Source organism: Lingula anatina, unplaced genomic scaffold (genome assembly GCF_051362555.1).
Source record: "Lingula anatina isolate TDL-2025a unplaced genomic scaffold, LinAna3.0 unanchor82, whole genome shotgun sequence".
NCBI classification, from domain to species: Eukaryota; Metazoa; Brachiopoda; class Lingulata; order Lingulida; family Lingulidae; genus Lingula; species Lingula anatina.
In genome coordinates this window covers 6026833-6315190 of record NW_028257603.1, presented here as the reverse complement: position 1 = coordinate 6315190, position 288358 = coordinate 6026833, and the positions used below count along the sequence as shown (strand labels likewise).

The 288358-nt window shown below is 36.5% G+C and overlaps 5 protein-coding genes and 8 long non-coding RNA genes across 36 annotated transcripts; 3 read left to right on the top strand and 10 right to left on the bottom strand.

Annotated features, from left to right (window-relative positions):
* Positions 1-15269: 15269 nt before the first annotated feature.
* Positions 15270-26252, bottom strand: LOC147759303 (uncharacterized). 4 transcript variants are annotated; one of them, XR_015331637.1, is made up of 5 exons: positions 26101-26252; positions 17931-18084; positions 17597-17696; positions 16320-16432; positions 15270-16021 (listed from the first exon to the last, which is right to left on the bottom strand). It is a non-coding gene; the product is annotated as an uncharacterized LOC147759303 (long non-coding RNA). The 4 variants fall into 4 exon arrangements; XR_015331635.1 differs by lacking the exon at positions 26101-26252 and adding an exon at positions 21161-21320; XR_015331636.1 differs by lacking the exon at positions 26101-26252 and adding an exon at positions 21161-21320 and having other exon boundaries at positions 17987-18084.
* Positions 26253-35390: 9138 nt separating this feature from the next.
* LOC147759302 (uncharacterized) lies at positions 35391-36670 on the bottom strand. Its single transcript, XR_015331656.1, has 3 exons — positions 36462-36670; positions 36222-36355; positions 35391-35917 (listed from the first exon to the last, which is right to left on the bottom strand). It is a non-coding gene; the product is annotated as an uncharacterized LOC147759302 (long non-coding RNA).
* Positions 36671-44894: 8224 nt separating this feature from the next.
* On the bottom strand, positions 44895-49163 carry LOC147759301 (uncharacterized). Its single transcript, XR_015331661.1, has 3 exons — positions 48708-49163; positions 48430-48529; positions 44895-47376 (listed from the first exon to the last, which is right to left on the bottom strand). It is a non-coding gene; the product is annotated as an uncharacterized LOC147759301 (long non-coding RNA).
* A 1963-nt stretch (positions 49164-51126) lies between these two features.
* LOC106181178 (uncharacterized) lies at positions 51127-54345 on the bottom strand. Its single transcript, XR_015331601.1, has 3 exons — positions 54004-54345; positions 53407-53587; positions 51127-52872 (listed from the first exon to the last, which is right to left on the bottom strand). It is a non-coding gene; the product is annotated as an uncharacterized LOC106181178 (long non-coding RNA).
* A 453-nt stretch (positions 54346-54798) lies between these two features.
* Positions 54799-69106, bottom strand: LOC147759300 (uncharacterized). The gene is made up of 6 exons (XR_015331602.1): positions 68548-69106; positions 67588-67767; positions 58823-59002; positions 57672-57847; positions 56522-56703; positions 54799-55625 (listed from the first exon to the last, which is right to left on the bottom strand). It is a non-coding gene; the product is annotated as an uncharacterized LOC147759300 (long non-coding RNA).
* LOC106179805 (uncharacterized) lies at positions 59909-67119 on the bottom strand. 2 transcript variants are annotated; one of them, XR_015331625.1, is made up of 2 exons: positions 60314-67119; positions 59909-60030 (listed from the first exon to the last, which is right to left on the bottom strand). XR_015331625.1 is itself a non-coding variant. In XM_086998528.1 (2 exons), exon 2 carries the CDS (start codon positions 66430-66432, stop codon positions 60931-60933), a length of 5502 nt encoding a protein of 1833 aa, XP_086854654.1. In that variant the 5' UTR covers positions 66433-66646; positions 66930-67119; the 3' UTR covers positions 59915-60930. The 2 variants fall into 2 exon arrangements, 1 of the variants encoding a protein (XP_086854654.1); XM_086998528.1 differs by having other exon boundaries at positions 59915-66646; positions 66930-67119.
* A 3918-nt stretch (positions 69107-73024) lies between the features above and the next one.
* On the top strand, positions 73025-78754 carry LOC106165904 (uncharacterized). 2 transcript variants are annotated; one of them, XM_086998489.1, is made up of 11 exons: positions 73025-73163; positions 73385-73433; positions 75813-76015; positions 76286-76412; positions 76596-76649; positions 77031-77081; positions 77256-77318; positions 77567-77620; positions 77826-77873; positions 78181-78266; positions 78595-78754. In XM_086998489.1, the coding sequence occupies exons 2-10, from the start codon at positions 73385-73387 to the stop codon at positions 78261-78263; spliced, it is 732 nt and encodes a 243-aa protein (XP_086854615.1). In that variant the 5' UTR covers positions 73025-73163; the 3' UTR covers positions 78264-78266; positions 78595-78754. The 2 variants fall into 2 exon arrangements, with proteins under 2 accessions (XP_086854615.1, XP_086854614.1); XM_086998488.1 differs by lacking the exon at positions 73025-73163 and having other exon boundaries at positions 73210-73433.
* Positions 78755-80591: 1837 nt separating this feature from the next.
* LOC147759299 (uncharacterized) lies at positions 80592-84654 on the bottom strand. Its single transcript, XR_015331600.1, has 2 exons — positions 83791-84654; positions 80592-81392 (listed from the first exon to the last, which is right to left on the bottom strand). It is a non-coding gene; the product is annotated as an uncharacterized LOC147759299 (long non-coding RNA).
* A 7348-nt stretch (positions 84655-92002) lies between these two features.
* On the bottom strand, positions 92003-97190 carry LOC147759298 (uncharacterized). The gene is made up of 3 exons (XR_015331582.1): positions 96669-97190; positions 96394-96490; positions 92003-92869 (listed from the first exon to the last, which is right to left on the bottom strand). It is a non-coding gene; the product is annotated as an uncharacterized LOC147759298 (long non-coding RNA).
* Positions 97191-111927: 14737 nt separating this feature from the next.
* Positions 111928-115648, top strand: LOC147759297 (uncharacterized). The gene is made up of 9 exons (XM_086998592.1): positions 111928-111963; positions 112497-112545; positions 113105-113307; positions 113669-113717; positions 114102-114152; positions 114324-114386; positions 114637-114690; positions 114902-114949; positions 115241-115648. Exons 1-9 carry the CDS (start codon positions 111928-111930, stop codon positions 115321-115323), a joined length of 636 nt encoding a protein of 211 aa, XP_086854718.1. The 3' UTR covers positions 115324-115648.
* A 15645-nt stretch (positions 115649-131293) lies between these two features.
* On the bottom strand, positions 131294-133338 carry LOC147759296 (uncharacterized). Its single transcript, XR_015331609.1, has 2 exons — positions 133146-133338; positions 131294-132947 (listed from the first exon to the last, which is right to left on the bottom strand). It is a non-coding gene; the product is annotated as an uncharacterized LOC147759296 (long non-coding RNA).
* A 23496-nt stretch (positions 133339-156834) lies between these two features.
* On the bottom strand, positions 156835-286885 carry LOC147759294 (fasciclin-2-like). Of its 18 annotated transcripts, none has more exons than XR_015331606.1 (16): positions 286681-286880; positions 285543-285814; positions 273742-273876; positions 271095-271232; positions 244903-245010; positions 244638-244684; positions 229225-229373; positions 216760-216946; positions 211361-211503; positions 199338-199490; positions 190966-191103; positions 170104-170204; positions 169261-169468; positions 159656-159735; positions 158536-158585; positions 156835-157862 (listed from the first exon to the last, which is right to left on the bottom strand). XR_015331606.1 is itself a non-coding variant. In XM_086998500.1 (15 exons), the coding sequence occupies exons 2-15, from the start codon at positions 285759-285761 to the stop codon at positions 157860-157862; spliced, it is 1779 nt and encodes a 592-aa protein (XP_086854626.1). In that variant the 5' UTR covers positions 285762-285814; positions 286681-286879; the 3' UTR covers positions 156835-157859. The 18 variants fall into 18 exon arrangements, 12 of the variants coding, with proteins under 12 accessions (XP_086854626.1, XP_086854622.1, XP_086854620.1 ...); XR_015331603.1 differs by lacking the exon at positions 159656-159735 and adding an exon at positions 158885-159416; XR_015331605.1 differs by lacking the exon at positions 156835-157862 and adding an exon at positions 158885-159007 and having other exon boundaries at positions 158444-158585.
* LOC147759295 (uncharacterized) lies at positions 180485-188408 on the top strand. 2 transcript variants are annotated; one of them, XM_086998506.1, is made up of 3 exons: positions 180485-185540; positions 186960-187052; positions 187460-188408. In XM_086998506.1, exon 1 carries the CDS (start codon positions 184191-184193, stop codon positions 185340-185342), a length of 1152 nt encoding a protein of 383 aa, XP_086854632.1. In that variant the 5' UTR covers positions 180485-184190; the 3' UTR covers positions 185343-185540; positions 186960-187052; positions 187460-188408. The 2 variants fall into 2 exon arrangements, with proteins under 2 accessions (XP_086854632.1, XP_086854633.1); XM_086998507.1 differs by lacking the exon at positions 186960-187052 and having other exon boundaries at positions 185295-185540; positions 187460-188206.
* Positions 286886-288358: the final 1473 nt, after the last annotated feature.

Sequence of the window (288358 nt, the reverse complement as noted above, 5' to 3'; positions counted from 1 at the left end):
ACCATTTGACTGTGCCCTGTCAACATATCGTCTAGCTAATCATGAGGGCTCGCTGGGAAGGGGGGGTACATGTACAGTCTAGTGATCACAGTTCACGGCCGCGGAAAATAAAAATCATCAAATCACAAATTACATAAATTAAATTAAAACTTTGTCTATATCTCATTAAAAATGCGAGTCCAGCAAGCTGAAATATCTATCACCGAGTATAATGACTTCGTTTCACTCAGGACGAAGGATAAAAACGCGCAATTCTCGATTCAAGGGAATGGGGCGCTTCACGGATGACTCTTATTAATAACATAGAAAGTTGCGAGCATCTTGGGAAATGATAAGTGGCTTTCACGGGAAAGGAAAATACCCAATGGGGCCTTCAGTCATTGTCTTAACTAAAATGAAGTTTTTATTAATGACTTAAATATTTCAAAAGCATCAAACAAGTAAAATTTTAATTGAAATAATCTGCAGCAAAATACGCCATGTAGGATTTCTCAGCTTTTAAAAGCCGGGCGACACCGCGAAAATAGCTGCAAGTTATTAATTGCGTTATTTAAACATTAAAACATTCTAAACATTTTCTGAGATGTTAGACATTATACTTGCTTTCTAACAAGTTCTTAATTTTTTACTTTATTGAAAATAATCTTATGGGCGAATGTGAGATGGTGTTGCGAGCGACAGTAACGAAGGTTTAAAATTGAGTCCGTATTTCGTGTTTTACATATGATTATCACAGGTGCTGAGCTAACTTATGCAACAATTTCCGTGTGCATCGAAAGACTCACTAAGAAAGAGGGAGAGAGACAAAATGATATATTATCACTAATCTACACAAAGTATACCTCCGTGTTGGGAGTTCGAGTCTTCGACTCCCTTGAGGACTCAGATGATAGCTGTCGCCAATATTGCTTTTACATAACGTAACAAATGCGATCGTCCTTTGCGTTCAAACCATAAACAGGAGTCTTTCTTTTAAAAATTATTAAAAACATCCTTACATTTTAGACATATCTGTAAATATATAGTGAAAACTCCATCTGTGACTGTGTTAGAGTGTACTATCTCTCTCTCTCTCTCTCCGGTTGTCACTGGCCGAATTCAACCTGTTGATCCTTGGACCAGAATCAGATAACAGACCCCTTTTATGACAATTAACTGTCATGACTGATAAATAAAACTACAATTTTTTCATTCGACTGCATCTTCCGTATCTTTACGAAAAAAATATATATTGAAAACGCTTATCTGTAAAGATCAACTCCTAAAGATAAAAAAAAGACCGAGCCTTTGGCTCGTGAACCTTCTTCAGGTACCAAAACAAGAATAAACAAGCAAACTACTGGTATAAGTGACGTATGATGCATGGAAAAGGGACGAAGTTGGAAGTGAGTGATAAACGTTGACGTCTTGAAGATTGCGTAACAATAAAACAAGAATAATATTCGTTGAGATATTCATTAATCTGTCTCTATTAAGTCCTTTTTTAAACTGTCTAATATTTTTATGAGCTTCTTTTCGACAATCCTTCTTTGACTTGTGTCGCGTGTGTCCCTTTTAAAATGGTGACTTGTTTGTCTGTGCTGGTTCTTGATGCGAGCTTTAAGGGCGCAAGACAGCTTTTTTCTATCGTTTTCATTTTTAACTACTATTACTGTACATAGCTATCAATTATCTGCGCTTTAAGCTTGTACAGTAATTTTGATTACAGATACAAGCAAGCCAAGCAGGAAGTCTCTGGCAGTGAATAGTGAGCTGCTGCTGTTGCCACTCCGACATAAAGTAGACATTGCAAACATATATCGCCACATGAATCAAGAAGACATCAAACAACTTTCATGGAAAATAAACTGAAAGTAAAGCTGGAGATTCTTTTATCTAATATCATTTCGAATGTACATGTACGTTAAATCTCGGCACGTACGTCTTCATCACCATCATACTTCAAGTCGCAGTCGGAAGCGCCAAGTTCATACAGTGCATATCAAAACCGTAAATAGGAGTCCTTAGGCAACATCGCACTAGAGAACGGGTTCTTGTTGGCAGTATTGTCACTAATTTAGAGAGTCATAAACAAATCTGGATGAGGCTATCTATAACAAAGCAATTGTTACCTAAAAATTTAAAAAAATACTTTTTTAAAATTAATACAACAAAAATTAAAGAAAAGAATAAAGGCAGAATAATTTGAAATTAAAAATGGAATCTGAAAGACAAATAAAGATTTAAGCATTTGAAATTGAATATAGAATATACACATCCACGACTTACGCGTTAAGTTACAATCAATTTTTAAAATAATGTCGGTACCTTGTCAGTGTATGACAGGACTACGTGAAAACGACATACACCCTCCCCTACACATACACTAAACACACACACACACACACACACACACACACAGGCGCGAAGGGGGGGGGGGGGGAGAGCCAAATCCAATGATTGAAGTTGTACATCAGTTCACTGTTTGTCCTAGCTAAATCATCATAAAAGAAACGAATCAGATCAAAATTATAGTAAAGTGCGGGATGTGCAGACCAGCAAAACTGCTCTTCGCCGTTGCCAACGCTCTCAATTCAGGTCTATTTTTATGTACAGAAACAGATGTGTCTGTACATATTGCCATCACCTGCGTCTGTCGTCGCCGTCGCCGTGCACTTTCAGCGTTAACATGATAAGTGCAAGACAGTTTTACTTTTTAGTTTTATATTTACAGAGCTGATGAATATTCAAGTTCGAAAATCAGCACGATCGGGCCATTATTGTTGAAGTTATGCTGTTTTTTCACTTTTCTAAATATTTACAACGCTGTAAACACATTTGAAGGAAAACCGATAGGCCTGTTGTCATGAAACTCACAGGAGTAATCAATCTTACTAAAACGCAGGTCAAGTTCGAAAATCGGCATGATCGGGCCACTATTTTAGTAGTTATGCTGTTTTTTCACATTTCTTCAGATTCAATTCTTAGGCATGTTAACAGTCTCATCATTTAACTAATAAGTTACGTAAAAGTGTTTGTTTGATATTTCCTGCATCTTTACAACATTTTTAGTTGATTATGTAAAAATGATGGTGAGCTTGTTATCGTGTATTGTGTAATTAAGTTTCAAAAATGGAAATAAACTCATATCATTGCAGTTTGTCAGATTCAATCATTCACTATGTTCAGAATCTCAGAATGGAGGAAATTGGACATTTAACACTGTTGTATTAATATTTTTCCAATCTCATCAATTTTCTTAGTTGATCATATAAAAATGGCAGTAAACTGTTAATTTTGTTTAATGTTAAAAAATTTAAAAATGGAAAAAAAACATTTCAGAACAGTGCTGTTTTGCTTACATTTTGGCATTTTCAAGGTGTGACTTTGAAGTTCCATGGGCCTGAAGACCTTTGCTAGTCACATTTTTGTATATCCATGATACTAACATTTTATTATTAAAAATTGATGGTCATTATGCTGTTAAACACTATGTAACATTGCATCAAAATTTGAAGAAACCCCTATTTTGGGCACTGCTCCCATGATGACCATTTAAGGAAAACCAATGTGTCACTTACTTTTCTCAAACTTACAGGAAAGAAACATGGGACTAAAATACAGCTTCAGTAGGCAATGCGGTCTGTTTGGTAAATTTTTCTGGCAGTTAAACAGTTCTTTGTGAATTTTTAATTTTTCACATATTGGCATTTTCAAGGTGTGACTTAAAACCTCCACAGGCCATAAGACCCATGTTAGTCACATTTTCTGAAAATCCATGATATGTATATTTTATTATTAAAAATTGATGGTCATTATGCTGTTAAGCATTACGTAATATTGCATCAGAATAGAAGAAAACAATTTTGGGTGATGCTGCCATGATGACCATTATGGGAAAACCATGTTACGTATGATTGTCAAACTTTCAAAAAGGAAACACAGGACTAAAATGCAGCCTGGATAGGAAAAGCAGTCTAATTGGCTTCTTTTTCTGGAAGTTATACATTTTAGTGAAATGTTCATTTTTATCGTGTTGGCATATTCATTGTGAAAATAATGAAAAAATTGGAGAAAAGCCAAAATCAGAAAAAAATTATTTTTTTTCTTATATGCAAATTAAGTCCCCTGAAGTAATATATGACTGGCCGGAAGTGATGTTCAAATCAAAGATTTGTAATGATGATGATTTTGATGGCCTTGATGATTTTCATGGTGATTAAAAAATCTTTTCAAAGTTTTCCGTTGTCATCTGGTGTGAAAGAAAGTTTCTGCTCTAACACAATCATTCCACGAGTGAAGAATACATAGTAAACGCGTTTCAGAGTTGTGCTGCAGCTGACACGATTTTTGGGTGAAAATCGCACGCCTAAGATATTAGGTTATAATTATGATATGTAGGATAAAAATGCGTGTCTAAGGTTTCCATAAAAATTTTGCCTGCATTTCTATTTATATGTGTTCGACAAGGGTGAATTTTATTGGGATATTTTCTCTCTTTCTCTCTCTCTCACTTTTTAGCGAAAATTAGGCATAACAGTCAAAATATTCAGAAGTAAAAAGATTTCAAAGTTTACAATCTTCTTGGTCACTACAATTCTTCGTCATGGTGGTTCACGGGAAAATTTTTAAGACAACTTGTAATTGTATAAATTGATAATCATCCGATTACGCGCTTCTTAATAATGTTCGTGATACACAAGTAAAACATAACCTCCTTGGCAGAGGTAATTACGCTCAAACTTAAAACCGCCTTGACTTGTGTCAAAATTACATTTGTCATTAGACAATTAAATGTTTGGATTTTGTCAAAATGTGTTTTTTAGTCTTCCCTTACTGTTTAAGTGCGGAAAATAGGCCTGTTTGTTGTAAATAAACTCAAGTTTGATAAAGCAACAAGTAAAGTTGGAAGCATTTGTTTATTCTGCTTAGGCCACACTTTTTTTTATTTTTATGGATGACATCCTGCGCGCGCACCGATTTTCGTCCATTCTCTGAAAAAAAAATCACCACCAACGAAGTCAGTCGTCGCAATCGTCATTATTGAATTTGCCGGAAAATTAGCTTTTTGTGCATGCATATTATCGCCACGTGTAAATATGTGCTTTGCCGTCAAATTCATCTCTCGGAATACTTTCAAATTACACGACAATTGAAGTCAAAAAGAGAACGGGGGACGTCGTTTTGGATTGGTATGCCATTGATATTGGGCATGGAGATATCACCATATCACAATTATACAAAAGGCTGGCGGCGGCCAGCGATTATCACCCGGAACATTTCAGTGACATTCTGTCCAAAGCAGCACATACCAGGTTTTTTTGTAGCGAAAAAGGAGCCGACAAGGGCGTCGAGGTATTTGGTGGGCTTAAGGTCGGGCAGGCCACCCGACAGTTTGGCTTCTCCATGTGAGTCGAAGTAGACAAAATGGCATCAACCGAAATGACCTTTAATAGATTTGGTAGTATTAAGCGTAACTTTGCATCATTTTTTAAACATTTCTGTGAAGTGTCCTTAATGCTTTAATATTCTGAGAGTACAAATAAAGACACACTGTTTGATATTTGTTTTATTGATTGCTATACCAACAAAATTCATGAAATAACCTTAAATAGATTTGGTAATATGCAGCATATCTATTCATGACTTTTTCTACCTTTCTACGAAGTATTCACAATGTTTTCATATTTTGAGAGCATGGATAAAGACATATTGTTAGTTTGATACGTGTTTCTGTGGTAAATTTGTGTACTGACAGCATTCCTTTACTTTACTTAAGCAGTATATATATATATATATATATATATATATATATATATATATATATTGACTGTCTTTTTTTCGCCCTCTCGCACCGATTTCGGGGTTCCCAGAGGATGTCATCCATAAAAAAGTGTGACCTTATTTTGGGAAGGGAAAATCAATATCTTTCATCGCATTTACTGAATATAAAACTCGAAGATATCTATTCCCTTCCCTACACCACATTTAACATGTAAGTAAATGCACATTTCCTTAGACAGACTTTAACTCCGTTCTGTGAATGTAATATGCCGATTCCCTAAATCCCCCTTTACACTGGACGGCGTCCTTTCTGCGTCCCGCAGTTTAAGTTGAGTCTAAGAGATTTCTGGAAACTCGCCTCAGCATAGGGGAGACTGGGGCTAGTTGGACCCAGGGGTAAGTTGCCTCCCCCATCAATTTATGGAAAAGTAACTACGGGGTGAAAAAATTGATAACATCATTTAGTAAAGTGACCGTAGCCTACAATGCTAAGAAAGTGTCGGACGTTAAAAAGTTTTACTTAGGCGGTGAGGCCAAATAAACGATTTTTGCACCTAAAAGTAATTTTGTTTCAGAGATTTAAAAATCTATTTTCATAGGCTTATGAACGAATAAAGTATACGTATAGGACATCAGACTAAAGCTAACTGTTTCAAAATTTACTCAGATGTATTAATGTAGTCCATTCTTGCACCACAAACGACTGCAATTCTCAAATCTAAAAATTGTGCACCTGGGGCTAGTTGGCCCCCTTGGCTCGGGGCAAGTTGGACCCCATATTACCCACAATCCTTTGCACGCAACAGAGCTACAGACCATTGTTGAAACAAATAATTGCCAGTTTAAAACTGAATTTGTTAATTTCTTTTAAAACGAACATTTATTATTCGTTTTCATTCAAAAACCTGCTTTATACCATTATTTATTTATTCTCAATTGAAACAAAACAAATTTTATTGATAGATATTTTGGTTCTTGCAACACATACAAAGTGACAATAAATCTGCCTCATTTGAACTATTTGTTTATCAAAGACTCAAAAATCAATTTAATAACTTAAAGATGTGTAAAAATGTATTTCAAGGCGTTTACATGGGATACTTCATTTTCATACTTCATTTTCGTATAATGGGCCAACTTGCCCCGTGGCGGGGCAAGTTGGCCCCCCTGACGTCAGTTGCTTTTTTTTTGTCAAATTGTGAGCCATCTGGTATTACATCTGAAAAATAATGACGTTGCATACATAGCTAATTTCATGGGGCTTACTTTGAAACCGGACTTGTTACTCTAACTCTACAAGGCCATAAGTGTCTAACTGGGCCAACTAGACCCGCTCTCCACTACCTGTGGAGCAGTGTAAGTTGTAGAACCAGTACATGTAGTAGTTGTAGTACAGTGTAGTAGGACTATATAATGTAGTAGTAGTAGTAGTAGTAGTAAGAGTAGTCGTAGTGTACATGTAGAGGGCAATAATAATAATTACTGGCAAAGACTGTATATCAGTAATACTCACATACACGTGGCTGTGAATACAATACAGTTAAATCTCGAATATTTAATGGCTATATGATACAGCAACAAGGAGACAAATTACTTCTAAATCAGAAAGCTCCAAGTACTAGTAGCGCGGCGTGCATCGATTTTCGGACTTTGTTTTGGCACGTATTAGTAAACACAGAGTATACTTATCCCTGGAATTTAACTTGTAATGTGTAAAGGACCGATATCACACACACACATACTTAAACATAAAAATAAATAAATAAATAACATAAGACCAAAATTTCTCTTAGTTGCCACGCAAACATTTAGAAATTGCACGCATAATTCCCGGACAAATACAGTTAAATTTCTTTCAAATATCCAATCTTGGGTTATATTTGTCGTGCATACGATGTTCGTATGGTGTCCATGTATTGCTCATATGCCCCTACTCGTGGGGCGTCCGTTACTTAACCTCAAAGTCATGTGGGAGAAAAGAAATGGTACGGCGCCCGTACCGAACGTAAGCATGCTAGTCCATAGACACTTACGGTACAAAAATACGGAAAATTAATTTCTATTTCATCGTACGGCGTCTGTGAAAAATGTAACTTAGGTTTTAGTAGTGCGTAAACCTTTACACCTAATCTTTTTTAATATGGTAGGTGTGATTTTTTGCATCTTTGCCCAGAAATAGACTAGTTTCTGACAATAATGATGATAACCCCCGCTCCCCCCCCGCCCCCCCACACACACACATTAAGCCTGGGTCCCAACTCCACGCACAATTTGCAGAACCTACGTATTTTTAGGTTCTTCTCGTCTGGCTGGGTCGTAGCTAGATCGCAGGGCAGGAATCAAGTAATTGGCGATTGCAAGGAGTGCGCAAGAAGAAAGAGCGTGGAAAGTACGTGAGAAGCACAGCCTCCGCACGTCATAAGTACCTGCTGCGCCTGGCGGGCTTTCGCACGTGTCCAGCGCGCCCCGTACATGCAAAGTACAAGCATCGTGTACTACCTACGTTATCCGTACTAGGAGTACGGGCAACACAAGTACAACGCCCTTGTGGACGTAGGGCAGTCTTGCTGACTTATTACGGTTGTTGTTCGTCCTTTGCACGCGAGTCTCGCGTGTTGAGAAGTTTTTGGGAGGGTATAAAACAATGCATGTTTGAGGAGATCATTATATCCGCAGCAGTGTTCAAAGATGGTGAACCCAATCATACCTGTCCCCGATCCAACTCTCCCCCTCTTGCTCTTTGTTGTCATTTTAGGCATTTTTAAAACTTGACGTCAAAGGCAGAAATAATGCTTTTTCGTTCATGCACCTCCTCACGGTCCGTGCGCATGAAATGATCACTACGCACTCAACTTGCACAAAGCCCGTTAGGTCCACACGGTGGGCGCGTGGAAGTGAGGAGTGAGCACGGAGTAAGCAAGAAATAAGTACAGTTGCGGATTGAGGTCGTCTTCGGGGTCTTCCGGAAGACGGTCTGATTTTTAAGTTTAATTTTAAGTTTTGACGGATATCTAATTTTTTTCTGTCGGAAGACGAGATCAACAAAGATAATTTGGAAGACTGTCGGAAAATATTTCTGGATCCGACCCTGAAGTACGTGCAACGGGCGCCTTAACCACGTGCATCACACGCACCGTAGCCACCCAACGCAGTGGAAAAAATAATTTCCTCAGGTGTCCCGTACGACAGGCGCATGACAGGCGAACGCTACACGTTCGCATGTCGTACATTTTCCATTTTTTGAGAATTCGTGGACCGCACGCAGCGGCTGTTCATCATGTCGAAAGGTTTCTACGTGCTGCCTGCGACCTCCAAAAGTTGCACTATGGACGTGCTCCTCACGCACGAAATCTCACGTTTCCCCCAATTTTTTGGACGTAGACCTCACTTAGCAGCCGCACGTTGGGTTAGGACCCAGCCTTTAACAACTCCGACATACGTTCTAAGATAAGTGTGCAATTTAATCATTCGTAAAGATGTTCCTGCTTATAACTGAATTAATTTGTTTTTCGATTTTATTAATGTCTCGGATAAACCTGTTTTAAACATTTTTCTCTACCCCTCCTTCTCTCGCTCGTTTTTAACCTCTGAATCTTTCTTGATAACATAAAATATGCTCTCTGTCACCGTGAAGACATTTCAAATGAACAATCTCAGTTAATACGGGAACTGAGTCATGGGCATCCCTCTACCAAGGCCGCAGTTATTGTGCTGTGGACATTGAAAAATACAGTACAGAGATTAGCCATCTATTTAACCAGACACACATCTTTGATTATCTAGAGAAAAATCAATCTATGGCCCTGGTAGAGGGTAGCCACAGGCTGCGGTGTGTTGATTTTGATGCTGTCTCAACCATGATTGTGACGGACTCCACAAATATCAGCCAATTGTGTTAGTGAAGACATAACGGGGAGGGGGATGAAATGTTTATAAAGAAATGGACTTATAAGTCATTGGAAATGGCAATATGCTATTTTAGTTTAAATTATATATGGAGAAACCATTCAGTAGAGAAAGTTAGATTAAAAGGATTGAAAGTTGAAATGAAACGGCACAAAAATGATGGGGGGAGGGGAGGGTATGATGATGGTATAAAAGGTTTTGGAGAGTTGAGGAAATTGAGTATTAAGTGCGCTCGGGTGTTTACCGGTGTCCTTTAACTTTAACAAACCAGGTTATACAAACTTTTACAACTTTTGTCTAAAAAAACTGAACAGTTTCATCTTTTTTTACTTATATAACTACCGTATGTTTCAACTGTAGTAATTCACAAAGATGAACTTTAAAGATGACGTCTATTGAGAAAGAGTCACAAAAACGCAGCACCGTAAAATTAATTGGCAAAGCGTCAACGCTACGCAAGAAGCTAAAATTAAAATAAGTTACAAATAGGACATAAAGTACCGACAGAATTTACGTGGAGTCAAAGTTTGCTATTTTTGAACTACACAAGCTATCAGCGATTAACTTTCACAGCAAGTATGTTTGCCGACTTGCTCGAAAGATTGCACATTTTCAGTTATGTATTAGGGCCTATTTGTGCGGTTATCTAGAATATACATCAGAAAAAAAAAAAAAAAAAACAGAAGTGATAATGAATGAGATTTCGTGCTTTTGCAGAACTGCCCCTATAGAAAATGGGCTAAGAAAAGAGTTGTACAGATTGCGGTCTGAAAGACAGAATGATAATTTGTTTTTTAAATTTAAAAAATGACTTTTTTCGAAGTGAGATATTTGGGACTTCATAACGAAATCTCAACAATATTTCAAAAATGTTCCAGTAACAGAAAGTTGGGCTAACGACGTGAGTGTCACCTCTACCTGAGGTGTGCAAAAAGCTGAATCCCCGCTGAAAGCCACACAACGGAGACTGAAATATCGGAGCGCAAAAATGGACTTGTTTTAATTATTGATTTAAAAAAGCCGCTAGTATGACCGAGTTGTAAAACAGCCGATGAAATTCTTGAAACATTGAAAGACTTGAATTGGAAAATATTTTAATATTTTATAGTTTTATATTTTAAATAAATTTCTTAATTGCCGGTTTGATTTTTCTATATTATTTTGTATAGTAAACGTATTTTATTATAGCAAACTACTTACAACACATTTCTAACCGAGGCGTTAGTGTGTGTGTGTGTGTGTGTGTGTGTGTCGATCGGGGTGGGGACGTAGTTAGGTCGTGTGAATGTTGACAGATATGTGATGGTCCGAAGAAGTTGAGTTACAACAGTTTTAACGTTACAGTATTTGACCTCAGAGTCTTTCTCAACATGATTGTGACGGTGTCCATGAATTCCATCATATTGTGCTAGTGAAGACAGCAATAAATCACAGAGGGACGCTTTATATTAATGATCATGGGCCTATTTGCTCAATACTTTTATCAAGCTTATTAGGCCTATTTCTCTCGTGGCGACTCAAATCATATCTAGACTCTTTAACGCCAGAAAATGCATGTATATCAGATTACAAATTATTTTTTGCAAGAAAGTGTTAAGACGGTCCAAGCAAGCTATAGCTATAACAACAACGTAAAGCAGAGCGTCAGGAAAGACGACACATTCCAAGGAAAGGGGGGCATGGGATAACCTTTGCCAAATATGGTCCGATAAAGCTGACATTTGTCCTTGGGTTGTATTCTAATACTCATGCTAAAAGTGATTCTGTAAATTTCAGTATGATAAGACACGGGGTTTTCCATTTATTGCGTTAACAAATCTTATATTATAATGTATAACAGAAAAGTGAAAAAACGGGGGTTTAAGGAAAAAGACCTAATATATCTGCAATTCGAACATGGACTGTATTTTTCATAATATGAATTACCCCAGTAAATTTGAGAATAACAAAAGCCTCACGGTTATTATTTTTAATTTTTTCTTCATGCATTTTTGATGTGTAAATAATTCTTTCGATATATTTCCTTGTTCCTTTATTCATTTATTTGGTTGGCTATTATGGTTGTGACTGTTTTCATTCTTTTCTATTTTTTTTTTTTATTTTTATTTTTTTATTTTTTTTTTGTATATATTGGCTTATGTATAAACTACATATATATTTCTTTTGTTCCCTCAAGGAGAGCACGTAATACTATATGACATTTGCCTCCTTTTCTTTCCTTTGTATAAGCCTTCCTTTAAAAATTTCAGTTCCGGGGGAATCTGTCCAGTGCGAACGGCTCCAACGTTTTCTATGTAGAATAAAATAACTCTAACATCTCGTGATTGATAGATATCAATCAAAGCTGTCAAATTTGACAGTTTGATTGACGGATAGTTAAACAAACGTCAATCACAATCATCATGCAAAGGAGCTTTTACTTCCTGTGATTGAGAGGTGCCAATCAAAGCTATTAAAAGTGGATGGCTTGATTGGCAGCTATGTAAACAAACGTCAATCATCATACCGGTGATCAAGTATAGCTGTCGAACATTGAATACGCCGTAGAGAGCGGACTGTCCCCGGGATTATTTAAATAAGTAAAATATAGGCGAGAGGAGGTGAAAGAACTATTCCGGCATCAGCTAGTTGAGTGATCAAAGGTATACAATATATGAGAAACTAAAGACTTAATGTGATCATCATATTTTAGTCACATTCTGTTTATAATAATTGACTTTTGTGAAATTGCAGGTAGGAACTAATTTTCAGCCCGTTTGCAGTATTTTACTTTTCATTTTTTATTTTCTTATCTTTCTTTCATTCTTTCTATTTGTATATTTACATGTATTATTTTTATATTTATTCATATTTTTGTTTATTAATTTTTGTTTATTTGTTTGCTTGTTTCCAAAAAATATGTTTTATATAATTTAGTTCTACCAGATTTTAAATTACATCGATTCCCTTCGTTAGTGTGCCATGAGTTCCGCACACTGCTGTGGTGAGGCTGTGTGGAGTTGGTTGAGTTAGTGGCGTACACGATCGCAAAGAATCTCACCCCTGAAATTCTCGTGGAATTCGACATGCCACGATGGGTCTCTCCACTTGGAGAATTCGATTTTGGCTATAAAGGGAAATAAGCGTCACACCCACTTTCCACATGAGAGGGATATTTACGAATTGGATATGATTACAGCGGTGACTTAGACTTTTACATCAATTAAGACAGTTTGAAGACTTTTCCTTCCTTTCTTCCAAAATAGAGCTTTACACGAAAATAATTAAAGCTTATTTATATTCAAATGTAAACAGGAAATTAAAAAGTAAAGCCTTATACAATTTTGACATTTGCTGGACATTGGGTACATTTTGCGATGTTTATAGAAAAACTCAAATGTTTACTCCATTTTTTGACTGTTCTTGTTTTACTTTAAATTCAGAAATATAGTCATTGGCGTTATTTATAAATGAAGCAGTGTACATATATGTTTACCTCCGGACGTCAGCAATGAGTAAATACAGTGTATAGACGTGCAATAAACAGATATTTTTTTACAGTTTTGGGTGCTCCGTGTTTAAGTTTAAAAGTCTTGGTCTTACATTTCTATACCAGCAGGCAGATTTTTTTATTATTAGAATAAATCCAAGCTACACTCGTGCTTGGAGACTGTCCATTTTAGATGTTTAGAAGATTGAGAGCAAAGGAAAGAGTTTGAAATCCCCAAAAATTGCAAGTCTGTTCTGCACCGGTATAGCTCTGTAGTCCCACCTTGCTGAGGAACACGTTTTACTTTGTATTGGAGACTCCAGGCACAGAAGTTAGAAACCTGGGTGTAATTTTTTCAACAACAAATGTGACATGATATCACACATTAACAAAGTGTGTAAATCATCATATTTTAGTCTGCAACGAATTTCTATGATTCTTCACCTTATTGACAGCAAGCAAACAGATCTACTCATCCATGCATTTGTGACCTCTAGACTCGATTACTGCAACAGCCTCTTGTTCGTATTACCTAACTGTCAAATTGAAAAAAAACTTCAGTCTATTCATAATTCAGCAGCTCATCTCCTTCGTAAAACCCAGAAATCCGACCACATCACACCAGTTCTCTGCGACTGTCCATTTTATATGAACAATATAATAGAACTTTTAACTTCTCTTAGAACTCTTCGTTCCAGTGGTCCTGGGAATTCACATGAAGAGTAAATTTACTTTTGACAAAGACGGCGCTTTTTTTGGTCACTTGCAACTTTTAAAGACAATGATCCGGTTTTAATGAACTTTTGCACATGCATTATTGAAAGTATTTGAGCACCTGGTGTTTCAGGCCTACAGTGGAGGAACGGCAAAAAAAAAAAAAAAACTCAATGTTATTAACACCGACAGAAAAAAAAAATTGGGAGAGATCTCCGCCAACTGGATGGTATCATGAAAGACAGAATGAAGAAAACAACAAAACGAATTATGGGGATCCAACCCATTCAGCAAATTCTCTTTTTCATTTCTCAATATTAGAATGCTGATTTCAAGGGCAGTAAACGTTTTAAAGTAGTTTTTGCCTCTCTAAGTATGTAATATTAATTCCACTTTTAAGCCTAGCTTATAAATATTATAATATTTAGTTTTATGTCTCAATATTTTTATTGGCTGAATTAATTTTTATTTCATTTCACTAGTTAGAAAAAAAAAACAAGATAAACATAAAACGCCCCAAGCTGGACTTTTAGGAGATGACCAAACAAAATCAATTGAACGGCCCTACTGTTAGAGATCTCAGTAATTTTATGGTAGACATATTGTCTACAGCTGCCGTAAGCTTAAAATGTCTTCCCTTTGAAAGTACATGATGTAAAGAATAATACATTTCTCAAGACAGAACTCATCTCATGTTTTCTAAATGTGTCAGGAATCTAATCCGTGAAGCAGGCGACCACTGTACCCCTTAACCACAGAGGGGTGCACTTAAAGAGATAACTTTTCGTTTTGGCCAAATAATGGATTTACCTGGAGTAAACAACAATTTTCCCATACTTACCAATGGTTAATGAATACATTTCTACATTCAAAGTTGGTCTCTGTTTTTTTTTGGGTTTTTTTTTTTTTTTTTTTTTGTAAAAAGTTTGTTTTTTTTTTGCAACAATCTCCTAAGAGATTTTTACAGAGTATAGCAATAGACTAGTATAGTATAGACTGTCACGTGGTCCAATGACAAGCTCATATATCAGAATAATTGTTATAACTGCCGTTTTTGTGGTAAAACAGAATATATTATGCTTCTACGAGTTGTTTACAATGTTTTTATTGTGAAATATAGATCTCATACAAAGAGTTATTATCCATTTAAGCTATAGGCATGCCAAGATAGGCCTCGAACTCTATACCCCCCTCAATCCACCAACCAATAATACCACCCTGGTAGCCGTATACTTCTCTATAAGTGTGTGCAAACATTTCGAATAAATTGCAAATAAAAATTTCATGAAAAGTAACAATCTGCAGATTTGTTTAAATTACACATCTCGTTCCCGTAGGCCTGCTTCTTACAGATGCCTATGATGAGTTTAATTACTGACTTAGAGACAGTAGTTATTTCAGTAACATATGATCAATGTATTCTATGTACGGTTTATTAAAGATGTATATTTCAAAATAGAATCAGATGCGTACATTCTCTAAGAATTGTATGTATATTTTCTCTAATTAGACTGAAGAAATAAACATTACAATGTACAATACAATACAAATCACTTCTCACATACACATTTCTCAAAAACATACGCATACATACATATCCGTATATTTGTTCTACCATGTCACTTTATTGCGTGCTACATGTTAAACTACTGTGTAAAAGAAATACAAAGACAAGCAAAGCATTATTTTTTAGTTCAGAAAAAAATCGATGTCCCTGGATTACGGATGCCCTCCATTTTTTTATTTTCTGTAAATGTATTATTTTACCTCAGAAATTAGATTTACTTTCCAAGAATAACATCTGATGTGTAAATCTGAACATTGGCTTCCCTTTCTTCCCTAATCCAGTTTTTGAGTTGTTTCCAGTTTTTGAGTTTTTCACAACAACGTTTACAATATGTATATTATCTTTTATTTTTCAGAATTAAACGCATTGAACTTCACTTGATTTCGATTGACGTAAAGTTCAGTAGGTGTGCCAGAAATCTAAGCATCTTGATCTGAACTCAAATTTAGTGAGAATTCCCTCGGAGATAGGTCGCTCCTCCTAGATCATGCCTAGATACTAGTCAATACTTGTACACGGTATTTGATGAACTGAACCAGATTTGTCCTTGCTGTCATGATGATAGAAAGGTGGGCTCCCAGGCTGCTTTTCTGTTGATGAATCTGGAAAAATTTCACAATATTCTTTCAGAAGATACCCATTGCTTTAATTGATCAATATGTCTTGAAATAAAGATATTATTACACTGTAAAAGAATATATTAAATACCCAACTGCAGGAATCATTTTAGTAAGCAAAACGTGATGCTTTTTTATATTGTTCACTACGCAACTACTGCTGATATAGGTCTTTAGTTGTTTTGATAAAAATAAATAAATAAATAAATAAATAAAACCACAGGGAGCAGTTTTTTCTCAGCTGTCAGCTGTGGTACCATATGGTCTGGAGTATGTCTGTTACCCTGATATCCATGACCACAGGTACAGATGATCAACAATGGTGTCCAGAGTCTCAGTAACCACCCACAAGTTCTGGTCCTTGCTAACTTCTTCCAGAAGAATTGTGCAAAAATTCTGAAGTGAAAAAACAACTAAACAACAAATCTGCCTCGATCGTAGATTTGCAGGGACTTTCTGAGTGCAAACAGCATAAGTGAATGACATGCCTCCTCTTGTTTCCAACATAATACTTGCATAATCAGCAGCTATTTTGTATTCTATTCAATGAGGCGTGTCATTCAATTAAGCTGATTGCACTTGGCGAGAGTCCAAGCACAGAGTTGGATCACTCTAAGTTGACCTATGGTGTCTGTGAGAATGAGCCCATAGAGATCAGAATATATATAGACACAAAGACAGTGCCTGTCTAACAAATATCTTCTACACTGTATGAAGCAGATTCAATGGCATCTATAGACAAGAGAGGTGACACATGAGTTGTAAAATTCTTTTAAAAAATCAGATATTTTCACCTCAACAGGTATGGTCTGTCCAAATAGTTTATATAATATTGATTCACATAATATTAATTCACGTTATAGTAGAAAATGTTATCTATTAGTACATCAACCTTTAGCCATAGCAAATATTAAGACTGGGTTCCCATACCTAGACTGATCTAACATGATCTCCAATGGGTTTCTCGCTCAATTGCTTTCAGCTTAAGCGGCTTAGATGTCTGGGATGCCTACTGAAGCTGTTAAATGATAATTACCCCCTAACATGTCCAGTAGGCATGACAGACATCTAAGCTGCTGAAGTTGATTGCAATTTAGTGAGAATCCCCTTGGAGATCCACAGTTAGAATGATAGGGTCTGGGAATGTTCCCTAGGACATGACATGCCTGTACCAGTACATGTACCTATCTGGGGTACCTTGACAATATGGCCATGACAATAAAAATGTTTGAGTGCTCTATGGAGAGAGGTTTAAGTGAATAAATATTAAAAATGAAGTTATTAGACTAAGCGCTAGTTTTATCTGAGAGTGTATATTTACAATAAAAAAAGGCATAGATGTGTTATGAACTAAAAATAATTGTATATCATTTAGAAATAATGGAATCAATTATGGTAATAACTCAGAAGTTAAGCTGTTCTTTGGATCTTTTCTATAAATATAAAACAATTTAAGATGTGCAATGGAGTTGCCATTTTAAAGCAGGAATTCATCTAAACTAATTTCAAAGTGATAAAAAAGAGGGCAATGCTTACTGTTTTTGCAAACTCTTGACTCACCTGCATAAACACCTATCCAGTGTTGACATCATCTAGGTCTTTAAACTCTGTATTAAAGAGGATCACCACACAACCCTTCTTTATATCCACATAATGATACCTACAGATTTTATACCAATTTTTGAAATTAATAATTGTTTTCATTTAAATAAGTCATGAATTTGGGAAAATTATCCAACAATTTATTTAATATACATTTTTACAAAATAAATCATTATCAACTGGCTCAGTCAATAAATGGAATAACTATTTCACAATTTTTCTGAAAGAATAGATTTCATTTCTATATACTAATATTTAAAAATGTTTAGCTGACAGTGAGGAGTTGTCTTACAGTAACATTATGCAATTATGTATATGCCACTAGCTTCCATTTTTTCTGTTAATCACATGGTTTCCTTATCTTTGCTATTAAGAAGCCTTCATGGCTACCACTGGCCAATCAGAGGGAATGTCTTCTTAATTATGGACTTATGAAACATTGCAGCCTGAAAATATATAAATGACTACATTAAAATCATACATTTAGCCAATTTTCATAAAAATTAAAAGAAAGGGAACTTATATATCATAAGAATTTACAAAGCTAAGGTATCTGTTAGAATGTAGCAATGGTGTACGTAAGTGTGTGTACATGTGTGTGTGTACAGTATGTGTGTGTGTGTGTGTGTGTGTACATGTGTATGTGTACGTGTGTATACATGTGTGTGTATGTATGTGTATACATGTGTGTTTGTACGTGTGTGTGTGTAATAATAATGTACATGTGTATGTGTGTAACAAGTGTTTGTGCATGTGGGTATATATGTGTGTACGTGTGTACATGTGTGTGTGTGTGTGTATGTGTGTGTGTGTGTGTGTGTGTGTGTGTAATAACTGAGTGTGTGTGTTTGTGTGCGACTGTTTTATTTCTGAAATCTTATGAGTAAATTAATAATGAAAATGTTTTTGCTGTCCATCTTCCAATAATCACTCATTTTAAACTTTAAGCCATCAGACCCCAGGACCTGTGGGATATTGTGTTCCCTTTACCCCACCAGACTTAACCCGTGAATTAACATGTTTTACTTGATCAGAATATATCAATGAGCTTTCATTTTTCTCTAACATATATTCTCATAAGTCAACTTCAGAGGCCATGCTAGTAAATTTCCCAGCCTTGCAAAATAACTTATTTCCACCAAATACAGTACATACAAAAGGGCAAAGCATTTTAAGCAAAAGTCAAGTACCCTACTAGAGGATCAGAGAGATGATACTGACTACGGATATTGTACCACCAGCTGGAGTAAGTGCATTCGTATGGAAAGCAAGACAAAAACAAGGCAACAAAGCTGTCAAATGTACAGGCAAAAAGCAGAAAATAGGTCATTTTGTCAATTTTAATGCAAAAATAAATAATTTTGAAATAACAGCACAGCCAATAAACACTGAATTTTAATCATGCACTAAAGGTAATATGGTCAATAAAATTAGAGTTTAAAGAACATGAGAGTTCAAATTCACATAATGAAAATCCAAATATGTGAAAAATGATGACAGTGCATAAAATAATATTACATAATGTTTAAAGACATAAACACCAATACAATTTCCTGTGTGGAAATACAGAAAATGTACATAGCTTCAGGTGGATGGGAGTAAGAAGTCACACCTTGACATGCCAGCGTTTGAAAAAAATAAAAATAGAAAACATAAAAAATATTCCAATAAGGCTGCTATTCAAACTTTTAATCTAGCTGTATTAACATGATATAAATAACCCCAATGAGTTTGAGGATAATCAGGCACTGTTATTTATCTATAGCACTTATGCAATATTAAACAACATTTACCTGCATATAATTATCACTGATTCCTAATTATGTGACACTGTTAATTTAGGCTTTTACAAACTGTATCTGGCAGAGAGCTAAACCTATGGAAATCTCAACAAGTGTGTTTTATGTTATCTCATTTCATGGCATCTTGAAACTTAATTAGGCAAGTGACCTAATCTTTCTGAATGCTAGTGATTACACAAGGGACAATTACAGACTGACCATCCATTGTATCCATATAACACCAAGGACTGTGTAAGAAATAAAAAATTCATAAAGAACTACATTGCTTCCGAAACAGAAAACAATCAAACTGATTTTCCAACACAAGCTGCGCTTCAGTCCAATGAATCTTTTCAGACAGTTTGAGAATCATAAGTATCTATCCTCTACCAGGGCCGCAGTTATTATTTTGTGGACATTTTTGCTGAGGTGACCCTTTAACGTTTGGCCAGATGGGAGCAATTAAATATGCACGCACGCAGATAGCATTGTACCTGCTCTGCAGGAGCTCAGTGAGAGCTGGGCTTCACATCAATGTGATTACCACTTGTTATGCAACCTGCCTTGTGTTGTCTGTCTGCTAAGGGGCTGTTTTTATTGTCACAGATGAGCAGTTAACTGTCTTGATTACTGTCAAGGGGACTTGGCAGGGACTTGAGTTTGGTAAAGTCTTGAAAATGTTGTCGTTCTTGAAAATTTCGTCGGACTACGATTTTCCGCTGACGTAATTTTTTTGCCTTTAAAAATTTCGTCGTATGTGAAAATGGCCCCTCACGTTAATTTTGAAAAGTTCGTCACCCAACATGGCCGTGTTGTCCATGAAGGTAATACGCATGTGTCAGTTCATTCAAGACGCTCAGGATAACATTGACGATAACACTTTCAGTAAGAGATAAGAACAATATATTTGTCTTTTGTGGCATTAGGCCTATTATTACCTAGCACATACACAGGGTTACACCAGGTGCGTCTTGAAAATGGTAAATAGAAGTCATGTACCATGACTCTTTGTCAGTAGTGACACTTTCAATGTTATCAATGGTTGTGCTAAATGAGGAAGATACAATGAAAAGTCAACTTCTAATTATCTAGAAGGGAAATGCATCCGTAGCATCTATTCATGTCCATTAAGCTGTTACGATTACCTAGCTCATTTGCGGTAACTTACCTGTGATGCTATCAACACCAGGCCCGTAGCCAGCAATTTCAAAAGGGGAGTTTTTTTTCTGAAAAAGTGGAACTTTTCCCATAAAAACTTCATGTACCAAGATCAAATTTTACCCAGAGTGGACCTTTTCCCAGCCAAAGGGGCGGTTCTTTCGAACCCCCCGAACCCCCCCCCCCCGGCTATGGGCCTGAACACTAACAGCTGACATGGCAAAGCACATTTGCTTGATGAGCATCATGATTAAAATGTTCGATAAAAATCTTCAATGCGGCTTGTTTATTACACAGCAGATTAAGCTGGTCGTGGCATGTCTTACCTGTAATGTTATCCATGTTACAGAGTAATCACTGACGCGGCTCATAACAGTGCTTAATTGATCAGTGTTGCGATTAAAACTTTTGATGAAAACATCAATACGGTTTGTTTCTTACACCTCAGATTAAGCTGGCTGCCACGTGTCATTTGCATGTGGGTATATAAGAAGGTGGTAAAATTTGGAGATGCATAAGACACTGTCACTGTGCAGCACAACATTAAAGATTTTTTCTCTAAGACTACCGTCATCAAACACACCGTGCTGCGGTGTTGGCTGGAGGAGCCGCTTCCAAGAGCACCTGCCAAACGTCTCGTTGGTAGGCCGAAGAAGACTGCTACAAAACAGATGGCTCACTCTTGCTCTCTGGGGAGCGTATCGTTCTTAAGCGGAGACGAGATGATCTTGAACTTGACACCAACACCATACCTGCTAAACGGGGGAAATATAAATCATATTCCTTGGCAGAGAAAAAAGAAGTGGTAGACCTAGCATCCTTACATGGAATAACATCCATAGCAAAATCCCTAAGCATCCCACGCACAACTGTCAGCAAGTGGAAGAAAGAACTAGCCCTTGAGGTCCCGAGAAATGATGCAGGCAGGAAGGAAGGCAGCAGGAGAGCATGTCGACCTTCTTGGAAATAGCACCGAGGAGGACATTTTAAGTTGGGTCTTGGAGCAGAGAGACCTCCAATTGCCAGTGACAGTAGAGCATGTGCTCATGCTTTCTCATTGGCAGAAACATTAGAAGTTGACTTCAATGCTTCCAAGGGGTGGGCTACAAACTTCTTAAAAAGACAACGTTTAATCTCCAGGACCACCGAGAGCCAGTGTTTACCCAGCGACCTTGAGGACAGACTGGAGGTGTTCTACTCTCATCTTGGGGAGATGAACGAAGAAGAATGAATTTGACACCCAATTTATTATCAACATGGATGAGGTTCCTATGACTTTTGATCTGGTGCCCGAGAGGACCATACACAAAAAAGGAATGAAAGATGTCCGCATCTTAACCACTGGAGCCGAGAAGAGGCACTTCACTGTAGTGCAGGCAGTAGCTGCTGACGGCGCTAAATTACCATCAATGGTAATTTTCAACGGTATCAAATGTATTGTATTTAAGAGTTTTTTTAAATTTATGAATAAATAGCGTTTCTGTAAAATGTACCACCTAATCAAGTTAGTACAAAAGTAAACTGTACACCACTGTTAAAGTAATTATTAACAATATATTTCTAAGCAAAGCAATATCCACCATATTTTACCAGTTATTAAATTTAATGTTATCTATTTTTCAGGATCACATCAGCTATCCCTGGAGTGTCCTCCAGGGTGGATGGTTGAAGTAAATCCCAAGGGGTTGGATGACCGAGGACCTCATGATCAAGTGGCTCAAACACATCCTGCGGCCCTACATGGACGACCAACCCTATTAATCCTTGATGCATTTTCTGCACACACAACAGAGAGGAAGGTGGCACACAAAGCCAATGCAACCATGGCTGTCATCCCTGGGGTGTGTACATCCAAGGCCCAGCCCCTAGATGTGTCCTTGAATAGCTATTCAAGGTACACCTGAGAAAAGTGTGGACGGAGCATATGCGACGGGCAGCCATGGAAGCAAAGGGGAAGTTTGATAAATTGCCAACGGCCAGTAAAGAGGACGTTGTTGTGTGGGTGGTGTCAACATGAAGCAAAGTTAGCCGTGAAATGGTCGTCAAGTCATTTCAAACCACTGGGATCACGAGCGCGCTAAAGGGGGAGAGATCTTCTCCAACCAATGATGTCCCAGATGATTTGTTTACCAGTGATGAGGAGGGTGACTTTTTGGGATTCTCTGACACGAGAGCTGATACTGAGGATCCTTTCAGAGATCTGTGACTGAAGCACCAATTTCATAATGCCCCTATTTCACACAGACCACGAATCCCACAAATCGCCAGGAATTGACAAATTTCAGGATTTGTGAGGATTCGTGAGTTTTTGCCAATTTTTTGGTCTAATTCGACACGCTCTACGATTCAGTTATGATACAGGTACGATAGTGTTACGAATATTCATGGGATTTGGCTGGAATCGTGAGATTTTGTAAATTTTCTGGTCTAATTTGACACGCTCTACGATTCAGTTATGATACAGGTTCGATAGTGTTACAAATATTCGTGGGATTTGGCTGGAATTGCACGAATATTGTCCAGAAATTCACTACGTTATTTTGGAATCGGGAGTTCGTGGCCTCAATTTTGAACAGCTCAAAAATTTTGCCACAAATTCCCGATTGATCAAGAATTGCAAGAACTGACTACGATTATATAAGAATCAGTTAAGGACTTCATGAACTGATTACGATTCAACCACGAATCCTGAAATTTGTCAATCCTGGCAATTCGTGGGATTCGTGGTCTGTGTGAAATAGGGGCATCAAAGTTTTTGCCATGTTTTCCTGTTGGTCAAGAATTGCAAGAACTGACTACAAATATATACGAATCTGTTAAGAACTTCACGAACTGATTACAATTCAACCACGAATCCTGAAATTTGTCAATTCATGGCGATTCGTGGGATTCCTGGTCTGTGTGAAATAGAGGCATAAGGAAAATAAAAGTTACTGAGAGACAGATACTTGACATCTCATAATGAAAGTAAACTTTTGATGAATCGTTTTAAGGCCAATGTAATATTTTGAGCAAAATTTTATTAAATAGTGTATTAATCTCTATGAGAGTAGGAATTCGTCCAGTCTCCTCTCTTAATGCACTGTTTGAATTAATGTAAAATCAACGAAAGCCTTGACCCAACGTAGGAACATATCAGCGTTAGTAAGTTATGTGCTTAATAAAACTTATGTATTGAATTTATTACGTTGTTTGTTTTCATTTACCATGACTTCTGCTTAATTAGCATGCATTATACGTTACTATTTAAATGTATAATGTTTGATATATGCTGCATCCAGGCAATGTAAGATTGCAATTAGGCTTATCTTGATCCCTCTCCTCTATCTGGAGAGTAAAGACAATTCTCAACCTTCTTTCTGGGTAAGTCAACATAACAAAATCAAGATGCACTAAAAAAACAATTATTTACAACCAGATATTGTCCTTGGAAGAGGCAAATATCCCACAATATCAGAGGAACAAGGATAAATGCCGATAAGAATAAAAGCTAGAAAGTCGGGGTTTTGAAAATTTCATCACACCCAGAAGTTGGGGATGCGTAATTTTGAAAACAATCATCGGATTAATGCAATTTAAAAAAATAATTAATTATTAAGCGATGAAATTTTCAAGACTTTACCGTTGTTATGCAAACAATTACCCGCCATGTAATCATCCTCAAGAGATTTCAGCACAGGATGACAGTACAGAGATTAGCCATCTATTTAACTAGAGACTCTCTTAATATCTAGTGGAAAATCAATCTGTGGCCCTGGTAGAGGGTAATAAGTAATATTTCTATTTCTCTTAAAGGTCATCCAGGCAGCAGTGTCCAAAATAGTTTTATTTTTCAACTTTTATGCAATATTACATAAAGCTTAACAGCATAATGACCAGCAATTTTAATGATAAAATAAAAGAATCATGGATATTCAGAAAATGTTACTAGCAAAGGTCTTCAAGCCCATGGAGGTTCAAAGTCACACCTTGAAAATATCAATATGTGAAAACAAAAACCTGTATTACTTCCAGAAAAATCAACCAATCAGACTTGTTTTCCAAAGCTGTATTTAAGACCCCATTCCCAGAGATTAGATTGATCCAAACTAGATCGACCTAACTCCCTGGGGGTTCACGCTAAATAGCTGTCAGGCAAGCAGGCACAAAAATTAATTACCCCTTACAGCTTGTAGTAGGCGGGACGGACATTCAAGCCGGATTATCTGACAGTAATCTAGTGGGACTCCCCATGGGGATAGATCGATCTAAAATCTATGGGAATATGCCCTAAGCCTTGTGTTTTTAATCCTGTAAGATTGAGAAGGGTTAGTGACATGGTTTTCCTTAAATGGTCACTATTGAAGCAGTGCCTAAAATAGAGATTTCTTCAATTTTGATGCAATATTACATAAAGCTTAATTAACAGCATAATGACCATAGTAACTATGGGCCTATCTCTGGCAGTTTTGGAGATACAAAGGTGTAAAATGGTGTATCTTTGTTAATTTTGGAGTTACAGTAATGTGCCATGAATTTTGTAAAGAAGATATTAATTAAAATAACAAAAGATCTTTTTGGTCATAATTCATCAAATGGGAGGTGCTCAGAAATTCCAGACATTCGAATTTCATGAAATTCTGTCATTTTTGACTGAAAGTTGTCTGTCCTTTACTAAGCCTTATGTTATCTTTTCCCGACATTCAAAATTTGTGGCATATTGCCGTATTTCACGTTTTATTTTCACCACCACATTGTACTTTTTGATACAGCACAACTCGTATATCATATAGAAAATTAAAAAAAAAAAAAAAGCAAGCTCTATAAAATGCAAAAAACAAGAGGTCTCTAACATTTACGGTTCCAGAATTAGAGTATATGCTGAGAAATAAAACAAAAAACACATAAATTTGGGAAAAATGGTCCCATCAAGCTGATTTTTAGACTTGGACTGTATATTAATACTATTAATCAGTCCTGTAAGTTTGAAATGTGTTATCTGTACAGCCTAATTATAATACATGCAAAAAAAGCATAAAAATAATATTGATCACTCCTGAAGACAATATTATTGGTTTTCCTTGAAATGTGCTGTCAGTGTTGCATACAGCATAAAAAATACTGAAAGAAATATGTCAGCATAACTTCCAGAAGAATAGTTTGAATAACTGGATTTTCAGATTCAACCTGTAATCTGGTAACATTGGTCACTCCTGTAAGTTTGAAAACAAAAGGCCTATCAGTTTTCCTTGCCTGTATTGCATAAATGCTGAAAAAAAGTGGGGGGAAAAATTGGTGGGATTATGCAGGTTTTCGAATTCTGCCTGAATATCACGAATGTTGACACTGAAAGTGCACAGGGACAACAAAAATGTTGGGGACAACAACAACAGATGCAGGTAATGGCTACATAAAACAGAGAAAATAATAAATTCAAAGAAATCATCTGATTGAATAATATAATGAGCAAGTGAAAAAAGCAATGTATTCCCAATAATATCATTATAACACCACTTGCTGATGTCACAATGTTCAATCTCTTACCAAAAATCAGCAGCGGTTGTTGATGTTAAAATGCTTCATGTATTCCCATAATGCAACTGCAATTATTGCTATTGTTGATGTCATAATGCTCAATGTATTCCCATAATGCAACTGCAATTGTTGATGTCACAATGCTCAATGTATTCCCATAATGCAACTGTAGTTATTGTTATTGTTGATGTCACAATGCTCAGCGTATTCCCATAATGCAATTACAATTACTGCTATTGTGTACAAATGTACAAATGTCTATTGCAAACTTCCAAAACAAAAAAAGACTCGGAGGTTGAACCGTATGAACGAGTATACTGGGATAATAAGAAAACAGATGATTTTGTCGATAAGTTTGATGGTGAATTTGCTCAAAATTGGTCGGACATAGAGAACGATTTACAGAACAATAATGTTACTGCAGTTATAGAAACCATTACAGGTATGTACATCAAGTCAGCTAGTTCTATGATAAAGTTGCCTGGCATCAAGGTGGAGTTATGACAACAGCCGCCATGGTGGTCAAAGGACTTGGAGGTATTAAACAAGGCAGCAAAGCTGTCAAATGTACAGACAAAAAGCAGGAAATAACTATGCACAAAATAGGCTACTGTCAATTCTGATGCAAAAGTACATATGTTAAACTGCAAATTCAACATCAAATTTTAATTATGCTCAACAGGTAATACCAATGTAAGTAAAATGTGTAACAAGCATAAGGCTTCAGGCCCATGGCAGTTCAAGTTCACACTTTGAAAATGTATAACTTCCAGAAAAAGAAGCCAATTAGACTGCTTTTCCAACTCAGGCTGCATTTTAGTCCTGTATTTCTTTTCTGAACGTTTGGCAATCATCAGTAACATGGTTTTCCCATAATGGTCATCATGGCAGCAGCACCCAAAATTGTGTTTTCTTCTATTCTGATGCAATATTACATAGTGGTTAACAGCATAATGACCGTCAGTTTTTAATAATAAAATATACGTATCATGGATTTTCAGAAAATGTGACTAGCATGGGTCTTCAAGCCCATGGAACTTCAAAGTCACACCTTGAAAATGCCAATATGTGAAAAATTAAATTTTCACAAAAAAAAACTGTTTAACTAGCAGAAAGAATTACCAAACAGACTGCATTGCCTACCGAAGCTGTATCTTAGTCCCATGTTTCTTTCCTGTAAGTTTGAGAACAGTAAGTGACATGATTTTTCTTAAATGGTCATCATGGGAGCAGTGCCCAAAATATTTTTTTCCAAATTTTGATGCAATATTACATAACGTTTAACAGCATAATGACCATCAATTTTTAATAATAAAATATTAGTATTATGGATATTCAGAAAATGTGACTAGCAAAGTTCTTCAGGCCCATGGAACTGTAAAGTCACAACTTGAAAATGCCAAAATGTAAACAAGACAGCACTGTTCTGAAATGGTTTTTTTTTCCATTTTTAACACTTTTTTAACATAAAACAAAATTAACAGTTTACTGCCATTTTTATATGATCAACTAAGAAAATTGATGAGATGTGAAAAATATCAATAAAACGGTGTCAAATGTCCAATTTCCTCCATTCTGAGTTTCTGAACATAGTGAATGATTGAATCTTACAAACTGCAATGATATGAGTTCATTTCCATTTTTGAAACTTCATTACACAATACACGATAACAAGTTTACCATCATTTTTACGTAATCAACTAACAATGTTGTAAAGATGCAGGAAATGTCAAACAAACACTTTTACGTATCTTATTAATTAAATAATGAAACTGTTAACATGCCTAAAAATTGAATCTGAGGAAATGTGAAACAAGACAGCACTATTCTGAAATGGGTTTATTTCCATTTTTAACACTTTTTTAACATAAAACAAAATTAACAGTTTACTGCCATTTTTATATGATCAACTAAGAAAATTGATGAGATGTGAAAAATATCAATAGAACAGTGTCAAATGTCCAATTTCCTCCATTCTGAGTTTCTGAACATAGTGAATGATTGAATCTTACAAACTGCAATGATATGAGTTTATTTCCATTTTTGACACCTTATTACACAATACACGATTACAAGTTTACCATCATTTTTACGTTATCAACTAACAATGTTGTAAAGATACAGGAAATGTCAAACAAACACTTTTACGTATCTTATTAATTAAATAATGAGACTGTTAACATGCCTAAGAATTGAATCTGAGGAAATGTGAAAAAACAGCATAACTTATAAAATAATGGTCCGATTATGCTGATTTTCGAACTTGACCTGCATTTTAGTAAGATTGATTACTCCTGTGAGTTTCATGACAACAGGCCTATGGGTTTTCCTTGAAATGTGTTAACAGTGTTGCATATATGCTGAAAAGTGAAAAAACAGCATAACTACTAAAATAGTGGCCCGATCATGCCGATTTTCGAACTTGATCTGCGTTTTAGTAAGATTGATTACTCCTGTGAGTTTTATGACAACAGGCCTATCAGTTTTCCTTGAAATGTGTTAACAGTGTTGTATATATGCTGAAAAGTGAAAAAACAGCATAAATTCTACAATAATGGCCCGATCATGCTGATTTTCGAACTTGACCTGTGTTTTATGAATATTCATCAGCTCTGTAAATATAAAGCCAAAAAGTAAAACTGTCTTCCACTTATGGTGTTAACGCTGAAAGTGCACGGCGACGGCGACATGATCGGCGACGGCGACGGCGACGACAGACGCAGGTGATGGCAATATGTACAGACACATCTGTGTCTGTACATAAAAAGTTAAAATATAAAGCGTTGAATAATTTTAGGTTTTATAACTCAGAGCAACATTTGCAAAACTATAAGCAGGCAAAATCGAACTTTCGGAAAGAATGCAAATTAAGTAAGGAAAGGCACAGAGAATGTCAACATACCAAACTGCTAAGTTTTAGAAATAACCCGCAAGCATTTTGGAAATATTGGAGGGTAAATGTTAATGCAAATTTTAGAAATAAGAGTAACATTGATTCTGATTCATGGGTTAAGCATTTTAGAGAGTTACTAAATCAGGATATTACGATCAATGAAGGATTTAGAAGAGAGGTAGACTCTCAACTAAAAAGTCATGAACAAAATTGTAATCTATGCAATGATGATAATCCGGCTGTTTTGAATGCTCTATTTTCATGTGATGAGGTGCTCTCTGCCCTGAATAGCATGGCGAATGGAAAAGCACCAGGGGAAGATGGGATAGTCTCTGAGATGCTTAAGGTCACCCAAGGTAAAATTGCCCCAGTGTTAACACAACTCTTTAACAGCATACTTGAAAGTGGTGATTATCCCCAAGCATGGTGCAATGCCATTCTCTGTGCTCTCCACAAACAGGGATCGGTAAATGATGTAAATAACTACAGAGGGATCTCTTTATTGAATGTGATTGGAAAACTATTTACCAAGGTTTTGAATAATAGATTCATGAAATGGACAGCAGAAAATGGAAAACTCTGCGAAGAACAGGCAGGTTACAGATCAGGTTACTCAACTGTTGATCATATTTATACATTAAATGCCTTGGGTCAGAAATATTTAAGCAAGGGCAGGGGGCGGTTTTACTCCATATTTGTAGACTTTTCCAAAGCTTTCGACAGTGTGGACCACAGACTGCTATGGTTTAGACTACAAAAAATTGGTATTCATGGGAGAGTTTTACGGGTTTTAAAATCAATGTATTCAAAATTGAGGTCGTGTGTTTTAATCTCCCCGGGACTTACAGAATATTTTGAATGTACTGTTGGAACCAGGCAGGGCTGTATGATAAGTCCATTTTTATTTAATATGTTTCTAAATGAGTTTGTAGAGAGGGTAAATGAGAGTGATGTACAATCTATTTTTATTGATGAAATTGTCAGCATTTCGCTTTTATTGTATGCTGATGACATGGTTATTTGTGATGACACTGCATTTGGCTTACAAAAGAAGATAAATATTTTACAGAATTTCTGTGAAAATTTCAGACTGAATATAAATTTGAAAAAAACAAAAATCATGGTCTTTAGACACTCTGGACCATTACAAAAATATGAAAAATGGTACTTTGGTGGACAACCGCTTGAAGTTGTAACCCACTACAAATATCTGGGTCTAACTATAACACCAAGGCTCGTTTGGACAAAAGCCACCACTAGTTTAAGTCTGAAAGCAAGAAAGGCAATGATTATGATTGATAAACTTGAATATAACACTGGGAGGGTTAGGTCTGATATTGCATTTATGATATTTGATAAAATGATTGCGCCAATTTTATTTTACGGTGCAGAAGTTTGGGGATACCAAGTGTATGACAATATAGAAAAGGTACAACTTGCTTTCTGTAAAAGGATTCTTGGCATGGGATCAACAACTTCAACAATAGCGGTCTTGGGAGACTGTGGTAGGTTCCCATTGTTTATAACTTACTTCAGTCGGTGTGTCAAATTCTGGCTTAAATTACTGAGAATGGAAGAAGGCAGATATCCAAGAGCGTGCTACAAGATTATGTTGGTATTAGATCAGGCTGGTCGCATTACATGGGCGACAAAAATTAAAGAAATACTTTTTAGATATGGTTTTGGGTTTGTATGGTACAATCAGGGTGTTGAGAATGAGATATATTTTTTAGAAATTTTTAAGACAAGAATGAAAGATTGCTACATTCAGGAATGGAACGACCAGTTACAGAACTCGTCTAAATTAAATTTGTATTGTACATTTAAATCTGTATTTCAAAAAGAAAATTATTTATTGTTGAATCTCCCGAAAGCGCACTTAGCTGCTTTCGCCAGGCTCAGGTGTGGAAACCATAATCTTATGATTGAAAAAGGTAGACATGACAACATACCCTCGAACGAGAGGGTATGCACACTATGTAAGGATGAAATAGAAAACGAATATCACTTTCTGTTAACATGTGAGATGTACAGGGACTTAAGAACAAAATATATACCAAACAGGTACACCTGTCAACCAAATATCCAAAGGTTTAGACAGCTTATGTCTTCCAATGACAGAGATTTGATGATTAACCTGATTAATTATGTTTATTGTGTCTTTAGAAAAAGAGAATCTTTTTTTGCAACGGATAGCACACGTACATGATCTCTCCGCATGCGCAATAGTTACGTTATATGAACCATTTACATTTGTAATCTGGGCAAATGCCTTTAATACGGAAATAAATTAATATATTGTTGATGTCACAATGCTCAATGTATTCCCATAATGCAACTGCAATTGTCGATGTCACAATGCTCAATGTATTCCCATAATGCAACTGCAATTATTGCTATTGTTGATGTCACAATAATCAATGTATTCCCATAATGCAACTGCAATTATTGCTATTGTTGATGTCACAATACTCAATGTATTCCCATAATGCAACTGCAATTGTTGATGTCACAATGCTCAATGTATTCCCATAATGCAACCGCAATTGTTTACGTCACAGTGGTACACTCGGAACTACTCGGATGTCTCCGCACTCGACAATAACCTCGGACGTGATACGAAGGCATCCATATTGACTGTTGGGAAGGAACTACTTTCAACCTTTTACCATAGCCCGTTGGTAAAACAGCTAAAGTATCATGTACATAGTACAAATATTTCAATGTCTGTATCTGTTTATCCTTTCAATCAAAGTCAATCCTAGTGCATTGTTTGGCAAACCGAAAAGCATCATAAAAATCAGGGGTATTGACAGCCATCTTTATGAGCGGAATAAACGATTGAGTGAGAAGGCATTTCTGGCAAACAAAATGCTTGGATTTGGTGCATATTTCTCCGCCTATCACATCCGAGGTTAGTATGGAGCTTGCGGAATGAGCCGAGGATTGCCGATTGACAGAGCTAAATGTATTCTCATAATGCAACCACAACTGTTGATGTTACAATGCTCAATGTATTCCCATAATGCAACTGTAATTATTGATGTTACTATGCTCAGTGTCCCTCGGCTGGTTGAATTGAACCGAGATTTAATTTCTGTGCCCCTGCAGGGTTGACGCGTATGAGAGTTGGAGAGACCATTACAGGATTAAGCGGTCTTCCTTTCATGTAGGTCCAACATATTTAGGTCGGGGCCTAGCTAGCACTCGGTTCTTCTCATTCTGAATGGTCCCTATGTATAATACAACAGCAACAGTTGAAATCACAATTTCCTATGTCTTCCCATTATAAAACAGCAATTATTGTTATTTAAATGCTCATTCCTTTAACACAACAAGAGAAAAACCAATGTGTAGCAAAGTTCTATCTCGTGTTATATGGTGGTAAAGAGACCAAAATGATTTTCTTCCCTTATAACTTTGACCCATTGTATAGGTTGTATAGAAGTTTTCTGCAGAGAGATGGATTGTGCAGCCAGACTTTAAAAAACACATCTGATATAAGAGTACAGCAGTCCATAAAATACCAGCAAGCAAGGGCAAGATTAAGACCATTTTTTTGGAGGTATAAAAAAATTAATAAAACAATTAGGTGAAGGTTCATATTGTGTAAAACTGCTCTGTAGTTAAAAACTCTAGAAAAAGGCTACAAAACGCAGCTGATGTCACAAAGAGGGCATTTCCAGATATTTAGATCGATCTTACTAGATCGACCTAACTCCCTGGGGGTTCACGCTAAACTGCAGTCAGCCGACCGCGCACGGAAGTTAATTGCCCTCTTACAGCTTGTAGTAGACGGGAAGGACATTTAAGCTGGATTATCTGACAGTAATCTAGTGAGACTCCCAAGTGTATACATCGACAGGGATAGATCGATCTAAAATCTACGGGAATGCGCCCCAAGCTAGACATTGAACTGACACTCAGTCTAAAGAAATACCAATCAATTAAACAAGCATGGTTCTTTAATGGCATTATAATTGCCAAAACAGTGATACCAGTGAATATCAGTACATGTATTTATGAAGAATAATTGAAAAAAAAACACACACACACACACACACATTCTCTCCCATTCTGTCTGTCTCTTTCTTTCTCTTTTGCCCTTTTACTCTCTCTCTCTCTCTCTCTCTCTCACACACACAGACACACACATACACACTCCCTAAAAATCCTTGTACATTTTTGTATGAGCTGACAAACAGATTTATTTTATTTATTAACTAATGATTATGAAATGGATCACAACCAAAATCCAGTTTTTTGTTTCTTGGCCTCTTCAGTTTCTACAAATGATATCAAACTCTATTTATATGTTTTTGCATTATGTTTCTAGGATTCTAGGACAACTTCCCCCAGGACAATTCTCCGCCATACGATTCCCCCCAAGGAATATATATTTATATACAAATATAAAGTAAAAAGTTTAACAAGGCAGCAAAGCTGTCAAATGTACAGACAAAGAACAGAAAATAAAGATGCAAATAAGTGAAAAATTAAATTTTCACAAAAAACTGTTAAATTGCCAGAAAAATTTACCAAACAGACTGCGTTGCCTATTGAAGCTGTATGTTAGACCCATGTTTCTTTCCTGTAAGTTTGAGAACAGTAAGTGACATGATTTCCCTTAAATGGTCATCATAGGAGCAGTGCCCAAAATAGGGGTTTCTTCAAATTTTGATGCAACATTACATAATATTTAACAGCATAATGACAATCAAATGTTATTAATAAAATATTAGTAACATGGACATTCAGAAAATGTGACAAGCAAAAGTCTTCAAGATCATGGAACTTTAAAGTCACACCTTGAAAATGCCAATATGTGAAAAATTAAATTTTCACAAAAAACTGTTTAACTGCAAAAAAAAAAAAAAAAAAAAAAAAAAAAAAAAAAAAAAAAAAAACAGACTGCATTGCCTACTGAAGCTGTATTTTAGTCCCATGTTTCTATCCTGTAAGTTTGAAAACAGTAAGTGGCATGATTTTCCTTAAATGGTCATCATGGAAGCAGTGCCCAAAATGGGGGTTTCTTCAAATTTTGATGCAATATTACATAAGGTTTAACAGCATAATGACCATCAATTTTTAATTATAAAATATTTGTATCACAGATATTCAGAAAATGTGACTAGCAAAGGTCTTCAGGCCCATGGAACTTCAAAGTCACGCCTTGATAATGCCAAAATGTAAACAAGACAGCACTGTTCTGAAATGGGTTTATTTCCATTTTTTAACACTTTTTTAACATAAAACAAAATAAACATTTTACTGCCATTTTTATATGTCCAACTAAGAAAATTGATGAGATGGGAAAAGTATCAATAGAACAGTGTTAAATGTCCAATTTCCTCCATTCTGAACATAGTGGATGATTGAATCTGACAAACTGCAATGATATGAGTTTATTTCCATTTTTGACACTTTATTACACAATACATGATAACAAGTTTACCATGTTTTTTACATAATCAACTAACAATGTTGTAAAGATGCAGGAAATATCAAACAAACACTTTTAGGCATCTTATTAGTTAAATAATGAGACTGTTAACATGCCTAATAATTGAATCTGAGGAAATGTGAAAAAACAGTATAACTTCTTAAGTAATGGCCCGATTATGCTTATTTTCGAACTCAACCTGCGTTTTAGTAAGATTGACCACTCCTGTGAGTATAATTACAATTGGCCAATCCGTTTTTCTTATATTGTGTTATCAGTGTTGCATTTATATTGAAAATAGTGAAAAAACGGCATAAATTACCTAAAAGTGACCCAATCATGCTGATTTTCGAACTTGACCTGCGTATTATGAATATTCATCAGTTCTGTAAGTTTCAAGTCAAAAGGTAAAATGGTTTTCCACTTATCGTGTTATCGGTGCTGCATATATGCTGAAAAAAGTGAAAAAACAGCATAAATTCCCTAAAAGTGACCCGATCATGCTGATTTTCGAACTTGACCTGCGTATTATGAATATTCATCAGTTCTGTAAGTTTCAAGTCAAAAGGTAAAATGGTTTTCCACGTATCGTGTTATCGGTGCTGCATATATCCTGAAAAAAGTGAAAAAACAGCATAAATTCCCTAAAAGTGACCCGATCATGCTGATTTTCGAACTTGACCTGCGTATTATGAATATTCATCAGTTCTGCAAGTTTCAAGTCAAAAGGTAAAATGGTTTTCCACTTATCGTGTTATCGGTAAAAGTGCACGGCGACGGCGACGACGGCGACGACAGCGACGACGGCCATGACAGACGCAGATGATGGCTATATGTACAGACACATCTGTGTCTGTACATAAAAAGTAAAGTTTAAAACATTTTATCCATTTTAGTGTGATAATACAACTTGATCATAAAACAAATTATTTTATAACAAATTCCTTTTGCATTGAATACAACTTCAAGTACAGAAAGTTTTATTAAATATCTAATCAAAGTGTAACCACCTATCCTCCAGGTAAAGGTGGGGTACACAGAGGAACAGGTAAACAGATGCTTTATGAATATTTGTAGTGTTTGGGGTAGTGGGTAGGTGGGTAGCTGTCAAGTAATTAAAAGTGATAATGATAAGAACAGACAAACTCAGTAAAAAAACACAGCCTGATTCGTGGAGGTAATAAATTATGATTTAAAATCTGTCACTGGGCAAAAATTAGTTCTTAATCTTAATCACTAAATATGTCCATTGCATGTCAAGTAATAAACTTGCAGATAATCATTATTCATTGCTCCATTTGTCTGTCCTCCACTATAGATTGTAAAATGTTACGAATCGTTGCAATTCACACATGGTGCATTTCTACAATCCCTCTTCTCTCCCAGTTCAAAGAGTGTCTTTTTAATATTTCAAGTTGTTATCAAGTGAATACAACAGTCCACCTAACACTGGCAACATTCTGTATCAGTTAACCATAAGGAATGCTGAGCTGTAGTCAACAAATGAAATTCTATCATCATCATTATCATCATCATCATAATGATAATTATAATAATTATAATAATAAATGAATATATACTTGAACGAATCAAATGTCAAAACGTGGGAAATTTAGTGGTTAAAAAAAGGTTACAACCCATCCCTATGCTCTCACTGGTTTTTATATGCAGAATTAATTACTGATTAAGATATCATATACAAACTTAGCACTGCTACAAAAATCTATGAAAATGTAAATATGACACTGACAGTGATCTCTGTATGATGACCCCCATCACTAATGGTCAGTTTACCTGAGTGTCCCTAATACTGTCGTCCTGACTTGTTGACCACTGTCCACTACAAGTGACCCACTCATAGTTCTCAAGAACTGGTTGCCGGGTAGAAATAGTGTGGAAGCACATAGCTTTTCTTCTTCATTTACGCCCTGTAGCACAGACAGTACATATCAGAATCGTCAATAGGAGTGCTAACGCATGAATTTTCGTGCTATTACGCCCTGGAGCTGAGGAATTAACCCTCTCTTAACTCACCACAGCTCCTATATGTACGTAGTGGTTCTCATGCTGCCACAACGTGCTGGATTCTCTGCATTTCCCGGGAGTTGAAGAGTTAACGAGGTCAGCGCCATTTTAGGGAGAGGCAGATGCAATAGAAATGTCTCACGATATCTGCAAAATATGTGCACTGTGAAATTAAAGAATTGGGATCCGTTTTTTAACTTTCTAAAATATTGTAATGTACTTTGCTTTCAGTAACTTAATTTATGTCAAATATTTTTTGGTAACTTGATAACGTTCTCTCACCGTCTTCCCCCTAAAATGTTCCACACTAGAAAAAATCGATAATCGTATGGCAGTATTATACAGGCAATTGACCTACTTCACCAGCTGGGCATTGCTATTTTACCACTTTTATGACCTGGGAGAGATTACGTCATGTACACTTGGGATATGATGGTTATTTGTGATTGTTTAACTAATAAATTGCTCGTACTGATAGAATATTCATAAGTGTATCAGTGAAAAAGGAACATTTATATTTGAAAATTATGAAAAAAATTGTAATGGACCCAAAACAAACAAAAAAACTGCATTTTTCTCTTATATGCAAATTAGATTGTCTTTAGTAATAAAGCTGACAGGAAGTGATGCTCAAACCAGAGATTCCAAAGGTGGCGATATTTTTTAATCTTTATTTTGATATTAGATCATTCGATAATATTTTTATCAGTAAAAATTTAATTGAAGCTACCAAATGGAATTTTTTTCTTGTTACGAACCAAAGCTCGACTCGTTCCTGGGATGAATTTAAGGATTCATGTTGATTCATTGTATGGAGCTTGACAAAAATAGAAATATTTTTAATCCCCGAAGAAGGCCCAGGGGCCGAAAGCTCTGATTGTATTTAACAACTATAATGTAGATCCTTCAAGGTGCATTGATATATATACTTCTATTGGGATGAATTTAGTAACAGCCAGAAGGGCCTGAGAGTACTCCCCCCTCTCTCTACTCTAATGTGTTCTACATGTATGTCCTATCCAGTGGGCAGACAACGTGTACCCTCTACACACTGTTAGATTATTTATATATGTATTCAGTATCCATTTACCTTTTTATGAATTAACGATTCCTAATATCGAGGTGCTTATAAAAAGCAATTGCTATATATCGGGGGGAGAGGGGGGAGGGGGGGCGGAATCAGTAGGGGTGGGTTACATTCTTTTTGTCTACTAAAAGGCTAGGGGTGGGCCCCAAAAATTGAGCCATGCATTTAGGATGGGCCACATGCTAACTAGGATTTATTTTGGCACCAACTATGTGCAATTTTTGAGAACAACTATACTACACTTGGTCGAAGTAAAACAACCTGAAAGAGGTCTGTTTCTGGTTCTTTTTTTTTTTACAAGCAGTTTTTAGAACAAATAACAAAAGGTTCTTGTAGTTATCAGAGAACAGTTACAAAAGCGCATCACTGACAATGCCTGCCACCCAGGAATTCATTTAGAAACATATCCATAGCTGCCGTACCATAAAGTATTCTACCCAGGAAACTCCCTTGTGCAAAGAATACGTTTCTTAAGACAGGATTAATACACATCATTTTTTCCAAATAGTTGTCGGTTTAACAGATTTTGCATCTGTTGGGAATCAAACACGGACTGCCTGCGTTGCAGGCGAGCATTATTCCACTGAAGCTCGAGTGCTTCTAAGACGTAAATGTGCCCGGATGGCCCTGCCCCCCCCCCTCCCCAATAATCCTTCCGTGATGCTTTCAAACTTCTGTGCAAGTTTTGTGATACTCGTATTAGTCTATATGTTCTGTATTTTGAATGAGTTACCGACACCAATTTAATTTCATTTAAAGTGGCAATCTACACCTCCAAAATCTCGTAAGGTATTGTTATTGACATAATTAGATATACCTGTATCTTCTGCAACTCATAGATTTGTGTGATGAGTTTAATAACTGACACAGAGATAGTAGTAAATATATATGTATTCTACATAATGTACATACATGTATAAAATGAGTGTTAATTAAAACAAAATTAAATTCCTTCAAAATTAAATTTTGTTTAAGATTTCTTATTTCATCATGATCTATTTTAATTTAAAAATTAAACGCACGGAACTTTCTCAGGACTGCCCTCTTTGGCCCAACTAATGTGTACATATATGTATTAAGACGAGGAAGGGTGTTTCTGTTACTGGACTTCTGTCATTAGATCTCCTTTTGTGTAAGCTTTACCTTACGTGTATTTCAAGTACTGATGCAAATTAAATGACCATAATTAAAAACGTTTAAACTATTTACATCCATTTTGATTCAAAGACTGACGTAGCAGGTACGAATGTTAACTTGATTGCCAGAAATAGTTTCACTCAGTACTTTTTATTACTATTCATTCAAACCAATGGTAATAATCTGGTTTTCTGCATGAAAGGAGTTAAATTCAAATACCAGATTTTGACCTCTAGTTCTGAACTATCGAAATGAGGTATAGTCTGTTTATGATTCTGAAAACACGGTATTATGGAGTGGGTGGGGGTATGTCTTGGAGACGGCTTTCTCTCTGTGCTCCAGATCTCGCTTTCTTAAATCGAATAATTCGTGATTTTTATGTATATTATTGAGTCATTGAACATTCATCTTCATCTTTGTTATCTTGTTATAACCAGTAGAAAAATTACGATATGAAAGGCAAATAGAGCCTTAAACAATATATCGTCGACACAGATTACATAAAATTACATTTTTCACAGGAAAAATTTAAGCTTTATGCTCACTTACAGTTCAAGTTCAATGTAGAAATAGCGTCTCTCTCTCTCTCTCTCTCTCTCTGTAATAGATACAAAGTTGTATTTTGACATTAGAGGAAACAAAGGAAAATGACATAGTTACTGTAGGTGCACAGGGAATAGGTGTAGTCTGTCTGTGACCTTATTACTTTTGCGTGCGCACGCTCGAGAGAGGTTTTATTTAACGTTAGATTGTGGTATTAAGCTACAACGTAATTTCTTTGACTTTCATTTGAAAAAAAAAAGATGTCCTTTTCGAATGCGGTAGGCAACATGTTTGTAGAATGTGACGTCACTTAAAATTACCAGTTCGAAAATGAGTTAGAAATAACAAGGTTTTGCAAATTATACCCTGTTGACTTTGAGTTGAAACAGGAAGGGTGGCGCAGGATAAAATGTGTCTCGCTTTGCTCGGCAAATGTAAAACACAAATTCTCTATTGTTAGCAAATGCACCAATCGAATGGCGATTTGGTACCATACAATTTATGATTTATTATACATAAAGTGATAGACAAATATGAGGAGAACAGTAAAGCTATAGGCTATCTTCAAACTATAAGAGCTGTTCACGTGTGACACAAATGAAAAACACATTGTGGTATTATACATTGCAAATAATACTTCTTATTACAGATACATGAACAACTTCATTCTACATTTGTACAGAAAGATCTGGATGAGGAACTAACCTGCCAAGAGACGTTAATTAAAACCTTTTAACGATATTCTTTAGTGAGATAAAAGGTGATTTTATGGCCTCCTGTATGTACATATTTACAGTGGTCAACGGCTTATCACATCTAGCACATTTCCATTAATTTTGTGGTTGTCGTCACAACCATGTTGAGACAGGACAGATGTTAGTATATACCGCGTATATGAAAAGTTGTTTTTACGTTTGGACCCATGCTAAAATATCATTTCCCGGGGAAATAAAATACAAGCGCTTTAAATTTCATTTCTTTTATAAGATAAAACATAATGTCATTTGAGTGTTGTATGTCGAATAATCATGTGATATATGATATGTGTTGGAGATGTGTGTATGGAATAGTACTGGCCGGTTGAAATAACTGAAGGATATTGGCGAGGTATAATAAATTGTTACTATTCGTGCATAATAACTGTTTATTAACTGGTACATGGAAGTATTGGCAATTGCAGTTGCAGTCGAGTTAAAACTCGCGGCAAATGAACTTGTGTAAATATAAAAAAGAAAAAATTATTTTCCATTCATCAATACCTCTGGAGATATCCCGTTGTCTTTTGGCGTAGTCACTATATTACACCTATATTAACTTATCAGTGTAATGATTGACGTGTGTTTATATAACTGTCAATTTCAGGTGTAGATAAGGTGAGCTGAAAACTTGGTTTTAATCTCTTTTTTAAACAGCTCTCAGAAGTTCATCATTTTTCTTCAATGAACAAAGCTTAAGCTAAGCTATTTTCACCTCACCTGTGATAAAATAGACCGCAATACATGTAGTGTGTTTCACCAGCTAGTGATAACATGCATATTTTAAACTACGCAAATAAAGAGTTCCTTTGTATTCTCCCGCTCCAATTTATACATCTGAGGACCGTGGCTCTCTTCGACAGCTTTTAGGTATCATCTGAGTGTTAATTTAAAAAAAACTGCATGCTCAAAAGTTAAAATTTTGAATAAAATACGTGCTCTATCAGGGAGCCAGTGCAACTGTTTTAAAATAAGTGTGATATGAGTCTCCCTGGGTTAAAAGTAAAAGCGAGATGATTTTTTTTTTTTTTGATTCGCTGCAGTTTTTCATTCTTTCTTATGTACAGCCATAGGGTGCAGATATGCAGTAGTCTAATGATTTTATTATTTTTTATTGCGTTAATATCAAGATGCGTATTTCATATTAGAGATATTGAAAAATGTTGTTTTGTCAAACGCTGACCTTACTAACGTATCGAACTCCTCACGCTTGATGTGGTTTTGACCTTCAGCAAGGCGGCAACGGTACGTGAACAGCTCTTATAGTTTGTAGATAACCTATAACTTTACTGTTTTCCTCATATTTGTCTATCACTTTATTTACAATAAATCATTAGTTGTATGGTACCATATCGCCATTCGATTGGTGCATTTGCTAACAATAGAGAATGCGCGCGCGCACACACACACTCACACATGCATTCATGAAAGAATATGAACAAAGATGAGAGAATTATATGCATAAAATATCTTTTATTGTACAGATAAAAATATCAAAGCATAATTCGCCGGTTATTTTATGTCTATAACTTTGCTCGAGATTTATAAATTTATAATAAATTTATAAATCTCGAGCAAAGTACCGAGTTTCCGATTGCAGCATTTCTGTTTACCTCCAAATGGCTCAATCTCATGGTCTGTTGGTCAAACAACAAAAACTGCTCAGATATTTAAATCATTGTACCATATTGCGTCACATCAAGATAGCCAGTGACCTACATAATGTCGTTTCAATTTGGGGTTGATAAGGATCTGAGGTTAATTTTCGTCTGGCATTTTTTGAAATATGCTAAACACAAATTCGTCCAATGTATTTTTAATGTTGTAAAGTACAAATGAAGTTTCATCCGTAAAATATTGGTGAGAGTTGAAAAGGAAAGGCGGCCACTTTAGCCTGCCACCTCCCCCTACCATGAATGTAATGGGATGGACAGCCTGGAAGGAGACGTCACTGCCTCAGTGCTCAATGATCAGGAAGTGGATCGAAGGCGGCTTAGATATTAAGTATAAGAATGTCGTAATTTCAGCCATATCAATATAACGTTTTAAGAAATCAATGTCAGGTATTTGGTGATAAGTTAATTGTGATTTATTTTTGAAAAGTATTTTGACGCCCGTTTGCTTAAAAGTGGTTTTGGTCATTTCCCAACATTTTCCCCACGCACTATTTATTTCCTCCACCACTTCATCTCATTGCATCTCATAAATCAAAGGAAGATGCAGTTGCACTTCATTTTCAGTATTTTGAACTTCGTCGGTAGAAATAGTATTGGCAGTGGAAGTTTACCGTGAGAAATGGCCAAGGAGGGGAAAATGCTGTGAAATGACTTGTGAGGGTCTGGCCATTGACATGTTGATATTTAGTGAGCAGTTGGTAGTGGAATTATAGAATATGATACAGCCTTTTAGGTATATATATATATGATAACGTCCATTTCTGGAGTAAAGAACATAATTCAAGTAATATACTTCCATTTCGAATATTGACAAGATTTCATAAATTAAAATTTGATATTTCATTTCATGTGTGAGCTAAATTGAAGTCCTTGAGATTTCTGCGTGACAGATTATAAGATGAACCCTTCAAGAAATAAGGGCGAGTTGATGGCCCGCAATGTTGTTTGGGACGGATTTGAAAAGGCTCTGTCTAAAGGCGATTTTTTTTTCACGTGTTTTATTTATCAATATAACATCACGAATTTGAGTTCTTATAGGAATTAAATGTGATATATTTAAAACGTGATCATATATCAGAATGCATGGTCATCCGTTAGAAAGCTTATTTTATTGAATTGAAATATGTTCTATACTATCGTAGTTTCAAGTTGGTCACACGTGACATGTAAAATGATACTATTTGTGGTATTCTTCAGCAAGACAGCAATGGGTGACTTTCTAGTTTAGATCGAATGCGAATTAAGGAAGCAAAAATATTCCAAATTTTATGTCGGTTTAAAGCCCAATTTTTTTTCTGTAACATTCAGCAATTTCAAATAAATCGCCAAGGAACACTATCGAAACCGCTGATAAATTCTACAATCCCGGTGTCGAATTCTTAATTTCTGTTTTTACCGGCTTCAATCTCATTCTCCAAATGGACTGAAATCTAGAATGTAACAACAAACGAACATTGTGTGTCTTTCTTTTAATGTTCAGATGAGAAAAAAGGCACATCGTCCCTTGAAATTTGAACATTTGTTGACTTGTTGAAAAAGAAATGTAATTTTACGAACCAAGATTGATTTTTTTTTTTTTTACTAGTGAAGTATGTAGAATTTACAAAATTCAATTTTCATTTGCGAAAATTCCCTTCTTGAAAAGCTGATATTGTACATGTAAATGCCATTCATAGGATGGAAAAGCAACTTATTTTGTTTTTTAGTATTTATCTCTGAATGTAGTTCTTACAATGTAAAATATGGCACTTTTTATCATGAAAATGACTTATATTTTTGCCATTCATCTGTTGAACAAATACAGGTTCTGGGTAAAGATGATAGGACCATTTATGTGATTGAAAATAATTTTATTTTTCCAAATTTAACTGATTTCGGCAATTCTCTCTAACCAGCGTTTTTTCTTCTATTGACCAGATGATGCAGAAATATCGTGATATTTTCTCGTATTTAGAACAATTTATGTTCAGAAGGTTGCAAATTATTTGTTACAAGATTTTTGAAATTGAAAATGGATGTAGGAAATATGAGAAATACCGTGATATGTACCTTGGATTTTAATCCAGATTTCATAAGTGAACATGTAGTTTGTTTTCTAAATAGATTTTTTTTGTTTGTTTTTGTAACGATTTTTTTAAATTTTCATTTTCATTTTATTATCTAATGTTCATTAGTCTTTACATTTTGTCAATAGCTGTATAAACGTTGTATTAACTTTTGGGTACTTTTGACACTTTTTTGCCAAATATAACGAAAGTGCGTGTCCGTTTTTTTCGTTCCCAACGATAAGTGTCGGACTTCAAAAAAGCGTGCAATTTTAAACAGAGCATTTAACAAATGTCTCATAGTTTTCATTGTTATATAAAGATGAAACAATGGCGGAACCAGGACATTTTAAAGGGGACAAGTGTTGACATTTGGGGCGTGATGAATTCTTTCGAGGACTTGATCATGTGAGTCCAGAATGAGTCTCTCTCCTCGGGGAGGGCGGAGACTAGATCCACCATTGTTTTTTTAAAGAAGAAGTTGAAAGATTTTGTTCGTTTCATTAAGATCAAACATAAGAGCATTAATGTGGTAGACAGTTTATTTGTCAAGTCGAATAGATAAGAATGTTATATTTTTACACTTTTAAGTGAATTTAAATGCAGACATCAATCATATTCTCACAGATATTTGCAGTAATAAAAAGACTTACGACAATGATGTTTTATAGATACATGTTTTATTAATAACTGAATACAGTAAAATAAATTTGAATTGTTCTTAATAAAAAACTTACTGAATATACAAAATGTCTTAGTGTTTTCCTGATGGCTACACGGCTCAGTGGTAGCCTGGGGTTGGGGTCCGATTTCTAGCTTGGGCACTTTGGAATTACAAAGGGGTGCTATCAAAATTTTTCTTCGGTTACTATAAGAAGAAAGTCTGCCCGGGGAGGGTGGGTGGGAACACTTAGAGAAGTAGGTAACGCGCTTGCCTCTGAGACAGAAGGTCCCCAGTTCGATTCCTGGCGCTTCTAGGTCTTAGCAAATTACCTTTTACAAAAATAAACCCAAATAAACAATTTAGACTACTACAAGAGGATCATACGAATGAGGAAAAAGTAAGTTGGGGCAGTGGCTTAGTGGGTAAGGCGACAGGCCAAGAAGAAGACTCAGTTAGTAAACAAAGGTTCGCGTCGAGCTGAAGAAAAGAAAGTCAGGAATGACATTTTGCACATTTTTTAAAATACATATCTTGCAACTTTTATGTACGTTTATTATAACAAATACAAGTAATTCCACTATACAGATGTATGCAAAACCCATACATTACGTTTTGGCTCTACATAAAAAATAATTTTTATAACGACTTCGCATTTCGAGATGTAAATCAAGCTTAAATACAAATATCTATAACTAAATGTGTCGGAGGTTCTATGCATTTTGAAAATTGTCGCTCAAGATCGTTTTGGTTTTGAAAAAGTGTTCAAGAACACTACATACGAGACGACATAATACTGACCAGAACAAGAAATTCTCAGGTTTTTGCTGCGACGAGAAAGTTGAAGATTTGACGTGAAGTATTTTACAGCCATTGTTCAAAGTTGACATTGGTGTATTAGTCTTGTGACTGATACAAAATTTCACCGAGGGGCATTTTTATCCAAAGGCAAAGGTGGTATCAAATTGAAAATTTAAAATGCATATGATCTCATGTAAACGTTCCTCCCCGCAAGCGGGTACACACTCATGACACCACAACTACTTCTATGTCGCCATGCTGATGATCACACACAACACCAAACAGCAGTCAAACATTATTCAATTATGCAAATTTGATGAGTGCTTTTCTCATAGATAAATAAATGTGTACCTCATATTTTGCGTCATCTTTTCTTTTCTTTAAATCTTAAAATAGGATTTTGATGGCACAATTTTGAGTGAACAATTAAATGTATGCGTCGTGCGAATCAAGAACAGCATGAAGACATGGTCAGTTTACAACCTTATCCTACTCATAGTCATTTTTAAGAACAATGTGTAAACAAAATTGAAAAGGTATGCGAAAACCGGTTAAATTAAATCAACTAATCACATTTACTCAGAAAATGCTAATAGACTCAAAGATCTCTGGTGCTCAGTGATCAAGAAACATTCAGTAAAAATAACCCAACAGCACTGCAGGACTGGCACCTAATCGGGCCTTTTGTTTTCAATCACCCCTTGATCCCGACCGCAAAACAGAATTAAGAAAGTACCAAGTGCAAGATCAACATTAAATAAAACACTGAACTTCTAAGTTTGTGTAAAACTTACTCGAACCAATCAAAGTGTCATTTTTCTGATAATATTTTGACTTTTCATATTTGATTAGACAAAAAAAAAAAAAAATTACAAAAGAAAAAGGATTTTTAGACGATAAGTCAGTAAATTGGCGATTAACGGACCAATTTCGTGTTTTTTAGTGGATTGACAAAAGTTGACAGTCTACAAAAGTTCATTTAATTACTAGGAAATATCCATTACCCCAAAACAGATCTTTTCGACAACTGTAATTTTTTGATACGAATTTGATAAGGATTTTTTAACATGTCAAGTTGTAAAAGATGCGATAAAAGCCAGTCCTACATATACATTTTATTTGAAGCAAAAGGAAACAATTTCTACTATTCACTGTTTCTCTTTGTGAGGATATCCGCCTTGTAATGAAGGTAAAAAGTTAATTTTCCTTCTTCAATAACAAAAGCTTATTAATTTCAAAAAAAAAACTAACCCAACCCCTGGTTTGATTTTCTGAAAATACAAAAAATTCCCCCCTCCCAGTAATAAAACTATAGGTCTATCACTGATCAGACACACTACTAGTACATCAAAACACCCGGAACCAAAGGAAGTTTATTCTTACCATGCGTCATAACCGCATATTCACAATTTCAAAAAGACCCGTTTCAATACGTGTGGGCAATTCTGCAATAACTTGAGCACATTTTACAATTTCATAAGTGTTATATTTGGCGTTTACAGTTTATTGTAGATTTACATCTCGTTCATTTTTTCCAAAGAACCCAAAATAAAACTCTTGTAGGCATTTTACGTAATGGAGCCGCGACTAATTTTTTTCTTAAGTTAGCTTCATTAAAATCTATATTTGTATCCAATTTAATATGAATAAACATGCATTTTCGATTGCATAACAAAGCGTCTTATTACACATTTGCCCACACATATAATTTTACAGTAAAACATTAAATCGGTCGTACTAGCACAGTGCTCTACCTGTACATCACTTAATGATAAATTTGCAATTAATTTTATTTTCATAGATCACTTAAGCAAGGGATTTTTTTGTTTTGTTTTAGGATAACTTCAAAAGTGTCGTTTCAGATTCGAAAACTAATGGGTATGTGTGCGGATAGAGTGCTGTATTACAGCTTATTTAGATATGTATAATAATATACCAGCGACGTGCAGGGTTGACGCTTGGATTTAGTCCATTTTATTAGAAGTTTCATGAATAAACCACTCGTTACACGCTGCACTTCATTTGATACACGGTTGATGCAGAATATTACAACCCAAACCAAACATTACATTTCAAACCAAATCAAATGTCAACCCTGCAAGTTGACTATACAACAAACGCAAGACAACGTTGACATGGGTGCGGGCGCTGGCGAACACGAATCTGATGTCTTTGCCGGGAGTGCGTTCAATTTCATCTAAGACGGTTGTTAAGAGACACTGAAAGTAAATGAAAAATGAAATAAATTATACGAAATCCACATGCAAGAAACTATAGCTAATAATTTTTAAAGTGAAATATAATCTTTACACCGATCCATTTCAGTATGCATTAAGAGACACAGAAATCATATCATAAGAATAGCTATGTACTAGGTAAATTGAACCTACACGTTCTATACAATAATAAACGACATTATTACTATTGCATGCCCTGTACATGTACACAATGTTACACGCCAGCATACTAATCTTTAATTTTTTCTATCTTTGCTAAGCCATATCCCTCCACGAGGAGTATTTTGATGGAGACTGCATATTTGCCCACATAGATAATTTTACCATAAAAACAGAAAACCGGCCGTAAAACTTTATATATTTGCGGAATTAAAAGTAGATAAATATAAACATTTGACAGAAAGCCTAGTTTTGATAATGATAATTCAGGATTTTGTAAATGCGGGAACCGGAGTTACAATGTAGTAATATGAAATTGTTTCGGTTCTGTAGGATAACATAAAACACAATGACAATTAGCATGTGGTTTACAGAGCACAGGGATGCAGAAAGTGTTTGGTCTTTCTCTTGCTTTATTTATACATTATATTGCTTATTTTGTGAGTAGTCTGACATAAATTCAGCATTTTATTGCTACATGTGATTATTAAAACCACTTCACTTTTATAGACAGAAAAATAATGATTTTACCAGTTACTTTATTCCGATTAACCCACTTAAATAATTTCGTAATCCAAACGCTAGTATTTTAGCTCAATTTCTTTTAAAACCAGATATTTTGTTCGAGCATTTTATTCCAGATTCTAATATAAAGGATGGTATGAAATTGAAATCATGAAAATTGAAGTCAACGGAGGTTGACAGTGCTCAGCAAATAAATATACCTGTACGTTCGCTTTCCTGGTCGCGGCTAGTTCTGTAGAAAACCACCGGTTTATTGTCAGTTAACTTTAATAAACAGTATATATTTGCACAAGCCGCTGTTGTAAGATGAAAAAGGCACCCATTGGGAGCTGAGAATGTACCGGTAGTTACCTGCTTTGTCGTCTTGCTTTGTTTAAGACGGAATAACGAGTTCAGACCTTTGGACGGCTGGAATAATCTTCTCACTTCTCTATGAACAAATGCTTTCCTTCTGGAAAAAGCAATATAAGAAGTTATTTAACTTTTCAAGCTCATTTTGGCGTTTATGTCAATCAAATATATCCAAGAGCCATTACTCCTGAACTGAAGAGGAATATGCATTCTTTCTGATAAAATATCGTCAACATAAACCGATCAGTGTTGTCTTATATCATGTATACAGTACTTACAACAAACTACATCAGTTCTTAGTGCCAAAATTTCAGTCTACGTGTGGTAATCGTGGCAATGTGGCACATGAAGCTTCTTCCTCTTCCTACTGACCTTGGTCCTATCTGAATACCTCTCACCAAAATGCTCACCTGGTTACATAATAGTATCACTGTCGTGGGATTGTGTTAGAGAAGACACTTAACGCAATCTTTCAGGTTATTGCACAAACAAACCATCTTGTTTTGTCCAAAGACTTTCACCCCAAATGAATGAGGTTATTATTATTATTAACGCATCCCAATTAAAACATGCTGTCGCCTATTGCTATAGCACTGTAAATATTTAACACTAGAGTTGTGGCGACTAAGGTTTGTACAGGTATTTCTAACATTTTTATTTTTTAAAAAAGTGCTTTGTTTTTCTTTTAAAGACGCATAACAAAGAAGAAAGCCGCTCAGTACATTCTCTGTACATTCTCTGTAACACAGAGAATGTACAAGGCAGCAATTTTTTTATTATTATTATTGATTATTGATTGATTATTGGTCCGGATCACCACCAAAACTAATCACTTCTAAGTTAACCCATTTCCCACCTACCCTGAAAATTTCATCAAAATCAGTCCTTAACTTTTTGAGTTATGTTGATGACAAACAAAAAAACAAACAAACAAACAGACAGACAGGGGTGAAAACATAACCTCCTTGGCGGATGTACAATGTAATTAATCTGTCAATCAGCCGAACAAAAGCTTTAAAATTGCACATTTATTATATTTCTGGGCGCAAACTTGATACTCTTATCCGTTCCTCTAGTTCTGAAACCCGAGTTGTTTCTTGAATTTATACTATATGAAACTATACATGGTGGCATTTGGTCGAATTTATTGGCAATAATTTGACAAGTTTTTAAAAAATCTGACTAGATAAAGTTGACCTTTCAATATATTAGTAGAAATATGTAGTGAATATCATCATAAAAATAGTAAAAATACATTATATACTGTGTTTTTATCTTTTGGTGATAATTAAATAGCAAAGTCAAGATTATGCTAGTAGGAGTCATGTTTAATTACCTCCGCCAAGGAGGTTATGTTTTCACCCCTGTTTGTTTGTTTGTCTGTCTGCCTGTCTGTCATCAACATAACTCAAAAAGTTATGGACTGATTTTGATGAAATTTTCAGGAACTGTCAGAAGTGGGCCAAGGAACAGATGATTAGTTTTTGGTGGTGATCCGGATCAATAATCAATCAATAATCAAAAAACTAAATCATTATAGAATGAAAATTTAGGGGTGAAACGGCATTGGGTGGAGACTTTGCTGCCTTGGCGGAGGTCTGCGCTCTCGGAGTGCTTTTCTAGTTTACCATAATCCTAGATTTCATGACTGTTTTTGATACATCCTGAAAATAATCTTAAATTTTAGTGGTGGGTATGGCTTTGCATAAGTGATTTAGTGAATGAATTTAAAGGGTTCATTAGTAATTTTTTCCTTTACAGGTTGTTAAACTTATATTGCTCTTGACTTTTTCTCATACTTTTAGTGAGGTAAACACCATTGTTTGTTAGAAAAATATACTTTATAACTAGCTTTTTGTAACATAATTGATTTGTTTGTTGGACTAATTTGGCAGTTTGTTTTCAAAGCAAAAGCTAAAACCGCATATGCCCAAATCTGAATAGATTTTAATTTGGCCTAGGGTGATTTAAAATCTGGATGGATTTCTATCTGGCCTGCGACATAAATATAGCTCATATGACAATAAAATTCTATTAAAACATAGATTCTTTCTTATTGATGGTTATAAAAGTAAAATGTGTATTAAAGTATTTTGTTTGTATAATTGTCAGTACATGTATCTTGTATCGGTACATTAAACACTTTTTAAATGATGAGTTTTTTACACACTAAAATAGCATAATCCCGAAGAAATTTAGTTTGCTGTGCACTCAACACACACAACTTATATTAAAATTTTAAAGTTTCCTGTACATTTGTGGCAAACTCCTGATCAAATTTTAAGTTTACTGCACACTGTCCTCATGCTTCTATTGAAATACCAAGTCTCTTGCACACTTTCTGCACACCGTTTGTACTCATGGAAGTGAGCAGTAGGTGTGCAGCAAGATTTTTACTGCACACTTCTGCACGCTCCCCACAGCTGTCTACTGCACACTCTAGAGTGTGCTGTACATGTGCAGTAAATTTGCAGCACATGTGCTGCACACTTTTTAAATTTTGCTAAGGGTTACTAATCTATGTATTTCTGTCATGGTAGATCTTAGTTATTTGATTTATATGTAAAATATGCTTATAATTTATTGTCCCGTCCCTATTAATGCTATGTTTATCAAGCAACAGGTACTCTACATGCATTCTCACTACAATGTTAAACAAATTTTTAAAATAATAATAATTCCAAGATTGAAGAAATGGTTGATTTACAAAGATTTATTGTGAAACAAATTTTCCTTTGCTCAGTACAAATACAAACAATGTCTACGTCTATGTATACATTAGAATTGGTTGTTCAAGAATGAACTATATACAATATACAGGTAAATCTAAGGGCAATCTAAGGGCACAAACAGACATCCAATTAATATCAAACATTTGAAAACATATTGCCTTTCCCACCTGATAGTGTAAAGCAAGATCAAGGCAAATGTTTATTAAGTCCTTTGGTTTGTTCTAGTGGTTTGTTGTATTCAGTCTCTGTTTATGCTGTCCTTGGTACAGAGTGATCAGTCTTAAAAGATTTCCAAACAGCAGTGGTTACTGTATATAGTTTGTATCCAACACCTCACACATAATGTCCGTAATATCCTTTGCACTGGTAAGATTAATAAAGAGAGTATTCAAATCCATTCCATAAATACATTCCTTTTGACATTTACACTTCCATCAAGGTCATAAATATACAGATTGGCCTGTGCTGAATTGCATATATTTGCAGCAATTGTACCAACTGAAGTATATGATAGACCTCTTGTTGAGCAGGTATTTTAACTTTAAAGTAGATACTGGAACCACACTGCGAATGGTTGAACACACTTTTTTACTATTCAGATTACATGTTACAAAGAGAATCTATGCATGTCAAATCCCAGATAGTTTGGCTTTAAAACACCCCAATGAACTTATTTTCCAAGTGAAAATTAATTACTGTGGTTACTAGTTCTAAGTAAAATAGTGTACGCTAAATTAAAAATATTTTTCACACTAGACCTACAATTATTATTATTATCCACATATCAATACATCTACATGATTCCTGTAATAATAAGAGTTGGAGCCAACTGTGTTGGACCTATAACACAGTTTTAACATTGCTTACAAGGCAAAAGTAATATCTGAATTTTCTGATATAAATTTAAAGCTACAGGCGGACAAAAATAAAATCTCTAAATCACATAAGAGAGTGGTCATGACCATTTAAAACCTAAAAATCTTAACAAAAAAAAAAAAAAAAACTAAAAAAAAAAAAAAAAAACACTTTGGCTTGGTCATGGTGTTTTCCAAACCTCTGAAAAGGACAAAACAATTGGTTATGTTGGTACACTACAAAAATTATGTCAGGGGACAGGGTGTGAATTCTTTAACTACACATTTGTTGTATTACCACTACCAAGCAACGTTCAGTAAAACCTACATGCAATATCCTAACTTGAAACTGTTCAGCTAATATTTTCAGTATATCAAGAAGCAATTAACAATAAGTTACCATACGATTTAGTGAAAAGTTTTCTATTCATAAATTCTATTGTTACAGTATGCAATTATGCAAGCAGGAATGTAGCCTTACCATTCCCACAGATATTTGGATTGATCTATCTCCCTGGGGAGTCTCACTAAATTGCTATCAAACTAACCAGCTTAAACGTCTGTCATGCCTAGTAAAACTGTTAAGGGGTAATTACCTTTACCGCTAGCTGATTCGGTAAGTGTGACAGACATTTAAGCCTCTTGAGCGGACTGCAATTTAGCGTGAATCCCCAGGAAGTTAGGTCGATCCAGATAGATCGATCTAAGTATGGGAACCCAGTCTTAGCCTAGATGGAGTCATGCATAGATGGAATAAGTAACTAACCTTCTGTGTATGGTTTCAAGTGAATATAACTAAGGCACCTTGGTTTTTAGCTCTTTCCCTTCCATTCTGCTTCTGGTCCATTTTTTTTACCCTAGAAGTATTACATGTATTATGAGAATTGTATGCAAGCAAGCCACAGTGGTACTAGAGAGCTTTGATAATGTATATTTTGACATGCTGAATTGCTAGCTACATTTTATTTTGCACCCACCCCCAATATACTACTAATATCTGTATCTTTAAGTCAAAATTAAGAAATAACAACTGTTCGTATGCAATTAATATTTCACAATAAAAACATTGTAAATATTTCCTAGAATTATAATGAATAACACTTTACCACCAAAACAGTGATTATTACTATTATTCTTGAATCTGTGCTTGCCATCTGACGAGATGGACCTTCATGATATGATTCTTACAAAAAACATGGACTATACTAACTTTGAATGTCAGAATGGAGTCATTAACAGTATAGAAAATTGTTTACCCTAGGAAAATCTGGTTTTTGGACAAAATGAACAGTTGTTCTTCCTTTGAATTTAATTTTAATCAAAATTGTATGAAATATGACAAAAATATATGCATTGAATAAGTGAACAAGTGGATGATGATTATGATTTACCTGTATGGTCCAATCCAATCTGTCTCTAGCTTGCCACTTTTCCACCCAACCTTATGAAAGTTTTTCTGCAGAACTTTCATTCCCCATTCTAATTGAAATACTACCACATTCTTTCCTTCCTTTGCCTCATACTATCTCTTGTTCTTTGGACGATAATTTTGACAAATCTTGTCAAATATTTCTGAAATTTTTACATATGATACTTAACAACAATAAAAATATGTGATAAGCTGATCAGTTGAACGTGTCTGATGAAAAGTATTTTCTTTGGACGAAATATTTGAGAAAACTGAAAATTACAATGAAAACACTGGCAAATTAAATGATTTAAAATAGTTAAACGTTAATAATTTTGACAAATCTTGTCCAATGTTTCTGAAATCTGTACAAATGATGCTTAACAATAATAAAAGTCTGTGATAAGCTGATCAGTTGTCTGTGTCTTTTTTTTAAGTGTCAAGTTTATTGGAAATTGATAATCAGAAGCGTGACAATTAAACAAAACAAATATTTCAATATTGCAATGTATTATTTACTATCGAAGGAAATGGCATATGTGATGATTTGAGTTTGTTTGTGTAGGAGGTTGCAAATTACCTGTAACTGTCATCTGGAAATCAATATATACCCATACAAGACTTCTCCTTACTTTCAATGCCAGATGCAGATTACTCCTTACAATGGGTTTCTGGAATGGGTTGCTGTTAGCACAATATTTGACAATGCCCTAAATCTTGCCACATATCATGTATTGTACACATGGATAATAATATAATAATAATAATATATTTATTTAAAGTCTAAAATCCATAAAATATGTTCTGTAGACTTTACAAACTAAAAACTTAAAACACAGTAAGATGAATTGAATTAATAAAATTATGACTTAATAGTCTGAGTTAAGATAATGATGTCCAGTTAATATTTCCGAGTTATAAAATGTTCTTTAATAAAATTTGTGAAAAAGGTATGTTTTTAAAGCTTTTTTAAAATCCTTCACTGAGCTAATGCTTCTCAAGTCTAGAGGTAATTTATTCCACTCATGTGGTGCTGCGTACTGGAATGATTTTTCGCCAAAAGATTTTAGTCTTGCGTTCTGTGGTTTTAGTAATAATTGATCCTTAGATCTTAAGGTACGGTTTGGTGTGTAATGAGATACAAGATCACAAATAAAATCTGGTGCAAGTCCGTAAAAAGCCGCATGAGCATGAGTTAAAAGTTTGAATAAGATCCGGGCGTTTACAGGTAGCCAGTGAAGTTGTTTTAATATCGGTGTCATGTGATTCTCCATTGAAGTTCGGGTAAGAAGACGTGCTGATATATTTTGAATGCGTTGGACTTTCTTTGTTCTTTCTATGCTGCATCCATAAAGCAAGGAGTTACAGTAATCAAGCCTTGATGTTACTAGGGCATGAATGACCGTGGCAGTGGCAGAATCTGTTAAATTATTTCGTAGGGAACTGATGTTTCTTATGTGATACAAACAAGATTTTTTCACGTTGGCTATCTGCTTGTCCATGTTTAAAGTAGTATCAAAATACACCCCCAGATGTTTTGCATGAGGAGAAACCCCAACTATTGCAGATCCAATTTGTAGAGATAGTCCTTCAGCTAAGTGTTTTGAGTGTGGTTGAGTGATGACCATGAATTCGGTTTTTTCATCATTTAATTTTAGTTTACTTTTGATCATCCATTCTCGCAAATCTGAAATGGCATAGGTCATTCTAGTTATTGCATCTCCAGGCTTAAGAATATCACAGTTAAGGTACAACTGGGTGTCGTCTGCATATATGTGATAGCCAACTTGATGATGTCGTAGTATAGTACCCAAGGGTAGTGTGTACATGCAAAATTTAATCGGTCCAAGAACACTGCCCTGTGGAACACCAAAAATCATCTGCTCAAGATCTGAAAGTACACCGTTGATGGATATCTGCTGTGTTCTACCAGTAAGATAAGACCGTAGGAGAGACAACGCCTTGTCCTTAATTCCAGCTGATTTCTCGAAGAATGATAGAAGAGTGTCATGGTCAACTGTATCAAATGCTGCAGAAAGATCTAATAGCACCAGTAAGACTGCAGAATGATTGTCAACACCAGTCAGAAGGTCATTTTTTATTCTCAGAAGAGCAAGCTCAGTGTTTTGTTTTGATAAGACAGAGTGCTGCTCTTGATGCTGTCTTAAACTTCACTGCCTGCTTTTTCATGGTTAAGGTACTCTGGAAAAAGAACAATATAACTGAAAAAAACTGAAATACATCTAAAATTTTTACAAATGATACTAAACAACAATAAAAATCTATGATAAGCTGATCAGTTGACTGTGTCTAATGAAAAGTATTTTCTTTGGACGTTATATTTGAGAAAACTGAAAAATTACACTGAAAACACTGGTAAATTCCATGATTTAAAATTGTTAAACGTTAATAATTTTGTCAAATCTTGTCAAATATATCTGAAATTTTTACAAATGATACTTAACAACAATAAAAATCTGTCATAAGCCAATCAGTTGACTTTGTCTAATGAAAAGTATTTTCTTTGGACTATATATTTGAGAAAACTGAAAATTACACTGAAAACACTGGCAAATTCCATGATTTAAAATAGTTAAACGTTAATAATTTTGACAAATCTTGTCCAATGTTTCTGAAATCTGTACAAATGATGCTTAACAACAATAAAAGTCTGTGATAAGCTGATCAGTTGTCTGTGTCTTTTTTTTAAGTGTCAAGTTTATTGGAAATTGATAATCAGAAGTGTGAGAATTAACCAAAACAAATATGTCAATATTGCAATGTATTAATTACTATCGAAGGAAATGGCATATGTGATGATTTGAGTTTGTCTGTGTAGGAGGTTGCAAATTACCTGTAACTGTCATCTGGAAATCAATATATACCCATACAAGACTTCTCCTTACTTTCAATGCCAGATGCAAACTACTCCTTACGTTAATAACCAAAACAAATATTTCAATATTGCAATGTATTATTTACTATCGAAGCTAGAAATGGCATATGTGATGACTTGAGTTTGTTTGTGTAGAAGGTTGCAATTTACCTATAGCTGTCATCTGGAAAGCAATATATACCCATACAAGACCTTTCCTTACTATCAATGTCAGATGCAGATTACTCCTCACAATGGGTTTCTGGAATGGATTGTTGTTAGCACAATATTTGACAATGTCCTAAATCTTGCCACATATCATGTATTGTACACATGAATAAGACAGAGTGCTGCTCTTGATGCTGTCTTAAACTTCACTGCCTGCTTTTTCATGGTAAAGGTACTCTGGAAAAAGAACAATATAACTGAAAAAACTGTAAATTACATTGAAAACACTGGCAAATTCCATGACTTAAAATAGTTAAACGTTAATAATTTTGTCAAATCTTGTCAAATATTTCTGAAATTTTTACAAATGATACTTAACAACAATAAAAATCTGTGATAATCTGATCAGTTGACTGTGTGACTAATGAAAAGTATTTTCTTTGGACAATATATTTGAGAAACCTCAATTGCACTGAAAACACTGGCAAATTCCATGATTTAAAATAGTTAAACGTTAATAATTTTGTCAAGTCTTGTCCAATATTTCTGATATTTTAACAAATGATGCTTGACATCAATGAAAATCTGTGATAAGCTGATCAGTTGACTGTGTCTAACGTAAAGTATTTTCTTTGTACAATATAAAAGAGAAAACTCAAAATTACACTGAAAGAAGTTGGCAAATTTCATGACTTAAAATAGTTAAATGTTAATAATTTTGTCAAATCTCATCCAATGTTTATAAAATCTGTACAAATGATGCTTGACAACAATAAAAGTCTGTGGAAAGCTGATCAGTTGTCAGTGTCAAATGAAAAGTATTCTTTGGGGCAATATATTTTGGAAAACAGAAAACTACCACAAAAACACTGGCAAATTCCATGGCTCAAAATAGTTAAATGTTAATAATTTTGTCAAATCTTGTCCTATACTTCTGAAATTTCCACAAATGATGCTAAACAGCAATAAAAATCTGTGATAAGCTAATCAGTTGACTGTGTTTTTTTAAGTGCCCAGTTTATTGGAAATTGATAATCAGAAGTGTGAGAATTGACCAAAAGAAATATTTCAATATTGCAATGTATTATTCGCTATCAAAGAAAACAGCAAATGTGATGATTTGAATTTGTTTGTGTAGGAGGTTGCAAGTTACCTATAACTGTCATCTGGAAAACAATATACACCCATACAAGACTTCTCCTTACTATCAATGTCAGATGCAGATTACTCCTCACAATGGGTTTCTGGAATGGATTGTTGTTAGCACAATATTTGACAATATCCTAAATCTTGCACATGTCATGTATTGTACACATGAATAAGACCTAGTTCTGCTCTTGCTGCTGTCTTTCACTGCCTGCTTTTTCATGGTAAGGGTACTCTGGAAAGAAAGAACAATAAACTTCAGAAAACTGAAAATTACACTGAAAAAACTGGCAAAACCCATGACTTAAAATAGTTAAACATTAATAGTTTTGTCAAATCTTGTCCAATATTTCTGATATTTTAACAAATGATGCTTGACATCAATAAAAATCTGTGATAATCTGATCAGTTGGCTGTGTGTCTAATGAAAAGTATTTTCTATGGACGATATATTTGAGAAAAATTAAAATTAAACTGAAAACACTGGCAAATTCCATGACTTAAAATAGTTAAATGTTAATAATTTTGACAAATCTTGTCCAATAGTTCTGAAATTTGCACAAATAATGCTTAACAACAATAAAAGTCTGTGAAAAGCTGATCAGTTGTCAGTATCCAATGACAAGTATTCTTTGGGGCAATATATTTCGGAAAACAGAAAACTACCACAAAAACACTGGCAAATTCCATGGCTCAAAATAGTTAAATGTTAATAATTTTGACAAATCTTGACCAATATTTCTGAAATTTGAACAAATGATGCTTAACAACAATAAAAATCGGTGATAAGCTGATCAGTTGATTGTGTCCAATGAAAAATATTTTCTTCGGACGATATATTAGAGAAAACTCAAAATTACACTGAAAATAAGTTGGCAAATTTCATGACTTAAAATAGTTAAATGTTAATAATTTTGTCAAATCTCATCCAATGTTTATAAAATCTGTACAAATGATGCTTAACAACAATAAAAGTCTGTGGAAAGCTGATCAGTTGACTGTGTTTTTTTTTAAGTGCCAAGTTTATTGGAAATTGATAATCAGAAGTGTGAGAATTGACCAAAACAAATATTTCAATATTGCAATGTATTATTTGCTATCAAAGAAAACAGCAAATGTGATGATTTGAGTTTGTTTGTGTAGGAGGTTGCAAGTTACCTATAGCTGTCATCTGGAAAACAATATATATCCATACAAGACTCCTCCTTACTATTAATGTCAGATGCAGATTACTCCTCACAATGAGTTTCTGGAATGGATTGTTGTTAGCACAATATTTGACATATTTATCCTAAATCTTGCCACATGTCATGTATTGCACACATGAATAAGACCTAGTTCTGCTCTTGCTGCTGTCTTTCACTGCCTGCTTTTTCATGGTAAGGGTACTCTGGAAAGAAAGAACAATAAACTTCAGAAAACTGAAAATTACACTGAAAAAACTGGCAAACCTCATGACTTAAAATAGTTAAACGTTAATAATTTTGCCAAATCTTGTCCAATATTTCTGATATTTTAACAAATGATGCTTAAGATCAATAAAAATCTGTGATAATCTGATCAGTTGACTGTGTGTCTAATAAAAAGTATTTTCTATGGACGATATATTTGAGAAAAATTAAAATTAAACTGAAAACACTGGCAAATTCCATGACTTAAAATAGTTAAATGTTAATAATTTTGACAAATCTTGTCCAATAGTTCTGAAATTTGCACAAATAATGCTTAACAACAATAAAAGTCTGTAAAAAGCTGATCAGTTGTCAGTATCCAATGAAAAGTATTCTTTGGGGCAATATATTTCGGAAAACAGAAAACTACCACAAAAACACTGGCAAATTCCATGGCTCAAAATAGTTAAATGTTAATAATTTTGTCAAATCTTGTCCAATACTTCTGAAATTTGCACAAAAGATGCTAAACAACAATAAAAATCTATGATAAGCTAATCAGTTGACTGTGTTTTTTTTTTAAGAGCCAAGTTTATTGGAAATTGATAATCAGAAATGTGAGAATTGACCAAAACAAATATTTCAATATTGCAATGTATTATTTGCTATCAAAGAAAACAGCAAATGTGATGATTTGAATCTTGACCAATATTTCTGAAATTTGCACAAATGATGCTTAACAACAATAAAAATCGGTGATAAGCTGATCAGTTGACTGTGTCCAATGAAAAATATTTTCTTCGGACGATATATTAGAGAAAACTCAAAATTACACTGAAAATAAGTTGGCAAATTTCATGACTTAAAACAGTTAAATGTTAATAGTTTTGTCAAATCTCATCCAATGTTTATTGTGACGGGTGACACTTCAATACAAAAGAGAAGACTGTATTTGTACTCATACGGTTAGTTTATTGTCTCTTTACACAAACTTGTGTGACGATACTCATGTGTGTATGGTTCAAATCTGTAAATAAAATAAAAGAAAAAATGCTTAAATAACTGACAAAAAACCTAGAGCACATTATATATAGAAATAAAGAAACAAACAGATAAATAAATATTAATAAAGTGAATACATTAAATAATAAAGAAAAATGACATTTCTTTTGAATTATCCACGAGTCCACACCCAAATTTTACTGAGACTTTTAAATACCACAATATATTTCCCTAAAACTAAATTTTCACTCATAATGAATTTGATAGTAACAATGACAGTTGTTAAAAGCAAAGTACATGAAACTTACAATTTTTTTGTCCTCTTTTTGTATGACAAATTTCTATCTTCTTGGATGTCTGCATAAACTCAACTGCTTGCACCTAAGCTGTCTGTCTAATCAACTACTCATGCTAAGTGGTAAGTGGCAGTGCCTATTATTAATAGGGTGTGTGTGGACTATACTATATGGTAGGGGTGACAGGTTATGTCCTTTACACCGGCCCCTTAAATGTGAGATTATAAATTGAACATTTACCTAATATACTTCTAAAGGACAGAACTTAATTCTATGTATGAAGTACACTTTATAATATAAACATATCAGTTATATGGTACATCTAAAGTTAACCATACTCCTTAAATGTCAATCTTAAACACAATGTCCACTGTTTAATTATTGTCACTTAATCAAATGTCCTTCATGGTAACCTCCATGAATTATTGTCCTCATTGATCACTTTCCATTTCTTAAATGTCCTCCATGAATATCCTTTTCCATGAATGAAATCCATTGTTATAACAGTCTCTGACTTTAACATAAAATGAATAATAACTGAAATTCAATTAACATACTGTATGTTATCATAGTCTCTGAACAGTCCATAATAAAACAAAAATAATGAAACAGTCTCTAAAGTCTATAAATCACACAGTTCTGCATTCTGTGACCTCTTCCAATATACACAACTTGGTTATGGGCCTAATCAAAGTTGTGTTGACAGTTTGTACTTCTGCAGATCTTACATGTCCATCTCTCCCTGGAAAAGTTTTAATGACTGTTGCAATTTGCCACATGTTTCTTGGAGTGTTGTTGTCTGCAATTAAAACAACATCACCAATCTGTATATCACGTCTTACAGTCATCCACTTTTGTCTGCTTTGTAATAATGGCAAATGTTCTCTCACCCAACGTTTCCAAAACAAATCAGCAAGGTACTGTATGTGACGCCATCTTTTACGACTGTACATATCTTCCTTCTGAAATCTACCAGGTGGAAGTGTTGGTCCTGAACGTAAAAGGAGCAAATGATTGGGTGATAGCGGTTCTGGATCTCTGGGATCATCTGAGACATATGTTAGTGGTCGACTGTTCACTATGCTTTCCACTGTGCACATAAGTGTAGATAGTCCATCGTCATCTAAGGTCTGCTCTCTCATGACTCCACTTAATACCTTACGAATTGTCCTGATCTGTCTTTCCCATGATCCACCCATGTGTGAGGCTGCTGGTGGGTTAAAGTTCCACTTAATCTCTCTCTGTCTGAAAAATTCACCTAGTTTTGTTTGGTTCCATCCCTGTACTGCTTCTTTCAGCTCCCTATCTGCACCTGTGAAGTTTGTGCCATTGTCTGAACTGATCTCCTTGGGCATGCCCCGTCGACTGATGAACCTCTGTAATGCATTAATGAATGAACTGGTATCCAGTGAATGTGCTATCTCAATGTGAATAGCCCTGATGGTTAAACAAGTGAAAATGCACCCATATCGCTTCACAAGTTTTCTGCCTTGTTTAACGTGGAATGGTCCAAAGTAGTCGACTCCTGTGTATGTGAATGGCGGGTTTCCAGGTGTGACTCTGCTGGCAGGCAAATCAGCCATCTTCTGTGTGCTACAGGGAGATTGTCTTTTTCTACATGTGAAGCAATCATTAATTACTCTGCGAATAGCTGTTCTTGCTCCTAATATCCAAAATTGTTCCCTTGTCATTGATAAAACATATTCTCTACCTGAGTGACCTGAATCAATGTGGAACTGTCGGATCAGCAAATCAGCTATGTGATGTCTTGGTAATATCATTTGATGTCTGGCGTCATGTGGTATTGGAGCTTGAGTCAATCTTCCTCCTACTACAAGTACACCGTCTTCTGACAGCTGAGGGTCGAGACGATGCAGATTTTTATGTCTCAATTTGGCATTGGTAGGGTCTGATTTCTTGAGTGCTGCTATTTCTTCGCTGAATGCTTGTCTCTGTACATATTTGATGATTTCAATACTGGCTCTTTGTAACTCATCAACAGTAAGTGATCCACTGTCACAACTTGCATTGACCTGTACTTTAGCTTTTAGCCAGTTTTTGAAACGTAACCACCAAGCTACATCTCTTTTTAGTCTATACCACGAAGACTGCCTATGAAATATCTTGTCAACAGCCGTGTCTTCTGATCTCTGAGCCTGAGTCACATGTGAGGTGACTTTCACTTCCAGAGCCATGTCGTTGTCTGCATGTAATGTGTCACCTGGTAAACTTGGCCACTGCTCTTCATTTTTCCGTAGGAAACTTGGTCCTTCTTTCCATCTCTTGTTATGGAGAAGTTGGTCTGCTGTTTGTCCCCTTGAAATGTCATCCGCTGGGTTGCTTTTGGAATCCACATAGTGCCACTGGTTCGGCTGTGAGCCTTCTCTGATTACTGCCACTCGATTGGCCACGAAGGTCTTGTACCGATTGTCTTCATTGGTTATGTATCTCAGTACTGTTGCACTATCTGTCCAAAAAACAGACTCTGAAACTCTGAAGTCAATGTGCTTGAGTATCACGTGGTTTAATTTCACTGATAATGTCGCTGCCATTAACTCTAGTCTTGGTATTGTCACTTTCTTGATTGGTGCTAGTCTTGATTTGGCCATCAATAAACAACAATGTACTCTATCTTTGCAGACGGTGCGAAGATATGCTACTGTTCCATATGCTGTTTCTGATGCATCAGAAAAGAAATGTAAAGAATGATCAACTATGTCTGTGTCAACTGAGAATTTAACACATCTATTGATCTTCATTTCTTCGAGCTTTTTTAGGTTACTGTGCCATTCCAACCACTTCTCTCTCTCCTGGTCTGGTATTGATTCATCCCACTGTAATTTCTGTCTGGTTAACTCTTGTAGGATCTTCTTTGCCTGCAAGATACATGGACTGGCAAAACCTAAGGGATCAAATATGCTGCTGACCATACTCAAAATACCTCTTCTCGTCAAAGGTTTCTCTTTAAGAGCAATTTTGTAACAAAAAACATCCTCTTCAACATTCCAATAAACACCTAGAGCTCTCTCTGTAGGTAACGCTTGTTGACTGAGGTTGACTTCAACACCTTTGGCTCTCTCTTGGACTGGGATAGATTCCAAGACTTCATGTTTGTTGCTCATCCACTTAGTTAGTTTAAACCCTCCAGATTCTAGCAACTCGCATAACTGGGGAATAAACTTCACTGCAGTTTCCACGTCTGGTAGTGTTTTTAGGCAATCGTCTACGTAGAAATTTTTCTTGACTGTTTCCACAACTGATTCATCACAACCAGTCTGGTTCACTTCAGCTGTATGTCTGAGGACGAAACTACAAATGCTCGGACACCATGTACCACCAAATAAATGTACTGTCACTCTGTGGTCTACAGCTGGTTGAGACAAGTCTCCATTTGGCCACCATAAAAAACTCAACACACTTCTCTCACTGGGGGGAACTTTTACTTGATGGAACATGGACTGTATGTCTGCCATTATTGCCACTGGCTCTTCTCTGAATCTAAGTAGGACTCCTAGTAGACTGTTAGTTAGATCCGGCCCCTGGTATGCTTGTTCATTCAAGGAAGTCCCTTTGTATTTTGCTGAGCAGTCAAATACAACTCTTGTTTTCTCTGGTTTTCTGGGATTTATCACTGAATGGTGAGGTAAATACCAAGTAGGCATGTCATTTTGTTCAGCTGAGAAAGGTGTTTTCTCTGCATATCCACATTCTAACAAATCTTTCATGTAGCAACAATAGTTTTGTTTCAAAACTGGGTCTTTTGTCAACTTTTTCTGCAGATTTCCTAGTCGCTGCTGGGCTATCTGAAGATTATTGGACAATGTTGGTGGTCTTTTTCTGAATGGAATAGAAACTTCATAATGACGATCTTCATTCTGCTGCAAGGTTTCTTCCCACATACTTAGTGTCTTCTTATCATTGTATGACATGGCCTTCTCATCAGTAAGATCATCTATGTCTTCAATTTTCCAAAATTTTGTGACCTGATCTTCTAATGTTAGAAAGTTTGATGTCACTTTAGGCTCCTTTGTTCTTGCTTGACAGTTGTCCATTGGCATTGGTCCACTTATCGCCCATCCCAGTATAGTTTTTACTGCATACGGCTCATTCAAACAACCATGTCGTACTTCATGTGGCAATAGAACTGTAGGATTGTCTTGACCAATTAGCATAGTAACATCCTTAACATCTACAGGCGGTATTTGCAGATCCTTGAGGTGTGACCACTGCCTTATGTCTGTGGGTGTTGCCATGTGTTCTATGTTGATTGGCAGCTGTGTTCTGGTGAATACATGTGGTAGTAACACTTTATCACTTCCTCCAACTTGTTTGACTTCCAAGCTCACCACTGAAGTCTCCGCTTTACTGTTGGCCCTTTCAAGTGTGGTTAATGACATAGTGGTGCTGGTGGTGCTTCTAATCTGTAGCCTTCTACATAGTTCGACGGAGCAAAATGAATGAGTAGATCCACTATCAAGAAGAGCATATGTTGTTACCTCAATTGGCGAGTCGACTCCTCTGACTGTCACAGGAACTATGGGTAAAACAACTCTGCTATGGCTCATCATGTTGCTTGGATGGGATTCTTGACCTATGTAACCACTGCTACCTTGGGTTGTGTTAGAGGTGCTCTGTGGTGTGTTAGTTGCGACTCCTCTTTGGAAACCTGGCACTGGCATGTGGAGAAACTTTGTGTGTCTTTTTCCGCAGTTTGGAACTGAACAGACTCTTTTTAAACCACATTTCTGTGCAACATGACCAGGGTTAAGACAATTGTAACACAGTCTGTTTGAATGTACGAATTTGAAGCGATCCTCAACTTTCATGCCTTTAAATATATCACAACCAAAGAGAGAATGACGGCCACTGCACTGGGGACAAATCTTATCAGCCTCTGGCCTAGATGTGGTCTGCTGCGGCTGGAAACTGGATGTTGTAGCACTGTAACTGGAGCTCCTGTCTTGACCTCTGTTTGGCCTGCTTTTCTGAACTGTTTTCTGTTGATCAAAGGGGTTACCATAAACTGGGTCATTTGCTTCATCAGCTGCATCCTGGACAAACTGTGAGAGGTCCTCTATAGTGGGTTGTCTGTCCTGTCTGCGTATCCCTAAGACCTGCTTCCTCCATCTGGACTGAAGATAAGCTGGTAACTTTGCTACTATTCTAACAAGTGCTGACTGGGTGTTGATTTCTTGGAGATGATCACTTGCCTTCAAAGTTTCTAGACATACTTGTAAATCATCAGAAAAGTCTCTTAATGCCATCTTATCATTGGGTTTTATGTACGGCCCTTCGGATACTTTCTTTATCCAAGCTTCAGATATAATAAAAGAGTTTCCAAACCTCTGCTTCAGCAAGTCTCTTGCTCTCTTATACCCCTGGGCTGGCTCCATAGCTAAGCAACATTCAATAGCTTTCTTTGCTTTTCCAGAACAATACTGAACTAACCTCAAAAGTTTTGAAGCACAGTCAATAGTTTCTTTTTCTACCACATTATCAAATGTACGTATGAAAGACCAATATTTCAGTGGGTTGCCATCAAAACTGCTCATCTCTGTTTTAGGTAAGAGTGCAATGTCCATTAATCTCTGCTGTATCTGAATGGCACTAGGTACACACTCCTCTGGCTTAACACTTTCAACCCATGCACTTACTTCTTTCTGGGAACTTCGTTGAACTGCATCATGTTCAGCAAGGTTTTCACTGGTGAGGTCATCACTAATACTCTGGTTACTGTGGCGTGCAGAGAGTAAACTGTCTGGTGCCTTTTGCTCTAATGCTTCCTCTTCTGCTGCTGTGATAGAAATGTCTGCCTCTAAACGTAAACTTGCCTTCCTCTGTCTCATCTGCAAATCTTCCAATTCCCGCTTTAACTTGATTTCCATCTCCTCCTTTTCTAGCTGCTGCTGTGCCTTCAATGCTGCTGCCTCTACTTCTAATAGTTTTCTTCTTGCTGCTAACCTGGCCTTCTCACTGCTGACTGATACTTTGGTTTTTCTGCTACTAACATGACTACAGGCTATGGCTTTCTCCAGTTCATTTATTTGCTCTGCAGCACTGCTGTCTCTCACAGGGTGTTTGGACTCACTTTCAGGTTTTGGGGTTGACTCCTTTGTCTTCTTTGTCGACATACTGGTGTGACGTAAAGGTGTGACGTAGACTGACTTCTTTGCTGGTTTGACTTGAATACACAGTCAGGTGACGCAGTAAAAAATTATTTGAACTTGAAATGTGACGGGTGACACTTCAATACAAAAGAGAAGACTGTATTTGTACTCATACGGTTAGTTTATTGTCTCTTTACACAAACTTGTGTGACGATACTCATGTGTGTATGGTTCAAATCTGTAAATAAAATAAAAGAAAAAATGCTTAAATAACTGACAAAAAACCTAGAGCACATTATATATAGAAATAAAGAAACAAACAGATAAATAAATATTAATAAAGTGAATACATTAAATAATAAAGAAAAATGACATTTCTTTTGAATTATCCACGAGTCCACACCCAAATTTTACTGAGACTTTTAAATACCACAATATATTTCCCTAAAACTAAATTTTCACTCATAATGAATTTGATAGTAACAATGACAGTTGTTAAAAGCAAAGTACATGAAACTTACAATTTTTTTGTCCTCTTTTTGTATGACAAATTTCTATCTTCTTGGATGTCTGCATAAACTCAACTGCTTGCACCTAAGCTGTCTGTCTAATCAACTACTCATGCTAAGTGGTAAGTGGCAGTGCCTATTATTAATAGGGTGTGTGTGGACTATACTATATGGTAGGGGTGACAGGTTATGTCCTTTACATTTATAAAATCTGTACAAATGATGCTTAACAACAATAAAAGTCTGTGGAAAGCTGATCAGTTGTCAGTGTCAAATGAAAAGTATTCTTTGGGGCAATATATTTTGGAAAACAGAAAACTACCACAAAAACACTGGCAAATTCCATGGCTCAAAATAGTTAAATGTTAATAATTTTGTCAAATCTTGCCCAATACTTCTGAAATTTGCACAAAAGATGCTAAACAACAATAAAAATCTATGATAAGCTAATCAGTTGACTGTGTTTTTTTTTAAGTGCCAAGTTTATTGGAAATTGATAATCAGAAGTGTGAGAATTGACCAAAACAAATATTTCAATATTGCAATGTATTATTTGCTATCAAAGAAAACAGCAAATGTGATGATTTGAGTTTGTTTGTGTAGGAGGTTGCAAGTTACCTATAGCTGTCATCTGGAAAACAATATATATCCATACAAGACTCCTCCTTACTATTAATGTCAGATGCAGATTACTCCTCACAATGAGTTTCTGGAATGGATTGTTGTTAGCACAATATTTGACATATTTATCCTAAATCTTGCCACATGTCATGTATTGCACACATGAATAAGACCTAGTTCTGCTCTTGCTGCTGTCTTTCACTGCCTGCTTTTTCATGGTAAGGGTACTCTGGAAAGAAAGAACAATAAACTTCAGAAAACTGAAAATTACACTGAAAAAACTGGCAAACCTCATGACTAAAAATAGTTAAACGTTAATAATTTTGCCAAATCTTGTCCAATATTTCTGATATTTTAACAAATGATGCTTAAGATCAATAAAAATCTGTGATAATCTGATCAGTTGACTGTGTGTCTAATAAAAAGTATTTTCTATGGACGATATATTTGAGAAAAATTAAAATTAAACTGAAAACACTGGCAAATTCCATGACTTAAAATAGTTAAATGTTAATAATTTTGACAAATCTTGTCCAATAGTTCTGAAATTTGCACAAATAATGCTTAACAACAATAAAAGTCTGTGAAAAGCTGATCAGTTGTCAGTATCCAATGAAAAGTATTCTTTGGGGCAATATATTTCGGAAAACAGAAAACTACCACAAAAACACTGGCAAATTCCATGGCTCAAAATAGTTAAATGTTAATAATTTTGTCAAATCTTGTCCAATGCTTCTGAAATTTGCACAAAAGATGCTAAACAACAATAAAAATCTATGATAAGCTAATCAGTTGACTGTGTTTTTTTTTTAAGAGCCAAGTTTATTGGAAATTGATAATCAGAAATGTGAGAATTGACCAAAACAAATATTTCAATATTGCAATGTATTATTTGCTATCAAAGAAAACAGCAAATGTGATGATTTGAGTTTGTTTGTGTAGGAGGTTGCAAGTTACCTATAGCTGTCATCTGGAAAACAATATATATCCATACAAGACTCCTCCTTACTATTAATGTCAGATGCAGATTACTCCTGACAATGAGTTTCTGGAATGGATTGTTGTTAGCACAATATTTGACAATATCCTAAATCTTGCCACATGTCATGTATTGCACACATGAATAAGACCTAGTTCTGCTCTTGCTGCTGTCTTTCACTGCCTGCTTTTTCATGGTAAGGGTACTCTGGAAAGAAAGAACAATAAACTTCAGAAAACTGAAAATTACACTGAAAAAACTGGCAAACCTCATGACTTAAAATAGTTAAACGTTAATAATTTTGCCAAATCTTGTCCAATATTTCTGATATTTTAACAAATGATGCTTAAGATCAATAAAAATCTGTGATAATCTGATCAGTTGACTGTGTGTCTAATGAAAAGTATTTTCTATGGACGATATATTTGAGAAAAATGAAAATTAAACTGAAAACACTGGCAAATTCCATGACTTAAAATAGTTAAATGTTAATAATTTTGACAAATCTTGTCCTATGTTTCTGAAATTTGCACAAATGATGCTTAACAACAATAAAAATCGGTGATAAGCTGATCAGTTGACTGTGTGTCTAATGAAAAGTATTTTCTATGGACAATATATTTGAGAAAAATGAAAATTAAATTGAAAACACTGGCAAATTCCATGACTTAAAATAGTTAAATGTTAATAATTTTGACAGATCTTGTCCAATTTTTCTGAAATTTGCACAAATGATGCTTAACAACAATAAAAATCGGTGATAATCTGATCAGTTGACTGTGTGTCTAATGAAAAGTATTTTCTATGGACAATATATTTGAGAAAAATGAAAATTAAATTGAAAACACTGGCAAATTTCATGACTTAAAATAGTTAAACGTTAATAATTTTGTCAAATCTCATACAATGTTTCTAAAATCTGTACAAATGATGCTTAACAACAATAAAAGTCTGTGATAAGCTAATCAGTTGACTGTGATTTTTTAAGTGCCAAGTATATTGGAAATTGATAATCAGAAGTGTGAGAATTGACAAATATTTCAATATTGCAATGTATTATTTACTCAAAAAAAAAAAAAAAAAAAAAAAAAAACACTAAATGTGATTATTTGACTTTGTTTGTGTAGGAGGTTGCAAGTTACCTATAGCTGTCATCTGGAAAACAATAAACAATATATACCCACACAAGACTCCTCCTTACTATCAATGTCAGATGAAGATTACTCCCCACAATGGGTTTCTGGTATAGGCTGTTGTTAGCACAACATTTGACAATGTGTATTGTACACATGGATAAGACAGTGCTGCTCTTGGTGCTGTCTTTCACTGCCTGCTTTTTCATGGTAAGGCTACTCTGAAAAAGAACAATATAACTGAGAAAATTGAAAATTACATTGAAAAGACTGGCAAATTGCATGACTTAAAATAGTTATACATTAATAATTTTGTCAAATCTGGTCTAATGCTTCAGAAATTTGTACAAATTAAGCTTTATACTACAGCACTACTGATTAAAAAAATCACTGAAATATTAAAAGATCCACAATACAATATGATCTACGGAAGAGCATTTAATAAATGAATATTATGTTGTTACTTGACCATTTTGAAAATTAATCTGGAGTCAATGTGTTCCATTGTATCAGTATAGTTCTGTGCCTCCTAGTACAGTGTAGTATTCATGAGTCATTGTGTTCCATTGTGGCAGTATACGTAGTCCTGTGCCTCCTAGTACAGTGAAGTAGTCATGACTCATTGTGCTCCATTGTGGCAATTTAGTCCTGTGCCTCCTAGTACAGTGAAGTAGTCTGGAGTCATTGTATTCCATTGTGTCAGTATAGTCCTGTGCCTCCTAGTACAGTGTAGTAGTCTGGAGTCATTGTATTCCATTGTGGCAGTATAGTTCTGTGTCTCCTAGTACAGTGTAGTAGTCTGGAGTCATTGTGTTCCATTGTGGCAGTATAGTTCTGTGTCTCCTAGTACAGTGTAGTAGTCTGGAGTCATTGTATTCCATTGTGTCAGTATAGTCCTGTGTCTCCTAGTATAGTGTAGTAGTCTGGAGTCATTGTGTTCCATTGTGTCAGTATAGTCCTGTCTCCTAGTACAGTGTAGTCTGGAGTCATTGTATTCCATTGTGTCAGTATAGTCCTGTGTCTCCTAGTATAGTGTAGTAGTCTGGAGTCATTGTATTACATTGTGGCAGTACAGTCTTATGTCTCTTAGTACAGTGTAGTAGACTTAAGTCAGATGATGGACTGGAAGAGATAACAAACTCAGTGGTCAGGAATTTTCCACAAAAAGTTCAAGAGTCTGAGAGTATTGACAATTTATTACTTTCGTTCAACAAAAAAAAAACGTGAATGAATGTGTAAAAAAAATTATCTTACAAAATAAAGTGTTGTTGTTGGTTACAGCCAAGGCATACACTACTATACTAGTGCTGGTAATACAGAAGACAGGTGGATTTCCTGTCGTCACTGAAACTCGGGATGTGCTAATACATGTTAGTGATGGCAGAAACTAAAAGACAGAAAACCAGAACAACAGAACAGCAGAACAGACTAAAATGCGGAATACAGTAAAAAGTGGAACGTGTATCAAATACATTGTGGAACAAGGGAATATTATTTATGTGATGCTAAAAGAAAAACAAGACAAATATAAATATATTGAGTTATTACTATTATTATTGTTGTCTGCTTTTTGTGCACTTTGTATAATACATGTCATCTTGTTTTCAGGCAGTGTCTGTTGCGCCTTTACATAGAGGATGGTATTCTTTATTGCAACCGTCATAAATGACATACAGGGTGTGTGTATCTGGCAGCTGGCATTCACAGTAGAAATTGACCGCGACTGAGTTTTTTTCACACGATTTTTAATTTTACGCCTGTTTGTAATAGGAAAAAGCAATAGATGACGTCTTTTTTAACAAAAAAATAAATATGAACTAAGTTTTTTGTGGTCATACTTCATGGTTGTTGGATCTTTGCCGTTCGCCAATGTAACCATATTCGCTATGACGTACAAACCACAATTGTAGTTTACTAGTTGTTATTTTGTTGGGTTACCGCAAAACGTTAATTTGTAGAGTTCTTGACGATGCCATGGTGCTATCATTGTCGCAATGCACATTTGTTCCATGGTTGGAATGTCACTGAAAGAAGAATCGTATATATTCAGCGTATATGGGACACACCCCTATGTTTGAAACTGTGAGCCAATGTGTTCCGTGGTCTGGTGTTCGGTTTATTATTTGGATAAATCTATTTTTGTAACGCTTGAAATCTAACTGTATACATTCTGCCAGTGAACATGACTAGAGTCCTTCTGGAAGCGGGAATTGGTGTTTAATGTTATATCATAACAAGCGTTGATTATCGTTCCATTCAGCCAGCCACGAGGGTCAGTGATTATATCGCGGTCTCTGATGTTCAAATTTTCATTAATTATATTCCTATCAGCCGGGATTGACACTTCTCCGCTGTAGCTGATGTCCCTGATGTCCCATCCATTAAAGTGAGTAAAGTGTTCCATTCCGTGGCCATTGTCTGTATGTTCCGTTCCGTAGCTGCTGTCAGAGTATTCGGTGTCCCGAGTAGAGTGTTCTGTTCTGCACAATCGGTGGGGGCTTCTTTCCACCCTTGTATGTCACGAAGCAGCCACTTAAACTCTTCTTACTGATTGGTTCTTATTCTGATATCATCGACAAAATATTTCATAATACTTGGGGCCATTTTTGTTCGCAACATTGTAGTATGATAGAATAGTTGTCTTCAGTCTGGGAGCGCAAAAGAGCATATAGGTCGTTGATGATTATGTTCCGGGTATTTACAGGAACCCCGTCGGCGATCATTTTGCGTTGGAACTCTTCAGATGACTCAAGAAGAACAATAGGAAATTGTATTTATAAAAGAAGACACAACGTCAGTTGTGCTCTGATTTATAATCATCTCACCTGCCATCGCAAAATGTTGCATCATTACAGATGAAAAAGTTAAAGTGGATGACGGCATTCAATCTCGTCTGTTTTCCAAAAGCACTTATTATCTGCAGCCAAGTCTATATATCATGCTATCGTCACATTGTGACAAGCACATTGCATCGTGATGTGAACAGTGAACAACTGACACAGTCGATATCACATACGTATCCTTCATTTCAAATGTTTTATCCTGATGACGTTTTGCAATCATGGCAGAATTACCATTTAAGAATGCCCTGACTGAAGATGACACCCAGTGTACAGAAGTTGGATGAAATTTTCGGTTTTTCATCATCACCATTCGCTGACGCCATGTTAACATTGAGTATAGATGGCGCTGTGCAAGAGGTGAGACTTGTGGTTTGCACCATAGACCCCAACCGATATCAGTCAGAGGTTAATCGCCTGCTTCCTAAAAAAACCGTGCAAGGATGGGGGCATAAGCATCTTACACAGGATAACCAGGCTCTAGTTGTGTGTGATATATTGTAATTTGTAAAGCAGAGAGAGTCACGTCGAGACCGTCAAAATAGCGCCATTCCTATTGGTTTAAAGTTAAGGGACAATACAGGAGCTGTCCAATCAAATTTCTTTATACAGTAATTATTCCTGTTTATTGTTTTAGTAAACAAAGCAAAGATATAATTTTGCACAGTAGCTGGTAAGTTAAATTTTTGTTCAAAATTGACCATGAAAGTTTGTATCCAAGTTTTTTTATATGATAAATTTATTCTAAATGAAATTTTGGAGAATTTCCTGTTACACAACATCAATTTTTTGCTGATAATCCCAATATAATGGAGTGTATCACTACAAAAGAAAGATGCAACTGAAATCTGTTATTGGAACATGTTAAAGTATGATTTGATTTATTTATTGCAGATGTCAGTTAATATGGAAATTAAAAATAACAAAGAAGAGCAGCGTGCTCGTAAGTTGTGTGTTTGTGTGTGTGTGTGTGTGCGTGCATGCACGAGAAGTTATTCATATATATATTATCAGGCTGTACACTGTATGAGTCATAGACTGAGTTCCCATACCTAGATCGATCTGACAGGGCCGATCCATCTCCAAGGGGTTTCTCCCAAAACTGCTTTCATCTTAAGCGTCTTAGATGTCTGCCACTCTTACTGAAGGTGCTAAATGATCATTAATAACCCCCTAGCAGCTTCTGACACACATCTAAGCTGCTTAAGTTGATTGCAATTTAGGGAGAAACCTCTTGGAGATGGATTGATCCTATATAAGATAGATCTAGGTATGGGGACCAAGTCTAATACATGTTCTACCAAATCAATACATTGTCCTAAACTGCTTTTGCGTACTTTTCAATGTTCTTATATAAATGAAAAAGAAATTGACTTACTTATTCATATTAAGAATGCAATATATCCCTTTTTATGTACAGACACAGATGTGTCTGTACATATTGCCATCACATGCGTCTGTCGTCGCCGTCGTCCCTGTCGTCGCCGGCGCCGTGCACTTTCCTTGTAAACACGATAAGTGGAAGGCAGTTTTACTTTTTGGCTTTATATTTACAGAGCTGATGAATATTCAAAAAACGCAGGTCAAGTTCGAAAATCAGCATGATCGGGCCATTTTTGTAGAAGTTATGCTGTTTTTTCACTTTTCAGCATATATGCAACACTGTAAACACATTTCAAGGAAAACCGATAGGCCTGTTGTCATGAAACTCACAGGAGTAATCGATCTTACTAAAACGCAGGTCAAGTTCGAAAATCGGCATGATCGGGCCACTATTTTAGTAGTTATGCTTTTCTTTTCACTTTTCAGCATATATGCAACACTGTAAACACAATATAAGAAAAACAGATGGGCCAATTGTCATTAAACTCACAGGAGTGGTCAATCCTGCTGAAACGCAAGTTGAGTTCAAAAATTAGCATAATCGGGCCATTATTTTAGAAGTTATGCTGTTTTTTCACATTTCCTCAGATTCAATTCTTAGGCATGTTAACAGTTTCATTATTTAATTAATAAGATACGTAAAAGTGTTTGTTTGACATTTCCTGCATCTTTACAAAATTGTTAGTTGATTTTGTAAAAATGATGGTAAACTTGTTATCGTGTATTGTATAATAAAGTTTCAAAAATGGAAATAAACTCATATCATTGCAGTTTGTCAGATTCAATCATTCACTATGTTCAGAATCTCAGAATGGAAGAAATTGGACATTTAACACTGCTCTATTGATATTTTTCCCATCTCATCAATTTTCTTAGTTGATCACATAAAAATGGCAGTAAACTGTTAATTTTGTTTTATGTTAAAAATTGTTAAAAATGAAAAAAAAAAAAAAAAACATTTCAGAACAGTGCTGTTTTGTTTACATTTTGGCATTTTCAAGTTGTGACTTTGAAGTTCCATGGGCCTGAAGACCTTTGCTAGTCACATTTTCTGAATATCCATGATACTAATATTTTATTTTTAAAAATTGATGGTCATTATGCTGTTAAACATTATGTAATATTGCATCAAAATTTGAAAAAAAACTATTTTGGGCACTGCTCCCATGATGACCATTTAAGAAAAACCATGTCATTTACTGTTCTCAAACTTACAGGAAAGAAACTTGGGACTAAAATACAGCTTCAGTAGGCAATGCAGTCTGTTTGGTAATTTTTACTGCCAGTTAAACAGTTTTTTTGTGAAACTAATTTTTCACATATTGGCATTTTCAAGGTGTGACTTTTAAGTTCCACGGGCTTCAAGACCCATGCTAGTCACATTTTCTGAAAATCCATGATACGTATATTTTATCATTAAAAATTGACAGTCATTATGCTGTTAACCATTATGTAATATTGCATCAGAATAGAAGAAAACACAATTTTGGGTGCTGCTGCCATGATGACCATTATGGGAAAACCATGTTACTTATGATTGCCAAACTTTCAAAAAAGAAATACAGGACTAAAATGCAGCCTGAGTTGGAAAAACAGTCTAATTGGCTTCTTTTTCTTGAAGTTATACATTTTCAAAGTGTGAACTTGAACTCCCATGGGCCTGAAGCCTTATGCTTGTTACACAAATTACTTACATTGGTATTACCTGTTGAGCATAATTAAAATTTGATGTTGAATTTGCAGTTTAACATAATGTACTTTTGCATCAGAATTTACAGTAGCCTATTTTGTGCATAGTTATTTCCTGCTTTTTGTCTGTACATTTGACAGCTTTGCTGCCTTGTTTATATTTAGTGAGTGATTTGAATGTCTGCAATTACAACATCAAAAAAGATATATTGACAAGATTTCTTTCTATTTTCTGTTTCATTTTGAACAGCCATGGCCACTGTTCGAATAGTCCTAAAGGACAATATCTTAAAAGCCAAAGCAGTGGGCAGAGGAACTGCCCTTGGAACATGGGACACCCAACGTGGTGTAAACCTTGCTAGGTGCACCGAGTTGGGTGTCCCTGTTCTTAGGGCGGAAGTTCTTCTGCCCAAGGCTGCAAATATAGAGTGGAAGTTTGTTAGACCGCAAAACGTAAGTATAATATATATTAATTTATTTGTAATGACAAATGAACTGAGATGAAAATAATTTTCCTTTTTATTGAAAAATAAAATCTAAGTTCAACAAATTTAAGTGTTTTTTTTTTTTTTTTTTTTTTTTTAGCTTCATTCATTTCTTGTAGATTACAATGTATTTGATCAGTCAAATTTTAAATATATGTATCTTTTCATTTGAATTTTCTTTTTCATTTCAGACATCAACTTATCTTCAATTTATTTATTTATTTATTTATTTATTTAGCCTTACCACCCTGGGTCTGGCTGGATATGGGAGCCTGAACCCTTTAGGAACAGGTGCCTCCAGGTGACCACCAAGGACAGCATGGAAGTGACCTGTACATGGGGAGAACTGGACATGGAAATAAAAGGTCTTGTAATTCTGTTAAATCTAACTAATGGAAAGAAAGGTGAATTAACATAATTATTCTATAAAATGTAAGATATGGAAAGAAATGGCCCTTTAATTCTATCAAATGAAATTTAGACTATTTCATTCTCAATGTCTATATCATAATTTGTGAATAACAAAAAATGTATGCATCTTATTCCAGAGTCTAACTACACATATGAACCTGAAGTCCACACCAGTGATAAGCAAATTGCAGGTAATAATTCAGTTGATTTTAGCAATTTACTTGGTGTGTTTGTTCATTCTCACTATTTGCAAGGAATCTTGAAGTAAAAGTATCATTGTTTTTTTACTACAAACACCTTAACTCTCAGGGTGCAAGTCTTGACCCTTGAAGCTGTTGATTACCAGGGACCATTCACAATGAATTTGGTCAATTTTGTCTACCTAGCTAATGTGCACAAACTCCATGGAAACTTCAGAATGCAATCAGATTAATAAAAAAATATAACTGACTAACACATCCCCTCTTGTTTCTTACTTACCTGTAATTACATTACTACTGCCGTAACGTAACGTGTTAAACTTAGATTCAATATAAATTGTATTCCTTTTTATTTTAATTATTCTGTTTCAGTTGATACCAAGGATGATAACAGAGTAAAGGCTCCTAACACTGAAGAGACTGGTAAGACAGGAATCTCAGTAAAATATTTATTATTTAAATACACATATGAAATCTACAAATGTGCACACTTGCACACACACACACTCTTTATATATTTTCAGAAAAATCCATGCTTTTACTGTGTAAAGATTGAACATGATTTGCACTCCTTTAAATTTGCTTCTGTTCTTTCAGTTGATACCAAAGACAAGAAATATGCAACAGTTTTAACAGTTGTTAAAAGTATTGAGGAGATAGGTGAGACCAGAAACTCAGTAATGCACATGCGTCCACACGCACTAACATGCACTCTCACACAGTACACACACACTCCACGTTGCTTATCCAAAGTCTTGTCTTTAGCATACTTAAGAAGATCCAAATTTATTTTAAGTGAATTGTATTTGAATGTGTTTTCACCAATGTAATTCCGTATTTGTGCCCGAATTCCGTTTGAACATGGATTTTGTTTCATTTGGTTTCCATTCCATATTTTTTTGCTTCAGCCAACATTAAAGACACAAACAGTGTGTCACTTGCTGAGGAAATCAAGAAAAGAGGTAAGAAAGTTAGGTCCATTTAAACACACCCAAAAAGTTTACACACACACACACACACACACACACACAGAAGCAGGCTCTCATACACAATCATTGTGTTAATTCACTGTTAGGTGATCTTATTCATTATTGTATCTTTGTCTGTGTATGATATCCTTGTTATGCTCATGGACAGAATTATTTTGTATTCCATTTTTTTCTTCAGTTAATGTCAAAAACACAAAATTTGTGATAGAGGACGTGAAGGAGAGAGGTAAGACGGCAGGGTCTATATAATAGGTATCTACTTATTACAGTGTTAAAATGTGACTGTGCATGCACTTGCATGCACACACACACACACACACACACACATACATACACTCCTTATGTTGTGCAAACAGTAAGTATTTGTTCTCTTGGCAAGTATTAATTGAAATTCAAAATTTGATTATTCTTAACAGTGGTAAATGTGTTTCAATGTTCATTTATTTATGAAATAAGATGGTGCACAGACTGTATATTGAAGGTTATAATATATTATAGCATTTTACGGAGTAATGTTTTGTCATATATTTCAGCACCCAAGGATCGCCGTCCTTCACGGTGGCGGAGATTATTTAATCTTTTTACGTCCTGCTTTAGGCGCAGGTCAAGGACATAAATGGTTATTATTATTATTCATTATTATTATTAAATAAAAATTATCACTTCAAACATTCAGAAATTAGGAAAATTTGACATCATTTTCAAAAGAACAGATTTATTTTACTGTCATATGAAAGTTTTGTTTGCTTCCTTCTTTGGATGGCATCATAGCTAAGTTGAAGTTTTTAAGAGGCAAACTATGTCAAACAACTGGTAAAAATTGTATTTTAATGGCAGTTATTATATGATAGCAGCCAAGAGCTGGTAGTTGTTGGATTGCTGCCTTTTAATAACTAAGACGTTTTAAGTGAATTATATTTTAATGTTTTTATCTTCTTATTTTTCAGGGAGGACAGTGCAGAACTACTAGAGTATTTTTACCTCTGTGGCAGTCAATTTAAAAACTTCAGTATATCATTCTCTTAGTTTTACAATAAAAATGCAATTTTCTGTAATCAAATGAGTTTTGTTTTTCCTTCTTTTCTAAATTAAAAAGTTTAAGTTAGCATTATAATAGCCATTCTTATTTTAAGGCATTTGAAACAACAGGCAAGCAGTTCCAAAGGGTTTATTTTTTTACTGAAAAGTTGCCTTTTTTTACGGGCCATTCCATGGTATTTTTTTGCTGTTACAGAAGGACATTTGACACTTCAAATGAAAATATTTTCAAAAGTAAAAAAGTTACAAGGTCCATTTTTTGTATGTTTATTCTTCTATATGTAAGTTATAATTAAGCAAAAAATTAGGTTTAAAAAAATTATAGTTACGAAAACATTATAATGGATAGTTAGCGTCTCGGAAGGACGTGAAATGGACATGGAATTTTAACTTTCAACTTCAACACTAAAATTCTGCTCTGTCTGTGTAGATATTTTTAAAGTCAAATCAAAATATGAATATTTGATTATTTCACTTTCTCAATGTATAAAAATTTTTTGGGAAAAAAAATAATAAATTTGAAAATTTTGCATATAAAAACATCAAGTAGGCGTCATGGAAGGACGCGTCTTGGGAGGACATTTTGTCCATTGCTAAATAAAATGTAAAATAAGGCTAATAATAATATTTTATGAATACATACCAGCATAAGTTTGATGAATAATATCAAAGGTAAACATGTCCTTCCATGGTAATATATTTCATCTTCAAACATGTTACTATTTTTGACTATAATATAAGTTCTCATCTGCTCTGATCATCTTTAAATAATATTAGGACATTTTTGAAGAAAATCTTACCAAATCTATTAATTATAAATATAATCAATTGTCTAAATTATAATAACTTCAAAATTATTCATTCAAATGAAATGTTTCTCAGTTTAAAAATGCTTCTATATATAATAATTGTGAATTTTAAGTATAAGATTATCTTGAAAGACATAAGGGTTTAGGGCTCATTGGTCACATGACCTGTTATTGTCCAATCAAAATGCCCCATACGTGCTTCCACTGCGCTAGGTGTCATGTTTAATGCTCATATATTTGGATTAAATTTCTTATTGAAGTGGTTCTAAGCAAAAATGTTTTTGTATTTTGTTGGCCCCTATCATGGTTGAGGAGAATATGAAGTTATAAGTTTTTAGCTTTTGTAGTTACTGAGAAAACTTAAAAAATAGGTACCAAAATCGTCACGGAACGACAAGTTGATATTAATTAATCCATTATTTTATAATCAAATATTTTTTAATCTAATACACTTGACTAAATGTAAGAAATAAGTTATATTTAATGTATTTAGCCTTTATTGTTTAAAATGATCTCTATTATGAAAAATATATCAAAAATAAAAATGTCCTTCTGTGACACTATTTTATAAGTTTTCCAGATAAAAATGTCAATAAAATCATTATTAATCATCAAAACCTAAAATTTCTTTTGGATTCTGGTGTTTTATGGTGTCTGGTTTCAGAAATTATAAGTTTTATAAGTAGGATTCCTTTTTCAAATTTTGAGGTCTGCGGACCAAATACCACGGAATGGCCCTTACCCCAATAGTTGTCCAAACTTGAGAAAGAGCCTAGATTAAATTCTGATTAAGAGTGGACTTTTCCAGCAAAAAGGCAGTGCTTTGAACCCAGGAACCTCTCAACCACAATGTTAAAAACTTTATTAACAAACATTTCACATCCATTTCATGTCCCTAACATTATAATCTGCTGATCTTCCAATTACAACAGACGGGATTATTATTTTATTTAATTTTTATTTATGTTTTTTTTTTTCGCCTGATTATGCTCAAGATAGCTACATTGATCATTACTTATGAATGTAGTGTGTGTGAGATATAACAATAATTATAACAATAAGACATATCAATAATGAAAAAGTCATCACCTCATTGCTTAAGTACTTATTACTACTGACCTTTATTTACAATAAATGAAGTACTACATCAATTACTTTATTCCAATGCACAATAAATAAAATACTACATCAATTACTTTATTCCAATGCACAATAAATGAAGTACTACATCAATTACTTTATTCCAATGCACAATAAATAAAATACTACATCAATTACTTTATTCCAATGCACAATAAACGAAGTACTACATCAATTACTTTATTCCAATGCACAATAAATGAAGTACTACATCAATTACTTTATTTAAAAAAATTCTGACTCAATGATCCCAGTGCTAGCTAATTTATCCCAAAATGTTTAATCACATTTCTTTTTTTATTTCTTTTACATAGAAAAAACATTTAACTATAGATACATACACGAACAGTGGTATGCACTTACCCAAAAACAGCTCAATTACTGAGTATTATATTTTTGCTTCTACATTTCAGCATTTTCACATTTAAATAAAATAGATATGACAATTCTTTAATTATGCAAGTTTCTTAATCCAAATTGTAATATCAAGGAATGGAAAGTCACAGAAGGTGCGCAGTACCAAGCAAATGTCTGGATATGGCTAGTTTTCCTGAGAAACAATTGTCAGTTTATATGTGATACTTAAAAATACAAAAAGAAATCACTGTCTTCAGTAATTATGGTGGTATTCATAAGAAGCTGCAAGCATGGCCTGTAGTTGTCTTGCTTTATTTAAAACAGGTTATAATGCGTTCAGACATTTGGGCAGCTTGAAATATTCCAATTACTTCGGATCCTTAGAGGTAAATGAGTTCTAACTGAAAAGTATAAAACAAATTAATAAAAACAATTTTAAAATCCCAGCTGATTTTGGTCTTATTAAAAAAAGGGAAATGTTCACATCAGTAATATTTCCTAGGTTTCATGTCACTTTGTTATAGACAAAATTCACAAACCTTTTCACTTTCTAAAACAATTATTCCAAGAGTACCAGCAGTCTTTTCCATACAAATGAGTGGGTAAAATGAAATCATTTCATTTCACACACACACACACACACACACACACACACTCTCTCTCTCTCTCTCTTCTTTCTCTTTTGCTCTTTCACTCTGAGTCTCTCTCTCTCTCTCTCTGGCTGTTTTTCTCTTTTTCTCTCTCTCCCTGGCTCTGTTTTTCTCTCTCTGTTTTTCACACACAAAATCCCTAACACCTGTTTTGCTAAATGAGCTGATAAACAGATGAATTTTATTAATTAGCTACTTATTAAGAAATGAATCACAACCAAAATCCTTTTTTGTTTGTTTGTTTGTTTGTTTGTTTTTTGGTCCCCTCAGTTTCTACACATGTCATCAAACTCTATTAATAACTTTTTTCATAATGTTTCTAGGACAGACAACACAGAAAAAAAACATGGTAATAATGTACATTTTAAACTCTGTCACTGGACAAAAATTGGTTCTTAAACTTAATTACTAAATATTTCAATTGCATGTCATAAGTAATAAATGCAAACAACCATTATTTATATTTTGTTCCATTTGTTTGCTTTCTACTACAGATTGAAAAATGTTAGAAATTGTTGTTAATCACACCTGGTGAATTTTTACAATCCCTCTTCTCTCCCAGTTCAAAGAGTGTCATTTCAATATTTTAAGAAGTTATCAATCAACACAACACAACAGTCCACCTAACTCTGTCAACATTCTGTATCAGTTACTCATTAGGAATGCTGAGCTGTAGTCAACAAATTAAAGCCTAGCATAACAATACTAACAATAATAATAATAAATAAATGTATACGTGAACAAATCAAAATGACAAAACATGGGAAGTTTAGTGGTTAAAAAAAGGCTAACCCAGTGGTAGATTTAGGGTGCATTCCCAGAGATTTAGATCGATCCAGAGATTTAGATTTAGATCAACCTAACTCCCTGGGGGTTCACGCTAAATTGCAGTCAGCCGAGCACGCACCATAGTTAATTACCCCCTTACAGCTTTTAGTAGGCGGGACAGACGCTTAAGCCGTCTAAGCTGTCAGTAATCTAGTGAGACTCCCCACAGGGATAGATCGATCTAAAATCTATGGGAATGGGGTCTTAGAGGGGGATTGGGGGGTCCTTCGGTTTCTACAAAAAAAAAAAAAAAAAAAAAAAAAAGAAAAAAAACAACACTAATTTCCCCCCTCTCAAAATCGGAATTCAAACTAGCTGATTTATAGTTCTTAAGCATTCTAAATGGCCCGATTTTGCCCTCCAAAACACCAAAATATTTTTGGGCCCTTCAGCAGGTCCTGAACCCTACCGCAAGGGGGCCAAGGGTCAGTTTCGAATCCAAGGCCTGTAATTCGTAAAAAAAAAACTGCCCCCCCCCCCTCTTCAAATCCTGGAACTGCCCCTGTCATACCACCTGCAAACTGCGTTCAGCAAAGTGGTATCTTCTTTGCAGAATTATTTGCCAAATACTGTATTTTTTCTAAAAATTTACATCGTCGCAATTGCTTTTACACATTTGATCATTTTTAATGATTCCCTCTTCTTAGGGGCTTGCTTAAACCAAAATCAGTGGCGGATATAGGGGGGTGACAGTGGGGTCCTGACCCCCTTTGATTTCTGGAAAAAATCACACCAATGGTCCCTTTCTGAAATTAAAATTTTGACTTGCTGAATCATATATCCAAACAATACTAAATGGCACCGTTGGCCCTCTAAAATACAAAAAAATTTTAGGACCATTCAGTGGGGTCCCAACCCCACGCCAATGAGGGTGGAGGAGGGGGGTCGAGGGTCGGCTTTGCATCCGCTGCCTGTCATTCCTAAAAAGACGGACCCTACCCCTTTAAATAATCCTGGATCCGCCCCTGTATCTCTTCCCTCTGTTCTCACTGGGCTTTATATACACGGGTATAAATTACTGATTATGATACCATATACAAACTATTGATACAAAGGGGCCGTAGCGATAGTCCGAAGGTCCAATAGTCCGAAGGTTCATTGGTCCGAATGTTCACTATAGAACCTTCGGACCAATGAACCCTTGATTAAAAAATCGATAAAAATGTTACCACTTTTCGGACCAATGAACCTTCGGACCAATGAACCTTCGGACTATCGAGACGCCCCCGATACAAAATCTATGAAAATGCAAATACAACCCACTAACAGTGACCTCTGTATTGTGGTCAACTGATGACCCCATCACCAATAGTCAGTTTACCTAAGTGTCCCTAGTGCTATCTTCCTGACTTGTTGACCACTGTCCACTACGAGTGACCCACTTACTGTTCTCAAGAAGTGCCCGCGGTTGCCGGGTAGAAATAGTGTTGCAAGCACATAGCTTTTCATCTTTATATATGCCCTGGAGCTGAGGGAAAGTTTACAATGTTAGTCCACCACATACTCTCCCTGCTGATTGGAAAATGGGTGTGTGTGAGAGGGGGGGGGGGGGGGGGGTTAACTCTCTCTTAATCCACCCCAGCTCCTATGTCTACATATCGGTTCTCATGCTGTCACAACGCGCTGGATTCTCTGCGTTTCCCGGGAGTTGAAGAGTTAACGCGGTCAGCGCCATTTTAGGGAGAGACAGATAAAATACAAATGTCTCACGATATCTGCAAACTTATACACTGTGAAATTAAATAATTGGGACTCTTTTTTAACTTTGTAAAATATTACAATATACTAAATTTGCTTTCGGTAACTTTATTTATGTCAAATATTTTTTGGTAACTTGATAACGTTCTCTCACCGTCTTCCCCCTAAAATGTTCCACACTAGAAAAAATCGATAATCGTATGGCAGTATTATACAGGCAATTGACCTACTTCACCAGCTGGGCGGCAATCGTCGCTATTTTACCACTTTTATGACCTGGGAGAGATTACGTCATATACACTTGGGATATGATGGTTATTTATGATTGTTTAACTAATAAATTGCGCGTACTGATAAAATATTCATAAGTGTATCAGTGAAAAAGGAACATTTATATTTGAAAATTATGAAAAAAATGTGTAATGAACCCAAAACAAACAAAAAAATGCATTTTTCTCTTATATGCAAATTAGATTGTCTTTAGTAATAAAGCTGACAGGAAGTGATGCTCAAACCAGAGATTCCAAAGGTGGCGATTTTTATTAATCTTTATTTTGATATTAAATCATTCGATAATATTTTTATCAGTAAAAATTTAATTGAAGCTACCAAACGGAATTTTTTCTTGTTACGAACCAAAGCTCGACTCGTTCCTGGAATGAATTTAAGGATTCATGTTGATTCACCGTATAGATCTTGATAAAAATAGAAGTATTTTTAATCCCCGAAGAAGGTCCAGGGGCCGAAAGCTCGGATTGAATTTAACAACTATAATGTAGATTTTTCAAGGTGCATTGATATATATATATACTTCTATTGGGATGAATTTAGTAACAGCCAGAAGGTCCTGAGAGTACTCCCCCCTCTCTCTACTCCAATGTGTTCTACATGTATGTCCTATCCAGTGAGCAGACAACGTGTACCCTCTACACACTGTTAGATTATTTATATATGTATTCAGTATCCATTTACCTTTTTATGAATTAACGATTCCTAATATCGAGGTGCTTATAAAAAGCAATTGCTATATATCGGGGGGAGAGGGGGGAGGGGGGGCGGAATCAGTAGGGGTGGGTTACATTCTTTTTGTCTACTAAAAGGCTAGGGGTGGGCCCCAAAAATTGAGCCATGCATTTAGGATGGGCCACATGCTAACTAGGATTTATTTTGGCACCAACTATGTGCAATTTTTGAGAACAACTATACTACACTTGGTCGAAGTAAAACAACCTGAAAGAGGTCTGTTTCTGGTTCTTTTTTCTTTTACAAGCAGTTTTTAGAACAAATAACAAAAGTTTCTTGTAGTTATCAGAGAACAGTTATAAAAGCGCATCACTGACAAAGCCTGCCACCCAGGAATTCATTTAGAAACATATCCATAGCTGCCGTACCATAAAGTATTCTACCCAGGAAACTCCCTTGTGCAAAGAATACGTTTCTAAAGACAGGATTAATACACATCATTTTTTCCAAATAGTTGTCGGTTTAACAGATTTTGCATCTGTTGGGAATCAAACACGGACTGCCCGCGTTGCAGGCGAGCATTATTCCATTGAAGCTCGAGTGCTTCTAAGACGTAAATGTGCCCGGATGGCCCTGCCCCCCTCCCCCCTCCCCCCAATCCCCAATAATCCTTCCGTGATGCTTTCATACTTTTGTGCAAGTTTAAATGATACTCGTATTAGTCTATATGTTCTGTATTTTGAATGAGTTACAGACACCAATTTCATTTAAAGTGTCAATCTACACCTCCAAAATGTCGTAAGGTATTGTTATTGACATAATTAGATATACCTGTATCTTCTGCAACTCATAGATTTGTGTGATGAGTTTAATAACTGACACAGAGATAGTAGTAAATATATATGTATTCTACATAATGTACATACATGTATAAAATGTGTGTTAATTAAAACAAAATTAAATTCCTTCAAAATTAATTTTTGTTTAAGATTACTTATTTCATCATGATCTATTTTAATTTTAAAAATTAAACGCACGAAACTTTCTCAGGACTGCCCTCTTTGGCCCAACTAATGTGTACATATATGTATTAAGACGAGGAAGGGTGTTTCTGTTACTGGACTTCTGTCATTAGATCTCCTTTTGTGTAAGCTTTACCTTACGTGTATTTCAAGTACTGATGCAAATTAAATGACCATAATTAAAAACGTATAAACTATTTACATCCATTTTGATTCAAAGACTGACGTAGCAGGTACGAATGTTAACTTGATTGCCAGAAATAGTTTCACTCAGTACTTTTTATTACTATTCATTCAAACCAATGGTAATAATCTGGTTTTCTGCATGAAAGGAGTTAAATTCAAATACCAGATTTTGACCGTTAGTTCTGAACTCTCGAAATGAGGCATAGTCTGTTTATGATTCTGAAAACACGGTATTATGGAGTGGGTGGGGGTATGTCTTGGAGACGGCTTTCTCTCTGTGCTCCAGATCTCGCTTTCTTGAAATCGAATAATTCGTGATTTTTATGTATATTATTGAGTCATTGAACATTCATCTTCATCTTTGTTATCTTGTTATAACCAGTAGAAAAATTACGATATGAAAGGCAAATAGAGCCTTAAGCTAAGCTATTTTCACCTCACCTGTGATAAAATAGACCGCAATACATGTAGTGTGTTTCACCAGCTAGTGATAACATGCATATTTTAAACTACGCAAATAAAGAGTTCCTTTGTATTCTCCCGCTCCAATTTATACATCTGAGGACCGTGTCTCTCTTCGACAGCTTTTAGTTATCATCTGAGTGTTAATCTGAGTGTTAATTAAAAAAAACTGCATGCTCAAAAGTTAAAATTTTGAATAAAATACGTGCTCTATCAGGGAGCCAGTGCAACTGTTTTAAAATAAGTGTGATATGAGTCTCCCTGGGTTAAAAGACGAGATGAATGTTTTTTTTTTTTTTTTTTTTTTTTTTTGATTCGCTGCAGTTTTTCTTTCTTTCTTATATACAGCCATAGGGTGCAGATATGCAGTAGTCAAATGATTTTATTATTTTTTATTGCGTTAATATCAAGATGCGTATTTCATATTAGAGATATTGAAAAATGTTGTTTTGTCAAAAGCTGACCTTACTAACGTATCGAACTCCTCTCTCTTGATGTGGTTTTGACTTTCAGTAAGGCGGCAACAGTACGTGAACAGCTCTTATAGTTTGTAGATAACCTATAACTTTATTGTTTTTCTCATATTTGTCTATCACTTTATTTACAATAAATCATTAATTGTATGGTACCATATCGCCATTCGATTGGTGCATTTGCTAACAACAGAGAATGCGCGCGCGCACACACACACTCACACATGCATTCATGAAAGAATATGAACAAAGATGAGAGAATTATATGCATAAAATATCTTTTATTGTACAGATAAAAATATCAAAGCATCGTATATTCACAAATAATTCGCTGGTTAATTTATGTCTATAAATTTATAAATCTCGAACAAAGTACCGAGTTTCCGATTGCAGCATTTCTGTTTACCTCCAAATGGCTCAATCTCATGGTCTGTTGGTCAAACAACAAAAACTGCTCAGATATTTAAATCATTGTACCATATTGCGTCATATCAAGATAGCCAGTGACCTACATAATGTCGTTTCAATTTGGGGTTGATAAGGATCTGAAGTTAATTTTCGTCCGGCATTTTTTGAAATATGCTAAACACAAATTCGTCCAATGTATTTTTAATGTTGTAAAGTACAAATGAAGTTTCATCCGTAAAATATTGGTGAGAGTTGAAAAGAAAAGGCGGCCACTTTAGCCTGCCACCTCCCCCTACCATGAATGTAATGGGATGGACAGCCTGGAAGGAGACGTCACTGCCTCAGTGCTCAATGATCAGGAAGTGGATCGAAGGCGGCTTAGATATTAAGTATAAGAATGTCGTAATTTCAGCCATATCAATATAACGTTTTAAGAAATCAATGTCAGGTATTTGGTGATAAGTTAATTGTGATTTATTTTTGAAAAGTATTTTGACGCCCGTTTGCTTAAAAGTGGTTTTGGTCATTTCCCAACATTTTCCCAACGTACTATTTATTTCCTCCACCACTTCATCTCATTGCATCTCATAAAACAAAGGAAGATGCAGTTGCACTTCATTTTCAGTATTTTGAACTTCGTCGGTAGAAATAGTAGTGGCAGTGGAAGTTTACCGTGAGAAATGGCCAAGGAGGGGAAAATGCTGTGAAATGACTTGTGAGGGTCTGGCCATTGACATGTTGATATTTAGTGAGCAGTTGGTGGTGGAATTATAGAATATGATACAGCCTTTTAGGTATATATATGATAACGTCCATTTCTGGAGTAAAGAACATAATTCAAGTATTAAGGGGGTACAGTAATATACTTCCATTTCGAATATTGACAAGATTTCATAAATTAAGATTTAATATTTCATTTCATGTGTGAGCTAAATTGAAGTCCTTGAGATTTCTGCGTGACAGATTATAAGATGAATCCTTCAAGAAATAAGAGCGAGTTGATAGCCCGAAATGTTGTTTGGGACGGATTTGAAAAGGCTCTGTCTAAAGGCGATTTTTTTCACGTGTTTTATTTATCAATATAACATCACAAATTTGAGGTCTTATAGGAATTAAATATAATATATTTAAAACGTGATCATATATCAGAATGCATGGTCATCCGTTAGAAAGCTTATTTTATTGAATTGAAATATGTTCTATACTATCGTAGTTTCAAGTTGGTCACACGTGACATGTTAAAATGTACCATTTGTTGTATTCTTCAGCAAGACAGCAATGGGTGACTTTCTAGTTTAGATCGAATGCGAATTAAGGAAGCAAAATATTCCAAATTTTATGTCGGTTTAAAGCCTAATTTTTTTTCTGTAACATTCAGCAATTTCAAATAAATCGCCAAGGAACACTATCGAAACCGCTGATAAATTCTACAATCCCGGTGTCGAATTCTTAATTTCTGTTTTTACCGGCTTCATTCTCATTCTCCAAATGGACTGAAATCTAGAATGTAGCAACAGACGATCATTGTGTGTCTTTCTTTTCATGTTCAGATGAGAAAACAGGCACTTCGTCCCTTGAAATTTGAACATTTGCTGACTTGTTGAAAAAGAAATGTAATTTTACGAACCAAGATCGATTATTTTGTTTTACTAGTGAAGTATGTAGAATTTACAAATTTCAATTTTCATTTGCGAAAATTCCCTTCTTGAAAAACTGATTTTGTACATGTAAATGCCATTCATAGGATGGAAAAGCAACTTATTTTGTTTTTTAGTATTTATCTCTGAATGTAGTTCTTACAATGTAAAATATGGCACTTTTTATCATGAAAATGACTCATATTTTTGCCATTAATCTGTTGAACAAATACAGGTTCTGGGTAAAGATGATAGGACCATTTATGTGATTGAAAATTATTTTATTTTTCAAATTTAACTGTTTTCGGCAATTCTTTCTAACCAGCGTTTTTCCTTCTATTGACCAGATGATGCAGAAATATCGTGATATTTTCTCGTATTTAGAACAATTTATGTTCAGAAGGTTGCAAATTATTTGTTACAAGATTTTTGAAATTGAAAATGGATGTAGGAAATATGAGAAATATCGTGATATGTACCTTGGATTTTAATCCAGATTTCATATGTGAACATGTAGTTTGTTTTCTAAATAGTTTTTTTTTGTAACGATTTTTTAAATTTTCACATTCATTTTATTATCTAATGTTCATTAGTCTTTACATTTTGTCAATAGCTGTATAAACGTTGTATATGATTTTACGTAGGACTTTTGACACTTTTTTGCCAAATATAACGAAAGTGCGTGTCCGTTTTTTGTTCCCAACGATAAGTGTCCGACTTTTAAAAAAAGCGTGCAATTTTAAACAGAGCATTTAACAAATGTCTCATAGTTTTCATTGTTATATAAAGATGAAACAATGGCGGATCCAGGACATTTTAAAGGGGACAAGTGTTGACATTTGGGGCGTGATGGATTCTTTCGAGGACTTGATCATGTGAGTCCAGAATGGGTCTCTCTCCTCGGGGAGGGCGGAGACTAGATCCACCATTTTATTTTAAAGAAGAAGTTGAAAGATTTTGTTCGTTTCATTAAGATCAAACATAAGACCATTAATGTGGTAGACAGTTTATTTGTCAAGTCGAATAGATAAGAATGTTATATTTTTACACTTTTAAGTGAATTTAAATGCAGTCATCAATCATATTCTCACAGATATTTGCAGTAATAAAAAGACTTACGACAATGATGTTTTATAGATACGTTTTATTAATAACTGAATACAGTAAAATAAATTTTAATTGTTCTTAATAAAAAACTTACTGAACATACAAAATGTCTTGGTGTTTTCCTGATGGCTACACGGCTCAGTGGTAGCCTGGGGTTGGGGTCCGATTTCTAGCTTGGGCACTTTGGAATTACAAAGGGGTGCTATCAAAATTTTTCTTCGGTTACTATAAGAAGAAAGTCTGCCCGGGGAGGGTGGGTGGGAACACTTAGAGAAGTAGGTAACGCGCTTGCCTCTGAGACAGAAGGTCCCCAGTTCGATTCCTGGCGCTTCTAGGTCCTAGCAAATTACCTTTTACAAAAATAAACCCAAATAAACAATTTAGACTAATACAAGAGAATCATACGAATGAGGAAAAAGTAAGTTGGGGCAGTGGCTCAGTGGGCAAGGCGACAGACCACTAAGGAGAAGAAGACTAAGTTAATAAACAAAGGTTCGGGTCGAGCTGAAGAAAAGAAAGTCAGGAATGACATTTTGCACATTTTTTAAACTACATATCTTACAACTTTTATGTACGTTTATTATAACAAATACAAGTAATTCCACTATACAGATGTATGCAAAACCCATACATTACGTTTTGGCTCTACATAAAAAGTAATTTTTATAACGACTTCTGACATGGTCAGTTTACAACCTTATCCTAGTCATAGTCATTTTTAAGAACAATATGTAAACAAAATTGAAAAGGTTATGCGAAAACCGGTTAAATTAAAACAACTAATCACATTTACTCAGAAAATGCTAATAAACTCAAAGATCTTTGGTGCTCAGTGATCAAGAAACATTCAGTAAAAATAACCCAACAGCACTGCAGGACTGGCACCTAATCGGGCCTTTTGTTCTCAATCACCCCTTGATCCCGACCGCAAAACAGAATTAAGAAAGTACCAAGTGCAAGATCAACATTAAATAAAACACTGAACTTCCAATTTTGTGTAAAACTTACTCGAACCAATCAAAGTGTCATTTTTCTGATAATATTTTGACTTTTCATATTTGATTAGACAAAAAAATCACAAAAGAAAAAGGATTTTTAGACGATAAGTCAGTAAATTGGCGATTAACTGACCAATTTCGTGTTTTTAGAGGATTGACAAAAGTTGACAGTCTATAAAAGTTCGTTTAATTACTAGGAAATACCCATTACCCCAAAACAGATCTTTTCGACAACTGTAGTTTTTGATACGAATTTGATAAGGATTTCTTAACATGTCAAGTTGTAAAAGATGCGATAAAAGCCAGTCCTACATATACATTTTATTTGAAGTAAATGGAAACAATTTCTACTATTCACTGTTTCTCTTTGTGAGTATATCCGCCTTGTAATGAAGGTAAAAAGTTAATTTTCCTTCTTCAATAACAAAAACTTATTAATTAAAAAAAAAAAAAAAAAAAAAAAAAAACTAACCCAACGCCTGGTTTGATTTTCTGAAAATACAGATTTTTCCCCCTCCCAGCAATATAACTATGGGTCTATCACTGATCAGACACACTACTAGTACATCAAAACACCCGGAACCAAAGGAAGTTTATTCTTACCATGCGTCATAACCGCATTTTCACAATTTCAAAAAGACCCGTTTCAATACGTGGGCAATTCTGAAATAACTTGAGCACATTTTACAATTTCATAAGTGTCATATTTGGATTGCAGTGTTGACAGTTTATTGTAGATTTACATCTCGTTCATTTTTCCAAAGAACCCACAATAAAACTCTTGTAGGCATTTTACGTAATGGAGTTGTGACTTATTTTTTTCTAAAGTTAGCTTCATTAAAATCAATATTTGTATCCAATTTAATATGAATAAACATGCATTTTCGATTGCATAACAAAGCGTCTTATTACATATTTGCCCACACATATAATTTTACAATAAAACATTAAATCGGTCGCACTAGCACAGTGCTCTACCTGCACATCACTTAATGATAAATTTGCAATTAATTTTGTTTTCATAGATCGATTAAGCAAGGGATTATTTTTGTTTTGTTTTAGGATAACTTCAAAAGTGTCGTTTCAGATTCGAAAACTGGTTGGTATGTGTGCGGATAGAGTGCTGTATTACAGCTTATTTACATATGTATAATAATATACCAGCGACGTGCAAGGTTGACGCTTGGATTTAGTCCATTTTATTAGAAGTTTCATGAATAAACCACTCGTTACACGCTGCACTTCATTTCATACACGGTCTGATGCAGAATATTACAACCCAAAGCAATCATGACATTTCAAACTAAATCAAATGTCAACCCTGCAAGTTGACTATACAACAAACGCAAGACAACGTTGACATGGGTGCGGGCGCTGGCGAACACGAATCTGATGTCTTTGCTGGGAGTGCGTTCAATTTCATCGTAAGACGGTTGTTAAGAGACACTGAAAGTAAATGAAAAATGAAATAAATTATACGAAATCCACATGCAAGAAACTATAGCTAATAATTTTTAAAGTGAAATATAATTTTTACACCGATCCATTTCAGTATGCATTAAGGACACAGAAATCATATCATAAGAATAGCTACATACTAGGTAAATTGAATCTACACGTTCTATACAATAGTATACTTTATAACGACGTTACTATTACTTGCCCTGTACACACTGTTACACGTCAACATACTAATCTTTATTTTTTCTATCTTTGCTAAGCCATATCCCTCCACGAGGAGTATTTTGATGGAGACTGCATATAATATTTGCCCACATAGATAATTTTACCATAAAAACAAAACCGGCCGTAAAAACTTTATATATTTGCGGAATTAAAAGTAGATAAATGTAAACATTTGACAGAAAGCCTAGTTTTGATCATGATAATTCAGGATTTTTTAAATGCGGGGACCGGGGCTACAATGTAGCAATATTAAATTGCCTCGGTTCTGTAGGATAACATAAAACACTGGTCAATGACAATTAATTAACATGTGGTTTACAGAGCACAAGGATGCAGAAAGTGTTTGGTTTTTCTCTTGCTTTATTTATACATTATATTGCTTATTTTGTGAGTAGTCTGACATAAATTCAGCATTTTATTGCTACATGTGATTATTAAAACCACTTCACTTTTATAGACAGAAAAAGAATGATTTTACCAATTACTTTATTCCGATTAACCCACTTAAATAATTTCGTAATCCGAACGCTAGCATTTTAGCTCAATTTCTTTTTAAATCAGATACTTTGTTCGAGCATTTTATTCCAGATTGTAATATGGGCATTTTTACAATCCTGGGCTCCTTTTTTTCCCACCAAGGGTCAAAAATAGAAGTCATTTTTGTGTTGAAATGTGTACTTTTCTTGAAAGTATAGACCTGAAGGGTATAAGAAATGACAATCCCGAGATAAAACCTTGTGTATGTATAAAGATATGATCATTTGAATTTTGAAAATCATTTTTTAAATTTTCATAAGCTAAACCTTGAAGTGTGTGACTTTTATGGTAATTTAAGGTATTGATCTCCAAAAAACCACTTAGTTTTACTCAGAGAGTATTGCTCTTTTATGTATTTGCAAAAAAAAAGGGATGAAAATATCCAAAATTTGACGAATCAATGACATTTTGTAATTTTCCTGTTTCAGTATTAAATGTGACTCCATGAAGTTTTTGATTCTGAGATATTCTGAGGACTTCTGTACTTCACTTTACCTTGCATTAGTTCTTTATGTTATGCTTCATGATTGTGTAAAATATTATTTTGCACGGACATGTGTGCTAATTGCAGTGTAATGTTAAAATAAATGTCCTTATAGTAACTTATAGTAACTGGCTCGCGCTGCCAGTAATTACGCCGCGGGATTTTCAGTGCACAGACCGTGATCATAAGACATACCGAAAATAGAAAATAGAATTTAGAAAATAGACATTGCATGTGAACAAAGCCTAAAACTGAATTGTTTTTATTACATTAATTGGTCATTTTGGATAGTTTTTGATTCTTTTTTTGAAATGTTACTCCCTTAGTATTTGATTATGATATAAAATAGAGTCTTCTACACTCCATTATACCCTATTCTACTTCCTTTTGTTACAGCTCATAGCTGTATAAAATATTATTTGACAAGGTCAGGTTTAAATTTAGTAATTACATTTTTAAATATGTCCTTTTAGGCATGTCCTGTGTTTCGGAATGGACATTTATTTAACATTAACGAAATTGCTTAAATGATATATATATATACATAAATTGGCTTTATATATATATATATATATATATATATATATATATATATATATATATATATATATATATATATATCATGATGTATGTATATATTATAGATAATCACAGGAAGTTAATTATAACCCTGTGTCTGCCTGCAAGCGCCTCTGTAAACCGTGCCAGTGAACTGACTCTTGCAACTTTAACACGTGTAGCCTCATAACTATTTTCGAATATTTTTTTGTACATCATAAGTAAGCAGTATTTAAAGTAAGGTAAGCTATATTATTCAAAATTATATTCTACATAAATTTGATGTGCTTCCCATCATCCTCTTCCTCATGAATAATAAATAGATGAGCAGACCAAAGAGTAAACAACTGTTTTAGACAATGTGTTAAAAAATGTCCTTTCCGATACAAAGCATCCAAATTGCCTATATTTCTATTTATACTGATATAATCTCTTCAATTAATTGTTAATTTAACTTTGAAATACATGAACTTTGGGAAAATATGCAATGGAAGTTCTAGCAGATCCAAAGAAAAGATCCTGACTTGCAAAAATGATTTTTGTTGTTGAGGATATATATAGAAATTTAAAAAGATGCCACTGAAGAAATGTTTTTCTATTATTTTCATGTCATATGCATGATGCTCTAACAGTAATTTGCTCATGTCAAGTGAAACATAAGCATTAAAGACAGAATTCTCTCTATTTATAACATTGGCAATGTAAAGGTACTTTGTTTCGGAATGGACAATTTTTAACAAGCATCTCAAAAAAGGCCACAGTTAAATGGGTTTCTGTGCACTGGGGTTTTCTTATATAAAAATAAATATCACATGTCCTGGGCTTTAGAGAAATATATATTGTTACTGGCTAGGTGTCAACATGTTCTTTTATGTAAGAGAAACCCAATGTTTCGGAATGGACAAATTTAACGGAAAAACACGGTAGGGTTATTTTGCACTCCATGTCAAGTTCCAGAATCATCGCGCAGATTTCATTATTTGATACAAACAATACCAATACATCCAAATAATGATTAGGATGGTAAATTATACTGTATGTTTTATGATATATTTTCTGAAAGTCATTTATTTTTGTTTCGGAATGGACACTTAACGGAAACGTTTAACGGAAATACCAGCATGCCATTAAAAGGCTTTTTTTACTAGGATACACCTCTCTCCTGTTAACATTTAAACTTTTTTGCTTCCACCATACTACTGAGTGTTTTATAATCCAAAAAAATGCAATGTCAAACACTGTTTTAATTTATTTCAGATTGCTTTTTATTTCATATGACTAAAACGGGAAAAATTTTTGGTCATTTTTCGGGCTTTGCTTTAGCATATCTTTGGACTCGGTGGTGATATTTGGTTTCTATTTTCAGTGTTTATCTTCACTTACACCATTCTCTAACATAGTGATAAAAGAATTCTTTGATCGTATGTATGTAATTTGTTAATTAGCAATATGTGGGAAAATCTGAAAAGTGCCCAGGATTGTAAAAATGCCCATATAAAGGATGGTATGAAACTGAAATCATGAAAATTGAAGTCAACGGAGGTTGACAGTGCTCAGCAAATAAATATACGTTCGCTTTCCTGGTCGCGGCTAGTTCTGTAGAAAACCACCGGTTTATTGTTAATAAACAGTATATATTTCTACAAGCCGCTGTTATAAGATGAAAAAGGCACCCATTGGGAGCTGAGAAAGTACCGGTAGTTACCTGCTTTGTCGTCTTGCTTCGTTTAAGACGGAATGAGTTCAGACCTTTGGACGACTGGAATAATCTTCTCACTTCTTTATGAACAAATGCTTTCCTTCTGGAAAAAGCAACATAAGAAGTTATTTAACTTTTCAAACTCATTTGGACATTTATGTCAATAAAATATATCCAAGAGCCATTATACCTGAACTGAAGAGGGATATGCATACTTTCTGATAAAATATCGTCAACATAAACCGATCAGTGTTGCCTTATATCATGTACACAGCACTTACAACAAACTACATCAGATCTCAGTGCCAAAATTTCAGTCTACGTGTGGTAATCGTGGCAATGTGGCACATGAAGCTTCTTCCTCTTCCTACTGACCTTGGTCCTATCTGAATACCTCTCACCAAAATGCTCACCTGGTTTACGTAATCATATCACTGTCGCGAGATTGTGTTAGAGAAGACACTTAAACGCAATCTAAAACGTTATCATCAGGTTATTGTACAAACAAACCATCTTTTGTCCATAGACTTTCACCCCAAATGAATGAGGTTATTATTATTAACCGAATAACGCATCCCAATTAAAACATGCTGTCGCCTATTGCTATAGCACTGTAAATATTTAACACTAGAGTTGTGGCGACTAAGGTTTGTACAGGTATTTCTAACATTTTTATTTTTTTAAAAAGTGCTTTTTCTTTTAAAGATGCATAACAAGCGAGAAAGCCGCTCTGTACATTCCCTGTAACACATACAAATTACTACAACCAACTTCTTACACAACTGAAACAAAGGAACCTTAAATGAAATTAACCAGTCGATCAGCCGAACAAAAGCTTTAAAACTGCACCTTTATTATATTTCTGGTCGCAAACTTGATACGTTCCTCTAGCTCTGAAACCCGAGTAGTTTCTTGAATTTATACTATATGAAACTATACATGGTGGCATTTGGTCTAGTTTATTGGCAATAACTTGACAAGTTTAGAAAAAATCTGACTAGGTACGGTTAACCTTTCAGTATATTAGTAGAAATATGAAGTGAATATCATCATGAAAATAGTAAAAATGCATTATATACTGTGTTTTTATCTTTTGGCGATAATTTTCAAATTAGCAAAGCCAAGATTATGATAGTAGGAGTCATGTTTAATTTACCATAATCCTAGATTTCATGACTGTTTTTGATACATCCTGAAAATAATCTTTAATTTTAGTGGTGGGCATGGCTTTGCATAAGTGATGATTTAGTGAATGAATTTAAAGGGTTCATTAGTCTTTTTTTCAATTAGAGGTTGTTAAACTTATATTGCCCTTGACTTTTTGTCATACTTTGAGTGAGGTAAACACCATTGTTTGTAAGAAAAAAAAACTTTATAACTAGCTTTTTGTAACATAATTGATTTGTTTGTTGGACTAATTTGGCAGTTTGTTTTCAAAGCAAAAGCTAAAACCGCATATGCCCAAATCTGAATAGATTTTAATTTGGCCTAGAGTGATTTAAAATCTGGATGGATTTCTATCTGGCCTGCAGCATAAATATAGCTCATATGACAATAAAATTATATTAAAACATTGATTCTTTCTTATTGATGGTTATAAAAGTAAAATGTGTATTAAAGTATTTTGTTTGTATAATTGTCAGTGGCAGTGCATGCATCTTGTATTGGTGCATATTAAACACTTTTTAAATGATGAGTTTTTTACACACTAAAATAGCATAATCCTGAAGAAATTTAGTTTGCTGTGCACTCAACATACACAACTTATATTAAAATTTTAAAGTTTCCTGTACATTTGTGGCAAACTCCTGATCAAATTTTAAGTTTACTGCACACTGTCCTCATGCTTCTGTTGAAATACCAAGTCTCTTGCACACTTTCTGCACACTGTTTGTACTCATGGAAGTGTGCAGTAGGTGTGTAGCAAGATTTTTACTGCACACTTCTGCACGCTCCCCACAGCTGTCTACTGCACACTCTAGAGTGTGCTGTACATGTGCAGTAAATTTGCAGCACATGTGCTGCACACTTTTTAAATTTTGCTAAGGGTTACTAATCTATGTATTTCTGTCATGGTAAATCTTAATTATTTGATTTATATGTAAAATATGCTTATAATTTATTGTCACGTCCCTATTAATGCTGTTTATCAAGTACCGGGTACTCTACATGCATTGTCACTACAATGTTAAACAAATTTTTAAAATAATAATAATTCCAAAATTGAAGAAATGGTTGATTTACAAAGATTTATTGTGAAACAAGTTTTCCTTTGCTCAGTACAAATACAAACAATGTCTATACATTAGAATTAGTTGTTCAGGAATGAACTATATACAATATAGAGGTACATGTAAATTGAATACAGCAATCTAAGGGCACAAACAGACATCCAATTAATATCAAACATTTGAAAACATATTGCCTTTCCCACCTGATAGTGTAAAGCAAGATCAAGGCAAATGTTTATTAGTCCTTTGGTTTGTACTAGTGGTTTGTTGTATTCAGTCTCTGTTTATGCTGTCCTTGGTACAGAGTGATCAGTCTTAAAAGATTTCCAAACAGCAGTGGTTACTGTATATAGTTTGTATCCAACACCTCACACATAATGTCCATAATATCCTTTGCACTGCCATGATTAATAAAGAGAGTATTCAAATCCATTCCATAAATACATTCCTTTTGACATTAACACTTCCATCAAGGTCATAAATATACAGATTGGCCTGTGCTGAATTGCATATATTTGCAGCAATTGTACCAACTGAAGTATATGATAGACCTCTTGTTGAGCAGGTATTTTAACTTTAAAGTAGATACTGGAACCACATTGCGAATGGTTGAACACACTTTTTTACTGTTCAGATTACATATTACAAAGAGAATCTATGCATGTCAAATCCCAGACAGTTTGGCTTTAAAACATCCCAATGAACTTATTTTCCAAGTGAAAATTAATTACTGTGGTTACTAGTTCTAAGTAAAATAGTGTAAGCTAAATTAAAAATATTTTTCACACTAGACCTACAATTATTATTATTATCCACATATCAATACATCTACATGAGCTCCATCTACATGATTCCTGTAATATCGGATTATATTAATGCCAAATTTCCACATGACAACGATTAATAGACTCCCGGGAATTATTTCCCCTTTACGCTTTTTGTCGCGCTGGCGGTCGACGCAGCATTTATTTCTAAACAAGTTGACCGCAAATTAAGCACAATTTTGCACCTTCAAGTTCCGTGTCACGTTTTCATATCATGCATTTATTATTTCTACAAGTTTTCTCTGCCCAAAATGCGAAAAAAAGAGAGTTATCTTACCATGTTGTTTAGAAAACTTCTTTTTCCTCCGACAACCCGTCTTCACTGCCGTTCACCTCTATGTTAAAATGACCACTCAGCTTCGTTTCTAACACCACTGCACGTCACTTCCGGCACAATTCTGACCAATGCTGATCTTCTCCGGTTCCCTTTATTAGGCAAATGGCTTTATAACTCAGAAATTAGCTAAGTGATACCCAAGGGATATTAACAGACTGACCCTCTCAAAGTTCTTTCAGGCCCATAAGTCACATCTTAAGAAAAGCACAAAACAATAATGCACAAAATAGGAGACTACCAATTCTGATGCAATAATACATTACGTTTTACTGCACAGTCAACATCAAATTTTTAATTATGCACAACAGGTAACAACGACGGAAGTAAAAGCATAAGGCTTCAGGCCCATCAGAGTGCAAGTTTATACTTAGAAAGTGACAGAATGAGAAAAATGAAAATTTCACACAAAATTGCATAAATTCAATAATAAATGATAACCCAATTGACCTGGCTTTCTAATTTGAACTGCATGCCAATCCTAAAAATCATACTTGTAAGTTAAAAATAATAATAAGTAACACTAATGTTTGCAGTAGCAATGCAAAAATATTGTTGTCAATTTTGATGTAACATTACATAATAAATTATACAATAATTATCACCAATTTTTGATTTAATATTGACAATAAATAGCATGGACATGTAGAAAATTTGATTACCATTCGGTTTCATGTCCATGGAAGCTCCGAGTCCCACAATGAATATGCCAAAAAGATAATGAATATTTCACTCAAATGTATAACTTCCAGAAAAAGAAACCAATTAGACTGCTTTTCCAACTCATTCTGCATTTTAGTCCTGTGTTTGTTTTTTTAAAGGTTTGACAGTCATAACACGGTTTTCCCATAATGGTCATCATGGCAGCAGCACCAAAAATTGTGTTTTCTTCTATTTTGATGCAACATTACATAATGCTTAACAGCATAATGACCATCAATTTTTAATAATAGAATATAAGTAACATGGACATTCAGAAAACGTGACAAGCAAAGTTCTTCAGGATCATGGAACTTTAAAGTCACACCTTGAAAATGCCAATATGTGAAAAATTAAATTTTCACAAAAAAATGTTTAACTGCCAGAATAAATTACTAAACAGACTGCATTGCCTACTGAAGCTGTATTTCAGCCCCATGTTTCTTTCCTGTAAATTTGAAAACAGTAAGTGACATGGTTTTTCTTAAATGGTCATCATGAGAGCAGTGCCCAAAATAGGTGTTTCTTCAAATTTTGATGCAATATTACATAATGTTTAACAGCATAATGACCATCAATTTTTAATAATGGAATATTAGTCATATGAACATTCAGAAAACGTGACTAGCAAAGGTCTGCAGGCTCATGGAACTTCAAGGTCACACCTTGAAAATGCCAATATGTGAAAAACTAAATTTTCACAAAAAACTGTTTAACTGCCAGAAAAAATTACCAAACAGACTGCACTGCCTACTGAAGCTGTATTTTGGACCCATGTTTCTTTCCTGTAAGTTTGAAAACAGTAAGTGACATGGTTTTTCTTAAATGGTCATCATGGGAGCAGTGCCCAAAATAGGGGTTTCTTCAAATTTTGATGCAATATTATATAATGTTTAACAGCATAATGACCATCAATTTTTAATAATAGAATATTAGTAACATGAACATTCAGAAAACGTGACTAGCAAAGGTCTGCAGGCTCATGGAACTTCAAAGTCACACCTTGAAAATGCCAATATGTGAAAAATTTAATTTTCACAAAAAACTGTTTAACTGGCAGAATAAATAACCAAACAGACTGCATTGCCTACTGAAGCTGTATTTCAGCCCTATGTTTCTTTCCTGTAAGTTAGAAAACAGTAAGTGACATGGTTTTTCTTAAATGGTCATCATGGGAGCAGTGCCCAAAATAGGGGTTTCTTCAAATTTTGATGCAATATTACATAATGTTTAACAGCATTATGACCATCAATTTTTAATCATAAAATATTAGTATAATGGATATTCAGAAAATGTGACTAGCAAAGGTCTGCAGGCTCATGGAACTTCAAAGTCACATCTTAAAAATGCCAAAATGTAAACAAGACAGCACTGTTCTGAAATGGGTTTATTTCCATTTTTAACACTTTTTTAACATAAAACAAAATAAACAGTTTGTTGCCATTTTTATATGACCAACTAAGAAAATTGATGAGATGGGAAAAATATCAATAGAACAGTGTTAAATGTCCAATTTCCTCCATTCTGAAATTCTGAACATAGTGGATGATTGAATCTGACAAACTGCAATGATATGAGTTTATTTCCATTTTTGACACTCTATTACACAATACACGATAAAAAGTTTACCATCATTTTTACATAATCAACTAGAGGATCAGAGAGGCGATACCGCCTCCGAATATTGTACCACCAGCTGGAGCAAGCGCATTTGTATAGACCCCCACATACACAATATAAGGGTCTATTCTCACAACTTTAGATCGATCTATCACCGCGGGGAGTCTCACCAGACTACCGTCAGATAATCCCCCTTAAGTGTCCGTCCCCGCCCACTACAAGCCGTAAGGGGCAATTAACTTTCGTGTCCGCCCGGCTGACAGCTATTCAGCGCGAACCCCCAGGGAGTTAGGTCGATCCAAAGTAGGTCGATCTAATCTATGGAAATGGGGTGTTAGGGACACAGCCACCAGTCTTATGCTTGACAAGCTATAAAAATGCAATCAACAAGAATTTTCAAAATACGCAAAAAATATATATAACTTAAAATGGTACAATCAAAGTTAAGTTCATCGTAAGGTAGGTCAAAGGTCAATTTCAAGGTCACAGTAAATTGCCAGTATATGACTTCCTATTCAACTTCAATAGTAACTATGGACTTATTTCTGCCAGGTTTGGAGTTAAAAGAGAAAGAAATTAGCAGAGTTCAGTTCATGATTATAAGTAGGTCAAAGGTCAATTTCAAGGTCACACTTAGATTGCCAGTATATGACTTCCTATTCAAGTTCAATAGTAACTATGGACCTATCTCGCTAGTTTTGGAAATAAAAGGGAACCAAAATTTGCAAAGTTCAATTCATGATAAAAAGTAGGTCAAAGGTCAATTTCAAGGTCACATTTAGATTGCCAGTATATGACTTCCTATTCAAGTTCAAAAGTAACTATGGACCTATCTCTGCCAGTTTTGGAGATATAAGGGACTAAATGTTATAATTTCGGAGTTACCTTAATGTGCCATAAATTTCCTACAGAAAAAATTAATTAAAATAAAGAAAATGTCATTTTGGTCAAAATTCTTGAAATGGGAGGTGCTCTGAAGTTCCAGACGTTCAAATTTGATGAAATAATGTCATTTTCCACCACAAGTTGCCTGCTTTGCCAAGCCTTATGTTTTATTTTTCCGGAGTTCAAAATTTATTATCTATTACCGTACTGCACATTTTGCTTTAACCACCAAAATGTACTTTTTGATACAGCGTAACTTTGGAGATAAAAGGGAAGCAAAATTTGCAAAGTTCAGTTCATGGTGAAAAGTAGGTCAAAGGTCAATTTCAAGGTCACATTTAGATTGCCAGTATATGACTTCATATTCAAGTTCAATAGAAACTATGGACCTATCTCTGCCAGTTTTGGAGATAAAAGGGAGGCAAAATTTGCAAAGTTCAGTTCATGGTGAAAAGTAGGTCAAAGGTCAATTTCAAGGTCACAGTAAGATTGCCAGTACATGACTTCCTATTCAACTTCAATAGTAACTATGGACTTATCTCTGCCAGTTTTGGAGATATAAGGGACTAAATGTTATAATTTTGGAGTTACCATAATGTGCCATAAATTTCCTACGGAAAAAATTAATTAAAATAAAGAAAAGGTCATTTTGGTCAAAATTCTTGAAATGGGAGGTGCTCTGAAGTTCCAGATGTTCAAATTTGATGAAATAATGTCATTTTCGACCACAAGTTGCCTGCTTTGCCAAGCCTTATGTTTTATTTTTCTGGAGTTCAAAATTTATTATCAATTACCGTACTGCACATTTTGCTTTAACCACCAAAATGTACTTTTTGATACAGCGTAACTTTGGAGATAAAAGGGAAGCAAAATTTGCAAAGTTCAGTTCATGATGAAAAGTAGGTCAAAGGTCAATTTCAAGGTCACAGTAAGATTGCCAGTATATGACTTCCCATTCAAGTTCAATAGTAACTATGGACCTATCTCTGCCAGTTTTGGAGATAAAAGGGAACCAAAATTTGCGAAGTTCAGTTCATGGTGAAAAGTAGGTCAAAGGTCAATTTCAAGGTCACATTTAGATTGCCAGTATAAGACTTCATATTCAAGTTCAATAGAAACTATGGACCTATCTCTGCCAGTTTTGGAGATAAAAGGGAGGCAAAATTTGCAAAGTTCAGTTCATGGTGAAAAGTAGGTCAAAGGTCAATATCAAGGTCACAGTAAGATTGCCAGTACATGACTTCCTATTCAACTTCAATAGTAACTATGGACTTATCTCTGCCAGTTTTGGAGATATAAGGGACTAAATATTATAATTTTGGAGTTACCATAATGTGCCATAAATTTCCTACGGAAAAAATTATTTAAAATAAAGAAAAGGTCATTTTGGTCAAAACTCTTGAAATGGGAGGTGCTCTGAAGTTCCAGAAGTTCAAATTTGATGAAATAATGTCATTTTCGACCACAAGTTGCCTGCTTTGCCAAGCCTTATGTTTTATTTTTCTGGAGTTCAAAATTTATTATCCATTACCGTACTGCACATTTTGCTTTAACCACCAAAATGTACTTTTTGATACAGCGTAACTCGAAAACCGTATGGAATACGGAGACCACCCCCAGTGTTGGGCTTTACATGCTCTACAAAATGCAAAAAAGAATGGGTCTCTAGCATTAACGGTTCCCGAATTAGAGACAGTTTTCAGTTTCGGTATCTTATGGCCGCTTCACCCGTGAAAATGCACCGATTGACCCCAAATTCACACAGATGAAAGATGACCTGAAGGGTAACATTTTCCAATAATATTATTGGTTAAGTCTGTGTGGTGTCTGAATAACAGCGCAAATAAATTTTTTTTCGTAAAAAAATTCATTTTTTTGAAAATTTTTGCCCGTTTGACCTTGAAATAAAGGTCAAAGGTCAAATCCAAGGGCATATTTGAAATCTACACATATGACTTTTGGAAAGTCCTCTGTAGAAATTTTTCCGATAATTCCTTCCGTAGGGTAGATAATTAGCATTTAATTTTGCCATTTTTGGACAAGGGTGCATTGCAATGAGTGCCACACCTAGACCCCAATACCGACAAAGCCCAAATTTTACGTGGAACGAGTTGAGATTATAGGTGACCTAAATCCAAGAGATGGGTATGGGGGCCCTTACCGTCTAGGAGGAGAAGCGGTAACGGTAACATGGCGGCGGAGCCGGCGGAGCCGCAGGAGCCGGCGGAGCCGGCGGAACGGACCGGACGGGACTAAAACCATGTGTACCGCCAGCGCTAACGCTGGTGGTACAATTAACAATGTTGTAAAGATGCAGGAAATATCAAACAAACACTTTTACTTATCTTATTATTTAAATAATGAGACTGTTAACATGCCTAAGAATTGAATCTGAGGAAATGTGAAAAAACAGCATAACTTCTAAAATAAAGGCCCGATGATGCTGATTTTCGAACTCAACCTGCGTTTTAGTTAGTTTGACTACTCCTGTGAGTATAATGACAATTGGCCTATCTGTTTTTATGTACAGACACAGATGTGTCTGTACATATTGCCATCACCTGCGTCTGTCGTCGCCGTCGCCGTCCCTGTCGCCGTCCCTGTCGCCGTCGATGTCGCCGTCGCCGTCGCCGTGCACTTTCATCGTTAACACGATAAGTGGAAGACAGTTTTACTTTTTGGCTTTATATTTACAGAGCTGATGAATATTCATAAAACGCAGGTCAAGTTCGAAAATCAGCATGTTTGGGCAATTATTGTAGTATTTATGCTGTGTTTTCACTTTTTAGCATATATGCAACACTGTTAACACATTTCAAGGAAAACCGATAGGCCTGTTGTCATGAAACTCACAGGAGTAATTAATCTTACTAAAACGCAGACCAAGTTCGAAAATCGGCATGATCGGGCCACTATTTTAGTAGTTATGCTGTTTTTTTCACTTTTTAGCATATGTGCAACACTGTTAACACATTTCAAGGAAAACCGATAGACCTGTTGTCATGAAACTCACAGGAGTAATTAATCTTACTAAAATGCAGGTCAAGTTCGAAAATCAGCATAATCGGGCCATTATTTTATAAGTTATGCTGTTTTTAAACATTTCCTCAGATTCAATTCTTAGGCATGTTAACAGTCTCATTATTTAACTAATAAGATTCGTAAAAGTGTTTGTTTGACATTTCCTGCATCTTTACAACATTGTTAGTTGATTATGTAAAAATGATGGTAAACTTGTTATCATGTATTGTATAATAGAGTTTCAAAAATGGAAATAAACTCTATCATTGCAGTTTGTCAGATTCATTCATTGACTATGTTCAGAAACTCAGAATGGAGGAAATTGGACATTAAACACTGTTCTATTGATATTTTTCCCATCTCATCAATTTTCTTAGTTGATCATATATAAGTGGCAGTAAATTGTTAATTTTGTTATATGTTAAAAAATTGTTAAAAATGGAAAAAAAAACATTTCAAGACAGTGCTGTCTTGTCTACATTTTGGCATTTTCAAGGTGTGACTTTGAAGTTCCTTTGGCCTGAAGACCTTTGCTAGGAACATTTTCTGAATATCCATGATACTAATATTTTATTATTAAAAATTGATGGTAATTATCCTGTTAAACATTATGTTATAGTGCATCAAAATTTGAAGACACCCCTATTTTGGACACTGCTCCCATGATGACCATTTAAGGAAAACCATGTCACTTACTGTGCTCAAACTTACAGGAAGAAACATGGGACTTAAATAAAGCTTCAGTGGGCAATGCAGACTATTTGGTAAATTTTTTTGGCAGTTAATCAGTTTTTTGTGAAAATTTAATTTTTCACATATTGGCATTTTCAAGGTGTGACTTAGAACCTCCACGGGCTTGAAGACCCATGCTAGTCACATTTTCTGAAAATCCACGATACGGATCTTTTATTATTAAAAACTGATGGTCATTATGCTGTTAAGCATTATGTAATATTGCATTAAAATAGAAGAAAACACAATTTTGGGTGCTGCTGCCATGATGACCATTATGGGAAAACCATGTTACTTATGATTGTCAAACTTTCAAAAAAGAAACAAAGGACTAAAATGCAGCCTGAGTTGGAAAAGCAGTCTAATTGGCTTCTTTTTCTGGAAGTTATACATTTTAGTGAAATATTCATTTTTATCATGTTGGCATATTCATTGTGGGACTCGAAGCTCCCATGGACATGAAGCCAAATGGTAATCAAATTTTCTACATGTCCATGCTCTTTATAGTCAATAATCAAAAATTGGTGATAATTATTCTGTAATTTATTTTGTAATGTTACATCAAAATTGACAAAAATCTTTTTGCACTGCTACTACAAACATTATGAAAAGAAAACTATGTTACTTATTATTATTTTCAACTTACAAGTATGATTTGTAGGATTGGCATGCAGTTCAAATTAGAAAGCCAGCTCAAATGGGTTATCATTTATTATTGAATTTAAGCAGTTTTATGTGAAATTTTCATTTTTCTCATTCTGGCATTTTCAAAGTGTGAACTTAAACTCCCATGGGCCTGAAGCCTTACGCTTGTTACACATTTCACTTACATTGGTATTACCTGTTGAGCATAATTAAAATTTGATGTTGAATTTGCAGTTAAGCATAATGTACTTTTGCATCAGAATTGACAGTAGCCGGTTTTGTGCATTGTTATTGTCTGCTTTTTGTCTGTACATTTGACAGCTTTGCTGCCTTGTTCTTATATTGTGTTATCAGTGTTGCATATATGCTGAAAAAAGTGAAAAAAACAGCATAAATTCCCTTAAAATGACCCAAGCATGCTGATTTTCGAACTTCACCTGCATATTATGAATATTCATCAGTTCTGTAAGTTTCAAGCCAAAAGGTAAAATGGTTTTCCACTTATCATGTTATCGGGGTTGCATATATGCTGAAAAAAGTGAAAAAACAGCATAAATTCCCTAAAAATGACCCCATCATGCTGATTTTTGAACTTGACCTGCATATTATGAATATTCATCAGTTCTGTAAGTTTCAATCCAAAAGGTAAAATGGTTTTCCACTTATCGTGTTATCGGTGCTGTATATATGCTGAAAAAAGTGAAAAAACAGCATAAATTCCCTAAAAATGACCCAATCATGCTGATTTTCGAACTTGACCTGCGTATTATGAATATTTATCAGTTCTGTAAGTTTCAAGCCAAAAGGTAAAACCGTTTTCCACTTATTGTGTTATCGGTAAAAGTGCACGCCAACGGCAACGGCAACGGCGACGACAGACGCAGGTGACGGCTATATGTACAGACACATCTGTGTCTGTACATAAAAACTGGCAAAACCCATGACTTAAAATAGTTAAACGCTAATAATTTTGCCAAATCTCGTCCAATGTTTCTGAAATCTGTACAAATGATGCTTGACGACAATAAAAGTCTCTGAAAAGCTGATCAGTTGACTGTGTGTCTAATGAAAAGTATTTTCTATGGACGATATATTTGAGAAAAATGAAAATTAAACTGAAAACACTGGCAAATTCCATGACTTAAAATAGTTAAATGTTAATAATTTTGACAGATCTTGTCCAATGTTTCTGAAATTTGCACAAATGATGCTTAACAACAATAAAAATCGGTGATAATCTGATCAGTTGACTGTGTGTCTAATGAAAAGTATTTTCTATGGACAATATATTTGAGAAAAATGAAAATTAAATTGAAAACACTGGCAAATTTCATGACTTAAAATAGTTAAACGTTAATAATTTTGTCAAATCTCATACAATGTTTCTAAAATCTGTACAAATGATGCTTAACAACAATAAAAGTCTGTGATAAGCTTATCAGTTGACTGTGATTTTTTAAGTGCCAAGTATATTGGAAATTGATAATCAGAAGTGTGAGAATTGACAAATATTTCAATATTGCAATGTATTATTTACTCTAAAACAAAAAAACAAAAAACAAAAAAAAAAAAAAAAAAAAACATTAAATGTGATTATTTGACTTTGTTTGTGTAGGAGGTTGCAAGTTACCTATAGCTGTCATCTGGAAAACAATAAACAATATATACCCACACAAGACTCCTCCTTACTATCAATGTCAGATCAAGATTACTCCTCACAATGGGTTTCTGGCATAGGCTGTTGTTAGCGCAATATTTGACAATGTTCTAAATCTTGCCACATGTCATGTATTGTACACATGGATAAGACAGTGCTGCTCTTGGTGCTGTCTTTCACTGCCTGCTTTTTCATGGTAAGGCTACTCTGAAAAAGAACAATATAACTGAGAAAATTGAAAATTACATTGAAAAGACAAATTGGCAAATTGCATGACTTAAAATAGTTATACATTAATAATTTTGTCAAATCTGGTCTAATGCTTCAGAAATTTGTACAAATTAAGCTTTACACTACAGCACTACTGATTCAAAAATTCACTGAAATATTAAAAGATCCACAATACAATGTGATCTACGGAAGAGCATTTAATAAATGAATATTATGTTGTTACTTGACCATTTTAAAAATTAATCTGGAGTCAATGTGTTCCATTGTATCAGTATAGTTCTGTGCCTCCTAGTACAGTGTAGTATTCATGAGTCATTAGGTTCCATTGTGGCAGTATAGTTCTGTGTCTCCTAGTACAGTGTAGTAGTCTGGAGTCATTGTATTCCATTGTGTCAGTATAGTCCTGTGTCTCCTAGTATAGTGTAGTAGTCTGGAGTCATTGTGTTCCATTGTGTCAGTATAGTCCTGTCTCCTAGTACAGTGTAGTCTGGAGTCATTGTATTCCATTGTGTCAGTATAGTCCTGTGTCTCCTAGTATAGTGTAGTAGTCTGGAGTCATTGTATTACATTGTGGCAGTACAGTCTTGTCTCTTAGTACAGTGTAGTAGACTTAAGTCAGATGATGGACTGGAAGAGATAAAAAACTCAGTGGTCAGGAATTTTCCACAAAAAGTTCAAGAGTCTGAGAGTATTGACAATTTATTACTTTCCTTCAACATAAAAAAAACGTGAATGAATGTGTAAAAAAAATTATCTTACAAAATAAAGTGTTGTTGTTGGTTACAGCCGAGGCATACACTACTATACTAGTGCTGGTAATACAGAAGACAGGTGGATTTCCTGTCGTCACTGAAACTCGGGATGTGCTAATACATGTTAGTGATGGCAGAAACTAAAAGACAGAAAACCAGAACAACAGAACAGCAGAACAGACTAAAATGCGGAATACAGTAAAAAGTGGAACGTGTATCAAATACATTGTGGAACAAGGGAATATTATTTATGTGATGCTAAAAGAAAAACAAGACAAATATAAATATATTGAGTTATTACTATTATTATTGTTGTCTGCTTTTTGTGCACTTTGGACAATACATGTCATCTTGTTTTAAGGCGATGTCTGTTGCGCCTTTACATAGAGGATAGTATTCTTTATTGCAACCGTCATAAATGCCATACAGGGTGTGTGTATCTGGCAGCTGGCATTCACAGTAGAAATTGACTGCGACTGAGTTTTTTTCACACGATTTTTAATTTTACGCCTGCTTATAATAGGAAAAAGCAATAGATGACGTCTTTTTTAACAAAAAAATTAATGTGGACTAAGTTTTTTGTGGTCATACTTCATGGTTGTTGGATCTTTGCCGTTCGCCAATGTAACCATATTCGCTATGACGTATAAACCACAATTGTAGTTTACTAGTTGTTATTTTGTTGGGTTACCGCAAAACGTTAATTTGTAGAGTTCTTGACGATGCCATGGTGCTATCAGTGTCGCAATGCACATTTGTTCCATGGTTGGAATGTCACTGAAAGAAGAATCGCATATATTCAGTGTATATGGGACACACCCCTATGTTTGAAACTGTGAGCCAATGTGTTTTGAGGTCTGGTGTTCAGTTTATTATTTGGATAAATCTATTTTTGTGACGCTTGAAATCTAACTGTACTGCCAGTGAACATGACTAGTGTCCTTCTGGAAGCGGGAATTGGTGTTTAATGTTATATCATGACAAGCGTCGATTAACGTTCCATTCAGCCAACCACAAGGGTCAGTGATTATATCGCGGTCTCTGATGTTCAAATTTTCATTAATAATATTCCTATCAGCCGGGATTGACACTTCTCTGCTGTAGCTGATGTCCCTGATGTCCCATCGATTCAAGTGAGTAAAGTGTTCCATTCTGTGGCTGTGTCTGTATGTTCCGTTCCGTAGCTGCTGTCAGAGTATTCCGTGTCCCGAGTAGAGTGTTCTGTTCCGCACAATCGGTGGGGGCTTCTTTCCACCCTTGTATGTCAAGAAGCAGCCACTTAAACTCTTCTTACTGATTGGTTCTTATTCCGATATCATCGACAAAATATTTCATAATACTGGGGGCCATTTTTGTTCGCAACATTGTAGTATGATAGAATAGTTGTCTTCAGTCTGGGAGCGCAAAAGAGCATATAGGTCGTTGATGATTATGTTCCGGGTATTCAGGAACCCCGTCGGCGATCATTTTGCGTTGGAACTCTTCAGATGACTCAAGAAGAACAATAGGAAATTGTATTTATAAAAGAAGACACAACGTCAGTTGTGCTCTGATTTATAATCATCTCACCTGCCATCGCAAAATGTTGCATCATTACAGATGAAAAAGTTAAAGTGGATGACGGCATTCAATCTCGTCTGTTTTCCAAAAGCACTTATTATCTGCAGCCAAGTCTATATATCATGCTATCGTCACATTGTGACAAGCACATTGCATCGTGATGTGAACAGTGAACAACTGACACAGTCGATATCACATACGTATCCTTCATTTCAAATGTTTTTTCCTGATGACGTTTTGCAATCATGGCAGAATTACCATTTAAGAATGCCCTGACTGAAGATGACACCCAGTGTACAGAAAGTTGGATGAAATTTTCGGTTTTTCATCATCACCTTTCGCTGACGCCATGTTAACATTGAGTATAGATGGCGCTGTGCAAGAGGTGAGACTTGTGGTTTGCACCATAGACCCCAACCGATATCAGTCAGAGGTTAATTGCCTGCTTTCTAAAAAACCGTGCAAGGATGGGGGCATAAGCATCTTACACAGGATAACCAGGCTCTAGTTGTGTGTGATATAGTGTAATTTGTAAAGCAGAGAGAGTCACGTCGAGACCGTCAAAATAGCGCCATTCCTATTGGTTTAAAGTTAAGGAACAATACAGGAGCTGTCCAATCAAATTTCTTTATACAGTAATTATTCCTGTTTATTGTTTTAGTAAACAAAGCAAAGATATAATTTTGCACAGTAGCTGGTAAGTTAAATTTTTGTTCAAAATTGACCATGAAAGTTTGTATCCAAGTTTTTTATATGATAAATTTATTCTAAATGAAATTTTGGAGAATTTCCTGTTACACAACGTCATTTTTTTTGCTGATAATCCCAATATAATGGAGTGTATCACTACAAAAGAAAGATGCAACTGAAATCTGTTATTGGAACATGTTAAAGTATGATTTGATTTATTTATTGCAGATGTCAGTTAATATGGAAATTGAAAATAACAAAGAAGAGCAGTGTGCTCGTAAGTTGTGTGTGTGTGTGTGTATGTGTGCGTGCATGCACGAGAAGTTATTCATATATATAATCAGGCTGTACACTGTATGAGTCATAGACTGAGTTCCCATACCTAGATCGATCTGACAGGGCCGATCCATCTCCAAGGGGTTTCTCCCAAAATTGCTTTCATCTTAAGCGTCTTAGATGTCTGCCACTCCTACTGAAGGTGCTAAATGATCATTAATAACCCCCTAGCAGCTTCTGGCACACATCTAAGCTGCTTAAGTTGATTGCAATTTAGGGAGAAACCTCTTGGAGATGGATTGATCCTATATAAGATAGATCTAGGTATGGGGACCAAGTCTAATACATGTTCTACCAAATCAATACATTGTCCTAAACTGCTTTTGCATACTTTTCAATGTTCTTATATAAATGAAAAAGAAATTGACTTACTTATTCATATTAAGAATGCAATATATCCCTTTTTTATATTTAGTGAGTGATTTGAATGTCTGCAATTACAACATCAAAAAAGATATATTGACAAGATTTCTTTCTATTTTCTGTTTCATTTTGAACAGCCATGGCCACTGTTCGAATAGTCCTAAAGGACAATATCTTAAAAGCCAAAGCAGTGGGCAGAGGAACTGCCCTTGGAACATGGGACACCCAACGTGGTGTAAACCTTGCTAGGTGCACCGAGTTGGGTGTCCCTGTTCTAAGGGCGGAAGTTCTTCTGCCCAAGGCTGCAAATATAGAGTGGAAGTTTGTTAGACCGCAAAACGTAAGTATAATATATTAATTTATTTGTAATGACAAATGAACTGAGATGAAAATAATTTTCCTTTTTATTGAAAAATAAAATCTAAGTTCAGCAAATTTAAGTGTTTTTTTTTTTTTTTTAGCTTCATTCATTTCTTGTAGATTACAATGTATTTGATTAGTCAAATTTTAAATATATGTATCTTTTCATTTGAATTTTCTTTTTCATTTCAGACATCAACTTATCTTCAATTTATTTATTTATTTATTTATTTAGCCTTACCACCCTGGGTCTGGCTGGATATGGGAGCCTGAACCCTTTAGGAACAGGTGCCTCCAGGTGACCACCAAGGACAGCATGGAAGTGACTTGTACATGGGGAGAACTACACATATGAACCTGAAGTCCACACCAGTGATAAGCAAATTGCAGGTAATAATTCAGTTGATTTTAGCAATTTACTTGGTGTGTTTGTTCATTCTCACTATTTGCAAGGAATCTTGAAGTAAAAGTATCATTGTTTTTTACTACAAACACCTTAACTCTCAGGGTGCAAGTCTTGACCCTTGAAGCTGTTGATTACCAGGGACCATTCACAATGAATTTGGTCAATTTTGTCTACCTAGCTAATGTGCACTAACTCCATAGAAACTTCAGAATGCAATCAGATTAATAAAAAAATGTAACTGACTAACACATCCCCTGTTGTTTCTGACTTACCTGTAATTACATTACTACTGCCGTAACGTAACGTGTTAATTAAGCTTAGATTCAATATAAATTGTATTCCCTTTCATTTTAATTATTCTGTTTCAGTTGATACCAAGAGTGATAACAGAGTAAAGGCTCCTAACACTGAAGAGACAGGTAAGACAGGAATCTCAGTAAAATATTTATTATTTTAATACACATATGAAATGTACACATGTGCACACTTGCACACACACACACTCTTTATTTTCAGAAAAATCCATGCTTTTAACTGTGTAAAGATTGAACATGATTTGCACTCCTTTAAATTTGCTTCTGTTCTTTCAGTTGATACCAAAGACAAGAAATATGCAACAGTTTTAACAGTTGTTAAAAGTATTGAGGAGATAGGTGAGACCAGAAACTCAGTAATGCATATGCGTCCACACGCACTAACATGCACTCTCACACAGTACACACACACACCACGTTGCTTATCCAAAGTCTTGTCTTTAGCATACTTAAGAAATTCCAAATTTATTTTAAGTGAATTATGTCTTTGAATGTGTTTTCAACAATGTAATTCCGTATTTGTGCCCGAATTCTGTTTGAACATGGATTTTGTTTCATTTGGTTTCTATTCCATATTTTTTAGCTTTAGCCGACATTAAAGATGCAAACAGTGTGTCACTTGCTGAGGATATCAAGAAAAGAGGTAAGAAAGTTAGGTCCATTTAAACACACCCAAAAAGTTTACACACACACACACACACACACACACACACACACAGAAGCAGGCTCTCATACACAATCATTGTGTTAATTCACTGTTAGGTGATCTTATTCATTATTGTATCTTTGTCTGTGTACGATATCCTTGTTATGCTCATGGACAGAATTATTTTGTTTTCCATTTTTTTCTTCAGTTAATGTCAAAGACACAAAAATAATGATAGAGGACGTGAAGGAGAGAGGTAAGACGACAGGGTCTATATAATAGGTATCTACTTATTACAGTGTTAAAATGTGACTGTGCATGCACTTGCATGCACACACACACACACACACACACACTCCTTGTTGTGCAAACAGTATTTGTACTTTTGACAAGTATTAATTGAAATTCAAAATTTGATTATTCTTAACAGTGGTAAATGTGTTTCAATGTTGATTTATTTATGAAATAAGATGGTGCACAGACTGTATATTGAAGGTTATAATATATTATAGCATTTTATTGAGTAATGTTTTGTCATATATTTCAGCTCCCAAGGATCGCCGTCCTTCACGGTGGCGGAGATTATTTAATCTTTTTACATCCTGCTTTAGGCGCAGGTCAAGGACATAAATGGTTATTATTATTATTATTATTATTATTATTAAATAAAAATTATCACTTCAAACATTCAGAAATTAGGAAAATTTGACATCATTTTCAAAAGAACAGATTTATTTTACTGTCATATGAAAGTTATTTTGTTTCCTTCTTTGGATGGCATCATAGCTAAGTTGAGGTTTTTAAGAGGCAACCTATGTCAAACAACTGGTAAAAATTGTATTTGAAGCCAGTTATTATATAATAGCAGCCAAGAGCTGGTGGTTGTTGGATTGCTGCCTTTTAATAACTAATAAATTTTACCTGAATTATATTTTAATGTTTTTATCTTCTTATTTTTCAGGGAGGATAGTGCAGAACTACTAGAGTATTTTTACCTCTGTGGCAGTCAATTTAAAAACTTCAATATATCATTCTATTAGTTTTACAATAAAAATTTAATTTTCTGTTATCAAATGAGTTTTGTTTTTCCTTCTTTTCTAAATTAAAAAGTTTAATTTAGCATTAAAATGTATAATGCACAATAAATAAAGTACTACATCAATTACTTTATTCCAATGCAATAAACAAAGTACTGCATCAATTACTTTATTCCAATGCACAATAAATGAAGTACTACATCAATTACTTTATTACAATGCACCAAAATTTCTGACTCCCTGATCCCAGTGCTAGCTAAATTATCTCAAAATGTTTAATCACATTTCTTATTTTATTTCTTTTACATTGAAACATTTAACTATAGATACATACATGAACAGTGGTATATGCACTTACCCAAAAACAGCTCAATTACTGAGTATTATATTTTTGCTTCTACATTTCAGCATTTTCACGTTTAAATGAAATAGATATGCCAATTCTTTGATTATGCAAGTTTCTTAATCCAAAATTGTAATATCAAGGAATGGAATGTCACAGAAGGTGCGCAGTACCAAGCAAATGTTTCCTTGTCTGGACACGGCTAGTTTTCCTGAGAAACAATTGTCAGTTTATATATGATCCTTAAAAATCACTGTCTTCAGTAATTATGGTGGTATTCATAAGGAGCTGCAAGCATGGCCTGTAGTTGTCTTGCTTTATTTAAAACGGGTCATAATGTCTTCAGACATTTGGGCAGCTTGAAATATTCCAATTACTTCGGATCCTTAGAGGTAAATGAGTTCTAACTGAAAAGTATAAAACAAATTAATAAAAACAATTTTAAAATCCCAGCTGATTTTGGTCTTCTTAAAAAAGGGAAATGTTCACATCAGTAATATTTCTTAGGTTTCATGACACTTCGTTAAAGAAAAAATTCACAAACCTTTTCACTTTCTAAAACAATTATTCCAAGAGTACCAGCAGTCTTTTCCATACAAATTAGTGGGTAAAATGAAATTGTTTCGTTTCACAAACACACACACACACTCTCTCTTTCTCTTTTGCTCTTTCACTCTTGAGTCTCTCTCTGTTTCTCTCTCTCTCTCTCTCTCTCTCTGGCTGTTTTTATCTTTTTCTCTCTCTCCCTGGCTCTGTTTTTCTTTCTCTGTTTCTCACACACAAAATCCATGTGATAAGCTAATCAGTTGTCTGTGTTTTTTTAAGTGCCAAGTTTATTGGAAATTGATAATCAGAAGTGTGGGTTTGACCAAAACAAATATTGCAATATTGCAATGTATTATTTACTATCAAAGAAAAAAGCAAATGTGATGATTTGAATTTGTTTGTGTAGGAGGTTGCAAGTTACCTACAGATGTCATCTGGAAAACAATATATACCCATACAAGACTCCTCCTTATTATTAATGTCAGATGCAGATTACTCCTTACAATGGGTTTCTGGAATGGGTTGTTGTTAGCACAATATTTGACAATGTCCTAAATCTTGCCACATGTCATGTATTGTACACATGGATAAGACATAGTTCTGCTCTTGCTGCTGTCTTTCACTGCCTGCTTTTTTCTGGTAAGGGTAATCTGGAAAGAAAGAACAATAAACTTCAGAAAACTGAAAATTACACTGAAAAAAAAACTGGCAAACACCATGACTTAAAAAATGTGAAAAAACAGCATAACTTCTAAAATAATGGCCCGATTATGCTGATTTTCGAACTCAACCTGCATTTTAGTAAGATTGACCACTCCTGTGAGTTTAATGACAATTGGCCTATCTGTTTTTCTTATATTGTGTTTACAGTGTTGCATATATGCTGAAAAATGAAAAACAGCATAACTACTAAAATAGTGGCCCGATCATGCCGATTTTCGAACTTGACCTGCGTTTTAGTAAGATAGATTACTCCTGTGAGTTTCATGACAACAGGCCTATCGGTTTTCCTTGGAATGTGTTTACAGTGTTGCATATATGCTGGAAAGTGAAAAAAAAGCATAACTTCTACAATAATGGCCCGATCATGCTGATTTTCGAACTTGACCTGCGTTTTATGAATATTCATCAGCTCTGTAAATATAAAGCCCAAAAGTAAAACTGCCTTCCACTTATCGTGTTTACAATGAAAGTGCACGGCACCGGCGACGGCGATGACGGCGACGACAGACGCAGGTGATGGCAATATGTACAGACACATCTATATATATATTTACTGTACTGTTTGAGAACAGTAAGTGACATGGTTTTTCTTAAATGGTCATCATGGGAGCAGTGCCCAAAATAGGTTTTTTTCAAATTTTGATGCAATATTACATAATGTTTAACAGCATAATGACCATCAATTTTTAATAATAAAAGATTAGTATCATGGATATTCAGAAAATGTGACTAGCAAAGGTCTTCAGGCCCATGGAACCTCTAAGTCACAACTTGAAAATGCCAAAATGTAAACAAGACAGCACTGTTCTGAAATGTTTTTTTTTCCATTTTTAACAATTTTTAACATAAAACAAAATTTAAAAAATTAAACGAGACTTACCTTGGTTAAGTCGAAGTTTGATTTCAATTCTTTGAGTAAAGAATTGAGGGAGGGCTTAACTGAGATCCGGTTGCGCGCGCAGGGCACTTTTCAAAGTGTTTGTCACATTAACCACATGGAATTAATTACATTAATTCCCCACAGCTCTCTTCCTCTATAATACAAGCAATGAGCTGTAACCCAAAGTTGGGTGGGAGGGTGGCAGTTAAGCCCTCCCTCAATTCTTTACTCAAAGAATTGAAATCAAACTTCGACTTAACCAAGGTAAGTCTCGTTTAATTTTTTAAATTCTTTTTCGTAAGAAGAATTTCGTTGGTCTTAACTGAGACTTTAAAGCTTAATGTGACAAACATTTCATTCATTTCAAAAGATTCTTTATTTACCCAGAACTCCATCCTGGAATCTGTCTTGATTACTTACAATGCGCTTGTCATAGAACTTCGCAAAAGTACTTTTCTTAGACCAACCAGCTTTGTCAATAATGACTGATATAGGTACTGCAGAGGCTTTTGCCTTAGAGGTAGCTGCAGCTCTAACACTGTGAGAGCTAAATGTATAAGTGTCTATACCAGCTCTACTCATAACAGTTTTTATCCATCTTGCTACTGTGTCTCTTGCGACATTATGATGTGGTTTCATGTAACTTATTAACAAACGTGCACAGTTCTTGTCATTTCTCATGACTTTCGTGCGAAACAAATATTCCTTCAATACAGTATACACACAAAGCCTCCTGTCTGGAGGGTAGGCCTTAAAAGATACTGAAACAACATTATAACCTGGCCTATTTTGTTTTAAAGAACCATCTAACTTGAACAAAAACTCAGTTCTCAATTTTTTTATAACCTTGAAAACTTAACAACTGCAAAGTTTGTGTACGTGCAGCTTGAGTCAGAGCCATGAGCATCACTAGCTTTAATGTCAAATCTTTGAGAGTTATATGCTTAACAGGAGAAAGTTTCCTCAAATACGTCAATACTCTTTCAACATCCCACACCTCTGTGTATCTGGGTTGTGATGGTCTGGCTGCAAACACACCCTTCATGTATCTGATAATTAATGGGTGATTTCCAATTCTGAATCCATCAAAGTTTATTCCTAAAGCTGAGAGAGCTCCACGTGCAGTGTTCAAACTCTCATAACCCAAACCTTTATTAAATTGTTCAGTTAAAAACTCGATTACTGCTTCCAAAGTTGGCGAAAGTGGAGAAATCGTCCTTTTACTACAGTACTGAAACCACCTGTTAATGTGTGTGTTATATTGTTTTTGTGTCCCTGTTTTCCAAGACAACATAAGTATTTTGGTAGAGTCCTCTGAAAATCCTCGTTCTCTGAAACTATTCCTGACACTTTGCAAGCAATCAGTCTTAATTTCCCTTCCAAAGGGTGTTTCAACTGCAGGTGAGGAAGTCTTAAAAGATTCTTCTTTTTCTGTATTATGACTGGTTTCTCCACCAACAATTCCATCAGTCTCGGAAACCATGCTTGTGTGGGCCACATTGGTGCTACAATGATTCCCTTGGCTCTGTCCTGTCTGACTTTCTGCACACAGTTTCCCAGTAAGCTAAAAGGTGGAAACAAATAAACTGAGTTAAAAGTTCCCCAGTCAATGGTAAAAGCATCAACAAAAGAGCAGTTTGGATCAGGCTTCCATGAACAATATGTTTCTACTTGAGCATTTATTCTAGATGCAAAGCAGTCTATATCTGGGATTCCCCAAAAATTACATATCTTATGAAAAATCTTGCTGTCTAATTTCCATTCAAGATCATCCTTGAATTCTCTGGAAGCCTTATCTGCTGCCTCATTATTTTTGCCAGCTATATGTGTACATGTTAACCAGACATCATGTGATATACACCAAATCCATATGTCACATGCTACTTTATTACAGTTTTCAGAAACTGTGCCTCCCATGTTGTTAATGTATGACACTGCCGTAGTGTTATCTGACATCACCTTAATATGCTTTGACTTAAGATCACGTTTGAGGGACTTGAGTGCATTCAAAATGGCCATTAATTCTAATACATTAATAGGCAATTTACCCTCTACATCCGTCCATCTACCTCCAATATTATTGTTTTTATAACTTGCACCCCAACCTAAAGTGGATGCGTCTGTATGTAAAGTCTCTGAGGGGTTTGGTCTAGCAATAACCCTATGCTGGGATTTCAAGTTGACAATCCACCAAATTAAATCTGACCTCATACTGTTTGATATTATCATGGGTGCATCATAGTTACCCTTCGATTCTTGTAAAGCCTTAATCTTTGCTCTTTCTAACTTCCTATAGTACAGTTTGCCATAATCCACAGCTGAAAAACTTGCTACTAACAACCCAATGACTCTCGCCACTTGTCTAATAGGTGCCTTTGAAACATAATACAACTCTTCGCATGCAGAAATTATTTTCTCCTGCCTGTCAAGTGGCAGTGTTACTATCATTTTGTCAGAATCAATAACATTTCCCAAAAATTTTAACTTGCTTGTTGGTCTCAAAACTGATTTGTCTTCATTTATGATGAAACCCAATTTGGACAGAAGTGTAACTGTTGCATTTAAGTTCTCCGTACATTCTAAATCATCACAGCCAATTATTAAACTGTCATCAATGTACCCTGAACTAACATAACCTAAACTTCTCAGTTTCCCAAAAACTGGTTTAAGAAGTTTTGTAAACAATCGCGGGCCTTCACTGACCCCATTGGGTAAGCAGGTATATTGGTAGATTTTATCTCTCCACTGGAATCTAAAAAATTTTTGCTGTTCATCTGCAAGTTTAATTGAATAATAAGCATGACGGATATCGACAGACCCCATTTTTACATTTTTGGTTATCAATGGTAGGGTTTTCTCAAAGGTTTCCATCTTAAAATGCTGATATGGAATGAACCGATTTAATTTCTTTAGATTCAGAATTAATCTGTATTCACCATTTTCTTTTTGTCTCAAAAAAATCGGTGATAAAATTTGGCCTGCTTCACTATTCACAGGAATAATCACTTTCATGTCCAATAATTTTTTAATTTCTATGTCAATAATGGACATTTCTAACCTATTAAACTTGCAATTTGATTTCACAATGGCGGGAATCCCACCGTTGAAATCTAGATTAATATGACAATGCTTTACAATGTCAAGAATAAATAGGTCACTTGTAATCAGTTTCCATTGATCAATAAAGTCAGCCAATCTACCTGCTTCAAAATAATTATTTACCTCATTTATTGCTTGGGCAGATTCCTCTGTCCCCTGCGTACATAGTTTTTTGCAAAAGAAGGCCCTGCTCCAGGATCATCCTGCCACACTCTGGGTCTTCCCCCTCCAGTAGGTCGATTAACACCTCTGTACACAGATCCACGGCCTCTGGCACCACGTCCTCTACGTCCTCTGAGAGATCTGTCAAACAATTTATGTTTGATTTTTGAGCAATCCTCTATATCCCTTGCCATTTTGGGAAGATCGTCTCCAAATAAAAATTTTTGGCTGTAAGCCAGCTCATGACTGCAGAGGTGAGCATATTCTCCGCTCAATTGCGGTTTCAAAAAATCTTTCCTTGTCATATTTATCTGCCTGTTCATATGTCCCATGAGTGCTAGGACATCATTGCAGTTTTCGATCATGCTGCCAATATGATCACTCGTGTCCTTTTCTGGATTCCTTTCGTATAAGGCCATCTGGTTTACAGTTTTAACTAAAATGTTTGCACCTTTAACCAAAGTATGTGCTATGTTTTGCATTTTCCTATCGTTTGCTTTGGTCCAACCTGGGACCTGGTCCCATATCAACTGGTTGGTTTTCACGACTTGCAGGTAATCACAGTTACCTGGCCTGTGGTTCTGTTTTATCAACTCGTTTAAATGTTGTTCGTCCAGGCCATTCATAAAAAGATCGTTGTAGTGCCAGATGCAGGTAGAACCGGCCGGGTAGCTCAGTAGGTAAGAGCACTCGCCCTGTAAGCGAGGGGTCCCGGGTTCGATTCCTGGTCTGGTCGGTGATTTTTCTGCACTCACCCCAAATCGCTACAATGGTGGCAGCGGTGTTGCGAGATAGGGCTCGCGTCTTTCGGCATTTGGGGGGGAGGAGTGTAGTGCCAGATGCAGGTAGAACCGGCCGGGTAGCTCAGTAGGTAAGAGCACTCGCCCTGTAAGCGAGGGGTCCCGGGTTCGATTCCTGGTCTGGTCGGTGATTTTTCTGCACTCACCCCAAATCGCTACATCGTTCACAGTTTTGGCCAGCACATCATCCACGTTGTCGGCCATTTCCTCCGACATGTTAAACTTCTTGGCCATGTGCTTAAACAGGTTGTCTTCCGTGTCGGGAAGATACGAGTCCAACTTCCTTTTTTCACCCGATGTGCCTGCCTCCTCCGGCTCAACACATTCATTATCGACGTAAACTTCGTCGTCATACTGAGAATATTGCGCCTCCATATTATCAATACGGCTGACGATGTTCTCTAACCTGCCGTCCTGAGCGTCCACAGAGGCTTTTAAAGATACCAGTAATGACATAATATTATCCTCTGACGAGGATTTCTCCACAGACTTAGGGTTTTTGGAAGCCGACTTCCCTTTACCCTTCCTGCCATCACTCACGTGTTCAGGTCCATTTTTCAAAATTTTTCAGGTACAAAATGTGCAGCCATTAATAACATACTCATACTGGTAACGAAGTATTATATATATGGAAAAAGAATGAATGAAAAAAAATTAGATTTTCAATGCCTACAAAATAAACTAAAAAATTATTTGAAATGGAAAAATTCATGTATATAAGTAATGGGAAATATGTAGAATATACTGAATGATGGAATTTGTTAGGTAATGTGTTTCAGTGAACTCCTCACATTGTGTTTATTTCCCACTGTATATATGTTTATATATGTTTACGAAATGCTATATGATGATTGATATCACTGATATTATTGATAATATAAAATATATTTAAAAAAAACAACGAAAAAAAGTTAAGTTACAAGAAAAATCATCTTAGTATTGTTAATGTACACTGAACAAATAGAAGGTATTGACTTCGCACACACACTTCTCGCATACCGGTAAGAACTATCATTGGCCTCACTTTAACCCATGACGATACTGATGGTGTAGTAATGTGTTTGTTATAAAGCTGTGTTATGAACACAAATTATGTTTTGCTGCCATTAATAATCGGTTTACTATTAACTATACCCAGGCCCTGAGAGATGAGTAATACAGTCTGGTCTATAGAAAGGAAACATTGATCAACACTGTCAAAGTTGCAATGAGTGGATTAGACGACACGGGCAAAAACAGTACCTGTATATGAAATAATTTTAATATTCACAATATTTTTAAATTGATAAAACATTATTGCTTTTTTAAATGTTATAAATGTCTATCATTTTCATCATTTTAAACTTTCAGACTCATGAAACCATTGTGTCTTCAGTAGATGAGCTGAAGTGGATGTTGCCTACAGAATCCCAAATACACTGCCTGCTGTACCCCGCTGACAAATTCAAACCCACCTATACCAACAGAGTAAAAAGACACTTGGATAGTCACTTGGATAGTCACCTGACTGCCTCCGTCAAATATGAGAGTAATTATTGTGCTTAAGTTTGGTTGTCAGGATAACGTGATACCCATAACGCTTTGAAAACGATGTCAGAAACAAAATGTTCAATGTACGTATACAACGATTATGCCCAACACTTCACAATAACCATTTTTCAGACGTGTTGGTTTTGGTGTGCCGCTTGCCGGTGCTTCAATCGTCCACAACAGAGGTGAACATTACCACTGTCCATGCTGCGGAATAAATTTAGCCAGAAAGAAAATTTTGACTGAACACATGATTAAAAGACACAGGGAAGCTCAAATTCAAGCATGCCAAACAAACTGCGCGCCCCCAGTATTTTCAGCGCTGAAAACACTAAAAGAGCCCCTGGTCATTGCTTCAACATGAAAAACCTCAGCCAATGCTTCAGGCTCTGCAGCGGCCGCTGTAGAGACTAAAGTGTTAGCTGAAGGTGTCAAGGATACAGTGGTCGGTGTAGAGCCTGAGGCATTAGCTGAAATTGTAACACCTCCAGCGTCAACATTGACAACCACATCAGGACCACCTGCAGCCAATCCAACAGCTAAAACACAGGAGCCAGTAACAGTGTCACTTTTGAAAAGAACAGTGTATCCAATGTCCTAAATGTCCTCTATGCAGAAAAAAAGTTTTACAAAAGAATTTAACTAGGCACCTTAGAACACATAAAAGTGCAACTTTTTCACAATATAATCAAGGCATTTTAGTGGACGAGGGGAGACAAATTTATCTAATATCAAGTAACAACCAGTGCCGCTATTTCCAGTGCATGTTCAGTACACAGCTACACCCGCTTGTGGTAACAGAGATTGCACAAACATCATACAGACTGCCTTACGAGGAGGCATCGGCTATTTGTGTGACCACATCCATTCCATCCCATTCCTGCCTTTGCCAGGCAACAAACCAAGGATTATGAACTTGTCCAATTCTTCACTCGGTTCCCTGGATCGAATTCTTACTTCTGATTGAAGAATACAATGCAGTGAAACAAAAGATGCTGCCAGAGCGACCCACTCACCCCTTGTAGTTAAATGGGTACACATGCTTCTAAAGCAGTACACTTTCTATTCAGTCTACAAGCAGGACACAAGGTACTGGTCCGTGTTTGGGCGGGTTGTCGTGACCCATAATTCAGCAACAAATGCACTGAAATGTGCATGCATAACCAAGAAAAAGATTTGTATACACAAAGCATTGGTGTTGTGGTTTATGGCAGAGGAATCGCCAGCGTTAGCAAGGTAAGTATATTCAGTGCAATCAATGCCAATACAGCCAATACCAATGACAGAAACAGACACAGCAGTCCGGAACATATATCCACCAGTCAACACGGAGTGCATGAAGCAGATGATGGATTTTTGAAATAAGAAAATACCCATTGATTTAGCACCTCTGCCACCATCTCTGCCTCTGGATATTTTCTCTTAGAGCCATACAAACACATATTTAATTTACCGCATATGTGCGGTTCAATTATCGCTTACCCCAAAGGCCCAGAACCGCATATGTGCATATCTTGGAAAGATCGGCTTCTGTACTCTTGTGTATCTTAAGTCACGGTATGATATATAGTTTAACATCTGGGTATGTTTCTTGTCTCTCATTGTCACCATTTTTAAAGGACCATAGAAATACATGTATGCGAGAAAACGGTGATTTTCTAGACTTAGTTGGAGAAAGTAAAATCAAAATGGTGGCTCCTTCCTACGGTAGGGGCCTGTGAATGGATATCATTATTGAAATGATTGAAAACTCGGACTCTGATGAGGAGTTTTCGAGTGACAGTGACATAGACACTGACATTCCTTTATCAGGGTTCCCGTTAGCGCAATTTTTGTGCGTCCCTGATCTGTTTTACCAAAATTGACCCCCAATTTTAAATGAATTGCGTCCATTTGACACACATTTATCTCAATGTAACATTATCTACTTGTTTTTCTGTAAATGTCAGTAAAGGTCAGAAAGTTGCATTAGTGACATTCTTTAAATGACCCTGGTTAGCTACAGCTTTCACATGATAATTAAAGGCAGTGCCCAAAATAGGGTTTTCTTCAATTTTGATGCAATATTACATAATGCTTAATAGTATAATGACCGTCAGTTTTTAATAATAAAATAAAAGTAGCATGGATATTCAGAAAATGTGACTAGCAAAGGTCCTCAAGCCCATTTGGAAGTTCAAAATGTTGATATGTGAAAAAGAAGGGAGGGTAAATTCATGTATGTCATATTGAATTGTCTGCACCTTGCACACATAATTAACATAATTTATATATACGTATGTTAACATAGTTCAGAGAACACAGTCTCCCTCAAAACAGGAGACTGTCATTATATGTGTTGGATGTTAGAACTTGTATGTGTTAGTTTGAGAATGTAATGGAATTATTTAATGTCAGAATGAGGACTGTGATGGACCATAAAATGATTTATCTTAGGTACTCAGTGTATTCAGTTTGGTATTATTGTCTCTAATTTTGTCCTCTTGTTTTCATTTACAGGAAGGTATGAAATAAGCATCTTGACCATAACAGATCCACCAGAAAACCTTATGTGCAGAAAAATTGATCCAACTTGGGTGAAAGAAATTAAGAAGGGATTAAAGGCATCTCCAGTAAATTACAGTCATCTTGCCATGTCTTTTGCTGAGCGATGCAGACTTTGATGAGGCAAAACTGCCAACTTACAAAATAGTTTCACTTGGAGGACACCATCTTCGAGTGGCCTGCCAGCAGCTTCTTCAGGAGTGTGATGAAAACCATTTGGATTGTATCAGAACAATTCAGGTGGAATTATATCACAAATTGTCCCAGCATCAAGCACTGCAGAAGGCAAACCTTCATAACCTCAAAAGTGAAGTATCACAGATAATGATAATTATTATAGAAAAATGATTTAAACTGTGTTCCTTTTATTTCCAAGAAAAGAGGAACGGCAGTGTATTTATAGAAATGGTGGGAACTAAGAGAGCATGCAATAATATCCATATCTCACAATGTCAAAACATAATTTCCCTGGCAGTAGTAAAAATGCTGAATAATTAATTTATCTTGAAAACTTAAATATGAGAAATGTAATTGATCTGTATGGGATTTAAGTGCAAGTTTTTCTAACTACCTGACAAATCAGCCAGAAAGTGGCAAGGTTGGGTTCTCACAGAATATACTCATATTACTCACAGTGAATCATCTTTATGACTTTATTAAATGTGTGAAATAGTAAAGCTTTGCGTTGCGTTTTTACCGAGATACAGCCCCATGCATATTTAACCCTCACGCGGAGAGTCCGCTTAACTTTTCAGCTGTGTGAGTGATGCATTTTCCCTCAAATTTACTCTACAAAATGCACGATTTGTTCGGTACATTACTTCGATCTTTACTATATTTGAAAGATTGATAAATAATCTTTATAACAACAGAAAATTTTATCATAATTTCGTGGCTATGGTTACAAACTATCGAGTTCATTTGGGGTCAATTGATGCTTCTTTCAGATACCCACCCTACATATAGCCTAATATCTCCACTGGTAGAGCACCAGCAACGCAAATCTTCCTATTTTCAGGCTATTTCATCGTAAAACATACCAGTCAAATCTCGCTTCCCAGAGTTTCGATTTTCATTAAAGACTGTTTAAATCAGTTCCAACGTGAATCAGTGCCTAAATTACTAAAATAAGCTCCAGTATCTTGTATAAATTTATTCCCGGATAAAATGTTATAAAGTAATAACATATACAAAAACGTCGGTTGTTTGTTGTTTTCTCTTCTCAATTAATAAAGATTTTAGGCTTATCTTATTTTTAATTAATATTGTATGCCATAGCATTATAGAAAATGCACTGCTGGTTGAACAATGGCTATATAAGCACTTGAGCAAAGGATAGAAACTTGCCGCTTGAAAATGGTTAACATCTTGACCGGTGCTACATAAATTTCAGTAACAAATGACCAAAATATAAAAATGGAGGTTTAAATTTTCAAAAGTAGGCTTTGATAGAGGGACATTACCTTCTTTTGTAAAGTATACTGTTTAAATTTGCCATGATTATAGGAATTGAGCAGGTATTACTGGCCAAGATAAGAGCAACACCAATCTAAATTCTTACATTTTCAGACATCAATATATCTCCAACAAAATAAAAGTCCATGAAGATCTCTTTTGTATTTTATCACCCTAATGTTCCTTTATAAACACAAAGGTTTTACAGTCATAGGACCTCTACCAATGGACCTCTACTCTTTGAAAATCGCCATGCTCAAATATGGTTTTGGGGGGTGGGGTGCAAAATGTGGGTACAGTATGGACTAGGTGGGTGATATTTTTTGTTTGAATGTCTTGGGAGGAAGAATATTGATTGACAAAAAATATTATATAGGAATATTGTAAATATATAGCTAGATAAGGGGGAAATAAGCATATATATGAGTTGCATGGCTGCTGACTGAAAATCTGCTTCGAAAGCCGGAAAAATAAAAAATTGGGCATAAATCCCTTGAAATACGGTTTTGGGGCTTAATGTTTGGCAGAAGTTAAAAGGGCAAGTATTTCAGCCCAATAAGGTCAAATTTTGTGAACCCTCACCTTGCCGCACTTGTCTGGTGCTTAAAAAAACTGGCACTTAAACCTAACCATTGCATACCCTTGCACTGTAAAGCTCTCACTGATTCAGTGAGATTAAATGTCCCTGTTAAAATCTTTCAGACAACTTTGCCAGATCAGGTTAGGCATGTAAGAAAAAAAAACTATATTCCAAGACAAATACACCAGAGGATCAAGAACCCCCTAGTGAGCCTGAAAATTTCAAGTGTGAATGTCTCATTGAATTAGCAATGGAAAACAAGGTATAACAAAAGATTTGAAAGTGCTTAAAATAAAAAATGTGTTTCTAATGGTCAGCTGCATTCAGTATCCTGGGAATCCTACCAAGATTTGTTATGGACAAAAATGCATGGATAAGCAACTTTGACAATTTGCATATATCAGCAAAACAACATTTTCAGAAACTACAGACTTATTGACAATCATGCACTGCAAATTAAAGTAATCATTTTGATCAGGTGAAAAGAATTTTAAAAGAAAAGTGTGTCTATATATCAACATAAACTTTACAGCCTGCAAGAAGTGTGAGTTTCCTGTTCAACATGACCAGTTATCCAGGGTAGAAACTATGCCACCACCACAATATAGTCAGGCATGCAGCACAGAAGAACATCTGTACTGCCCAAGAAAAGCACAAAATATTATGACTTGAGACACCAGAGTGAGGTAGGAATTAATTTCTTGCTAATGATTCACTAAGGTTTAAAAACTTTAGTATTGTATTATTTTCACAGAAAATCTACATCTTTATCAAATACATTGACATTGTGTAATTTCCTTTATAGTACGTAGTATCACTGGTGTGTGGCATAGATTCATTTTAACCATCGCTAATACATATCATTTTTTATATTTTTCAAGAAGGACTTTCAGATTGGAAGTAAAGTGTTAAAGAAAAACCTCAAAAGGGAAGATAGAAAGGGGGACAAAGCTGCCCCAAGGTGTATGGGGACATACACAATAGTGGTGAAGAAGCCAAACGGCACATATATTCTGGAAAATTTACAATGGAAAAAGTTTTATGCCTCCATTTTGTTCTTCTTTTATGATTGAGAATCCACCAGGATTTTTAGGAATTAATACCCCTGGAAAATTTTGAAAATATGTGAATAAAATTTCGCTTCTGACTGGGGCAATGACAGCCTAGAGTATCTACTGGAATATTTTGGCAAGGGCAAAAGTCAAGTCTTTAAAGACAAAGATAATGTATCTGTCACTACTACTTCTTCAGCCATTGTGGATGCAGATGATGCCAGAGAGGAATGGGCTAAGCTAAAGCAGCTTGTTATCCAGCTTGTTATCCAACAGAAGTATCCAAGACACTCCTTGGTCTCTCTTTGGAACATTCTGATGCAGTATCACAGCCAGAGCTTCCCTTATCTTGTTAAGATTGCAGCCCATGCTCTCTCCCATCCAGTTCATACAGCTGACTGTGAAAGAGCATTTAGCTCTCAAAATCGTGTGACATCACCTCTTAGAAACAGATTATCGAGTGAAAATTGTGACATGTTGATGAGGGTCATGATGGAAGGGGGTGAACTGATTCATTTTGATTTTAAGTGCCATTGTTAAATGGCGAAATATGAAAGAGAGGGTATTGTTTACTATACATTAGGAGACTGTGTCATTGCCATCGCCATAGTGGCTGTACACTTTCAGTGATAACACGTTCACCTAACAACCATCAACATTTTGTCTTTAAACTAACAGACCCGATGAATGTTCAAAAAATGTATGGAAAAAACAACCAACCTTGTAATTATACTTTGAAAATTTCTTTTTCTTTAATAAAAGATTTAGTAGCATGTCTTTTTTCAGTGTTTTTTATCATATAAAAACATTGAAATATAATAAATTTTTACTAACCACTGAAATGTAATAAATTATGACCAAGTGGCCCACCAGATTTTGACTCAGGAAGATCCCTGACAATTTTTTTAAAAATTAAATTTCTTGATAAATCTCATTGCACGGAGAACCTGCGAGAAATAATTCCATCACTTCCAGACAAATGGAATTTTCTTTCATCATACTCATTTTTACAGAGTAATCCCTGAATAATGTCTTTTTTTCTTGTTCCTTTCCCTCAGTAAAAGCCCATATTTCATCTGAAGTACTAGTAATGAGATATCTTTACCGCTTCTGTTAATTATTAGAAATTCTGTAACAGTCACCCAAGAATAAGCTTACTGCCATGGAAAGCACTTTACAACCACAACCAGAATGTTTATGTTTCCGTTTGGGTAAGTTTTGTTCTCTTTGGAAGTTTGGGGTATCTGTGAGCCTTGATACCAATACCTAAGATCTGCCAAATATATTGACAGTGATGATTTATGGTGACAATTCAGATTGCATCAATTTAGAGATTGTTGAATCCAGTCCAACAACTTTTCATAACACAGGCACTTCCCAAGTTCCAGCAAGAAGCTTGAGTGAGACACTGAGATAGAATTAATTTAGTCAGGAAAGTCTAATGTCCGTCTATTTGTATGATTGTTATTATAGCTCCATTAAACACTGTTGCAAGTTGGAACACTGGTGTTTGTAGAGAGAGGGCAGTTGGTAACATTAACTGCAGCAGTAAATGCAGGGGGCCAATCCATACCACCATTTTTTATATTCCCCAGAGTTAATTTTCAGGCATTTTCTGAGAGGGGCCCCGAATGGTTCTTCAGGAGCGGCCCACAGATCTGGCTGGATGACAGAAGAAAATTTTTTGAATATTATGCATCATTTCATTACTCTTAGATAACCATGAATCCCATCTAGGTGTCTCAGCACTTAATCTAGCAAGAGAAAATGGCATAGTCATGCTTTTTTTCCCTCCACACTGTTTCCACAAATTGCACAAACTGGCCACTGAGACTGAACTCAAAACCAAAAGAATGAAGAGACGTACAAAACCAGTTAAAAGGAGAATCAAGTAGCAAGAGCAAGATGCTGAATGTTTAGTATGTGGAGAACCATTTACTAATAGTAAAGCTGCTGAAACATGGGTTAGATGTATCCGTTGTTTGAATTGGTCACATGAAGAATGCACACCACGAGACCAAAACTACATATGTGATAACTGTGAATCTTTTTTGTTAAAACAAAGACAAGGATTTATGAAACTAATACCAGTATAAGGTTGATATTGTAAATTACCATTGAAACGTGTTTATTTGCTATTATTTGTTAAAAACCCATTAATACCATTATTCATGTTAGTCTGTTTGAAATAAGAGAATTTGTTGTTTGAATTGGCTACGTATACATGAAGAGCGACGCACACCAGGAAACCAAAAATACATTTGTGATAATTGTGCACCTGTTGTTTGAATGTTAAAAGCAATGAGCTGAAGCTCACAGTTCAAACAAAGTAAAGGGTTTGAGAATTGAATACCAATTTAAGATTGAATTTGTTAGTTTCTTTAGAAACAAGAGTTTATTATATGTTTGAAAAGTAGTTTTAAACCATTATTTGTTTCTTTTAAATTGATGTATTTGTAGTTTGAATTGGTCAAATGAAGAACGCAAACCAGAAGGCCGAAACTACATTTGATAATATTATGAATCTGATATTAAAACAAAGTCAACATTTAGGACTGGGTTCCCATACTTAGATCGATCCATCTGGATCGACCTAACTCCCTGGGGGTTCATGCTAAATTGCTATCAGCTCAAGAGGTTCAAATGTCTGTCACGCCTACCGAATCAGCTAGGGGTAAAGATAATTACCCCCTAACAGTTTTACAAGGAGTGACAGATGTTTAAACCAGTCAGTTTGATAGCAATTTAGTGAGACTCCCCAGGGAGAAAGATCAATCCAAATATCTGTGGGAATGGTCCCTAAGTTGTGCATTTAATACCAGTTAAAGGTTGAAATTGTTACTTACTTTTATAACAAGAGTTAATTATTTGTTAGCATTCATAAAAAACATGTTTTATACCATTATTTGTTTATTTCAAAATAAAAATGTTTGAATCAAAAATATTTGGGCTCCTGTTATATTTTTCTACGTATGCAAAGTAATGATATAACACACAGAAACCTTAATAAGTCTGCCTCATTTGAACTACTGATTCAGCAAAGACTCTAAAAATTCAACTTAATATAATAAGAATGTGTAAAAGTGCATTTAATGTCATTAACGCGGAATAAAAACTGTATTTATTAGGGTAGGGAGTCAACTTGCCCCAGCCCCCCTGACGTCACATGTGGTTTTTGTTTAATTGTGTTCCACCTGGAATTATTTTAAAAAAATTATGACATTGCATTTATAGCATTTATAACTCATTCCTAGTTGTCTCTACAAGACCAAAAGTGTCTAAGTGGGCCAACTAGCCCCTGACTCCCCTACACAATTCCTACTCTCAGACTATACAACCTCTGAACCAATGAAACCTCATGCAAGTGAACCTTCTGACTAGCACACCTTTGGAACAGCTGGACATTTACATCTTCAAACTATCAGACCAATGAACCTTCTGACTATTATAAAACCTTTTGAACCATTGGATCTTGGCATCATCAAACTATCAGACCAATGAACCTTCTGACTATTATAAAACCTTTTGAACCATTGGATCTTGGCATCATCAAACTATCAGACCAATGAACCTTCTGACTATTGAACCTTTTAAACCATTGGATCTTGGCATCATCAAACTATCAGACCAATGAACCTTCTGATTATTGAACCTTTTAAACCATTGGATCTTGGCATCATCTAACTATCAGACCAATGAACCTTCTGACTATTGAACCTTTTAAACCATTGGATCTTGGCATCATTAAACAATATCAGACCAATGAACCTTCTGACTACTGAACCTTTTGAACCATTGGATGTTGGCATCATCAAACTATCAGACCAGTGAACCTTCTGACTGCTGTCATTCACCATTTAACAATGAACTTACAAAAATTTCATAAATTCACAAAAATACCCCTGAAAAGGGCCGTTTTTCCCGAGGACGTAGAAGCAGTGGCTTCTATTTTACAGTGTAGTTTTCTTGGCTGAGGTTAGTCTTCGTTTCACTTTGCTGGCTAGCACGCGGCTCTTCTTCTTGTCCTTCATGGCGAGAATGAGGAGTCTCATTTGCTCCATGATCTGGTTGTTTGTGGTCGTTGAAGTAGAGGGTTGGTTTCCTGGCGTGTACACGCCGTGGATGTTGAAGTGCTCTTCCGCCCTGGATTCCCTCTCTTCTGCCTTTGCTAAGCTTTCCTTAGCTTTGTCTACGAAAGCTTGCGTGTGGGCCTCGATCGCGGATTAAGCTCCGTTGCGGCCTTGTCTTGTATGTTGATCATTGCTGCCAGAAGGATGTCGTCATCAGGGCACCCCCTGAAGTCTACACGGCATCTGACATGGTGGGCGTTGTTGCTGAGTTGTGTGAGCATGTGATCCGCCCAGTCAGAGCAGCCTTTCAGGTAAGCTTTTGTTCTGACGACTTCGTCGTGGTAGGGGTTGCCGTTGACTCCTGGGGGGCCGGCTGTAATTGGCGCCGGTCTCTTGGGGATTCTCCCCCTGGGTGGTGCAGTGCTATGCCAGTTTTTTGATTCCATTTTTCTAGGTTTTTTCCATTCCCTAGGAGATCGTTTTCCTCTGATACTTGTTTGATGATACATAGTGAGCGCGTTGTGAAAGAAATTGCTGTATTGCCAGACTTATGCCTTCCATTGAGAGTGTGCTGCTTTAAGTATACACCCTGCTGAGGGGAGCACCGACGTTAAGGAGCTATGTGGTGTTGTGTGCTTCCCGTTGGTTCTAAAAGTGTGTCATTAAGGAGCTTTGTGATTGGCTGATTGTCAAGCCATTGTCCGGTGTCTTATGTCTTGACTATTCAAGAATGTATGCACAGAATCCCCCGACAAGTGTAAATTTTGGTTTTAGTGGTTGTTTGTCAGGTTTTCTTGATTATTACTATTGTTCCCTAGTGAGTAATAGGAACGTAGTTGTCTCGCCTACGTGGTATGTGATTATCATTATCATATGTTCGTGTATTTAGGTACATAGATCATTTTGTTTCTTGTGATCCGTAGGTTAAGGCGTGTTCTGATGAAGCAGAAAAAACCCCGTCACGCCAGTACCCAAAACACTAGCTACAAAATAACCAGTGTTAAGGGACGGTTCCCGGTTCGGACAGTCCCACATTGCGGCCGGCCCCAGGGCCAAATAGCTTAAGTGTTGGGGGTGGTGGGCTCATGACCTAGTTAGATTCCACTTTACCAGAATAACACGATTCAGAGCTGGGCCTCTGAGGACGTGTATTTTTACAGCGCCCCTTGCAGAGTAGACAGCGGCTCTTAGAGTGTGTTAGGCTTTTCGCCTTTATTATGAGAACCACTTGTCTTAGATAGGAAGGTAGGTGTCTCGCCTGCCTGGTATGAGATACATAGTCACTTATATATGTAGGGTGCCCTGAAAAGGACATTCCGTGCTGAGTAGAGAGCGACTCTTAGAGTGTGTTAGGCTTCTCGCCTTTATTATAGGGAAAGAGCGTCTAAATATAAGAGAGTAGGTGTCTCGCCTACTTCGTATGAGATTTATAGATACCGATCTACACAGGGGGCCCTGAAAAGGGCATTTCGTGATTGGCACAATAGAGGCGTCTCGCCTGTCGAGGGAAGGGGGAGGGTGGACTGGTTGCAGAAAGCGCTTTTCGGTCAACAAGTGACCTTCATCAGCTGCAGAGTCCGATTCAAGAAAAAAAAGGAAAAATTTAGGGACGTAAGGGCTGGTAAGCAAAGGTGTCTCGCCTTTGTTTAGTAAGTTTTCATCAATGGTGTCTCGCCATTGTGGATGATACGGGCCATCTCGGCTTTTAAGTATCATGCTTTGTTTAGTGATTTTCATCAATGGTGTCTCGCCATTGTGAATGATACAAGCCATCTCGGCTTTATAGTAACATGCTTGATCACAAGTGTCTCGCTTGTGTCAAAGTGGACGGTATGAATCGAGCGTGTGAATGGCTCAAGAGTCGGAGGTCGACTGAGGATTTGTTGAAATTGTGTCAAATCGAGAACGAGGCCGCGATCTGATTGGTTGTTTCAGTTATGAGTTTTGATTGGCTGTTCTCGTGGTGTATCTTGATCCTATCTGTTTAGATGTAGTTTATTTGGTTTCATTTTTGGCAAGGTTTTTTAACCTCGGATCAAATTTATTAGTATTCTTATGCTGTGCATTTGCGTGTTAACACTGAATTTTCATTTGCCGGGATGGTCTGTATAGGTTTCGGGCACCTCTTTTAATTTTGGAAGGCTTTTTCCTTGTTGCTTATAAATAAACTGAGATATCATCTCGCCTTTTATTTGCGATGTTTGTGTCTTATAAGTCGATCGTGCCCTGTAAGTGTTTAAAATTTGGTCTAAGTGAGATTATGGCATTTTGCTTTATCTCCAGAATGACTTTTCTTTTCTTTATTGATTATAAATAAGTGTGGGGAAGGCATCTCGCCTTTTATTTGCATTTTTGCGCTCTATTTGAACATTCAGGTTTGGCTTTTCCTGGTAGAAATGGGTGGCCCTGAAAAGGGCCGTTTTTCCCGAGGACGTAGAAGCAGTGGCTTCTATTTTACAGTGTAGTTTTCTTGGCTGAGGTTAGTCTTCGTTTCACTTTGCTGGCTAGCACGCGGCTCTTCTTCTTGTCCTTCATGGCGAGAATGAGGAGTCTCATTTGCTCCATGATCTGGTTGTTTGTGGTCGTTGAAGTAGAGGGTTGGTTTCCTGGCGTGTACACGCCGTGGATGTTGAAGTGCTCTTCCGCCCTGGATTCCCTCTCTTCTGCCTTTGCTAAGCTTTCCTTAGCTTTGTCTACGAAAGCTTGCGTGTGGGCCTCGATCGCGGATTTAAGCTCCGTTGCGGCCTTGTCTTGTATGTTGATCATTGCTGCCAGAAGGATGTCGTCATCAGGGCACCCCCTGAAGTCTACACGGCATCTGACATGGTGGGCGTTGTTGCTGAGTTGTGTGAGCATGTGATCCGCCCAGTCAGAGCAGCCTTTCAGGTAAGCTTTTGTTCTGACGACTTCGTCGTGGTAGGGGTTGCCGTTGACTCCTGGGGGGCCGGCTGTAATTGGCGCCGGTCTCTTGGGGATTCTCCCCCTGGGTGGTGCAGTGCTATGCCAGTTTTTTGATTCCATTTTTCTAGGTTTTTTCCATTCCCTAGGAGATCGTTTTCCTCTGATACTTGTTTGATGATACATAGTGAGCGCGTTGTGAAAGAAATTGCTGTATTGCCAGACTTATGCCTTCCATTGAGAGTGTGCTGCTTTAAGTATACACCCTGCTGAGGGGAGCACCGACGTTAAGGAGCTATGTGGTGTTGTGTGCTTCCCGTTGGTTCTAAAAGTGTGTCATTAAGGAGCTTTGTGATTGGCTGATTGTCAAGCCATTGTCCGGTGTCTTATGTCTTGACTATTCAAGAATGTATGCACAGAATCCCCCGACAAGTGTAAATTTTGGTTTTAGTGGTTGTTTGTCAGGTTTTCTTGATTATTACTATTGTTCCCTAGTGAGTAATAGGAACGTAGTTGTCTCGCCTACGTGGTATGTGATTATCATTATCATATGTTCGTGTATTTAGGTACATAGATCATTTTGTTTCTTGTGATCCGTAGGTTAAGGCGTGTTCTGATAAAGCAGAAAAAACCCCGTCACGCCAGTACCCAAAACACTAGCTACAAAATAACCAGTGTTAAGGGACGGTTCCCGGTTCGGACAGTCCCACATTGCGGCCGGCCCCAGGGCCAAATAGCTTAAGTGTTGGGGGTGGTGGGCTCATGACCTAGTTAGATTCCACTTTACCAGAATAACACGATTCAGAGCTGGGCCTCTGAGGACGTGTATTTTTACAGCGCCCCTTGCAGAGTAGACAGCGGCTCTTAGAGTGTGTTAGGCTTTTCGCCTTTATTATGAGAACCACTTGTCTTAGATAGGAAGGTAGGTGTCTCGCCTGCCTGGTATGAGATACATAGTCACTTATATATGTAGGGTGCCCTGAAAAGGACATTCCGTGCTGAGTAGAGAGCGACTCTTAGAGTGTGTTAGGCTTCTCGCCTTTATTATAGGGAAAGAGCGTCTAAATATAAGAGAGTAGGTGTCTCGCCTACTTCGTATGAGATTTATAGATACCGATCTACACAGGGGGCCCTGAAAAGGGCATTTCGTGATTGGCACAATAGAGGCGTCTCGCCTGTCGAGGGAAGGGGGAGGGTGGACTGGTTGCAGAAAGCGCTTTTCGGTCAACAAGTGACCTTCATCAGCTGCAGAGTCCGATTCAAGAAAAAAAAGGAAAAATTTAGGGACGTAAGGGCTGGTAAGCAAAGGTGTCTCGCCTTTGTTTAGTAAGTTTTCATCAATGGTGTCTCGCCATTGTGGATGATACGGGCCATCTCGGCTTTTAAGTATCATGCTTTGTTTAGTGATTTTCATCAATGGTGTCTCGCCATTGTGAATGATACAAGCCATCTCGGCTTTATAGTAACATGCTTGATCACAAGTGTCTCGCTTGTGTCAAAGTGGACGGTATGAATCGAGCGTGTGAATGGCTCAAGAGTCGGAGGTCGACTGAGGATTTGTTGAAATTGTGTCAAATCGAGAACGAGGCCGCGATCTGATTGGTTGTTTCAGTTATGAGTTTTGATTGGCTGTTCTCGTGGTGTATCTTGATCCTATCTGTTTAGATGTAGTTTATTTGGTTTCATTTTTGGCAAGGTTTTTTAACCTCGGATCAAATTTATTAGTATTCTTATGCTGTGCATTTGCGTGTTAACACTGAATTTTCATTTGCCGGGATGGTCTGTATAGGTTTCGGGCACCTCTTTTAATTTTGGAAGGCTTTTTCCTTGTTGCTTATAAATAAACTGAGATATCATCTCGCCTTTTATTTGCGATGTTTGTGTCTTATAAGTCGATCGTGCCCTGTAAGTGTTTAAAATTTGGTCTAAGTGAGATTATGGCATTTTGCTTTATCTCCAGAATGACTTTTCTTTTCTTTATTGATTATAAATAAGTGTGGGGAAGGCATCTCGCCTTTTATTTGCATTTTTGCGCTCTATTTGAACATTCAGGTTTGGCTTTTCCTGGTAGAAATGGGTGGCCCTGAAAAGGGCCGTTTTTCCCGAGGACGTAGAAGCAGTGGCTTCTATTTTACAGTGTAGTTTTCTTGGCTGAGGTTAGTCTTCGTTTCACTTTGCTGGCTAGCACGCGGCTCTTCTTCTTGTCCTTCATGGCGAGAATGAGGAGTCTCATTTGCTCCATGATCTGGTTGTTTGTGGTCGTTGAAGTAGAGGGTTGGTTTCCTGGCGTGTACACGCCGTGGATGTTGAAGTGCTCTTCCGCCCTGGATTCCCTCTCTTCTGCCTTTGCTAAGCTTTCCTTAGCTTTGTCTACGAAAGCTTGCGTGTGGGCCTCGATCGCGGATTTAAGCTCCGTTGCGGCCTTGTCTTGTATGTTGATCATTGCTGCCAGAAGGATGTCGTCATCAGGGCACCCCCTGAAGTCTACACGGCATCTGACATGGTGGGCGTTGTTGCTGAGTTGTGTGAGCATGTGATCCGCCCAGTCAGAGCAGCCTTTCAGGTAAGCTTTTGTTCTGACGACTTCGTCGTGGTAGGGGTTGCCGTTGACTCCTGGGGGGCCGGCTGTAATTGGCGCCGGTCTCTTGGGGATTCTCCCCCTGGGTGGTGCAGTGCTATGCCAGTTTTTTGATTCCATTTTTCTAGGTTTTTTCCATTCCCTAGGAGATCGTTTTCCTCTGATACTTGTTTGATGATACATAGTGAGCGCGTTGTGAAAGAAATTGCTGTATTGCCAGACTTATGCCTTCCATTGAGAGTGTGCTGCTTTAAGTATACACCCTGCTGAGGGGAGCACCGACGTTAAGGAGCTATGTGGTGTTGTGTGCTTCCCGTTGGTTCTAAAAGTGTGTCATTAAGGAGCTTTGTGATTGGCTGATTGTCAAGCCATTGTCCGGTGTCTTATGTCTTGACTATTCAAGAATGTATGCACAGAATCCCCCGACAAGTGTAAATTTTGGTTTTAGTGGTTGTTTGTCAGGTTTTCTTGATTATTACTATTGTTCCCTAGTGAGTAATAGGAACGTAGTTGTCTCGCCTACGTGGTATGTGATTATCATTATCATATGTTCGTGTATTTAGGTACATAGATCATTTTGTTTCTTGTGATCCGTAGGTTAAGGCGTGTTCTGATAAAGCAGAAAAAACCCCGTCACGCCAGTACCCAAAACACTAGCTACAAAATAACCAGTGTTAAGGGACGGTTCCCGGTTCGGACAGTCCCACATTGCGGCCGGCCCCAGGGCCAAATAGCTTAAGTGTTGGGGGTGGTGGGCTCATGACCTAGTTAGATTCCACTTTACCAGAATAACACGATTCAGAGCTGGGCCTCTGAGGACGTGTATTTTTACAGCGCCCCTTGCAGAGTAGACAGCGGCTCTTAGAGTGTGTTAGGCTTTTCGCCTTTATTATGAGAACCACTTGTCTTAGATAGGAAGGTAGGTGTCTCGCCTGCCTGGTATGAGATACATAGTCACTTATATATGTAGGGTGCCCTGAAAAGGACATTCCGTGCTGAGTAGAGAGCGACTCTTAGAGTGTGTTAGGCTTCTCGCCTTTATTATAGGGAAAGAGCGTCTAAATATAAGAGAGTAGGTGTCTCGCCTACTTCGTATGAGATTTATAGATACCGATCTACACAGGGGGCCCTGAAAAGGGCATTTCGTGATTGGCACAATAGAGGCGTCTCGCCTGTCGAGGGAAGGGGGAGGGTGGACTGGTTGCAGAAAGCGCTTTTCGGTCAACAAGTGACCTTCATCAGCTGCAGAGTCCGATTCAAGAAAAAAAAGGAAAAATTTAGGGACGTAAGGGCTGGTAAGCAAAGGTGTCTCGCCTTTGTTTAGTAAGTTTTCATCAATGGTGTCTCGCCATTGTGGATGATACGGGCCATCTCGGCTTTTAAGTATCATGCTTTGTTTAGTGATTTTCATCAATGGTGTCTCGCCATTGTGAATGATACAAGCCATCTCGGCTTTATAGTAACATGCTTGATCACAAGTGTCTCGCTTGTGTCAAAGTGGACGGTATGAATCGAGCGTGTGAATGGCTCAAGAGTCGGAGGTCGACTGAGGATTTGTTGAAATTGTGTCAAATCGAGAACGAGGCCGCGATCTGATTGGTTGTTTCAGTTATGAGTTTTGATTGGCTGTTCTCGTGGTGTATCTTGATCCTATCTGTTTAGATGTAGTTTATTTGGTTTCATTTTTGGCAAGGTTTTTTAACCTCGGATCAAATTTATTAGTATTCTTATGCTGTGCATTTGCGTGTTAACACTGAATTTTCATTTGCCGGGATGGTCTGTATAGGTTTCGGGCACCTCTTTTAATTTTGGAAGGCTTTTTCCTTGTTGCTTATAAATAAACTGAGATATCATCTCGCCTTTTATTTGCGATGTTTGTGTCTTATAAGTCGATCGTGCCCTGTAAGTGTTTAAAATTTGGTCTAAGTGAGATTATGGCATTTTGCTTTATCTCCAGAATGACTTTTCTTTTCTTTATTGATTATAAATAAGTGTGGGGAAGGCATCTCGCCTTTTATTTGCATTTTTGCGCTCTATTTGAACATTCAGGTTTGGCTTTTCCTGGTAGAAATGGGTGGCCCTGAAAAGGGCCGTTTTTCCCGAGGACGTAGAAGCAGTGGCTTCTATTTTACAGTGTAGTTTTCTTGGCTGAGGTTAGTCTTCGTTTCACTTTGCTGGCTAGCACGCGGCTCTTCTTCTTGTCCTTCATGGCGAGAATGAGGAGTCTCATTTGCTCCATGATCTGGTTGTTTGTGGTCGTTGAAGTAGAGGGTTGGTTTCCTGGCGTGTACACGCCGTGGATGTTGAAGTGCTCTTCCGCCCTGGATTCCCTCTCTTCTGCCTTTGCTAAGCTTTCCTTAGCTTTGTCTACGAAAGCTTGCGTGTGGGCCTCGATCGCGGATTTAAGCTCCGTTGCGGCCTTGTCTTGTATGTTGATCATTGCTGCCAGAAGGATGTCGTCATCAGGGCACCCCCTGAAGTCTACACGGCATCTGACATGGTGGGCGTTGTTGCTGAGTTGTGTGAGCATGTGATCCGCCCAGTCAGAGCAGCCTTTCAGGTAAGCTTTTGTTCTGACGACTTCGTCGTGGTAGGGGTTGCCGTTGACTCCTGGGGGGCCGGCTGTAATTGGCGCCGGTCTCTTGGGGATTCTCCCCCTGGGTGGTGCAGTGCTATGCCAGTTTTTTGATTCCATTTTTCTAGGTTTTTTCCATTCCCTAGGAGATCGTTTTCCTCTGATACTTGTTTGATGATACATAGTGAGCGCGTTGTGAAAGAAATTGCTGTATTGCCAGACTTATGCCTTCCATTGAGAGTGTGCTGCTTTAAGTATACACCCTGCTGAGGGGAGCACCGACGTTAAGGAGCTATGTGGTGTTGTGTGCTTCCCGTTGGTTCTAAAAGTGTGTCATTAAGGAGCTTTGTGATTGGCTGATTGTCAAGCCATTGTCCGGTGTCTTATGTCTTGACTATTCAAGAATGTATGCACAGAATCCCCCGACAAGTGTAAATTTTGGTTTTAGTGGTTGTTTGTCAGGTTTTCTTGATTATTACTATTGTTCCCTAGTGAGTAATAGGAACGTAGTTGTCTCGCCTACGTGGTATGTGATTATCATTATCATATGTTCGTGTATTTAGGTACATAGATCATTTTGTTTCTTGTGATCCGTAGGTTAAGGCGTGTTCTGATAAAGCAGAAAAAACCCCGTCACGCCAGTACCCAAAACACTAGCTACAAAATAACCAGTGTTAAGGGACGGTTCCCGGTTCGGACAGTCCCACATTGCGGCCGGCCCCAGGGCCAAATAGCTTAAGTGTTGGGGGTGGTGGGCTCATGACCTAGTTAGATTCCACTTTACCAGAATAACACGATTCAGAGCTGGGCCTCTGAGGACGTGTATTTTTACAGCGCCCCTTGCAGAGTAGACAGCGGCTCTTAGAGTGTGTTAGGCTTTTCGCCTTTATTATGAGAACCACTTGTCTTAGATAGGAAGGTAGGTGTCTCGCCTGCCTGGTATGAGATACATAGTCACTTATATATGTAGGGTGCCCTGAAAAGGACATTCCGTGCTGAGTAGAGAGCGACTCTTAGAGTGTGTTAGGCTTCTCGCCTTTATTATAGGGAAAGAGCGTCTAAATATAAGAGAGTAGGTGTCTCGCCTACTTCGTATGAGATTTATAGATACCGATCTACACAGGGGGCCCTGAAAAGGGCATTTCGTGATTGGCACAATAGAGGCGTCTCGCCTGTCGAGGGAAGGGGGAGGGTGGACTGGTTGCAGAAAGCGCTTTTCGGTCAACAAGTGACCTTCATCAGCTGCAGAGTCCGATTCAAGAAAAAAAAGGAAAAATTTAGGGACGTAAGGGCTGGTAAGCAAAGGTGTCTCGCCTTTGTTTAGTAAGTTTTCATCAATGGTGTCTCGCCATTGTGGATGATACGGGCCATCTCGGCTTTTAAGTATCATGCTTTGTTTAGTGATTTTCATCAATGGTGTCTCGCCATTGTGAATGATACAAGCCATCTCGGCTTTATAGTAACATGCTTGATCACAAGTGTCTCGCTTGTGTCAAAGTGGACGGTATGAATCGAGCGTGTGAATGGCTCAAGAGTCGGAGGTCGACTGAGGATTTGTTGAAATTGTGTCAAATCGAGAACGAGGCCGCGATCTGATTGGTTGTTTCAGTTATGAGTTTTGATTGGCTGTTCTCGTGGTGTATCTTGATCCTATCTGTTTAGATGTAGTTTATTTGGTTTCATTTTTGGCAAGGTTTTTTAACCTCGGATCAAATTTATTAGTATTCTTATGCTGTGCATTTGCGTGTTAACACTGAATTTTCATTTGCCGGGATGGTCTGTATAGGTTTCGGGCACCTCTTTTAATTTTGGAAGGCTTTTTCCTTGTTGCTTATAAATAAACTGAGATATCATCTCGCCTTTTATTTGCGATGTTTGTGTCTTATAAGTCGATCGTGCCCTGTAAGTGTTTAAAATTTGGTCTAAGTGAGATTATGGCATTTTGCTTTATCTCCAGAATGACTTTTCTTTTCTTTATTGATTATAAATAAGTGTGGGGAAGGCATCTCGCCTTTTATTTGCATTTTTGCGCTCTATTTGAACATTCAGGTTTGGCTTTTCCTGGTAGAAATGGGTGGCCCTGAAAAGGGCCGTTTTTCCCGAGGACGTAGAAGCAGTGGCTTCTATTTTACAGTGTAGTTTTCTTGGCTGAGGTTAGTCTTCGTTTCACTTTGCTGGCTAGCACGCGGCTCTTCTTCTTGTCCTTCATGGCGAGAATGAGGAGTCTCATTTGCTCCATGATCTGGTTGTTTGTGGTCGTTGAAGTAGAGGGTTGGTTTCCTGGCGTGTACACGCCGTGGATGTTGAAGTGCTCTTCCGCCCTGGATTCCCTCTCTTCTGCCTTTGCTAAGCTTTCCTTAGCTTTGTCTACGAAAGCTTGCGTGTGGGCCTCGATCGCGGATTTAAGCTCCGTTGCGGCCTTGTCTTGTATGTTGATCATTGCTGCCAGAAGGATGTCGTCATCAGGGCACCCCCTGAAGTCTACACGGCATCTGACATGGTGGGCGTTGTTGCTGAGTTGTGTGAGCATGTGATCCGCCCAGTCAGAGCAGCCTTTCAGGTAAGCTTTTGTTCTGACGACTTCGTCGTGGTAGGGGTTGCCGTTGACTCCTGGGGGGCCGGCTGTAATTGGCGCCGGTCTCTTGGGGATTCTCCCCCTGGGTGGTGCAGTGCTATGCCAGTTTTTTGATTCCATTTTTCTAGGTTTTTTCCATTCCCTAGGAGATCGTTTTCCTCTGATACTTGTTTGATGATACATAGTGAGCGCGTTGTGAAAGAAATTGCTGTATTGCCAGACTTATGCCTTCCATTGAGAGTGTGCTGCTTTAAGTATACACCCTGCTGAGGGGAGCACCGACGTTAAGGAGCTATGTGGTGTTGTGTGCTTCCCGTTGGTTCTAAAAGTGTGTCATTAAGGAGCTTTGTGATTGGCTGATTGTCAAGCCATTGTCCGGTGTCTTATGTCTTGACTATTCAAGAATGTATGCACAGAATCCCCCGACAAGTGTAAATTTTGGTTTTAGTGGTTGTTTGTCAGGTTTTCTTGATTATTACTATTGTTCCCTAGTGAGTAATAGGAACGTAGTTGTCTCGCCTACGTGGTATGTGATTATCATTATCATATGTTCGTGTATTTAGGTACATAGATCATTTTGTTTCTTGTGATCCGTAGGTTAAGGCGTGTTCTGATAAAGCAGAAAAAACCCCGTCACGCCAGTACCCAAAACACTAGCTACAAAATAACCAGTGTTAAGGGACGGTTCCCGGTTCGGACAGTCCCACATTGCGGCCGGCCCCAGGGCCAAATAGCTTAAGTGTTGGGGGTGGTGGGCTCATGACCTAGTTAGATTCCACTTTACCAGAATAACACGATTCAGAGCTGGGCCTCTGAGGACGTGTATTTTTACAGCGCCCCTTGCAGAGTAGACAGCGGCTCTTAGAGTGTGTTAGGCTTTTCGCCTTTATTATGAGAACCACTTGTCTTAGATAGGAAGGTAGGTGTCTCGCCTGCCTGGTATGAGATACATAGTCACTTATATATGTAGGGTGCCCTGAAAAGGACATTCCGTGCTGAGTAGAGAGCGACTCTTAGAGTGTGTTAGGCTTCTCGCCTTTATTATAGGGAAAGAGCGTCTAAATATAAGAGAGTAGGTGTCTCGCCTACTTCGTATGAGATTTATAGATACCGATCTACACAGGGGGCCCTGAAAAGGGCATTTCGTGATTGGCACAATAGAGGCGTCTCGCCTGTCGAGGGAAGGGGGAGGGTGGACTGGTTGCAGAAAGCGCTTTTCGGTCAACAAGTGACCTTCATCAGCTGCAGAGTCCGATTCAAGAAAAAAAAGGAAAAATTTAGGGACGTAAGGGCTGGTAAGCAAAGGTGTCTCGCCTTTGTTTAGTAAGTTTTCATCAATGGTGTCTCGCCATTGTGGATGATACGGGCCATCTCGGCTTTTAAGTATCATGCTTTGTTTAGTGATTTTCATCAATGGTGTCTCGCCATTGTGAATGATACAAGCCATCTCGGCTTTATAGTAACATGCTTGATCACAAGTGTCTCGCTTGTGTCAAAGTGGACGGTATGAATCGAGCGTGTGAATGGCTCAAGAGTCGGAGGTCGACTGAGGATTTGTTGAAATTGTGTCAAATCGAGAACGAGGCCGCGATCTGATTGGTTGTTTCAGTTATGAGTTTTGATTGGCTGTTCTCGTGGTGTATCTTGATCCTATCTGTTTAGATGTAGTTTATTTGGTTTCATTTTTGGCAAGGTTTTTTAACCTCGGATCAAATTTATTAGTATTCTTATGCTGTGCATTTGCGTGTTAACACTGAATTTTCATTTGCCGGGATGGTCTGTATAGGTTTCGGGCACCTCTTTTAATTTTGGAAGGCTTTTTCCTTGTTGCTTATAAATAAACTGAGATATCATCTCGCCTTTTATTTGCGATGTTTGTGTCTTATAAGTCGATCGTGCCCTGTAAGTGTTTAAAATTTGGTCTAAGTGAGATTATGGCATTTTGCTTTATCTCCAGAATGACTTTTCTTTTCTTTATTGATTATAAATAAGTGTGGGGAAGGCATCTCGCCTTTTATTTGCATTTTTGCGCTCTATTTGAACATTCAGGTTTGGCTTTTCCTGGTAGAAATGGGTGGCCCTGAAAAGGGCCGTTTTTCCCGAGGACGTAGAAGCAGTGGCTTCTATTTTACAGTGTAGTTTTCTTGGCTGAGGTTAGTCTTCGTTTCACTTTGCTGGCTAGCACGCGGCTCTTCTTCTTGTCCTTCATGGCGAGAATGAGGAGTCTCATTTGCTCCATGATCTGGTTGTTTGTGGTCGTTGAAGTAGAGGGTTGGTTTCCTGGCGTGTACACGCCGTGGATGTTGAAGTGCTCTTCCGCCCTGGATTCCCTCTCTTCTGCCTTTGCTAAGCTTTCCTTAGCTTTGTCTACGAAAGCTTGCGTGTGGGCCTCGATCGCGGATTTAAGCTCCGTTGCGGCCTTGTCTTGTATGTTGATCATTGCTGCCAGAAGGATGTCGTCATCAGGGCACCCCCTGAAGTCTACACGGCATCTGACATGGTGGGCGTTGTTGCTGAGTTGTGTGAGCATGTGATCCGCCCAGTCAGAGCAGCCTTTCAGGTAAGCTTTTGTTCTGACGACTTCGTCGTGGTAGGGGTTGCCGTTGACTCCTGGGGGGCCGGCTGTAATTGGCGCCGGTCTCTTGGGGATTCTCCCCCTGGGTGGTGCAGTGCTATGCCAGTTTTTTGATTCCATTTTTCTAGGTTTTTTCCATTCCCTAGGAGATCGTTTTCCTCTGATACTTGTTTGATGATACATAGTGAGCGCGTTGTGAAAGAAATTGCTGTATTGCCAGACTTATGCCTTCCATTGAGAGTGTGCTGCTTTAAGTATACACCCTGCTGAGGGGAGCACCGACGTTAAGGAGCTATGTGGTGTTGTGTGCTTCCCGTTGGTTCTAAAAGTGTGTCATTAAGGAGCTTTGTGATTGGCTGATTGTCAAGCCATTGTCCGGTGTCTTATGTCTTGACTATTCAAGAATGTATGCACAGAATCCCCCGACAAGTGTAAATTTTGGTTTTAGTGGTTGTTTGTCAGGTTTTCTTGATTATTACTATTGTTCCCTAGTGAGTAATAGGAACGTAGTTGTCTCGCCTACGTGGTATGTGATTATCATTATCATATGTTCGTGTATTTAGGTACATAGATCATTTTGTTTCTTGTGATCCGTAGGTTAAGGCGTGTTCTGATAAAGCAGAAAAAAACCCGTCACGCCAGTACCCAAAACACTAGCTACAAAATAACCAGTGTTAAGGGACGGTTCCCGGTTCGGACAGTCCCACATTGCGGCCGGCCCCAGGGCCAAATAGCTTAAGTGTTGGGGGTGGTGGGCTCATGACCTAGTTAGATTCCACTTTACCAGAATAACACGATTCAGAGCTGGGCCTCTGAGGACGTGTATTTTTACAGCGCCCCTTGCAGAGTAGACAGCGGCTCTTAGAGTGTGTTAGGCTTTTCGCCTTTATTATGAGAACCACTTGTCTTAGATAGGAAGGTAGGTGTCTCGCCTGCCTGGTATGAGATACATAGTCACTTATATATGTAGGGTGCCCTGAAAAGGACATTCCGTGCTGAGTAGAGAGCGACTCTTAGAGTGTGTTAGGCTTCTCGCCTTTATTATAGGGAAAGAGCGTCTAAATATAAGAGAGTAGGTGTCTCGCCTACTTCGTATGAGATTTATAGATACCGATCTACACAGGGGGCCCTGAAAAGGGCATTTCGTGATTGGCACAATAGAGGCGTCTCGCCTGTCGAGGGAAGGGGGAGGGTGGACTGGTTGCAGAAAGCGCTTTTCGGTCAACAAGTGACCTTCATCAGCTGCAGAGTCCGATTCAAGAAAAAAAAGGAAAAATTTAGGGACGTAAGGGCTGGTAAGCAAAGGTGTCTCGCCTTTGTTTAGTAAGTTTTCATCAATGGTGTCTCGCCATTGTGGATGATACGGGCCATCTCGGCTTTTAAGTATCATGCTTTGTTTAGTGATTTTCATCAATGGTGTCTCGCCATTGTGAATGATACAAGCCATCTCGGCTTTATAGTAACATGCTTGATCACAAGTGTCTCGCTTGTGTCAAAGTGGACGGTATGAATCGAGCGTGTGAATGGCTCAAGAGTCGGAGGTCGACTGAGGATTTGTTGAAATTGTGTCAAATCGAGAACGAGGCCGCGATCTGATTGGTTGTTTCAGTTATGAGTTTTGATTGGCTGTTCTCGTGGTGTATCTTGATCCTATCTGTTTAGATGTAGTTTATTTGGTTTCATTTTTGGCAAGGTTTTTTAACCTCGGATCAAATTTATTAGTATTCTTATGCTGTGCATTTGCGTGTTAACACTGAATTTTCATTTGCCGGGATGGTCTGTATAGGTTTCGGGCACCTCTTTTAATTTTGGAAGGCTTTTTCCTTGTTGCTTATAAATAAACTGAGATATCATCTCGCCTTTTATTTGCGATGTTTGTGTCTTATAAGTCGATCGTGCCCTGTAAGTGTTTAAAATTTGGTCTAAGTGAGATTATGGCATTTTGCTTTATCTCCAGAATGACTTTTCTTTTCTTTATTGATTATAAATAAGTGTGGGGAAGGCATCTCGCCTTTTATTTGCATTTTTGCGCTCTATTTGAACATTCAGGTTTGGCTTTTCCTGGTAGAAATGGGTGGCCCTGAAAAGGGCCGTTTTTCCCGAGGACGTAGAAGCAGTGGCTTCTATTTTACAGTGTAGTTTTCTTGGCTGAGGTTAGTCTTCGTTTCACTTTGCTGGCTAGCACGCGGCTCTTCTTCTTGTCCTTCATGGCGAGAATGAGGAGTCTCATTTGCTCCATGATCTGGTTGTTTGTGGTCGTTGAAGTAGAGGGTTGGTTTCCTGGCGTGTACACGCCGTGGATGTTGAAGTGCTCTTCCGCCCTGGATTCCCTCTCTTCTGCCTTTGCTAAGCTTTCCTTAGCTTTGTCTACGAAAGCTTGCGTGTGGGCCTCGATCGCGGATTTAAGCTCCGTTGCGGCCTTGTCTTGTATGTTGATCATTGCTGCCAGAAGGATGTCGTCATCAGGGCACCCCCTGAAGTCTACACGGCATCTGACATGGTGGGCGTTGTTGCTGAGTTGTGTGAGCATGTGATCCGCCCAGTCAGAGCAGCCTTTCAGGTAAGCTTTTGTTCTGACGACTTCGTCGTGGTAGGGGTTGCCGTTGACTCCTGGGGGGCCGGCTGTAATTGGCGCCGGTCTCTTGGGGATTCTCCCCCTGGGTGGTGCAGTGCTATGCCAGATTTTTGATTCCATTTTTCTAGGTTTTTTCCATTCCCTAGGAGATCGTTTTCCTCTGATACTTGTTTGATGATACATAGTGAGCGCGTTGTGAAAGAAATTGCTGTATTGCCAGACTTATGCCTTCCATTGAGAGTGTGCTGCTTTAAGTATACACCCTGCTGAGGGGAGCACCGACGTTAAGGAGCTATGTGGTGTTGTGTGCTTCCCGTTGGTTCTAAAAGTGTGTCATTAAGGAGCTTTGTGATTGGCTGATTGTCAAGCCATTGTCCGGTGTCTTATGTCTTGACTATTCAAGAATGTATGCACAGAATCCCCCGACAAGTGTAAATTTTGGTTTTAGTGGTTGTTTGTCAGGTTTTCTTGATTATTACTATTGTTCCCTAGTGAGTAATAGGAACGTAGTTGTCTCGCCTACGTGGTATGTGATTATCATTATCATATGTTCGTGTATTTAGGTACATAGATCATTTTGTTTCTTGTGATCCGTAGGTTAAGGCGTGTTCTGATAAAGCAGAAAAAACCCCGTCACGCCAGTACCCAAAACACTAGCTACAAAATAACCAGTGTTAAGGGACGGTTCCCGGTTCGGACAGTCCCACATTGCGGCCGGCCCCAGGGCCAAATAGCTTAAGTGTTGGGGGTGGTGGGCTCATGACCTAGTTAGATTCCACTTTACCAGAATAACACGATTCAGAGCTGGGCCTCTGAGGACGTGTATTTTTACAGCGCCCCTTGCAGAGTAGACAGCGGCTCTTAGAGTGTGTTAGGCTTTTCGCCTTTATTATGAGAACCACTTGTCTTAGATAGGAAGGTAGGTGTCTCGCCTGCCTGGTATGAGATACATAGTCACTTATATATGTAGGGTGCCCTGAAAAGGACATTCCGTGCTGAGTAGAGAGCGACTCTTAGAGTGTGTTAGGCTTCTCGCCTTTATTATAGGGAAAGAGCGTCTAAATATAAGAGAGTAGGTGTCTCGCCTACTTCGTATGAGATTTATAGATACCGATCTACACAGGGGGCCCTGAAAAGGGCATTTCGTGATTGGCACAATAGAGGCGTCTCGCCTGTCGAGGGAAGGGGGAGGGTGGACTGGTTGCAGAAAGCGCTTTTCGGTCAACAAGTGACCTTCATCAGCTGCAGAGTCCGATTCAAGAAAAAAAAGGAAAAATTTAGGGACGTAAGGGCTGGTAAGCAAAGGTGTCTCGCCTTTGTTTAGTAAGTTTTCATCAATGGTGTCTCGCCATTGTGGATGATACGGGCCATCTCGGCTTTTAAGTATCATGCTTTGTTTAGTGATTTTCATCAATGGTGTCTCGCCATTGTGAATGATACAAGCCATCTCGGCTTTATAGTAACATGCTTGATCACAAGTGTCTCGCTTGTGTCAAAGTGGACGGTATGAATCGAGCGTGTGAATGGCTCAAGAGTCGGAGGTCGACTGAGGATTTGTTGAAATTGTGTCAAATCGAGAACGAGGCCGCGATCTGATTGGTTGTTTCAGTTATGAGTTTTGATTGGCTGTTCTCGTGGTGTATCTTGATCCTATCTGTTTAGATGTAGTTTATTTGGTTTCATTTTTGGCAAGGTTTTTTAACCTCGGATCAAATTTATTAGTATTCTTATGCTGTGCATTTGCGTGTTAACACTGAATTTTCATTTGCCGGGATGGTCTGTATAGGTTTCGGGCACCTCTTTTAATTTTGGAAGGCTGCAACCAGTCCACCCTCCCCCTTCCCTCGACAGGCGAGACGCCTCTATTGTGCCAATCACGAAATGCCCTTTTCAGGGCCCCCTGTGTAGATCGGTATCTATAAATCTCATACGAAGTAGGCGAGACACCTACTCTCTTATATTTAGACGCTCTTTCCCTATAATAAAGGCGAGAAGCCTAACACACTCTAAGAGTCGCTCTCTACTCAGCACGGAATGTCCTTTTCAGGGCACCCTACATATATAAGTGACTATGTATCTCATACCAGGCAGGCGAGACACCTACCTTCCTATCTAAGACAAGTGGTTCTCATAATAAAGGCGAAAAGCCTAACACACTCTAAGAGCCGCTGTCTACTCTGCAAGGGGCGCTGTAAAAATACACGTCCTCAGAGGCCCAGCTCTGAATCGTGTTATTCTGGTAAAGTGGAATCTAACTAGGTCATGAGCCCACCACCCCCAACACTCAAACAAACAAGTTTTAGAGGAAAACGATCTCCTAGAGAATGGAAAGGACCTAGAAAAATGGAATCAAAAAACTGGCATAGCACTGCACCACCCAGGGCGAGAATTCCCAAGAGACCAGCGCCAATTACAGCCGGCCCTCCAGGAATCAACGGGAATCCCTACCACGACGAAGTCGTTAGAGCAAAAACTTACCTGAAAGGCTGCTCTGACTGGGCAGACCACCTGCTCAAACAACTCGGCAACAACGCCCACCATGTGAGATGCCGTGTAGACTTCAGGGGATGCCCCGATGACGACGTCCTCTTGGCAGCAATGATCAACATACAAGACAAGGCCGCAACGGATCTTAAATCTCTGATCGAGGCCCACACGCAAGCGTTCGTTGACAAAGCTAAGGAAAGCTTAGCAAAGGCAGAAGAGAGAGAATCCAGGGCGGAAGAGCACTTCAACATCCACGGTGTATACGCGCCAGAAAACCGAACCTCAGCAACAACGACCGCCAACAACCAGATCATGGAGCAAATGAGACTCCTCATTCTAGCGATGAAGGACAAGAAGAAAAGCCGCGTGCTAGCCAGCAAAGTGAAACGAAGATTGACCTCAGCAAAGAAAGCTACACTGTAAAATAGAAGCCACTGGTCCTACGTCCTCGAAAAACGGCCCTTTTCAGGGCCAACCATCTCTACCAGGAAAAGCTAAACCTGAATGTTCTAATAGAGCGCAATAAATCACACCGCTAATAAAGGGCGAGATGCCCTCCCCACACTTATTTATAATCAATAAAGAAAAAAGTCATTCTGGAGATAAAGCAAAATGCCCCAATTCCACTTAGACCAAATTTTAAACGATTACAGGGCACAGTCTATTTTTAAGACACACACATCGCAAATAAAAGGCGAGATGCCTTCTCCACTTTACTCTAAGCAACAAGGACAAAGCCTTCCAAAATTAAAAAAGGTGCCCGAAAACTATACAGACAAACTAAGCAAATGAAAGCTCAGTGTTAACACGCATATGCACAGCATTAGAATACTATAAATTTGATCCGAGGTTAAAAAACCTTGCCAAATATGAAACCAAACAAACTACAACTAAACAGATAGGATCAAGATGCACCACGAGAACAGCCAATCAAAACTCATAACTAAAACAACCAATCAGACCCCGGCCTCGTTCTCGCACTTGACACAATTTCGACAAATCCTCAGTCGACCACCGACTCTTGAGCCATTCACACGCTCAATTCATACCGTCCACCTTGACACAAGCGAGACACTTGTGATCAAGCATGATACTATAAAGCCGAGATGGCTCGTATCATTCACAATGGCGAGACACCATTGATGAAAACTGACTGAACAAAGCATGATACTTTAAGCCGAGATGGCTCGTATCATTCACAATGGCGAGACACCATTGATGAAAACTTACTAAACAAAGGCGAGACACCTTTGCTTACCAGCCCCTACGTCCCAAAATTTTCCTTTTTTTTTTATCTCGGACTCTGCAGCTGATGAAGGTCACTTGTTGACCGAAAAGCGCTTTCTGCAACCAGTCCACCCTCCCCCCTCCCTCGAAAGGCGAGACGCCTCGATCGTGCCAATCACGAAATGCCCTTTTCAGGGCACCCTATGTAGATCGGTATCTATAAATCTCATACTATGTAGGTGAGACACCTACCCTCCTATCAGAGACGATCTTTCCTCATAATAAAGGCGAGAAGCCTTACACACTCAAAAAGTCGCTCTCAATCATGCAAGGGGCGCTGTCAAAATACACGTCCTCAGAGGCCCAGCTCTGAATCGTGTTATTTTGGTAAAGTGGAATCTAACTAGGGCATGAGCCGACCACCCCCAACACATGAGCCGACCACCCCCAACACTTTTTGATCGGAACTCATGAAAATTGTCAATTGTCGTATCCAAGCTAGACCACATGTAAAATCGCAAAAAAAAACAATACTGCTCAAGCAAGTGTGTTGCACACATAACAATTAGTTAAATTTTATGACTGTCATGTGACACAAGTTTCAAAAAGTAGGAGGAAAATGTCTTTTGGAGTAATTTTTTTTCGAAATATTAACAAGATGGCGGCTTAAGCATCTGCTTGTTATTCGGCTACTGAAAGTGCACCTAAGTTTTACTCTTTGCTATTGCCACAAATTACTTAACAATTGCAACTGTATAAAGACCAAACTTTCTTCATCTGATACTATATTTATAGGCACTTGTTATGAGTGGGAAATATTTTTCGTGCAATATTTATTCTCCACACACCACCTCGCGAGATCAACATGTAGCTGGACACTTACACAGTGAGACCCTACGACATAAAAGTTGCAATTTATCTTCATATTACGTGTAGTTATGCATTTAAAAGCACTTACCTGTTTTTTGAAAACCTTGTCCAACGTAATATCATATAAATTCTGTATTTCTCTCATTTTTTAGAAACTTGGGACTCCGTTTCTGTTTCTGACCTCAAAAATCAACAGACGAAGGCACAGATACTAACAAACGAGATTTAAACGAGAGTAGCAATTAAGCGTAACAGAGATAGGCATCCATTGTTCTCTGGGTTCTATTCATTCCGACCAATGAGAGACCGTAATACGGGCTCCGCCCCCACGCGTGTAATCTCCTTCTGTTATAACTCCTTGGTTTTAGACATAGAAGTAGAGATGGTTTTAGATAAGGTGAAGTGTTAAGAGTAATTTAATTTTGCAAGTAGGGGAGAGTGGGGTGGGTTGGAACGCGGGTAAGTTGGAGCATTGGCTTTATTTCTTACATCACAAGCCGATCATGTGCTCCTTCAGCATAAAAATGTCACGTGGCATGGTCATTCATCCGGTAAACTTGTGGAAGTTTCGAAAATGCAGTAAAAGTTTTATGCGAAAAAAACTTATTTTCGCTACTCGAAGTAAGTTTTCATATTTTTGACATTCATCGTGCTGTAAACTAAAGTATAAGGATTATATCACTGAAATTGTGAAAAGCGTTTAGGACCACCTTGATGTTAAAAAATCTGTTGTTTTTTTTAATCACTTCCCACATGTTAAAGAAATACAGTGGCATAAGTAAGCCATGACGTCATGGGTGCTGGTCGGAACATTTGACATGGGGCCAGTTGGAACACTGTCAGGGGTGTTCCAATCCACCCCGCACGGTGTTTTTCATTTTTTTAAACCTCTCTAAATGTTTTAATTTCAACTTTGAAGAGAGTAGTAACGTAGTAACCCAGTACAACTCCAACTGGAGACGAAATCTAGCTGATAGAACATCTCCAAGATGCCGGAATGTAGGCCTACATGCGTGTATAGAAGATACAAGGGGGGATGGTCACTGCTTGTTAAATGCAGTTGCTAGCTGTTTGGTCGAAAGGGGTCTGCATGCCCACTGTTGCTTTTTGCGATAAATTGCTTTTAGATGTGGAAGGAAATGTCGATTATTACTCTGCTTTTCGCGGCAAAATGAAAATATTCTAGCTGAGAGCCTATGTTATGGATAAACTATACAACACCAATTCTGCCGATATTGTTTTAAATGCTTTGTGTAATGGGTTGGGGGTTGCTGTTAATGTTTAGTGAACGAGGGCACAAAATCCGCCAGAAAAGACGAACATTCACCTCGTAACTTAGGCATATATTCAGTTGAAATCTCAGTTGCCCTCACCGGAAGAGGTGCTACAGCACACTAAAGCGCACTTAAGAAAACCCCAAAACAGCTCAAGTCCAGCAATAATTAGACCGGTTCCAAAGGCTCACCGTCGCAGTCCAAAGATTATAAGAAGAAAACGATGCAGTGCAGTACTTACTGACACACCTGAAAATGAGCTACTCGAAAAAGAAAAGGCCAAGCCCAACAAAATTAAAAAGGACAAGCGCAACAAAAATAAAAAACAGTTAAAGATTTCTAGTCGATAGACAAAATCAAGAAAAAGGAAATTAAAGATGACCAACGATTCTGAGTCAGAAGAAGAGTGGCCATCTCTGGTTTGTGGGGAGCCGTTCATTAACAGCCGACCAAAAGAGAAATGGGTTAAATGCATTGTTTGTCTAAAGTGGCCACATGAAGACTGTACTAAGTGTAGCTGCACTCAGTCAAAAAAGGGAAGTCTCGTTTACTGATCGAATTTATTGAATTCAAACATAAAACTGAAAGAAAAATGAAATAAAACAAAATAAATAATAGAACAAAAAATGTAGCGAAAATTACTGAAAACAAATTAAAATACAAAATAACCTAAAAACTGATAACAAATTTACACGAAGTACATATGAAAGTGTAAGAAAAAGGATAGACGGAAACGTTACAAAGACCCAAAGCCGGAGAAGTTTACGTTACTTTAGCGTTGAAATAATTTGACTTATCCCCTACCAAGTGTGCTAATTTCGTTATAAAAGGATAGATAGAAACGTTGAAAGACCCAAAGCCAGAGAAATTTACGTTATCGTTGAAATAGTTACCTTTTCCTCCGACTGGGTGAGCTAAAATGGTGTCGTTAGAGTACCCGTACCGTTCTGTGTAAGAAAGTGAAGTGAGCAAAAAGAAATAGAGAGGAAGCCTTATATATGCAGTGGAATGAAAACTGTTCAGTGCAGGGAGTGGTACAGGCATGTGACGGTGCGGTTAGGTAAGTGCGGTGGCCTGTAACGTTATAATTAGTAGAGCGAGAGCAAGAGAGAGAGAGAGAGAGAGAGAGAGAGAGAGAAAACAGAGAAAGAACGGAAAAAGTACTTCGCATGAATAATGAGAAATAAATAAGTAAATAAAATAAAATAAAATATCGCGGGCAGTTACACTTAGGTTGACCAAGTGTACATATGTCAGAACTGCGATTTTGATTCTGAGTTGTTGAGTTGAAAGAGATACAGTTTTCATTTGTAGGTCTAACATACTGTTGTTGATAGGTTGAGTTATGTGAGTTCAATTTCTTTTCTCTTAAACTACACCACTTTTGTTATCACTATGAAATGAAGTGTAACTACAGAGGTACTTAGCAGATTCCTCAAATTATGGTCACTTAACCTGGCTTAACATAATCCATGTACATGTTGCACTGCATCATTGAAAATATGTAAATATTTTTCACATCAGTGTTATCAACCAAAAAGAAAGGGCCCTGATAATCTTTCATTGAATTGTGAAACAGTGTGTGAACAATGTTTTGCATTTGATGTTTACTTTTATACATACAAAATGTGCAAATTTCCTTTATGTTAAAGCAAATGAATGCAGAAATGAGGACTAATTCATGAATTGTATTATTATTATTATTATTATTATTATTTTACATTGGATAAAATAAATGCAAAAGTAACAATTGTGAAAAATGCCTTGCTTCTTCCTAATGAACAAAAATGAAGTACAAGAATGCTGAGATAATTTCTGACAGTTTCACGATGTAAGGATAAGTCATATCTGGCAGCAATATTTCGTGTCAATCGATAATCCTCAATACATTCTTCCTTGAGTCAATGAAGTCCGATCCTGATGATCAGCTCCTTCAATCTATCCTTTATGAAAAATTGTTGCTTCTATGAAAGGTTGACCTTATGTTTGCACATTAAACTCTCTCAAACTATAAATATGTTGTTTCCCAATGAAAAAAAATAGAAGTACAAGATAACTAAACACTCCACAATGCCGGGGGGTACGCCTTATATTTCAAGGGTTTCTTGTTCCAAGGGTCCGATATTCCAAAGATTGTAGGAGCCAAGTTAAAAAATGGACCGCTGTTCCGAGAGTTCGATAATCCAAAGGTTAGAGGACCCGATATTCAAATTGTTTTTTTAGGCTGAGGGTCTGCTGTTCCAAAACAGAATTGCTGTGCTTAAAATCAGTGTTATTACTTGCATGTGCAGAGAGGGGTTTTAACCTCAATTAAATTTGATATTTTGCAATGTGTATGTTAGTATATCAGGTATACAGAACAAATTCTTGATAGCAGTATGTGCAGCGCATGCTCAATTCCAAATAGCGGATCTTTGGAGTCCCTTGGAACAAAAGTCACTTGGAATATAGATGTATGCACCCGATGTTGGAATAAGTCACATTTGGTAGCAATTTCATGTCTTAAGACTGGCTTGAGTTCATATGGGTTGATCCCGTTGATCAACTGAAGCTTCTCCATATATGTATATATGTTTTTCCCTTTGCTGTACTCCATAATTATATGACGTTTATTTTATTATATTTGGTTCACCTATATTAATGCTACTATTCCCCACCGTTCTTTCTCTCCAACATGGCCGCAGGTCCAGTGTTATGGAGCATATGTGATGTCACTGAAACATACAAAATGAGTCATCTATGTAACATTCATCTTCCCATTTAAATGTACGATCTCAACTACTGCATCCACTCACACCCAGCGGAGGCTACGTATGCACTGGTTTCGTCACTTCAGCTCAATATCACATCAGGCTAGGTAAGTTCTAAATGTATACGTAAGCGAGTCTTAACACCACTTACATAGTATTTTAACACATATGTAACATAGAGGCTAGTCGCTCTTAATTCTTTTAAGAAAACATTAGCTACACAACTACTACTGGAGTATCCTATGGACTGTGCCAATTGTTACACCTTTGTGGCAAAATGCCTTACAGAAATAACACAAAGAACTCACTAAAGAGCTTATACTGTAGTAGCTTCTTATAGCATTGGAAAAAATAATATTTAACCTTGTCAAATTTCAACACAGAGTATTACATAATAAAGTAAATAAAGTTTGTTGATTTTAACCAGCATTTTCATCATAACCTTTACCTAGAGCATTTTTTTCATCCATGCATACCAACAGATAATACAAAATGTACAAAAATATTTACAACCATTAAATGTCCAACTTCACCTTTGACCAACTCTGGCCATAATTTTCTTACATATGGCAACAATAACAATTATAATTATAATAGAAGCAATGAGTCCAACAAAGACAACAAAGGCTGTTATTACTATTCCCACAATGTGTCCAGCAGTCAGACCACCATCTTTCTTTTTCTCATCTGCAAAGAAACAAACATCACAAGTTTGACAATTTTCTTTTAGCTTCATTTAGAGAATCAAAAACAAAATATTCAATTATTTACAATATCACAGTATGTTCAAGAAACAAACATATGAAACTGTGCAAACTTTAGTATTTATATTTTATATATAATATACAAAATGAATTATTATTGACATAATAGTCCATAAGGTCTGACCGGAAAATACATTTAGAAATGAGCATGCTATTCCATTTTTGCAAGTGTAAAATAGTGGGAGTGTTATGAACTCCAGTTTCCCAAATGAAAGTAATTACTTCTGTATCTGTCAACTTGCCAATATGCCTTGATTTCAACATTTAAATTGGAACTCTTGTTTCCTATCAATGTGGTGAGTTGGCCCGCCAATAGGAACGGTCATGATGACTACTTGGCTGTTACTATCAAAGGGAAGATAGAAGAGCACAAGTGATTACTGGTACGTACAAAACCAAGTCAAGCCCCTCAAAAATGCCAAGGCCAAATTAGGCCTTCCTTTCCGTTAAAAGGTATAAATTGTTCCAAAAGGACAAAGAATTGTTTTTTACTGATGACTTACAAATATGTTGTACATTTAGTGTGGTTAATATCCATCAATATTATTAATTTATTCTTCTTTTAGTGAAATCTACATGCAGAACTTACACTTGCAAAAATGGAAATGGTTTGAAACAATATCAAGGGGCACTTTATAGACTATATGTGATAACTTATGCAACAATCAAAAAACATTCTATTTACAGTTAAGAAGTCACAATATCACTGCATGCTGCTGTGAATCAATGTTGCCAATACTGGGTTGCTTCAATTCTTTTTGACCAACCAAAATAAATTGAAAAAAATACCAAAGCCAACTTAAATATGATTGTTTAAAAAATTATTTTCTTGCCAAAAAAATGGCATACACAGTCCCTTTTCAGGAAACAACACTTATTTTTGCAATACAATCATTTGACAAAATATATTCAAACAGATTTTTAAAAAACACAAAAAAAATCAAAGGTATCTCTACAAGCATTAACTTTAAAGAAATAAACAAGGCGACAAACCTGTCAAATGGACAGACAAAAAGCAAAAAATAACTAGAGGATCAGAGAGGTGACACCGCCTCCAGGTATTGTACCACCAGCTGGAGTAAGCGCATTTGTATGGAAAAGCAAAAAAATAATAAATAAATAAAAGGGAAACCACCTCCAGTATTGTGCTTGACAAGATCTACAAAATGAAGTAAACAAAAGTTCTAAATATTTTGTTGAAAATTCCCATTTAAAGAGATTATAATAGAGTATAGCCATCAATGTAAGTTACGTGGTCTCAAGACATACTCAGGTATCAGAATAATAGCTATAACTGCCGTTTTTGTGGTACAACAGAATCTATTATATTTCTATGAGTTGTTCACAATGTTTTTATTGTGAAATATAGATCTCATACGAAGAGTTATTATCCCTTTAAATCCAAATATATGAAGTGCAGTTCATGGCGAAAAAGTAGGTCAAAGGCCAATTTCAAGATCACAAATTGCCAGTATATCATTTCCTATTCAAGTTCAATTGTAACTATGGGCATATCTCTGCTAGTTTTGGAGATATAACAGATAAAAAAGTTGCAAAGTTCAGTTCATGGTGAATAGTAGGTCTAAGGTGAATTTTAAGGTCACAGTTAAATTATCAGTAAATGACTTCCTATTCAAGTTCAATTGTAACTATGGGCATATCTCTGCTAGTTTTGGAGATATAACAGATAAAAAAAGTTGCAACTATGGGCATATCTCTGCTAGTTTTGGAGATATAACAGATAAAAAAGTTGCAAAGTTCAGTTTATGATGAAAAGTAGGTCAAAGGTCAATTTCAAGATAACAGTAAGATTGCCAGTATAGGACTTCCTATTCAAATTCAATACTAACTACGGGAATAAGTTCAATGGTTACTATGGGCCAGTTTTGGAGATATTAGGAACTAAAATGGGTGTAGCTTTGTTAATTTTTTGTGTTATGATAATGTGTCATAAATTTTGTATGGAAGAAATTAATTGAAATAACAACAAGGCAGCAAAGCTGTCAAATGTACAGACAAAAAACAGGAAATAACTTTGCACAAAATAGGCTACTGTCAATTCTGATGCAAAAGTACATTATATTAAACTGCAAATTCAACATCAAATTTTAATTATGCTCAACAGGTAATACCAATGTAAGTAATATGTGTAAAAAGTTCACACTTTGAAAATGTATAACTTCCAGAAAAAGAAGCCAATTAGACTGCTTTTCCAACTCAGGCTGCATTTTAGTCCTATATTTCTATTTTGAAAGTTTGGCAATCATAAGTAACATGGTTTTCCCATAATGGTCATCATGGCAGCAGCACCCAAAATTGTGTTTTCTTCTATTCTGATGCCAAATTACGTAATGGTCAACAGCATAATGACCGTCAATTTTTAATAATAAAATATACGTATCATGGATTTTCAAAAAATGTGACTAGCATGGGTCTTCAAGCCCGTGGAACTTCAAAGTCACACCTTGAAAATGCCAATAAGTGAAAAATTAAATTTTCACAAAAAAACTGTTTAACTGGCAATAAGAATTACCAAACAGATTGCATTGCCTACTGAAGCTGTATTTTAGTCCCATGTTTCTTTCCTGTAAGTTTGAGAACAGTAAGTGACATGGTTTTTCTTAAATGGTCATCATGGGATCAGTGCCCAAAATAGTTTTTTTTTCAAATTTTGATGCAATATTACATAATGTTTAACAGCATAATGACCATCAATTTTGATAATAAAATATTAGTATAATGGATATTCAGAAAATGAGACTAACAAAGGTCTTCAGGCCCATGGAACTTTAAAGCCACAACTTGAAAATGTCAAAATGCAAACAAGACAGCACTGTTCTGAAATATTTTTTTTTCCCATTTTTAACAATTTTTAACATAAAACAAAATTAACAGTTTACTGCCGTTTTTATATGATCAACTAAGAAAATTGATGAGATGGGAAAAATATCAATAGAGCAGTGTTAAATGTCCAATTTCTTCCATTCTGAGATTCTGAACATAGTGAATGATTGAATCTGACAAACTGCAATGATATGAGTTTATTTATATTTTTGAAACTTTATTACACAATACACGATAACAAGCTTACCATCATTTTTACATAATCAACTAATAATGTTGTAAAGATGCAGGAAATGCCAAACAAACACTTTTACATATCTTATTAATTAAATAATGAGACTGTTAACATGCCTAAGAATTGAATCTGAGGAAATGTGAAAAAACAGCATTTCTTCAAAATAATGGCCCCGATTATGCCGATTTTTGAACTCAACCTGCGTTTTAGCAGGAATGACCACTCTTGTGAGTTTAATGACAATTGGTGTATCTGTTTTTCTTATTTTGTGTTTACAGTGTTGGATATATGCTGAAAAGTGAAAAAAAAAAAGCATAACTACTAAAATAGTGGCCCGATCATGCCGATTTTCGAATTTGACCTGCGTTATAGTAAGATCAATTACTCCTGTGAGTTGCATAACAACAGGCCTATCGGTTTTCCTTGAAATGTGTTTACAGTGTTGCATATATGCTGAAAAGTGAAAAAACAGTATAACTTCTACAATAATGGCCCCATCATGCTGATTTTCGAACTTGACCTGCGTTTTATGAATATTCATCAGCTCTGTAAATATACAGCCAAAAAGGAAAACTGCCTTTCACTTATCGTGTTTACAATGAAAGTGCACGGCGCCGGCGACAGCTACAGTGACGGCAACGACAGATGCAGGTGATGGCAATATGTAGAGACACATCTGTACATATTTACTGTACTGTTTGAGAACAGTAAGTGCTTTTTAGAGAAGGGGTGCCTAAAAAGTTATGGAGATCGTGCTTTTATAATCTACGCCCCAAATGTGTGGAATGGTCTACCAAATTTTATTAGGAAAACAGAAGACTTTGACAATTTTAAATCTCTTTTAAAGACCCACTTTTTTTAATTCTGTCTATATCTCTTAGATTTTATTTTAATATATATATGTTTTTTTTTTTTTTAAATAAGATTGATTTTTAGTAGTGTAAATTTTAAATGGTTTCCAATGAGAGTTTATGATTAAAATATTGTAGTCATTTTAATGATTTTAGTATATTAGCCATTATTGTAAGGCGCCTTGAGATAGAATGTAAGGCGCCATATAAGAATCTTATTATTATTATTATTATTATTATTATTATTATTATTAGTAAGTGACATGGTTTTTCTTAAATGGTCATCATGGGAGCAGTGCCCAAAATAGGTTTTTTTCAAATTTTGATGCAATATTACATAATGTTAAACAGCATAATGACCATCAATTTTAATAATAAAATATTAGTATCATGGATATTCAGAAAATGTGACTAACAAAGGTCTTCAGGCCCATGTAACTTCAAAGTCATACCTTGAAAATGCCAAAATGTAAACAAGACAGCACTGTTCTGAATTTTTTTTCCCATTTTTAACAATTTTTTAACATAAAACAAAATTAACAGGTTACTGCCATTTTTATACAATCAACTAAGAAAATTGAAGAGATGGGAAAAATATCAATACAGCAGTGTTAAATGTCCAATTTCCTCCATTCTGAGATTCTGAACATACGGTAATATGCCAAACAATTCGACCAAGATTAATTAATTAATTTCATGGAAATGTCAGTTTGGTCGAATTGATTAAAATACAGCAAATGGAAACCTTTGATATCGTCGGATTGTTAGGGGCATCTGCCAAAACGTCCATCTTTCTGGAAGTATTGCATTTTACCGGAAGTGTTACGCAAGATAAGCCGCAATTTTCGCCTAACATGTGTTTCAGGCTTGTTTTATCCTCCTTTTAAAATCTTATTTTGCTGTGTACAATATGTGCTAACATTACTTAACATTAAAAAAGACGACAATTATAATTTCTAATTATATATTTCCCTCACCTACGATCATTTTCATGATGCGCTTCACGAGTGGGACGAGTATTTCCCCAGAGACAGGTGTTGTAAACAAAGGCCGGTCACTTATATTTGAAATCCGTATGCCCTATTTGAATTTTAATATGCCAACTGAAATCAACCGAATTGAAATTTTTTACCAGTCTGAGTTCAGTTGTTTTCAACCCGCAAGGCTTGCTCAGCATCGAGGCGTAGACCAGGGATCCGATATAATTCCCTGCGTAGACGTACTTCCGTAGAAAACTCAATCACCCGTATCAAAGAATACCAACTGGTACTCAAATGGAATTCAGTGTAACTTCAAATTACTTATAAGTATTTTATTTAAAAAGCATGTCATATTAAAACATATTGAGAAAAGGCAAAATACGGACCCTACTTAGTACCTGTGCCGATAGACATACAGTAGGCCCATCTTGCTGGCACTCTTCCGATTTTCTTACTTATATACTCTTGCTGTGCACAAACCACGGTGCATATTGAAAACCCCACTGATACAACCCAAACGTAAAATAAGCATTTAATTGCCATAATTTTCACAAAACAAGCGCATTTATAATTTGACGCAAGAATCATTGAGCACATGCAGAAATGAGACTGGTCTTATCTGGTCTGGTCTAGCATAGCGCAAACCACATGTCAATGAAGACAGTCCCATTTTGGGGGAGGGGGATCACAGGAATGGAGTTCTTCGTGGATTACGCTAAATATCATCAACATTTCATGCAACTGGGGAAATAAAAAGTGACGTAATAAACAGGTAACGTAAATATCCAGTGGAACTCTCTATGAAGCTCTCATGGAGTTATGGAAGACGTCATTTTTATTGTTGACAAATCAGTTATCCATGTAGGTGAACAGCTACACGTGTTCGTCAGATTTTGACAGCGCGTGGTATTTGGCGCCAAGAAGTCTGGGCGGTCGATCCCGCTGATCTTTCGGTCGATTGTAGTAAATGTAAGATCTTGCGGTGTTGACTTCAAGAACGTTTCCCCATCTGCATATATATTTCAATCAAACTTGAAAATAAATTGCTTATTCTTCCCAAACTTTTTATTGCTAGCAAACGCTATATATGGTCTATATGAAGGTGTTTACGACATATTCTACCCACTGTCGATATTTGGTTTCATCCAGAAAAGACCTTTTTTAACCCCCCCTTCCCCAGTTTCGGGCGTGATGAATCAGTCAGTGAGGGCAAGTCTGCTTAATTAGCACAAATTGTAAGTCTATAACACTATTTTGTCATCGGGGACAAAGGAAATGACAGGTACGTCATGCTTCCAGATTGGATCTTCAATTAATAGTTTCTTTCTCATTGACAAGAGCTATTGAAAGGACAACAATTGACAAAGGGCCTGGCATGCAGCATCTATATGACTGGCTTGCCGACGATGTGGTCGAACAATCGAAACAAGAAAAAAATTCTGTGGCATGATTTTGACATATGGACTAAATGTTTGAGCCCAGAAAAATTAATTTAATAATATAATTTTTTTGGTCGGATTGACTGGGCCCATCGAAATGCTTGGCACATTACCGTAGTAAATGATTGAATCTGACAAACTACAATGATATGAGTTTATTTCCATTTTTGAAACTTTATTACACAATACACGATAACAAGCTTACCATCATTTTTACATAATCAACTAATAATGTTGTAAAGATGCAGGAAATGTCAACCAAACACTTTTACGTATCTTATTAGTTCAATAATGAGACTGTTAACATGCCTAAGAGTTGAATCTAAGGTAATGTGAAAAAACAGCATAACTTCTAAAATAATGCCCAGATTATGCTGATTTTCGAACTCAACCTGCGTTTTATGAATATTCATCAGCTCTGTAAATATAAAGCCAAAAAGTAAAACTGTCCTCCACTTATCGTGTTTACAAGGAAAGTGCACGGCGACGGCATCGGCATCGGCGACGGCGACAACAGACGCAGGTGATGGCAATATGTACAGACACATCTGTGTCTATACATAAAAAGATTGTTTTGGTCAAAATTCATGAAATGGGAGGTGCTGAGAAATTCTAGATGTTCAAATTTCATGAAATAATGTAATTTGTGATCAGTTGTCTGTCCCTCACTAAGCCTGTTATCTTTTCCTGACATTTGAAATTTATGGCACATTACTGTATTTCACAACCACATTGTACTTTTTGATATAGCACAGCTCGTAAACTGTATGGAAAACAAAAAAATGGACACCACCTTCAGTGTTGGGCTTGACATGCTCTACAAGATGCAAAAAACAAGAGGTCTCTAGCATTTACGGCAGATATAACATTTTTTTGCGAAAAATTCCCATTTTTAGAAAAATTTTGGCCTGTTTGACCTTGAAATAAAGGTCAAAGGTCAAATCCTAGGGCACACTTGAATCTCTGTTTTTCAGTCAGCCATCTATATAAATTTTTCGCGTAATTCATTCAGTTTGGTATATAATTAGCATTTAATTTTGTAAATTTTGGGCAAGGGTGCATTGCAATGAGTGCCACACCTAGACCCCAGCCCAAATTTTATGTGGATCGAGAGATTATATGTGACCAAAATCCAAGAGATGGGTATGCAGGCTCTTATAGTCTAGGAACTAGGAGAAGTGGTAATGGTGACATGGCAGTGGAGCTAGCTGAGCCAGCTGATGAGACAGGTCGGGACTAAAACCATGTTTACTGCCAGCGCAGGTGTTACAATTAATTCTATACTGAGACTGTTAACATGCCTAAGAATAAATTTGTGCATGTTACATGCCACAGGTCTTGCATTACTACACACATTTTCCCCTTGATCCAGTAGCAAGCAGAAATTTTGTATGAAGCAGTGCAAAGATGAGTGAAAACGAAGACGTCCCTGGAGCAAAACTGCCAACTCCAACTGTAGAGGATCATACCAACGTTGTTTTGAAACAATGATGTTAGCCTGTCAGTGGTGAGTTGGAGGAAAAGAGCAAAATTGAAAGCTAGATAAAATATACATGTGAACCAGCAAAGTTATAATCTCATGTTGCAAAAGACATTATTTGAATAGCAGATACAGAGATCAAACTAATAACAATATAAAAACAAGGCAGCAAAGCTGTCAAATGTACAGACAAAAAACAGAAAAAAAAAGATGCAAAATAAGTCATTTTGTCAATTTTGATGCAATAATAAATACTTATAATAGCACAGTCAGTCAACACTGATTTTCAATCATGCACAAGAGGTAACTGGTCAATAACAGGAGCAGATCCAGAGACATTTTCTGACAGTATACCAAAGTATCTTTGTTGATCTATCCTCCATTTTGATGGTCTTCCAACAGATACCCATTAATATAAACTTTAAAATCTGACTGTCTTCCAGGAGACCCAGAAGATGGTCTCAATCCACCCCTTCAATAAGATTACAGTTTCAGGACCATGAGAGTTAAAATTCACATGATGAAAGTCCCAATATATGAAAAATGATGACAGTGCATAAAATATTATTACAGCATGTTTAAAGACATAAATACCAATACAACTGCTTATGTGGAAATACTGAAAATGTTCAGAGCCTCAGGTGGATGGGAGTTAAATAAAAATCACATCTTAAAAATGCCAGTGTTGGAGAAAAAATTAAAAAGAAAACAACAAAAATATAATTCCACTGCTATTCACTGCTTCCTTATTATGGACACTATGTTATCTAGCAGAGAGCTTAACCTTTAGGAGTTTACAGGGAAATATCAACAAGTGTGCTTTATGAAATTTCATTTAATGGCCCCTTAATTAGGCAAATGAGTTTATAGCACTGAAATTAGCCCAATGAATACCCAAGGGGAATTTACAGACTGACCACACAAATTTGTCTATCAAAGCTCTTCAGGCCCATAAGTCACACCTTAAGAAAAGCAGAAAACAATAATGCACAAATACAGGAGACTGCCAATTCTGATGCAATAATACATTATGTTTAACTGCACAGTCAACATCAAATTTTAATTATGCACAACAGGTAACACTGATGAAAGTAAAAGCATATGGCTTCAGGCCCATCAAAGTTCAAGTTTACAATTAGAAAGTGCCAGAATGAGAAAAATGAAAATTTCACAAAAAAATGCATAAATTTAATAAAAATGACAATCCAATAGAGCTGGTTTTCTAATATGAGCTGTATGTCAATCCTAAGAATCATTCTTGTAAGAATAGTTAAAAAAATAGAAAGTAACACTTTACTTTACATAATATTATTGGTGGCAGAGCACAAAGTAGGTTTTTTGCCAATTTTGATGCAACATTACATAATGATTAACTGTAATAATTACCAACAAATCTTAAATATCTACTATTAAAAACATGGACATTAAGAAAATTTGATTACCACTGGGCTTCATGCCCAAGGGAGCTCTAAGTCCCACATTGAAAATTGCAACATGTGAAAGATAAAAATTTTCACAAAAAAAACCTGTATTACTTCCAAACAATTAACTAATGAGACAATTTTTCAACTGAAGCTGTATTTCAGTCCTATGTTTCTTTCCTGTAAGTGTGAGAAGAGCAAGTGACATGGTTTTCCTTTCACTGCCACTATGCTTGAGAATTAAATTTGAGGAAAAAACACTTATACATATACAAAAAAGGCATAACTTCACCAAACCTTTACTGATCAAGCTTACTTTCAAAACTTAATCTGTATTTCAGTAACACTGTTCACTACTGTGAATTTCAAGACAATTGGCCAATCGATTTTCCTTAAAATGTGTTATAGGTGTTGCATAAATGCTGAAAACAAGTGAAAAAAACAGCAAAACTTTAAAAAAAATGCCCTGATCATGCCAATTTTCGAACTTTACTTGCCCACTATAGATATTCATCAGTTCTGTAAGTTTCAAGCCAAAAAGTAAAGCGGTTTTTCACTTATCGTGTTATCAGGGTTGCATATATGCTGAAAAAAGTGAAAAAACAGCTGACTTCCATAAAAATGTTCCTATTATGCTGATTTTCTAACTTGACCTGTGTATTATGAATATATATCAGTTCTGTAAGTTTCCAGCCAAAAGGTAAAATGGTTTTTCAAATATTGTTATCAGTGTTGCATAAATGCTGAAAAAAGTAAAAAAACTGCATAACTTCCATATAAATAGCCCAATCATGCTGATTTTCGAACTTGACCTGCGTATTATGAATTTTCATCAGTTCTGTAAGTTTCAAGCCAAAAGGTAAAACGGTTTTCCACTTATCATGTTATCGGTGCTACATAAATGCTGAAAAAAGTGAAAAAACAGCATAACTTCCCTAAAAATGGCCCAATCATACTGATTTTCGAACTTGACCTGCATATTATGAATTTTCATTAGTTCTGTAAGTTTCAAGCCAAAAAGTAAAACAGTTTTCCACTTATCGTGTTATCGGTAAAAGTGCACGACGATGGCGACGACAGCGATGACGGCAACAACAGACTCAGGTGATGGCTACATGTACAGACACATCTGTGTCTGTACATAATTAGATTACATTGAAAATCAAAAACCTGCAGTGCACGGAAAGTTGAGGAGCACTCTGCCGAAGTTAGTCATACATGAAACTTTGTTACACAACACTATATGCTTGTGACGTTATTAAATTGTGGCATTATTGCTGCTTAAATAACAATTTTTTTTCCACAATTTTTACTCTAATGTATTAAAAAAAATTAAGAATACACTTACCGACAATTTTGAGGAAAGTTGTCATACGCTCAAAGACGTCATCATCAGGGTTGGCCGGGTCTCCTTGGTCCACCACAGCCTCACAGGTGTAGAACCCTTCATCCTGCCTTTGGAGATTCCTGATCACAAGCTCCCCAGACTCTTTGGACACACTTATACGGGAATCCTGAGAGATGTCATGGAAGTCGGAAGAATTGCGGGAAGACCCCTGCAGCACAAGAATTAAGTTGAAATTTATTGTTGATTTCTCACATCATTTTCTTTCTATACTGTCAATAACCTCCATTTCTATATAGATAATTAGCTTTCAGTAATTCAATCACTTCCAGTACAAAAAAATCTTCATTTCACAATATTTGCCTGAGAGGATTCATTACATTTGGTGCAATACACCAATAAGTAAGCATTCATGTGTGACCTTTTACCCCAAGTACGGGACCATTCCCACAGATATTTGGATCGATCTATCTCCATGGGGAGTCTCAATAAATTGCTATCAAACTAACCGGCTTAAAAGTCCACCTAGTAAAACTATTGAGGGGGTGATTATCTTTACCCCTCGCTGATTTGGCAGGCGTGACAGACATTTGAGCCTCTTGAGCTGATAGCAATGAAGCATGAACCCCCATGGAGTTAGGTCGATCCAGATGGATCAATCTAAGTATGGGAACCCAGTCTTAAATTTCTCTGAATTTTTTTTTCAGAGTGTAGATTTAAACTGATGATCATCACTGTCTTTGCTATTCTTTTAGAAGGACAATTTTTAAAGCAGAGATTACTATAATATAGTTTAAAAAAAAAACAAAGTGGCAGAAAACCCCCACTCTTCCAAAGGATACTAACCTTGAACCATTCGTAAGTAATGTTGTGTCTTCCAGTTGTACTGCAGAACATCCTTACTTCCTTCTTGAAAAAACCTACTGTGTTCTTTGGCTTGGGGGGCACTAGAATTAATGAATGAACCAGAGGATCAGAGGGGTGATACCGCCTCTGGGTATTGTACCACCAGCTGGAGTAAGTGCATTCGTATGGAAAAGCAAAAGAAGGGACACCACCTCCAGTGTTGTGCTTGACAAGCTCTACAAAATGCAGTAAACAATATTTTTGTTGAAAATTACCATTTAAAACGAAATCATGGAGAAAAGTAAAAGTTTAAATCCAAATTTGTGAAGTGCTGTTCATGGCGAAAAGTAGGCCAAAGGTCAATATCAAGATCACAGTTACATTGCCAGTATAGGACTTCTTATTCAAGTTCAATAGTAAATATGAGCACACGAACGAAACAGGGTGCCTCGATATGAAACCAGACAACTTTTGTGTTTTTAATCTCCAAATACTAAAAAAAATCAATTAAGCTAATAAATAGGCTAACGTTAAGAACGTATTATATCGTTTGTTTTATATTAATTATTATTAAAGATCATAATAATAAACAAGTCGCATTTCAATGTACTCCATGCTATGACCTTTATTTAAAAATAGTAATTTTTACGAGATTACAAATTGTATCGCATTGTTTGGTTCCATTGCCTCGCTTTCAAAAATTGGAAAAAGGAGCTCCAAAATCGTAAAACGAAGTTAAAAATTTTATATTGACCGAGTTCCCCCACTGTTAAGAATATCCTCGCAGCATTATCTGCAGTTAGCCTTCCTACGATTTTCAATGTATTTTGCAATATAATTTACAATCCTCCAGATGAAGAATTTTATTAATCAAGAGTGGGGGAGGGGTGGAAAATCCCTCTGGGGCCACATATAACACTACAAATGCGAAGGGAATCCCCCTCACAATGACGGCAAAAGCAATGTAAATCAGGAAAGTCCGATGGATTTGCTTTTAAAAACATACAATCAAAAAAATATTTCTAATATAATTTCTCAAAACAACACCAGAAAGCAAATTAAATCAAATCAACCAGACGGTAAACACCGACAGGCTTTGTTTCACCATTTGTTTATTTCAAACAGCGCATGCGCAGTAGTTTGAGACCTGTGCTGTAAATATGGGCATTTCTCTGCCAGTTTTCGGAGTTATAATGGATACATATCCAAGAAAAGTTGCAAAGTTCAGTTCATGGTGAATAGTATAGGTCTAAGGTCAATTATAAGGCCACAGATTGTCAGTATATGGCTTCTAATTCAAGTTCAATAGTAACTGTGGGCATATCTCTGCCAGTTTTGGAGAGATATATGGGACTGAAACCTTGCAAAGTTCAGTTCATGGTGAATAGTAGGTCAAAGGTCAATTTCAAGATCACATATTGCCAGTATATGACTTCCTATTCAAGTTCAATAGTAACTATGGGCATATCCTTGCTAGTTTTGGAGATATTACTGAAAGAAAAATTGCAAAGTTCAGTCCATGGTGAAAAGTAGGTCAATTTCCAATTTCAAGGTCACAGTTAGATTGCCAGTATATAAATTTCCATTCAAGGCCAATAGTAAATATGCCAGTTTTGGAGATACAAAAGACGGAAAGTACGTTGCAAAGTTCAGTTCAATGTGAAAAGTATTAGTAGGTCAATTTCAAGGTCACAGTTAGATTGGCAGCATATGACATCCCATTCAAGTTCAAAAGTAACTACCCAGCGGGCAAATTATGTTGTTTTAACATTGAAACAATGTTGAACCATAACGTTGATAATATGTTGGATTAACATTGGATTTGAAAGTTGACTCAACCTCAGATAAAAACGTTGTATTAATGTCAGATAACAACATTATATCAACCCCAGTTGTTAGACAACATTCTTGCATGAAAAGACATTAAAATGACCTGAAATGTTTTTATTTTTGGTACAAAACACAGGTACACAATTATAACGTACACTGTAAAAATATCCAAGTGCCTGCTTTGTCTGATTTTTTCAACACATTAAACTCCTAAGCATGTTTTGCACCTAAGCATGGTACACCCTTTTAGCCTGGATGTGTTAAGCAGGACATGTTTGATGGCTAAATATATGTAGGGTATATATGTATGGCCTTTAAGTTAAAATTTCCAAGCCTTATATATAAATATATTGTAACGATTGACGAACTTTTAGCCCCATAAAATGGAAAACAACTCGCTGCTGATATCACTCGATAACAGGAAGTTATGTAATGTAATTAGAATGATTCATTAACTGTAATTGGAGGCCAATTTACGGTTATTTTAATTAATTGAAATTGACTTTTAGTTATGTTGTGCTTATAATTGCCGTTAAGGACACCATTATTTGGCTAGCTGAATTTTAGTAGTTGACGAACTGAAGAATGCCTTAATTTTACTCACAATCAAATATGGCACACGCCCATATAAAAGGGAGTGTAAAAGCAGAATGCAGCAGTCAGATACTTCCAGTATCAAACTCACCACACCTCTCAGTAGCAAAGCTCTGTAGTTACTAGAGGATTCTGTAACTGACAAGTAGCTATTTTTGGTAGTGTCTTGAGCGTAATTGTAGTATCGGTGTTGATGGTATTTAGTTTTTTGCCCAGCACGTGTGTCACGGGTCTATCCTTGGATCCTCAAATATCATTGGACGACTGCATGGAGTGATGACGTCATAACACAATGACACAAAAACATCGGCACATCTAAAGCAATGCTGAAGTGAATTGGCAAAACAGTGCTGCAATACTTCAAATAAACAAGGCAGCAAAGCTGTCAAATGTACAGACAAAAAGCAGGAAATAACAAAATAGGCTACTGTCAATTCTGATGCAAAAGTACATTATGTTAAACTGCAAATTCAACATCAAATTTTAATTATGCTCAACAGGTAATACCAATGTAAGTTAAATGTGAAAAAAATATAAGGCTTCAGGCCCATGGGAGTTCAAGTTCACACTTTGAAAATGTAAAACTTCCAGAAAAAGAAGTCAATTAGACTGCTTTTCCAACTCAGGCTGCATTTTAGTCCTGTATTTCTTTTTTGAAAGTTTGGCAATCATTAGTAACATGGTTTTCCCATAATGGTCATCATGGCAGCAGCACCCAAAATTGTGTTTTCTTCTATTCTGATGCAATATTACATAATGGTTAACAGCATAATGACAATCAATTTTTAATAACAAAATATATGTATCATGGATTTTCAGAAAATGTGACTAGCCTGGGTCTTCAAGCCTGTGGAACTTCAAAGTCACACCTTGAAAATGCCAATATGTGAAAAATTAAATTTTCACAAAAAAACTGTTTAACTGGCAGATTGCATTGCCTACTGAAGCTGTATTTTAGTCCCATGTTTCTTTCCTGTAAGCACAGTAAGTGACATGGTTTTTCTTAAAAGGTAATCATGGGAGCAGTGCCCAAAATAGGTTTTTTTCAAATTTTGATGCAATATTACATGTTTAACAGCATAATGACCATCAATTTTTAATAATAAAATATTAGTATCATGGATATTCAGAAAATGTGACTAGCAAAGGTCTTCAGGCCCATGGAACTTCAAAGTCACAACTTGAAAATGCCAAAATGTAAACAAGACGGCACTGTTCTGAAATGTTTTTTTCCCCATTTTTAACAATTTTTAACATAAAATAAAATTAACAGTTTACTGCCATTTTTATATGATCAACTAAGAAAATTGATGAGATGAGAAAAATATCAATAGAGCAGTGTTAAATGTCCAATTTCTTCCATTCTGAGATTCTGAACATAGTGAATGATTGAATCTGACAAACTGCAATGATATGAGTTTATTTCCATTTTTGAAACTTTATTACACAATACACGATAACATGTTTACCATCATTTTTACAAAATCAACTAACAATGTTGTAAAGATGCAGGAAATGTCAAACAAACACTTTCAGGTATCTTATTAGTTTAATAATGAGACTGTTAACATGCCTAAAAACTGAATCTGAGGAAATGTGAAAAAACAGCATACCTTCAAAAATAATGGCCCGATTATGCTGATTTATGAACTCAACCTGCATTTTAGTAAAATTGACCACTCCTGTGACTTTCATGACAATTGGCCCATCTGTTTTTCTTATATTGTGTTTACAGTGTTGCATATATGCTGAAAAGTGTAAGAAACAGCATAACTAGTAAAATAGTGGCCCAATCATGCCGATTTTTGAACTTGACCTGCGTTTTAGTAAGATTGATTACTCCTGTGAGTTTCATGACAACAGGTCTATCGGTTTTCCTTGAAATGTGTTAACAGTGTTGCATATATGCTGAAAAGTGAAAAAACAGCATAAATACTAAAATAGTGGCCCGATCATGCCGATTTTCGAACTTGATCTGCGTTTTAGTAAGACTGATTACTCCTGTGAGTTTCATGACAACAGGCCTATCGGTTTTCCTTGAAATGTGTTAACAGTGTTGCATATATGCTAAAAAGTGAAAAAACAGCATAAATTCTACAATAATGGCCTGATCATGCTGATTTTCAAACTTGACCTGCGTTTTATGAATATTAGTCAGCTCTGTAAATATAAAGCCAAAAAGTAAAACTGTCTTCCACTTATGGTGTTAACGCTGAAAGTGCACGGCGACGGCGACGGCGACATGATCGGCGACGGCGACGGCGACGACAGACGCAGGTGATGGCAATATGTACAGACACATCTGTGTCTGTACATAATAATGAGACTGTTAACATGCCTAAGAATTGAATCTGAGGAAATGTTAAAAAACAGGATAACTTGTAAAATAATGGCCCGATTATGCTGATTTTCGAACTTGACCTGCATTTTAGTAAGATTAATTATCCCTGTGAGTTTCATGACAACAGGTCTATCGGTTTTCCTTGAAATGTGTTAACAGTGTTGCACATATGCTGAAAAGTGAAAAAACAGCATAACTACTAAAATAGTGGCCCGATCATGCCGATTTTCGAACTTGATCTGCGTTTTAGTAAGATTAATTACTCCTGTGAGTTTCATGACAACAGGCCTATCGGTTTTCCTTGAAATGTGTTAACAGTGTTGCATATATGCTAAAAAGTGAAAACACAGCATAAATACTACAATAATTGCCCAAACATGCTGATTTTCGAACTTGACCTGCGTTTTATGAATATTCATCAGCTCTGTAAATATAAAGCCAAAAAGTAAAACTGTCTTCCACTTATCGTGTTAACGATGAAAGTGCACGGCGACGGCGACATCGACGGCGACAGGGACGGCGACAGGGACGGCGACGGCGACGACAGACGCAGGTGATGGCAATATGTACAGACACATCTGTGTCTGTACATAAAAAAAATGTTAGAAAATAAACACAATATTGACTAAGAAAACAAGTAGCAGAAATCAAACATTGTTTGTGCAAGGGAATCAGTTTTTTTTTAATGAATACACTTCATTAGAAAATGAATTGTATGGTTTTCTGTTCTACAATGCTGCAAGCTCAGTAGAGCTCTTCTATAGTTCCCTCTTATTCGATTATAAAAAGACTCCCATGTTTCTCTTGCCCTAGACTTTAATCTGAACTGTGAAAGCGTATATAATTTAACATACATTTGTGTGCTAGGTGTTTAGATTTCTTATCAAATGACAGTTTTACTTACATGATTTACTCCCTCCATATAATTACTATGCAGATTCAATTGAAATTCGTCTGAAAATTGGTTTCATAGCTATTTTCTGAAATCAATGATCTAAAGCCTTTCACATTTTTTTGTCTTAGCAATAGTTATATCGTTTTTTTTTTTTTTTTTTTTTTGCACATTTAATTCTAGATAAAATGAAAATTTAGAATGCGCTGTGATAATGAAGTACTGTACAAAGGAATATGAGCAGTGCCCTTCCATCTAGCTGTATTTATGTTCCATGTTTTGCAACTTACACCTTTGTTTTGTAAACATTTTCAAGTAACCCAAGCAAAATGTGAATCCAAGAATTAAAACGTTTCTCTGACTGTATATATAACAAAATCTTATGTTAAAGCTAGGATAACTAATTCCTAGCCTGTAGGCCTATTTCATGTAATATAAGAATAAAGCACAATCGTTTTTGTCATCATTTGTTGATTTCTTCCGTATAATCAAAATTAAAACTGCATAATTTTATACAGAAAAAATGAGCGTTTCTGACCTCGACATGTCAGTGTAAACAAAGTGTACTGAACGCACCGCAAGTAAGCACGTGCATGAATGCCGCATTTTGATACTTTGTATCAGACGCTTCATTTTACTTGACAACAGTGTTTACGATGTCACATATTCATGTCATATTCATTACATAGATAAATAATATTCAACACGTTTAAAAATACTTTTATTTTTGATATTTAAGAAATAATAAAAAATATAATAAAAATAATAGAAATAATAAAAAATAAACTAAATAATTGTATTGAATTGTTGACATTACGTGTACCTTCAGCATTGCTTTAGATGTGCCGATGTTTTTGTGTAATTGTGTTATGACATCATCACTTCATGCGGTCGTCCAAAGATATTTGAGGATCCAAGGATAGACCCGTGACACACGTGCCATGTTAACTTTTTTAGAGACAAGTCGTCAGATTCTCGCAACGAGTTTCACGTTGTTTCTAGTTGATTCAGTTGTTTCCAGTTGAAAGTTGATGTAAGTTGACATAAGTTGATGTAACTTGGGGTTGGAATGCGCATGCGCGAGCAGTAAGGAGGAAATTTTAAACGCTCTCTAGAAATGTATTTCTAAATCAAATATTAAGGAGAGGGAAAGGAGAATCGAAGCGATTATATGGTATAATAGACCCACTGGACTATGTGAGTACAAACAGTTTTGTGTTTACGCGACATGCGAATGTAATATTTGACGTGTTTGTTACCCGTCTATCACAAGTGCTTTCGGCCATTACTACGCCATCTTGGTCTTTGTTTGAACTCTGAGATGACCTTCGCTGTTTATAATGCCGTCAGAAAATAAAAGATTCTATGCTGTAGCGGCTGGTAGAAACATAGGAATCTTCCTGCAATGGTCAATGGCGCAACAAAGTACAAACAAATTCGCCGGGGCCTGCCATAAAAGCTTTAATTCACTACAGGATGCAGCACTATTTCTGGACTCGTACGGGATTTCCAACGGTCGTGTTTTTGTGGACGAAGATACCAACATTAGCCTCCATGAATACAGTCCTACTTTATGTACCTTGTCAGCACTTGAGGGGAGCTCTAATCCCATAGATCAGACCTACGATGACTTGGTCACCCTAAGCAGACCGGATCAGGTACACTCCTTTTTAGATGAAGGGGAAGCAGACCCTATTAATGATGTTATGGAAATACCTAACCCTTGCTCTCTTTGCAATCGAGAAGAAGATGAACACATGATACAATGCAATGACTGTAAACTGTGGTTACACTATAAATGCACTGAACTACCAGCATACCAATTATCTATTCTCACGCAATCAACACGGAAATTCACTTGCATCTGTTGTGTTAAAGTTGACATTGAGATTGTTAAAGCCCTTAGTGCAAACAAACAGGATAGAAGTAACAAGATCAATATGGCTACACAAACATTGGCTTCACCTAGCACTTGTCAACACCCACAGCCAACAGTGGACAGCAGGAAGCTTAATTATGCGCACATAGCAACACAGTCAACGGTCATATCCTCCTCTGTTACAACTCATGCCCATTGTCAAACAGAGATTGTGAGACCCAAAGTTCTACGGGATGGATCCACGCAAACTGCTAATCTCTTCTCAACCAATGAGACATCATCACAAACAATACATGAGCCAAAACCTAGAACTCATGAAAAATCCTGCCAAGCCACCAGTGAGACAAAACCCTACCTGGAAAATGAACATGCAAACTGCCTCAGCTCTATTCGAGAATTGGAAACCAAACTAGTGGAAAAACTGCACTACTCCATGAAAGAAAATTATGATCTCAAAGTTGCACTCATTAAGAAAGATCTTGACCTCACACAGAGTGAGAACGCAAAACTCCATAAGGAAATTGACCATCTCACAAAGGAAAACAAAAGACTGGCAGCTGAGCTGAGACAACACACGGAAAAAGCCTCCAAACCAGACACTGACCTAAAACCCATCCTGGATAAAATTCACAAATTACGCACAGAAACGGAGCAAACAGCCAAAGACAGACATGTGAAATGGCAGAATGAGAAATCTGACATTCTCACTAAGGTTACTGAGTTATGGAAAGCTGTAGATCTCAGCAAAGTCAAAGCTAATGATGCCCTAATGAAGTTGGAAAAGCTAGACGAAATACAGGATAAACTGTCTGACTCACAAGATAAGCTGTTTCAATCACAGCACAAGCTTGAAAATCTAATTGAGGCCCAGTGCAACACGAATAGCTTAGTAGATGCACATAAGAAAATTGATCAAGTCCAGAAAAGACTTCAAGAATTGTCCACCCCACCAACTAATGTGAACTCAAAAGAGAGGCCCCTCAACTACACAGAAGCAGTGGCTGCCTGTACATCAAGCCCAACATCAACACCACCAACAACCCAAGGAAAACACGGTGCCTCCTCATCTGAACCCACAACATCTCCCTTGACCCCCACCATCGGGCACAGCCATCCAAGGACACCAGTGGCTACACAAGTGACTACTGCCGCTCACCAGCAGAAACCTTCAGTCCTCATACTAGGAAACTCTCACACTGGTAAACTAGACAGAAACAGACTGGTTCCCAAAGCAAATGTGTCCATTCAAAGAGCTTACACCATTAATGAAGCTGCCAACTACCTCACCACACATCACTCTGCTAAAGCTGACTGTCTAGTACTGCATCAAATCACGAATGACATCAAAAATGATAACCCATTTAATGTAGCAAACAACATGGTTAGGCTTGCCAGTACACAAGCAACCAAGAACCCACATACCCAAGTTGTGATTTCATTGGGACCACCCCGCGGGGATAGCGTTGAACACAACACCAAAACTGAGATCTGCAATGCTCTTATCAAACAGGAAATCAGCAAAAGTAACACCCCCAACCTACATTTCTGCGACAATTCAAACTTTCTCCGTAATGGAAACATTCAAGGCCACCTTTTGGCTGATGATAGATATCACCTGTCTGACCAGGGTACGCGTTTGTTTGCCTCTAACCTCAGATCCAAAATAGAGACCTCTCTGAACATTCCCAGACGTCTTACCAACAGAGCCAGGAACACTCCACATCGACCTCAGAATAATAAATGAACTAACATTATGCACACAGCTAATTGTCTTGAATAATCTCAAGCTGTGATCATGCCTGGTCGTGTTAAAAATATTATTTATTTATTTATGTTATATATTTATTTTATCTTATTTTATTAATTTATTAACCTATCTATTATTATATATATATATATATATATATATATATATATATATATATATATATATATTTTTTTTTTTTATTTATTTTTTTTCCCACCTAAATCAATCACTGAGTTTAAAATAGCCTGTATGTTTACACATACCTGTGAACACTAAGTATAGTAACATGTTTATGTACGTTACATACTAATATTTATGTATGCAAAATTAAGCTACACCTCACCTATTAACTGTTCTGTATATATATATGCTCTCTCTATATATATTATGTGTTCCAAGGCTTTCATACTTTTCTTTACTCATTCATTTTTTTTTTTCTTTTTATAAGCTCATACAGTATTGATGTTGTTAGCTGGTGAAATATAGTATATTTATACATAGCCCTTTGTATTCTCCGATCCCCATCTCCATCATATTGTAAATGCCATCCTTCAGTCAGTCGAATCTGCGCATCGGTTCATGGAATATTGATGGTCTACACAAAAGAATTGCTAATGAAAGAACCTCCAAGTTTGATTTTGAGGAGTGTTACTCTTTACTCCAGTCAGTCGATATTTTTTGCCTGTCAGAGACTCATTGCGAAAATACTGACAATCTACTTTTGCGGGATATCACATCGAGTGCAATCTTAGGCCCAGGTCCCCCAAGTCCCCAAAAGCATCAGGGGGTCTAGCTGTTGGCATTAAAAATGAACTTCTACAAGGAGTAACCTTCCTCAAGATCACCTGCTCTGAATTTATGTGGTTCAAACTTTGTAAACATTTCTTTGGTTTAGAACAAGATCTGTATATATGTAATGTTTATATTAGCCCTGTAGGTACAAACTTTAGCTCTACTAGAGAGGATATTTTTTCACTTATTGAAACTGATATTGTTAAACTGTCATCCTTAGGTAGTTGTGTTATACTAGGAGATTTTAATGTGAAAACTGGCACTGAACCGGACTATATAGTGCACGATAACAGTGACTTGCACATTAATGTGGGCTCAGATTATATCTCAGACTCAGCTTTAACTAGAAAAAATCTCGATCAGCACAAAATTGATGCTCATATGGTAAGAGTCCATTAGAATTATGTCAAAGCAGTGGTCTTAGAATTGCAAATGGAAGAGTCCTAGGTGACTCTCAAGGTAATTTTACCTGTTTCAGCCATAGGGGAAGCCCAAGTGTGATTGATTATCTACTGTGTAATAGTTCTATATTGTGTAACCTGGAATATTTCAGGGTACACTCTCTAACTCCACTGTCCATCCACTGCATGATTTCCTGCTCACTAAAAACTGGTATGTGCCACTACCCCGACCACAGTCTGCCACAAGACCAAACACATGACCTCCCCAGCAACTATCAATGGTCAAATATCATAAAACAAATTTGGTCAGCCTCACTAGAAACTCCAGATAGCCAGACAGAAATAAATAAATTCATATCTTCATATTCACTTAATAAGGACATGGACATTGACCAACTCACCAACAACTTCTATACACTCCTTACTAATCTGGCCTCTAAAGCAGGTTTCACTAAAAAGAACAATAATAAGAAAGCTAAAAAACGTAAAATGAATAAAAAATGGTTTGACACCAACTGCAAGGAAGTATCCAAATCACTCAAATCTCTAAGTAGACAAATTCGAAAAAATCCCCAAAATCAACACCTCATACAAGAATACAATAGGCAAAAAAAACAATACTCAAAACTACTAAATAAAAAAAGAAACGACTTTCGTAACCACATTTTCCACAAAATTGAAACCCTCGAGAATTCTGACCCCAAAACATTTTGGAACCTCTATGACCAGCTATGTGAGAATGAAAAAAAAAGTAACTGTAACCCTATACCACCCCACTTATGGTGGGAACATTTTAATAATCTCATGAATAGAAGTCTACAACATGAGGACCCCAAATTTGAATCCCTAATTAATGAATTCTTTAATGGTATTAAAAACGGTACTTTCAATGAACTTGACTACCGACTTACTGTAAATGAAATAAAAAAGGCTTCTACAAAACTTAAGAATAATAAATCCTCTGGCCCAGATGGCATACCTAATGAAATGATCAAAGAGGGTATTCACAGACTGGCAGCCCCCCTGTGTATTCTCTTCAACCACATTCTCACAAATGGAACATTCCCTACACTTTGGAGAACAAGCTTTCTAACAGTTATACACAAAAAGGGTGACAAAACAGATCCTAATAACTATAGAGGAATTGCTGTCACTAGCAATATCTGTAAACTATTCTGTCTAATCCTGAACAACAGACTCACAACATATGTAGAAAAACACAATATCATACCCCCAAATCAAATTGGTTTTAAAAAAGGAAGCCGCACCAGTGACCATATTTTAGTATTAAAAACCCTCATAGATAAATATGTTAAAAGGGCCTCTAAATCCAACCTCTTTGTTTGCTTTGTTGACTTTTCCTCTGCTTTCGATACCGTGTGGCGAAACGCCCTGTTCTACAAACTGACAAGGGCAGGCATCAATGGGAACTTTCTAAGAACCCTTCGTAATATGTACTCATCTGTGCGTTTTGCCGTCAAATGCAGAAATAGCATAACAAATAGTCTCTCGTCCTCTGTTGGTGTTAAGCAAGGCTGTAATCTCAGTCCACTCCTCTTTAATCTCTTCATAAGTGACCTGCCCTCAATTTTTAACAACAGATGTGACCCAGTGTCTCTGAATAATCAAAAATTAAATTGCCTATTATATGCAGACGATCTAGTAATTATGTCGGAAAGCAGTGCAGGTTTACAAACTGCAATAAATCAACTTCAGGCCTACTGCAAAAAATGGAAGCTACTAGTGAACATCACTAAAACAAAAGTCATGATATTCAATAAATCTGGCCACAAAATCCAGAAACAAATTTTCAAGTTTGGCAATATACCTCTAGAAATCTGTAGTGAATACTGCTATTTAGGACTTGTCTTTACTCCATCTGGAAGTTTCACCAAATCCCTTGAAATACTCAAATCAAAAGGGGGGAAAGCATTTTTCAAAATCCGCAATAAATTATTCACCAGCCCAGTGCCCATTTCCATGAAACTTTTTGACTCACTCATAGCTCCCATTCTTACCTATGGCTCTGAAGTTTGGGCACCATACTTTGTCAAAAACTCAAGTAAAGACAGCTACTTCCTAATTTGTGACAAACTTTCCATTGAAACCTTACATCTCAAGGCCTGCAAAACTATCCTAGGTGTTAACCGAAAATCTCCCTCACATGCTGTCCGCGGAGAACTGGGCAGCTTCCCAATACTAACCACTGCCTACACACTGGCCCTCAAATACTGGCACAGCCTCCAATATAAAAAGCACCATGACACCACCTCCTTAGTTACTCATGCACTTCACGAAAATGAAAATTTAAACAGACTTAACACCTCAACCTGGTCAACCGGCATTAAAAATACACTGGCGCTCATTGGACGCCCTGACATTTGGGAGGACCCTTTTAAAATATCCATGACCGCACTCTCTTCCATAATAAAACCGCTTATCCAAATCTCTTATAGTTCGGCCTTTAAAGCTCACCTAGCATCCCTGAACACGGAGGGTAAAAAATTACGTACCTACAGTACCTTCAAAAAAGATTTTAAAAGAGAAATATACACACAGTTAATCCACAAACCCAAATCTACATTCCTTTGCAAATTCAGGATAAGTGCCCACAATTTGGCAATTGAAAAGGGGAGACACATGAATCCTAAAATACCCATAGAGAAAAGGCTATGCACGGTGTGCAACATGGGGTCAGTTGAAGATGAGTTCCATTTTATGATGATATGCCCCTCTTATGCTCCACTAAGAGCCATATTCCTTAACCAGGTTAAAGATATACTGGGCAGTGCAGCCCCTGAGTCCATCAGTGACCTTTTTATTACCGTACTGCAATGTAATGATTTTGATATTGCAAAATGCACAACTAATTTTCTTTATGATTGTTTTAAAGCTAGGGATATGAAAATTGCATCCATGCTGAATAAAACCTAGATTAACTGACGATGCAGTTTTCATATCCCCCTAAATAATAGTTAGTTTAATATAAGGTTTAGTGTAGCCTATTCTAGTTGAATCAGTTTTTTTTTTTTTTTTTTTTTAAATTATCCCTATATTGATCTTTATTGAGTAGTACATGTACTTTCCCTGCTTTAGTATAGACATTATATATAATGTATATCAAACTGTATATGGTAATCACTCTGCGGATTACTTCTTGTATTTGTATTTGATCATGCCCGGATGTAGGGCGATTGTCAATAAACTTCTGATCTGATCTGACTTGATGCAAGACGATACACAGTACCATTTGTTACCAGTTGATGTTACCAGTTGATGTTATATATCGTTGACAGTTGAATAAAATTGATTGACACCCGCAACAGTGAAACTCGGAGATCTAAAGGTCAAAGGTCAAAATGGACGTGCAACAAAAAATAGAAGACATAGAAACTGCCAGTTTATTTAGCAGTTTGAGCACGAGCTCAACTGAAGCTCGCTTGAAAGCGAAGGCAAAACAGATGGCCATTGAGGCAGAATTGGCATCTTTTGAAGTGAAGAAACATTTGGACGAACAGGAATTGAAACTGAAACAACAAAGGGAGAAACTCAAGTTGGACACTGAAAGAGCAAAATTGTAAGCAGAGGAAACTGCCTATGCTGAAGCTGAGATGGAGACCAGTGCCCCAATTTCATCTACGAAACAGGACATTCAGGTAAATTCCGCCAACTTGACTCAAAACCAGAGTAGTCATGATGTGATTCATCATTTAGTGAACTCTATACAAATTCCTAAAGTTGAAATAGACAAATTTGACGGAGATCCTCTTCAGTATTGGAATTTTATCAAAACTTTTGAAAATAGTGTGGAGAAAGAAACTGTGGATAGCGGCGCAAGACTAATTCGTTTGCTTCATTATACCAGTGGAAAAGCTCATGGTGTAATTCAGTGTTGTGCTGTAATGAACCCTGAAGATGGATATAAGAAGGCTAAAGCATTGCTTAAGGAAAGATTTGGTTCAGCCTATACTATTACAGAGACATGGGTTAAGAAAATCACGACAGGCCCAGCCATAAAGGCAAATGATGTTACAAAATTGAGGGATTATGCCGACGAGTTAAGAACATGTGCTGAAACGCTTGAAGCAATGGGAAATTCCTCAGAGTTGAGCACACAAAGCTCACTGGTCAAAATCATTGAACTTCTCCCTGGTTATTTGCAGCACAAATGGAAACAAGAAGTACGTAAGATAAGAAAGGAAGAAAGGTGCCCAGATATTAAAGATGTCACTGCATTTGTTGTTGAAAATGCAGAAATAGCAAATGATCCAGTGTATGGTGGCCTAGCACATGTGAAAAGGAGTGACAGTCGCAGTGATTCACAGAGGCGACCCAACAACCGATGGAGTTACAGTATTACAGCTAGCAGTTCACAACTTAATGGTGACACAAGAAAATCTATTCAGTCACCATGCATTAAGTGTGGCAGCAGTCATTCATTATTTGGGTGTACAGAATTCAAAGCCATGAAATTGCCTGAGAGACTCAAATTTGCCAATGACAACAAACTGTGTTACAACTGTTTAAAGCCAGGACATTTCTCTGAGATGTGTAGATTACAACGTACGTGCTCAGTGCAAGGGTGCAATCAAAAACACACTACCCGTAAATTCTTGCACCAGGTGAAGCCAACTGTTACAAGGGAACCAGTTCATGAAGATTTATCTCACATTCAGACAGGGTTAAACCAAGGAGTTATAACAGAAGGAGATTACACGCATGGGGGCGGAGCCCGTATTACGGTCTCTCATTGGTCGGAATGAATAGAACCCAGAGAACAATGGATGCCTATCTCTGTTACGCTTAATTGCTACTCTCGTTTAAATCTCGTTTGTTAGTATCTGTGCCTTCGTCTGTTGATTTTTGAGGACAGAAACAGAAACGGAGTCCCAAGTTTCTAAAAAATGAGAGAAATACAGAATTTATATGATATTACGTTGGACAAGGTTTTCAAAAAACAGGTAAGTGCTTTTAAATGCATAACTACACGAAATATGAAGATAAATTGCAACTTTTATGTCGTAGGGTCTCACTGTGTAAGTGTCCAGCTTCACGTTGATCTCGCGAGGTGGTGTGTGGAGAATAAATATTGCACGAAAAATATTTCCCACTCATAACAAGTGCCTATAAATATAGTATCAGATGAAGAAAGTTTGGTCTTTATACAGTTGCAATTGTTAAGTAATTTGTGGCAATAGCAAAGAATAAAACTTAGGTGCACTTTCAGTAGCCGAATAACAAGCAGATGCTTAAGCCGCCATCTTGTTAATATTTCGAAAAAAAAAAAATTACTCCAAAAGACATTTTCCTCCTACTTTTTGAAACTTGTGTCACATGACAGTCATAAAATTTAACTAATTGTTATGTGTGCAACACACTTGCTTGAGCAGTATTGTTTTTTTTTGCGATTTTACATGTGGTCTAGCTTGGATACGACAATTGACAATTTTCATGAGTTCCGATCAGAAAGTGTTACGCTTGTTATGGCCAAAAGCCTTACCGCTTTTTGTACTTTTCAAATGCAAGATTATAAAAAAATTTGGTGTGTTTAGATTCTTGAACATCTTGGTCGTGGCGTGGTATATATTGCATGGATACTGCTCCAATATTTCTTGAAAAAAATAACCCGATTTGTTCAGAATACCAATTTTTTACTCTAGTGTTATGGGTAAATGTACCATTTTGGCCTTTACCTTTTTCATGTCTAAATCTAAAAAGACTTATCATGACAGTTGGTCATCATTTTTCTTCTCACCATGGTGGGTGGCTTTGGAGTGGTAACTTTGTTGTTAATGTAAAGTGCTCAGTTTTTTTGACTGGAAAATTTTGCCTCCACCCGGCATTTTCCATCATGGCGGTCTAACAGGAAGTTTGACTTCACAGTGTCTTTGGTATAGTTATTTTTAACTTATTTAGTCTTCTTTTTACATATATATGTTTTAATTCATATTAAACCTTTGAAAAAAGAACACACATGAATCCTGGTGCTTCTTAATTTAAAGTCTTAAGGTTTTAAGTTCACCTAGGCTCCACCAATTACTTTACCTGTTATCTCACTACACATCTCTCTTTGAGTCGAGGTGTGTAAGACACACTTTATTGTGTAAGACACCTCTATAATTAAGGGGTACTTGTTTCTCTACTTAAATTATACTTCACTACTTTGGCATGTTAGGTGGCAAGCTTGGATGTTTCAGTTCATTTTAAGAAAGAAGCTTTGCCTTGGTGGTTACAAAAGAATAGAACTCTATTAAGGTTTATTCATTACTTGAAATTAAATATTTCATCTTGTAGTGTTGAAACAGAAATTCTCTCAAAATTGATAATGAATTTGACATGCATATCTTAACACTACTCAAGTTTTTTTTTTTCTATTATAGATATGGGAGAAGGCTGCACTGAATATATGAATTATGGTCAGGCTGGAAAAAATTAAAATATGTCAATTAAAAAAGGAGGTCAGTGTGTCTGGGGTAAGTTACTTTTGTCATAATGCCTAAGATGCATTAAACATTCACTAACAACAGTACCCTTTTTAATTTTTTTTTCAAAATACAACAACCTTGGGCATTTTCCTTTTAGCAACCAGCCTCTCTGAAATCCCCTTTTTGTCCTGTCAGAAGAGTAGGGACCAGGGCGGATTTAAATAATTTCTTGTAATAAGTACAATTTCTTTCAATTTCTTGGGGTTATTAGCTTGTGATCATGAATCTTGATGTTCTATATGAATTTAGTTGTAAATTGTTCATTTATGTGGTGAACATTATTTCAGTCAAGTCATAACAAGACACATTAAACTTCACTGCATAATTCCATAATGTCTACATGGATACTAGTAGTTCATAATGCTATTATTATGTTTTTTTTTTCTAACCTACAGGTTTCTCTCTTTTCTGAGTGGCATGGCATTAGCAAGGCAGAAGAAAAGGCCCTGAAGAAATTCTCACTTGAGTTGTCCTTTTTGGAGAAGAAACTGGATAAGACTGGCCAACAGAGATTGCATTAAATTAATAGTGCTCCTTTATGACATTTTAAAATATTTTCAGTCACCTAACTGACTCTATACATTGCAAAAGTGGACATACATTTTATGTTATTGTTACGTGGAAAAAAATTCAAAACCTATATATATAAATTGTTGAGTGCCATGGTATAACAGTCTACCTGATTGCCAGTGAAATTTCTGTTTCAGTGAAATTTCTTTAAAGCAGTCACTTACTGCTTACTTACCAGTTAATTTTTTCAGCTGTTACATTTTATAAATGTTCTTACTAAGTGTTGTCGTGATCTATAATAACCTTTTGAAAATCCCATGTTTTTTATCCTATTTGTAAGAATTAACCACTTCATCTTCTAGGATTTTTTTTTTTCATTCGGCCCATTAGATTCTCAGACCTTGCTGGCCTGTAAGTGGAATAGTATCTGGCACAGACTTGTATCAGCAAGACAGATAAAAAAGAATATAATTATTTCTATTTGCACGGTTGAAAAAAAATGCCATCATAGACTGCATAAAACTGGAAAACTGTAGCAACTTAATCATTCTTATGACTTCATTTATTACTGCTTATGTGTAAAATTTTTGTTTTTGTTCTTCTATTGATATAATAAAATGGTTTTACTCACAGATGCTACTTTCATGAGTATAGAGCGCTTGAGTATAGAGTTGACTTTAAAGATATTTTAAGTTAATATAGTAAATAATAGTTTGAAATTCAATATTCTCATCTTTATTTGTTTCACTTTAAAGAGCTCAGTGAATACTAAAATTTCTGATATATTTTGTACATAAATATATTTATGAATGAATAAAAATTATTCTTAATGTATAGCACTGTGCACTTGTTTACCGACAAATATGAACAGTGTTAGTACGTGTCAAATAATCCTGAAAAAAAGGGAAATTTCCAAGATAAAGAAATTTATAACGAGTATTCAGTAAACTGATGTGTCGTGGCATTGCCTCAACCTTGGATTAAAATTTTAATTAAATGCATTATAATATTAAAATTATACCGAGTGAGAGAAAAAATACTTTAAGAAATTTAAAACCAGACACAAAGCGTAGGCACTGTCACAATGTATATGTTTATGGGACCCAAGGGCAGGAGGGTCCAAACGTTAATGTATTAATATTATGTCCTTTGGCAGTGAGGACAGACGTTCACTTGAATGTCATTTTCACAAACCACAGTTGGGACGTTTTCTTTTGACTTCTCCTTGGTGATTTTTCACCGGGTTGTGCCATAAAAAAGCCATCTATCACCGACTAAAAAAAGCTCATGGCGACCATCCTCAGTCACCACCTTATAATCGCTTTCTATGATATCGTTCCCTTCCAGCACATCGTCCAAACAATTACCTGTGAAAAAAATCGTCAGCATACAGCGGCGCTTTGACATTTCTGATCTCGAATTCTAACGCGAAATAACGCATATGAAATTTATCTCCAAGCTGAGGAGAGCGACGCAGACGAAACCTTGAGACCGGAGGCCCCCCGTAGCTAGCTCCGCCCACCGTAACAGACATCGGACAATAGAAAGGCTTGCGTGTAATCTCCTTCTGTTATAACTCCTTGGTTTAACAGCATAATGACCATCAATTTTAATAATAAAATATTAGGATCACGGATATTAAGAAAATGTGACTAGCAAAGGTCTTCAGGCCCATGGAACTTCAAAGTCACACCTTGAAAATGCCAAAATGTAAACAAGACAGCACTGTTCTAAAATGGGTTTATTTCCATTTTTAACACTTTTTTCACATAAAACAAAATAAACTGTTTACTGCCATTTTTATATGATCAACTAAGAAATTTGATGAGATGGGGAAAATATCAATACAACAGTGTTAAATGTCCAATTTCCTCCATTCTGAGATTCTGAGCATAGTGAATGATTGAATCTGAAAAACGGCAATGATATGAGTTTATTTCCATTTTTGACAAGTTTACCATCATTTTTACATAATCAACTAACGATGTTGTAAAGATGCAGGAAATGTCAAACAAACACTTTTACGTATCGTATTAGTTCAACAATGAGACTGTTAACATGCCTAAGAATTGAATCTGAGGAAATGTGAAAAAACAGCATAACTTCCATAAAAATGGCCCGATCATGCTGATTTACGAACTTGACCTGTGTATTATGAATATTTATCAGTTCTGTAAGTTTCAAGCCAAAAGGTAAAACGTTTTTTCACTTATCATTTTATCAGTATTGCAAAATGTTGAAAAAAGTGAAAAAACAGCATAACTTCCGTAAAATTGGCCCGAGCATGCTGATTTTCGAACTTGACCTGCGTATTATGAATATTCATCAGTTCTGTAAGTTTAAATACAAAAAGTAAAATGGTATACCACTTATCGTGTTATTGCTGAGTGCACGGCAATGGCGACTACGGCGACGACAGACGCAACTGACAGCTAGCTGCAGACTGCGTCTGTACATAAAAAGAGGTCTCTAGCATTTACGGTTCCATAATTGGAGAGAGTTTTCAGTTTCGGCATCTAATGGCCGCTGCTCCTGTGAGAAGGCACTGATTGACCTTAAACTCATGGAGATGAAAGAGGACCCTAATGCTAACACCTGCCAATAATATCATAGGTGAGGTCTGTGTAGTTTTTGAATATCGGTGCAAAAAAATTTTTTTTTCGTAAAAAATTCCCACTTTTAGACAAATTTGGCCTGTTTCACCTTGAAATAAAGGTCAAAGGTCAAATTCAAGGGCATATTTGAAATCTCCACATATGACTTACTGTCAGCCATCTGTAGAAATTTTTCCCATAATTCCTTCGGTTTGGGATATATTTAGCATTTAATTTTGCAAATTTTGGACAAGGGTGCATTACAATGAGTGCCACACCTAGATCCCAACAAAGCCAACAAAGCCCAAATTTTACGTGGATCGAGTTGAGATTATAAGCGACCTAAATCCAAGAGATGGGTACACTGTTGTTGTCTAGGAGAAGTGATAATGGTAACATGGTGGCGGAGCCAGCAGAGCCGGCAGAACAGGCGGGCCAGGACTAAAACTATGGGTACTGCCAACGCCTACGCTGGTGGTACAATGAATGAAAATATGAGCTCGAATAGCGCACTCTACCATAACCAGGTCAGATTTTTCCACAGTATAATATACAACTGGAAAAGTACTCAAGCATGCTGCAGACCTGTGGTTCTTGAGCCATTGAATAAGGTCACTGGCCCTATCTCACACTGGTGAAGAATCCTTAAAAAATTTATTGGATTCAGAAGGTGATATAGATAACCTCCAAAATCACTTTTGAGTTAGTCCATTTGTGACCTTTCCATAACTTTTGGAGTTAGATGTAAAGTTCAGATTGAAAAAAATACTTTTAAAAGAAATGAACATCATACTCACCAACAACTTCCACAGATATTCTCCTGGAGTCAAACTCAGCCAGTGTTTGCTGAAAAGCCTTACAAATATAAATCCCTTCATCTTGAGACGTCACATTGGTGATGCGCAGCCCACCCTTCTCAAATTGATACTTGGGACCTACTCAAATAACAGATTTTAAGATTACTTTTTCCAGTCATGTAACTTTCTGGGTTGTCTGATAACAATGAGGTTGTCCTAAGGAGCAAATTTAACTTGTTTGTCAAATTAAAATTTGTAACTTTCAACCAAAATCATTATTTTACTCTATTACAAGATAAAACAAGGCAGCAAAGCTGTCAAATGTACAGACAAAGAGCAGAAAATAACAATGCACAAAATAGGCTACTGTCAATTCTAATGCAAAAGTACATTATGCTTAACTGCAAATTCAACATCAAATTTTAATTATGCTCAACAGGTATTACCAATGTCAGTAAAATGTGTAACAAGCATAAGGCTTCAGGCCCATGGGAGTTCAAGCTCACACTTTGAAAATGCCAGAATGAGAAAAATGAAAATTTCACACAAAATTGCATAAATTCAATAATAAATGATCACCCAGTTGATCTGGCTATCTAATTTGAACTGCATGCCAATCCTTAAAATCATACTTGTAAGTGAAAAATAATAATAATAAGTAACACAGTTTTCTTTTCATAATGTTTGTAGTAGCAATGCAAAAATAATTTTTGTCAATTTTGATGTAACAGTACATAATAAATTACAGAATAATTATCACCAATTTTTGATTACTGACTATAAATAGCATGGAAATGTAGAAAATTTGATTACCATTCGCCTTCATGTCCATGAGCCCTCTAAGTCCCACAATGAATATGCCAACACGATAAAAATGAATATTTCACTAAAATGTATAACTTCCAGAAAAAGAAGCCAATTAGACTGCTTTTCCAACTCAGGCTGCATTTTAGTCCTGTGTTTCCTTTATGAAAGTTTTTAAGTAACGTGGTTTTCCCATAATGGTCATCATGGCAGCAGCACCCAAAATTTTTTCTTCTATTTTGATGCAATATTACATAATGCTTAAAGCATAATGATCATCAATTTTTAATAATAAAATTTACGTATCATGCATTTTCAGAAAATGTGACTAGCATGGGTCTTCAAGCCCCCGGGGGTCCTAAGTCGATCATACCTTGAAAATGCCAATATGTGAAAATATACATTTTCACAAAAAATTGTTTAACTGCCAGAAAGAATTACCAAACAGACTGCATTGCCTACTGAAGCTGTATTTAAGTCCCATGTTTCTTTCCTGTAAGTTTGAGAACAGTTAGTGACATGGTTTTCCTTAAATGGTCATCATGGGAGCAGTACCCAAAATAGGGGTTTCTTCAAATTTTGATGCAATATTACATAATGTTTAACAGCATGATGACCATCAATTTTTAATAATGTGACTAGCAAAGGTCTTCAGGCCCATGGAACTTCAAAGTCACACCTTGAAAATGCCAAAAGGGGATCTGGCCACCCTTGACGTCAGTAGACGCACCAAGCCCCAGGTTAGCGAACAAAAGGGCATCAGCCGCTCCCTAGACTTCCATTGTGCTGGTCCGCACATTTATCGCAATACTTACATTCTCCCCCCCGAAAACAAAATGTTGCCCCAACATTTCTAACAATTAATTATACATTTACTAAATTACAAACCTACCCTAGCTAAATAAAGTCAACTAAATTATACACACTTTCCAGGAACTTCCTTTTATGGAACGTACCATCATTGGCAGAGTTATTGCATAAAATGCCTATGAAAGGATTAGAAATTGATCAGATTTCTAATAACGCACCTACTGGTGCTCCCGTTATCTGCCTAGATACTGTCACACTCCTAGCGAGCAGAGGTAATGTTCCCAAGATAGTTTTTTTTCTAATGCTGTCCATCAACGTTAGTACGAGAATGTCCACGTCCTCCTATGCCCAAGGACGCCAGAGCCTAATTCCCGTCGCTAGAATTTGCATCATTCCTGCGTAGTGGTTTGGACCTCCCATTTTGTCGTATGTGAGTCTTTCTGGTGGTTTCACTACTCGTTTAGGGCGTCTGCTAATCTCACCACTAGTCTCCGGTGTCTGTTCTTCATCTTCCGATTGTTCATTTACGTCCGGTCCCGACTCTTCCGTTTCTAGAAAGTTTTCAGAATGTTCAAGTTCCGGAACTGGCACGAAAGGCTCAGCCACTGGATTCAGTGTACTTGCCGGTGCGGCAGTGATACTAGGCTGTGTCCTCTTAACCAGAGTAAAGTCATCTGAGTCGGAGTCGTCTGAGTGTGAAGAAGGAGATAGTTGTGGTCGTTGCTTCTGTGGCGTCATCCTTTTGAGTCGGGGGCGTTTCGCAACTGGGCAGGAAAGCGGAAGTTCATTACATTGCAGTAACAAATTCCGATGCAGTCGCCATATCTTCCCGTTTCCTCGTTCTGAACGTACTTCGTACACCGGCGAGTCGTTAATCCATCTGGCGACAACGTGCACCTCTTCTTCCCAGTAAGATCGCAACTTCCCTGGCCCTCCACATTCAGTAAGGTTCCTTACCAGAACATGGTCACCTGGTAACAGTGCGGCACTTGCTGGCTTTTGATTATAATATTTCCGAGCAACTTCCCCCTGTTTCTTGGCTTTTTGCCCAGCGATCTGGTACGCATCTTCCATACGCGCTGCCCATTTCTTCACGTACTCACTCTTGGATGTGTAGTGAGGTTCTCCCTCTACTCCGAAAATGAGATCGATGGGCAACCATGGTCGTCTACCAAACACCAGGAAGAACGGTGAGTACCCTGTGCTGTCATTCTTGGTGCAATTATAGGCATGAGTCATCTTGTTCAGATGATTCTTCCAATCACTCTTGTGCTGCTGACTCATGGTCCTCAACATACCCAGTAACGTGCGGTTCATCCTCTCACACTGTCCATTCCCTTGAGGATGGTATGGCGTAGTCCTCGAGGACTTCACATTGGTTAGGTGTTGTAAACGCTGGAAAAACTCATTTTCAAACTCGCGACCTTGATCGTGGTGGATTCTGTTGGGAAAACCAAACCGGAGAACATAGTCGTTGAAAATTTTATCTGCAGCAGTTCACCCCGACTTGTTTGTGGTGGCATAAGCGGCTGCGAATCGGGTAAAATGGTCCACCACAACCAGGATGTACTGGTATCCCCCCTTGCAAGTTTCTAGATGAAGAAAGTCAATGGATATCATTTCAAATGGATATGTTGTTTCAATGGGTTGCAGTGGTGCCACAGGTTTTCGGCTTGGTGCTTTGTCCTTCAAACATTTACACTGGTGTTTCACGAAGTGGTCGATATATCCTGCCATGTGGGGCCAGTAAAAGCGGTCCTGGGCAAGAGACAAGACTTTGTCTGTTCCTAAGTGACCATGTTTTACGTGCAACTCTTCAATGACAATTTGATGGAATTCCTTAGGAAGTACCACCTGGTGTCGTCTTGTTCCTGATGTACACTGAGTCACTCGTCTTAAAATGCCATCTTCGCCAACTGTCAATTTTTCCCATCCTCGGAGTAAGGTCTTAGATTCCGAAGGTAAATGTTTAGTGGACTTGCGATTGGGTTTTTCACCTAATTCTACCTGTCTTTTCACCGGACCTATACAGCTATCTTGCTCTTGAGCAATTCTCAAAGATGTTTTGGATATCCTCTGGACTTCCCCTGTGGACTGATGGTGCAGATACTCTGGTAGCCAGTCTCTATCGTTGCATACCATGTTCACATTTACTGCTGTAGGAATGAATGGAGAATCCTCTTGACTACGAACGGTCACCATCTTAGCCACGGCCTGCACTTCGGTGGGGTCACTCTCTTCAGTGCATTGCCTCATCACTTGATTAAAATCAAGAGGCATTCTACTCAACCCATCAGCGTCTCGGTTCAATAAACCAGGCTTGTATTTGACAGTGAACGTGAAGTCTGATAGTTCGCCGACCCAACGAAGCCTGGTGACATCTAAACGAGGGGTAGTTAAGATGTAGCTTAACGGGTTGTTATCACTATAAACAGTGAAATGAGGGGCGTAGTATAGATAGTCTCTAAACCGCTCTGTGACTGCCCACTTCAGTGCCAGGAACTCTAGCTTTCCAGAGTGGAAATGATAGTTCTGTTCTGCTGGACTCAGGGTACGCGAGGCATAGGCGACAACTCGAGACTTGGCGTCAGCTCCTTCTTGATACAGGATGGCACCTAGCCCTTCCACTGAAGCATCTACATGCAGTGAGAATGGTTTATCGAACTCTGGATAAGCCATCACAGGTGGTGATAATAGACAGTCAACCAAATCAGATAAAGCTTCTTTGTGTCGAGTTGTCCATGCAACCTGCTGTGCTGGAGATGGCTGACCTTTCATCGGCTTCTTCTTCTTCTTTTCTGGCTTACCACCTGGACTCTTCTCAACCTTTAACAAATCATATAAGATTTTTGCCCGTCTGGCGAAATCTGGTATAAACTTGCGATAGTACCCTAAAAATCCCAGCATCTGACGCACTTCGCCCACGTTTGTCGGCTTCTGCTCCTTCAGCTTCCTAACTGCGGTTTTGTCTTCTGGGTCAAGTGTGTACCCTTCTGAGGTGACCAAGTGACCCAAGTATCTGACTTCTCTTCGGAATAGTAAACACTTAGCTGGCTTCAACTTGACACCCTTCTCTCTCAACCTCTGGAACACCTGCTCCAAATGTTGAATGTGCTCCGAGAAACTCTTTGAATACACCAATATGTCATCCAAATATGGTAGACAAATTTTGTCGCGTAACCCTTCCAGACATTCATTCATAAAATTCTGGAATGCGGCTAGAGCTCCTGAAAGCCCAAACGGGATGCACTCCCACTCATAGAGACCCCAAGGTGTGATGAATGCTGTGTAGGGCTTGGACTCTTCGGCCACCATTCCCTGGTGGTATGCTTTTCCTTGGTCCAGTACCGAAAACCAACAGCTTCCCCCTAATCCATCCAGAGCATCCTGAATCTTGGGTAAGGGCCGACTGTCAGCTACAGACTTCTCATTCACCTTGCGATAATCCACACATAGTCGCAGGGTTCCATCTTTCTTTTGTGCACAAACTAAAGGGCTTGCATAGGCCGATGTAGACTTACGCACAAAACCTTTTGACATGAGATTTTGTAGGTAATCTTTGACTTTGTCATAAAGAGCTTGAGGAATGGATTGGTAGGCTATTCAGACAGGAACCTTGTCGGTTAGGTGAATGCTTAACTTTAAATCTGGTATGCATCCTATGTCATCTTCACTCTTTGCGAAGACCTCATGGTGTTTCCTAAGTAATTCTTGAATCTTCTCCTTTTCTTGGCTGGAAAACAGGGACCAGTCAACCGCCAATGAGCTCTTTTCTGCTTCCTCATGCGTTGTAGCTTCATCCAAACCTGGTTCCCCTACTGGCACCACCGAGTTAACCATGTGTAGCTGCCCAATCGTGGTTTTCTTTGGTATTATTACTTTCCTGGAACTATTGTTAGACACTGCTATCCGGACATGAGATGGGTGCTGAACATCAATCAGACTTTCACTAAAGAGACCCTGGTCTATGAAATTTTCCTGAGGCACGAAGAGACAACGAAAGTTCTCAGTGGACAAGACCCCGGTCCGTGGTTTGGTTTTTATCACCCTTGAACTGTTAGGAGGTATGATTAACTTCTGGGATCCCACAGTCACACGACAGACCATTCCCCTCTTGTTGTCAGCAAGCACCTGGGCGAGACGTCCACCATCCACTTCAACATCCTTGCAAATGTTGCTAAATGTCTGGGAAAACTTCTGCTGCCCGTTTAACGCACATAGAGATTCAATAACATTAAACCCAAGAATAGGTCTGGGTAAGGACACACTATCCACTACTAGAAAAGGGACTTGAACTGGGGCCCCATCTCCAAAACAAAGTGGTAAATTCACATAACCTTGATATGGAATCTCCTCCCCACTGGCAGAGGCGAGGCGCACTGGTGCATAGACCTCATCCAGGGGCTTCACAGCACCTGCTGGTAAACCAAGTAATTGTAGCGTTGACATGTCCACAAGACTAACCTGTGCTCCGGTGTCCCAGAGAATGTCCACTGGTCGGTCAGCCAGGTTTACTTTCAGTACACATTCTCTGCCCACAAGGTTGACCAATTGGAGTCTGTTCCCTGGACTTAATCCAGTCACTTCCCCCTTCAATTCATTTACTGACAGTCTGTTGGGGACATCCGGTGGCGGAGTCATCTGCGTCCCCCCTGAGACGACTCTCTCCCGTTTCCCTGCCTGCACCCAGCACGGAAGTGATCGGAACTCCCACAATCCCAACAGTGATTACACTTTCGCTTCGCCTGTTGACAGGCTCTGCATCCCAGTAATTTCTTTGGTTCGGACGGCTGTTTGGTCATGTTCCTTTTCAGCTCCGCAATCTCGGCCCTTAATTGTTTTACCTCCGCTGCCAGGGTATCCTCCCTTCCGGGCTTATCCTCCCTTCCGGTGTTTTCACCTACTACTGCGGCCCCTCTCGTTCGTCTATCTTTTGCCATCTTGGAAGCTCGCTCCTCCTCCCTTTTGGTGAGCACACTAATTTCTTCAATCAGTGCCTCCTCGTCGAAGGCTCTGACCTCAAGGATCTTCTTAACTTCTCCCCTGATGCTGTCACTCCTTAGCCCAGTTTCGAACCCCCTCTTGAAGAGATTATCCACCTGGACGTCTGTAAAAGTGACACATGCGTCGGACTCTCGAGAAGCGAATAGGATCTTCTGTCTCACGTCCAGGGCCCGTAGAAGAAAGTTGGTTGTTTCTTCAGTAGGCTGCTGAACCAACTGTCCCAGCTCCGCAAATAATTCTGTTGCTGATTTCTCTTTATAATACGACCTCAATATGTGGCGGATCTTCGTCAGTCGAAGGCCCTGCCGCCCCTCTAGGTAGTTACGAAGGCCGCAGCTGGTGGGTACTGCCCGAATTATACCGTCTACTATTTCGACTTCCTCATAGCCCTTTTGGAGGCCATTTTCGATTTGGCGGGCCAGGCTTGAAAATGGTAGTCCATTTTTGGTATCAATAACACCATGTATTTTAAACTCTTTGCGGAGTGAAGTCTTGGTACTCCTACTGGTACTGCTCACCTCCCTCATCATTTCTTGAAACTCCGTCTTTAGGTGTTTCATTTCCTCTTGGTGACGACGTTCGGTATCTTTGATCATCGCTTTGTACTTCTCCTCCATATCTGATTCTGCCATAATTTCTGGTTAGAAGTCCCCAATAGACTGAATACTTGGCAAAAATAATAATGAGATGAGAAATCCCGGACGAGCCCCCAAAATGTAGCCGGGCTTATTATTATTTTGTCAATGATCGGGATAAATCTAGTCACAGAAATAAAACACAAGTCTCAGTTAGTTTCCAGAATCTGTATTGAATTATTTCCGTGATAAATGAAACACCTAAATGGAGTCCGCTCATACAATTTGGCCCTCACTCCGTCTATCTTTCTATTCTGTTTCGCTGGCTCGTTTACTCTAATTTTCCTCCGTTCTTCTTCGATGATAAATTTACTACTGTATACTGCTCTACGTTAAAGACCAAAAATGCGAAATCAGCGGATGAGACTAAAAACAAAGGAATTTTAGTGACCAATAAAATATTGGTTTCACTAATCAAGGGGATCTGGCCACCCTTGACGTCAGTAGACGCACCAAGCCCCAGGTTAGCGAACAAAAGGGCATCGGCCGCTCCCTAGACTTCCATTGTGCTGGTCCGCACATCTATCGCAATACTTACACGATCATACCAATTTTCTTACTTCACCTGTGTTTTAGTAAGACTGATTACTTCTGTGAGTTTCATGACAACAGGCCTTTCAGTTTTCCTTGAAACGTGTTTACAGTGTTGTATATATGCTGAAAAGTGAAAAAACAGCATAACTTTTACAATGGCCCGATCATGCTGATTTTCGAACTTGACCTGCGTTTTATGAATATTCATCAGCTGTATAAATATAAAGCCAAAAAATAAAACTGTCTTCCACTTATTGTGTTTAAGCTGAAAGTGCACGGCAACGGCGACGACAGATGCAGGTAATGGCAATATGTGCAGACACACCTGTGTCTGTACATAAAAAGCAAGTAATTCATCAGTGTTGACCTTCTGTCCACTTAGGAGGGCATTTTTTTTTTTTTTTTTTTTTTTTTTGCCAAACACGTGTTTGAAGAAGATGGCGAAGATGCATCAATATGAAAAATCTCAAAATTTTTACTTTCTCTTCAATTTTTTTTACTTTAAATGCAAGACAAATGTTATAAACTTGATGCTGTAATGGTTCAAGATTTAAGTTTAGAGTGCATGTGGATTTATCTACATACTTGAAGTAATCCCCACTGTGGTATTCCTGTCTGTCTGCTGGAAGTCCCATTTAACTCTGGGGCTAGGCCTGCCGCTAACATCACACTTAATAAATCCCTCTCTGTTTAATACAATCCTCTGCGGGGTAGGAGCATCTAAGATCTTTACACTTTCTGAATAAAGATAATATAATAATAATAATAATAATAATAATAATAATTTATTAAGATTGCAACTAAGTGGGTTGAAGTTGTTCATAGTAGTACATAAGAACATTATAATGAAAATAAAACTAGAGGATCAGAGAGACTATACCGCCTCCGAATACTGTACCACCAGCTGGGGTAAGCGCGATCGTATAGACCCCCACACACACAAAAAAGGGACACCACCACCAGTCTTGTGCTTGACAAGCTGTAAAAAATGCAATCAACAAGAATTCTCAAAATATGCAAAAAAATATATAACTAAAAATGGTACAATCAAAGTTCAGTTCATAGTAAGGTACTGTCATGCCTATAATTCACGCGACAACTAATTGATCATTTGCTGACGTCTGTACGGGTACATGGTGACGAGATAATTATAGGGCAAAACACAATGGCAATGAAAATGAGAAGACGTCAAGCCCGCCCTATGTTCGCTAATATGCAAATCAACCCCCGCTTGTCCATTGGTGGCGGCTTGTCACCCTGTTTATGCTCGACGGGGAGTTAATTGCCGCTTGCTGTAAGCCGACGTAATTACATAGTTGCTTATCTGCCGGTACTGTTCCCTTCTCTAGGCTGACACAGGGCCTATCTCCTGCCTTGCTAACGGGTTTTTCTTCACTTTGCAAAGTTTTGTTTGAAAGATTTAATATTTATTCTACTTGTGAGTTTTTGTCCTGCTATCCACAATTTTCCCCCATAACGGCCAACGTTAATTTGAAAATGACGTAATGCAGTATCGGTCACAAAACACAGAGCGTGCCGTCTGAGGTAATGAGCAAAAATGAAATAAACTACTTCAGACGTTGTGAAGATTATCTGTATATTCGCTTCTTTAACGTCTTTTACCGTGACATTATATGCTGATCTCATTTGAAAGTTTTTCGCGTATTATTCGGTTAACTTATTCTGTCAAGCCATACGGGCCTGTCACTGCACGTGCGCCATCTTGAATTTTATATGTAGAGGGAGGCAGGTCGACAGCCATGCGAAAAAGGACTCTGTGCGCGCGGAGAAGTGAAAGTGATACCTTTTTGAAAAACGATATCATTAAAAAATACATTCATAAAAATTTAAACTTTGCTTGTCGGAGGCTGATACCCCACAAAGCGCTCAAGCTGCTGTGCACTGAGTTATTTATAAGTGGGATCTATTTATGTCCTGGAGTGGTTCATCGTAGAAATATAGGCTAATTTTGTAAAATTGCAGTAATAACAACATTCTAATTCATTGCTTCTTTGTACAAGCAAGATGCTCTTTTCAAATGAATAATGAAATGAATAAATAATGTAATTAAGTTGAGAGAAAGCAGCTCGTTATCTATAAATGGGTCTGTGTTAATTTTTTTTCAGGTCGATCCTTAGATTGTGCCTATTGGCTGGTAATGTAGTTCTGTCTTTTTAAATTGATCAACAACTAGTTTTTTAATTTTCTTTAATAAAATAACAAGTTTGAAATTGAAAATCTAACATGCATGAAAAGCCAATTATAGTTCCAGCGTTATACTGTTAAAATCCTATTTCAGCATGCGAAATATATATTTCAAAAAGTTTGCATCGATCATGTTTTGTTTGCTTAACCTTTCTGTTTTAGACTTTGAACACATGAATGGAATTTGTAAATATTCTACACAATATAATTCACTTTCATTAGTTTTGAATTTAAATATATGGACAGTATTAATTAGATAAAATGTTACTTATTAAAAAAAACGTAAATTTTGAGAATAAAAATTTAAAATGCTCTTCTGTAAGCATATTTTTGAGAGATGATTCTGTACAGTATTTACGAGTGTAAATAATATGCGTTTGACAGCATTTTCTTTCAAATGTGATTCTTAAGAAATGTGCGCATTAACTTTTCTTGTCTTACAGACAGACACAGAGAGGACTTAAGGTCCGAAACCAGAAGGCCACATGGAAAATACATCTAAGGTCTACAAAAGGCTGCCTCCTTTGTAGGGTCTTATCTAGCGCACAAAAAATCTTTATTAATAATGCGATTTGATAAATTATCACAGATGTTGATTTAGTCTAATTGGATAAGAAGGGCGCGTAGAAAGTTGCCTAGGTCTGTAAATATATGCGTTTTGGTGTCGGGGGGGGGGGTCTCCTTTTCTTGCCACAGTATTTAAATATTTTATCTGGAAATTATTCGATCACCAATCGTCAAGCTGTCTATGCAGAAAGATATTTTTTAAACTAGCGGAGAGCACCTGCATTGGAGAAGACGACCTGGCAGAGAAAGACGGAAGATAAAGATCACTCTCACATACTTTTTTCCCGTAAATATTTTGATGTTAAAGACTCCCGTCCCTCTTCCCTTGTTCGTGTCCTTCTTTTCTACATTTACTGCATTTTATCATTTGTTTTCCCCGAAGTAAGAATGAATCGTTTGAGCAAGCGGGCTTGGTAGAAAAAGAGGGGAGATAAGGACATCAATCTTATTTCCCGTAAATGTTTTTAATATTAAGGATTCCCATCACTTTTTCTTGATAGTTTCCTCTTTCCTCTATTTCTTTTCGCTGCACTTTTATCTGTTGACTTCTCTTAAATAAAATGAATCAAATCTAAATAAAACAAATAACGGAGAGCAGATTCTTTGGTGAAATTATTTATCTGTCAAAAACCTTATAAAACATTAAAACATTCTTTATGAATAACGACCCATGCAGTAGTGTAAAATATTCATTTTGTAGAAGGTTGCACAGGATTAAATTCTCTATGCAATAAACGATTATTTCCTAGTCGTTCATTAGCCTACCAGCACCTAATTGAGAAAATTTTGATTCACCCCAAGAAGTTATAACTTCTTGTTCACCCTGACACTGCCAACGAAAAAGTACTTTAGTTTACTGGTGTCTCTTGAATATTTAGGCACTGTTGATGGCCCCAAAGATTGAAATTTGCCGAAACCGATGCTTTATTGCTATTGTTTAATGATTAACAATTGCTGCCTGAGAACGCTCTTGGGATGTATACTAGTAGACCTAGTCAAAGAATGGAATAGTTTTTAATATCAAGGTCACTTACAACCCAGTCATTAGGTAACACTGGACAACGAAACAAAGGGGCGACTACCAGTTGTAACTGCCATTGAATGAAATGTAAAAGGTGCGAAATCGGCCACCCCTTAATGCGATCATTAACCAGCAAACAAAGCGTTGTATTGTAATTTCCACCGCTGACAAGCGGGATATCAAAAAAAGTATGACAGTCTTTTTACTTCCACCATCCATCCCTAGGACGTACATGTACACATGAAAACAACATTGATAATTATTCTTGTTATAATACATGAAGTAAATTGAAAAAAATTAAAACTATGTTAATTTGGACTTACTTCATACATGATGTTATTGTGTTCACGACAAAGGCTAATCAAATGCCATTTACCCTTAATGATTTGTTTGGGCGAACTCTCCTCCACAGCATTTGCACACGTATCAGTTAAAGATCTTCTTTTAATTAATCTATTTCATAATTCAAGGAGTTGCAGTAAGCGAATGCAGTTATGTGACCGATCTTGCACAAACACTTAAGCCCTTGCCGTTAGGCAAATTGACACACTCGTAAGTCATTTTTGATAATTTTTTCTAATGCCCAACAAGAATTTTTGCATGTAATTAATTTTCCACCGCTCAGCTGGCATTCAGTAATATATCGCGAGGACATTGGAATAACCGATGAGAGGCTGTGGTTTAAGCTAGATACAACACTCGCCACCGAGCTGTACCCGAAAGTTACTCAACCTGTGGCTCGACAATATGCTCGTTATATTTCAAGTTCGGCTCGGCGACTTGTATTGTATCTATCACTTATTACGATGTCCAGGTAGCTTACCCAGCTGTGGTTTTAATTTTCGCTATTTAGGTTCCTTTCGAAACCAGCTTCGTCTCCACGAAAACAACATACATGTACAGTGTTTTGGATGTTACTCACATGAAGACCTGGCACGGCTTTGTCGTTGGTATTTTCTTTTTATTGTTTAGTGCTATCTATACCCCTATCACTTAACCTGAGAAGTTTCTAAACGTAAGGACAAAGAGAAAAGTGTGATGTATTGAGACAAAAGGGAGATCGGTAGATACGTCCAAAATTAGGGAGACTACTGCCAAGATCGGAAGAGTTAATTGGTATGGGCCCCAGACTGATCACTCGAGAAATTCACCAAAACTACAAAAAAAAAATCCTTCAAATGTATTAAATAGCACAGGCCCATTCCCCTGATTGTAAGAAGCAAACAAAACAACGAGACGGCAGGTCGACATTCAACCTAGAGCAAGGTGCAATACTGCCAAGTTGAAAGCTGTTAATTAAGTCGGATTATAGCGCGCATCAATTTACTTCCCGTCGCGCTTGGCAAGGACGAACTCCTGTCTCCAAGGGTCGCCCGTACAATAATTGACATATGCGCTCCTCCCCCTGTGCACTTAGGCCCTGTATGAGTCCCTATATTGTTTGCTACCCGCACAGGCTTTTGTCGTTTATCAAAACAACCCATTGTCTCTCAGGGGGCGTGAGTACAGAGTAAATACGTACATGGAGTATACGCGTACGGATTGTCGCGCGAATTATAGGCACAACCAGTAGGTCAAAGGTCAATTTCAAGGTCACAGTAAATTTCCAGTATATGACTTCCTATTCAAGTTCAATAGCAACTATGGACCTATCTCTGCCAGTTTTGGAGATAAAAGGGAACCAAAATTTGTAAACTTCAATTCATGATAAAAGTAGGTCAAACGTAAATTTCAAGGTCACACTTAGATTGCCTCGTATGACTTTCCATTCAAATTCAATAGTAACTATGGGTGTATCTCTGCCAGTTTTGAAAATAAAAGCATTAACAAGGCAGCAAAGCTGTCAAATGTACAGACAAAAAGCAGGAAATAACATAATAGGCTACTGTCAATTCTGATGCAAAAGTACATTATGTTAAACTGCAAATTCAACATCAAATTTTAATTATGCTCAACAGGTAATACCAATGTAAGTAAAATGTGAAACAAGTATAAGGCTTCAGGCCCATGGGAGTTCAAGTTCACACTTTGAAAATGTAAAACTTCCAGAAAAAGAAGTCAATTAGACTGCTTTTCCAACTCAGGCTGCATTTTAGTCCTGTATTTCTTTTTTGAAAGTTTGGCAATCATTAGTAACATGGTTTTCCCATAATGGCAGCAGCACCCAAAATTGTGTTTTCTTCTATTCTGATGCAATATTACATAATGGTTAACAGCATAATGACAATCAATTTTTAATAACAAAATATATGTATCATGGATTTTCAGAAAATGTGACTAGCCTGGGTCTTCAAGCCTGTGGAACTTCAAAGTCACACCTTGAAAATGCCAATATGTGAAAAATTAAATTTTCACAAAAAAACTGTTTAACTGGCAGATTGCATTGCCTACTGAAGCTGTATTTTAGTCCCATGTTTCTTTCCTGTAAGCACAGTAAGTGACATGGTTTTTCTTAAAAGGTAATCATGGGAGCAGTGCCCAAAATAGGTTTTTTCAAATTTTGATGCAATATTACATAATGTTTAACAGCATAATGACCATCAATTTTTAATAATAAAATATTAGTATCATGGATATTCAGAAAATGTGACTAGCAAAGGTCATCAGGCCCATGGAACTTCAAAGTCACAACTTGAAAATGACAAAATGTAAACAAGACAGCACTGTTCTGAAATGTTTTTTTCCCCATTTTTAACAATTTTTAACATAAAATAAAATTAACAGTTTACTGCCATTTTTATATGATCAACTAAGAAAATTGATGAGATGAGAAAAATATCAATAGAGCAGTGTTAAATGTCCAATTTCTTCCATTCTGAGATTCTGAACATAGTGAATGATTGAATCTGACAAACTGCAATGATATGAGTTTATTTCCATTTTTGAAACTTTATTACACAATACACGATAACATGTTTACCATCATTTTTACAAAATCAACTAACAATGTTTAAAGATGCAGGAAATGTCAAACAAACACTTTTACGTATCTTATTAGTTTAATAATGAGACTGTTAACATGCCTAAAAACTGAATCTGAGGAAATGTGAAAAAACAGCATACCTTCAAAAATAATGGCCCGATTATGCTGATTTACGAACTCAACCTGCATTTTAGTAAAATTGACCACTCCTGTGACTTTCATGACAATTGGCCCATCTGTTTTTCTTATATTGTGTTTACAGTGTTGCATATATGCTGAAAAGTGTAAGAAACAGCATAACTAGTAAAATAGTGGCCCGATCATGCCGATTTTTGAACTTGACCTGCGTTTTAGTAAGATTGATTACTCCTGTGAGTTTCATGACAACAGGTCTATCGGTTTTCCTTGAAATGTGTTAACAGTGTTGCATATATGCTGAAAAGTGAAAAAACAGCATAAATACTAAAATAGTGGCCCGATCATGCCGATTTTCGAACTTGATCTGCGTTTTAGTAAGACTGATTACTCCTGTGAGTTTCATGACAACAGGCCTATCGGTTTTCCTTGAAATGTGTTAACAGTGTTGCATATATGCTAAAAAGTGAAAAAACAGCATAAATTCTACAATAATGGCCCGATCATGCTGATTTTCGAACTTGACCTGCGTTTTATGAATATTAGTCAGCTCTGTAAATATAAAGCCAAAAAGTAAAACTGTCTTCCACTTATGGTGTTAACGCTGAAAGTGCACGGCGACGGCGACATGATCGGCGACGGCGACGGCGACGGCGACGACAGACGCAGGTGATGGCAATATGTACAGACACATCTGTGTCTGTACATAAAAAGTTGCGAAGTTCAGTTTATGGTGTAAAGTAGGTCAAAGGTCAATTTCAAGGTCACATTCAGATTGCCAGTATATGACTTCCTATTCAAGTTTAATAGTAACTATGGACCTATCTCTGCCGGTTTTGAAGATAAAAGGGAACCAAAATTTGTAAACTTCATATCATGATGAAAAGTAGGTCAAAGGTCAATTTCAAGGTCACATTTAGATTGCCAGTATATGACTTCCTATTCAAGTTCAATAGTAACTATGGACCTATCTCTGCCAGTTTTGGAGTTAAAAGGGAACCAAAATTTGTAAACTTCAATTCATGATGAAAAGTAGGTCAAAGGTCAATTTCAAGGTCACATTTAGATTGCCAGTATATGACTTCATATTCAAGTTCAATAGTAACCATAGACCTATCTCTGCCAGTTTTGGAGATAAAAGGGAACAAAATTTGCAAAGTTCAGTCTATGGTGTAAAGTAGGTCAAAGGTCAATTTCAAGGTCATATTTAGATTGCCAGTATATGACTTCCTATTCAAGTTCAATAGTAACTATGGACCTATCTCTGCCAGTTTTGGAGATAAAAGGGAACCAAAATTTGCAAAGTTCAATTCATGATGAAAAGTAGGTCAAAGGTCAATTTCAAGGTCACATTTAGATTGCCAGTATATGACTTCCTATTCAAGTTCAATAGTAACCATAGACCTATCTCTGCCAGTTTTGGAGATATAAGGGACTAAATGTTATAATTTTGGAGTTACAATAATGTGCCATAAATTTCGTACAGAAAAAATTAATTAAAATAAAGAAAAGGTCATTTTGGTCAAAATTCTTGAAATGGAAGGTGCTCTGAAGTTCCAGATGTTCAAATTTGATGAAATAATGTCATTTTTGACCATGGGTTGTCTGCCTCGCCAAGCCTTATGTTTTATTTTTCAGGAGTTCAAAATTTATCATCCATTACCGTACTGCACATTTTTCTTTCACCACCAATATGTACTTTTTGATACAGCGTAACTCGAAAACCGAACAAAAAAACGGAGACCACTTCCAGTGTTGGGCTTTACATGCTCTACAAAATGCAAAAAAGAATGGGTGTCTAGCATTCACGGTTCCTGAATTAGAGACAGTTTTCAGTTTCGGTATCTTATGGCCGCTACTCCCGTGAAAATGCACCGATTGACCCCAAATTCACAGAGATGAAAGATGACCCAAGGGGTAACACTTTCCAATAATATTATTGGTTAAGTCTGTGTAGTGTCTGCATAACAAAAACGTAACATAACGCAAAAAAATGTTTTTTCATAAAAAATTTAGTTTTTTTTTTAATTTTGGCCCGTTTGACCTTGAAATAAAGGTCAAAGGTCAAATCCAAGGGCATATTTGAAATCTACACATATGACTTTTGGAAAGCCGTCTGTACAAAATTTTCCCATAATTCCTTCTGTAGGGTATATAATTAGCATTTAATTTTGCCATTTTTGGACAAGGGTGCATTGCAATGAGTGCCACACCTAGACCCCAATACCGACAAAGCCCAAATTTTACGTGGAACGAGTTGAGATTATAGGTGACCTAAATCTAAGAGATGGGTATGCAGGCCCTAGTAGTCTAGGAGGAGAAGCGGTAATGGTGACTTGGCGGCGGAGCCGCAGGAGCCGGCGGAACATACGGGTCTGGACTAAAACCATGTGTACCGCCAGCGCCTACGCTGGTGGTACAATAATATTTACTTGAATGAAACTGATTTAAAAGACTGCTGTTGAACTTTAAAATTACTGTACTTAGGATAAAATACAACATTATGCTACTGGAAATTTAAAAGTGCATATGGAATAAAAGAGCACTGGAATCTATCAGTCTTAAATGTTGGCACTTTGTATCTATTGTTTGATCTTAAAAGACGATTAGATTGCTCAATTTAAATGTGATTCAGCTTGTCAGAGGGTTCAGTTATTTTGTAAAAGAAAGTTTTGCACAGATCTTCCCTTTGTTTATCTAAAGTACACATATTTGCCAGGTTCTGGGCTTCATTATAGTGTAGGTCAGGAAAAATAGTAGGTCAGGAAAAATAATTCTCAAAGCACGACTTTGGACAGTCTCTAAGACCCCATTCCCAGATATTAGATCGATCCAACTAGATTGACCTAGCTCCCTGGGGGTTCACGCTAAATAGCTGTCAGCCGAGCGGGCTCAAAAGTTAATTACCCCCTTACAGCTCGAAGTAGGCAGGACGGACATTTAAGAAGGATTATCTGACAGTAATCTAGTGAGACTCCCCACGGGGATAGATCTAAAATCTATGGGAATGCGCCCTAAGAGTTTGCATTGCTCTATAGTTAGTCCTGGATGCCACACAGGGCAGGCATATTCTAGAATTGAGCGCACAATACTTTGGTAAACTTGAATTAAGTCAGCAGGGCTGAGTTTTGCTCGCTTCAGTTGACAGAGGAAATAGACCCCATTCCCATAAATTTTAGATCGATCTATCCCTGTGGGGAGTCTCACTAGATTACTGTCAGCTTAGCCTGCTTAAGCATCTGTCCCGCCTACTTAAAGCTGTAAGGGGGTAATTAACTGTGGTGCGCACTCGGCTGATTGCAATTTAGCGTGAACCCCCAGGGAGATAGATCGATCTAAATCTAAATCTCTGGATCATTCTAAATCTCTGGGAATGCACCCATAGAGTCTTGCACATGCCTTTTTATATGTATGATCCACATGAGTACCCCATTTTAGGTCATTGCTTATATTGATGCCCAAAAGTTTAAACTGTGTAACCTCACAGATGTCATTTATAACTATTGGTGGGAGGTCTGGAGTAGAACGTGTAAAATTTAGGGTCATGCTCTTGGTTTTCTTGGCATTCAATTTTATAATGTTATTTGTGTCCACATCACTATTTCTTTACTTGCACTTTGCACTTGGCACGGTCCATTTATATTACAAATGTCATTCACTGTAGTATCATCAACATATTTGTAGTCTGGACATCTGGATTTTAAGTCATCAATCATGATTGCAAAAAGCAGTGGCCCAAGAAGAGTACCCTGGGGTATGCCACCATGTGGGTGTAGCCATTCAGATAGTGAGCTTTTATATATTACTCTCTGGGAACGGTCAGATAGGAAGGACTGCACCACCTGACAAGTAGTTCAGGTACACCCTTGTCATAAAGTTTTCTTAATACAATGTTATGATCAATGAGGTCAAATGCCTTTGAAAAGTCTAGGAAATGAATTCTGGCATACTTCTTTTGATTTTGAGAGGGCTCAAGGCCTTGCATCCAATTGTGAATGAGTTCAGTTACTGCATGTGTAGTGGAGCTGCCCTTGACTACTCCAAACTGTGTTCTGTCAATATCATTGTATTCGCAAATCCACTTAACAATAAATGATTCTAACACCTTGCTGAGGACAGGAGTGAGTGATATTAGACACAAGTCATTCTCAATAGACATTGGTAGAGAGGATTTGGGAAGAGGGATAACATCTGCTGATTTCCATACATCAGGGACAAATCCCTCGCGCAAAGAGCTGTTGAAAATGGCACAATATCAGCTTCCGAAACCCTGCAAAATCTCTCAACACCCAGTTTGGGAGCTTGTCTGGGCCAGTGGCCTTGCTAGTGTTGAGGTTTAGTAGGTGTTTCTCTACATCATCTGGGTGCATTGAAAAATGTGCAATGGGTTCAGGTTTGTAGTCTGAAGACGGAAGGACTAATGGAATAAGGTTTTGGCTCACTGAGATAAAGAAATGGTTAACTCTACTTGTAAGGGTGTTGATGTCACAGGTTTTATCTGCCATTTCTTTGAGCTACAATCTTTCAAGGCCTCTACCTTTTTCTGGTAGTATCTGACTTTCAGAGAACGATTCATCCGGTTCACCTTGTACATAGAGAGTGGGCTGTTCGTGTGTCACCAAGCGTGAATGCATTTTCCCTTGTTTTGATTAGCTCCTTGAACTCAGCTGACACCCAAGGCTTATCTGAACTGTGTTTTGTGATGGTTTTCATGGGAAGGTAGGTGTCAAGTGCATCCTGAACAGTTTCTGCGAAGTGATTGAATTGTTCGGCACAATTATTCATTCGGTGAAGAGGTGTCCATTCATGTTGCATCAGTTCACTAGCAAAGAGGGCTTAATAATTTTTACCAGCCTGTCGCAGTTTGATTGAAATGGGTTGCTCCATTTGAATTTTGTCATGGTTGACTGGAAAAGTCACTACAGTGTTGTGGTCAGAGAGGCCTATGGGTGGGAGAATGACAGGGACCTTGTAAAGGTGCTGCCAATTTGTAAAAAATTTATCGAGGATAGCGTTTTTCATGTTCCTTTATTCACTATTTGCTTGAGGTTAAATGTTCTTTTAAATTGTTGATCGTGTAAAGTACTGAAGTCACCTAGGAGGAAAATTGCTGAGAAAGGGTGGGATTTTAAAATGATATTAACTCATTATGAAATAAAAGTTTTAGCTATATTTGTTTAATTATGTTTTACTTGTTTCCAGGGCTTGACAGTAACTTTCCTAAACTCAAAACTCACCTGAACATACACTTCTGCTGCTGACACAATTCATTTTCTGAGACTGGGTTCCCATGAACCTGTCGTACTAGCAGGATCAAAGATGCTAGGGAATTAGTTAACTTTCATGCATGCTTAAACTGAATGCATTTGGCTATTTGGTGCATTAAGTTTTACTTGCCCTTTGGGCCAGTAACCCCTGATTCACTGGCCCAAGATCAATTTTCAGTGATCCTGGGCCACCTTTAATGATGAGCCCAAAGTTTCAAGAAAGAGGTTGGAACTTGGAGATATTGTGCATTTTTTCTGAGATACTGACTAGTTCACAGGTCTTCAGTTTTGAAGTTTTGAGCAAAAAAAAAAAAAAAAAAAAAAAAAAAAACACTCTTTCAACCAAGTACAGGTCTGCTTTTATGACACTTTAGTAAAATGGTCCACTTTCTCAGTAAAAAAAAGTTTGAAATTGCTGGCTAACCAAATATTTTTGTGTGGAATACATTTCTTTTCTTTACATACCGAGCAAAGAAGTGGATCAACTTACCATTGATTTCCAGGTTAAATGATTTGGTAATATTTCTCCCATTAATTGTCCCTTTACAGGTGTAACATCCAGCATCTTCCATCTGCACCTTCTTGAAATGTAACACGAGTCCCGTTGGCTCTGGAGATACGTATCTCCCTGTCCTAAACAGGAAATTCTTAATAATAATAATAATAATAATAATAATAATAATATACACAATGACAACTTTATTGGGCTCTATTTAATACAACAGGGAGAAAGCTGGGGAACCATTCAACACCTAGCTTGTGACAAAGAGCAGTGGAAGACCTTTGGTGGTGCCCAAGATGCCAGACAGCATAAAAGGAATTGCTGATGATGATTTGGTACATTGTCACATTTGTCAGCTCTTTATACTAATTAATTTATGAATTCATTATTCATTTTCTATTATTTTTAAGAAGGGCGAACAATACCAAACACAGCTTTCAATTTTTTTCAAAAATAATATAATCATTAAGAACTAGAGGATTCTAAAGAAAATGATAGCCATCTTGGAATTTCTCAAAATGCTGAGAAAAACACAAGTTTAATCTACCACAGACATATTATAGGTGTATTGAAGATATAGAAAACACTGATAACAATCTAAATTTATGGGCACTTTATCTCCCTGGTTGTAGTTGATACCCCTGCTGTCCCTATATACGACTTGCATTATTCGTCTCGTTTTCGATATTGAGCGCTATGCATTGTGGGTAAAGTGGGACCTATCTTGCATTGCCGCCATTTCTGTACACAGAAATAAAATGCCTCTCGGCGGTTCTATGTGTTGTGTGCCTGGTTGTTTCAACAATACGAAGTGAGATCGAAATTTTTCATTTCATGCTTTCCCCAAGGACCCAAAAGAGAGAGGTATATGGATTGACAATATTAGATGAGCGGGAAATGAAGGCAAATTTAGTGAGTTTGAGCCCGCCAAGCATCTCCGTGTGTGTGTAGTGCTCATTTTGAAGGAGGAAAAAAATCGTATTTGGGTGGTAGACCAACTATATTTCCACTCAAGGAATCGAAGGTTTGTAAGCACCGAAGAAAATTTATTAGACATTTAACTGTTGATAACTCTGAGACAAATTTAAGTGAACCTGGCGGCGAGTGGGAAGTTTAACAGCGAGGACGAAAATGGCTTCTCAAATACAGATCACGATGCCTACTGCATTGTATCAGATGCTAGCTCAGCTGCGCTTTTTACGACAGTTACGGAAAAACAGCACATTATTTTCACTATGGAAGAGAAAATCCAATCTTTAGAAATTGAACTTTCAGAAACAAGAGTGGAATTACAACGAGCAAAAAAAGAAATGCTTAAAGAAATAGTGTGACAGAGGAAAAGTACATAAAAATGCAGGAATAACTGTCCAAAGCACATGAGGAAGTTGACAAACACACTTTCAGCATAAAGTCTATGCAAAACAAACCTGAAATGGTTAAATTTTACATCGGTCTTGAAACCTACGAGGAATTTAAATTTTTCATGACTTTTTGTACCCTGATATTACCTCGGTATAAAAAAAAAATGGCTTGAAAACTGCCATGTGAAACTTTGGTTTGATTTCACAGCAAGGTGAAACCTGGTTTTAGTTTTTCTTAGGTTTTAGTGTATTGTTATCGCCATTGCTTAGACCTGAGTAAAACTAAAACCAGGTTTAAACCTGACTGTGAAGGAGTATTGAATCGTATATTGCTTATGCAAATAACAAAAAAGAGAACAATTTTACCAAACATCACATTTTTATTATCACAATGCACTTGAACATATCTAGGAAATGTTTAAAACATTGCATTTTAAAACATGAAATACCGTATGGTACCTTGGAAAGATATTTCCAAGACAATTAACATCATTGGTTTTATTATGCAAAATAGAATTGTGAAACGAAATCTTGAATTGTATTTATTAAAAGGCAAATATAAAAAAGAAAAAAAAAAAAAACGGTTTGGGCATTCCCTTCAAGGACTTGGTCCATTCTCCACTGCCTTGATTAGTACTGATGGATATTCAGTAGGCCTACTTCTAATTTTCTCTGCCAAACTCCACCGTCTGGATCCACTATTTTCTCTCTCTATCCCCACTGTACAGTTTACACCTATAAAACAAGTAAAAAATAGTCATGAAAATAATTATTAAAGTCATCATCAACACATCTATAACAGTGATTTATTTACATACCTACATATTAGACTGATGACAAAACAGAAAACTGACATGACTAGTCATATTTTTTTAACCGAAATCTACCTGGATACACAACAGAAAGATAATGAAGAAGAAACAAATGATAGATGCACTGATATTGACAGTGAGCTTGTACTAATTATCTGTACAGTGCACTAGCCCACCTCAGATATTGTATCAGATAATTGCCTGAACCAGGTGACAAATTTATCTCCCCAATAAATGACTCAGGTGAACATAGTTACATAATGACCACATTACGGTTTTGTATTTGGTCTTGTATTTAAGAAAATATCGTGTAACACACCTTTTTATCAGCTCTTCTTTTTTGCCTGATGTGCGGGCATTCCTATATTTTAACCAATGTTTCAACTCCGGCACCGTTGTCGCCTCAAATGGCTTGTTTAATATCGCCCTGGCATGTCTTCTGCTTCCATCATGTGTTCTTATAGCTGTCACGCTGTCAACAACGCTTCCGGTACTATTTTGACCCCTGCAGTGCACAATTCCGGTCATGCGCACATCGCACCTTTCGAATAATGCAAGTCGTATATATTTCTTTGGCATTGGCGGCCATCTTGATTTTTTCGTATTCCCCATGCTCATACCTTGACGCATGCGCAATAGGAAGTTAGAAAGTAAATGGCAGTCACAGTTGCTTTGAAAAATGTGTTTGTCAATCTTGTGCAACAACAAGCACTATCACTAGCCATATTACGCGTCTGTATGCTTGAGTCGTCACAACTAAACTGATGAACTCCACAGCTTAGAGATACTACTGCATATGCGTCAAGGTGTCAGAATCTCCTCCGAGCGCAGCCAAGAATTAATTACAGCTTTGGAAGTAACTGGCTCGTGCTGCCAGTAATAACACCATGGGGTATTCAGGGCACAGACCGTGATCACAAGATATCACCAATAGATTTTTAGATTTTTAGAAAAATTTTTCATGTGAACGGTTCCAAAAATTGCATGCATAAAAGTGAAAATTTTGAATAAAATGTGTGCTCTAACAGTGCAACTGCTTTAAAATGGGCATGATGTGAGTCTCCCTGGCTGTGCTGGTTAAAAGATACACTGAATCGCTGTAGTTTTTTAATTCTTTGTTAGGTAAAGTTGACCAGAGTAAGGAGTTGCAGTCCAGACAAGAGAAAACTAGATGGTGTCAATGGGTAGCCATCACATATCCCTGCATTTCTCCATAGAGCAGCTCACCCCTTACCACACACGCATGTATACAAGCACGTACGCACACACATATACACACATCACTGCTTCATCCAAAGGTATTTAAAAATATAAATGTAAAGAAATCTACAATGTTAAAAGAATTTAGAATCAACCAACCCCCAGGGACAGCCCAACCCCCTGCTGCACTAAAATTCAAAAGTGCCCATTGTCAGGAACCACGGTATAGAAAAAAGTGTAATTAGTACTTTTAAAACTTTCATACATGGTATGGTATTAATTCAATCAGAGGAAGCCATTGTTTCATAAAATTCAGACATGGGAAGCCATGTTGTTTAAGTAGCTTCAGATAATACTTCACACCTTGCAGTTCAAATTTTAATGTCCTTTTTTTCGAAGCCAGTAATCTGTTAGAACTTGATTACAGGGAGTTATTAACGGTGACCACCAGGAAAGGGTGGACTTGTGTATGAAGTAACCAATCAGTTTTTAAGTTATGTGATTGACAGTTTAGTTGATAAAGTTAAGTATAAAAACCTGTAAGAGAGAGAAGTCATACTTGTATCATGTAACTCTTAGTGTAGCAAAATATATTCTGTTGAAGTTACAACATGGAGTCGTTTCATTCTATTCCGTGTGCAGATTTTAAGACAAGGAACCTGGGAATCTCCGTAGCAGTATTACAGATAGTGTTATCCAAAGATGTAAGCCTGTTGAGCCCAAACCCCTGGGATTATAATATTAAAGGGTCATTTAATGTAATGTGGGGGCCCCAGGGGGTTCCCCACACCATGTACATTTCTGATGATGGGTATACTAATCACCAAAATTTCAACTTCCTACCTGCAATGGTCTAGGAGAAAATAGCAGAAACTACAATGTGAAAAGAATTCAGAATCAACCAACCCCCGGGGACAGCACAACCCCCTGTTGCACTAAAATTCCAAAGTGAATATGCACATCCCTGATGATGGATCTTCCAATTCCCACAGTTTCAATATCCTATCTCTAAAGGTCTAGGAAGAGATCAGGGGCGGATCCAGAGATATTTTCTGACAGTCTTCCAAATTATCTTTGTTGATCCATCTTCCATTTTTGACCGTCTTCTGATCTCTTCAAACAGAAAAAATTAAATACCCGGCAATGCAAACTTGAAAATCTGACAGTCTTCCGGAAGACCCAGAAGACGGCCTAAATCCTCCCCTGGAGATAGCAGAAATTACAATGTCATAAGTATTTAGAATCAACTACCCCCAGGGACAGCCCAATCCCCTGTTGCACTAAAATTCCAATGTGCTCATGCACATCCCTGAAGATGGGTCTACCAATTCCCAAAGTTTCAACTTCCTATCTGCAATGGTCTAAGAGGAGATAGTGAAAATTACACATGTTGTAAGAATTTAGAATCAACCACCCCCCGGGAAAGCCCAACCCCTGTGGCACTAAAATTCCAAAATGCCCATGCACATCCCTGATGATGGATCTTCCAATTCCCATAGTTTCAATTTCCTATCTCTAACGGTCTAGGAGGAGATAGCAGAAATTACAATGTCATAAGAATTTTGAATCAAGTACCCCCCAGAGACAGCCCAATACCCTGTTGCACTAAAATTCCAATGTGCCCATGCACATCCCTAAAGATGGGTCCACCAATTCCCAAAGTTTCAACTTCCTACCTGCAATAGTCTAGGAGGAGATAGCCGAAATTACTAACACACAGACGCACAGATGGGCAGAATATCATGATCCCCGACTTTTTGTCCCAAAAGTGTGGGGATAATTATCGCAAGTATAACTGTTCATAAAAAGACTACAGCTCAACAATCTTCTTCATATCAATCACCTTTGTAAGAATGTTTGCATTATCAGCTGTATGATCAATACAAGCTTAAGTGGCATATATGTGTAAGCTAAATCAGCATTTTTTATCTTTTTTTTCCAATGGACATTACTTAAATTGTGTATAGTAATCTATAAAGTACAGAACACAAACACTGGAAAAAACTATACTTACTCTGAGTATATAACAGCTGAAGTAATTTCTTTCTCTGGAATACCATCATTTCCAAGGTACCACTTAAAATCCATTTGATCTTGGCTTGCCACTCCTGATGCCTCACAAGCAACTACTATGTTGCTGTGTAAATTCTTCTGTATTGTTAGACTATCAGGCACTAAGGCAATGCTGGGCTGTTGCACTGCTATGAACAGAAGAAAAAAGTTGTAAAATACAAATTTGACAAAAACGTCAGCCTTCTCTTATCTACAGGATGTTCCAAAAATGTACCCATTTAGAAATTTTATTAACGCAATAATAACTCTTCCTTTGAGATTCAAAATTCTGCAAGAAATACATTGTAAACAACGCATGGAAATATATTTTATTGCATTTTACCACTAATACGGCCGTTATTGTAGTAAAACTAAAATCTGTGCTTGTCAATAGGGCTTTCGATGCCTTTCTTCACGGTCGTTAAGGCATCCGTTGCCAATGACGTGGGGATGTCACGCGGATTCTCGCGTTCATTCGAGACCAAAATAACTTCTGGCGCGAAAAGCCTGATGCAATACGCAGACGTAAGTTGCGAGTTTTTGTACAGTGCATTGGATAACGAAAAGCCTAGAATAGCACACATTGTAGATATAAATGCATTTTGAGCAATAAGACTAATATATCTTATGAATCTTATATTATTGTTATGTAGTGTTGTTGTTGTCTGCTTTTCCCGCAGTTTTAAGTAGGTCACCAGAAACTATCGCTCGATATCGCTTGACTATGCAATGTCAGAGTGGGCTCCGTCAGTTAAAATCTCTTTAGAGATTTTAACAAAAAACCAAACGTTTAGGAAAAGAACCCTGGACTAACTTTGAATGCAGGAATGGGGTCGCTGACCATTGGTAAGTACGGGAAAATTGCCGTTTACTCCAGGAAAATCCAATTTTTGGCCAAAATGAAGAGTTATTATGACTTTAACATTGGGAAACTAAGATTGCCAACAACTTAAAACTACATTAATAACTCTTATGAACTATACATATCAGACAATTTTTTTAAATATTCACCTTTATCCTGATATAGTTTAAATGTATTGGGAATGTTTCAACAACTGGATACCATACCAGTGTAATGCACGTGTTTGTATAAAATAGCACTGTTTAGTGCAGTAACAATAATCATTCATCTAACAAATTTACAAACAACAACATGATATACTAAAGGCTCTGTCACACGCGTAAATATGTGCATTTATAAGAAGCATACAATTTACATCAATTATACGTATTATTTTGAGCGTATGTTACAGTGTATCATTGTTTCCAGCATATTAAGATTTAAGCAGTGTATGGGATTGTTTGTGAACATACTCAAAATAATTCTTATCTCCCTCTGAGTATGTGAACATATATGTCTCAAGTATGCAGACAAACATTTGTGTATGAGACATTCATAAAATTAGAACAATACAATACAATACAATACAATACAATACAATACAATACAATAAATTTTATTTCATGTCGGTTACAAATTGAATGGAAACATTAGCTTTACAGCTATTCTCCGACTGTATAAGGACAAAAACATATCTACGATAATGCAATATTACACATGAAGTCTAGTAAAAAAAAAAAAAAAAAAAAAAAAAAAAATCTACAAAGAGTAAACAAAAACACGAAATCTATTAAGATAACAATTTAGAAAAAAGAGAAAAAAGTTTTTTTTTATGGGAAATGTGCAGAATGCTATACCTAAATCGACTGTGAAAAACAGACAATTTTACATACTAGTACAATGCTCAATGATACAGTTATATAAACAATGTAAACATGACGTATTATTACACATTTTCACTAAAAGCATATAGGTTGCACAGGCTACATCTGCATTTGGGTCCTTCCCAAAGCCTTAAAAGTGATTTAAACTCATTTGAATTGATGCTTTGCTTTAAGTCATTTGAGAGATCATTCCATATTTTTCGCCCAAGATATGATAAGGATTTTTTGCCATATGTCACTGTGTTAAATCTGGGAATATTTAGAGTCTTTTCTCCTCTAAGGTTATAACTTGTTGTTCTTTCTTGGAAAAGGTCGGAGATGTAGGAAGGTGCAAGTCCATGTATAGCTTTGTAAACCTCAAGTGCAAGCATACGTAGCCTGTTCAAGTGCAGAGTGCTGAGGCCTGACATATTTAAAAGCTCGTCGTAACTGCTTGTGTGGTTGTCGTAGACAAATCTTAGACCCCTTTCCTGTATCTTTTCTAATTTTTTCATATTTCCCTCACCACAAAAGTGCCATACTAACGGACAATAATTAAAGTTTGATAATGTAAAGTGCCTGAAAATGGCAAGCCGACTTGGGATATCTAGATGAGCTGAAAGCCTTTTCAGTGTGTTTAATTGACATGCTGTTTTTGAACATAATTCTGAAATGTGTTTGTTAAAAGTCAGTCTTGAGTCAAAGTAAACCCCAAGGAGCTTGACCCAAGGTTCTGGTTTCACCAATTTTCCATTGAAGAATAACTGCTCATCACTATGGTTGACTCCTGTTTTGCCAATAAAAATAGCTTGGAATTTTTCAGGGTTAGCTTCCATCTCGTTTAAAGAGAACCAGTTTATAGCATTTTGTGCATCATATTCGAGCTCCCTTTTTAAGGTATCAAAGTCTGGGTGTGCAGCACTTAAGGTGTTATCATCTGCGTAGTTGTAGAGGTGACAATTTTCAATAGAATGAAAGATGTCATTTATGAAAATGTTGAACAGCAGGGGACCAATGATGGAACCTTGAGGAACACCTTTATGTAGATTTTCCCAACAGCTTAGAGTATCGCCGACTTTCACTCGCTGTTTTCTTTTACTCAAGTAGCTGTGCATTAAGTCTAAGGCATTTTTGTCGAGACCATATGCCTCTAATTTGGCAAGTAGTAAAGTGTGTGGTATACTGTCAAATGCCTTCGATAGGTCCATTAGAACTGCGCCAACATATTTGTTTTTGTCTAAACTTTGTTTCCAGTCCTCTACCATTTTGATCAAGAGTGTCTGGCAGCTATGTCCATGCCTGAATGCCGAAAGGTACGGAGAAAAAATGTCTGAGAAAAAAGAGTTCAGTTGTTCTGCCATAATCCCTTCATATATTTTTGAAAATACTGGGAGCACACTTACTGGCCTATAATTTTCCTTGTCAGAAGTGTCCTTTTTCTTATGGATGGGTGTAACATCGGCCTTTTTCAGGTCAGAAAAGAAGCAGTTTTCTGTCATGCCTCTATTGATACATTTGGTAAGGGGACCCGCAATTGAGGCAGCTGCTATTTTCACAATTTTTGGAGAAATGTTGTCGTGTCCTGTGCTTTTCTTTGTATCAATTTTAGTCAATCGATTGTAGACATTTTGTTCCGACACGGGCATGAAATGAAAAACTTTTTCTTCAGCCTGATTTTCTTTTATGTAGCGAATACTGGAGTGATTCTCATAATGGCTGATTTCCACTGGATCCGAGGAGCTGTTTCTCCCAATGTGGGAGGCTACATTAGTAAAGTGATTATTGAATATGCTGGCAATCTCTGTCCGTGAATTTACTACTGTGTCATTTTCTATGAGAACAATGTCATTGCAGCCAGAGTTTGATTTTTTGCTCACAAACGGTTTAATTGTTTTCCAGAAATTTGGGTTTTTTGCACCTCCTGTACATCTCTCCATAAAATAGTTTTTAATACTGTTCCTCCGGAGTTTTGCACATTTGTTTCGCATTTGTCTGAAGTCCTCCCAATTTTGTGATGTTCTACTTTTATAAAACCTATTTCTTAGCTGTTGTTTTCTACTGACACACTTTCTGTATTCACTGTTCATAAAGGGAGCATTTCTCCCTTTGATCCTTTTGGTTTTCATTGGCAAGTGTTTATCTACTTTGTCACTAAAGAGGTTGTTGAAAGTGTTGAAAGCATCCTCAGCGTCATCAAAGAAAGAACAATAGATATACAAAGCTTAAAAATGAATCTAACAAATATTTCTATACAATCTACAATTCATATCGCGTTTCAATATGAGAGAAATGCGATCTTGAAAATCTCTTGACAATATCTAAGCTGTGCATATTAAACATGCCAAATTGGAAGCTAAGGGGTCTTGCAGCTTAAAACCTTTATTAGGATAACCAGCATATCAAGAAGAAAATCAGAGAGGTGATACCGCTTATGGGTATTATATCACTAGCTGGAGCTAGGATCCAAAATAATATTTTGGATCCTAGGCTGGAGTAAGCACATTCATAAGAAAAACAAAATGAAAAGGGACACCACTTCCAGTGTTGTGCTTGACAAGCTCTACAAAATGCAATAAGCAAGAGTTCTTAATTTTTTATTTAAAAATGTAATTAATAACTAAATCATCGGGATAAGTAAAAGGTAAAATCCAAACTTGTGAAGTGATGTTCATGGCGAATAAAAGGTCAAATTCAAGGTCACAGGAAGACTCAACATATGAGTTCCTATTAACCTTTTTCATCTTTTGCGGAAATACGAAGTGCGCATGACAGGAACCGCGCGCCACAGGGGTCATGGTAGTCCTCTGCTGTTTCCAGCATGGCAATGTTAGGTCATAGAAGTTTCTCTACTTCTATGGTTAGGTGTAGATGATGTACAAGGTGTGCATATAAAAAGGTCGTATGAAGCGTGCATTGCTTTCTGTCAAACTAAAAAGGTGGCTGAAGCACAGAAATGCGTAAAATGTAAGCAAGAAACGGCTACAGTTTTGTGCAGAGAAGGTGACATTACGGATACGCTTACTCCAAAAACGATTAAGTTGTCTTACGTACGCCCCTTAAGAGGACAAAAGAATTGTGTGAAAATCCGTAGGCTAAAGGACAATGCCGACTTACGTACATCTTACTCACATCTTACGTACATCTTACACACATGCAGCGATGAGTAAAAAGGGGTGGGCTTATGCAAATAGGGTGACGGCGGGGTGTTTCTCGCCTTACGGCAACACAATCATGTTTGAAAAGAGGCGTGATATATGATCTTGCTTAATTGTGGGCTATTAAATCGTCCTCTGTTACGCTGCGACGCGACCCTTTGCCCTGGTTAGAATAGGAAGCTTAAGAGTAATTCACATTGATTTACTGATTTCTTGTAAATGATACCTTTGTCAACGAGTCGGTGATATGTCACGGTATTGTGGTCTATAATAGTGCAGGTCCAGTTTCCCGCTAACTGTGATGCAACCCAGGCATAACTTTGACTAAGTGAGTCAGTGAGCCGACTTTAAAATGGCCAAAAAAGAAAAATAAATAAATAAAATTTAAACCAAAAATAATTTCCCTTTTTTCACCGACGTCCGACTAATCATACTGTTCAATCGGAATAACATAAATGCGAAAACTAATAAGTTAATAAGTTTCACGGCACTCTCACGTCACATGACTGCCTACAAGTTTAACGAAGGCCATTTGTGCCAAGGTAAACGCTTGGTTCATTTCCTCTAGCTTCCGGTTTTTAAGCCAATCAGTACTTCGTTGATATTTTACACTACACGTACTACTACATGTGTCAAATTAATGCAAAATGGCGGGAAAGTGTGCTGGAGTAGCCGTCTTGATTTAAGCAGGAATTTGACCACTGTTGTGTGGCTCAGTTTATAGTGAAGTAGGGACCAAAATTATTATGCAAAATGGTCTGTCCGGTCAGTGTTACAGATGTTTTAGGCAATTTTATTGACTGCTTTCTGTCAGAAATGAACATATCAACTGCACAACTTGCGTCACGTGTGGAGTGTTTCAAGAGGGAACCAGCAGCGTAAAAGCATGTTTTTTATTATTATTTTGTAATTTACAAGAATGATTCGTAGAATTGACATTTATTTAGACAAATAAAATATTGAGAAGAAATTGCTGTTTTTGTCCAAAAATAGCTTTTCTCTGTTTTAGTTTTTACCATTGTCTAATGTAGTGTTGAAAGTGAGTTACCAAAAAGTCATGATTTTGAAATATATTTTTCACCCCCTCCGACCTCTGTCAAAAATGAAAATTGTTTAAGAAACAATAAATTAAAGAAAATCTGCCCAACCCGCACTGAATAGTGTGAGTGACGCAATGTTACCATTGCATGGTTGGTGCTCACTGGATTTTTCTGAATCTGAGAGCATGTGGGCATGTGCCATCAGATTCGCGCCTGCTGGACATGCCAACAGACTGGTGATTCTACGTGTTACACCGCCTTATATAGCTTTAGGAGTGACCTTTGACCTGCATTAACCCTCATTGGGTAGCGAGTGACGCAATGTCTAGAAACCATTGCATGGTGTGTGGTCACTGGATTGAACATGAGTCTTCTTGCTTTTCTTTCTTTTTTTTTCATTTGAAGGAATATGTTACCCCAGAAAAAGTTGAATTGCATACGGATTACTTATACACTTTCAGGTATACTATGACCTCGCGTTTATGTAACTTAGCGACTGCATTGCGCATAATTTGAAAAAATGTATTTTACAGGGCGAACGGTGCCATTTGGTACGGTTAAGAACTATGATTCAGCTAGTCTTAATTCTAATTTCAAGAGGGGACCAGAAATCTGGATGTCCGACCAAGCAAGTCTAAACATGTCGGAGCTGGACGATTTGGGGTTTACCGTACATTTGTACAAGTTAATTTATGTAATTTTTTGTGTTAATAAAATTACATTATTCTTTTTACCTACTTTATATTTTTATAAATTATATTTATATTATTTGTCAAACTATTCTCAAAATAAATACAACACAGACTGCAAGGATGCCCATTTACCTTCACCTGCAGTTCTGCACGCAATTTTTCTTTTAAAAGGTGTAACCCTCATTGAGCAGTGCAAGTGATGCAATATCACCAGTGCCTGGTGGTTAGTTACTGGATTATACTGAGGCTGTTGGTCTTTCCAGCAGCCTCGCCTGTTGGCAAGACCAACAGACTGGTGAAAATGTGTAATGAACCGCCTTTGATAGACCCCGGGTTCGAGTGTCCTTGAACTTGACCCATTGTAAGGCCCTCAATATCGGTGTTGTTTTCTGTTCATTTTTAACCAGGAAGCAAAAGACTTGCTTCACGTTCACGACAATTTTCCTTTTTTTCTGTCTCTCTTTCATTTAAAGGGTTATTTAACCTCAGAAAATGTTGAAATGCATATGAATTGCTTATACATTTACCCTATGACCAAATGTTTATATAACTTGCACATAATTTGTTAGTTGGTGGTTATTATCGCTAGGGAATCTCCAAACATGAATCAGCTTTAAATTAACCTGAATTGAAAGTGTTCCTTTCAAGTTAATGCTGTCCCTGGTTTTATATCTTGTTCTGCTTGCTTGACTATCGCCAGAGGCTTAAGGCGTGAATATCACTGTACCACTACCTTTGTTAAACGCACAATTACAGGCCAGTCATTATCAGTGGGGGTGAGGGGGGGGGGGGGGTAAACACTACATCAATTGTATTACAGTATTTAGAGGCTGTGTCTGCTTTGACAAGAATCAGTATGGTGTACAATTCTAGATAGTAAAGAGGTGCTAATAGTAATCCGTAATTATGCCGTTTCTTTAGCACATCCCTCCCTCCTTGATTTTTGTTTGCTTACTAGTCGATACCCTATTTAGCGCAGTCTAATTTTAAGAGTGTTGTGGGTTTTTTTTAATTTGTTAAAGCAACGTCCAATCCTATGTAATGAACATCAAACTTACAGATCACACCAACAACATAACATCTTAACGGAACCTTCTTTCTGTAATGTTTGAGTTAATTGGTGGTGGGCAGAGTCTTATTATTCAATGATGATAATAATAATTGTAGAAATAGGGCTACAAGATTTCCTCTTGGGATGATAATTTCACTGTTGTCAGGTGCTGGTTTCGTATCGGCAGTTGCCGCAGGGAGCGTGATTGAAATCAAACTTTGCACATCTTGAAAGTTTAAGTCGGACAAAAGATTTTCAGGTGACACTCTTAATCAGAGCTGCCACGTAAGCTAACAGTTTAATTACTGCAACGTACAGGTAAATTGAGAGTTCCGATAAAATCACCTACTTCCTATCTCTCCATCAACATATTTCTTAAGACTGCCTTTATTTTCGTTCACTGTTCAACAAGGATAATTATCAAACGAAGAACATTGTATGGAGAAGAGATTTTTATTCATTATTTTATTCATGAAACAACAAGCAAACTGCTCGTTTCAGCAGAAGGATGGGAATATAAAACCATTAATTTAAAATAAAGTTATTAGAAAACTGCTTGCTTAAAGCATTCCATCAAGATACACGTGAACTAAATCTGTATTGAATAAGTTGTATGAATAATGTCATAAAATAATATTTGCTATATGAATATATGCCAGACATTTCACTCATTGCGATAGATAGAACATTCTGATATAAATTCGAAAAAAAAAAAAAAAAACAGAAGGTACTGGTGACAGCCCGTATCGGTAATGTATAATTTGGCAGAGCAAGCTTTCATGCACCAAACCAAGCAAATTTCAAAAAACAATTTTTGTAACATATTTATTGGTAATGGTAGCCGGTCACATTCCTTGGAAACATTTTATAACCATGCTGGCAGAAATTAATAGAAAAGTGCAATAAAAACAGATTTGCTAGGTCAGCAACTAGATGAATTATCGATGAAGGTTACTTCTGACAAATGAATTGCGGTAAAAATGATAAAAATTTTCACCACAATCAAAATAAGCCGTAAAGCCAAAATGTCACATAAGATGACAAAATTACAAGTAAGACGTGGCACTTCTTTGACATTTTAAGTCGAACAAAAGATTTTGGTGACACGTTTTATCAGAGCTTACCTGCCACGTAAGTTAGATTAATAACTCCAAAGTACAGGTAGATTGAGATTTTCGATAAGATCATCTCCATCTCCGCAATTCTTTGAAGCGTCCGATAAGAACTTAAGGGACCCGGGCACGTGGATTACACACAGTTACCATGATCGTTGATTATCTTCCTTAAATGCTTGCTTAAGCTCCGTACTTTTTGTCGACTCCATGTTCTTAGAAAAACCTTTTAAAAACCCTTTCTACAAGATTTAATTTGACGTACGAGTCAATGGATATTATTGTCGACGTCTTAATCTCCAATTGAATACTCCGCGCCGCTTTATAATTAAAAGTAAAAAAAAAAGAAAAAAGAAAAACGTGTTTGGATAGATTACCCGGTCCCTGTTGTTCTTCGTGATCGAAAATGATGTTAAAAGGTTAAAAGGTTGGGGCAAAGCCAGGCTAAACTGCAATCAATTATATGTTCAAAATTTATAATAGTGTGAGCATTTCAATGTAATAATTTGAGATGAAATTGATATGACTCAAGGAAAAACGTAAAATACGCCGTCTTAAGCCTAGGTCCCAACCGAACGTACGGGCTGCTACGTGTGGCCTACGGCCATAAAAATGGGGAAAAAGTGGGAGTTCGTGCGTGAGGAGCACGACCATAGTGCGACTTTTGGAGGACGCAAACAGCGCGTAGAAACTTTCGACATGATCAACAGCCGCTACGTGCGATCTCGCTACGTCCTAGCCGGACGCTAGTAACCTGAAAACCGTGCGTCCAAAACGTAGTGGGGACCTTGGCTTAGGGTTATGGATCCTTTATTTTCAACATTCAGAATCAACAACACAGGGGAAATTTGAAATTTACAACACAATTAACAGCAAAAAAATAAGTAACTATGTGCTATATACGCAGCAAAAACGTCTATTGAAACCATTTTAGGAGTAGTATTTTATATTGTAACTGAGCCTTGAGAACCAAGACATCCTTAAGAAAGAAAATACTATCTAAAATACTATCTAAAGGACGAATACCATGAAAGCGTACCCCATATAGATGAACAATGATTGTGTGCAGTCGGGCAGATAATCAGATAAGCGGCTGGGACTTGGGAGATGACAATTTACGCTGTCGCTCAGCAGCATCAGTAGAGGGAGAGGTGGCAATTAAGGCTGTCACTCATCACCTCAAACGAGGCCAACTCGACTTACTTCCCGTAACCCAGCTGACTTACGATAAGCATTGTGGCCTATTGTGTTTACCCTGTAATTATGTTAAATGTGCGATACGTAAGATTAGGGTCGTTTATCCGTATCCGTAATGTCATCTTCTCTGCACAAAACTGTATTTGGACGGAGAATCAAGCAATTAAATGTTTTCTTTCTCAGTTTAAATACGATGCGCTGTACAACTAGACTTCACCTAAGCGTCCGAGCCTTAATTGGCTGCACTTTCAATAGTGATGACAAACTAAAGCTTCAGAGTTCTTTTAAATGCTTCCGATAATAATGATATGCGAAAGAGACTCGTTATTTTTTTATATATAAAATCAAAATAGCCAGTAGACTTGTACACAGCTTTCAAGAGTGTGGACAGGTGCGTAGGTCTACGTCTTCACAATATTACATGTATATATGCAAGCTGTGGCGATATCACCTCATTCACCGGCAGTGTCAATTCTTTACCATTTTTACGTCTTATTTGAAGGATGTCTTAAGAGATTTTTGAAGTGATAAAATGAAAAGATTCCCTGCATTGTTTGACTCGTACCTACTGTGTACTGACATGCAGATCGTTCGTCGGTGAACTGATTAAATCGTTTGGTACCTGATAAGGCATCAGGTGTTACTTGTTCAATTGTTCGGTAAGGGGGGCGGCCACAACTACGACCTTTCCTCTGTAATTAAAAACCTAATTTTAAGTGTTAAATAGGTGAGACAGGAATTCTCGAGTCTTTCCCAGAAGATAATTAAAGTTTACCGTGTCTTACTCTAGTATATGTACAAAATTTACGACAGGTAAAAAATGTCAGACTTTCGGTCTGACATGTATGAAAATTTTGTCAAACTGAAACAAAACCGTCAGGCAAAAACAAAATTATAGCAAGAGGCCAAATTATTTGATTTTTAAATGTTTTCATGCGTATTTTCATCGTTTTCAATCAACTATCTAAGACAGTTAAATATACGTAGGCTTACTTTAATACTAAACTTACTTTAATAAAAAAAATAGAACCCACCCTGCTAAGGGTTATGAGAGACTAAAACCTGTGATAGGTCTACTACATTTAAAATGATCACTTATCAATAAAACACACACAAAAAGGATATTACATACAAAACTTTTCAAACCTCCTCTTTGTTGTTACAGAAAAAGTGGTGAAAGTTCTTGAATTTTTTGTAGGAAGAATCCCCGTGTAAAACTTCACAGCTTTTACTTTCTTTTTCCATAATCTCATGCTTGAAGTCTTTTCTTTATTTTTAGGCCCCGGCCTATTCTTCAATTTTTTCTTCAGATCTTTATAATGTTTTTTTTTTCTCGCATTGTTTACCCCCGAGTTCTATTTGCCGATAGTTCGTTATATCCGTTGTTTAACTAAGCATTTCTGTATTTTATTAAAGCACCGTTGATCTCCTAATATTATAGTTTTTCTTCCCGAAATGTTCAGCGCAAACGCGGTGCCCTGCTTTTGATCCAAACCTGCTATATTTTCCTTTCTTTCTACCATATTTTTCATTCTAACGGGTTTGTTGGGAACTTATTAAACCTCATGTGTCGATCTCGCTTACTGTTATTGTAGCAGCGGGACAAAAAGCACGTAAACCCAGCCATGGTTTTTAGCACCGCTGTAAGTGTTTTGACGTAGCAGGGCTCCCCTACCCACAATGCAATTTCCATTTCCGGAAAAGATGAAAAAGGTCTATTCAAGTCCAGTCTACTTTCACAATGGCCCTCTTCTTGATTGCTATCTTCACCTGGCTAGCTGGAAAGTCAGTCATTCAGGAAAGTGTGGACTGAATGGGTGAGGGGAGATAATTGCTTTACCACTTCAGTTGAAGTCAGACCAATTATAGTCTTACTCACTGGAGTTTCACTTCATTTTAAGTCTAAAGATCAAATTAAGAGTCCTCACCTAATCTTTAAGATCGCTTCAGTCCAGTTTTGGACTAAATTCCCCCTAAAAACCAAATCAGGCCCACTATTGATGGTTTTACTTTGTTGGTCATCATGGCAACAGTGCCTAAATTAGGGTATTCTTCTATTTTGATGCAATATGTATTAAAAAATGCTCGACAGCATAATAACCACTAATTTTTATAATATATTACTATATTATAATACTTATATCAAGGAAGTTCAGAAAATGTGCCTAGCTAAGGTCTTTATGCCTATGGAAGTTAGAAGTCACACTTTGAAAATGCCAATTTGTCAAAAATAAACATTTCACAAAAAACTATATAAATTCTAGAGAAAAATGCTAATTGCGGCCATTTTGGATTTTTTCAAAAAAACCCCAAGGTTAGATACTGCTATGCACTTGTATACATATCATAGCAGTAATGAGGATGTGGAGAATACTAAAAAAAATTCCATTAGATTATGAACAATAGTATATATCCCCATGAAGTTAAAACCTATCCATGTGGAAAATATGGAAAAAGGCAGCCATCTGGAACTTACCTTTACAGTCAAGAGGAGCACCCATTGGTAGTATTACTGTTAGCCCTCTTTCCTCAAATGCTCGCCTGATTGCATGTAATTCCCCACTTCTCTCCACTTCTAGATCACGACAGACATGGATGGTTGCTATTGTTTGCCCATTACATTCCCTGAATGTACAAATAAAAGCATTTTCATCTAAAATGTGTCATTCCAGACAATAATTTTCATGTACCTCCATGAGATGAGGTAAAAATATGAATTTTTATAAATTTGGGCTACTCTGAAGTGCCAAAGAAACATGCCGGCATGTTCATTTTTTTACCGGAAATTTTCCACCCAGCAGGATCTTATTTTCCCGGCACGATTAATAATTTGGCAGTCACTGTGCCGGTTGGAAATATTGTTAATTGTTTCAGAAATGTTGATGATCATTTCATTGGACAATTTCCTCCATTCTGAGATTCTGAACATAGTGGATGATTGAATCTGACAAACTGCAATGATATGAGTTTATTTCCATTTTTGACACTTTATTACACAATACACGATAAAAAGTTTACCATCATTTTCACATAATCAACTAACAATGTTGTAAAGATACAGGAAATGTCAAACAAACACTTTTACGTATCTTATTAGTTTAATAATGAGACTGTTAACATGCCTAAGAATTGAATCTGAGGAAATATGAAAAAACAGCACACCTTCTAAAATAATGGCACGATTATGCTGATTTACGAACTCAACCTGCATTTTAGTAAAACTGTCCACTCCTGTGACTTTCATGACAATTGGCCCATCTGTTTTTCTTACATTGTGTTTACAGTGTTGCATATATGCTGAAAAATGAAAAAAACAGCATAACTACTAAAATAGTGGCCCAATCATGCCGATTTTCGAATTTGGTCTGCGTTTTAGTAAGAGCGATTACTCCTGTGAGTTTCATGACAACAGGCCTATCGGTTTTCCTTGAAATGTGTTTACAGTGTTGCATATATGCTGAAAAGTGAAAAAACAGCATAACTTCTACAATAATGGCCCGATCATGCTGATTTTCGAACTTGACCTGCATTTTATGAATATTCATCAGCTCTGTAAATATAAAGCCAAAAAGTAAAGCTGCCTTCCACTTATCGTGTTTCAAGGAAAGTGCACGGCGCCGGCGATGACGGGGACGACAGACGCAGGTGATGGCAATATGTACAGACACATCTATATATATTTACTGTACTGTTTGAGAACAGTAAGTGACATGGTTTTTCTTAAATGGTCATCATGGGAGCAGTGCCCAAAATAGGTTTTTTTTTCAAATTTTGATGCAATATTAAATAATGTTTAACAGCATAATGACCATCAATTTTTAATAATAAAATATTAGTATCATGGATATTCAGAAAATGTGACTAGCAAAGGTCTTCAGGCCCATGGAACTTCAAAGTCACAACTTGAAAATGCCAAAATGTAAACAAGACAGCACTGTTCTGAAATGTTTTTTTTCTCCATTTTTAACAATTTTTAACATAAAAAAAAATTAACAGTTTACTGCCATTTTTATATGATCAACTAAGAAAATTGATAAGATGGGAAAAATATCAATAGAGCAGTGTTAAATGTCCAATTTCTTCCATTCTGAGATTCTGAACATAGTGAATGATTGAATCTGACAAACTGCAATGATATGAGTTTATTTCCATTTTTGAAACTTTATTACACAATACACGATAACAAATTAACCATCATTCTTACAAAATCAACTAACAATGTTGTAAAGATGCAGGAAATGTCAAACAAAAACTTTTACGTATCTTATTAGTTTAATAATGAGACTGTTAACATGCCTAAGAACTGAATCTGAGGAAATGTGAAAAATATGCTGAAAAGTGAAAAAACAGCATAACTTCTACAATAATGGCCCGATCATGCTGATTTTCGAACTTGACCTGCATTTTATGAATATTCATCAGCTCTGTAAATATAAAGCCAAAAAGTAAAACTGCCGTCCACTTATCGTGTTTACAAGGAAAGTGCATGGCGCCGGCATCGGCATCGGCATCGGCGACGGCATCGGCGACGGCATCGGCGACGACAGACGCAGGGGATGGCAATATGTACAGACACATCTGTGTCTGTACATAAAAAAATGAAAAAAACAGCATAACTTTTATAAATATGGCCTAATCATGCTTATTTTCTAACTTGGCCTGCGTATTATGTCTGTACATAAAAAGGGACACCAACAGTGTTGTTCTTGACAAGCTCTATAAAATGCAAAAAACAAGAGTTCTCAAAATATACAAAAAGAAGCGAAAAAAAAAAAAAAAAAAACAGCATAACTGTAAAACTGGTCCAACCACCTGATTTTCACACTGATCTGTATTATCGTATCATTGATAACTCCTGTGATTTTCAAGATAATAGGCCTATTGGTTTTCCTTGAAATCTGTTATCAGTGTTACATATATGCTGAAACAAGGCAGCAAAGCTGTCAAATGTACAGACAAAAAGCAGAAAATAACAATGCACAAAATAAGCCACTGTCAATTCTGATGCAAAAGTACATTATGCTTAACTGCAAATTCAACATCAAATTTTAATTATGCACAACAGGTAATACCAATGTAAGTCAAATGTTAAAAAAGCATAAGGCTTCAGGCCCATGGGAGTTCAAGTTCACACTTTGTAAATGCCAGAATGAGAAAAATGAAAATTTCACACAAAATTGCATAAATTCAATAATAAATGATAACCCAATTGAGCTGGTTATCTAATTTGAACTGCATGCCAATCCTTAAAATCATACTTGTAAGTTAAAAATAATAATAAGTAACACAGTTTTCTTTTCATAATGTTTGTAGTAGTAGTGCAAAAATATTTTTTTCAATTTAGATGTAACATTACATAATAAATTAGTTTTTTAACCCATATTTTTTATTATTGACTATAAATAGCATGGACATGTAGAAAATTTGATTACCATTCGGCTTCATGTCCATGAGCGCTCTAAGTCCCACGATGAATATGCCAACACAATAAAAACTAGACTGCAACTGGCTTAAGCCAGTGGCAGAGGATTCCACTGCAAAATAGGTGTAAAAAAATGCTCTTACAAGGTCATGTGAAGGTCATGGGTTTAATTTGATCCCATATTCTGAAAGAGCATGTGCGAATTGGGGGGGGTGTCAACAAAACATCACTTTTAGCCCACTTCAATATTTCTCCATTATATAGCCGAATGACCTTGAAAATTAGGGTCAAGGTCAAATTTGACATTTGATTTGGGGGTTTTGGGTATATGTTTGGGGTAGTTTACTATAGCATGCTTTGACCAAAAACCAGTGTTTCATGGAGAAACTGCCAAACTCAAGATTTCTGCAATGTCATAAATATTTAAAAATCTATATTAAAAAAAGTAATCAGGCAGTCGCTACCAAGGTACGGCTAACCTTAGATAAATACATAGGGCATCATTTGCCACAATGATCGGGGCTCTGGGCCTTCTGGTTTTTGAGATCTCGGAAACAAACCTTTTTTGAGCCCGTAATAATAACTAGACTGCAACTGGCTAAAGCCAGTGGCGGAGGATTCCCCTGCAAAAAAGGTGTGGAAAAGCTCTTACAAGGTCATGTGAAGGTCACGGGTTAAATTTGACCCCATATTCTGAAAGAGCATGTGCGAATTGGGGGGGGGGGTCAACAAATCATCACTTTTAGCCCACTTCAATATTTCTCCATGAAATAGCCAAATGACCTTGAAAATAAGGGTCAAGGTCAAATTTGACATTTGATTTGGGGGTTTTGGGTATATGTTTGGGGTAGTTTACTATAGCATGCTATGACCAAAAACCAGTGTTTCATGGAGAAATTGCCAAACTCAATATTTCTCCATGAAATAGCCAAATGACCTTGAAAATGAGGGTCAAGGTCAAATTTGACATTTGATTTAGAGGTTTTGGGTATACAGTCTGTCCGCAGATTTCGAGCTGCACGTGTACACTGTCTGAAGCGACGGCCATTTTCGCACTACTTTCAGCAAAATCGAGTGAAAATGGACGACTTTTGAGCTCTTCGTATTTTCATGTGTATTTTTGTCAACAGTTGATGTGATTAAACGATAGATATATAAAAAGAAGCGGGAATATCTAGGGATTCGCTATTTTAAGGTTAGTTGTCATAAAACATAGATTCAGAACGGTAAAATGGAAGATTTATCCACGCGGGTGATTGCAAATGGTGTCCCGTTTCAGGTGTCCGAAATTTTCTATGTAAAGATTTCTATAAGAAGTTTAAATTGTACAAATTTTTAAAAACTAAATCATGAAAGCCGGTTAAACTCGCTTTCTGGCGGTATATATATTTTGTGAATTCAGCTTTGTCCATTTTTTTAAGCGCGAGGTGAATGCGACGCCAAACACTCGCATTTTTGAAGCGTATAACATTGGGGCGTTTAAATTATAACAAAATTGCTATAATGTTTATATCACCAGCGTTTTATATAAATTCTAAAAGCTAAACAAGTGGGCTTCGTGTTGATATAAAATATATGTTGCGTTCGGCTCCCATCTGGTTGGCAAAGTGTTGATAATCCCGTGAAGTCGGTGTAAAAGTTGGCAAAACCGATTTTTTCAAGTGCAGTAGGTTACTGTGACTATGTATCGCAGGAAACGCGAAATATTATCAAACATTAATATTCTCCAGAAAGACGAAATCATAAACTTTTAAATGATATATCATAAGGTATGTCTCCTACAATTTTTACCCATTTTGTGTGGGGAAATATAGCATCTCCAAAACGACGACAAAAATGGAACCCCATTTTCATCATAATTTATGGCGTCACGTGACCAACCTGAAGCACTGGCCCGACTTAGCAAGACTACAAGTTCTCTTAAATATTCTATTTATATAAAAAATATATATATGATATATATAAAAAAAATATATATAATATATATACCGCCAGAATATTCCAAGAGTTATATACTTCATTCTTAAAACATCAAAAATGGTATAATAGTTATGATCCAATCCACAAGAAATCCAGTGTGAATTTTGACCAATACAGAAAGATATTGCTAGATCTAGTTATAAATAAAACAAGATTTTTTAATTGAATAAATATTTACAAAGAAGTACTGGCCTATGACCAGGTTGTACTTTTTAAAGCCTGAAAGGGTTTTGATAAAAAATCATTCAACACCGGTTTAATCATTATATTAAGACCTGCACTTTTGCCTTGTTCTCTTATTTTACTGCTCAAGATTTCTATTTACTAGTACTATTTTTGTCTCTTACATATTAAACTATTTAAAATTAGACCCTTCCAATTATAATTTTAAAAAATATCCCTAATCTATTTAAAATTTACATTTCTGTTTTTAAAAATGCAAAATATTGAAATCTGTGTGATAAACAAAACTAAGTAAACATTTAAAATTCATGTCCTTAAAGCACTGTTCCTGGGAAATGTTCATTCAGCCTCATGAATATGCACTGACCTTGTTAAAAGTTTTTTGGAAACTTTTTGCCTTTAAAATTAAAGCAGATAACAAGGTTCCAATAAACTCGTTGGCCAACTTGATCTGTCTATTCTGAAGGCAGGAGAAGCACCTGCCCCAGCAAGTTATGAATGTTACCTTTGCCAAAACTGACATACAATTAAGATCATCCCCGGCTGAAAATTCATGAATATAATTTGTAAATAAATACATAACAAAGTAAAATGCATTAAAAATTAAAAAAAAAAGAAAACTTCAGTATAGAGTATGTTTCAATTTTTTTTTATTTCCTTAGAACCTTCAATGGCCAGGTCATTTACCTGCTGGATATGACAATCAGAAAACTAAATCAATTTTCAAGTTCAAAATTGGGCCGTTTTCCCAGAGTGTCACCCTGCCACCCAGTGGTTGATAGATTCCTTGACTAAATGATTATCAAAACTTGGCCCCTATAAAACTGCTGTCAAAATTTGGTTAACTTAAGCATAATAATCCCCAAACTTGACCTCCAGTCAGATTTGATTCTTTAGAGAGCACTGTATCCTCTCTCCACCTGTGAAGTGGACAGGGTGAACAAGGCAATTTCAATTAGCATTACTGTATGTATTCTAATCTTTGTCTGGTCTCCTAGCCTTGAAACAAATCCATACACATATCTTTACTTTTATTCACTATAAACATGCCACCTATCTATGTGCTCTTTAAATGCAGGCCACTCTCAGTGGAAGTCTTGTGGGTCAAAGCCCATCCTGTTTAATACTTGAAGAAAGTTTTGTTCCAGAATTTGTCTGCTATGAGAAAGGTTTCTAGGGTAAACAGTATCCAAGACTCTACAAAACACCATCTCTTGTTCAGTCACACCTGCATCAACAGCACCATCACACACAATCGTATGGAAATAAATTTTCCCTGGTCTTGACTAGAACACCTCTTCCCTTATTGTCAGCTGATATGAAATTCGGGAATCTGTTAAAAATAAATATAATATAATGATAAAATCATACATGTATGTAAAGGAAATAGAACGGATAAAGGTATGCTAGTAGGCCTACACATTGTATGTAAACAAAGTAAAACTATAACTATGCAACAAAATATAACATTTCACTGGTACTGAACGTCAACAAGTGCATCTAAACTATGCGAAGGGAGGTTACTCCAAAATCATTTCTATACATTTCAGCGCTTATATGAAACTTAGTGAATGCAAAAAAAAAAAGACTCACCTTTAAGTCTGCAAACCCAAAGCTATGTAACTTGAAAGGCAAACGGCAGATTTTTTCCATTCTAAAACCATGTTATGGCAGCGATATGGTCGATCTGCAGCACCGATGGCGTTTTTTTCACGTATTATTTTCCATAACAACTGTCACTATGACAATGACACACTGTATACTATAAATATACACTTGAGAAGCTGAACATTCAATTTTTTAAACCGAAATGCAAGATTTGCCGAGAAAATCGCTTTCGAGTCACTTCCTCAGTGCAACGTGACAGTCCCAGTTTCGACTGACCTACATACTTCGAACTAAAGTAGGGATTTCACAAAAAAGGACGGTTGTACAAATTTTTCATTCTTTTTGGTTCAATTCTAGCATATATAGTTGCATAAATCGTTATAATATCAACAAAGTAAGTTTGTCCATTTTTTCTACAATCATTTCATTTTAGGGTACAAAATTACACGATCCGCTTGCGAAAAATGCGTGTGCTCTTTGTAGACAACTGATACAAGGCTTTCGTGGAAATTGAAATGTTCATTTTACATTGTGCGTTTACATCAAGTTCTAAATATTATTTTTTGAAAGTTTCAAGCTGAATAATGAGTTATTCACAGAGCTTCATGGATTTATATAACAACTTCGGATTTTGGAAAACATGGCGCGAAACACACGTCTCAGACTATTTTGTGCAAGCGCGTAGGTGTTTTTGTAATGATCACCGCTTACGCATTGATATGCCTGATCTGCGGACAGACTGATATGTTTGGGGTAGTTTACTATAGCATGCTATGACCAAAAACCAGTGTTTCATGGAGAAATTGCCAAACTCACGATTTCTGCAATGTCATAAATATTTAAAAATCTATATTTAAAAAAGTAATTAGGCAGTCGCTACCAAAGTACAGCTAACCTTAGATAAATATATAGGGCATCATTTGCCACTTTGATTGGGGCTCTGGGCCTTCCGGTTTTTGAGATCTTGGAAACAAACCTTTTTTGAGCCCGTTTGGCCATTAGCGACCTTGACCTTGACCTACTTGCATAAAAGTAGGTCATTATCTGTGGATTCACCTCAGTATCTCTGGTCATAAGGCCCTTAGCCATATGGCTTATACTTTAGGCCTAATGGCAATTTCCAATTTTACAAAATTTGCCTTTAAAAGCCCCTGTGACCTTGAAAAGTAGGTCAAGGGCACCTTAGCCATATGGCTTATACTTTAGGCCTAATGGCAATTTCAAATTTTACCAATTTTGCCTTTTAAAGCCCCTGTGACCTTGAAAAGTAGGTCAAGGTCACTGAAACTGGGTCTGTGAAATATTCTCCCCATGGCTACCTATGATAATTATTTCAGATTTTTTGCGAAAAAAAACGCGTCGAAAGAATAATAATAATTATTCTTATATAATATAGAATTATAATAATACTACCAAAAACAATAGTATTCTCCTATGGGGAATCCTAATAATAATACTACCAAAAACAATAGTATTCCCCTATGGGGAATCCTAACTATAATAATAATAATAATAATAATACAAAAAACAATAGTATTCCCCTATGGGGAATCCTAATGAATATTTCACTACAATGTATAACTTCCAGAAAAAGAAGCCACTTAGACTGCTTTTCCAACTCAGGCTGCATTTTAGTCCTGTGTTTCTTTTTTGAAAGTTTGACAATCATAAGTAACATGGTTTTCCCATAATGGTCATCATGGGAGCAGTGGCCAAAATAGGGGTTTCTTTAAATTTTGATGCAACATTACATAATGTTTAACAGCATAATGACCATCAATTCTTAATAATAAAATATTAGTATCATGGATATTCAGAAAATGTGACTAGCAAAGGTCTTCAGGACCATGGAACTTCAAAGTCACACCTTGAAAATGCCAATATGTGAAAAATTAAATTTTCACAAAAAACTATTTAACTGCCAGAAAAATTTACCAAACAGACTGCATTGCCTACTGAAACTGTATTTTAGTCCCATGTGGTCATCATGGGAGCAGTGCCCAAAATAGGGGTTTCTTCAAAATTGACACATCTGTGTCTGTACATAAAAAGAGAAAACCTAGGGGCAACACTGGGCATATCTCTACCAGTTTTAAAGATATGAGGGGCAGAAAATGTGCAACCTGCAGTTCATGATGAAAAAGTAGGTCAAAGGTCAAATTCAAAGTCACAGTAAGATTGCTAATATGTGACTTCCTATTCAAGTTCTATGGTCGTAACCATGGGCGTATCTTTGCCAGTTTTGGAGATGTAAGGGCTGGAAAATTAGCAAAGTTCAGTTTAATAGTAACTATGTATTAACATGTTAGAGGGGCTGTCAGGGCAAATTTCATTACCTCACACGTTCTTCAGGATCGTTTATTTGCCAAGTTTTCTTTCCCTTTAATTTCTTTTCAACCCTTAATGTGAGGTAAACACCATAGTTTGTTTAAAAATATTTTTTGCTAACCTATATACATAATGGAAATGAAATGTGCATTGTGAAAATCTGACCATTTTGCTTACACAAAAGCTATAAATTTTAACTCGGGGATTGCTTTTTTGTGGTTTGGACTGATGATTTAGGGCCAAGCAAAGACTAGTGAGAATAGGGAATTACTGTTTACCCTCGGAAATGAGTTTTCTTATAGTTTTTGGGACTTTTTTGGCCCTGGCAGCTCTGTAATGGCCCAATTGCATATTTAACCAGAGTAGAGTTTTCTCCACTGCGAATGTCTGCATTTTAAAATTCATTTCCGATTGTTCCCGTGGACTTGGTCCTGTGAAATATGTTCATGTTCTTTATATTTTTTTTTACAAATTATCCATCTTTAATACCTTGTCTTTGAAAAAAATTCAGTTAACTAATAAAGGCTATGAATTGCCCAAAATAGAATTGGTGCAATGATTATTATTGATCTCATTAGAAAATTTTTCCTTCATCATTTCGCATTTTTGTAGACATGTACAATTAATTGAAATTCACAATGTCTATCTTTCAAATACATCCGCAAATGATTCAACACAACTCAGACGGAGGTTAAGAAGGCCATCACAGTTAAGTTGAACAATGTGCAAAAGACTTATCACAGTAAAGTTGAACAATGTGCAAAAGACTTTTGTCTGAAATTCTTCAATTATTAAGTGACTAAAGCAGTATGCTGACAATGGACACAGTCTGGCCAAGGGAGGTTTTAGCCACTCATTCTGGCAGGAGTTCGAACTCACACAAGAAAAAGACAGTGACGCCACAGCTTGACAAGACATATTGGATACTTGTGATAACTTATAGAACTTGTAATTAAAAAGCAGTAGCAACACCATTAAATTTGCAAAAATCTATAAAACAATTCTCTAGTAAGCTGGTTGCATACCATACTGTGGAATATGTACATACATTTATACATATTGAATAAAGAATGTAAACATGATATTCTCTTTTGTTTTGAGGGACCAGTGCCTATTACCAATTTTGCCAAAGATCCAACAATATATAAAAAGCTGTAAAAATATTCAAAGCAGTTAATATGAATTTCTATAGGTTCCTATAAGATTTCCTATAGGATCCTATAAGATTTCCTATAGGATCCTATAGGATTTCCTATAAGATTTCCTATAGGATTTCCTATAGGATCCTATAAGATTTCCTATAGGATCCTATAGGATTTCCTATAGGATCCTATAAGATTTCCTATAGGATCCTATAGGAATTCCTATAGGATCCTATAGGATATCCTATAGGAAATCTTATAGGATCCTATAGGAAATCTTATAGGAAATCCTATAGGAAATTTTCGTAAGGGTGGGCAAAATGCACTAATTGACCTAAAACTCCTAATGACCAGTCCCTAATAACCTTGCGCTTGTTATACGTCACAGGTCTTGCGTAACTACCCACATGCTACGATTTTTCCCTTGGGGGGCAGCAAGCGGACATTTTGTACAGGAGCAATGCAAAGATGGATGAAAACGATACGTCATTTTTAACTGAAGACGATGTCCCCGGGGCGAAACTGCCAACACCAAAAGTAAAGGATCACGCCAACTTTGTTTTGGAACGATGTGGTTAGCCTGTCAGTAGCGAGTTGGGGAGAAAAGAGCAGCATTGATAGCAAGGTATGTGTACACGTGAACCGGCAAAGTTAATGATAATTTCGTGTTGCAAAAGCATAATTAAATTATTTATTTATTTTCCAAACGATATTATTTGAATAGCAGACACATAGATCTAACTAACAACAATATAAAATTTTGATGACATTGAAAATCAAAAGCTGATGTGCACGATAGTTTGAGGAGGACACGGCCATAGCAAGTAATGCATGAAATTTTGCTATATAACACCATATGCTTGTGTCGTTGTTAACTCTGTGGTATTATTGCTGCTCATATTAATACCTGATATTATTTCTCAGGCTACCAAGTACATCGATATATCAACTTATTTTTGTGGCAGTTGGCCTCCACATCATGTGTGCAGGTTATTATTATTATTATCATTATTATTATTATTATTATTTGTTCAAGCACATTTTGATAAAGTGGCTATGCTTTAACAAGAGAAAGTCAAAATTTATGCTGAAGATTAAAAGATTAAATCATCACTAGTATGTACAATTAAAGCTATTTGATTATGCATATTTGATTTTCAATTATATTGATTATGATATGAGGTTTCTGCCTTTTTCTCTCGCCCTGAAATCAATATATAACAAGTAAATTGATAGTGCTTTATTACATTTTTTGCTTTATACTTTCAGATGCAAAAACTGTGTAGAAGTTGGCAAAGTTGTAGAGATTGATGTGAGCATAGATCAGGGGAAACGGTATTAGAGAAACTAGGAGGACAAGACATAGATCATGTACTACATGTAGTAGATCCATCATCACAGCAAGGGTTGTTGGTGTGATCCTGTCCCTGAAGCTGTGCCACAAGTTTTCAACTGGTTGAGTCCTTGCTAAGACAAGTCGCTGCCGTGTGAATGTGCAATATGCACATTCAGCTTATATGTGGCAGATTTATGACAAAAAAGACCTCCACAATATACTTCTAAGGAGTTATCCTTGCATATATGCCTCATCAAAAGTACACAATGACAGTGACTAGACCATTGTCTGCAAATAGTGAGGCAGTGAAGGCTGGAAGGTGCCATTGTTTTTCACTATTAAGAATGACAGTATCTGTTTTTTATTTTTTTATTCATTTTTAACTCACTTTATTCTTTAAAATGCCCATTCAGTTTAAGGTAGGTGGCAATATATGGTAAATCTATCATGCCTGTATGTAGAATTGATCTTGCTCAAATTTCTACATGTATTGAATGCATTATGAAGTTTCCTGACTGATTAATGAAGTTACTTGTAGAAATATCTTGCCTACATACATTTTGTGATGTTTTTACTACTTTATACATATGATTATTTACATCTCATCAGTGGTGTGTGAAAGGTACTTGGTATTTGCATTTTAGAACTGTAGATCTGTGTACCAGCAGATTTATAATGCAGTAATATATGTTGATGTTTCTGAAAATAATCTTCATGTTTGATAATTAATTGGTTTGATAAACAAGGCAGCAAAGCTGTCAAATGTACAGACAAAAAGAAGGAAAAAACAAAATAGGGTACAGTCAATTCTGATGCAAAAGTACATTATGTTAAACTGCAAATTCAACATCAAATTTTAATTATGCTCAACAGGTAATTCCAATGTAAGTAAAATGTGTAACAAGCATAAGGCTTCAGCCCCATAGGAGTTCAAGTTCACACTCTGAAAATGTATAACTTCCAGAAAAAGAAGTCAATTAGACTGCTTTTCCAACCCAGGCTGCATTTTAGTCCTGTATTTCTTTTTTGAAAGTTTGGCAATCATAAGTAACATGGTTTTCCCGTAATGGTTTTCATGGCAGCAGCACCCAAAATTGTGTGTTCTTCTATTCTGATGCAATATTACATAATGGTTAACAGCATAATGACAATCAATTTTTAATAATAAAATAAAGGTATCATGGATTTTCAGAAAATGTGACTAGCATGGGTCTTCAAGCCTGTGGAACTTCAAAGTCACACCTTGAAAATGCCAATATGTGAAAAATTAAACTTTCACAAAAATACTGTTTAACCGACAGAAAGAATTACCAAACAGATTGCATTGCCTACTGAAGCTGTATTTAAGTCTAATGTTTCTTTCTGTAAGTTTGAGAACAGTAAATGACATGGTTTTCCTTAAATGGTCATCATGGGAGCAGTGCCCAAAATAGGTTTATTTTCAAATTTTAATGCAATATTACATAATGTTTAACAGCATAATGATCATCAATTTTTAATAATATCATGTATATTCAGAAAATGTGACTAGCAAAGGTCTTCATGCCCATGGAACTTCAAAGTGACACCTTGAATATGCCAAAATGTAAACTAGACAGCACTGTGCTGAAATGGGTTTATTTCCATTTTTAACACTTTTTTAATACAAGATGAAATAAACAGTTTACTGCCATTTTTATATGATCAACTAAGAAAATTGATGAGATGGGACAAATATCAATAGAACTGTGTCAAATGTCCAATTTCCTCCATTCTGACATTCTGAACATAGTAAATGATTGAATCTGACTGATATGAGTTTATTTCCATTTTTGACACTTTATTACACAATACACGATAACAAGTTTACCATCATTTCTACATAATCAACTAACAATGTTGTAAAGATGCAGGAAATGTCAAACAAACACTTTTATGTGTCTTATTAATTAAATAATAAGACTGTTAACATGCCTAAGAATTGAATTTGAGGAAATGTGAAAAAACAGCATGACTTCTAAAACAATGGCCCGATTATACTAATTTTCAAACCTGCATTTTAGTAAGATTGACCACTCCTGTGAGTTTAATGACAATTGGTCTATCTGTTTTTCTTATATTGTGTTTACAGTGTTGCATATATGCTAAAAAGTGAAAAAAAACAGCATAACTACTAAAATAGTGGCCTGATCATGCCGATTTTCGAACTTGACCTGCGTTTTAGTAAGATTGATTACTCCTGTGAGTTTCATGACAACAGGCCTATCGGTTTTCCTTAAAATGTGTTAACAGGGTTGCATATATGCTGAAAAGTGAAAAAACAGCATAACTTCTACAATAATGGCCCGATCATGCTGATTTTCGAACTTGACCTGCATTTTATGAATATTCATCAGCTCTGTAAATATAAAGCCAAAAAGTAAAACTGCCCTCCACTTATCGTGTTAACAAGGAAAGTGCACGGCGCCGGCATCGGCGACGACAGACGCAGGTGATGGCAATATGTACAGACACATCTGTGTCTGTACATAAAAAATAAATCAAATAAAATTAATTCATTTTTTATTTTACGTAATCTGTTTTTATTATTTCTTCTAAGCATTTAATCATAACAGCTCCCATGATGTCATTATGCTGTTATTGTTTAATAATATTGAAAGGTTCCAAGTTTTTACGAACAGGTTGATACTAACGTATTACAAATAAATATAAGCATCACAGCATATTTCCTTACTGATATATGTCGAACTTACCACTGGTATAATACCGGTAGAGATACAGGGAAAGATGACAGCATTGATAACTGGGTTTACAGCGCTGTTAGCGCAGCATAGGTAGTGTCAGATTGTTATCTGATAAAGTTTGCTACTAGTACCCAGGAACAAAAGGTCTGGCACTTGACAATCAAGTTGATAAAATCACAAAAACAGAGCATACCTGCCCAACATTGATTTGTTCAGATTCTTGACTAAGGGGTGCGTTACAGGTGTCAAGGGCCAAGACTTAAACTTAGGGGTTTGGCATGTCACTGAACATTCCTCTCAATTTCTGCCCAAATCTAATAAAGCCTCAGTTGCTTAACTTAAATTTCCAATATCTACAGGTTGTGTAGTTTAATGCCTTGGGATTCACTGGCAGCGGTTAATGTTGGGGACACCTTTGCGGCCCGTCAACGCACCTAGACCCACTTTTGCCAGTGCCACATTTTCCATTGCCGTAAATATCAAATTTGTGTATAGAATGAGGAATAATTACAGTTATGAAATATGTTTGGAAGTACTTGTCACCTTCGTCACAGTAACCACACGGGCTGTGCTGCCCCCCCTCCACAGGCGACACCTTGCGGAGCAAGCGTGCATAATCCGGAGTGCAACTGAAAATAATCTTGTCGCGCAACCTTATTGCAACACCTCACTTTAAATTAGGTCTGTGTAGTTTCTGAAAATTGGCACAAACAATTTTATTTTGCAGAAAATTTCCATTTAAAGAAAATTTTGGCCCTTTTGACCTTCAAATAAAGGTCAAAGGTCAAATCCAAGGGCATATTTGAAATCTCCACACATGACTTTTGGTCAGACTTCTATAGTAACTTTTCCCATAATTCTTTTGGTTTAAGAGATAGTTAAATTTTTATTTTTGCAAATTTTGGACAAGGGTGCATTGTGATGTTCGCCACACCTGGACCTGTGCACTAACAGGGCCCGAAATTAATGTGGATCAAGATGAAATTGTGTGATCTAAATCCATGAGATGTGTACACAGGCCTTTGTGGTTTAGGAGGTTATAACAGTAAGGGTTATTAATTAGTGGCAGATATGGTGGAGTCAGTCGGAACTAAAACCATGGGTACCACCTATGCTGCTGTTACAATAACTAAGTCGGAATGTTATGAGCCAAGGAGAAATACTTACCAATATGTGGTGTTAAAGCATTTTTCAAATCCAGGGACAGCCTTGACCTAAAATGACAAATATTCCTGGATTTGCAAATTGCTATATGTTACCAGAGACAGAGAGAAAGTGAGTGAAAGAAAGAGAGACACATTAACTTAAAATAGTCCCTTTTTTATGGCATATTTCTGCATCTTAGGTAGTAAAATGAACCAATTAATTTATAAGAGAAGTGATGCACAAACAGATGTATCAATCAACTTCAAATATGCAATAAGCCACTTACAATGCGAATAAAATGCAATTCGTTGTTCCTATATATCTTTGACAGCATATTCTCCAGGTCCTTTGAGTATTTGATGTCTACTTTGATGTGTACCTCAGAACCTGTTTTCTGAAAAAGTATTTTTAAGTTATGAAATTCTTCAATATATTTGAAAATATAAAAATATTTTTGAGGGAGGTGTGAAAGAGGGGGAGAGACCATTATAGGATTAAGCGGTCTTCCTTTCAGAAATATTCAAGAAATCTCTGAAATAATCTTTTTCTACACTTTTCTTTAAAGATGCATACAAAGTCAATTTTTTGTCACAAAAACCAACCAAATGCCAGCATACAGTTTCAAGTACTGTAGTATAACTAAGAGAATTACCAAAAGGCATTGTTTAATTTTACCCAAAAATGATGTTTGAATGGATTTTTCTGCTGGCATTCTAAGCTGTATGTCAATGGGGCAGGAAAGTAGGTCACGAAAGTAGGTTAAATTTACAACCAAAAATTTAAAGAAAGGAGCAATCTAAAGGTTTTTATAGCTGATCGAGTGATCTATTCAGTTTATCCCTTGGCATTTCGAATTTATTTGAGTCGTAAAAGAAACTAGTAGAAGTGGTTTACATCAAATTACATGTGTTACTGGAAATCTACGCTCCACCGATGCTCGGTTCATATGTACCTTTAACAGTATAAGGCGATTCAAGGGCGTATATTCAAAGCATGTCCTTGGGCGATTTGAGAGCATTTAACTCAAGAAATATGCGACACTCTCCGCGGGCCACTACAGCTCTGTAGGCCATTATTGCATCACTCCATTTATTGGGTTCATCACCTTGCTTATTATGATGCAAGTACAGGAGCACTTTTCTATTGATGATGATGCTCTTGCTCACAGTGGGTGGCTTAAAATCAGTTGAGTAGATTTAGGGTCTACAAGAGCTAGCAGTAATTATCCCTGCTGGGTCCCAATGGCTTAAGTTTTAATTCCCTATAATAAACACCAATAATCACCATAAGAAAGGTGTAAAGATTACAAACAAAAGCTATTAGACTGGATTCCCATACCTAGATCGATCTAACAAGATAGATCCATCTTCAAGGGACATCTCGCTAAACTGCTTGCAGCTTATGCGGCTAAGATATCTGGCACACCTACTGAAGCTGTTAAGTGATAATTAATAAACCCTTAGCAGCGTGTCAGACATCTAAGCCACATAAGTAGATTGCAATTTAGTGACACTCCCCTTGGAAACAGATCCATCCACAGTTAGTATGATAGGGTCTGGGAATGGTCCCTTAGAGTGTCTTTAGAATTATTCCCGTCACTGTAGAATGCATGCAGTTTGCATGTTTACTGTTAAGCTGTTACAAAGCATGTTATCTATGGCCGCATTCACATCCAGTTGAGCTGAGGCTTTACAAAGCCACGACCTAAATATGGCAGACCTGGAGTACATGAGAGAAAATCCGCCTAATCTTTTAATAGTCTCTCCGCCTCTCATACGCCTCCCCACGCGACGTCCCTGCGGGGGTGCAATCATTGAATCTCGACTCCATTCGCCCGGAAGCTACCTAAAAAATAGTATTAAGTGCCCATGCTCATCAATTAAACTCGAAGTGAAGAAAGCATGGCGGCAGGAGGCGATCGAAGGAAAAAAGCTCTTCTGTTTTATTCTCTTTCAAAACAGAGACGAAAAAGGAATGCGCACTTAATATTAAATTGCTTTCAGCTTGAGCAGCTTAAGATTCTGGCATGCCAGCTTTAGTTGCTGTGACAGACATCTAAGCCACTTACATTGATTGCAATTCAGAGAAAAACCCCTTAGAGATAGATGGATCCACAGTTAGCGTGAAAGGGTCTGGAAATGGTCCCTAAGGCTTCAGGCTGAAAAGAGTTCAAATTCTTTCTTTGAAAATACCAGAATGCAAAGAAGTGAAAAATTCACAAAAAATGCAAAAATTCATTAAAAAAGTTATAATTCAACAGAGCTGTCTAATTTGAGCTGTATATCAATCCTAAGAATCATCTTGTAAGTTAAAAAAAATACAGAAAATGTTACAGAATAACAGCACAGAGCTCCTGGTGGATGAGAGTGAAAAGTTACATCTTGAAAATGCCAGTTTGAAAAATGAAAAATTAAACAAGGCAGCAAAGCTGTCAAATGTACAGACAAAAAACAGAAAATAAAGATGCAAAATAGGTCATTTTGTCAATTTTGATGCAATAATAAATAATGCTTATAATAGCACAGTCAGTTAACACTGATTTTTAATCATGCACAACAGGTAACATGGTCAATAACAGGAGCAGATCCAGAGGTACCGTGTAGCTATTTAGTCCCCGGTCACTTTAATAGCACACGCACGTGCGAACGTGCGTGTGCCCCCGACAGTGCTAATGATAGGGGGATTACGATAGACAGCGCAAGTCGCTCACAGCGGGAGTCACTATCGCCGCTGTTAGGCCGGTAATTAAGTCTTTAACTTGACTAAACATGTTTTGCTTTGTAACTTGCGTCCTTCAGTCTTGCTGTTGCGGAAGCGCCGGCAGGACATATCTCCACCTTGCCGATATTTATCCCAACTCGCGACTTGAAAAGTATTATTGGTTTTGATTTTATCAAAGTCTTATTGTATCAGAAAACCTGCATATTTTCATACGTTAAGAGAATTGTAGAAACTGTAGAAAAAGCTACTCGTACATCAGGGATAGAAAAGACCTTGCAGCACTATAATATATTATTCATCACCAGAAGTTCCTGTTTCACTTTTTTCTCCCAAATTACAAAGTCTGATGACAACTGAAAGGTTTTAGCCATACCTCAGGGCAGTGAGAGATAGTCTGGATTTGATTAAAAGTAATAAAAATATATTTTGAAGAATTTTCGCAAAGCTTCGGCATAATAGAATTGGTAGAACAACGGTTAACGTTGTTGCAAACGTTGTAACCTGCCCGGTCAAAGGTCAAAGGTCAATTTCAAGGTCACATATAGATTGCCAGTATATGACTTCCTATTCAACTTCAATAGTAACTATGGACCTATCTCTGCCAGTTTTGGAGATAAAAGGGAAGCAAAATTTGCAAAGTTCAGTTCATGGTGAAAAGTAGGTCAAAGGTCAATGTCAAGGTCACAGTAAGATTGCCAGTATATGACTTCCTATTCAACTTCAATAGTAACTATGGACCTATCTCTGCCAGTTTTGGAGATATAAGGGACTAAATGTTATAATTTTGGAGTTACCATAATGTGCCATAAATTTCCTACAGAAAAAATTAATTAAAATAAAGAAAAGGTCATTTTGGTCAAAGTTCTTGAAATGGGAGGTTCTCTGAAGTTGCAGAAGTTTAAATTTGATAAAATAATGTCATTTTTGACCACAAGTTGTCTGCTTTGCCAAGCATTATGTTTTATTTTTTCGGAGTTCAAAATTTATTATCCATTACCGTACTGCACATTTTTACGGAAGCCGACTGGTGCCATATGTTGAAAAAAAAAATTATCTCGAAATTTCGAGATAGCATTTTTTTTGTTCAAATTTCAAAATACTATCTCGAAATTTCGAGATAAATTTTTTTGCTCAAATATCAAAATGCTATCTCGAAATTTCGAGATAATTTTTTTTTTGTTCAAATTTCAAAATGCTATCTCGAAATTTCGAGATAAAAATTTTTTTTGTTCAAATTTCAAAATAGTATCTCGAAATTTCGAGATAATTTTTTTTCTACATATGGCACCAGTCGGCTTCCGTACATTTTCCTTTCACCACCAATATGTACTTTCTGATACAGCGTAACTCGAAAACCGTATGGAATACAAAAAAACCGAGACCACTTCCAGTGTTGGGCTTTACATGCTCTACAAAATGCAAAAAAGAATGGGTCTCTAGCATTAACGGTTCCCGAATTAGAGACAGTTTTCAGTTTCGGTATCTTATGGCCGCTACTCCTGTGAAAATGCACCGATTGACCCCAAATACACGGAGATGAAAGATGACCTGAAGGGTAACACTTTCCAATAATATTATTGGTTAAGTCTGTGTGGCATCTGAATAACAGGGCAAAAAAATTTTTTTTCGTAAAAAATTTCATTTTTTTGAAAATTTTGACCCATTTGACCTTGAAGTAAAGGTCAAAGGTCAAATCCGAGGGTATATTTGAAATCTACACATATGACTTTTGGAAAGCCGTCTATAGAAATTTTTCCCGTAACTCCTTCTGTAGGGTAGATAATTAGCATTTAATTTTGCCATTTTTAGACAAGGGTGCATTGCAATGAGTGCCACACCCAGACCCCAATACCGACAAAGCCCAAATTTTACGTGGAACGAGTTGAGATTATAGGTGACCTAAATCCATGAGATGGGTACGGGGGCCCTTACCGTCTAGGAGGAGAAGCGGTAACGGTAACATGGCGGCGGAGCCGGCGGAACGGACCGGACGGGACCGAAACCATGTGTACCGCCAGCGCTAACGCTGGTGGTAAATTTTTTTGTTCAAATTTCAAAATAGTATCTCGAAATTTCGAGATAATTTTTTTTTCTACATATGGCACCAGTGGGCTTCCGTACATTTTCCTTTCACCACCAATATGTACTTTTTGATACAGCGTAACTCGAAAACCGTATGGAATACAAAAAAACCGAGACCACCTCCAGTGTTGGGCTTTACATGCTCTACAAAATGCAAAAAAGAATGGGTCTCTAGCATTAACGGTTCCCGAATTAGAGACAGTTTTCAGTTTCGGTATCTTATGGCCGCTACTCCTGTGAAAATGCACCGATTGACCCCAAATTCACGGAGATGAAAGATGACCTGAAGGGTAACACTTTCCAATAATATTATTTGTTAAGTCTGTGTGGTGTCTGAATAACAGGGCAAAAAATTTTTTTTTCGTAAAAAATTTCATTTTTTTGAAAATTTTGGCCCATTTGACCTTGAAGTAAAGGTCAAAGGTCAAATCCGAGGGTATATTTGAAATCTACACATATGACTTTTGGAAAGCCGTCTGTAGAAATTTTTCCCGTAACTCCTTCCGTAGGGTAGATAATTAGCATTTAATTTTGCCATTTTTGGACAAGGGTGCATTGCAATGAGTGCCACACCCAGACCCCAATACCGACAAAGCCCAAATTTTACGTGGAACGAGTTGAGATTATAGGTGACCTAAATCCATGAGATGGGTATGGGGGGCCTTACCGTCTAGGAGGAGAAGCGGTAACGGTAGCCGTCCGGCGGAGCCAACGGAGCCGGCGGAGCCGGCGGAGCCGGCGGAGCCGGCGGAACGATCCGGACGAGACCGAAACCATGTGTACCGCCAGCGCTAACGCTGGTGGTACAATTAAAATTAAATTTAAATGAAATTAAAATTAAAATTTGTCTAAACGTGCATATTACCATACACCTTGTTAAAGGGTTCTCAACACTTTACAACCTAATGCAGCTTGTCAATTTTCATGTTTGCTAGTTTATTTTGATTTATGAAAAATGAGAGAAGACCGACCCTCTACTAGGACCGCAAATTATATGAGTATTTTTCTTCAGTGCAAGAGACTGCGTAATGAAAAATCAATCTACAACTCTGGTATAGGGTGGCCTTATGTGTGTAATAATATACAAGTAGGGGCAGGGGTACAATTTTATAGTACAATAAGTCATTTATACATCTATTGATCTCATCGTAGGGTCATTGTTTACAATAGCGCTTTGTCGCTGTGCGTACCTTTTTGCATTTGAGTTAGACTCAGTCAGTAACAGCTGGTGATTTTGTCTTTTTTTTTTTTGCGTTTCATTGACAATATTTTGGCCACCTAAGTAGGGAAATGTGGCTCTTTGTTTTGAAATGACATTTCCATTGTTCCTTTGAACACGCAAAAGTCTTCACCAGGAAGCAGATAACACTTAATACGTCAACATTCTTACTTTGTAATAGCCACCCAGGGAAAAAAACAAAAGCCTCATTAGGTGTCGTCCTTCACACTGTAAAGGTGTTAATTTCATGCTTCTATTGTTTGCCCATGAATCATTATGACGAAATTGAAGGGTTGCCAGATCACTCGCGCTTCATTCAATTCTCTTTATCTGCCCTGCAGCCTGGGATGAGTGATACTTGACTGACCTTTGTTTACATCTGGAGATTTTCTTTATAATTTGATCAATGTGCATATTATAATATATTTTCCATCTGGAAAAATACGTGATAATGTAACGATTCTTATTTTACGGATAGATAATTACAAAAATTAATTTCTGATATAATACCCCCTATTTCAGAGCCTATTCCTGGCTGCGTTAATTATGGGGGGTTGGAAAGTAATCCGTTCGGACGCGGATGTGATGATTGCTACTCTTACCAATGGTACTTCACCGATCAACTACACTCAGCCACCTGAAGCAGAATCACCAACAAAAGACACATTGGACTACATCTGCCCTCTTGATGAAACATCTTATGTAAAAAAGGCGATGACGGTCAAAACATACGTTCCTCGTGGTGTATTAAATGTTCATCGTATTTTTTCGTTCATTATTCTTATGAGTTAAGCAGCTTCACCTCCGTGACACCCTTTTTATTTATTTAAACCATTGTTAGATAAACCAAGGGTTTCACTCCAGATTTCACGATCGAGCAAGTGATCATGAGGAGAGTGTAGCATGCTATAGTAAACTACCCCAAATATACCCAACACCATCAGGGTTTCACGAGAGAGGAGAGGAAAGAGTGTAGCAGAGAACTTCATTAATGGTCGTCATAATTGGTGGTTGCCTTGGGAAAATGAGTTACATGATTACATAATACAGATACGTGATAACATAAGATTAATACTAAACTTTTCCCTGATACAAAATCCCCTATTTCAGCGCTTCTTCCTGACTGCGTTAATTACGGGGGGTTAGAAAGTAATCTGTGAGGACGCAGGAGGGATGATTGCTACTCTTACCAACGGTAAATCACCGATTTACTTGACTCCGCTACTTCGAGCAAAATCACCACGAAAAGACAAATTAGACTACGTTCGCCCTCTTATTAAAACAAAGAATGTAAAAATTTGATGTCGGTCAAAGAAGAGGCCTAGGCTACGTGCTTCATGGTTTATTAAATAGGCCTATTCATCGGATTTTAGTTCATTATTATAGCTTCACCTCGCGAGACCCCTTTTATATATATATATTTAAAACACAGCACCCCACGGGTTTTGCGATCATGAAGAAAGGGAGTGTAGCAAAGAACCTCATTAATGGTCGTAATAATTGGTGGTTGCATTGTAGGCCTAACCCTGTTCATTTTAGTCGACAGACTAAGCTAGAAGAAAGAACAGATCATTATCGCCTCTCTTTACTTAGGAACAATAACTGGCTAGTGGCAGCATTTATAAGTTCTTTTATTTAGAAACTTCCGATCCTTTGTCTGGGACTGCCATTCAACGCCGTTTAAATGACGTTCGAGAAACGGCGATAACGACAGAGACGTCCTCGAACATTTTTGGACTCAGTGAAAATAAAAAAAAAATCCATTAAGAAGTAGCCTTTTAATGTCCTGGCAAATAACTTTGCGATGGCTCAGAGAGTTCTAGAATGAATGACAAGAAACGACATTAGGGTTAATAATAGCTTAAACTATCAGAGTGTAGGCCTGTCTTACTTCATTTCTAAGACCATCTTGTGATACGAGTCATGCTACACTACAATAGAGGGGGTAGCAGTGGATGATTTAATACAGGGATACCATCGAAAGTTTATCAATAGAAAATTGCGATTCCCAAATTTTTTTAAATTCATTAAATATAAATGGTTTTTTATCGTGCAATGGGTCTGGTATAGTTGTATGGGCCTATCAGTTGGAAACACGTGGTTCGTCTACAATTGCAAATGGTGGAGGTGCCGTGGAAGTTATTGTCGTAAAATTAGCTGGATACGTGCACGTGAGAAAATTATTCATTTAATTTAGTTTTCAAGTGTCAGCCTAATCTGGTAAAATGCCAGACGAAAAAAAATCATAGATAGAGCCTTATGGCCCACTGTAGAAGGATGCCAAAAAATACATCAACGACGAAGTTTATCGGCAGATAAACGTGTTTCCATTCTTGGCTGACTGAGGAAAGGTTTGAGAGAGCATTTAAAGAAGAGGCGGGCGAACCAATAGTGAGTAGGAAGTGTGCTGCAATCAAGACGAACAATACCGATCATAAGTGGACAACTAATAACCCCTAATTAAGCCCGGGTTACGCACTGCTGTGTTGACTCCTTGCTGGGGAGCGGTAGCGGCCTCCTACTGCTGTTAGTAATCACGCATTGTCTTCTAACTTGCGGCTTAGTTGACTCCTTGCTGGGAAGGGGTAGCGGCCTCATACTGCTGTGCGTAGTCACACATTGTCTTCTAACATGCGGCTACACGTCGGTTGCATTGTATTAATAAAGTAATACCTATTCATAAGGAAGGGGGCGGATGGTAATCTGACGAGTATTAAATCAGTTATCGATTAAACGCGTACCAGTTGTCGTGTTTTTTAATAGCTACACGGTATTTTCTGACAGTATTCCAAAGTATTTTTGTTGATCCATCCTCCACTTTTGATGGTCTTCCAACAGAAAAAAATTGATACCAGTCAATGTAAACTTTAAAATCTGACCATCATCTGAAAAACCCAGAAGACGGCTTCAATCCACCCCTGCAATAAGATTACAGTTTCTGGACCATGAGAGTTCAAATTCACATAATGAAAATCCCAATATTTGAAAAATGTTGACAGTGCATAAAATAATATTACATAATGTTTAAAGACATAAAAACCTATGCAACTGCTTATGTGGGAATACAGAAAATCTGAAGAGCTTCAGGTGGATGGGAGTTGAAAATGCCAGTGTTTAGGGAAAAAATTAAAAAGAAAAAATCCAATAAAGCTGCTATTCAAACTTTTAATCTTGCTGTATTAACATGATATGAATAACCCCAATGTGTTTGAGGATAATAAGGCACTGTTATTCATCTATAGCATAAATGTTGGCATTACACAAATTTTTTTCTTTTGTAAACTTCAGGCCCATAAGTCACACCTTAAGAAAAGCATAAAACAATAATGCACAAAATAAAACAGGAGACTGCCAATTCTGATGCAATAATACATTATGTTTAACTGCACAGTCAACATCAAATTTTAATTATGCACAATGTACAGGTTACACTGATGAAAGTAAAAGCATAAGGCTCCAGGCCCATCAGAGTTCAAGTATACAATTAGAAAGTGCCAGAATGAGAAAAATGAAAATTTCACAAAAAATTCATAAATTTAATAAAAATGATAATCCAATAGAGCTGGTTCTCTAATATGAGCTGTATGTCAATCCTAAGAATCATTTTTGTAAGAATAGTTAAAAAAATAGAAAGTAACACTTTACTTTACATAATATTAATGGTGGCAGAGCACAAAGTAGGTTTTTTTGTCAATTTTGATGCAACATTACATAATGATTAACTGTATAAACACCACCAATTTTAAAATATCTACTATTAAAAACATGGACATCAAGAAAATTTGATTACCACTGGGCTTCATGCCCAAGGGAGCTCTAAGTCCCACATTGAAAATTGCAACATGTGAAAGATAAAAATTTTCACAAAAAAACGGTATTACTTCCAAACAATTAACTAATGAGACAATTTTTCAACTGAAGCTGTATTTCAGTCCTATGTTTCTTTCCTGTAAGTGTGAGAAGAGCAAGTGACATGGTTTTCCTTTTACCGCCACTACGGAGGCAGTGCCCAGAATAGGGTTTTGTTCAATTTTGATGCAATATTACACAATGCTTAACAGCATAATAACCATAAATTTTTTAATAATAAAATAAAAGTATCATGGATATTCAGAAAATGTGACTAGCCTATAGAGTTCAGAGTCATACTTTGAAAATAACAAAATGTAAACAAGAGAAAACTGTATTGAAAGAGTTTATTTCCATTTTCAACACCTTTTTTACATAAAGCAAAATAATCAATTTACTGTCATTTTTATATGATCAATCAAAAAATATGTTGTCAAAGCAAAAATATCAATAGAAAAATTATAAATGTCCAACTTGCTCCATTCTGAAATTCTGAACATAGTGAATGGTTGAATCTGACAAACTGTAAAGATATGTTATCTTTTTCCATTTTTGACACTTATTAAACAATACACAATATAAGGTTTACCATCATTTTTTTATAATCAACTAACAATGTTGTTAAGATGCAGAAAATGTCAAAAGAACAACTTTACATATCTAATTAGTTCAAAAATGAGACTGTTAGCATGCCTGAGAATTAAATTTGAGGAAAAAAACACTTATATACAAAAAAAGGCATAACTTCACCAAACCTTTACTGATCAAGCTTATTTTCAAAACTTAATCTGTATTTCAGTAACACTGATCACTACTGTGAATTTCAAGCGATTGGCCAATCGATTTTCCTTAAATAGGTGTTGCATATATGCTGAAAAAAAGTGAAAAAACAGCAAAACTTTTATAAAAATGCTCTGATCATGCCAATTTTCGAACTTGACTTGCGTATTATAGATATTCATCAGTTCTGTAAGTTTCAAGCCAAAAAGTAAAGCGGTTTTTGACTTATCGTGTTATCGCTGTTGCATATATGCTGAAAAAAGTGAAAAAACAGCTGACTTCCATGAAAATGTTCCTATCATGCTGACTTTCAAACTTGACCTGCATATTATGAATATTTATCAGTTCTGTAAGTTTCAAGCCAAAAGGTAAAATGGTTTTTCAAATATTGTGTTATCGGTGTTGCATAAATGTTGAAAAAAGTGAAAAAACTGCATTACTTCCATATTAATGGCCCGATCATGCTGATTTTCGAACTTGACCTGCGTATTATGAATATTCATCAGTTCTGTAAGTTTCAAACAAAAGGTAAAACGGTTTTCCACTTATCATGTTATCGGTGCTACATAAATGCTGAAAAAAGTGAAAAAAACAGCATAAATTCCCCAAAAATGGCCCGATCATGCTGATTTTTGAACTTGACCTGCCTGTTATGAATATTCATCAGTTCTGTAAGTTTCAAGCCAAAAGAAAAAACGGTTTTCCACTTATGGTGTTATCGGTAAAAGTGCACGGCGATGGCGACGACGGCAACGACAGCGACGACGGCGACAACAGACGCAGGTGATGGCTATATGTACAGACACATCTGTGTCTGTACATAAAAACAGGGGGTTCAAGTTGAGATTATATATGACCTAAATCCAAGAGATGGGGACACAGGTCCCTGCGGTCTAGGAGGAGAAGCGGAAACGGTGACTTGTATCCCATGCCACCCTGCGGAGCCGGCGGAGCCGTAGGATATGGGTCTGGACTAAAACCATGAGTACCTCCAGCATACACGCTGGTGGTACTAAAAATGATAGTCCAATAGAGCTGGTTTTCTAATTTGACCTGTATGTTAATCCTAAGAATCATTCTTGTAAGTTAAAAAAATTAAAAATGCTAGTAACAAAGTTTTCTTTTCATAAAATTTGTGGCAGTGGCAGTGATGGCAGTGCACAAAGTATTTTTTTGTCTATCAAAGGTCTTCAGGCCCATACCTCACACCTTAAGAAAAGCCCAAAACAATAATGCACAAAATAGGAGACTGCCAATTCTGATGCAATAATACATTATGTTTAACTACACACTCAACAACAAAATTGTTGACATTGTACAGACAAAAACCAGAAAATAAAAATGCAGAAAATAGGATACTGTCAATTCTGATGCACTGATATACTATGCTTACTGTAACTGCACAGTCAACATCAAATTTTAACTAGAGGATCAGAGAGGCGATACCGCCTCCGAATATTGTACCACCAGCTGGAGTAAGCGCGATCGTATAGACCCCCACACACACAAAAAAGGGACACCACCACCAGTCTTGTGCTTGACAAGCTGTAAAAAATGCAATCAACAAGAATTCTCAAAAAATGCAAAAAAAATGTATATAACTAAAAATGGTACAATCAAAGTTTAGTTCATAGTAAGGTAGGTCAAAGGTCAATTTCAAGGTCACAGTAAATTTTCAGTATATGACTTCCTATTCAAGTTCAATAGTAACTATGGACCTATCTCTGCTAGTTTTGAAGATAAAAGAGAACCGAAATTTGTAAACTTCAATTCATGATAAAAAGTAGGTCAAAGGTCAATTTCAAGGTCACATTTAGATTGTCAGTATATGACTTCCTATTCAAGTTCAATAGCAACTATGGGCCTTTCTCTGCCAGTTTTGGAGATAAAAGGGAACCAAAATTTGCCAAGTTCAGTTCATGTTAAAAGTAGGTCAAAGGTCAATTTTAAGGTCACACTTAGATTGCCAGTATATGACTTCCTATTCAAATTCAATCGTAACTATGGGCTGTCTTTGCCAGTTTTGGAGATAAAAGGGAACCAAAATTTGCAATGTTAATTCATGGTAAAAAGTAGGTCAAAGGTCAATTTTAAGGTCACAGTAAATTGCCTCTAATGACTTCATATTCAAGCTCAAGAGTAACAATGGACCTATCTCTGCCAGTTTTGGAGATAAAAGGGAACCAAAATTTGTAAACTATTTGTAAATTCAATTTATGATGAAAAGTAGGTCAAAGGTCAATTTCAAGGTCACACTTAGATTGCCTCTAATGACTTCTATTCAAATTCAATAGTTACTATGGGCGTATTTTTGCCAGTTTTGGAGATAAAAGGGAACCAAAATTTGCAATGTTAAGTTCATGGTAGAAAGTAGGTCAAAGGTCAATTTTAAGGTCACAGTAAATTGACTTTAATGACTTTATATTCAAATTCAATAATAACTATGGACATATCATTGACAGTCTTGCAGATAAAAGGGAACCAAAATTTGCGAAGTTCAATTCATGATAAAAAGTAGGTCAAAGGTCAATGTCAAGGTAAAATTTAGATTGCCATTATATGACTTCCTATTCAAGTTCAATAGTAACTATGGATCTATCTCTGCTAGTTTTGGAGATAAAAGGGAACAAAATTTGCAAAGTTCAATTCATGATGAAAAGTAGGTCAAAAGTCAATTTCAAGGTCACATTTAGATTGCCAGTATATGACTTTCTATTCAAGTTCAATAGTAACTATGGACTTATTTCTGCTAGTTTTTGGAGATAAAAGGGAACAAAATTTGCAAAGTTCAGTTCATGGTTAAAAGTAGGTCAAAGGTCAATTTTAAGGTCACAGTAAATTGCCTCTAATGACTTTCTATTCAAATTCAATAGTAACTATGGGCATATCTCTGCCAGTTTTGAAAATAAAAGCATTAAAAAGTTGCAAAGTTCAATTCATGATGAAAAGTAGGTCAAAGGTCAATTTCAAGGTCATATTTAGATTGCCAGTATATGACTTCCTATTCAAGTTCAATAGTAACCATGGACCTATCTCTGCCAGTTTTGGAGATAAAAAGGAACCAAAATGTGCAAAGTTCAATTCATGATGAAAAGTAGGTCAAAGGTCAATTTCAAGGTCACATTTAGATTGCCAGTATATGACTTCCTATTCAACTTCAATAGTAACAATGGACCTATCTATGCCAGTTTTGGAGATATAAGGGACTAAATGTTATAATTTTGGAGTTACAATAATGTGCCATAAATTTCCTACAGAAAAAATTAATTAAAATAAAGAAAAGGTCATTTTGGTCAAAATTCTTGAAATAGAAGGTGCTCTGAGGTTCCAGATGTTCAAATTTGATGAAATAATGTCATTTTTGACCACAAGTTGTCTGCCTCGCCAAGCCTTATGTTGTATTTTTCCGGGGTTCAAAATTTATTATCCATTACCGTACTGCACATTTTGCTTTCACCACCAATATGTACTTTTTGATACAGTGTAACTCAAAAACCGTATGGAATACAAAAAAACGGAGACCACTTATAGTATTGGGCTTTACATGTTCTACCAAATGTAAAAACGAATGCGTCTCTAGCATTCACGGTTCCTGAATTAGAGACAGTTTTCAGTTTCGGTATCTTATGGCCGCTACTCCCCTGAAAATGCACCGAATGACCCCATATTCACAGAGATGAAAGATGACCTGAAGGGTAACACTTTCCAATAATATTATTGGTTAAGTCTGTGTAGTGTCTGAATAACAGCGCAAAAAAAATTTTTTCATAAAAAAATTCGTTTTTTTTGAAAATTTTGGCCCGTTTGACCTTGAAATAAAGGTCAAATGTCAAATCCAAGGGCATATTTGAAATCTACACATATGACTTTTGGAAAGCCGTCTGTAGAAATTTTTCCCATAATTCCTTCCATAGGGTAGATAATTAGCATTTAATTTTGCCATTTTTGGACAAGGGTGCATTGCAATGAATGCCACACCTAGACCCCAATACTGACAAAGCCCAAATTTTACGTGGAACGAGTTGAGATTATAGGTGACCTAAATCCAAGAGATTGGTACGCAGGCCCTAGTAGTCTAGGAGGAGAAGCGGTAATGGTGACTTGGCGGCGGAGCCGCAGGAGCCGCAGGAGCCGGCGGAGCCGGCGGAACATACGGGTCGGGACTAAAACCATGTGTACGCTGGTGGTACGCTGGTGGCCTACGCTGGTGGCCTACGCTGGTGGTACAATTATGCACAACAGGTAACACTGACGAAAGTAAAAGCATAAGTCTTCAGGCCCATCAGAGTTCAAGTTTATACTTAGAAAGTGCCAGAATGAGAAAAATGAAAATTTCACAAAAAAATGCATAAATTTAATAAAGATGATAATCCAACAGAGCTGGTTTTCTAATATGAGCTGTATATCAATCCTAAGAATCATTCTGGTAAGACTAGTTAAAAAAATAGAAAGTATCACAGTTTTCTTTCCATAACGTTAATGGTGGCAGTGCTCAAAGTAGGTTTTTTGTCAATTTTGATGCAACATTACATAATGATTAACTGTATAAATACCACCAATTTTTATATATCTACTATTAAAAACATGGACATTAAGAAAATTTGATTACCACTGGGCTTCATGCCCAATGGAGCTCTAAGTCCCACATTGAAAATTCCAATATATGAAAGAAAAAAAATTTCACAAAAAAAAAAAAAAAAAAAAAAAAAAAACTGTATAACTTCCCGGAAATTAACTAATGAGACAGATTTTCCAACTGAAGCTGTATTTCAGTCCTATGTTTCTTTCTTGTAAGTGTGAGAAGAGTAAGTGACATGGTTTTCCTTTCATGATCACTATGGAGGCAGTGCCCAAAATTGGGTTTTCATCAATTTTGATGCAATATTACATAACGCTTAACAGGAAAATGGCCATCAATTTTTCAATAATAAAATAATTAACAAGGCAGCAAAGCTGTCAAATATACAGACAAATACCAGAAAATAAAAATGCAGAAAATAGGATACTGTCAATTCTGATGCACTGATGTACTATGCTTACTGTAACTGCATAGCCAACATCAAATTCTGATTCTGCATAACAGTGGATTAGGATGAAAGTAAAATGTGTAACAAGCATTAGACTGAGTTCCCATACCTAGATCAATCTAACAGGATCAATCCAACTCCAAGGGGGTTCTCACTAAATTGCTTTCAGCTTAAGCGGCTTAGGATTCTGGCATGCCAGTTTCAGTAGGCATGACAGACAGCTAAGCCACTTACATTGATTGCAGTTTAGCGAGAATTCCCTTGGAGATAGATCGATGCACAGTTAGTGTGACAGGGTCTAGAAATGGTCCGTAAGGCTTCAGACTGATAAGAGTTAAAGTTCATACTTTGGAAATGCCAGAATGAGAAAAAGCGAAAATTTCACCAAAAAAAAAAAATTGCTTAAAATAAAAAAAACAAAATATATATATATATATATATATATAAAATCAAGGATACGAATAAATTAGACTTTTCTCTCCATTTTATAAAAAAATGCCCTACAGCCGTTTCGGCCTCGTCATTATATATATATATATATATATATATATATATATATATATATATATATATATATATATATATATATATATATATATATATATATTGGAGCTGTTTTTCTAATTTGGGATGTATGTCAATCCTAAGAACCATTCTTGTAAGTTAAAACAAGGCAGCAAAGCTGTCAAATGTTCAGACAAAAAAACAGGAAATAACTATGCACAAAATAGGCTACTGTCAATTCTGATGCAAAAGTACATCATGTTAATTATGCTCAACAGGTAATACCAATGTAAGTAAAATGTGTAACTAGCATAAGGCTTCAGGCCCATGGGAGTTCAAGTTCACACTTTGAAAATGTATAACTTCCAGAAAAAGAGGCCAATTAGACTGCTTTTCCAACTCAGGCTGCATTTTAGTGCTGTATTTCTTTTTTGGAAGTTTGGCAATCATAAGTAACATGGTTTTCCCATAATGGTCACCATGGCAGCAGCACCCAAAATTGTGTTTTCTTCTATTCTGATGCAATATTACATAATGGTTAACAGCATAATGACAATCAATTTTTAATAATAAAATAAACGTATTATGGATTTTCAGAAAATGTGACTAGCATGGGTCTTCAAGCCTGTGGAACTTTAAAGTCACACCTTGAAAATGCCAATATGTGAAAAATTAAATTTTCACAAAAAAACTATGTGAAAAATTAAATTTTCATAAAAAAAAAAGATTGGGACCATGGGTCTTCAAGCCCGTGGAATTTCAAAGTCACACCTTGAAAATGGCAATATGTGAAAAATTAAATTTTCACAAAAAAAAATATCTAACGGGCCGTGAGAATTACCAAACAGACTGCATTGCCTACTGAAGCTGTATTTTAGTCCCAAGTTTCTTTCTTGTAAGTTTGAGAACAGTAAGTGACATCAGGCCCGTAGCCAGGGGGGGTTCAGGGGGTTCGAAAGAACCGCCCTTTTTGCCGGTAAAAGGTCCACTTTGGATAAAATTTGATCTAGGCACAAGAAGGTTTTATGGTAAAAAGTCCACTTTTTCAGAAAACGAACCCCCCATTTGAAATTGCTGGCTACGGGCCTGGACATGGTTTTTCTTAAATGGTCATCATGGGAGCAGTGCCCAAAATAGGTTTTTTTCAAATTTTGATGCAATATTACATAATGTTTAACAGCATAATGACCATCCATTTTTAATAATAAAATATTAGTATCATAGATATTCAGAAAATGTGACTAGCAAAGGTCTTCAGGCCCATGGAACTTCAAAGTCACAACTTGAAAATGCCAAAATGTAAACAAGACAGCACTGTTCTGAAATGTATTTTTTTCCCTTTTTTAACAATTTTTCACATAAAACAAAATTAACAGTTTACTGCCATTTTTATATGATCAACTAAGAAAATTGATGAGATGAGAAAAATATCAATAGAACAGTGTTAAATGTTAAAATTCTTCCATTTTGAGATTCTGAACATAGTGAATGATTGAATCTGACAAACTGCAATGATCTTATTAATTGAATAATGAAACTGTTAGCATGCCTATGAATTGAATCTGAGGAAATGTGAAACAAGGCAGCAAAGCTGTCAAATGTACAGACAAAAAGCAGGAAAAAACAAAATAGGGTACTGTCAATTCTGATGCAAAAGTACATTATGTTAAACTGCAAATTCAACATCAAATTTTAATAATGCTCAACAGGTAATTCCAAAGTAAAATGTGTAACAAGCATAAGGCTTCAGGCCCATGGGAGTTCAAGTTCACACTTTGAAAATGTATAACTTCCAGAAAAAGAATCTAATTAGACTGCTCTTCCAACTCAGGCTGCATGCCGATTTTCGAACTTGACCTGCGTTTTAGTAAGATCGATTTTTCCTATGAGTTTCATGACAACAGGCCTATAGGTTTTCCTTGAAATGTGTTTACAGTGTTGCATATATGCTGAAAAGTGAAAAAAACAGCATAACTTCTACAATAATGGCCCAATCATGCTGATTTTCAAACTTGACCTGCGTTTTATGAATATTCATCAGCTCTGTAAATATAAAGCCAGAAAGTAAAACTGCCTTCCACTTATCGTGTTTACAAGGAAAGTGCACGGCGACGACGGGACACTGACGAGGACAGTGACACCGGTGAGGACAGAAGCAGGTGATGGCAATATGTACAGACACGTAATGGCCACTTAATTAGGCAAATGAGTTTATAGCACTAAACTTAGCCTAGTGAATACCCAAGGGGAATTTACAGACTGACCACACAAATTTGTCTTCCTCTATCAAAGGTCTACAGGCCCATAAGTCACACATTAAGAAAAGCAGAAAACAATAATGCACAAAAACAGGAGACTGCCAATTCTGATGCAATAATACATTATGTTTAACTGCACAGTCAACATCAAATTTTAATTATGCACAACAGTTAACACTGATGAAAGTAAAAGCATAAGGCTTCAGGCCCATAAGAGTTCAAGTTTACAATTAGAAAGTGCCAGAATGAGAAAAATGAAAATTTCACAAAAAAAGCATAAATTTAATAAAAATGATAATCCAATAGAGCTGGTTTTCTAATATTAGCTGTATGTCAATCCTAAGAATCATTCTTGTAAGAATAGTTAAAAAAATAGAAAGTAACACTTTACTTTTACATAATATTATTGGTAGCAGAGCACAAAGTAGGTTTTTTGTCAATTTTGATGCAACATTACATAATGATTAACTGTATAAATACCACCAATTTTAAAACATCTACTATTAGAAACATGGACATTAAGAAAATTTGATCACCACTGGGCTTCATGCCCAAGGGAGCTCTAAGTCCCACATTGAAAATTGCAACATGTGAAAGATAAAAATATTCACAAAAAACCTGTATTACTTCCAAACAATTAACTGAGACAATTCTTCAACTGAAGCTTTATTTCAGTCCTATGTTTCTTTCCTGTAAGTGTGAGAAGAGCAAGTGACATGGTTTTCCTTTCACCGCCACTACGGAGGCAGTGCCCAGAATAGGGTTTTGTTCAATTTTGATGCAATATTACACAATGTCAGCATAATAACCATAAATTTTTTCATAATAAAATTAAAGTATCATGGATATTCAGAAAATGTGACTAGCCAATAGAGTTCAGGGTCATACTTTGAAAATCCCAAAATGTAAACAAGAGAAAACTGTACTGAAAGAGTTTATTTCCATTTTCAACACCTTTTTTACATAAAACAAAATAATCAATTTACTGTCATTTTTATATGATCAATCAAAAAATTAATGTTGTCAAAGCAAAAATATCAATATAACAACTAGAGGATCAGAGAGGCGATACCGCCTCCGGATATTGTACCACTAGCTGGAGTAAGCGCATTCGTATGGACCCCCCCCCTCCAAAAAGGGACACCATCACCAGTCTTGTGCTTGACAAGCTCTATAAAATGCAATCAACAGGAGTTCTCAAAATATACAAAAAAATATAATTAAAAATGGTCAGTATATGACTTTCTATTCAACTTCAATAGTAACTATGGACCTATCTCTGCCAGTTTTGGAGATATAAGGGACTAAATGTTATAATTTTGCAGTTACCATAATGTGCCATAAATTTCCTACAGAAAAAATTAATTAAAATACAGAAAAGGTCATTTTGGTCAAAATTCTTGAAATGGGAGGTGCTCTGAAGTTCCAGATGTTCTAATTTGATGAAATAATGTCATTTTTGACCACAAGTTGCCTGCTTTGCCAAGCCTTATGTTTTATTTTTCTGGAGTTCAAAAATAATTATCCATTACCGTACTGCACATTTTTCTTTCACCACCAATATGTACTTTTTGATACAGCGTAAATTTGGAGATAAAAAGGAAGCAAAATTTGCAAAGTTCAGTTCATGGTGAAAAGTAGGTCAAAGGTCAATTTCAAGGTCACATTTAGATTGCCAGTATGACTTCCTATTCAATACAACAGTAACTATGGACCTATCTCTGCCAGTTTTGGAGATAAAAGGGAAGCAAAATTTGCAAAGTTCAGTTCATGGTGAAAAGTAGGTCAAAGGTCAATTTCAAGGTCACAGTAAGATTGCCAGTATATGACTTCCTATTCAAGTTCAATAGTAACTATGGACCTATCTCTGCCAGTTTTGGAGATAAAAGCGAAGCAAAATTTGCAAAGTTCAGTTCATGGTGAAAAGTAGGTCAAAGGTCAATTTCAAGGTCACATTTAGATTGTCAGTATATGACTTCATATTCAAGTTCAATAGTAACTATGGACCTATCTCTGCCAGTTTTGGAGATATAAGGGACTAAATGTTATAATTTTGCAGTTACCATAATGTGCCATAAATTTCCTACAGAAAAAATTAATTAAAATAAAGAAAAGGTCATTTTGGTCAAAATTCTTGAAATGGGAGGTGCTCTGAAGTTCCAAATGTTCTAATTTGATGAAATAATGTCATTTTTGACCACAAGTTGCCTGCTTTGCCAAGCCTTATGTTTTGTTTTTCTGGAGTTCAAAATTAATTATCCATTACCGTACTGCACATTTTGCTTTCACCACCAATATGTACTTTTTGATACAGCGTAAATTTGGAGATAAAAAGGAAGCAAAATTTACAAACTTCAGTTCATGGTGAAAAGTAGGTCAAAGGTCAATTTTAAGGTCACATTTAGATTGCCAGTATATGACTTCCTATTCAACTTCAATAGAAACTATGGACCTATCTCTGCCAGTTTTGGAGATAAAAGGGAAGCAAAATTTGCAAAGTTCAGTTCATGATGAAAAGTAGGTCAAAGGTCAATTTCAAGGTCACAGTAAGATTGCCAGTATATGACGACCTATTCAAGTTCAATAGTAATTATGGACCTATCTCTGCCAGTTTTGGAGATAAAAGGGAAGCAAAATTTGCAAAGTTCAGTTCAAGGTGAAAAGTAGGTCAAAGGTCAATTTCAAGGTCTTATTTAGATTGTCAGTATATGACTTCATATTCAAGTTCAATAGAGACTATGGACCTATCTCTGCCAGTTTTGGAGATAAAAGGGAAGCAAAATTTGCAAAGTTCAATTCATGGTGAAAAGTAGGTCAAAGGTCAATTTCAAGGTCACATTTAGATTGCCAGTATATGACTTCCTATTCAACTTCAATAGTAACTATGGACCTATCTCTGCCAGTTTTGGAGATAAAAGGGAAGCAAAATTTGCAAAGTTCAGTTCATGGTGAAAAGTAGGTCAAAGGTCAATTTCAAGGTCACAGTAAGATTGCCAGTATATGACTTCCTATTCAACTTCAATAGTAACTATGGACCTATCTCTGCCAGTTTTGGAGATATAAGGGACTAAATGTTATAATTTTGGAATTACCTTAATGTGCCATAAATTTCCTACAGCAAAAATTAATTCAAATAAAGAAAAGGTCATTTTGGTCATAATTCTTGAAATGGGAGGTGCTCTGAAGTTCCAGAAGTTCAAATTTGATGAAATAATGTCATTTTTGACCACAAGTTGTCTGCTTTGCCAAGCCTTATGTTTTATTTTTCCAGAGTTCAAAATTTATTATCCATTACCGTACTGCACATTTTGCTTTCACCACCAATATGTACTTTCTGATACAGCATAACTTGAAAACCGTACGGAATACAAAAAAACGGAGACCACCCCCAGTGTTGGGCTTTACATGCTCTACAAAATGCAAAAAAGAATGGGTCTCTAGCATTAACGGTTCCCGAATTAGAGACAGTTTTCAGTTTCGCCATCTTATGGCCGCTACTCCGGTGAAAATGCACTGATTGACCCCAAATTCACGGAGATGAAGGATGACCTGAAGGGTAACACTTTCCAATAATATTATTGGTTAAGTCTGTGTGGTGTCTGAATAACAGGGCAAAAAAAATTTTTTTCGTAAAAAATTTAATTTTTTTGAAAATTTTGGCCTGTTTGACCTTGAAGTAAAGGTCAAAGGTCAAATCCAAGGGCATATTTGAAATCTACACATATGACTTTTGGAAAGCCATCTGTAGAAATTTTTCCCATAACCCCTTCCGTAGGGTAGATAATTAGCATTTAATTTTGCCATTTTTGGACAAGGGTGCATTTCAATGAGTGCCACACCCAGACCCCAATACCGACAAAGCCCAAATTTTACGTGGAACGAGTTGAGATTATAGGTGACCTAAATCCAAGAGATGGGTACGGGGGGCCTTACCGCCTAGGAGGAGAAGCGGTAACGGTAGCCGTCCGGCGGAGCCGGCGGAGCCGGCGGAGCCAACGGAGCCGGCAGACCGGCGGAACGATCCGGACGGGACCGAAACCATGTGTACCGCCAGCGCTAACGCTGGTGGTACAATTATAAATGTCCAAAGATTCTGAACATAGTGAATGGTTGAATCTGTCAAACTGTAAAGATATGATTTTTTTTCCATTTTTATATAATCAACTAACAAGGTTGTTAAGATGCAGAAAATGTCAAAAGAACAACTTAACATATCTAATTAGTTCAAAAATGAGACTGTTAACATGCCTGAATTAAATTTGAGGAAAAAACACTTATATACAAAAAAGGGCATAACTGATCAAGCTTGTTTTCAAAACTTAATCTGTATTTCAGTAACACTGATCACTACTGTGAATTTCAAGACAATTGGCCAATTGATTTTCCTTAAAATGTGTTATAGGTGTTGCACATTTGCTGAAAAAAAGGGAAAAAACAGCATAACTTCCATAAAAATGTTCCTATCATGCTGATTTTCGAACTTGAACTGCATATTATGAATATTTATCAGTTCTTTAAGTTTCAAGCCAAAAGGTGAAACGGTTTTTCAAATATCGTGTTATCGCTGTTGCATAAATGCTGAAAAAAGTGAAAAAAACAGCATAACTTCCCTAAAAATGGCCCGATAATGCTGATTTTTGAACTTGACCTGCATATTATGAATTTTCATCAGTTCTGTAAGATTCAAGCCAAAAGAAAAAACGGTTTGCCACTTATTGTGTTATCGGTAAAAGTGCATGGCGACGACAGCAACACGACAACAGATGCAGGTGATGGCTATATGTACAGACACATCTGTGTCTGTACATAAAAAGTCATAACTTTATCAAAACTTAACTTATCAAGCTTATTTTCGAACTTGATCTGCCTATTAGTTAGACTGATGGCTCTGTGAGTTGCAAGATAATAGGCTGCTCAGTTTTCCTTAAAATGTGTTATCAGTGTTGCATATATGCAGAAAAAAGCAAAAAAAAAACAAAAAAACAGTATAACTTTTGTAAAACTAGTCTGATCAAGCTAATTTTTGAACTCGACCTGTATCTCTTATAGGTTTCATGACAACAGGCCTAACTCCTTGAAATGTGTTATCAGTGTTGCATATATACTGAAAAAAGCAAAAAAAAAAACTTATTAAATAATGGCCCAATAATACTGATTTTTCGAACTTGACCTGCATATGATAAATAGTCATCAGTTTGTAAGTTTCAATCCAAAAAGTAAAACGGTTTTCCACTTATTGTGTTATCGGTGATCAAAGTGCACTGCAACAATAACGACGACAGCGATGACAGATGCAGGTGACAGCTATATGTACAGGCACATCTGTGCCTGTACATCCCCAAAAAAAAAAAGGCAGCAAAGCTGTGCAATGTACAGACAAAAAGCAGAAAATAACAATGCACAAAATAATGAAAATGCCAATATACCAAAATAAAAATCAAATTTTCATAAAAAAAAATTATAACTTCCAGAAAAATACATGTAAACTAAACAGACTGCTTTTCCAAAGGAAACTGCATTTAAGGGCCATGTTTCTTTCCTGTAAATTTGAGAAGAGTGAGTGACATGGTTTTCCTTTAATAGGCACTATGGTGGCAGTGCCTAGAAAAAAGTTTTCTTCAATTTTGATGCAATATTACATAATGCTTAACAGCATAATGACTATCAATTTTAAATGATAAAATAGAAGTATCATGAATATTCAGAAAATGTGACTAGCAAAGGTCTTCGGGACTATGGAACTTCAAAGTCATACCTTGAAATTACCAAAATGTAAACAAGACAGAGCTATACTGAAATGGGTTTATTTCCATTTTAACACTTTTTTTTTACATAAAACAATTAATTTACTGTACTTTTTTAATGATCAACTAAATAAATTGTTGAAATGTAGAAAATATCAATAGAACAATGTTAAATGTTCAGTTTGCTCCATTCTGTGATTCTGAACATAGTAAATGATTAAATCTGACAAACTGCAATGATTTGCTTTTTTGACACTTAATTACACAATAGATTAATATAGGTTTTACACCATTTTTATGTAATCAACTATAACAATATTGTAAAGATGAAAAATTTGTCAAAAGAACAGCATACATATCTAATTAGTTCAATAATGAGACTGTAAACACAGTAAAGACTCTTAAGAGATTATAACAAAAAACCAAACTTTTTAGCAAAAATATGGGGACTAACTTTGAATGTAAAAATGGATTCATAAACTATTGGTAAGTATGGGAAAATTGTTGTTTAATCCAGGAAAATTCATTTTTTGGCCAAAACGAAGAGTTATTATCCCTTTAATCAATCCTGTGAGTTTTATATCAATAAGCCTATTGGTTTTCCTTGAAATGTGTTTACAGTGTTGCATATATGATGAAAAGTGAGAAAACAGCATAACTTCTAAAATAATGGCCTGATCATGCTGATTTTCAAACTTGACCTGCGTTTTATAAATATTCATCAGCTCTGTAAATATAAAGCAAAATTGTAAAACTGTCTTCCACTTATCGTGTTTACGCTGAGAGTGCATGGCGACGGTGATGGCGACAGCAACAATGGCGAAGACAGATGTAGGTGATGGCAATATGAACAGACACATTTGTGTCTGTACATAAAAAAGAAAGCGCTACCTCAGCTTCCTTCCACTATGATGTATCTAACCACTATTGGAATTACCTTTTAGTATACTCTATGAAAAAAGAAACATTTAATTTTTGGAAATTCCCGAAAAATATGGGTGCATTTGGTAAAATGGCTTAGCATCATGATTTCATTCTCCATTAGACTGAAGACAGATTAACAGATTTATTGGTACCGCTTGACTGATTGTGAGGACAATAAAGAGTGCATTTCGGGATTTTTTATGCACACAAACTCATGTCTGAAACTCAGAGTTGAGTTTTACCACTCGTTAACTGTGTTCTAGTCTTCACTATAAAAGGGCATCAGAATGAAGCCATAAACACACTTCTTCATGACACCACGATTGTCGCAACCAGAGAGAGATTGAGCTATTGGCATGCTCCAAGCTGAACGGGGTTGTCTTGCTGTCGCCAGGATGTTTGGAGTCCACCACTCTACCATTACTCGTCTTGCTCAGCGATACCATGCCACTGGTTCCTCTAACGACTGCTCTCATACTGGTCGCCTCCGTGTAACGACCACTGCAACAAGACCGCACCAACCGGCTGATACATCTCCATGACAGGTTCCGGCCCGCCACCAGGTCTGCAGCCAAGACCACTGGGACACACCACAGGTTAGAGTCGGCCAAAACCATTCGTAATCGCTTCCACGCTGACGGTATCCGACAATATCAGCCATATGTTGGATCAGCACTTACCCCCCAACATCACCGAGGTCGGGTTGAATGGTGCACTACACATCATCCTTGGACTTTGCAGAGGTGGTGCCAAGTCACCTTCAGTGATAAGAAAAGGTGACACTGCTTCAGAACAGATGACCAAGATCCGGTGTACAGGAGACGACGTGAACATCCTTCTGAAACTCAGCAGCAGCTGAGAAAGGCACTGGTGGAAGAATGGGCCGCAATGCCACAGGATCAAGTCAGACACTACTGCCGATCCATGAGGAGACGAATAACCGCTGTCCAAGATGCCAACAAGGGGTTACGTCAACTATGGACAGTATGATGCAATTCCTGCCACTTTTGGTTTGAGGGTTGCTTTATTTTTTGATTGTTTTATTGCACTCAAACATGTGTAAATGCCAAAAAAGTTTGTTTGAGGATTAGAAATGGATGTAGGGTTCACATAAAACTGGCGGATCTCAAAATTAAAATTATTCTGCCCCCAAAAAATCTCCTAAAACTGAGTGTTGTGTTTCTTTTTCCTTGAGTATACATGTATAAGATCAACAATATACTCTCTCGAATGACATCAGACAGCAAACTATATCGCAACAACCAGATGGAAAATACTGGCAGGCAAGTCAATTTCTTTATTTTGTTTAATTCCAACAGCAAGATTTTCACGCATGCACAGACATTTGACACTTGTGCCACATCACTTACATCTTGAAAAGCAGTAGCATCACAACAAACTAACAAGGTTATTGCTATTAACCATGTTAGTAACTGCCATCTTGTCACCAAACCACTGCTGAAAGCCATATTGGTCACACGCTGTGTTCTTCCTAGTAGGTGTTTTCTCTGAAAAAATACAGAGTGCATCAACTAAAAATATAAGATAAGATCAGGGTTTGTTCATTCATTAATATACAAATTTAAAAAAATCACATATAACAGAAATTGGATTGCTATTCAGGTAAATTGTATAAAGTTTCACAGTTACAATATATGTTGCTAAAATTTTTTGATGTTTATAAACTAAGAAACAGCAGATGGGAAAAAACTCTTTAGAAACCTTTTAAAGATCTTTTAAAAATTTAGTCAAGAAATTAAAAAGACCATAAGTGCACAGTAGATGCAGTCAAACAGTATTTTTTTTTTGTTTTGTTTGTTTTTGCTTCTAATCTATATGGTCTACAGTCTTCTTCAAGCTGATTTCAATTGTTAAAATAGGTCCTGTTTACTTAACAGAAAGAATTAGTACATGGAGCACATGATGAGTCATCCACTATATGCAACATACCTTTACAAAAGGCATATTTGAGAGGCTAGTGCAGGAGCCCATGTTTGACTTATTTTGTCTAACCCACTTAATTTTTCTGTGAGTTTTTAAATATAATCTGGCACTGATACAAATTCAGGATATTGACATAGGTTAGTTTTTACGTTACAGTTTTAAGTTGAGCAGTGCTGACACTAGTACAGAGCAGATACTTGTAGTTGACCAAGGCAGATATGGTTTTGATTTCTGCTCAGCTGCCATTATGTACCGATTCAGTGATTAAAACGATTCAACTTTTATCTTTTAAACAGCGAATAGTGAATTTTAGAAATAAATGTGAGATTATCTTAACAGCTTTTTTCAATCCAACATGCATATAATGGACCATTGTGTTCTTGTCTATTTATCATATTTGATATTTTCAATTGGCAATTTATGTGAAAAAAGTTTCATTTAAAATAAATTTCAAATATTTACTAAGTGATTAAAATTTAAGGTTAGTTATTTTTAATTATAAATATGATATAATTAAAGCAATGTCTGAGCACCATTACATGGCTTTCTCTTGCATTTTCTTTAAATAGATAAGGATTTTAAGAACATGAAATAAAAATAAACAAAAGTAGATATGCATTTTGCATTTTCTTACTACCAGTATTTTGTGTGTACACATGGAAGAGTTTAATGTATTATTTAAATATTTAGTACAATTATATACTTTTAGAAAAAAATTCAGACAGTGCAATTATTCCACCAAAACATTAATATTGCAAAACTAAGTTTTCAGAAGATATTTTCAATTTGATTGTTATTTTTCTGAATTCTAACACTCTTACATGTACAATGCAATTCTAAATCCAAAAAGATTTGACAGTGGCACTGCAGTAAAGCAAGTTACCAATTTTAGACTTCTGGGAGAAGAATTCAATAGCTCATTTACATGGAAGGACCACATAGACAAACAGTTAAAAAAGCGAGGCAAAGGGTATATTTTTTAAGAAAGTTGAAGGATTTTACTTCAAATGAAATGATTTTAGCAAACTTTTACAAATGCATTATAGAAAGTACATTAATATTTGCAATCATAGTATGGTGTGGGCGGGCCACTGTAGAAGAACGCAAGCGTCTAGATATGGTCACATCAATGTGCGGCAAAATCATCGGTCTGGAACTCCCCTCTCTAGGTGCCATCTATACTAACAGATCAGTAACAAAAACAGAGAAAATCATGTCTGAAAATACCCGCCCGGCACATGGACTTTTTAAAATTTTTACCGTGCAACTGCAGGCTTTTAACTTTTAAGGGATCTGAAAGGTTTTTAAAGAGTTTTTACCCGTCTGCTGTGTCTCATTTTAACAACAAAAATGGAAATTTCTAATTTATTTAGAATTTGTAACCAGAATAGCAGTCCAATTTCTGTTTTATATGAATTTTTATATTTATATATTAATGGCTGAATAAACTCTTATCTTATCTCTTATCTCAAATCAAGGTCTTGTTGTTACTAGTATTGTTATAATAGAGGTAAATGTCCAGTCTGTTGGAGTCTTTTTTTTTTTTTTTTTTTAAATTTTAAGTTGGAACAATAGTTTTAAGAAAACCCATCCTGGATAAAATTCACAAATTACGCATAGAAACTGAGCAAACGGCCTAAGACATGTGAAATGGCAGAATGAGAAATCTGACATTCTCACTAAGGTTACTGAACTATGGAAAGCTGTGGATCTCAGCAAAATCAAAGCTTATGATGCCCTAATTAAGTTGGAAAAGCTGGACAAAATACAAGATTAACTGTCTGGTTCACAAGATAAGCTGCTACAATCACAGCACAAGCTTAAAAATCTAATTGAGGCCCAGTGCAACACGAATAGTTTAGTACATGCACAGGTATAAGAAAATTGATCAAGTCCAAAAAAGACTCCAAGAAATGTCTATCCCATCAGCTACAATGAACTCAAAGGAGAGACCCCTCAACTATGCAGAAGCAGTGGCTGCCTGTACACCCGCCCCACATCGGCACTACCAGCCACCCGAGGAAAACACGGTGCCTCCTCATCTGTACTCATACCATCTCCTTTGACTCTTACCATAACGCACAGCAATCCAAGGACACCAGCCATTACAGTAGCTGTAAACCATGTTAGTAACTGCCATCTTGTCGCCAAACCACTGCTGAAAACCATATTGGTCACACGCTGTGTTCTTCCTAGTAGGTGTTTTCTCTGAAAAAATACAGAGTGCATCAACTAAAAATATAAGATAAGATCAGGGTTTGTTCATTCATTAATATACAAATAAAAAAAAATCACATATAACAGAAATTGGATTGCTATTCAGGTAAATTGTATAAAGTTTCACAGTTACAATATATGTTGCTAAAATTTTTTGATGTTTATAAACTAAGAAACAGCAGATGGGAAAAAACTCTTTAGAAACCTTTTAAAGATCTTTTAAAAATTTAGTCAAGAAATTAAAAAGACCATAAGTGCACAGTAGATGCAGTCAAACAGTATTTTTTTGTTTGTTTGTTTTGTTTGTTTTTGCTTCTAATCTATATGGTCTACAGTCTTCTTCAAGCTGATTTCAATTGTTAAAATAGGTCCTGTTTACTTAACAGAAAGAATTAGTACATGGAGCACATGATGAGTCATCCACTATATGCAACATACCTTTACAAAAGGCATATTTGAGAGGCTAGTGCAGGAGCCCATGTTTGACTTATTTTGTCTAACCCACTTAATTTTTCTGTGAGTTTTTAAATATAATCTGGCACTGATACAAATTCAGGATATTGACATAGGTTAGTTTTTAAGTTACAGTTTTAAGTTGAGCAGTGCTGACACTAGTACAGAGCAGATACTTGTAGTTGACCAAGGCAGATATGGTTTTGATTTCTGCTCAGCTGCCATTATGTACCGATTCAGTGATTAAAACGATTCAACTTTTATCTTTTAAACAGCGAATAGTGAATTTTAGAAATAAATGTGAGATTATCTTAACAGCTTTTTTCAATCCAACATGCATATAATGGACCATTATGTTCTTATCTATTTATCATATTTGATATTTTCAATTGGCAATTTATGTGAAAAAAGTTTCATTTAAAATAAATTTCAAATATTTACTAAGTGATTAAAATTTAAGGTTAGTTATTTTTAATTATAAATATGATATAATTAAAGCAATGTCTGAGCACCATAACATGGCTTTCTCTTGCATTTTCTTTAAATAGATAAGGATTTTAAGAACATGAAATAAAAATAAACAAAAGTAGATATGCATTTTGCATTTTCTTACTACCAGTATTTTGTGTGTACACATGGAAGAGTTTAATGTATTATTTAAATATTTAGTACAATTATATACTTTTAGAAAAAAATTCAGACAGTGCAATTATTCCACCAAAACATTAATATTGCAAAACTAAGTTTTCAGAAGATATTTTCAATTTGATTGTTATTTTTCTGAATTCTAACACTCTTACATGTACAATGCAATTCTAAATCCAAAAAGATTTGACAGTGGCACTGCAGTAAAGCAAGTTACCAATTTTAGACTTCTGGGAGAAGAATTCAATAGCTCATTTACATGGAAGGACCACATAGACAAACAGTTAAAAAAGCGAGGCAAAGGGTATATTTTTTAAGAAAGTTGAAGGATTTTACTTCAAATGAAATGATTTTAGCAAACTTTTACAAATGCATTATAGAAAGTACATTAACATTTGCAATCATAGTATGGTGTGGGCGGGCCACTGTAGAAGAACGCAAGCGTCTAGATATGGTCACATCAATGTGCGGCAAAATCATCGGTCTGGAACTCCCCTCTCTAGGTGCCATCTATACTAACAGATCAGTAACAAAAACAGAGAAAATCATGTCTGAAAATACCTGCCCGGCACATGGACTTTTTAAAATTTTTACCGTGCAACTGCAGGCTTTTAACTTTTAAGGGATCTGAAAGGTTTTTAAAGAGTTTTTACCCGTCTGCTGTGTCTCATTTTAACAACAAAAATGGAAATTTCTAATTTATTTAGAATTTGTAACCAGAATAGCAGTCCAATTTCTGTTTTATATGAATTTTTATATTTATATATTAATGGCTGAATAAACTCTTATCTTATCTCTTATCTCAAATCAAGGTCTTGTTGTTACTAGTATTGTTATAATAGAGGTAAATGTCCAGTCTGATGGAGTCTTTTTTTTTTTTTTTTTTTTTAATTTTAAGTTAGACCAATAGATTTTAAGAAAACCCATCCTGGATAAAATTCATCCTGGATAAAACCCATCCTGGATAAAGTTCACAAATTATGCACAGAAACTGAGCAAAACGGCCTAAGACATGTGAAATGGCAGAATGAGAAATCTGACATATATATTCTCACTAAGGTTACTGAACTATGGAAAGCTGTGGATCTCAGCAAAATCAAAGCTTATGATGCCCTAATTAAGTTGGAAAAGCTGGACAAAATACAAGATTAACTGTCTGGTTCACAAGATAAGCTGCTACAATCACAGCACAAGCTTGAAAATCTAACTGAGGCCCAGTGCAACACAAATAGTTTAGTAGATGCACATAAGAAAATTGATCAAGTCCAGAAACGACTCCTAGAAATGTCCATCCCACCAGCTACAATGAACTCAAAGGAGAGACCCCTCAACTATGCAGAAGCAGTGGCTGCCTGTACATATGCCCCAAAATCTGCACCACCAACAACCCCAGGAAAGCACGGTGCCTCCTCATCTAGCAGCTGTACTCATACCATCTCCTATGACCCCTACCATAATGCACAGCAATCCAAGGACACCAGCCATTACACAAGCGTCCACCATCACTCACCTTGTACTGCTTGAGCATTCAAATGGATCTTGAAATTAGGGGAACACAGCCTCAATTTACCGCATCAGACAAGTGTACAAATTAAGTCGAGGTGTTAGAATATGAGCACAAACCTCTCTTATACACGGCCAAATGACTTGGACAGCATAAAACGCTGTTTTGAACAGCCAATCAGGACTCAGCATTCTGTCACACCCACAATCCCACGTTTGTTTTGCCTTGCCAAGGGTGTGCCACCCTGAGTTTCAGAGATGACTTGACACTAACCTCTTCACTATACCCTATCTTCATTGTATCAAGTTACCTCTGACCACATTCGCTTGCCTGCACTGCCCTCCAATCAAATTTAAAGCCCGCCCTCAATGACTCATTGCACGATCTAGCTAATAATTCAGATTCTGGGGTAGCGCTAACACTTGCCAATTTAGCCAAAAATCTAAAACTTACTTAAATTGGCTAAAGAAAAGGGGCTTGATTTGACTTGTTTTAGTCAAATTATAACCATTTTGTTAACAAATTGACAAAAAAGTGGTGATTTGGCTAGGTGCAAAAATTTGCTAGGGCTACCCCAGAGATTCTTTATTGTTACAGTCGGCATGACATCACATGATGGCCGCCAAGCCCAGAGGTAAAACAATCTGTAAGCTCCATTACTCCCAATGTTAAAATGATCAACTTAGATCGTCTGCATCTCTCACACCAGTAGATAATCAAACTTGACAATATGGTCTACAGTCTGCTTCAAGCTGATTTCAATTGTTAAAATAGGTCCTGTTTACTTAACAGAAAGAATTAGTACATGGAGCACATGATGAGTCATCCACTATATGCAACATACCTTTACAAAAGGCATATTTGAGAGGCTAGTGCAGGAGCCCATGTTTGACTTATTTTGTCTAACCCACTTAATTTTTCTGTGAGTTTTTAAATATAATCTGGCACTGATACAAATTCAGGATATTGACATAGGTTAGTTTTTAAGTTACAGTTTTAAGTTGAGCAGTGCTGACACTAGTACAGAGCAGATACTTGTAGTTGACCAAGGCAGATATGGTTTTGATTTCTGCTCAGCTGCCATTATGTACCGATTCAGTGATTAAAACGATTCAACTTTTATCTTTTAAACAGCGAATAGTGAATTTTAGAAATAAATGTGAGATTATCTTAACAGCTTTTTTCAATCCAACATGCATATAATGGACCATTGTGTTCTTGTCTATTTATCATATTTGATATTTTCAATTGGCAATTTATGTGATAAAAGTTTCATTTAAAATAAATTTCAAATATTTACATAGTGATTCAAATTTAAAGTTAGTTATTTTTAACAATAAATGATATAATTAAAGCAATGTCCGAGCACCATTACATGGCTTTCTCTTGCATTTTTTAAAAATAGATAAGGAGTTTAAGAACATAAATAATAGTAGATATGCATTCTGCATTTTCTTACTACCAGTATTTTGTGTGTACACATAGAAGAGTTTAATGTATGTATTATTTAAATATGGGCATTTTTACAATCCTGGGCACTTTTCAGATTTTCCCACATATTGCTAAATAACAAATTACATACATATGATCAAAGAATTCTTTTATCACTATGTTGGAGAATGGTGTAAGTGAAGATAAACACTGAAAATAGAAATTAAATATCACCACCGAGTCCAAAGTTATGCTAAAGCAAAGCCCGAAAAATGACCAAAAATTTTTCCTGTTTCAGTCATATGAAATATAAAAGCAATCTGAAATAAATTAAAACAGTCTTTGACATTGCATTTTTTTGGATTATAAAACACTCAGTAGTATGGTGGAAGCAAAAAGTTTAAATATTAACAGGAGAGAGGTGTATCCTAGGAAAAAGAAGTCTTTTAATGGCATCCTGGTATTTCCGTTAAACGATATGTCCATTCCAAAACAAAAATAAATTACTTTCAGAAAATATATCATAAAACATACAGTATAATTAACCATCCTAATCATTATTTGGATGTATTGGTATTGTTTGTATCAAATAATGAAATCTGCGCGATGATTCTGGAGCTTGACATGGAGTGCAAAATAACCCTACCGTGTTTTTCCATTAAATTTGTCCATTCCGAAACATTGGGTTTTTCTTACATAAAAAGAACATGTTGACACCTAGCCTGTAACAATATATATTTCTCTAAAGCCCAGGACATGTGATATTTATTTTTATATAAGAAAACCCCAGTGCACAGAAACCCATTTAACTGTGCCCTTTTTTGAGATGCTTGTTAAAAATCGTCCATTCAGAAACAAAGTACCTTTACGTTGCCAATATTATAAATAGAGAGAATTCTGTGTTAAATGCTGTATGTTTCACTTGACATGAGCAAATTACTGTTAGAGCATCATGCATATGACATAAAAATAATAGAAGAACATTTCTTCACTGGCATCTTTTTAAATTTCTATATACATCCTCAACAAAAAAATTCATTTTTGCGAGTCAACATCTTTTCTTTGGATCTACTAGAACTTCCATTGCATATTTTCCCAAAGTTCATGTATTTCAAAGTTAAATTAACAATTAATTAATGAGATTATATCAGTATAAATAGAAATAAAGGCAATTTGGATGCTTTGTATCGGAAAGGACATTTTTTAACACATTTTCTAAAACACTTGTTTACTCTTTGGTCTGCTCATCTATTTATTATTCATGAGGAAGAGGATGATGGGAAGCACATCAAATTTATGTAGAATATAATTTTGAATAATATAGCTTACCTTACTTTAAATATTGCTTACTTATGATGTACATAAAAGTATTCGAAAATAGTTATGAGGCTACACATGTTAAAGTTGCAAGAGTCAGTTCACTGGCACGGTTTACAGAGGCGCTTGCAGGCAGGTTATAATTAACTTCCTGTGATTATTTATATTATATACATACATCATGATATACCGGTATATATATATATATCATTTAAGCAATTTTGTAAATGTTAAATAAATGTCCATTCCGAAACACAGGACATGCCTAAAAGGACATATTTAAAAATGTAATTACTAAATTTAAACCTGACCTTGTCAAATAATATTTTATACAGCTATGAGCTGTAACAAAAGGAAGCAGAATAGGGTATAATGGAGTGTAGAACTCTCTATTTTATGTCATGATCAAATACTAATGGAGTAACATTTCAAAAAAGAATCAAAAACTATCCAAAATGACCAATTAATGTAATAAAAACAGTTCAGTTTTAATCTAGTTAACTCATATTTTGTCCAATGGTTGCTTCACCTTGTAAACCAACATACTATGAGATTAAGGCAATTTCATAAATATTAAATAAATGTCCATTCCGAAACAAGGACATGTCTAAAAGGACATATTTTTAAACATGTCTTTACTGTTGGTAAATCTGACATTGTCAAATAATATTTTATACAGCTATGAACTCTAACAAAAGAAACTGGAATAAGGTGTAGTGGTGTAAAGAATACCTGGAATATATCTCAGAATCAATATTTAATAAAACTAGAGGATCAGAGAGGCGATACCGCCTCCGAATATTGTACCACCAGCTGGAGCAAGCGCATTCTTTTAGACCCCCACATACACAAAATAAGGGACACAGCCACCAGTCTTGTGCTTGACAAGCTGTAAACATGCAACAAGAATTTTAAAAATATGCAAAAAATATATATAACTAAAAATGGTACAATTAAATTTAAGTTAATCGTAAGGTAGGTCAAAGGTCAATTTCAAGGTCACAGTAAATTGCCAGTATATTACTTCCTATTCAAGTTCAATAGTAACTATGGACCTATCTCTGCCAGTTTTAGAGATAAAAGGGAAGCAAATTTTGCAAAGTTCAGTTCATGGTGAAAAGTAGGTCAAAAGTCAATTTTAAGGTCTCATCTAGATTGCCAGTATATGACTTCCTATTCAAGTTCTATAGTAACTATTGACCTATCTCTGCCAGTTTTGGAGATAAAAGGGAAGCAAATTTTGCAAAGTTCAGTTCAGGGTGAAAAGTAGGTCAAAAGTCAATTTTAAGGTCTCATCTAGATTGCCAGTATATGACTTCCTATTCAAGTTCAATAGTAACTATGGACCTATCTCTGCCAGTTTTGGAGATAAAAGGGAAGCAAATTTTGCAAAGTTCAGTTCATGGTGAAAAGTAGGTCAAAGGTCAATTTCAAGGTCACACTTAGATTGCCAGTTTATGACTTCCTATTCAAGTTCAATAGTAACTATGGACCTATCTCTGCCAGTTTTGTAGATAAAAGGGAAGCAAAATTTGCAAAGTTCAGTTCATGGTGAAAAGTAGGTCAAAGGTCAATTTCAAGGTCACACTTAGATTGCCAGTATATTACTTCCTATTCAAGTTCAATAGTAACTATGGACCTATCTCTGCCAGTTTTGGAGATAAAAGGGAAGCAAAATTTGCAAAGTTCAGTTTATGGTGAAGAGTAGGTCAAAGGTCAATTTAAGGTCACATTTAGATAGCCAGTATATGACTTCCTTTTCAAGTTTAATAGTAACTATGGACCTATCTCTGCCAGTTTTGGAGATAAAAGGGAAGCAAAATTTGCAAAGTTCAGTTCAGGGTGAAAAGTAGGTCAAAGGTCAATTTCAAGGTCACATTTAGATTGCCAGTATATGACTTCCTATTCAAGTGCAATAGTAACCATGGACCTATCTCTGCCAGTTTTGTAGATAAAAGGGAAGCAAAATTTGCAAAGTTCAGTTCATGGTGAAAAGTAGGTCAAAGGTCAATTTCAAGGCCACATCTAGATTGCCAGTATATGACTTCCTATTCCAGTTCAATAGTAACTATGGACCTATCTCTGCCAGTTTTGGAGATAAAAGGGAAGCAAATTTTGCAAAGTTCAGTTCATGGTGAAAAGTAGGTCAAAAGTCAATTTTAAGGTCTCATCTAGATTGCCAGTATATAACTTCCTATTCAAGTTCAATAGTAACTATGGACCTATCTCTGCCAGTTTTAGAGATAAAAGGGAAGCAAAATTTGCAAAGTTCAGTTCATGGTGAAAAGTAGGTCAAAGGTCAATTTCAAGGTCACACTTAGATTGCCAGTATATTACTTCCTATTCAAGTTCAATAGTAACTATGGACCTATCTCTGCCAGTTTTGGAGATAAAAGGGAAGCAAATTTGCAAAGTTCAGTTTATGGTGAAGAGTAGGTCAAAGGTCAATTTAAGGTCACATTTAGATAGCCAGTATATGACTTCCTTCTCAAGTTTAAAAGTAACTATGGACCTATCTCTGCCAGTTTTGGAGATAAAAGGGAAGCAAAATTTGCAAAGTTCAGTTCAGGGTGAAAAGTAGGTCAAAGGTAAATTTAAAGGTCACATTTAGATTGCCAGTATATGACTTCCTATTCAAGTTCAACAGTAACCATGGACCTATCTCTGCCAGTTTTGGAGATAAAAGGGAAGCAAAATTTGCAAAGTTCAGTTCATGGTGAAAAGTAGATCAAAGGTCAATTTCAAGGTCACAGTTGACCACAAGTTGTCTGCTTTGCCCAGCCTTATATATTATTTTTCCAGAGTTCAAAATTTATTATCCATTACGGTACTGCACATTTTGCTTTCACCACCAATATGTAATTTTTGATACAGCGTAACTCGAAAACCGTATGGAATACAAAAAAACGGAGACCACATCCAGTGTTGGGCTTTACATGCTCTACAAAATGCAAAAAAAGAATGGGTCTTTAGCATTAACGGTTCCCGAATTAGAGACAGTTTTCAGTTACGGTACTTTATGGCCGCTACTCCCGTGAAAATGCACTGAATGACCCCAAATTCACGGAGATGAAAGATGACCCGAAGGGTAACAGTTTCCAATAATATAATTGGTTAAGTATGTGTGGTGTCTGAATAACAGGGCAAAAAATTTTTTTTTCGTAAAAAAATTCATTTTTTTGAAAATTTTGGCCCATTTGACCTTGAAATAAAGGTCAAAGGTCAAATCCAAGGGCATATTTGAAATCTACACATATGACTTTTGGAAAGCCGTCTGTAGAAAATTTTCCCATAACTCCTTCCGTAGGGTAGATAATTAGCATTTAATTTTGCCATTTTTAGACAAGGGTGCATTGCAATGAGTGCCACACCTAGACCCCAATACCTACAAAGCCCAAATTTTACGTGGAACGAGTTGAGATTATAGGTGGCCTAAATCCAAGAGATGGGTACAGGAACCCTTATCGTCTAGGAGGAGAAGCAGTAACAGTGACTTGGCGGCGGAGCCGCAGGAGCCGGCGGAGCCGGCAGAGCCGGCGGAACATACAGGTTGGGACTAAAACCGTGGGTACCGCCAGCGCCTACGCTGGTGGTACAATAAAATTCCAGTAATGAATTACTAGTACAGAATAGACAAAACAAGCACAAAATGTAATAAAAAGAATTCATTTTAGTTCAGCTTGCACCTATTTTGCCCAGTTATTCATAGACTTTACCTAAAACTTATAAACTCAAGTACTACAATATATTAAAACAATATCATAAATGTTAAAAAAATGTCCTCTCCGAAACAGGGATGTTTCGGAAAGGACATTTATTTTAACATGACACTGCAATTAGCACACATGTCTGTGCAAAATAATATTTTACACAATCATGAAGCATAACATAAGGAACTAATGCAAGGTAAAGTGAAGTACAGAAGTCCTCAGAATATCTCAGAATCAAAAACTTCATGAAGTCACATTTAATACTGAAACAGGAAAATTACAAAATATCATTGATTCGTCACATTTTGGATATTTTCATCCATTTTTTTTGCAAATACATAAAAAAAGCAATACTCTCTGAGTAAAACTAAGTGGTTTTCTGGAGATCAATACCTTAAATTATCATAAAAGTCACACACTTCAAGGTTTAGCTTATGAAAATTTAAAAAATGATTTTCAAAATTCAAATAATCATAACTTTATACATACACAAGGTTTTATCTCGGGATTGTCATTTCTTATACCCTTCAGGTCTATACTTTCAAGAAAAGTACACATTTCAACACAATAATGACTTCTATTTTTGACCCTTGGTGGGAAAAAAAGGAGTACAATGCAATTCTAAATCCAAAAAGATATGACAAATCAAGGTCTTGTTGTAACTAGTATTGTTATAATAGAGGTAAATGTCCAGTCTGTTGGAGGTTTTTTTTTACCAGTGAATTTTAAGTTAGACCAATAGATTTTAAGAAAACCTATCTTGGATAAAATTCACAAATTACGTATAGAAACTGAGCAAACGGCCTAAGACATGTGAAATGGCAGAATGAGAAATCTGACATTCTCACTAAGGTTACTGAACTATGGAAAGCTGTGGATCTCAGCAAAATCAAAGCTTATGATGCCCTAATTAAGTTGGAAAAGCTGGACAAAATACAAGATAAACTGTCTGGTTCACAAGATAAGCTGCTACAATCACAGCACAAGCTTGAAAATCTAATTGAGGCCCAGTGCAACACGAATAGTTTAGTAGATGCACAGGTATAAGAAAATTGAGTCCAGAAAAGACTCCAAGAAATGTCCATCCCACCAGCTACAATGAACTCAAAGGCGAGTCCCCTCAACTATGCAGAAGCAGTGGCTGCCTGTACATATGCCCCAAAATCTGCACCACCAACAACCCCAGGAAAGCACGGTGCCTCCTCATCTAGCAGCTGTACTCATACCATCTCCTATGACCCCTACCATAAAGCACAGCAATCCAAGGACACCAGCCATTACACAAGCGTCCATCGTCACTTAGATCACCAGCAGAAACCTTCAGTCCTCATACTGGGGAAACTCTCAGCATTGAACACATTGAAAGACAACATGGTTTAGTCAACGTTAATGAGCACAAACCTATGCAATTGAAGATCAAAGAGGTAGGATCAATAATTATTCAAAATTGCATGAATTCCATTTAGTTCCTGCTAGTATCATAGATAAATAGTATTGTTTTCTTATTTTCATTCCATGACATTTACATTTTCAATACATTCCTGTACATCTCTTTAAAAAACTTGGATTAGGCAAAGTGCAATATTCCTGGCATCAGTGGCAGGTCCATAAGAAATAAGATAAAAATGTCTGGAACTTTCGGATCTAACTGTATGGGCACTTCTGTCCAGATGGAAGTGATCCACAAAGCCAAGCAATCTAACACCAATAGAAAGTGGATTATCATGTATGATCTTACTGATGTCACTCCTACCCTAAGAGAGACTGTCAAACACACCTGGGCCGGGGATGTAGACATCAGGGATGGGCAGGGGCAATTTTACACATGTGCTATATGGACAGAATAAATTCTATTGGAGAAATGAACAAAGGTAACAGAAGGGATGCTGCAGTAATTCTCGGTGATTTACAGAATCAAAGGAAGTTAGTCCTAGCTATTAGGTCATTTCTGGAAAAAAAATACAAGGAAGCAAAAGTCAAATACAACTTGAACATAGCACAAAATTCCACTCTGCCAAAAGAGAAAATGTAAGCCATCGCCTGGGACTTACAGGAATGTGAAGTTTTACTAGAACTGAGTCTAAAAATATCCAATTCCACTGATTATGCATGTACAGCTGTAAAGCCAAGTTCTGAAAGATGTATCCCTTCCGATATTGCTCAGGTCAAGACAGACCTTATGCTACATTGGAAGGGAAAAAAAAGAACTGCTGCTACACATTTACTTGTATACAATACATGATTTCGGATGAACAAAGAAACAAATGAAAAAAGACCTTATGCCTCGCCTGTTAGGTGCCTGGCAGTAAACACCCAGACAGACAAGAAAGCAAAACTGCTTACTGAAGAACTAATACAGGCAATGACACAGGAGGGCATGCATGTTGTTGGTATGCACTGTTTATAGAATAGAAATTGCAAATGAAAAAGCATATGGGCCCATTTGAATGAAAAAAGAAAGCATTTCTCATTTCTTTTATTATTATTATTATTATTTTTTTTTTTTTTTTTTTTTTTTTTTTTTTTTTTTTTTTTTTTTTTTTTTGTAAGACAACTGTTTGTCAGTGGGATATATGATCCTTACTGTACATACTTACATGTGTCTTCTGGACTCCATTTTTAATCTTGTAGGCAGCAGCACTAATGTCCTGAAACTGAATCTGTTTTGGATGCTCAGGGTCACAAGAAGGATCTTTCAAAACTTCAGTATCCCCCTCCTCTTCTTCCATATTCTTCTCCTCTTCAAACTGACCATTTGGTATGGGGTCATCATCAGATAAAATGTCTCCATTCACTGACAAATGTCCATTCATCATATTGTTGGTGTCTGTTATTACTGGAGTGGGTTAACCCGGATATACTTCTACAGCTGTATGAAATTAAAATAAATGTCTAAGTTGCTTAATTATCATGTTGCACATCTTTCATGCAATGAAGTCACTGCATGCATGACAATGGCTGGTTTTTAAAGTACAGACAAGGCAATGAATAGAAGCATATGTGTTTTCAATATGAAAGAATGATATGTAGGAGACTAAGTACATGGTACCTGTACATGCAGCAAACATGATCAATGAAGTTGAAATAAATAAGTTCAGTGATGGAGAGAAAAAAAAATAGACTATTTCCTTTCTATCTAAAAAAATATTATTCATTTCATTGATGAAAATTAAAGTTTACCAATAGCTTGGTGACCGCCTTTCTGCTGGCAAGTACAACAAATGATTATGCTACACACACGTGAGGTTTAATCATCACCTATCCCTGTCTATGCATGATGCAAGAGTTCCTACCTTCACCCGGTGTGCTCTCCCTGCACGGAGAGCGCGCAATTACGGTAAGTACTGCGCACACCAGGTGGAGAGCCCAACTTCCCTGCCTGATCCCGGTGAGTACAACTCAACCACAGCTACCGTACAGACGTGTACGGTGCAGACGACGAAAATAATCAGAATTGAGACACAATACACAGTGATCTACATGTACAATCTCACCAGTGAATACTTTACTACTGTACATAAATCATAAATGATCAACATGTAACAGTGTCATCACTGTGATCGAGGCTGCAGTGGCATTTTAAAGTTCACTTTTCAATTGTACATATCCAGACAATTAAAGATAAAACCAAAGACAGGATTATTCAACTGAAACGTAGTCTACATGTACAGTACATTGCGCAGGCCGCTGTACCACAGAAAAGGGTTATTGCCTAATAATGAGTGCAATGTTTACCTGACAAAACGTTCCAAATGTGTATTGCTTACGGGTTCCTTGTATTGCTTGAAGGCATTCAAATCGACCTCGGCGAAGACAGCCTCAATTACCGCATCACACAATTACAAAATAAGTTGAAGAAAGTGTCAAAATATGAGCACGAACCTCTCTCTCATGCACGTCAAAATGACCTTGAGAGAACAAAACAGCCAATCAGGGCTCAGCATTCCGTCACACCCACAATCCCACGTTTGCTTTGCTGTGCCAAAGGTGTCCCCAATCCTCACTGAGCTGCCGCTAGGGGGACTTTAGAGAAACCGGAAGTTTACGTATTTTGAATTGACCAAAATTTTGAGTATTTAGAGGGTATCAAAAAGGGTGAAATATCTCAGCTATTAAGGTACCAAATGTATCATTATGTATATTCACATTTTTAAAAATAATTTCAAATAAGCTGAGATGCGCCTTGAGTTGATCCAGAGCCGCTTTTGTGTAAGAAAGTGAGTTTGAAATTAAAAATGTGTGACAGCAATTACGCAAGTCCAACTTTAACGCCGATGTTTGTACCTGTACTTATAGAGGTCTCTCTGGATTTTAGAATGACGCGCGTGTGCGCTCGCGCGTCAGTCAGCGTGTGACAGCAAGTATCTGCACACTGCCAACTCAAAATTACTTTTTTTCTGCTTTTTTTAAGTCCATGTCTTACAAAAACGGCATAAATTTTTTACAATGACATTCATTCAATAATTACGACACCAACGAGGCTGCTAGCTACCATTGACCCAATGATCTTTACGCTCAATATACATGCACCTTGTTGGAAATGCTCAAAATCTATAAGACAGAGGTTTCTCCGGATTCCAAAATTTTCATATGTGCAAAAATGATCATTTAGCTATCTAAAAATGTGAACAGAAAAAGAAAATATTGTTCAGCTGCATTTGTCTCTATTCAAAAAAGCGTGACTATACATCGGAGTTTTGTCTGACGCCATTTTGGTGCTGACATCTAAAATCAGTGAAAACTCTGTGAAATACATATGTCAACATTCTTTTGGTGTATACAATATAACTTAAGCACCTGGATCTTCAAACAATCATAGAGCCCTTTGAGGTGGAAAGTGATCTTATAAGTAGGTGTCATTGTAGCAAATAGAACTAAAACAGATATGATCTTCACAGGTGCTGTTATTGTATTTGTCTTTGAAAAGGGGAGCTGAAAGAAAGCTCTAATGACAATTTACTCGTCAATTAGTTATAAATGACATCTGTGAGGTTACACAGTTTAAACTTTTGGGCATCAATATAAGCAATGACCTAAAATGGGGTACTCATGTGGATCATATATATATAACAAGGCAGCATGCAAAGCTGTCAAATGTACAGACAAAAACCAGAAAATAAAAACGCAGGAAATAGGATACTGTCAATTCTGATGAACTAATGTATTATGCTTACTGTAACTGCATAGCCAACATCAAATTCTTATTCTGCATAACATTGGATTAGGATGAAAGTAAAATGTGTATCAAGCATTAGACTAAGTTCCCATACCTAGATCAATCTAACAGGATCAATCCAACTCCAAGGGGTTTCTCACTAAATTGCTTTCAGTTTGAGAGTCTTAGGATTCTGGCATGCCAGTTTCAGTAGGCATGACAGACAACTAAGCCACTTACATTGATTGCAATTTAGCG

What these genes read in the sequence shown, in the direction of transcription:
- LOC147759295 (XM_086998506.1), top strand. Translation starts at nt 184,191, where the DNA reads ATGGAGACCAGTGCCCCAATTTCATCTACGAAACAGGACATTCAGGTA.
- LOC106165904 (XM_086998488.1), top strand. Translation starts at nt 73,352, where the DNA reads ATGTTAAAGTATGATTTGATTTATTTATTGCAGATGTCAGTTAATATG. An exon ending in CAAAGAAGAGCAGCGTGCTC is followed by an intron (nt 73,434 to 75,812) that starts GTAAGTTGTGTG and finishes CATTTTGAACAG; the next exon opens with CCATGGCCACTGTTCGAATA. An exon ending in ACTGGACATGGAAATAAAAG is followed by an intron (nt 76,413 to 76,595) that starts GTCTTGTAATTC and finishes ATCTTATTCCAG; the next exon opens with AGTCTAACTACACATATGAA.
- LOC147759294 (XM_086998494.1), bottom strand. Translation starts at nt 285,761, where the DNA reads ATGATGAATGGACATTTGTCAGTGAATGGAGACATTTTATCTGATGAT. An exon ending in ATGGAGTCCAGAAGACACAT is followed by an intron (nt 273,877 to 285,542) that starts GTAAGTATGTAC and finishes GTATTTTTTCAG; the next exon opens with AGAAAACACCTACTAGGAAG. An exon ending in TCAGCTGTTATATACTCAGA is followed by an intron (nt 211,504 to 216,759) that starts GTAAGTATAGTT and finishes TTTCCTGTTTAG; the next exon opens with GACAGGGAGATACGTATCTC.
- LOC106179805 (XM_086998528.1), bottom strand. Translation starts at nt 66,432, where the DNA reads ATGTCGACAAAGAAGACAAAGGAGTCAACCCCAAAACCTGAAAGTGAG.
- LOC147759297 (XM_086998592.1), top strand. Translation starts at nt 111,928, where the DNA reads ATGTTAACATTGAGTATAGATGGCGCTGTGCAAGAG. An exon ending in TCCTAACACTGAAGAGACAG is followed by an intron (nt 114,153 to 114,323) that starts GTAAGACAGGAA and finishes CTGTTCTTTCAG; the next exon opens with TTGATACCAAAGACAAGAAA. An exon ending in TGAGGATATCAAGAAAAGAG is followed by an intron (nt 114,691 to 114,901) that starts GTAAGAAAGTTA and finishes TTTTTTCTTCAG; the next exon opens with TTAATGTCAAAGACACAAAA.